The 288,358-nt window shown below is 37.1% G+C and overlaps 7 protein-coding genes, 2 long non-coding RNA genes and 1 pseudogene across 13 annotated transcripts; 6 read left to right on the top strand and 4 right to left on the bottom strand.

The window, feature by feature from the left end:
• Positions 1–15,103: 15,103 nt before the first annotated feature.
• Positions 15,104–17,790, bottom strand: LOC127787816 (polygalacturonase-like). Its single transcript, XM_052315836.1, has 9 exons — positions 17,500–17,790; positions 17,241–17,369; positions 16,998–17,165; positions 16,851–16,871; positions 16,533–16,740; positions 16,345–16,426; positions 16,142–16,250; positions 15,920–16,036; positions 15,104–15,785 (listed from the first exon to the last, which is right to left on the bottom strand). The coding sequence occupies exons 1-9, from the start codon at positions 17,731–17,733 to the stop codon at positions 15,561–15,563; spliced, it is 1,293 nt and encodes a 430-aa protein (XP_052171796.1). The 5' UTR covers positions 17,734–17,790; the 3' UTR covers positions 15,104–15,560.
• A 45,834-nt stretch (positions 17,791–63,624) lies between these two features.
• LOC127787814 (polygalacturonase-like) lies at positions 63,625–66,082 on the bottom strand. Its single transcript, XM_052315833.1, has 9 exons — positions 65,789–66,082; positions 65,535–65,663; positions 65,271–65,438; positions 65,127–65,147; positions 64,809–65,016; positions 64,623–64,704; positions 64,418–64,526; positions 64,191–64,307; positions 63,625–64,057 (listed from the first exon to the last, which is right to left on the bottom strand). Exons 1-9 carry the CDS (start codon positions 66,020–66,022, stop codon positions 63,833–63,835), a joined length of 1,293 nt encoding a protein of 430 aa, XP_052171793.1. The 5' UTR covers positions 66,023–66,082; the 3' UTR covers positions 63,625–63,832.
• Positions 66,083–85,315: 19,233 nt separating this feature from the next.
• On the top strand, positions 85,316–88,314 carry LOC127789044 (polygalacturonase-like). Of its 2 annotated transcripts, XM_052317796.1 has the most exons (10): positions 85,316–85,344; positions 85,440–85,626; positions 86,259–86,387; positions 86,538–86,705; positions 86,833–86,853; positions 86,961–87,168; positions 87,267–87,348; positions 87,445–87,553; positions 87,654–87,770; positions 87,896–88,314. In XM_052317796.1, exons 2-10 carry the CDS (start codon positions 85,495–85,497, stop codon positions 88,115–88,117), a joined length of 1,188 nt encoding a protein of 395 aa, XP_052173756.1. In that variant the 5' UTR covers positions 85,316–85,344; positions 85,440–85,494; the 3' UTR covers positions 88,118–88,314. The 2 variants fall into 2 exon arrangements, with proteins under 2 accessions (XP_052173756.1, XP_052173755.1); XM_052317795.1 differs by having other exon boundaries at positions 85,323–85,626.
• Positions 88,315–112,016: 23,702 nt separating this feature from the next.
• Positions 112,017–115,292, bottom strand: LOC127788516 (40S ribosomal protein S2-4). The gene is made up of 2 exons (XM_052316893.1): positions 114,574–115,292; positions 112,017–112,358 (listed from the first exon to the last, which is right to left on the bottom strand). The coding sequence occupies exons 1-2, from the start codon at positions 115,219–115,221 to the stop codon at positions 112,191–112,193; spliced, it is 816 nt and encodes a 271-aa protein (XP_052172853.1). The 5' UTR covers positions 115,222–115,292; the 3' UTR covers positions 112,017–112,190.
• Positions 115,293–119,460: 4,168 nt separating this feature from the next.
• Positions 119,461–120,494, top strand: LOC127788517 (uncharacterized). Its single transcript, XM_052316894.1, has one exon. The coding sequence runs from the start codon at positions 119,958–119,960 to the stop codon at positions 120,297–120,299; it is 342 nt and encodes a 113-aa protein (XP_052172854.1). The 5' UTR covers positions 119,461–119,957; the 3' UTR covers positions 120,300–120,494.
• A 1,244-nt stretch (positions 120,495–121,738) lies between these two features.
• LOC127788518 (uncharacterized) lies at positions 121,739–126,466 on the bottom strand. Its single transcript, XR_008020412.1, has 4 exons — positions 126,147–126,466; positions 125,971–126,025; positions 124,003–124,050; positions 121,739–122,084 (listed from the first exon to the last, which is right to left on the bottom strand). It is a non-coding gene; the product is annotated as an uncharacterized LOC127788518 (long non-coding RNA).
• Positions 126,467–127,225: 759 nt separating this feature from the next.
• LOC127787913 (uncharacterized) lies at positions 127,226–136,933 on the top strand. 2 transcript variants are annotated; one of them, XR_008020282.1, is made up of 4 exons: positions 127,226–127,408; positions 135,621–135,720; positions 135,795–136,457; positions 136,658–136,933. It is a non-coding gene; the product is annotated as an uncharacterized LOC127787913 (long non-coding RNA). The 2 variants fall into 2 exon arrangements; XR_008020283.1 differs by having other exon boundaries at positions 136,748–136,931.
• Positions 136,934–166,724: 29,791 nt separating this feature from the next.
• LOC127788505 (insulin-degrading enzyme-like 1, peroxisomal) lies at positions 166,725–264,687 on the top strand. Of its 2 annotated transcripts, XR_008020410.1 has the most exons (27): positions 166,725–166,942; positions 167,034–167,109; positions 167,205–167,272; positions 178,858–178,949; positions 179,045–179,118; positions 179,210–179,253; positions 181,616–181,667; positions 202,567–202,689; positions 202,778–202,890; positions 204,384–204,546; positions 233,531–233,623; positions 234,318–234,403; positions 235,398–235,484; positions 237,470–237,573; positions 240,157–240,259; positions 240,382–240,477; positions 240,550–240,739; positions 240,884–240,945; positions 241,826–241,930; positions 242,387–242,588; positions 242,676–242,884; positions 247,104–247,228; positions 247,313–247,364; positions 247,432–247,518; positions 255,098–255,220; positions 255,565–255,966; positions 264,585–264,687. XR_008020410.1 is itself a non-coding variant. In XM_052316863.1 (26 exons), the coding sequence occupies exons 1-26, from the start codon at positions 166,817–166,819 to the stop codon at positions 255,814–255,816; spliced, it is 2,907 nt and encodes a 968-aa protein (XP_052172823.1). In that variant the 5' UTR covers positions 166,725–166,816; the 3' UTR covers positions 255,817–256,222. The 2 variants fall into 2 exon arrangements, 1 of the variants encoding a protein (XP_052172823.1); XM_052316863.1 differs by lacking the exon at positions 264,585–264,687 and having other exon boundaries at positions 255,565–256,222.
• On the top strand, positions 188,268–190,804 carry LOC127788507 (uncharacterized). Of its 2 annotated transcripts, XM_052316866.1 has the most exons (3): positions 188,274–188,862; positions 188,977–189,780; positions 189,865–190,804. In XM_052316866.1, the coding sequence occupies exons 1-3, from the start codon at positions 188,442–188,444 to the stop codon at positions 189,870–189,872; spliced, it is 1,233 nt and encodes a 410-aa protein (XP_052172826.1). In that variant the 5' UTR covers positions 188,274–188,441; the 3' UTR covers positions 189,873–190,804. The 2 variants fall into 2 exon arrangements, with proteins under 2 accessions (XP_052172825.1, XP_052172826.1); XM_052316865.1 differs by having other exon boundaries at positions 188,268–188,862; positions 188,977–190,804.
• Positions 262,580–283,179, top strand: LOC127788506 (insulin-degrading enzyme-like 1, peroxisomal; annotated as a pseudogene).
• Positions 283,180–288,358: the final 5,179 nt, after the last annotated feature.

Below are 288,358 nucleotides of genomic sequence, written 5' to 3'. Positions count from 1 at the left end.
CTAACTATGGGGTCTTCGAATAGGTATGGAAAATTGAGCTTCATGTCTTCTTCTCGTTCCCAAGTTATCTCTTCGCTCACTAGGTTTCTCCACAAAACTTGCACTAGGGGAATTGACTTATTCCTTAGAACTTGATCCCTATGATCTAGAATGCTGACTGATTTCTCCACGTACGAGAGATTTTCTTGAATCTCAATTGCTTCAGCTGGCATTACTTGAGAGGGATCTGGCTCATGCTTACGAAGTTGCGATACATGAAACACGTCGTGGAGGTTTGACAGAGCCAAGGGTAGAGCGAGTCGATAAGCGATTGGTCCAATTCTTTCCACTATATCGTATGGTCCTATATACTGGGGGCTTAACTTACCCTTTTTCTTGTTGCTTCTAGTCACCATTCTTAGTGGAGATATCTTCAGGTATACTTTGTCGCCTACTTGGAACTCCAATTTCCTTCTCCTTGTATCTGCGTAGGATTTTTGGCGATTCTGAGCTTCCTTAATTCTTTTTTGAATGATTCTTATCTTTTCTATCGTTTTCTGAACTATCTCGGGTCCCAAAATTTGACGTTCACCTACCTCAGTCCAGCATATCGGGGATCTACATTTTCGTCCGTAAAGGGCTTCATAGGGAGCCATTCTAATGCTACTGTGGTAGCTGTTATTGTAAGCGAATTCCACTAATGGTAAATGCTCTTCCCAGCTACCAGGAAAATCAATCGCACAAGCTCGCAGCATAACTTCTAGGGTTTGAATGGTCCTTTCTGATTGACCATCTGTCTGGGGATGATAGGTTGTACTTAGTCTAAGCTGAGTACCTAAATTCTCTTGCAGACTTCCCCAAAATCTAGAAGTGAATCTCGAGTCGCGATCTGACACAATGCTTATAGGTACTCCATGTAACCTGACAATCTCGTTTATATACTGTTGAGCTAATTTGCTGATTGGTTGGCTTACTTTCATGGCCAAGAAATGAGCAGACTTAGATAGTCTGTCAACTATCACCCAGATAGCATCATTTCCCTTAGGACTTTTTGGCAACCCAGTCACGAAATCCATCGTAATGTGTTCCCATTTCCACTCCGAAATTTCTAACGGTTGCAAACTTCCACCCGGCTTCTGATGCTCGATCTTGATTCTCTGACACGTGTCGCATTGACTTACATATCTTGCCACGCTTTTCTTCATTCCTGGCCACCAATATACTGCCTTTAAGTCTTGGTACATCTTGGTGGCGCCGGGGTGTATCGAATATCTAGATCGGTGAGCTCCTCCCAAAATTGCTTGCCTTAACTCCCCCACATGAGGTGCATATATTCTACCTTGAAAACGAAGGATGTTTTCTCTTACTTCAAATTCTGGTTTCTTTGCTCGCCCATGTTTGTCCACCCACATCTTTATTCGAGAGTCTTCCGAGTAGGCTTGTCGTATCTGGTCCATTAATTCTGGTTGCAGCGTGAGACTAGCCGTGTAGGCTGAGTTTCCTCGGGAAACTACTCCTACCGTCATCAAGCTGAAAGCTTCAATTAGCTTCCATTCTGCCATCATCATTTCGGCTACACAAGCGGTTTCTTTCCTACTTAGAGCATCTGCCACAACGTTAGCTTTACCGGGATGGTATTGAATAGTACAGTCGTAATCTTTCAACAACTCCATCCATCTCCGTTGCCGCATGTTTAATTCTTTTTGTGAGAAGACGTATTGTAGGCTCTTGTGATCGGTAAAAATCTTGAACTTCTCACCATACAAATAATGTCTCCAAATTTTTAACACAAATACTACTGCTGTCAATTCTAAATCATGAGTTGGGTAGTTTCTTTCATGGTTCTTTAGCTGTCGAGATTCGTAGGCAATGACTCTGCCATGCTGCATTAGCACACACCCCAACCCATTTCTTGAGGCATCAGTATATACCATAAAACCTCCTGATCCGTTTGGCATAGCCAGTACTGGAGCAGTTGTCAGCTTAGCCTTAAGTTTCTGAAAACTTTCTTTGCATCGTTCATTCCAGTCAAACTTTACCCCCTTCTGAGTTAACTTGGTGAGGGGTGACGCATTTTTGAAAACCCTTCCACGAATTTTCTATAGTACCCTACCAGTCCTAGAAAACTTTTAACCTCAGTAACTGACTGGGGTTGCTTCCAATTTGTCACAGCTACTATCTTGGCCGGGTCAACTAATATTCCCTCGGCCAATATAACATGCCCCAAAAATGCCACCTTGTACAACCAAAATTCGCATTTCAAAAATTTGGCATACAACTTATGTTCCTGCAATGTTTGTAAGACCACTCTTAAGTACATCTCGTGCTCTTCCTCTGAGGGAGAGTATATCAGTATGTCATCTATAAACACGATCACAAACTTATCCAAGAATGGCCTGAAGACTCGATTCATAGTATCCATAAAAGCTGCTGGGGCGTTGGTAAGTCCAAATGGCATTACTAGAAATTCGTAGTGCCCGTATCAGGAACAAAAAGCTGTCTTGGGTACATCTTCTGACTTGATCCTCAGTTGGTAGTACCCTGATCTCAAATCGATTTTTGAAAAAACTTTTGCCCCTTGTAACTAGTCAAACAACTCCTCGATTCTAGGGAGTGGATACTTATTTTTAACCGTTATCTTGTTTAACTGTCGATAGTCGATACACATTCTCAGGCTCCCATCATTTTTCTTAATAAAGAGTATTGGTGCTCCCCATGGCGACATACTTGGCCTTATGAATCCTTTGTCCAGCAACTCTTGTAATTGGGTCTTTAGTTCCCTTAACTCTACAGGGGCCAATTTATACGGGGGTATCGAAACCGATCCTACCCCTGGCACAATTTCTATTGAAAACTCGATCTCTCGCTTAGGTGGCAATCCAGGCAATTCATTAGGAAACACATCCCTGAACTCTCTGACGATTCGTACCTCCTCGATCTTTAACGGTTCCGTGCCTTTTTCTTGGATACAAGACAAGTATCCTCGTGCTCCTTGTCGTAATAATTTCTCAGCCTTTAGAGCCGAGATCCACTTCCGATCACTTGCTCTTTTCTGCCCTTGAAACTTGACGTTCAAGTCTCCGCTCCTGAGACAGACTGTTTTAGCTTTACAGTCCAATGTCGCATTGTACTTGGTTAGGAAGTCCATTCCTAAGATCACGTTAAAATCTTGAAATTCCAGAAGGATTAAATCCACCAGGCATGGTTGTTAAACTCTCGATTTTACGGGTACAATTTTACGATTTTTTGTATCAAAAACCCTTACGATTTTACGATTTTGAAGTTGAATCGCACTCGACTTTACGATTTTACATATCGAAGACCCTCTTACGATTTTACGATTTTAACAACCTTGCCACCAGGAACTCAACCTCTCCTATCTGAATCTTTCTTCTTTTGTATCCTAATGAAGTTCTAGAGACTTCCCCATTGGGGTTGGGACAATCATGTGACAATTCAAGTTTTCTGGTTTGTCTCCTAATACTTTAGCAAATGCATGCAAAATGAATGAGTGACTTGCACCTGAATCTATTAATGCATGCATGGGATTACCAGATAATAGCATGGTACCTTCAATTACGGCTGGGTCTTCTGCCATATCTTGTCGTGTCAGATGAAACACCCTTCCCTGCTGAACTCTAGCATTTTCGGTCGTCCCTTGAGGTTGGCTTGCCAGTCGCGGCTTGGGACAGTCCTTTGCAAAATCACCGGTCTGCTAGCAGTTGTAACAAGTGATTCCCTTCTTTGGGCAATTCTGATTGAGGTGCCCCATTTCTCCACAGTTGTAACAACCCTTCGTTCCAAACCGGCATAGCCTTCCAGGGTGTTGTTTCTGGCATTTAGTGCACGGAATGCCAGGCTTGAATTTTGGCTTCTGAAGTTCCAGCTTCTTACTCACTTTATGACTGCTTCCTTGCCGACTTTCCTCTTGAATAGCTTCGATTCAGCTTAGGTTGGCCTCAGTGGTAAAAGCTTGCAGCACCACTTTCTGAATAGGACTGAGTATTTATATTACTCAATGCCCTCTGAAGTTTCAGATTCAGCCCCCCCAAAAACTTTTGAGCCTTGATCCTTTCGTCTCCTTCATAAATAGGCATATACTGGATCAAGCGGCTAAAAGCATCTTCATACTGTGCGACAGTCATGTCTCCGGTCTGTTTTAACTCCATGAATTCTCTTTCCTTTTTCATCCTCAAATTCAGGAGAAAGTACTTCTCATTAAAGAGCTCCTTAAATCGCTCCCAAGTGATGTAGGGTGCCCTGGCCCGAGGAGTCATTGCCCTCTTGACTCCCTTCCACCACCTATCCGCTTCATCTTACAGCATGAAGGTGGCACAATTGACCTTCTCTTCTTCTCTGCAGTGCAGGTGGTCTAGTAGCTTCTCTGTCTGCTCAATCCAAAATTCCCCTTTGCTGGGGTCCGCACCAAGTTTCCCTTGAAAAATGGGAGGGTTCTGCCGATGATAAAGATCGAGCATGCTGACCGTATGGTTGTCTCGAGAGTGAGTTTCTTGCATGAATCCCACCACACTTCCCAAAATTCGCTCCATCTGATCCAGCCGACTACTCCCGACCTCCTGGCTGGAGTTGCCTTCCAGATGTTCACTTGTGTTTCCTTGTTGGTTGGGCGTCCTAGGTCCCACCGCTAATCTCCTTTGTGTATTCACCATCTGAAAGAAAGTAACATTCTGGATTAGATGACGGGGTTCTGCCATTTGATAAAGTAGGTTCTTCATTAATTCTATAGACATTACACATTCGATTGCAAAACGTCATAGATACTACATAAGCCACATAGATCTTTAGACACTATACAAGTCACGTAGATAGTTAGGATATTTCTTGTTAACTCTACTTCGGTCCCGATGACCTCCATATCCAAACATTCTTCTCATCTTCAGATTCGTATGGTGGTGCCTCGGGATCGTCCACCACTTCCTCAGTCTCTTCCTCATCCTCTGAGTCCATGTCCTCGAACTCGAGAAGGTCATCCTCAGCCCAAAATATGGGTATGTTGTCTTCTTCATCTTCTGCTTCAATTGGATCTGCCATCACTTTTCCTGGTTCGATTGGGTTCTCCACATCTTCTTCCTCCTCATTTTCTTCGAGCGAGTCTTTCATCTCTTCGTCAGGCTCATCTGCTAGCACCGGCTCGTACAGCTCCACCAGTAGCTCCTGAATCCGTGCACATTAATAGTGACGAAAATCAGGGAACTGCTCGCCATGTCAAACCCAATCTGCAAAATCCTGTAAGTCGCCCTCTAAAACGCCGACCATCATGTCGATCTGAAGTTGAACCAGGTCGGGCCAAAATCGATAACTTGGTGGTACATCATCAAGGATTTCTTCCATCTAAACTAAGTGCCCCATGATACCCTCGTTCGGTAGCGAGACTCGATTTTCCAGACGATGTGCCCAATGGTCGACTAAGATTTGCTTTGAAAAATTTCCAGCCATCCTGTCACCATAATTCCTGTTAGTACCCCTAACTATCCTCATATTGGTACTAAGTTTTCCTTCCTAGGTATTCTACTTGGTTTAGGCTCTGATACCAACTGTAACAGCCCGCCTTCTCGGGTGTGTTATGCCTTAGGAAATTTGGTCTATATTTTTTTTTTTATTTACTTATCCCAAGATTCCCTAAGACCATTTCTAGTGCTAGATGAGATATCTATACTAGAAAATAATTACAAAGCGGAAGCTGAATCGAACCTGCTCATGGCAACACACATAATAATAACTGGACATGGCGTTTATTACAAGTTAATACATAAGCGTCTGATGATAAATACAATGTACATAATTATGAAACTATCCACATTACAATATATCATGGTACATATACTCGAATCTCGATGTCTCATGCCCCTACTCATCACCAATCTCGGAATCATCTCTGCAAGTCCCGACTGGAACGTTGAATGTTCCAGGGGCGAACCCATGTTAGATGATGAACCATCTAAGTAAGGGGACCAAATGCAATGTCATGAGTGTATGCAATGTCTTTCATCGTAGGTGTCAACTGCACCCTTCATGCTGCCTATCATTTTAGCGGCCATCTCTTTCGAAGCCGGGGTGTATGGGTGCACCCTTGATAAGGCAGCGGTGCCAGTTCGTACTCCCTACGGCCTCATATGCGTGTGATCAACAGTATCAATGTGTATCTATGCATTTCATGATCATGTCATTGATGTAGTCTACGTGTTGATTTCACATCATAGCATGCTAATATGATAAAAGCATTTTCAAAATTAACATTTATAATTGTACTAAGTTCAAGCGGTATACTTACAGTTACGTCGCCTTGAAAGACGTGTCAGCCTCGAAATTCGTGTCGAGCGGCTACTTCTTGCCCTCAAAGACTCCTAGACATCAAACTTATTTTTAGAATATCAATTTACTATTTTTCATAATTTTCATAATTTCTCTTTAATTCTAAATCTTATTTCTTCAAGATTTGCATAAAATTATCTAGCATTTCAAAAAATATAATTTATCTTTACTAATTTTCCTTATAAAATATTTCCATCATTCTGGAATTTTCATGGAATTTTTCAACTTAAATTCCTATTTTTTCTTTATTTCCTAATGGCTAAATATATAATTATCACATAATAATCATCTAATCTTTTATTTTATTCAATTTCTCTTCACTAATATTTCTTAAATAATACTTCTAATATCCTGAAATTTTCTTGGAATTTCTTTTGGAATTAAAATCTCAATTTTCTTTTTTTCCATAATGGAAAATCTACTTAAATAATTAATAAATCTAGCATTTTCCAAAAAATTTCTTCACCAATAAATCATAAACAACATTTCAGATTTAATAAAAAAAATTTAAAATTTTATTTCTTTTATTTACATTTTTCTTTTTATTTCTTTTCTTTTCTATTTTTTTTTTCTTATTTTCTGACGGGCGCGTGGGCTGCATGCGCTTTCTTCCTACTCGCGGGCGCGTGCAGCCATCCGCTCGTGCTGGTTCGTCTTCTCCGGCGGCCTTCTCGCTGCCGGCGACACTGCCTGAGCCCGAAGCTTCAAACGAAGCTTCTTCTCCCCCCATATCCGACCCTCTGATTCCAAAAATAGCCTTAAAAACTGGAAAAAAGCATTAAAAATACCTTAAATCGTCGATTGAAGGCGCGGCTCAGGCGAGTTGCGATTTTTCGACGAAGCTTCGATTCTCCCTCCTTGCTGCTCCGTTGGCCACCAAAGTTTTCAGAAACGATGCCCAAGACTCAAGGATCAAAACCCCGCTCTCAAATCTCTCAAACTCTCTCCCAATCGACCGATCTAAGCCTCGCAATTTTCGGATGAATGGGCTTGTGCGAACTTGGCTATTTATAGCCCAATTTCGACGTGCCTTGCCTCACCATCGTCGGCCACGCGTCCTAGAGGCCATTCCGGGGGTCACTTCGGCATTAAACCCCCCCTTGCCCTGAATGCCGCTTGCAAGCGCGGCCATACTCTGGCCGCGCACTGCTTCTGCAAAATCCAGATTTTTTTTATATATATACCATATATACACACGACATACATACATATATACTTATATTTACATACTTATATATAATTTTTGTCATTATATTAATCTTAAATCATATTGACATATTTACACATACTTATATAATAAGCACACTTTAATAACTTAATTGCATATAATAAGCACAAACATATCATTTTAAGCTAATTAAATATATCATATAAGCATCATCTAAATAAAAGCATAGTATTAATTTTATTCGTAATAACTTAGGATATTACACCACATATTGATGCCGACCCCGGACTTGCAGTCCTGCCTTCACCTTCTGACGTCGCCTCCTAGATTGGCAAATACTTTGAAACGGTGGTTAGTCAAAAGAAGACTTACTATTTGATGATGCACTAAGTTTGATTATTGATATATATTTAAGAGAAGGAAACGTATTAGATGGTGATAAACTTCGGATGAAAACTATTGAGCTTGATACATTATAAAAGAAATTGATAAGATTGTCTAGAACTGAAAAGCCATTTTAATACCTAAGTCAAGCGTGGAGTAATAGAGATGAAGCAAGAAAGATTGGGATTGCGATGGAGAAAATGCTTATTTTGGAAGAGAGATCTTCCTCTACCTATTTATAATAATTTAATAGCAAAATGATATACTTGCGAGGATATTACAATTTTTATGAAACCCATGAACTTCCCAAAAGGTACTAATCTAATTTTTTTTCTTCAAAAATACCAAGTTTCTTTATTAATGTATTAAAATTTAAAATTTTCAAAAAAAAAAAATCTATCATTTGCATTTGAAAATTTAAACAATCATCAACTTGCAAGATCGTACGTGAAATTTAGTGACGGTGTTATATTTTAGTCATGAATCTTAAACAAATATCAGGTTTGGTGTACTAAATTTGTTTTATTTTCTCAAAATATGTGATCTAGAGTAGAATAAGAATAATTTATCATTACCCCGAGACACATCAGCAATTAAGATCCATTAAAAAAAATAACACTAAATTAGCAAGCAATAGCTCTTCAAATTGAGTTTTAATTAATATGATTTTTTTTTTTAACTTGAACATGCATAGTATTTGCCAAACCGTCTAGTACTCATTGAGAGAATGTCATATTTAAAAAAAAAAAAAATTAGGCATTTCACTTATTTTTGCTTTTCATAAAACTAATTAATTATTAAATAGTTAATTATTTTATTTTAACAAACACTATTTTTATGAAAAACATACCTCTCATTAACGGTGATATTGCAACCATCAAGCTCCTACTTGTTCATCCCATCAATGCCATCCCTCCTCAATTATTTGTTATTGAAGGTCATTATAATTCAAACCATCTCGATCTACTGGTATCACAATCATCAATGATTTTAGATTTGATGACTTCACCGAATTGAGAAAAGGCCATCTCCAAGACATCATAGTTAGTGAACCAAAGTGAGCCCTCTAACAAAGCACAAGCACTCGACCTCTACTACCATTATCCACATAGATAGAAACCAGTAGAAGAGAACTCTAATTTATTATGATATCTAATAAATAATTGACAAGGATATTTTTGAAACAAAAATTTAAAAGAGGGCATTTTGTGAAGTTCAAGGCTTTAGTAGAGGACAATGGGTTTTTCCTTAAATTCTTTAAACAATTCGAAATTAGTTTTACTTTATCAAAATAATACCATTTTTAGAAAAGGAAAGACAAAAAAAAAAAAAAGAAAAAAGAACTAGCAAATATCATAGATTAATTAGTCGAAGATAGACAATGCGTTTATTTCCTGAGTCATTAATTTAGTTGACCAAATATTATAGATTAGTCTATTGAAGTTAGACAACATACTTTTCAAACTCTTGAAATTTCAATATAGTTGATTGTATAGAATATTTGGTTGCTCAAAGTCTTCTAGTATACTTTAAAGCACACTTTTAAAACTAGTTTGGTAGACCAAAGCTCAAGAATTTTTTTATCAAAGTCTTCTAGAGCTGAACTCATAGAGATCACTGCAGTCAACCAAAGCTTGACTTTAATCGACCAAAACCATCCCTCTCGTCGACTGTTTTTTATTAAAGGTCATGAATCTGTCGATCTTGTGGTCATTATTGATCTTCTATTCGATGACTTCATTGACTGAGAAAAGGCCCTCTCTAGGGCATGATCATCGATGGCCCAAGCGATCTCTCCAATAAATTAATTAACAACTAGTACTACACATCTACCATAATTGCTATAGAAATTGAGGATGTTGTGGCAAGCATTTAGGTTGCATGGGTGTATAATTGCATAACTTACACAATGATGATTTACTATTTATTGGTTCCTTCCTCTTTCCCTCTCTCTAAAACCAAATGGGAAAAAGGAAAAGGATGTGTTTAATTGTTTAGTATTAGCAGTATCTCTTTGAATCCGAAACTTTCTTGCTGGTTGTGTTTGCAAGACAATGGTGTAAACTAAGGAAACAATTCAAAGTGGTTACCCCATTTTGAGATGTAAAATTAGCTAATGGGTTGTCCTTTCAATTCCTACCAAGAGGTGGTGTTTCTCTCCATGGATAATTTGATGGTTTGTAGACTTATAGTTTTTTTTTTTGCCATCATCATATTCATTTGTTTTCCTTTTTGATTGGATTGTTGTTATTTTGGTTTTGTTAATTTACTTAGAGAGGTGTTATTTTGTTTTTCATCCTACAACTGGTTATTGGTAGCCTATGTTTCGTTGTTGTCATAGTCTTTGTTTGCAGAGTAATTGCTAGAGATGTCGTGGTGGCCGTTTCCCAACAATTTTGTCTATTACCCATAAACAATACTATCTTTTTCAGCATTAGGGTTAAGCATTCGCCTTATCCTTCTATTACAATACTATCTTAATTTTTTCAAGATCCCCATTGTTGGTGGTTCTCTAGTTAATATTTAACAATTTTTATTCATAAAAGAATAACATTAGTTTAAAATTGAAATAAAATTAAAGTTAAAATGTTGCTATTAAAACATTAATTAAAATTTAAAGTAAAATTGAAAAACAATAAAATTCGAGTTTCTTTTAACAATTTACCTTTTGATTTTTATACCTTTTTGTTCTCTCCCTATCCTTTTCGCCACTAGCAACTTTAATTATTAATGGAATTGTCACAATCTTTTTGAGAGGTCGCATAGTGAGGGAGAGGGGAAGGAAAATAAAAATGAATTCTTTTAATTATTCCTTTCTCTCAAAAGTACTTAATATTTTTAAAAATAAAAATCAACTATTGTAGCGGCTCTCTCTCGGATCATCCTGCTAGCATAGGAAATCCGAAAGGAGGTCGTTATAAAATGGATACAAGAATAATAAACTCAAAATAAACACCAATTTTTTTTTTTTTTTTACTTGCTTACTGATCATCAGGAGCCAAAATAAAACATCTCTACATTTGCTCACTATTAATAGAAGCTCAAATTTAATATTACACACCTTTTACACTATCATCTTGGGCTTACCGCCCATATATTTTTCAAATAAAATGGCACTAAGGTTCTAACAACACATTGAACCCTCTATTTCCTGCCCTCAACATTACACCCATAGATCTTGAGGCTGGGACATCCCTGTACACAACTAAACCCGGGCTCTAGCCTCATTGGACTCGCCCTCAGCAATAACTTATCCCTTACCTGGAATGACAAGAATAAGCAAGGTGAGTCACAAGGCTCAGCAAGTATATATATATTACAATAGTAAGGACAATAGAGTCAAGGCATGGATAAACCAAAATGGAATAGACCCGACTTCCCAAGTACGAGTAACATTTCCCATTAGATCCTATTATTATTATCATTCTCATGTCATCGTCATTATGCATTTCATGCATCATTTCATTTCTCAATCATCATGATCATTTCCATGCCATTGGCATTATGCAATTCATGCATCATTTCATTCTCAATCATTGTGATCATTTCCATGCCATTGGCGTTATGCAATTCAGGCATCATTTCATTTCTCAATTATTATGATCATTTCCATGCCCTTGGCGTTATGCAATTCATGTATCATTTCATTTCTCATGAATATATATAATTTTTCATGCAGCATATCAGCCCTCAAGGCCTTTCATTCACATGCATGCATACATATATATAGAAAAATCATTTAGCCATTCATTTGGCTTGAGCATCGCCTACCAGGTCTATGGCCACCTTTCCTACGTCAGACGCTCTTTAGGATATCATTTTCTCACCCGCGGTACATAGCCGTCGCGCAAAATAATAAGGGCGCAAATAATAATATCATGCAATGCTCATGTAGGTTTCAAGTAAACATATCAAACATGCTACATTATTAGCAATGTTCTCCTCATAATCATCATGCGCACTTAGACATTTCAAGATTATATCCTCACATGAGCCAATGATATTTTCATCACATGATTTCGCATCATTCATTGAGATTCATTTCCATACCATAAATGATAGTACCATGCAATGCTCATGAAGGTTTTCAAGTAAACATATCGACATACTTCATTATTAGAAATGTTCTCATCATGATCATCATGCACATTTAGACATTTCAAGATTTTATCCTCACATGAGCTAATGGTATTTTCACCACGCGATTTAGCATTATTCATTGGGAATCATTTCATACTATTTCTCAAGGTTAAATAATTTAATTACATGAATTCACCATTTAAAAACTCATGATCTTCATCTTTAATTCCCACCATTAATTAACTTCCCTATTTTTGGAACACTTACATATCCACGAGATAATTTTTGAACCCAACTAAGACATCACAAGAGTTTTAGAGAAGAATTACAAGCATTAGAAAAGAATCGGACCAAAAAGAAAGAATCATTGCATTCTGTTGGTTGACCAAATAAAAGAGTTAGCCAACCGACTGAGGACTTAGTCAACCGATGAAGAAGACTTAGTCGACTAAATAGGGACTTGGTCGATCGAGTAAAAACACTTGGTCGACTAACAGAAGCTTAAATTATCACTTGGTCGACTGACTAAAATATTTGGTCGACCGACTGAAATACTTGGTCGACTAACAGAGGCTTATTTTATCACTTGGTCGACCGACTGAAATCACTTAATCGACTAACAGCACACTTGGTCAACCGACTAAAACACTTGGTCGATCGACTAAAATACTTGGTCGACTAACAGAAGCTTAAATTATTACTTGGTCGATCGACTAAAACACTTGGTCGACCAACTGAAGAACAAAACACATACTTGGTCGACCGATAGAAATACTTGGTCGACTAACAGAGGCCTGAAACTTAAAAATAACAACGACAACTCACAAAACTCAACATCCCAAGCAAGATACACCAAACCTTGCTTCTCTAACATTCCTAATCAATTAAGTGTCATTCCTTTAAGAATTTAGGGTGAACTTGACCCTAACGAAAACTCTCAAGAAGACCTATCAATGATAAAACACAAGAGTTAAAGAAATGAGAAAATAATCCACCAATCAATATAACTCATGATTTGATCTTCTAATAAAATAGAAGATTCAAAGACAAGGGAACCAAGAACGAAACCAACTTGACTCAAGAGAAAAAGAACCAAAGTTTGCATTATCAAGGAGAATTAACGTGAACTTGTAATATAAAAGAAATAGAGTAGAAACTTGCATAACCAAAAAGAAATGCAAGAAGAACTTGCCTTTGATGAAGAAAAACCCAATTAAAAAGAATGCACCCAGCTGCAACTTCACTTCAAGCTTCATGGACATCAAATGGAGAAGAAGAAGAAGGAGAAGAAGAAGACTGATCGGAAGAAGGGGAATGGAAAGAGAAAAAGAAACAAAGAAAATAAAGGAGCATGGGGGAGGGATGGCCGCCCATCAGTTTTCTAACCACTTCCCTTGGCCAAATTACCCTTTTGCCCATCTCTTTTACACACACAATTCAAAATATCAAATGCCCTTTTTTGGAATTTCTCATTTTTCTTATTTCTTTCTCATTTTCTTTATTCAACCTCATTATGAAATTCTCTAATTGCCCTCACCTTTTTCAATAAAATAAGGACCATTTGGTCACTTTGTATTTTACAACTCTTTTCTTCTTTTCTTTTAATCCACAAAATACAAATATATATAATTTTATTTATTAAATTCCATCTCTCATATTTTACACATGGGCCTAAGCCCAATTCAAAAATCCACTCATACACTCACATGGGCCCAAGCCCAACTCATTGGCTCAATTAATTATAATGGCCCATTTCCATTAGCCCACCAAAAGGGCCTCAACATAACATTAAGCCCAATAGGCTTCACAACCATACAACACTTGCAATATACAAAAATCTCCCCTTAGGCTCAACCCAAGCTCCCAAAGCCCAATCCATTAATTTAATACATCATTTATTTATATAAATTTTACCACATAAAGATATGCACATATATATAAATATATATATAATGCCCATGCCCACTTTACTAATTGCCCAATTCATTTTAGGCCCATGGGATTTCTCTAAACCTATCACATTCATAGACCTTAAACAATTGGCCCAAATGGGCAACCCAATTCATGAATTTAAATATATAAATTTTGACACATAAAAATATTTCCCAACATTCAATTTAATAGAGCAAATCTCCAAGTTTTCACAATTAAAATATTAATAAACTTTTAGACCCACTAACGGGTCGTTACAACTATTAAACACCATTCTTTTGCTTTTGTTTTAAAATAATGAAAACTAAAATAAAAAATTGAAAACCAAAAAGTTTGTGTTTGCCTAATTGTTTCTAAATTAAAACATTGTTTGATTGGGTTTTTCTATACCGCATTCGTTTTAGTTTTCTCCATTTTATGATTTGTTTTTCTTCAATAAATTTTTAAAATTAGAATTTTTGCAAGTAATTGCAAGTATTGAGTAAAAACTAAAATACATGCAAAATATAATCGTGTTATATGATCTTAAAAGAATCTAACATTGTACGAAAAAAATTAACACAAATAAATTTATTAAATGTTATTTTTTGTTTTTTGTGTTATTAAATTTTTAAAAATGACAAGCAAAATTTAAACAATGAATTTAGTTTTTATTTTTTCAAATGGAAAAAAAATTTGACCACAAATTTGAAACATTAAATTAAAATGAATACATAAAAACTTATAACAAAATCAAACACAATTTTTTTTTTTTCTTTTTGTAAAAGATAATTCATTGAACAGAATCCCAAAGAGTCATCATCTTTAGTTACTTGACCCTAGATACTAGTGGCTACTGGTGGGAGCATGGGAGAGGAGATTGCCAATAAGCTAGGTATGGTGGTTGGGAAAGGGGAAAACGGGGGGTTCCTTAGAGTTAGCATTTCACAAGTAGCCTAGCTAAGGATCAAGCAGGCTATAAATTAGAGGATTCAACAAAAGCAAGAAATTGCAATTACAACAGACAGACACTATGGTACATGCTAAAATAATATGCTCAGCTTACGTTCTAACTAGAAGCTTAATTGATGGAGATCAACTATTGAACAATATACACAGCTTCACTTGTTAAAATTTTGTTATTAAATGATCGATGTAGGGGTCATCTAATTAAATGATATGATTAAATGACCATACCCAAATATTCTAGCATAAATAATTAATACATCAATGCACAAAGTAAACCAGTATTGTTAATCTAGTGCTACAGCTCAAGGAAATGCCCTAGCAGTACATCGGGTTTGTTTCAGTTTACTGATACATGAAACCATTGCCACAACGACTTGGTCATGGAAAATCCTAAGCCAAAGCCCACTATTGCTTCAGGGAACTAAACCATGGGTTTGGTGGTTACGTTCGATCGATTGATTTTCTGCAGTTTCCTCGCTTAGCCCTAATATAATGTATATTTAAACTGCAGAGAAAATCCCATATAACTTCTAACAGAAATAAGGGGATCCTTCAATACATAAAACAATGCCGTTTATACATCAATGTTTATTAAATGTAATGAATCAAAATCAACCTTTATTTTGATAACTATACCCCAACTTATAGACACTATGGTGCATGCCCAAATAATAAAAAATTCCGATTTCTCCTCCAATCCCTAGTGAATTTCATAGTATCTGTAGTTTTCTCTCGTTCAAGGACAATGGGGCGCAACAGCTTCTGTCTCACTGAGTTTGACATTGTTGCATGAAGCCTTGGAGGCAGCAGCAGCAGCACCTTCTCTTTTAATGTTTACATTCTGCAACACAATCCCTTCACATGGGAAGTCCATGCTGCAGCTGAAGTTTATGGCGACATCGGAGGCACTTGTTCCTTGGATATTTTGGTAGAGCACGTCTTTAACTTGAACAGCAGAGCCCTGCTCAGATAATACAGAATTTTGTTAGAAAAAAAAAAAAAAGAAATAGATGTTAAGAGTTAACTAAGAAAGTTGGTTATTTCTTTTATGTATATAACTAGGAGATTCTTAGGATGAAATTATATATATAGTACCTTCTCTTTACATGGTTTATCTTGGTCACAATAACTTTGGTCTATGATGATAGGATTGTCCACATTATTCATCTGCACATTAAGAAATTTGATGTTGCTGGCGCTTCCTGATCCACCCTGCATATATATATATATATATCCATTCATTAAGGATTATTTTTTTATTCTAAATATAAATTCTAAAAACGTGCTCACTTAATTAGAGAATCCGTCTGAATATACCTGCCATGTCTTGATCCTAAGTCCATTTTGTGTTCCATACAGCTTAGCCCCATTCACCAAAACATCCGAAACAAAAGCCTTGGAATTCCCAGAACCCAAGCTTCCAATGCTGAATTTCATAACAGCCAAATTAAGCAATATGAAATCAAGATAAAATATAACCAATTGTGTGGAGAGAAAAAAGAACAAGAGATGGAGGAGACCTGATGCCATGGCCTGGTCCGCAGGTTATGTCCGTGGCTTTCACCTTCTGAGACCCACTTACAATTGAAATGCAGTCATCACCTTCAGCATATTAATTACGCATGGTGATGCAGTATCAGTATGCGTTTATAGTTAACATCTCGTGCTCTTTTTAATGTCAAATATCAAAAATTGTTTTGACGGGTACCTGTCCCTATAACACAACTCGAAATCTGGATGTTTTGAGTGTCCGTAATGTGGATTCCATCGGTATTGGGGCTCGTCTGCGGTGAAGTCACGGTGAGGCTTGATGCTTGAACATTTGTGGATTTCTCGAAAGACAGGTGAATTTGTTGCGCCTGTTGGATCTTCAAATTCTTCACAATAATATTCTTGCAATTGTAGAAGGTTAATGCCTGCCATCACAAACATATATACAGAAGATGATATCCCATTATTTTATGAATTCCGAATATAGTACCAGTGGCAGTGCTTTGAATATATACGGGGTGAAGACATAACATACCGTTGGCGCATCCTTGCAGGGCTGCAGATCAATCCAAGGGAAAGAAGTAGTTAATTATGGACTCAGTATTAAGGTGATTGATATGAGAAAATATATATAACATTAAGATGGGAGAAGAGAAGCGTTGGATGATAATTAATGGCTTACAAGGGCCTTATTGATCTTGCAGGAATTCTCCCACCACGTGTTCCCGTTGCCATCGATGGTTCCACCCCCTTGAACCTGTAAATTCTGCACGCTGTCAAATAAAAGCCAGTGTGTCGCATCTTCCTTGTAGTCGGCTCGATTGGCAGATGCTTCAATGGTTCCATAGATCTGTTATATCCATAGAAAATAAATGTCATTTAATTTGTTCGTCTTCTCAGTATGCAATCAAACTCTCTGAATTACCTGCAAAGTTAGAACAGCTTTACATGGGCCGGCGAATCTGATTGGCTTGACGAGGTACTTCTTTTTGGGTACCAACAGAGTAGCGGCTGCAGATGATGAACAAGCAGCCTGCCATGCTTTCTTAAATGCCTGAAGAAATAATTAATATTGCACAGAAAGCAAACCATCAATCCTAAACGTTTCAAAGCAGGAAACTAAGTTATTGTTGTTTCAAAGAAATTGTTAATGCATGGCTCTGCCAAACTGTATGGGTACGTACCTGGGTGTCATCGCTTCCATCACCTTTTGCTCCGAAATCATCAACACTAACTGTCTTGACCGAAGCTAAAAGCCTGCGAATTTTATTCTGAAAGTAAGCTTCTGATGACGCAGATGCTTGAAGATGATGGTTCTGAGATGGGTACTCGGGCGAAGTGCTGTAGCAAGAGAGGAAAGAAAGAAAGATAACAAGGAGACATGCAAAGATGTATCTCTGCGGCGCCATTGCAAACATGACTCTTCAAATAATTTGCTAGGAAGGGGCCGGGGGAATCTGCGAGTAGAAGATATATAAAATATTGCTGCAATATGTGATGCAACATTCTGAAGATAGCATTGGCCTATTTATAGAGGATGGTTTGAGAGTCTAAGTACTGTTCTACCTGTTAGCCCTGACGAGGTATGGACAAAGGAGAGATTTAGACGAAATTACCTCTATGGGCAGTTGACTTTTGTTTGCTGCCCTCATGCTTATATATATACATGTAATATATATGTACTATATTGTCAGAATATATTCACATTGAACTGAGGAAAACGAGAGCTGCCTATTAGAGAAGAATCAAAGTTTGATCTCATGAATTAACACGTGCCGCAAAGAACATGTTTCAACGGGCGAGTTAGGAAGCTTTCCAGTTGTGTAATTAGGCGAATAGACTGTATGGTAGCATGGGGGGCTGGAATAGTAAAAAATATGTATTTTGTGTTCAAGTTGATGATATTGTTCAATTCATCTTGATCAGAGATGTCAACCTGCTGCTTTGTTCCAGGCATGGGCAGCGTAGAGCTCATCCTATCTGGAAAGAAAAGGGTACGTACCCTATCTTCCAGCATTCCTTGTAGGGAAGTTGAACTTTTTTGTCAAATATCTATATATTTTCATCCTTGTTTATATTTCATTTAATTTGACGAATTGAGATGTGACCCAATTAGTTGATGGAACTATAGATGTGTAGATTCTAATCCACTTCTACATATGATTTCTCTCATCTCATGACACTTGTCACTGTGGGATGCCATATGTGGCGCGGCTGCCTACCTCCCATCATGATCATGCATGCCGCCATCTCAAAGACCCTCCATACTACCTATCATCTAATTTTATGTTCAGGTTCAACCCTTTTGGAGACTTTTAGGTATTTAATGTTTTCGGTATTTTGGAAATGTGATATATATAAGTTGAAGCGTACAATACAGTGATTCAAAAACAAGAGAATAAATGCAGCCTGCAACCTTTTGTTACCCTATAAAGTTCTTTCTCTTTGGGTTATGTACTGAATTCAAAGTCTTTAAGGCTAGATATATTATATTATAATTTTCAGATAATATATGTGTTATGTTACAGTGTTATGGAGCTAGCAGTTGACAAGGGAACATATAATCTTAGTTATTACTAGTCATATATGTGTTTGCACAGTAGTTATGCGTTAGCCATCTAGCGAACACGAGAAAGTTTCAGCCTTTAAAGTACAGTTAAAAGCGTGGAAAGAATTGATCCATTGATCAAAAAGTATATATCTTGACAGAATGTTCATAATTTGGTGGGTTTGCTATTTTCTTTTCGCATCATGATTGAGGCAGTTGTGGTTTTGTTTCCTTTTCTAATGTGCTTTTGTTTCCTCATGTTTTTTGCGGGGTCTGGCCGGATGGTCTTCTGTAAACATTTGTGTGCTTTTTTCTTCTTAATACATTTTTCATTTACAGAAAAAAAAACAAATTCAGTAAAATACCCTTTTATATATATTTAGATACATAATATAAAGTTAAGTAAATGGATTGGCAAATACTGTGAAAGGGTGGTTGCAGTAAAAAGAAGTTACTATTAGATGATGCACTAAGTTTGATTGCTGATATATTTAAGAGAACGAAACATATTAGATGGCAAGAAACTTTGGATGAAAACTATTGAGCTTAGCACGTTATAGAAGAAATTGATGAGATTGTCTGGAACTAGTCCAGAAAGCCATTTCAATACTTAAGTAAGACGCGGAGTAATAGAAATGAAGCAAGGAAGATTGAGATTGTGATGGAAGAAATGCTTATTTTGGAAGAGAGATTTTCCTCTATTTATAATAATTTAAATAACAAAATGATATACTTGTACGGATATTGAAATCTTTATGAAACCCATGAACTTCCCAAAATGCACTAATCTAATTTTTTAATTTCAAAAATACCAAGTTTTTTTTATTAAGGTATTATATGTTAGTTCCAAATGATGGAAAATATATCCTAAGAGGGGGGAATTGGGATTAGGATAAATTTTTTGATAATTTAAAGATCTATTGTTTGCAGAATATTATGTTTCGAAATCTACTATATATGTTTTAAAACCTTACTCTCTGGTTTGCTTATTTCGAAATTTTTAGCTTTTAAAAAAGGATTCTTTTGAAAGATTTAAACAAAAAGAATATGCAAGTAAAATAGTAAAGCAAGTGCACACGAGATTTATAGTGGTTCGGCACCCCGCCTAATCCACTACCTTCAAGCTTACCCACTTGAAGAATTTTCAAACACAATCACTTTCACTAATGATCAACCACAACAAGGGTTTTACCATGGTTTACCCTAAAATATTGTACATAATGAGTTTTTATGACTCAACTTAAACCTTACACCACAATAAGTTTTAAGGCTAAACTCAAATCTTACAACCAATAACAAGATAAATAAAACTTATCTTTTACAACCCAACAGATTTAATGTAATAGAATGTCTTACCAAATAGTTGTACAAATTTCTTAGTTTGAAGTGAGGAGAGCTAGAAGGATGAGACTTCGAATTTCAGCTTGCTTCTCCTTTTCACACCATAATGCACATCAAGGATTGTATGTATGGATCTTCTTTGAAAGCTTGTCAAAAAGATTTCGTTCACAAGTGCTTGAGTATGTATCTTCTGTCTCTTGTATGTGTGTTTTCGTGTATGTGCTTGTAAGTCCTTGTCCTTGTCTTCAAAGAATTGCTATATATATTAAGAGATAGGGATTTGGCTAATTATAACCGTTAGAGACAATACATTAAAATAGGTTTCGAAACACACCTTATTGATTTTGAAACAACACACTTTTACACTAAGGTTTCGAAACATAAATCACATGTTTCGAAACGTCCAGTCTTTATAGTTGGTTATGCACTTAGAGACAAAATGAGTAGCAAACAATGTTTTATGCTTACTTATGATTTTGTTTTGTTCTCCACTTACAAAATTTGAAATTGAAATTATGGAGATAAAATAAAAATTAAGTTTCTTGAAAAAAATTTGAATATAAAGAGAATGAAAAGCAAAAGCATCTCGAGTTTTTTAATATTTTGCTAACAAAGTCAGATGTTTCAAAACATGCTATGAAAGTTTCGAAACATACTTCAAAAAACTTATTTCAAAACATATGGAAATCAGATTTTAAATGCTCTGCTGACAGAATTGTCAGAAGTTTCGAAACATATCATATAGGTTTCGAAACATATGCTTAAATCTCAAATAGGTTTCAAAATATAGCATGCAGACTTATCAAACATAGAAACATTTTCAAAAAGTATTTCGAAACAAGTATAGAAACATGGCAGAATGATGTTTTGAAAATAGAGACTAAGTTTCAAAACATGAGACATGAACTTTGAATTTTTCAAACATTTGAACATTCATGACAAATACTATTAATGCATGTTTCGAAATATGAAAAGTTTATTTCAAAATATGAGATTCACATAAAAGATTTTTCATTCTAAGATAGGTTTTTCATTAAACACATTTTCTCATATATAAAAAAATATGATACAACATTATAAAATTTAAAAAAAGATTAAAAAAATCTATCATTTGCATTTGAAAATTTAAACAATCATCAACTTGCAAATTCGTAAGTGAAAGTTAGTGGAGGTGTTATATTTTTGTCGTGGATCTTAAACAAACATCAAGTTTGGTGTACTAAATTTGTTTTTTTTTCTCAAAATATGTGATCTAGAGTAGAATAATAATAATTTATCATTACCCCAAGACACATCACCAATTAAAATCCATTTAAAAAAATAATACTAAATTAGCAAGTAATAGCTCTTCAAATTGAGTTTTAATATGAAATTTTCTCTTTCTTTCTTTTTTTACTTGAATGTGCATAGTATTTGACAAACCCCCTAGTACTCATTGAGAGGATGTCATATTTAAAAAAAAAAAAAAAAAAATTAGGCGTTTCACTTATTTTTGCTTTTTATAAAAACTAATTAATTATTAAATAGTTAATTATTTTATTTTAACAAACACTATTTTTGTGAAAAAATACCTCTCATTAACAATGATATTGCAACCATCAAGCTCCTACTTGTTCATCCCATCAATGGCATCCCTCCTCAATTATTTGTTATTGAAGGTTATTAATCCAAACCATCTCGATTGATTAGTCTCACAACCATTGATGATCTTCGATTTGATGACTTCATCAAATTGAGCGAAGGTCATCTCAAGGCATGATAGTTAGTGAACCAAGTGAGCCCTCTAATAAAGCACATGCACTCGACTAAGGCTGGCAATAAGCTGAGCTAGGCCTAGCTTGAACTCAATTGATTGATTTTAGCTTGGCTCATAGCTCAGCTCGAGCTCGATATGAGCTAATTTTTTTAGCTCAAGGTCAACTCGATGATGACTACGAACTGGATCGGCTCAACTCGAAACTTAACTTAATCAATACAAAATTATAAGTACAAAATAAAAGTAACTCAATCAATTCATAGAGTTGGAAAGTCCTGAGCACTATGGATCAAGACTTCATGAAATTTACAATTTATAATCAATTTAGCAGTTATCTAACATCATGAAATTCCTAGACATCAAAATATGCTATCATTTACAACTTCATTAATCCAGTAAATTATAATAGCTTGAATAAAAAAGACAAAATAGTTTAATACATTCAAAAATGTTCCAAAATTTTCAACTCTTTATCCACCTTCTATGTTGCCATTTAACCTAGCTATAAATAATATAGACATCATAATTATTTCAAGTCATAACATAAACAGTAGAAAAATATTTTAGTTTTTTTTTTTTTTATACTTAGTGTTGAGAGAGTATATCTGCCATTGCTGCCAGCTTATAAGAAAATTTAGATTGGTAATACAATCTCTTTTGGATTTTGATCCACCTAAAAGCATTGAAACATATTATGTTAAAATTAGATAAATTCTTTCATAAACCCCAAATATATTTAGAAGCATCAAAGAACTAAAATACCTTAGGTTTGTTCCTAATACCATGTAGAATCTGAAGCCAATATCCTCCACAAATTAAGGCTTCAACTGTACGTATCTGGATTCAAAGAAGCCCGAAATGAATCAATAGTTCTTCGACCTGCACTAAAGGTGGATTCTGAAGTTACTGTTGATATTGGAATAGTAAGAACATCTGCAACCATTCTAGATAACACTCGAAATTTTGAACTATTCACCTTCCACCAATCTAAAGCACAGAAGGTAATATGTAAACTATTGTTTGGAATGTATACGGGCCCATCTAAATAAACTTTCACTTCAGATTTTATAAAAGGAACTGCTGTTGTTTGTTTTACAAAATCCATCAATAATGACCACCCTATAGAGCTTGAAGATAGAGGTCATAGTACTATGACTCTCATTAATATTTGTAGATTGTTCTCTTTCTGCATCCTCACTTAAAAAAGTAGCATATTTTGCATACATATCATTAAGGGCTTTTTGTACTTTTTTATGTTTTCTTTAGTTTCATCTTTTGGATAGATCATTGGGAAGCACATTCTAACACCCATCATCTTGCACCTAGGGTCCACAATATTAGCAAGTGCCATAACCATGTTGCACTCACTCCAATATTTGTCAAATTTAGCTTTCATTGTCCAAGCCATGTCTTGCATGAAAAGAAAATTATCCTTAATTGTTTTGTCTAGGACATATGCTTAATCCTAAATACCTCTGTAAGGTATAGATTGGCAGTTGGATATTCACTTCCCAAAATAACATGTGTGGCCACATTAAACACTTCTAGCAACATAGTAACTTTCTCAACCTTTTCCCATTCATATGGCTCTGGAAGCCACCTGTAAGTAGGGCAGTCAAGAATTAATTTCCTCCCACCAAGCTATAAATTTTGAGTAATTTCAACAAACATGCGCAATCTTGCCTCAAATTGGTTGATGAACTTTACACTTTCACGCACATTTTCAATAATGCCTTTAATCCTCCCAAGTCCATCTTGAACCAACAAGTTCAAGATGTGTGCACAGCAACGCACATGAAACAAATTTCCACCATAAACTAACTTCCTATACCGAGATATCATATCCTTTAAAGCCCTCAAACATGAATCATTATAGGAAGCATTGTCAACTAACACAGTAAAGATCTTGCCTTCGATTCCTCACTCCTTAAGGCATTTAAAAATAGTATTAGCAATATCAATGCCACGCCGAGGTGGAGGAACATGCACAAAGCTAAGGATACGTTTCTGCAAGAGCCATTCTGTATCAATATAATGATCTGTAAGCATCATATATTCAATTTCCTAATTTTGAGATTTCCAAAGATATGTGGTCAAGCTAATTTTACTCACAACCCTTAATGTTGATTTCAACTTCTTTTTCTCAGCATCATATATATAGCAACACAATCATTTTTTAAGGTTTTTCAGTTGATCTTCTCATATGAGGGATTGTTGCATCTCATCATAAATAGAAAACCCTTCTCCTCCACAACACTAAAGGCATGTTCATGCATCATAACCAAATGTGTTGTTGCCTCCCGTTGTCTTGCATGGTCATATTTGGCCCCAGGATTCACTAAAATTGGTCCAGCAACTTGTGAACTAACTTTAGTGTTTGTTGGTGGAAAGTTTAAAGCTTTTTGCTTTTCTCTCATTATCTTTCTGTAGCCTGGACATTGGGTCTTCAAATGCCGACTCAACTAGCTAGTTGATTTACTACTAGTAATTGAATAATTCCTTTACAATGGATGCATTGATTTTTTTGAATACCATCTTTCAATGTCACCTCCTTAAAATGTTCCCAGACCCAAGATCTTTTTCACTTGTTGCTCGGAATGATAGCCTCATCTTCCTCATTACCATTTTCTTAACTATCATTTTCTACAGCATTGTCAATCCCTTCTACATCACCTCCAATATCCTTAATATAATTTTTTTGCTTCAAATTAGTAACCTCAATTCTATCTTGACCATCTAATTCTTCATCTAAACAAGGTAGTGGTGATAGTTGTAGGGACACAATTGGTGTTGCACTAAAAAAAAAAAAAATGGATTCAAATATTAAATATTATAAAAAAAAAACTCCACCAAATAAAAACAAGATTAGTTCACAATTCAGATTATCACTTAAAAAAAAGTAACATGTATAGAATATACAATAAAATGCATATGTCAAGAAAACTAGAGAGATAGGAAGGTATCAAAAAATGTGATGCAAATAAATCTACAAGCGACTAATATATAACATATTCTGCAATTGTATTATGTATACTTGAAAAAAAGTGCAACATACAAATGCATAACAGCAAAAGTATAACAAATTATGCACAGAAAACAAACTCAGAAAATAGACCCAAAAAGAAGGATAGCAACATAGAAAACAAACCCAGTTGTAGGAATTGGATGTCGCATGCTAGCCGATTGTCAGACAAGTCATTGGTCGTCTCGTCGAAAGCTGGAGGAGAAGAAGAAAAAGATTGCTGCTGCTGAAGAAGGGCTCGTCGGAAGTTGGTGGAGAAGAAAAAAAAATGAGCTAGAACTTGGAAGAAGAAGAAGATAATGCAAAGAAGAAGGCGTGCTTGAGAAGAATTGAAGAAACACTAAGAGCCCCCCCCCCCCCCCCAACCCCTTGGAGATAGAGCTTGCCTGTCAAACCCACCAAGTCACCTTCCTACAAATCAATCAATTGGCTTTTTGGAGTTTCCCCTCCCTCCAAATCTAACATGTATTGATATATATATATATATATATTTAAATAATATATGTGATATATATATAATGTATATGTATTTATTTATATTTAAATAATATATTTATAAAATTATTAAGTATATATTTATATTATTGAGTATTAAGTAATAAATAATTTTTTATTTAATAAATTTATAAAATTAATATATATAAGTATATCGAGTTGATGGTAACTCAAGCTCTGCTCATTTACTAAATGAGCCAAATATTTGAGTTCAAACTTGGCTCATTTGTATAACGAGTTAGCTGATTAAGCCAATTATCCAGTCGAGTCTTAAGCCAGTTCACGAGTAGCTCGACTTATTGCCAACCCTACACTCGATCTCCACAACTATTATCCACACGTATAGAAACTGGTAGAAGAGAGCTTTAATTTATTATGATATCTAATAAATAATTGACAAGAATATTTTTGAAATAAAAATTTAAAAGAGGGAATTTTGTGAAGTTCGGGGCTTTAGTAGAGGACAATGGGTTTTTGCTTAAATTCTATAAACAATTTAGAATTAATTTTACTTTATCAAAATAACATCATTTTTAGAAAAGAAAAGACAAAAAAAAGAACTAGCAAATATCATAGATTAGTCGAAAATAGACAACGTGTTTTATTTTCTAACTCAATGGTTTAATCGACCAAATATCATAGATTATTCAATTGAAGTTAGACAACATACTTTTCAAAGTCTTGAAATTTCAGTATAGTTGACTGTATGGAATATGTGGTTGACTAAAGTCTTTTAGTATACTTCAAAGCACATTTTCAGAACAAGTTTGGTAGACCCAAACTCAATAATTTTTTATCAATGTCTTCTAGAACTGAACTCATAGAGGTTAATGTGGTCAACCAAAGCTTGACTTTAATCGACCAAAACCATCCCTCTCATCCAATGCTTGTTATTAAAGATCATGAATCCAAACCATCTCAATCTTTCGATCTTATGGTCATTAGTGATCTTTGATTCAATGACTTCATTGATTGAGAAAAGGCCCTGTCTAGGGCATGAACATCAATGGCCCAAGCGATCTCTCCAACAAATTAAGCACTAGTACTACTCCTCTACCATAATTGCTATAGAAATTGAGGATGCTGTGGCAAGCATTTAGGTTGCTTGGGTGTATAATCCCACGGCTTACACAATGAAGATTTATTATTCATTGGTTCCTTCCTCTTTTCCTCTATCTAAGACCAAATGGGAAAAAGGAAAAATATATGTTTAATTGGTTAGCATTAGGATTATCTTATTGAATCCAAAACTTTCTTGTTGGTTGTGTTCGTAGGAAAATGCTATAGACTGAGGGGGCATTTGTTAAAATGAGTAAGATAAGAGACATTAAGATAAACTTGGAATGCATTCCGGATCAAGATATGAAATTATTAAGATAAGACTGAAAAGCATTCCAAGATTTTTATCAGAGTGTTTGTTAAATTTTTTGGAATCCATTGATAATTGTATTTTATCTTTTTATGTGTTTGTTAATGCATATGATAACACTACAAAAAAATTGATTTTTAGCGGCGATTTTTTTGCGGCAATTTCTAAAACCGTCGCAAAAAATGAAATTTTGCGATGGTTTACAAACTGCCGCAAAATACTATTTTAGCGGCAGTTTTTTTAACATTTTTGGGCGGTTTTGAAAAACCGTCGCAAAATTCATTAAAACATTCAATTTTGCAGCGATTTTCAAAAAATCGTCGCTAAATTTAGAAAATAATTAAATAATTAAAAAATTAAATTAAATTTAGCAGCGGTTTCTGAGAAACCGCCGCTAAATTAAAAATAATTAAATAATTTAAAATTAAAATTAAATTAACATTTATGGCGGTTTTCAAAATCGTCGCAGAATCGCCGTTAAATTAAAAAATAATTAAATAATTTAAAATTAAAATTAAATTAATATTTGTGATGATTTTTAAAAACTGTCGCAAAATTCATTAAAAAATTTAATTTAGTGAATTAAAAATAGCCGCTAAATTCAAAAATAATTAAATAGTTTATAATTAAAATTAAATTAATATTTGCGGCGATTTTTCAAAATCGTCGCAAAATTCATTATAAATTTAATTTAGCGACGGTTTTTGAAAAACCGCCGCTAAATTAAAAAATAATTAAATAATTTAAAATTAAAATTAAATTGAATTAAATTAACAAAAAGAAATATAAAATCTTAAAAGAAATTTAAAATTTAATTTAAATTAATTACAAAATCTTTATATATATAAAAGTATGATAGTTTTGAAAAAAGAAATTTCCCTCCAAAGGTTGCATTAATGATTTGCAATTAATACTTATTGTATTAATAATTTATATTTTGTAATTTGCATTAATAATTTAAAATTTTCAATTGCTTTGGAATAATAAGTAGTAATAAAATTTTCCCTCAAAACTTGCATTAATGATTTGCATTTAATACCTTATTGTATTAATAATTTATATTTTATAATTTACATCTTTATATATATAAAAGTAGGATAGTCTTGAAAAAAAAAATTTTCCCCCAAAACTTGCATTAATGATTTACAATTAATACTGATTGCATTAATAATTTGTATTTTGTAATTTACATTAATAATTTAAAATTTTCAATTGTTTTGAAATAAAATTTTCTCCCAAATTAATGATTTGCATTTAGTACTTATTGCATTAATAATTTACATTTTGTAATTTGCATCTTTATATATATATAAAATTAGGATAATCTTCAAAAAAGAAATTTCCCTCCAAAACTTGCATTAATGATTTACAATTAATACTGATTGCATTAATAATTTTCATTTTGTAATTTGCATTAATAATTTAAAATTTTCAATTGCTTTAAAATAATAAGTAGTAATAAAATTTTCCCCCAAATTAATTATTTGCATTTAGTACTTATTGCATTAATAATTTACATTTTGTAATTTACATCTTTATATATATAAAAGCAGGATAGTCTTCAAAAATACAATTTCCCTCCAAAACTTAAATTAATGATTTACAATTAATACTTATTACATTAATAATTTGCATTTTGTAATTTGCATTAATAATTTAAAATTTTCAATTGCTTTGAAACAATAAGTGGTAATAAAATTTTCTCCCGAAACTTGCATTAATGATTTGCATTTAGTATTCATTGTATTAATACTTTACATTTTAGAATTTGCATCTTTATATATATAAAAGTAAGATAGTATTGAAAAAAGAAATTTCCCTCCAAAACTTGCATTAATGATTTACAATTAATATTGATTGCATTAATAATTTGTATTTTGTAATTTGCATTAATAATTTAAATCTTTCAATTGCTTTGAAATAATAAGTGGTAATAAAATTTTTCCCCAAAACTTGCATTAATGATTTGCGTTTAATACTTAATGCATTAATAATTTAAATTTTGTAATTTGCATTAATAATTTAAATCTTTCAATTGTTTTGACATAATATGTACTAATTATTGTAAAATTAATAATAAATTTTAAATATACGAGTTTTTCAATGCTAATTGTTTTGTATTAAATTTGCATGAGTTTTATGAGAAATATTAATAGACAACTTAAACTATTAATTAAGTCATAGAAAATTATTTATTTATTTAAAATATTATTTTTATATCTTTATTCTATGTATATTTATATAATATTAAAATATGATAGTCAAATAAAGTATTTTGCTAAGTGTCAATCAATGATGAATTTTTTTCCTCAAAAATTTGCATTAAATCAAAGGTAGTGATTAATTAATTATTAATTACTTTAATAATTATATTTTAGTCTTGAAAATGTGATGTCTTAACAAATTCATAAAAAATTATTTAAGGTTGTCAAATACTAGGGTTTTTCAATGCTAATTAATATTTAAGGTATCACATTTTTAAGACTATGGAAGAAATCAAAATTCATTTTTTTAAAATTTTTTTATTATTGAAAAAACTTATTCTTACTCATATTTAAGAGTTTTAATTTATATTTATAATTATAATATAATAAATAAAAAAATAATAAACGTCTTTAAGTTGAAATATTATAGATTTTATAATATTTATTTATAAATAAATATAATATAATAAAAAAATTATAAGTATATTGAATTAAAAGTGTTCTCCATTAGCATATTGAATAGTGAATAATTAAGTAAACTTAAATTTTTTCAACATGTTTAAAGATTAAAAAAATTATAATTATCAATTTTGTTAAAATTATTTAAAATACTAAATTTATTTTTTTATTTTTAAATTAAACTCTCTCATATATCACATGGGTTCACCACTAGTTAACTAAAAATTTAATTTAAGAAAATAAAAATAAAAATAAATTTAACAAAATTTTAATAATTTTATCAAGATAAGAGTTTTTTTACCAAAATATCCATATTATTAAATTTATGATTAAAATACTATTTTATTATTAATATGAATTGTCAAAAAAATAAAATTAAAAATAATATTTTATTTTCTAAATTCATGTTCAAAAATAAATTTAAAAGGAGTTGAAAAGTAGAAATAATTATTATTAGAATTACAATAATTACACCTAGATAATTAAAAATGGTCAAAACATATTTTCATAATAGATAATAAAATATAAAATTAAATAAAATAATTTAAAAATTGGTGAAATAAAATATATAGAGAGAGAGAGAGAGAAAATTAAATTTTAAAAATCAATGAAATGAATAATGTCATTTAAATTTTAAAAATTGTCAAAACATATAACAATTTAAAAATGTATTAAATAATATTAATTATAAGACTTAAATAAATAAGTTTTTTTAATAAATTTAAATCTTTAAAATGCATTAAATGGCATTAACTATCCTACAAAGAGCATATAAATAATTGATTCTTATCTTGAAATAGTCAAATAAATTTATGCGAGAGAGAGGTCGGATAAATTTATCTCGAAAGAGGGAAATAAAAGGTCACGTGAAGCTTTTTCGGAAATGGTCTGATAAATTTAACAAACATGTTAGAAAGACTAAACTTCCATAATGCTTCCCATATCTGACATTTTTTCTCTCTTATCTTGATTAACAAACACCCCCGAGGAAACAATTCAAAGCAATTAATCCATTTTGAGATGTAAAATTAACTACCAAGAGGTGGTGTTTCTCTCCATGGATAATTTGATAGTTTGTAGGCTAGAAGTTTTTTTCTTTCTTTTTTTTTTTTTTTTTACCTGGCCATCATCATATTCATCTGTTTTCCCTTTTGATTGGACTGTTATTATTTTCATTTTGTTAATTTATTTAATGAGGGGTTATTTTGTTTTTCATCCAACTATTGGTTGTCGGTGGCCTATGTGTTTGGTTGTTATAATCTTTGTTTGCGGAGTAATTGCCCGAGATGTTTTGGTGGTACTTTCTCAATAATTTTGTCTGTTGTCGATAAACAATATTATATTTTTCACTATTAGGGTTAAGCACCTTGTCCTTCTATTATAATATTATCTTAATTTTTCCAAGATCCCTATTGTTTGTGGTTCTTTAGTTAATATTTAACGATTTTTATTCACAAAAGAGTAATATTAGTTTAAAATTGAAATAAAATTAAAGTTAAATGTTGCTATTAAAACATTGATTAAAATCTAATCTAAAATTGAAAAACAATAAAATTCAAGTTTCCGTTAACAATTTACCTTTTGATTTTTATACCTTTTGTTCTCTCCCTACCCTTTTTGCCACTAGCTAAGTTAATTGTTAATGGAATTGTCACAATCTTCATGAGAGGTCAGATACTTATGCATGCTACCCTCAACCACATGGCGGATAGTGAGAGAAAGGGGAAGGAAAATAAAAATGAATTCTTTTTATTCTTTTCTCTCTAAAGTTCTTAATATTTTTAAAAATAAAAATAAAATATTAAACACCATTTTTTTGCTTTTGTTTTCTTTTCTTTTCTTAAGTAAGAAGATTTGTATAGGTAGAGAAAACGTCTATACAAAACCCAAACCAGCAGCGCATACCTCAGTGTACACTAACACATAAAATAAGATAAGAAAGAACACTCAAGATTCACACACAAATGGGATCAAAAACCATAGCATAAGCAAATGAGCAACACAAAAGAAATACTAGGAAATAGCCTAGATATCAGCACGTCCTCAGAGTAATGAAGCTCTGCGAGAACCAAGATTATGTAGCGAACATGAAAGCAGCTGTAGACAAGGCCACCCAACTAAAAATGTGTATAAAGTGACAAACTAGGACCAGGTGGATGAGCCAGCATTAGTCACCAAAGTTCGTTAGTGTACAGCCATCCCCAGGACGCATACTGGGACAAACACTAGGGGCCTCAACTGTCAATTTGAGTCTCACTCAGGAGAAACCCTTTTACTATGGAGACGCACAAGGGCTTTGCCCATTCCAAGTAATTACTAAGTAGGTTGACATATAACACAACAAGAAAAATGGGTTTTAACGACAGGAAAATCAATCATTAAAAGTTGATTTCCCATCGTTAAAACATTTTAACGACGAGAATTTTTATGTCGTCGCCCGTCATTATTGCCTCTACGGCTAAAAGCATTTAACGGCGGGAATGATAAACTCATCGTTAATTGTATTAGCGACCGTATGATTCATGTCGTTAAAAATAATTATCAGTGACCGAATTATAACCTGTTACGGGTATTTCTCACACTACTTCTTATGGGCTGGGCTTGACCCAATAGGCCGGTCCAATCGCCTAAAGCCTAGTAGGCTCCAAGCTGAGTTCATCGAAGCAAGCTCACACATCATTGGAGCTCGAGCTCAGATCTCGGGACCAAGCGGGCTTTAAACAAGCGAGCTCCCAGCGATACTTCAAGCGAACTCCCAACGATACTTCAAGCGAGCTCCCAGCGACGTTTCCAACTCGCTGGCTCGCTGGCCTAACTGATCAGCTAGAGTAACAAGAAGGTCACAAAGTAACCAGTGAACAATTGTGGGATAGGGATTATTCTAGTTGAGCGGCCCAGGCCCAACCTGACCCACCACTACAAAAAATCTTGCGTTCTTAAAGATCCGTCGCTAAATAGTTTAGCGATGGATTTAGCGACGGGTCAATTTCTGTCGCTAAACTTGGCGTCGCTAAAATTTAGCAACGGAATCAACGACAAGTTTGGTTTTTGTCGCTGAATTAAGCCCTGGACGCAAAATGGCCAGCCCCTGCACGCGCCCCAACTCTCTCTTCTGCTCACCACGTGGTCGCACTAGTATTATTTCCCAGCAATAATCCTTCAGCTGCCTGCCCCTTGAATCGATACCCCCAACCACTTGGGAGAAAGTCTTGCGCGTGAACCAATCCACCTAGAAGACTCATTGATTATTAATTTGCATAAAATATATTTATTGTATTTCTTCCAAACTTTTCAATATCACATTTACATTCCAAAATTTTCTAAACTTATTTAATTAATATTAATTTTATTTCATTACTAATTCAAACAAAAATTTATAAATTATTATGTTACCAGCGAAAAATTTTGTTCTTATTTTGAAATTAATTGGAATTTTTATAAATTTTACATTTAACTATGAAAACTATGTGGGGAAGCTCATAGTTTAAAATTTTTTAAACTAATTAATTAAATTAATTAAAAAATAAATTATTTGAATTCAATTAAATTAAATGAGTTAATTGATAAATTTAAAATAAAAAGAAGAGATAAATTAAAAAGATGGGTCTCCACTAAAGGACAACATATTATTCAATTACGTACTTTTATATATATTTTTTTGTAAAGTCACTTAAATTTTTTATTATTTAATTACACTTCTTTATTTGGAGTTTTAAGTTAATTTAATTTATATATCTTTAATTTTTAATCAATTTAACCCAATATTTACTTTGATATAATCAAAGATAAATTTAATAAAAAAATTAAAGATAAATACAATTTCATAGATGTAATCAAAATAATAAAAAAAATTAAGTTATCATAAAAACCATAAAGTATATTTGATTAAATTGAGTCAAAAATATAAATTTAGTTGCTAAAATGTGAAATTAAAGTATGAATTTCACATTAAATGTAAATTATGGATATTTTTAATTTAAATATAAATTAAGCTAAAATTTTAAGTTTAAATTTTTTTTTCTTTTAGCTGCTAAAATTTTAAATTTTAAATTTATTTTTTTCTTTTTTAGCGACGGGTATGCCTGTCGCTAAAATTTAAATTTTAATTTTAATTCTTTTTTCTTCTTGGCGACGGGTTCGTCCCATCACTAAAAATTAAAATTAAAATTTTATTTGTTTTTTTTAGCGACGGGTCTTCTCGTCGCAAAAATTTGAATTTAAAATTATTTTTTTTTTAGCGACGGGTCTACCCATGGCTAAAATTTTAAATTTTAATTTTAAGTTTTTTTTCTTTTTAGCGAATGGTTCGTCCCGTCGCTAAAATTTAAAATTAAAATTTAATTTATTTTTTTTAGCGAAAGGTCTACCCGTCCCTAAAATTTGAATTTAAATTTTTTTTTTTTTTTAGCGACAGGTCTACCCGTGGCTAAAATTTTAAATTTTAATTTTAATTTTTTTTTCTTTTTAGCGACGGGTTCGTCCCGTCGCTAAAATTTAAAATTAAAATTAAAATTAAATTTTAATTTTTTTTTTTTAAACTGCTCACCCACACCTGAAAGAAAACCATTGCCAAACAACCTTAAGTATGCATTCCTAGGTGAAAGAGAATCTTTGCCGGTGATGATCTCATCAAGTCTGAATCCTCAACAGGAGGAACAATTGCTGAATCTGTTAAAGGTACACAAGAAAGTTCTAGGTTGGACTATAGAAAACCTGCATGGCATTAGTCCCTTAATTTGTACCCACAGAATTTTCTTGGAAGAAGATGCAAAGCCGGTGAGACACATGCAGAGAAGGTTAAACCCAAACGTGAAGGAAGTGGTTAGGGGAGAAATGTTGAAGCTCTTAGATGCTGGCATCATCTACCCTATATCTAATTCCAAATGGGTTAGCCCAACTCAAGTCGTACCTAAGAAGTCAGGAGTCACTGTGATAGAAAACGAGAACAATGAGCTCATTCCTACACGTATCCAGACTGGATGGCGGATGTGCATAGATTATAGGAAGCTCAACTCTGTGACTAGGAATGATCATTTTCTGCTCCCATTTTTGGATCAGGTGTTAGAGAGAATAGCGGGACATGTCTTCTACTGTTTCTTAGATGGGTATTCTGGGTACAATCAGATTGAAATTGTAACGCCCTGTTTTCTGGGCACGTTATAAACTTGGGAAAATTTCGGGACAAAAATTTTTTTTTCTTTCAAACTAATGCTAAACCGCATCATCCTCGAATCCGTCCCAGAATTCCCATTTATCTCGAAAGATAATCACTATACACATCAAATGCGGAAGCAAAGATCGAAACCTGATACCTTAACATTGATCATAAATCAATTGTTACATCTTCATTAACCATAAGGATATACATCAACATTCCTCAAAACATTCAGAATTCAAAGTAGCAGAACTTAAATACATGAGCTACATAACATACATTTCACTCTTCATGCACTCAGCTAAGTGCCATTTCATACCTCATTTATCCTTGTATCTGCTACCATCTCCACCTGAAACATTTGAATATTTCAGGGGTAAAACCCAAGTTAGATGATGAATCATCTAAGTAAGGGTACATAATGTTATGTCATGTGTGTATGCAATGTCTTACCTCATAGGTGTCAACTGCACCCCTCATGCTACCTACCATTTTAGTGGCCCCCTCTATCAAAGCCGAGGTGTATGGGTGCACCCTTGGTAAAGTAGCGATGCCAGTTTGTACTCCCTACGGCCTCAAATGCGAGTGATCAATGATATCAACGTGTATTTATGCATTTCATAGTCATGTCATGTATGCAGCCTAAGTGATGGATACATATCAGGGCATGTCAATATGATGAAAACATTTTCGAGAAACATAAACTACTTACAAACCAAGCATTTTCCATAAAACTAACTTTAATTAGAAAATACCACTTACCTTCTTAAGCTTATCGGGCTACCTCGAAATCCGTGCCTTAGCTCGATTTGCGTGCCAACCTCAAAATTTGCACGACTCTCTTCAACTTCAGGCTCAAAGTATCCTAATCACTATAATTATTTAAATAAACATTAAAACCTATTTTTCTATAATTTCTGGCATTTTCTTTAATTTTCTCTCTATTTCTTCCTATTTTTTCTCAATAAATCCAAATTACATATTTCTAAAATATTTCCTCAAATATTTCACTACGAGAATTCATAAAATAATATTCTGGAATTTCTGAAATTTTCTAAGAAATTTTACTTACCTTGACTTAGCATCTCTGACTTCCTCGGTATGCGTGCCCTATCCTTGAAACGCGTGCTTGGGCCGTTTTTCTCTCCAAAATTTTCAGGATATTATCGAAATATAATTTTCTATTTTTTAGAATTTTTCTAGAATTTTTTTCCATCATTTTCCCCTTTTTTTTCTTTTTCTTTTTCTTTCTTTTCTCTTTTTCTTTCTCTTCTTCCTCCCTTCTCCTTCTTCTTCCCTCGCACACCTGCAACTCCTCTGCCTCATCTCCTTCTTCTCTTTTCTTCTTTTCCTTTTTCTTTTCTTTCTTCTTTCTTTTCTTTCTTCTTTCTCTTCTTCTTTCTCTTCTTCTTCTTCTTCTTCTTCTTCTTCTTCTTCTTCTTCTTCTTCTTCTTCTTCTTCTTCTTCCCCACCATCTTCTTCCCCTGCTCTTTCTTTTAGCGGCCGAACCAGCACCGCCCTCGGCCGCCGCTACTGCCAACGCCTCCATGCGCTTCTGCCACCGGCCACCTCAGCCTCCTAGACCGCCCCACCAGCTCGCCCACCGCCCTGCTTCGCTTGGCCGCTGCGAGCCGCCATCGCGACAGCCTCCTCACCCAACTGCTGCAAGCTCGCGGCCATGGCTGCCGCCGCGAGCTTGCAGCCACTCTGGCCGCTTTCGGCCTTGCCAGCTAGTCTCGTCCGCACCACTTGCCTCGCCTTCCGTCGCAGCTGCTTGCTGCGTGTCGGCCATGGTTGCCGAACAGCAGCTTTGCTGCTGCTGCCATGGCCGATTTCAGCCCTCCCTCTCACACACACTCTCTCTCTCCCTTGCTTTGATGCTTCTCAATGGCCAAACTCCCTGCCTATTTATAGGCAACGTCCACCCTCAACTCCTCTGGCCACTTCTCTTAGCATGAAAATCACGCCGTTTGCAGAAGATTTGCAGAGGCATGGCCATAAAGATTTTGCAAGCTGGCCATCACGCACATCATTTAATATGAAAATCTCCACAAATCCTGCTGCGATATCCTTAAATCCCGCTGCCACAATCTCCCAATTTTCAGCCAAAAATCTCGGCCATTCACGCTCATATGCACGTGCATATATATATATATATATAACTATTTATTACACTTTAAATTAAGATAAATTATATATTAAACCCCAATTTTATCATAATATCACTTAGGTAATTTTCTTATTGCAACCATACCCTCAAACACTGATTAAACTTGCATTTTAATACCGAAAATCCATAATTAATAACTTAAATTTTACTCGATATAGATTATTTTTGCCCCAATAACCTTACTGGGCTGCCGATTCATCCCAAAACCACTGAAGGGTTGTTCGTTACGTAAAATCGAATCCCCCCTAGGGTTCCGTTAATTTTTCAGGAGTCTCCTACAACGATTCGATTTTTCAGCCTAAATGCCAGCTGTATTTTAGCTGTACCGAAAACTATTCCTGATTCAATTTCTTTCGATACCATAAATCCTATCTCGATACGCTCGTCGAGTCCATATAATTTTCCTTAGATAATTTCTCTCTGAGGCATTCCTTGCAGTCGATTCGGTATTAATAACTACTATCAAACCAATTTTTCGATATCCTAAACCCATCGAAATTACGTGGCAGCTCACACGAACATGGGGTATTACAGAAATTGCCTTAGAGGATCAGGAGAAAACCACATTCACATGTTTATTCGGGACATTTGCTTACAGACGAATGTCATTTGGTCTATACAATGCCCCTGCAACCTTTCAAAGATATATGATGAGTATTTTCAATGAATTGGTTGAGAATGTGGTAGAAGTCTTTATGGATGACTTCTCAGTGTATGGAGACAGTTTTGAGAGTTGCCTAGAAAATTTGAAAAAAAATCTAGTCCGGTGTAAAGAAACGAATTTAGTGTTAAATTGGGAGAAATGTCATTTCATGGTTACTCGATGAAGTGTCTTGGGACATATTGTTTCTTCCAGGGGTATTGAGGTTGATTAGTCCAAGGTTGAGTCAATTCAAAAATTACCCGCCCCAAGGAATGTGAGAGAGGTTAGGTCTTTTCTTGATCATGCTGGTTTTTATAGGCGATTTATAGCTTTATTCAGTGCCATAGCCAGACCTTTATGCCGCCTCTTAGCTTTTAACATACCTTTTGAGTGAAACGGTGAGTGTGAAGTTGCTTTTGAGAAGTTGAAGAAATCACTTGTTTCTGCACCTATCATTCATTCCCCTGATTGGTCCCTCCCGTTTGAACTTATGTGCGATGCTAGTGATTATGCGGTAGGAGCTGTGTTAGGGCAAAGGAATGATAAGAAACCTCATGTGATATACTATGCTATCAAAACTCTTAGTTGTTTCCTTATAATTCTCTCTTTGAGAATTGCTTTTGTTCTCTTTCATTTTCTTTATTGTTTTCTCTTGTGATCTTACTTCATTTCTTTATTCTTTTAAATTCTTATGTCATTTATTGTTAGTTTATTATTCACCGCCTAAATGGCCGGTTAATTTATGCCTTTAAATTTCTATAATTTTAATTCTTGTCATTTAATTGTTCATCGCCTAAATGGCCGGTTAGTTTCTACTATTTTAATTCCTGTCATTTAAATTCTGTTATTTAAATTATGTCATTTAAATTCCTATCAATTAATTTTCAAATAGAGATAAGTGGCTAAATTTAATCTTGGGTTAAGGCAAGGACAGTGTCCAACGCCAATGATTCCCAAAGAAAGTTGCGCTTTAAATGAGTAACATTAATTTAAACTTCAATATGAGTGTGTTTTGATTATTGAGAAATCACTAGGTTTGGATTGAAGCGTAAGCCTAACTTAGAGCTTTCATGTCACGCATAAAAGTTACTAGAACTGGAAACGCTATCATACCCAAACCCGGATAATTAATTTAATTATTTTGTGTATTAATTGTAATTAAATTTATGGTAGTTGCTTAAATTAGAATCCCGCATATCATGTATAGGGATTGTTTAAACTAGAACTATCATTATCTCTAATTGCATTTAATAACAAACCCTCATATCTGAAATTAAATTAATGTTGCTAATCTTTTATGCTAAAATTTGGGAATCAACGGGTTAGCGCTGAAATTGTCTTAACTCAAGTACTATCTAATTTCATATTTTCACGTTCAGTATTTATTTCAACTTCTGCCTTACTTTATTTTCTAGTATTTGTTATCTAAAAAACCATAAAAAAATCTTGTTATCAATCCATCTAAATACGTGTACGTGTGTGTGACATTCTTTTTCTTTTGCCATAAATAAATCTCTCAGTAGACGACCTGGATTCATCCAGAAAGTATAAATTTAAAATTGGACTACAACTGCACTCGTACACTGACGAGTATAAACCACTCGCCTAAATAAAGAAAAAAATATAAAATTTTTATTGTGTTTTGTTTTGTGTTTTAATTGCAGGGTAAGAGTGCAGCCACCTGCCAACTTGTCGATACTCTGCATCTTTTTACTATCTTACTTACTTGAGCTTCCACTACAAGAAAACAACTATTTAGAGATGATTTTTTTTACATGAATTTTTCCGTCTCAGATTAGAGACAGATTTGAGACGGATTTTTTAGAGACGGATTTAGAGATAGAAAAAAATTCGTCTCTAATTCGGGACGGATTCAAGGACGGGAAAAACTCTATCTCTAATTTGAGACGAATTTTTTTCGTCTCAAGGATTTAGAGAAGGATTTTCCCTTTAAAATTATAAATATATAAATTAATATATTTCATGTGCTTAAAATATAAAATAAAGTATATATATATATATGTAAACTAAATGTATAAAAATTTATTAATTATAATATATATTAAATATATAATAAATAATTATTTATAATATTTTTTAAATGTATACAAAATGAAAAAAAAATGGAGTTGAGAGAGAGAAAAGGGCACTTTCCTATTTTACATACGGAGTAATTAGTACATGAATTATATTTTATTTAATGTGAAAAAATATACTAAAATTTTGATTAAATTATACTAAAATTATATTTTATTTTATCTAACATAATCATAATGTACATTTTTCTATATAATATATAATAATTTCTATATATATATATATAGTATATATCAAACATGACTTTGATTAATAATATATTTAGTATTATCTTTGTGAAATATTAATTCATTCAATAGTATAACTAATATACTATTCGGTACTTAATTAATTTATCTACATTGTGTTTGATTAATCAATAAATATATGAATTAACTTAAATTTGAAGTTTAAAAATATAATATAAATTTATTTTAATATAAATGAGTTAAAAATATTTTTTGAAATTGAATAAAAATATAAATCAAATTATATATTAAAGTTAATATTTCATCGTCTTATAAAGTGATACATATATGATCCTGGTATAACACATTAATTAATCATAAGAGTCATATATAAATAATATAAAAATGTATAGATAATATAAAAATAGTAAATTTAAAATTAAATATATATATATATATAAATGTTAACTTAATTCAATACATTTTTTAAATTGAAATATATATTAAATGTATAATAATTTACTATTGGTACTGTACTCATTGTTTTCTTTTATGTTACAATTTTGATTATTTCAATTATAATTACAATTCATTTAATAATCTTATGAGCCGATGAAATAAAAAAACTATATGAGCATAAAAGAGATAATTATTTTTTTTCTGTATAATAGAATTATAATTAATTATTCGTTGGATTTATTTGGATTATAACATAAATATGTTTTTTCTTTCCTCTGAGTTAGCACATAGAATAGAAACATCGAAAGTTTCATACTTATTAGATTAAGTGTTTGGTGACCTTCTAGGTTACCCGAAAGTCATTAAATATCTCATCCCTTGTAATCTCAGAGCGATTGGGCTAGCCTATTAACATTAAAAATATAACACTTTAATTAATCATAAGAGTCATATATAAATAATATAAAAATGTATAGATAATATAAAAAATAGTAAATTTAAAATTAAATATATATATATATATATAAATGTTAACTTAATTCAATACATTTTTTAAATTGAAATATATATTAAATGTATAATAATTTACTATTGGTACTATACTCATTGTTTTCTTTTATGTTACAATTTTGATTATTTCAATTATAATTACAATTCATTTAATAATCTTATGAGTCGATGAAATAAAAAAACTATATGAGCATAAAAGAGATAATTATTTTTTTTCTGTATAATAGAATTATAATTAATTATTCGTTGGATTTATTTGGATTATAACATAAATATGTTTTTTCTTTCCTCTGAGTTAGCACATAGAATAGAAACATCGAAAGTTTCATACTTATTAGATTAAGTGTCTGGTGACCTTCTAGGTTACCCAAAAGTCATTAAATATCTCATCCCTTGTAATCTCAGAGCGATTGGGCTAGCCTATTAACATTAAAAATATAACACTTTAATTAATCATAAGAGTTGTATGTAAATAATATAAAATGTAAAGATAATACAGAAAAATGTTAATATAAAATTATATAAAATTAAATATATATAAATAAAAATTAATTCTAAAAAATATTTTAAATTAAAATATATATTAAATATATAATAATTTACTATTGGTATTATACTCATTGTTTCTATTTTTAAACTATATAAATATACTTTGAGTTTTGTGATAACATTTTGAATTTAGATTAACAATATATATATCAAACATAACATAAATACACTTTAAAATTACTTTTAACTTAAATTAATAATTTGTATATTTTAGTAGTTAAAATTTAAAATTAAAAATCTACATTTATATTTTTAAACATAACATAAATATACTTTTTTCTTTTCCTTAATTTGTGCGTCAAACTCTTCATTTTTTTTTGTTGATCATCGCTTCACCTCTTTGTAAAACAGTCACATACATTTTTAAATAAATATTATTTTGAACCAATAATTTAAATTATTTTACTATCATAAATTATAATGTAAATTATTTAATATTTGTAATAATTTAAATTATTTGATCAGTTTCCATAATCATAAATTATTTTATTTTTATCATAATCATAATTATTAATATTATTTTCATATATTATTTTGTTTTTATTTAACAACTTTATATTTTAACCAACAAAATAATAAAAAAACAAAAATGAAAGCGGGATATGCCCCGACTCTTTCCCTTGCAAATCCCCAACCCTCCTTTATCCCTCTCTCTTTCTCCTCCCCCTCTCTCGTCTTTCTCTCTCTCTGCTTGTCATCGATGCAGCCACCATCCGTCGCCAATGCCTCCATCTCTCTCTCTCTCTCTCCCCTCTTTCTGTCTCTCATTCTCACCACGGTCGTTCTGTCCTCCATCGCTCAGTGAGTGACCGCCCCTCTCGCTCTCGCCATCAGTCTCTCACTCTCGCCATCTGTCCAATCCTCCATCTCGCTATAGATTTGCCCATCGAGAGCGTGTCATCGATCTTGCTCTCTTGGTGGCCGTCGTTGGGCCTCTTCGGTGAGGTGCCCCTGTCACTCTCGCTCTCGTCGTCGGTGGGTATATATCTCCGGTGAGGCTGCTTTTTTGTTTTGATTTGTTGATTTTTGTTGGGATTGACTCTAGTTTGCTGCAAAATGGGCTAATATTGACTGGTCGTGTGTAATTTTTTGGTTTTTGCCTCTATTATTTTACACTAGCTGGTGACTTTAGTCGTAACCATTTTTGTAACGCTCCGCTTTCCCGGGCGCGTTATAATTGGGACAATTCTGGGATAAATTTTTATTTTATTTTTTTTTTCAAACACTAAATCTAAACCACATCATTTCTCGGTCCCAGAATTCCCATTCATTAATCTCGAAAGAGAATCACTATACACATCAAATGCGGAAGCAAAGATCGAAACCTGATATCTTAACATTAATCATAAATAAATTCTTACATTTTCAACATTCCTCAAAACGTTCAAAATCTAAGGTAGTAGAACTTAAATACAGGGACTACGTTACATACATTTCATTTCTCATGCACTCTGTTAAGTGCCATTTCATGCCTCATTTATCCTCGTATCTGCTACAATCTCCACCTGGAACGTTTGAATATTCCAGAGGCAAAACTCAAGTTAGATGATGAATCATCTAAGTAAGGGTACAGAAAACATATTTCGTGTATGAATGCAATGTCTTTCATCGTAAGTGTCAACTGCACCCCTCATGCTACCTACCATTTTTGCGGCCCCCTCTTTCGAAGCCGAGGTGTATGGGTGCACCCTTGGTAAAGTAGCGGTGCCAGTTCGTACTCCCTACGGCCTCAAATGCGAGTGATCAATGATATCAACGTGTATTTATGCATTTCATAGTCATGTCATGTATGCAGCCTAAGTGATTGATACATATCAGGGCATGTCAATATGATGAAAACATTTTCGAGAAACATAAACTACTTACAAACCAAGCATTTTCCATAAAACTAACTTTAATTAGAAAATACCACTTACCTTCTCAAGCTTATCGGGCTACCTCGAAATTTGTGCCTTAGCTCGATTTGCGTGCCAACCTCAAAATTTGTACGAGTTTCTTCAACTTCATCCTCAAAGTATCATAATCACCATAATTATTTAAATAAATATTAAAACCTATTTTTCCATAATTTCTGGCATTTTCTATAATTTTCTCTTTATTTGTTCCTATTTTTCCTCAATAATTCCAAATTAAATATTTCTAAAAATATTTTCTCAAATATTTCACTACTACAATTCATAAAATAATATTTTGAAATTTTTGAAATTTTCTAGAGAATTTTACTCACCTTGACTTAGCATCTCTGACTTCCTCGGTATGCGTGCCATATTCCCGAAACGTGTGCTCAGGCTGTTTTTCATGCCAAACTCTCCGGGATATTACCGAAACATAATTTCCTATTTTTTCGTGATTTTTCAAGATTTTTCCCAATTTTTCCTTTTTTTTTTTCTTTTCTTTCTTTTCTTTTTCTTTTCTTTTTTCTTTTTTCTTCTTCTCCTTCTCTCTTTCTTCCTCCCTCTTTTGCTTCTTTTTTCTTCTGCCATGGACGTGCACGGACAGCTCCGCCGTCCCTCCTTCCCACCCCCGCAGGCCACCGTGATCGCCGTTGACGGCCTCCCCGGCCACTGCCGCACCCACCGCCCCGCTGCTGGCAGCCGCACACGACCGCTGTTGGCCGCACTCGCTCCGCTCGGCTGCCTCTGAGCCGTTGTTGGCTACTTCCAACGCCACTGGTCACTTCCCGTCCCGTCGCCGCACCAACCTCTTCATCGCGTTGCTACTCCGACGGCTCCTCTGTTCTTCTCGGTGCTTCCATGGCTGCGGCCATGACTGCTCCAGCACCTTACATGGCCGAATTCGGCGCCCCCTCCCCCCCTCTCTCCATCTCGCATTGCCCTCGACCCTCACTTCCTTTCTATCTCTCTCTCAATCCCAAGATCCCGCACCGCCTCTCCTTCTCATCTCCCCTTCCTTTTATAGCCAATTTCCCTGCCTTTCGCCCATCTCACTTTGCGTGAGAAACCTTCCAAAACTTGCGGGGCATGGCTACAATCTTGCAGGGTAAGCTTTGGGTGGCAGAGGCGTGGTTGATCTGGAGTTTGCAGGGCATGGGAGAAAGTTACAAAGGCATGGAGGAGATTTGCAGATTTTTTTTTACAGAGGCGCCTACGCACATACATATTAATATATAATTATATATTATACTAATTTATTACACATTTAATGCATTCAAATCTTTTCTCTTGCAGGATTATTCCTCAAATTTAGCTTCCAATCTTGGCCATCAAAATCTCACTGAGGCTACCATTCACGCGCACACAGCCACACCCACATATATATATATACTATATATATTATATATTACATTTAATATATATAAAAATTATGTATTAACCCCAAATAATTCTCTAATTATAATAATATCCTCAAACACTAAATTAATTGACATTACGATACCAAAAACAAAATTAATAACTTTAAAGTTACTTGATAATGCCGATTTCACCCCAGTGTCCTCACCGGACTATTGTTTCATCCCGAAACCACTTAAGGGTTGATTCTTACGCAAAACCGGAGCCCCCTAGGGTTCCGTTGATTTTTGATTTTTTGGGAGTCTCCTATGACGATTCGATTTTGCAGCCAAAATAACAGCTGTATTTTAGCTGTACCGAAAACTGTTCTCGATCCGATTTCTTTTGATACCATAAATCCTATTTCGGAACGTATATCGAGACCATATCATTTTTCTTAGACAATTTCACTCTGAGGCATTCCCTGCAGTTGATTCGGTACCTGAAATTGCTATAAAATCTATTTTTCGATATTCTAAACTCATCGAAATTACGTGTCAACCTTATCTACACATGGGGTATTACAATTTTCAATATAGAAACAAGAATATAAAGTGGCTCTTAGGAAGTATCGTAAAGCTTTGCGCTACCTGGATGTATGTTGGGAGAAGGATGAAATAGATCAAGGTGAGCCATTTAGTTTGCCCATTATTTCTCTGTTTGATTGTAGTAACTAGGAATGGCACTTATCAAAAAACCATAAAAGTAACTAGAAATGGTAATGTTATCATGTGGCTGAGATTATCTTTGTTTTGTACAGAGAAAAGCTCATGCTTGAGGAAGACAAAGTCTCAGATTTTTACAAATAGCTCTGTAAGTATTTGATTTTCTTTTTCTAGTTGATGAAACTACTAATTTTTTTATCAAAATTTTCACTATGAGTTTAGTCATAGCTCTATAAGTATTTGACTTGCTTATTTGCAAAATAATATTGTAATAGTAGATTGGTAACATTCAATTTTGCATATTGTATTTCTGCAATATATTAAGTTGGTTTTCCTCAGTTTATTTATTCTGTACTACATGTATATATTTATCTGGTATTACCTTTTTCTTCCTACTTGTAGTTATAATAAGACTTCAGGGAGTGGGATCAATAATGCCTACAAGACCTTCTATTGAAGCTAGCCCATAATTTTACGACACTGATTTCCAAACCTTTTACAGATTATTCCATTTCTAAATAAGATAGACTATGTTTATATTTAGTTTGTGACTGCACTCTCACCCTGCAATTAAAACACAATAAAAACAAATCATAATAAAACTTTTATATTTTTTTTATTTTAGTGAGAGGTTTATACTCGCCAGTGTACGAGTCCAGTTGTAGTCCAAATTTAAATTTATATTTTCTGGATGAATCCAGGTCGTCCACTGAGAGATTTATTTATGGCAAAAGAAAAAGAATGTCACACACACGCACACGCATTTGGACAAATTGGCAACAAGGTTTTTTTATGAGTTTTTTTAGACAACAGATACTAGAAAATAAAGTAAGGCAGAAATTGAAATAAACATTAAACGTAAAAATATGAATTTGGATAGTGCTTGAGTTAAGACAATTTCAGTACCAACCCGTTGATTCCCAAATTTTAACATAAAAAATTAGCAACATTAATTTAATTTCAGATATGAGGGTTTGTTATTAAATGCAATTAGAGATGATGATAGTTCTAGGTTAAGCAATCCCCATACATGATATGCGGGATTCTAATTTAAGCAACTACCATAAATCCAATTACAATTAATATACAAAACAACTAAATTAATCATCCGGGTTTGGGTATGATAGCGTTTTCAGTTCTAGTAACTCTCATACATGGCATGAAAGCTCTAAGTTAGGCTTACGCTCCAATCCAAACCTAGTGATTTTTTAATAATTAATACACACTCATACTGAAATTTAAATTAATGTTACTTATTTAAAGCGCAGCTTTCTTTGGGAATCATTGGCATTGGACACTGTCCTTGCCTTAACCCAAGATTAGATTTAACTACTCATTTTTATTTGAAAGTTAATTGACAGAAATTTAAATGACGTAATTTAAATAACAGAATTTAAATGACAAGAAATTTAAAGGTATAAACTAACCGGCCATTTAGGCGGTGAATAATTAAATAACAAGAATTAAAATTGCAGAAATTTAAAGGCATAAACTAACCGTCCATTTAGGCGGTGAATAATTAAATGACAAGAATTAAAATTGCAGAAATGTAAAGGCACAAATTAACCGGCCATTTAGGCGGTGAATAATAAAGTAATAATAAATGACATAAGAATTTAAAAGAAGAAAGAAAAAAAATAAGATTATAAGAGAAAGTACTAAAGAAAATGAGAAAGAACAAGAACAATTCTCAAAGAGAGAATTATAAGGAAACAACTAAACTTTTATTCAAGAATAATAATCACACTTACAAATGCAATCAAGTGAGCTATTTATAGGCCACAAGATGCAATACAAACCACACAATTTCAATTATTCAATTAGACATAATTATATCTAATGGGCACTCACACACTTAAAGTTAAATGGATTTTAGCTATAATACACACCTAATATTAAATGGATTTTAGCTAAAATACATACCTAATAAAGCACTCATAAAGTTAAATGGATTTTAGCTATAACATTCACCTAATAGTTAAATGGATTTTAGCTAAAAAACACACCTAATAAAGCTCTCACATAAAAAATAAAAATAGATTTCTATAAATTGGTTTTTAATCTTCATTAGGATTAAAAATAATCCTTGGGCCTTCTCAAAATAATATTTTCCATGGGTTGTTCAAATTGGGCCTTAATTCTTCATGGGCTTGAATTCTTCATGGACTTGATTTCTTCATGGATTTGAATTCTTCATGGACTTTAAGTCTTCATGGGCTTGAATTCTTCATGCCTAAAAAAAATAATAATAATAATTTAATGTTATTAATAAATTATATATTATATATATGTATTACACATGGCACATATATATATTAGATTATATTATATATATATATTACATGCATGCATATAATGATGTATATGTATTATATATAATTTTATATATTATTATTATTATTATTAAATTTTACTTTAAAATTTCATTTCATTCATTTTTCAATTTAAACTTGCATATAACCATAAAATATATATTAATATCTAATTTAAACCATTTTTAAGATCAAAAGAAGGGTATAATTATAACAAAAATTTTACAAAATTAACCACTAATCATACCCCCCAACTTAAACATTGCTAGTCCCTTAGCAATCAGATTATACACATGCCAAGCTTTAATAACTGTATGAATGTAAAAATTTCAAATTCGAAACCGAAATGCATAAAATTGAATAAATAATTTAGCATTCTAAATCAGATTTTTGGTTAAAGGTCATATAATCTCAGGAATGGAAATTAGGATAACCAACACACAGACTTACTCCCTCGAAGTTTTGACTTCAAATCTTACTATGGATTTTCTCTCCAATAAAAAGGATTCCTCAGGTGTACACACAAGGGGGTGCACCGTTATAAGAGTAAATGCAGAACAAGTTCAAAACTCGGTGCCATCCCAAATACAAGGAACGTATTTTCATGAAAGAACAGGGAAATTGACATAGCTTCATGATTGGAATAATGCTCTAGACGAGTAACTTCTGAATTTAAACATGATTCCCTACTCCAAACTCGAATTCTGAGATCACATGATTTATAACATCAACAGGGACCAGACTGGTTGTAATGGGGCTATAAGGTTAATACGGGTTGTCAAAGAAAATGTAGAGTGTGCAAAGGGTGTGTCGGGATTTTTTTTTTTTTTTTTTTTTTAGCATTTATTTTGAAACAGTTATGCTGAATAGCTAAGAGAATTTGCCTTTTTTTTTTTTTTTTTCTTTTTCTTCTTTTTTTTCTCTTTTTTTTTCTTTTTCTCTTTAAATATGAAAATAGAAAGACAGATTAATTCCCAAAATCACACCAGGTTGGATAAAATTCATATGGTTATGGGTTAACCGAGAGTAACGAAAGAAATTGTACTACAAATGGCTCAAATGGGATAGCAAGGGAGGTTAATTTAAAGAAAGAAAAAGGTTTAATAGGCTCAAACTGAAAGAAATTGATCCCCCTATCATGGTTCTCAGTCATCTAAGTCAAAGTTTGAAACCAGTCAAATTCATCCGCTATCATACTAGACATTCAAAGCGAATTAATATTTTGAAGCCATTGAAAAGATAAGATAAACAAGAGAGCATATTTAGAGTAAGTGTTATTTCACTCAGAATTAATGGTTATTAGGCTCAAACACTTACTTGGGTAATAGTCTCCACTTCTGTTGAGGGATCATACAATGTACTAATCAGCTAATTACTGTTACCTTTGACTTTATGACCGATAACCAATTTTTAAATTTTGAATCCCCGATGAATGCAAATTACTTATTCTAATGCATATACGTTTTCAAATAAGAAATCAATACATCCATGTTTCGTATTGCAAACTTAACCAGCTATCAGTGCATAACCTCAAAACTTTAGGAATAGCATTATTTAAAACACATTTTTTTTTTAATAAGAGCAGATAAAGATAATCAATTCACACAAGACAACAAACTAGCAATAGCAAACTCACAGTTAAATATGAACCAAATAATTCATGAATAGACCTTACACCCCCCAACTTGAATTGCAGTAATAAATCAGGGTTGTTAGGAATACCTGTAACTTCACAAGTCCATAGATTTGCTGTGAACTGCTAAAACTTAAACAACAAATGAGCACACCATATATATATATATATATTTATATTTTCACACCAAAATAAAAATTTCATGCAAGTCATAAGATAAGCAAAATGCGTCTCAAGAGTACAAAAATTACTCCTTACTCAGCCACCTTATCATAGACTTTGCTAACAACATTCCACAGTTTTGTTTTTTTGTTTTTTTTTTTTTTTGTTTTTTTTTTAAAGAACACAACCAAGAAAAATCCTGCAAGGTGTACAATAACTAGATGCGTCTCAAGAGTACAAAAAGTACTCCTTACTCAGCCATCTTAATAAAGAGCATTTCTCACAGTGATAAATCTAAATTAATCGGACCCCTTTGGCGCTTGTTACTAATTGCCTTAGACCAGTCTATCCGAGGCTCATGAGGATCGTACTGTGGAACATAAGCATGTAATTTCTCTAGCAGCTTATCAATGGTGGATGCAGAAATGAGAATCTTTCTTGCTGAACGAGAAATGAACTGTTGGTCCACAGCCTGATCAAGAAAAGAGAGTAACCCATCGAAAAAATGGTTAACATTTAAAAGTCCAATGGGTTTGGTATGGAGATTACTCTTGGCCCAGGAGATTATACAAAAGATTTCTTCAAGTGTTCCAAAACCTCCTGGTAAAGCAATGAAGGCATCTGACTGATAAATCTTACAAGCCATGCGCTCAGACATAGAAGTCGTTTCTATAAGTTGACCGCGTGTAATCCCGGAAATATGTGGTTCAGCTAAAGGGATTGGCATTACACCTACCACAGATGAATTTCCAAAATGTACAGCTTGTGAAACATAACCATTCAATCCACGACTCCCCCCCCCCATATACCAAATTAATTTTTTTCTCTCCTAATTTTTTACCAAGTTCGCTCGCTGCAAGTGCGTAACAAATATCGCTCCCAAGTTGAGAGCCACAAAGTACACATATGGTATTGATTCGACGAACTAACTGGCCTTCCATGTTTGTTCCTTTTGTATGTCCTGAAAAGAAGTTTGGCTATCAAAAGTAGCTATACAACAATTCAACAAGAAATAAATACAAACAAAAATCATGCGTATGTATAAGTAGTTGTGATTGTGGCTCACATCTTCCTCTGGTTTTACGTCCAGAAACGGCTTAAACACTTTCTATGAAGCGGGGATAAGCTTCCCATCCAATTTTCTTATAGATTGGCAAACAGGGTCGTTTTTAGTCAGATTCCCAAGACTATAGCGTTGGTGGTCACTTCTGAACTGGGTCCATAAAGCAAGAAGTTCTCTTTGCACTATTCCACATGGATGCGTCTCAAGAGTCAATCGGATATCATCCAGAGACTCCTTACTCAGTCCATCCTTTATGAAACTAATTTTATCTTCTCGATTTATGGACGTAAACCCCACAGATTTGCATCGTGTGTTACAAGTCCATCGAGCACATTTGTAACAACCATTCACTCTTTTCGCTCTTCTTTTCTTCGCAAAACTACTCTTCCCTAAGCCTGGAAAATGCTTAAAACTAGGTGAAGTTTCACCAGCTAATCGAACTTTTGCTTCGATCAGCCAACGAATATCTTCAGGGATGTTATTAAGCATCAACAACCTAAGTCTTTCACACCTAGCAACATAAATTTTTTTCAAATCATTCTGCGGGAGAGATGGATAGTACTTGTGAATTTTTGAGAGATAAAGATCCATTTTTTTTATTTTTTAAAAAAAATTATACTAAGAAGAAAGTAAAGAACTATAAACTTTACAAAAGGGATGAGAGTACCTGATCGGAGAATAACACAAAGGAGAGAAGATTGAGCTCAAGAGGGGTGACTTGCCTCATACAGATATGGAGTCTCTTATAGAGCAATGGGCATCACTATTCTACACTCGACTCGAGGCATGCCATAATTGCACCGTCAGACTTGACGTCGTTTAGCGTCTTATTTTTCAACATTTGGCAGTGTGCCTTTTTTTTTTTTCAACGCTCGGCGCCTCTGTTTTCAACATTTGGCAGTGTGCCTTCTTTCTTTATAGGGCAGTGTGATTGCACTGCCCAAGAAAAGATGGCTACCACCAGCGTCAATTCTGTCTCTCTCAATTCAATTTTTTTTTTTTAATTAATTTTGTTTTAATTTTTGTTTTTTTTATTTTTTTTTAGGTAAAATTTTGTAGACACCTTACCCCCTAACTTAAATTGCGTATTGTCCTCAATTGGCAATAAAAGGATAGAAGATAGGCATACCTGGCGGTCTTCAATACATAAACTCGTATGGAGAAATTTTATTTAGACTGCACATAGAGAAACACTAGTTAAGTAATGCAGAAAAGGAACAACTTATATGTATATATAAAATTATTTTATTATATTTTTATTTATTTTTTTTTAGATTTTTTTTTTCTTTTCTTCCAATTAAGGATCAAATGAGTGATTGCCCACCTAATCGTATAATATCTCCCATTCACTACACCACTTTTAAAGTTATTTTCAAAATTATATAAATTGATTTTTCTCATGAATGCACATATATATTTTGAAAATATATCGTCCGGAGGTGTTGGTTTTATTATATCCGCGTATGGCACATTAATTTGCACAAACATCTCACACGTGTTTGGTTTAATTTGATCCTCAATAATATCGACTAACCTAAAAGATAGAAATTGAGGGGTAAATGTGGATAAACTTATTATTTTTTCACATTTTGGCTCTCGAATTTTATCCTCTTCTTCCTCCCAAGTTTCTTCTTTTCTTACATCATTTTGGTCTCTTTTTTTTTTCAAGGCTTCATTGACATCTACCTCACTGTGATCAACCACTCTCTCTTCTTGCACCAAAGGGTGTACTGTCCTAGGGGCATCAAGTTTCTCAATTATTTCTCCATTCCTTAAGACAGACACTCCTATGTCCTGCTCCTGACTTTCACTTTTGATGATGGGTTTTATTAATGGGATTTGGAGTGAGTTGGGATGGACAGGCTCTGACATGCTCAAAGTCTGTGTTAGCTGTGTCAATTGGTTCCTAATGTCCTCTGTAACTCTAATGGTATGTTCTTGACATTTGGACATTTGTGTAAAAATTTCCATTTGGCCTTGCATAAATAGATTGAAGGTATCTTCTAATGAACTCCCATGAGGGGGTTGATATGCATCGAATGTAGACCCTTCATTCGTTTGAAATGATTGAGGCTGGGAAAGGAAGTGCTCATGTGGTTGGGCTACAAAATCATTTTCCCATGAGAAATTTGGATGAAAGTGTGAATTAAGGTGATATGCATCAAAGTCCGAATGGTAGTTTTCCTCATGGTTCTGGTAATACATTCTCTCATAGTTGTGTGTGTGTGTGTAATTGGATTGACCATACAATATCTCCTTAAAAGCAGGTATTATAGGGCAGTCATCCGTTAAATGAGCTGAAGTCTCACACAAAGCACACCAAACCTCAATTTCATGGTAAGTAGGTAACAAATGGGTAGTGTCTGGTTGCAAATCAAAAGTGGTTTGCCTAAGAGGGTATAGATAATCCTTAAGAGGTCTAGACAAATCAGATTCAAAATGATAATTTTCATCATGATAAGTATCTTGTGCAGACAGATTGTAGTAATTTTGAGACATGAGTGTAAAGTTGACAATCCAATTGAAGGTAAAGACTCAAAATGATATGAAAATACTGTTTCAAAATTCTACCTGATCTCAGTCTCATATACAATGCACAAACAAAAATAAAGTAAAAGAGAAATAGAGTTACCGATTTTATCAAGAGATGCTTATTCTTTTATTTTATTTTTATTTTTTTTTCTTTTTGTTTTTGCCTTAATCTCCCCGGCAACGGCGCCAAAATTTGACTGCACTCTCACCCTGCAATTAAAACACAATAAAAACAAATCATAATAAAACTTTTATATTTTTTTTATTTTAGTGAGAGGTTTATACTCGCCAGTGTACGAGTCCAGTTGTAGTCCAAATTTAAATTTATATTTTCTGGATGAATCCAGGTCGTCCACTGAGAGATTTATTTATGGCAAAAGAAAAAGAATGTCACACACACGCACATGCATTTGGACAAATTGGCAACAAGGTTTTTTTATGAGTTTTTTTAGACAACAGATACTAGAAAATAAAGTAAGGCAGAAATTGAAATAAACATTAAACGTAAAAATATGAATTTGGATAGTGCTTGAGTTAAGACAATTTCAGTACCAACCCGTTGATTCCCAAATTTTAACATAAAAAATTAGCAACATTAATTTAATTTCAGATATGAGGGTTTGTTATTAAATGCAATTAGAGATGATGATAGTTCTAGGTTAAGCAATCCCCATACATGATATGCGGGATTCTAATTTAAGCAACTACCATAAATCCAATTACAATTAATATACAAAACAACTAAATTAATCATCCGGGTTTGGGTATGATAGCGTTTTCAGTTCTAGTAACTCTCATACATGGCATGAAAGCTCTAAGTTAGGCTTACGCTCCAATCCAAACCTAGTGATTTTTTAATAATTAATACACACTCATACTGAAATTTAAATTAATGTTACTTATTTAAAGCGCAGCTTTCTTTGGGAATCATTGGCATTGGACACTGTCCTTGCCTTAACCCAAGATTAGATTTAACTACTCATTTTTATTTGAAAGTTAATTGACAGAAATTTAAATGACGTAATTTAAATAACAGAATTTAAATGACAAGAAATTTAAAGGTATAAACTAACCGGCCATTTAGGCGGTGAATAATTAAATAACAAGAATTAAAATTGCAGAAATTTAAAGGCATAAACTAACCGTCCATTTAGGCGGTGAATAATTAAATGACAAGAATTAAAATTGCAGAAATGTAAAGGCACAAATTAACCGGCCATTTAGGCGGTGAATAATAAAGTAATAATAAATGACATAAGAATTTAAAAGAAGAAAGAAAAAAAATAAGATTATAAGAGAAAGTACTAAAGAAAATGAGAAAGAACAAGAACAATTCTCAAAGAGAGAATTATAAGGAAACAACTAAACTTTTATTCAAGAATAATAATCACACTTACAAATGCAATCAAGTGAGCTATTTATAGGCCACAAGATGCAATACAAACCACACAATTTCAATTATTCAATTAGACATAATTATATCTAATGGGCACTCACACACTTAAAGTTAAATGGATTTTAGCTATAATACACACCTAATATTAAATGGATTTTAGCTAAAATACATACCTAATAAAGCACTCATAAAGTTAAATGGATTTTAGCTATAACATTCACCTAATAGTTAAATGGATTTTAGCTAAAAAACACACCTAATAAAGCTCTCACATAAAAAATAAAAATAGATTTCTATAAATTGGTTTTTAATCTTCATTAGGATTAAAAATAATCCTTGGGCCTTCTCAAAATAATATTTTCCATGGGTTGTTCAAATTGGGCCTTAATTCTTCATGGGCTTGAATTCTTCATGGACTTGATTTCTTCATGGATTTGAATTCTTCATGGACTTTAATTCTTCATGGGCTTGAATTCTTCATGCCTAAAAAAAATAATAATAATAATTTAATGTTATTAATAAATTATATATTATATATATGTATTACACATGGCACATATATATATTAGATTATATTATATATATATATATTACATGCATGCATATAATGATGTATATGTATTATATATAATTTTATATATTATTATTATTATTATTAAATTTTACTTTAAAATTTCATTTCATTCATTTTTCAATTTAAACTTGCATATAACCATAAAATATATATTAATATCTAATTTAAACCATTTTTAAGATCAAAAGAAGGGTATAATTATAACAAAAATTTTACAAAATTAACCACTAATCAGTTTGTGTGAAACAAATTGTAATATTTGTCAATTGAACCTATGAAGTGCAAGTATTTTTCATTTTTTTCACCTGATAAGTAAGTGCATGGATCCTGTTCTTTTGAATGTATGTTCTCTAGGAATCAGGTTATACGCTTTATTTGTTTTGCTTTTATATTGCTAGTGTTTTGGGCACTTTGGATCTAACTCCAATGCCGCTTCAACTTGGGGTGAAAAATTCAGACCTATCACTATTTAGGTTCTTCAATTTAAGGGACTGAAGCTTTGCATACAGAAATATTACTTTGTTCATGTAGAGGTATATTTGAATTTGATGACATCATATCCGTCAACTAATATTCAAATGGTGGATGTTTAAAATTTTCTATGTACTCACTTTCTTCTATATCAGAAAATATGAAATTGCATGACTAATGATTTTCTAGTTTTTTTTTTTCGCATTTTGGGGCTAGGGCATTTCTTCCTTAGTTGTTCTGCATGTTGATCCTTATTTCTTGTCCTTCTGAGTTCTATCTAATAGGGTGCAACAATTGATTTCTATTTACATAACTTGTACATGAAGCATCATGATTGCTATCTTCAATGTGATTGAAGATTTATGAATATGAAAAGCCTTGTAGAAGTGTCTGTTTCATTTTGGTGCCCTCAAATTTAAAAGTAAGGTTGGTTAGTTTACTTTCAACTAGCATCATGATTGTTATCTTGCGTACAATTACCTCAAGGGAGCTACATGCACTGGTGCTGGAAATATTTATTTTCACTAGTATATTATCTGATTAGTTGTGTTTTTTAGTTCTTTCAATCGTGCTACCCAATTTTGTGTAATTGTTTGAAAATGACTTTCATTTGGGAAGCAAGGTGAATTTATTCTTCTGAAATAATTGTTCTATTGTTAGGAAATCTATCCTCTAACTGAGCAGAGTTTAACAAGACACTTATGCGAGTATACATTAGTTGTGTATTATTATATCTTATTATGCTTTAATAGCCTTATTGATAATACAAATTATTGCATGTATCCATGATGATTGCAGACTAACTTTCAGACACAACAACATGATGCATCATCACAAGTATCGGTAGTTGGCGCATCGAAAGGTAGTGATGCTGGTCACTCTCGTAGCCAGCTATTGATAAGACATCATTATGGTTGGAGTTTGCAGGCGTGAAGAAAAAGGGTCGATTGGATGGGGTAAGAAGAACATGTCATCCCTGGTTCTTACCATGTACTATCACCGTCGCCCCTGCCGTCAATCTCTTTGGCAAACCAAATTCAAGAATCTGTTAGGATAGCTATAGAACACATTCACCGACACTTGTTAGCCTTAGGTAGATTGTAGGACAATTCTTCAGTATCGCCACCCTCAAATCCTTCGGATCATTAGGATCTGTGTGGATTTATTGTAATGTAATGAATTTATTCTTATTATTTATGAACGATGTGTATTAATATATTATATTGGTTTATTATAATGTAATGAATTTATATTTATGTATGATTTTTAGTTTGTATATTGTGTTTATTAGGTTTAATTTTAAAATTTTTAAATAATATAAATTTTATTTTTAAAATTAAATTTAAATTAGAGATGGATTTTGAGATAGAAAAATCCGTCTCAAATTCGAGAATGATTTTGAGACAAAAAAATTTGTCTCTAATTTAAGACAGAAACATCCGTCTCTAATTTGAGACGAAAAAATCTGTCCCAAAATCCCTCTTAGATTTGAGACGGAAAAATCTATCTCTAATTGAGACGGAAAAAATCTGTCTCAAATCCGACTCAAAATCCATCTCAAATTTTGCGGGGGCAATTTTCCGATGGACCAAAATCCATCTCAAACTCAAAATTCGTCTCAAATTGACTATTTTCTTGTACTGTTCGGAGTGTTTGCATGGGCCAACCAGCCGGGGAAGCGCAACCTAAATCATACCACTTTCTTTTCTCCCTTTCGGGTTTATTGCATTAGTATGGGTCAACGAATCACAGTCAACCAATTCCAAACGTCGACATAACCCAATAACGATAATATTTCTCATCGTTAATAGTGTGAATAATTAACAACCGTATGATTTCTGTCGTTAAAAATAATTATTAGCGACCGAATTATAATTCAATAATGATAATATTTTTCATCGTTAATAATGTGAATAATTAACGACCGTATAATTCCTGTCGTTAAAAATAATTATTAGCGACTAAATTATAACCCAATAACGACAATATTTCTCGTTGTTAATAGTGAATAATTAATGATTGTATGATTCCTGTCGTTAAAAATAATTTTTTAACTACCAAAACACAAAATAATAACAACAGTGTTTCCTATCGTTAATAGTGTGAATAATTAGCGATTGTATAATTCTTGTCGTTAAAAAATATTATTTAGATACCAAAATATAATCAATAACAACAATATTTCTCGTTGTTAACAGTGTAAAAACGACGATTAATCATCAATGACGACGACATCCTGTTTTGATGTAAACCACCAAACGTATATATCATTATCCATATCAAATTGGAATAAAAATCATAAAATTAAATCTGTCATTCAACTAACTTCAAAATAATATGTGTTCAACAAAAATAAAAAGCATTATTATCCATTAACATTTATACACTAAAAGTAGTATCTATATAAGTGTTAATTTCCAACAAACTACACCAAAAAAGATGTTCAACTAAAAGCAACACTTTTACAACTGTATATACTATACAAAAATGTACACCAAAACACTATAGTCAAAGAATTGATTCAAATTATAGTCATGGAATTGTTCATGTAGTCCGAGACAGAAGTTGCTTACTTTAGAGTTATGTTGTCTCATTGACCTATAGAAAAAAATAAAACATAAAATTAGAGTCAAATATGTATTCATGTTTTCTTTATAAAAGATTAGAAATAAAATTAACAAAGCACAAAATGTCTCCATCACAAGCTACATAACATACAACCACTACAATACACTAAACACAACAAAATTTGACAAATACACTCTATAACCCAATAACAAAATTTGACAAACACAAATCATACTCCTCATTATATGCATAAGGGTGTGATTACACAAATCAAGCTTGAGTAATTAGAATGGGCTTAAACTTTGAGAATATCAAGTTTTAAAATTCTACCTCTTTTGGGAGAATGGAACTTGTAAACATACATATACATCTCTACTATCATAATCCAATGTACCAAAACTGTATCACATTATAAATTTTTCAAGAATTGGTCCACAATAAATACCATTGCATAATTAACAGAAAATAAACTATCCTAATTAACATATGTACTTATTGGGTCCACAAGAAACTATAGCTAATATTAATATTCACCAAATTGGATCCAAAAAAAGGCCATGAAGTTGGATGTAATAAAGAAATATATATTACTTGAGTAGGTTGAGATGTAGAAGGCTGATCTTTAACTCCTAGATTGCATGAATTTCTTAAATGCAAAATACATATACACACAGAATATATATACACGCAAACTACATATACACACACAGAATATATATATATATATACATATACCTTATTTGAGGCGACAAAAGTGGAGGCAGATCTGAGCGGGGGACACAGAGGCGAAGCCAGATCGAGTTGGAGGCGGCGACAACCAAAGGTGTAGGCAACGAATGGGTCGACGGCGGGAGTACTTCACAGAGAGAGAGTTAGGGTTAGATTTAGGGATTTGCCGGTTTGGGGAAGAAGAAGGGGAGAGGGAGAGAGAGATACAGCGAGAGTAGTTCCCGCCCACGTTACATATGTTTTTTTTTAAATATTTATTTGTTAAATAAAAATAAAATAATTTATATAAATAATATTATTAATTATTTAATTGATAAAAATGAAATAATTTATGATTATGATAACTAATAAAATAATAAATTAAAATATGGTAATAAAATAATTTAAATTATTGCATCAAATTAATATTTATTTAAAAATATAATTATATTATAAATCTAATAATTAAAATAAATTAATTAGTTGTATATATTGTATTATTATAATAATTATAATAAATTAATTAGTTTGATAAATTAATTATTATAAGTAGTACTTAAATTTTAATAATTTTTTTTATTATTCCTAAAAATTTTAGTCAATAACGACGAAAAAATGGTTTATTAACAATGACTTATTTAGCATGTCGTTAAAATTTATCTTATAACGACATGATTTATATTTAGTCGTTAATAATACTATATTAACTACCAAAATTAATCCCGTCGTTAGATTTTGGTCGTTAATAACTCTTTTTTTTTTAGTGATACCGTTTGACTAAAGAGAAGCATATGAGGTCTACTCGCTCCAAGTTACTAAGTAGGCGACAAACCTAAGAAAGTGAGATCAAGTGACAGCAAAGCCACTCTACATAACATCATGTACAAAGTTAGAGCTAGGATCCAAAGAGAGTGTCAGCTTTTGTCACAGAGTTTTGCACATCTATGATACTCACTAACACAATTGCATAGATCCAACACCGTTAATTCATAACCAGCTCTAGGAACCATCTATACCGTTTAACTATGGAGACGCATAAGGGGTCTTCCCACTCCAAGTTACTAAGCAAAATGGCTTACCTAGGCCAAGATGTTTGGTTAGCTGGAAGCCACCAGAAATGCAATAATGCACGACTCTAAAGCGAATGGGGAAAGGGGATGGTGATCAACCGTGCCCACATGGCACATTGTACCTGATGGGCGAGTTGATCAGCATTTCGCTCAATTCCTCGCCAGCATCAGTTATTGCATTCACACCACAAGAAGTAAACCATCACCTGCAAAACGAAGCAGTTAGAAACATGCCACAAGCTCTTACTTACCGAGCTGTCACCCAAAAAACTCCTATCTCCCACCGTCGCCAAGGCTATCCAAATTTCTTTGAACGCCGAAAGATGGATAACACATTCTTAGAATAGGAACACTCAAAATACAGATGGTTGTGCCGCTCAAAAATTGCCCTGCAAAGAAAGCATCTATTGGAAAAAAGTAAAAACAGGTTAACACAATCAATAGTATATAATCGCTCTCTAACTACTAACCATAAAATAAAATTAAAAAAAAAAAATGAGCAAGAACCCTATTCCCAAACCAAACAACTCGATGCCATGGAACCGGATCCCGTTGCTCCAACAAACCCTGTAAGACAACCTAATTGAGAAGGCACCATCTGAAGCTGGAGTCCAACTCAGCACATCATGACTCCCAATCCTAGGGGGACTCAGCATTCAGAGCTGGATAAGCTCCAGAGAATGAGAGACCTAGATCGACAGTCAAGCCCACCTATCATCAATAATGATGTCGGAAACAAGAGTTGTAATCGAGATACCCAATCGTCGAGGGAGCTGATGAATTGATAGGAAAACACAACTACCGCCCCCTACCCTCCAACCAAACCTATCTTTGACCACATGACGAATTGATAAAAGCTTCTCTAGTACCAGTGACAAGAACATGGCAGTGGAAGAATCCAAATAGAAAACTTTTGCTTTTGTTTTCAAAATAGTGAAAACTAAAATAGAAAATTGAAAATAGAAAAGTTTGTGTTCTCCTAATTTAATTGTTTCTAATTTAAAAAATTGTTCGATTGGGTTTTTCCATATCGTATGCATTTTAGTTTCCTTCATTTTTATGACTTGTTTTTCTTCAATAAATTTTTAAAATTAGAATTTTTGCATGTAGTTGCAAATATTGAGTAAAAACTAATATACATGCAAAATATAATTGTGTTTTATGATATTAAAAGAATCTAACAATCGAAAAAAAATTAACACAAATAAATTTTATCAATTTTTGTTTTCTGTTTTTTTGTATTATTAATTTTTTGAAAATGACAACAAAATTTAAACAATAAATTTAGTTTTTATTTTTTCAACCGAAAAAAAAAAATTGATCACAAATTTGAAACACTAAATTAAAATGAATACACAAAAACTGATAACAAAATCAAACACAAGTAAGAAAGAATTTGTTGAACAAAAGCCCAATGCGTCACCCTTTTAGTTAGGGTATATCACGAACATTATAAAAAAAATTGAATAAAAAATGAAACAATAATGTTTGAAAAAAAATTGAATAACAAATGAAACAATAATGTTTGAATTGTCACTCCAGATGAGACACCTCACAAATCTTGGGTACTTGACCCTAGATATAAGTGGCTACTAGAGGGGAGCCAAGACCTGCTGTCCTATTTTACTGTCCATTTTTCTTGTCCAGCCAATGAGAAATAGCCACATCACCCATTTTTAAATAATAATTTTTATAAAAAATTATAAAATCAAACAAAAAAATTATAAATCAAATATGTGTTGATTATATATATGTTATTATTTGATTTTATAATTTTTTTGTTTGATTTTATAACTTTTTTATAAAAATTATTATTTAAAAATGGGTGATGTGGATACTTCTCATTGATTGGACGGAAAGGAGACAGCAAAATAGGATAGCAGATCTTGGCTCACTAGAGGGAGTATGGGAGAGGAGATAGCCAATAAGCTAGGTATGGTGGTTGGGAAAGGGGAAACGGGGGGTTCCTTGGAGTTAGCATTTCACAAGTAGAGGATTCAACAAAAGCAAGAAATAGCAATTACAACCAGGGCCAGCCCCGAGATTATAGGGGCCCTAAGCTAAATTTTTTATGGGGCCCTCTATGACTATATTTAAAAATAAAATTAATATAAATAAAATATTATTATATAAAATTCACAATATTTCACTTTAAATTTACTTTTTTAGTAGTTTTAGATGAAAAATCAATAATTAAACAATTATAATTAATTTGTTCCAGCATATGTTTTTCAATAGACATAATCGTCAATCTATTAGTGTAGATTCACTAATAAGAGAGATATCACAAATATTGAAATATAAACATAAAATTAATTGGTAATTTCAGGACTAATAAAAAAATTAAAAGACATAACTGATAAATCATACAACGGGATGATGAGGACGAAAATGGAATCACTAAAGAGAATGCATAATTATGAAATCAATTGAATTGAGGATCTACACCTGTGCAAATTGATGGTAGATGCAGTGATAATGGATGGATAAAAAATTGAGAAGGAGTGGAACTTAGGAAGACGATGGAGTCGCGACCACTGTCAAATACATGGAAATAGTTGTGATACAATCATATAAAGGAGAGATTGAGATTAATTAAAAATGCATGAAATAGTTGCAAGGGGATGGGCGCTACTACCAGACGCATAGGAATGGAATTAATTATTAATAAAGGAATATGAGAAATTGAAATTAATTAAAAATTATATTGATACTCATGGGATTAATTATTGATAAAAGAAATGTGAGAGATTGAGATTAATTAAAAATTTACAATGGTTTAAAATAGGCATGGGCCCTAAGGTCTTTTTTATTTTTAAATTTATTATTTTTAATTAATTTTATTTTGTTAATTAATTTAAAATCTAAAAATTAAAATAGGCATGAGCCCCTGATGGCTGAAAGTGGGCATGGGCCCTAGGCTGCTGCCTAGGCAGCCTATGCCCAGGGCTGGCCCTGATTACAACAAACAGACACTATGGTACATGCCAAAATAATATACTCAGCTTACGTTCTAACTAGAAGCTTGATGGAGATCAACAATTGAATAATATACACAGCTTCATTTGTTAAAATTTTGGTAAAATTTTATTAAATGACACCCTATGCAGGTGTCATCTAATTAAATGATATGATATTCTAGCGTAAGTAATTAATTAATGTGGATGAGATGACTTTAGTATTTTATGAAAGGGGTGATTTTGGTAATTTTAGAAACTAATTTTAATGCAATCGAGTTGAGGATTCAAAGTCACTAGCTTTGCTAGTAAGGTCTGTGCTTTTTTGGACAAATTTTTTTGTTTAGGTCTTGAAATTAGTTTTTTTGTTATTTTAAAAAATAATTGATTTGGAAATAACTTTCATTAGAGAGTGAATTTTAATATACTGTTTTGGGAAATTTTTTTTATTTTCATCTAATTTTGATCATGTAAAGAAAACTCAATCTTTCCTTTTTTAGTAAGATTCAGGTCTAGGGTTTTGGGGTATTTTTTAATTTCCAAATCGTATTGTGAGTTGTAGCATATAAATACTTTGTTTATAAGATGTTTTTAGCAGTTAATTTTAGAATTCCAATAAAATTTTTATTGAAATTTTTCCCATAATTTCCTTCACTTTTGTTTCAGTTATGTCTTTTTTAGCAGTACATCGATTTTGTTTCAGTTTACTGATACATGAAACCATTGGCAAATCGACTTGGTCTTGGAAAATCCTAAGCCAAAACCCACTATTGCTTGAGGGAACTAAACCATGGGTTTGGCGCTTACGTTCGGTCGATTGATTTTCTGTAGTTTCCTTGCTTAGCCCTAATATAATCTATATTTAAACTGCAGAGAAAATTCGATATAACTTCTACCAGAAATAAGGGGATCCTTCAATACATATAACAATGCCGTTTATTCATTGTACGAAAAAGAAATGAAATTATATTTATACATCAATGTTTATTGAATGTAATGAATCAAAATCAACCTTTATTTTGATAACTACGTACATAAGATAAGAGATTATTTAAGTAACATACACCCCAACTTATAGACACTATATATGGTGCATGCCAAAATAATAAAAAAAAATATGATTTCTACTCCAATCCCTAGTGAATTTCATAGCATCTGTAGCTTTCTCTTGTTCAAGGACAATGGGGCGCAACAGCTCCTGTTTCACTGAGTTTGACATTGTTGCATGAAGCCTTGGCAGCAGCAGCAGCAGCACCTTCTCTTTTAATGTTTACACTCTGCAACACAATCCCTTCACATGGGAAGTCCTTGCTGCAGCTGAAGTTTATGGCGACATCGGAGGCACTTGTTCCTTGAATGTTTTGGTAGAGCACATCTTTAACTTGAACAGCTGAGCCCTGCTCAGATAATACAGAATTTTGTTAGAAAAAAAAAGAAAGATATCAATGTTAAAAGTTAACTAAAAAAGTTGGTTATTTCTTTTGCGTATATAATAAGGAGATTCTTAGGATGAAATTATATATATAGTACCTGCCCTTTACATGGTTTATCTTGGTCACAATAACTTTGGTCTATGATAATAGGATTGTCCACATTATTCATCTGCACATTAAGAAATTTGATGTTGCTGACGCTTCCTGATCCACCCTGCATGTACATATATATATATATATATATATCCATTAAGGATTATTTTTATTCCAAATATAGATTCTGAAAACGTGCCCACTTAAATCAGAAAATCCATCTGTATATACCTGCCACGTCTTGATCCTAACTCCATTTTGTGTTCCATATAGCTTAGCTCCATTCACCAAAACATCCGAAACAAAAGCCTTGGAATCCCCAGAACCCAAGCTTCCAATGCTGAATTTCATAACAGCCAAATTAAGCAATATGAAATGAAGAGAAAATATAACCAATTGTGTGGAGAGAAAAAAGAACAAGAGATGGAGGTGAGACCTGATGCCATGGCCTGGTCCGCAGGTTATGTCCGTGGCTTTCACCTTCTGAGACCCACTTACAATTGAAATGCAGTCATCACCTTCAGCATATTAATTACATGGTGATTCAGTATCAGTATGCGTTTATAGTTAACATCTCGTGCTCTTTTCAATGTCAAATATCAAAAATTGTTTTGACGGGTACCTGTCCCTATAACACAACTCGAAATCTGGATGTTTTGAGTGTCCGTAACGTGGATTCCATCGGTATTGGGGCTCGTCTGCGGTGAAGTCACGGTGAGGCTTGATGCTTGAACATTTGTGGATTTCTCAAAAGACAGGTGAATTTGTTGCGCGTGTTGGATCTTCAAATTCTTCACAATAATATTCTTGCAATTGTAGAAGGTTAATGCCTGCCATCACAAACATATATACAGAAGATGATATCCCATTATTTTATGAATTCCGAATATAGTTCCAGTGGCAGTGTTTTGAATATATACGGGGTGAAGAGATAACATACCGTTGGCGCATCCTTGCAGGGCTGCAGATCAATCGAAGGGAAAGAAGTAGTTAATTGACTCAGTATTAAGGTGATTGATATGAGAACATATATAGTAAATTAAGATGGGAGAAGAGAAGCTTTGGATGATAATTAATGGCTTACAAGGGCCTTATTGATCTTGCAGGAATTCTCCCACCACGTGTTCCCGTTGCCGTCGATGGTTCCACCCCCTTGAACCTGTAAATTCTGCACGCTGTCAAATAAAAGCCAGTGTGTCCCATCTTCCTTGTAGTCGGCTCGATTAGCAGATGCTTCAATGGTTCCATAGATCTGTTATATCCATAGAAAATAAATGTCATTTAATTTGTTCGTCTTCTCAATATGCAATCAAACTTTCTGGAATCTGATTCAAAACTTAATTATTACCTGCACAGTTAGAACAGCTTTACATGGGCCGGCGAATCTGATTGGCTTGACGAGGTACTTCTTTTTGGGTACCAACAGAGTAGCGGCTGCAGATGATGAACAAACAGCCTGCCATGCGTTCTTAAATGCCTGAAGAATTAATTGATATTGCACAAAAAGCAAATCATCAATCCTAAGCGTTCAAAGTAGGAAACTAATTGCTGTTTCAAAGAAATTTTTAATGCATGTTTCTGCCAAAATGTATGGGTACGTACCTGGGTGTCATCGCTTCCATCACCTTTAGCTCCGAAATCATCAACACTAACTGTCTTAACCGAAGCTAAAAGCCTGCGAATTTTATTCTGAAAGTAAGCTTCTGATGACGCAGATGCTTGAAGATGATGGTTCTGAGCTGGGTCCTCGGGAGAAGTGCTGTAGCAAGAGAGGAAAGAAAGAAAGATAACAAGGAGACTTGCAAAGATGTATCTCTGCGGCGCCATTGCATACATCTCTTCAAATAATTAATTTGCTAGAAAAGGGGGGAATCCGTGAGTAGAAGATATATAAAATATTGCTGCAATGTGTGATACAACACTCTGAAGATGGCAATGCCTATTTATAGACGGATGGTTTGAGAGCCTGAATACTGTTCTACATGTTAGCCCTGACGAGGTATGGACAAAGGAGAGATTTAGACGAAATTACCTCTATGGGCAGTTGATGACTTTTGTTTGCTGCCCTCATGCATATAGATACATGTAATATGTGCTATATTGTCCCAATATATTCACATTGAACTGAAGAAAACGAGAACTACCTAATAGAGAAGAGTCAAAGTTTGAGCTCATGCATTAACACGTGCCGCAAAGAACAGGTTTCAATGGGCTAGTTAGGAAGCTTTCCAGTTGTGTAATTAGGCGAATAGACAGTATGGGAGCATTGTGGGCTGGGAATAGTAAAAAATCAACTTTGTGTTTAAGTTGATGATGTTCAATTCATCTTGATCAGAAATGTCAACCTGCTGGTTTGTTCCAGGCATGGGCATCATAGTTATATTAATGAACCTGTGCTTGAGGTACATTATCCACTTTTCCATGAAATTGAAAAGAGCTCACCCTATCTGGAAAGAAAAGGGTACCCTATCATTCCTTGTAAGGAAACTTTTTGTCAAATATATATGTACATATTTTCATCCTAGTTTATATTTCATTTAATTTCACGAATGTTGAGATGTGACCCAAATTGATGGAACTATAGATGTGTAGGTTCTCATCCACTTCCACATATATACGATTAATTTCTCTCATCTCCTGACACTTGTCCCTCTGAAATGCCATAGATGGCGCGGCTGCCTACCTCACATCATGATCATGCATGCGCCGCCATCCAAAAGACCCTCCATACTATCAATCATCTAATTTTATGTTCAAGTTCAACCCTTTTGGAGCCTTTTAGGTATTTAATGCTATCGGTATTTTGGAAATGTGATATATATAAGTTGAATAGTACAATACACTGGTTCAAAAACAAGAGAATAAATACAGCCGGCACCCTTTTGTTACTGTAAAGTTCTTTCTCTTTGGGTTATGCACTGAATTCAAAGTCTTTAAGGCTAGATACATTATATTATATTTTTTAGATAATATATATGTGTTATGTTACAGTGTTATGGAGCTTCCAGTTGACAAGGGAACATGTAAACTTAGTTATCACTAGTCATATATATATAAGTTTGCACAGTTGCTATGCGCTAGCCATTCAGCCAAGGAGAGAAAGTTTCAGCCTTCAAAATACAGTTAAAAGCGTGGAAAGAATTGATCCATTGAATCAAAAAGCATCATGACAGAATGTTCATAATTTGGTGGGTTTGAACTTCTCATTTTAATTGAGAGCCGAAGCCGCCCGATTGCCTTTAATGGAGTCCTAAATAAGGATGACAATTCGTGTTCGCAGGTCGTAATCGTGTCATGTCGTGTCGAGACATACGTATAACACGTGTCAGGGTAACCCGAACACGACCCGTTTAATAATCGTGTCAAATTTCTTAAACCCAAACACGACACATTTATTAAACGTGTCGTGTCGTGTCGTGTCACCTGTTAACCTGTTTAACCCGTTTAATTTAAATGGGTCGTGTTGTGTTACTTGTTAAACGTATTATTTAGTTTTAAAAGTGTTATTTCGTGTATAATCGTGTTAACGTGTTCAGATCAACCCACTAACCCTTTTAATTAAATGTGTCGTTTCATATATAATCGTGTTAATGTGTTCGGGTCAACCCGTTAACACATTTAATTAAACGTGTCATTTCGTGTCTAAACGGGTTACACGAAAGTAATCGTGTCATAAACGGGTTGACCCGTTTATGACGCGAACCCAATTAACCCTAACCCTCACCCGCTTAACTCTGTGTCGTGTCGTGTCGTGTCGTGTAATCGGGTCGTGTCCAAAATTGCCAACTCTAATCCTAAACCATATTCAGCCGTAAAATACCCTTAGAGGATATGAAAAGAATGTTTTTTAACCTCAACGGGACACAATCACCGACATTTTGACGATGACAAAATCGATTTCTAAAAAAGATACTGAATTCCAAACCTAAACACTTTTTTTAATTTTTATCCAAAATCTCTTATGGCCTTTTGAAAAATTCAAACAACCCAAGTTCAGAGTTCCCTTCATTTTGATCCTTTTGAGATGTTTCTTAAACAAACCTTGCATCATTTGAATAAACTCACGAAGTTTGTTCAACCAAAGATATAGTCTGGTTGACTAAAGATGTTCAATACTTGTTTTTCGAAGAACGAAATAAGTTTGGTCGTCCACAATAACAATTTGGGCTATTTGCATGAAAAAATCAAATATTTGTACGTTTTTACAATTTTATTCAAACATTTCAATTTTAGCAATATATAGACGCTTGATTTGGTTGATTAATTGTAATTTTAGTCACAACCCGAATCCAATTCGAGAGTCGTGTGTGCCGGATAATGTGGCACACCACTTGGTATTTTAAAACATTTAAATGGGTCCCACATTGACACACGTAAAAAAAATTAAAAAAAATGTTAAATGTATATATATACACACACATAGAAGAAGTAGGAGAGGACCAGGAAGATGTAGGCGAAGGACGAGCACGACGATGGCGACGGTTGATTTGGAAGCTAGAGACGGCGATCGATTTGGGCTTCCCTTTGCTCATGGCGACAACAATCGATCTGGAAACTGGACCGACAACTGATCTCAACTTCTTCCTGCTCATGGCCACTTCACTAAAAGTAACTGACGGCCATCTGCTCTTATCTGATGATGACGTCCTTTATCGGCTGTCTCACCCTCACCATCAGTCACTTAAGCAGGCCCTATCGATGTCAATGATCGGCCATCAAACTTTCAAATTCTAGATCGGCCTCCATCGCCGCCTCCAATTTCTAGATCGATCGTTGCCTCCAGCCCAACATCGTCGTCTTCCCCCTTCGTCATTGTCATACATAACACATATATATGTTATTTTTTTTTTCATGTGGGGCCCACTCAAAATATTTTAAAATATTAGGTGGCGTGCCACGTCAGCAGGCGCACATGCCTCTCGAATAGGATTCGAGTCATGGCTAGCTAAAATTGCAACCAATCAACAAAATCGAACATTTATATTGTCAAAACGTGTGGATAAAATTGAAAAAACACAAAAATGTTTGATTTTTTTATGCTTTAGCCCTAAAAATTTTAGTCAACGAAGGAATCACATATTAGAAATATAGTCTTTTAATCTTGTTCTAGTTAACCAAAGTTATAGAGATGATCAATCGAAGATAGGCAATGTGTTTTATATTTCTTGAGTCATTAGTTTAGTCGACCAAATATATATCATAGATGAGTTGACCAAAATTAGATAATATATTTTTGGAAATCTTGAAATTCTAGTATAGTTGACTGAATATAATGTATGGTAGACCAAAGTTTTTTTAGTATACTTCAAACCAAACTTTTAGGACAAGTTTGGTAGGCGCTCAAGATTGGTTGATTGAAGTCATCTAGAATTGAATCCATAGAGATTAGTTCAGTCGACCAAATTAAGCTTGACTATAGTTGACCAAAAACTATTAAACCTCAAATTTATCTTCCGAAGTATGTGTTACCAACTACGTTTCATATTCACAATATTCACGTCTTTCATTATTCATTCTTCATTCTTCACATACTTGAATCATTTCTCTTAATAAGCTTGTGTTTGGTCGATCAAAGTCTTCAGTTAATCAAAGCTTAACTTTAATTAACCAAAACCATTCCTCATTGACTACTTGCTATTGAAGTTCATGAATCCAAATCATCTCAATCTGTGAATCTCGCAGCTATTAGTGATCTTTGATTCGATGACTTCATTGACTAAGAAAATACCCTCTCTAAGCCTTGATCATTGGTGGCCCAAGCCATCCCGCCAACAAATTATGCACGATTACTAGTAAACCTCAGCCAATAAGTTTTTACACAAAAAAGAAAACCTAAAATTCACAGATAAGGGAATGGAAGGACACTTCAAAGCCAATAATCCGTCCCACCGGGTATGAGAAAATGCATAAAAACTATATGACGCTGCATGCGAATGGCTGGCATTCATTCAATGGTTCAACTCTTTCTCCTCGTTTGTTCATATTATGATCAGTACTTAAGGCTTCATGTTCCCCAGTCAATTGTTAGCCCCATAACAGTATAGTACTGTTAAAGACTTTGACCTCATGAATGCATAATCCACATAATAGTGGATGCAATGGCCATAATACATCATCGTTCTTTTGTTTTTTCTATTTGTTAAACGTCGATATAAATGTTTTCTTAAATAGAAACAAATTCTCTAAAAAACAACTCAAAAGATAACACCTTATTGTGTTAACGTAAATAATTGAGAAAATCATTTGATAATATTAGGTGAAGTATCGTGTCAACACGATATTATTATTTAATAAAACATTTCTTGTGAATGTAATCTTAAATATAATATTTTTGTGAAATAAATTTTAAAAACGTGACAGTTGCTAGTTTGACAGTTATAAAAGGTTTTGTATGCCATTGATTGTGTCCTGAATTGACAAGTGTGAGCTTACCAAATTAATCATCCATACATTGATTGTGAGAGATGGGAGATCGTATGGGGCAGGGGATAAGTACCAAATTAACAATGCTTAGTTTCCATCACTTTCGGTCACATCTCAGCATTCTTCTGATTTTAATTTCTTCAGGTAAACAATTATTGGCCAAAAATAGAACAAAAAAAGGCTTAAAAAACAATTAAAGATGAACATATATATGTATGCATTGTACTTGGAACCATGAGCAAGCTTTTATTTATTTCCTTTTCTTATTAAAGGGAATAATAAGAAATTAATTTATCGTGTTTAATTAATGCAATACAAATAAATATATTTCGAAACACTATTTTCTCTACCTCATTTATGTTTGAAAATTAAAGAAACCCTCACAAAAATAATATAGATGATCGACTTTATCTGATCTAATTTTCTTTTTATATTTTACCCAAATCTTGTGATGATCTTTTTCTAATTTTCTTTTTATATTTTACCCATATCTTGTGATGATCTTTTTTCTAGACTCAATGTGTCCGCTCTTTATAACTTCATATACGTAATGATTTGTTTAACAAAAAAGATAAAATAAAATAAATTTTTAATTCTAAAAATACAATCGTCACGTTATTCCAGTGGTATTTTGTAAAAGGAAAATGCAATATAAAAAATATAGTACTAATTTTCCTTCCTTACAAGGAATGATAAATAAATTAATTAAAAAGATGGATCAAACACAAAGGACAAGTCCAAGGGGATTAGCTCTGTACAATGGTTGCTTGAAAAAGTGAAAAATGTACCTCAAGCTCAAGTTCATTGATTATATTATTATAAGTGTGTGTGTATGCTGCCCATGCCTGGAACAAATCAGCAGCAGGATGCCTTTAACTTGAACATCAACAAATTAAATCCAGCCCCCCCATGCTCCCATACAGTAGTTAATTACGTACCTAATTACAACTGGGAAAGCTTCCTAACTCTATCGCCCGTTGAACTGCAGCTGTGTTGGAAGATAACCCCCTTCCACCTTCTAAATCAACCACGGTGTGTTTGTGTGTGGTGTGAGAGATCAAACGAGGAAGAACAAGAAATTGTATTTCTTCTGATTTTTCATGTTTTAGGTAGGATTTGATCTGTTACCCGTATTAAGTAATAATTATGTTATTTGACATTGATGTGACACTATCACATCAAGACAACAGCAAAAGAGGTGTCGCGTCGGACCCAATTACCCCCCTCCCCTTTTACCTACTCTCTTATTGTCTTGACTTGACAGTGTCATATTAGTATCGGGTAATAATTATACTGTTTAACGCATAAAACAGTTAAAATCCGTAACTATTTATAAGCTCATATTGCAACAAATAATACAAAAAGGCAAATGTTTTTATTAATTTTTGCTATTTATTTTCCTATTTATTCTTCTATCTCTTCAATTCTCCCACGTGCAAATTTAACATTTAACATTCTCCCCCCTTAAACTAACACATTTCACATTTCTCTTGGTCTTGTAGACCCACTTAACATCTTTCTCTCTGTGTCCTTCAGGTACTGTAGCAAGCTCCCACATATTTCTATGGATAGCATGTATCTCTTCTTTCACGGCTTTCCTCCATTTTTGTTTTTGGTAAGTCTCCTCAAACGTCAATGAATCAAAACCTGTACCCAAACAGAACATTGTGTGCTCATCGTCCGACCCAATCCTCTGAATAATGTTGTAGATATCTTGAATTCTCTTTGTCTTCCTTGGGCTTGGACTGCTCGATTCACTGATTTCCTGGACTTGGGCTGGCTCTCCATCTTCAGTAGGCTTATTTTCTTCCTCATCTATAATAACTTGCTTTTTCTTTCCATCATTCCAGTCCCATATTTGCTTCTCATCGAACTAGACCATACAACCTTTTTTGTAGAGGGGTTGTAGAGCTTGTAACCACTTACATTTGTTTCATAGCCCAAGAATATGCACTTTTGACTCTTTATCTTCCAGCTTTGACCTCTTTTCTTCAGGTGTTTTAGCATATGCAATGCTGCCAAATACCTTAAGATGATCAACTTTGGGTTTCTTCAGACTCCAAGCTTTCTTCGATATGACATTTCCAAGTCTCTTGGTGGGAAATCGATTCGGCAAGTATACCGCACACGTAGCTACATCACCCCAAAACTCATTTAATTAAGGCTCTCTTCTTTTACAGTGTGCACCTGACCATGTTGATAATGGTTCTGTTCTTTCATTCTGATATGCCATTTTGTTGAAGCGTATAAGGCATAGTGAGTTGATGGACTATGCATTTTTCCTTACAAAAAAAGTCAAACTCACGAGAAGTGTATTCTTCACCGTTGTCTATCCTCAAGCATTTTAGATAACATCTACTTTGCTTTTCAGCCAAGTTCTTGAATTCCTTGAATTTGGCAAACACCTCATTCTTTTCCATCAAAGAATAGCTCCAAGTCTTACAACTAAAATTATCAATAAATTAAGGTTAACATATACCTATTTCGACCAATAGTACATAGTAGGAGTGATGGGCCTACAAATGTCTAAATGTACCAGCTCCAAGCAGTAGGAAGTCCTCCATGAATTTCAACTCTTGAATGGCTTTCTTTGCCTGTTTGCCCATAATGCAAACTTCACAGGTTTTCTTAGGGTTACAGATTTTATTAGGGTGACCAACCCTAAGAAAACCATGCGCCATATTTTTCTCATTTAAAATTTGCAAGGCTTCAAAATTTAAATGTTCGTACCTCTTATGCCATAATGCAACCTCATCTTCCATGACAATCTTTAGGCATCTAGACTGACTTACATTTAAATGGAGTGGGAACATATGATTTCTAGCCATTTTAACTGTCGCAACCAATACATCGTTCTTATATCGCAGGGAAAGCGTAGTCCCTTTCATCTGAATGTCATAGCCTTTCTCCAACAATTGTCCCACGCTCAAAACATTGTTCTTCATATCAGGTATATAATAAACATCAACAATAGAACCTTGATCACTATTCTTTAACTAAAACATGATTTTTCCTTGGGAAATTTACAAAAATAGGACTGCCGGCAAAGAACTTTGTAAAAATAGGACTCTTAAATTTTTTTTTGCAAAACTAGGACTTTTGAGAGTTAAATGGACTAAAATGCCCCCGATTTAAATTAGCCTACGATCCATTCGTCTTCTTCCTCTCGCACGCACATCGTCAATCGCCCGCCAACCAGAACATCTCTCTCGCTCGTCATCTTCGTCATCTCTCTCGCTCGTCCTCTGTTCTAAGCATCTAGGGTTGCTGCTTCTTCGTCGGTCTTCGCCTTCAAAGCCATTGCAGGTAATTTCAGAGTGTTTTACTCTCTTCGATGCGATTTTTTTAATGACTACATAATGGGTATGCAAATGAATCTTGCTCTGGTTCTGCATTCTAAAGCTCGATTGAATGAAGGCTATGCATTTCACTATAGGCTCAAACCAGAAACATACCCAAAAATGTTTTATATCCGTTCAACTTATATATCAGTACCCAAAATTGTTTTATGTACCGACATCATATATCGGTATAATTGTATTGGTTTTAATTTAATGTAAACCGATACATAGTAACCGATATACTTCCTATATCGGTATAATTGTATCGATTTTAATTTAATGTAAACCAATACATAGTAATCCTATACAGTGAAGCACGGAAACAGCTCAGAGATGTCGTTTTGGTATTTCCGAACCGTTTCCTGTTTCAAAAACGGAAAAAACAGCCCGAAACATTTTTCGAGCCGTTTGTGTAATTTTTGCAAAATTTTGGGCTATTTCATAATTTAAAATACTTGACCAGAAACACGTTTCCAGCCGGAAACGCGTTTCCAGCAAGTGCTGCCAGCTTGAATCCCTTCAAAATTTTAGACCTCCTTTCTTTTTCCTCTTTTCTTCTTCTTCTTCTTCTTCTTCTTCTTCTTCTTCTTCTTCTTCTTCATCCCTTCTTTTTCTTTTTCTTCTTCCAGTGCGGCGGCTTCTTCTTCTTCTTTTTCTTCTTCCAGTGTGGCTTCTTCTTCTTCTTCGTTTTCTTCTTCCAGTGCGGCTTCTTCTTCTTCTTCGTTTTCTTCTTCCAGTGCGGCTGTTCTTCTCAGTGATTGCCGTCTACTTCCAGTGCATCGATCATCCTTGCCACCATCTACTTCCAATGCATCGATCGCCCTCGCTGCTCCGTTGTCTGCTTCCATTGCTTTGATCGCCATCGCCGCCAGTCCTTCAATCGCCCTCATCGCTAGTCGTTCCTTCTCTTCCCTCTCGTTGCCAATGTCAATTCCCTTTTGTAAGCCCCAATTTCTCTCTATCTATATATATATATATACACACACATATATATATATTTCTTGCTCTTTATGCAAAATTTTGAGCAGGTACAATCTGGACCTTTTATCCCAAATTGTAAGTTACAATAAGTCGATCTGGGCATCTCATCCATTGGCAATTTTGAGTTTTTTATATTCCAATTAGCTATAAGTTGTTATTGTAATACCCGAGAACGTTGGGTTATTTGATAAATAGTATTTTATTAGAAAAATCAAATTTTGAGTAAAATAGGTATCAGAATAGCCTGAGAAATTGACCGAATCGACTGTCGGGAGTACCCTGGAGCCGAGATGCCTAAAAAAAATAATATGACAGTGTCGAGTAATTTGAGATATGATTTATGGCATCGAAATAATTTGGGTCGGTAATAGTTTTCGATACAGCTAAATCACGGCTGCGATGTAGGCTGAAATACCGAATAATAGCAGGGGGCTTCCGAAAAGTCAACGGAACGCTGATGAGGGTCATATTTGATATATAGAGCAACCCTTCAGTGGTTTTTGAAAGAATCAAAACGATTAAAGGCCAAAACAAAAATTCGGGCCAAAGTGTAATTTCTTAAAGTTTACCGAATCGGCCGGAGGGAGGTCGAAACGGCAATTTTTCGGAATTATCAAAAGAGGAAGTGAGAGTTTTGGAACTTGAGGGTCCTAGTGGAAATCTCAGAAAGTTCAGGGGCTTGTTAGAAAAGAGCAAAATGCAATAAATCAAAGTTGGAGGGCAAAAGCGGAATTTCTGAAAATTGGAAGAAGCCATGGCCGACCAGCATGTTGCCGGCCATCGATAGGCGTTTCCGACCAAAGGCATCTCAAGGGAATGGTCGAGGGAGCTCAAGGACCGAAGCTGGGTCGTCGACGAGCATCGAAGCGACTGGATTTTCGAAAAATCCGACCGAGTCTTGGTCGGTTTGTCGCGACCTGTAATCGGCCTTTCGAGGCCATTTGTCAACGGATTTTAGTCGCCCATGGGATGGGCTGGAAGCCTGAGGTGTAACACCCCGTTCTCCAAGAGGGCATTACATAACGTAAGATTCCGATGATATATTATTTTTCCAACTAAACAACAGAAACTCAACATAAACCGTTCCCCGAAGATCCCATTACACATTCTCAGTATATCAACTATGAACCATCAATAAACTAAGACAGGTTCACCAACACAAATGCGGAAGCTAGATCGAACCTTAACAGGTCATAACCGAAATCACTTTATTTATAATATAAAGTTGCACCAACGTTTACATGACATTCTCAAAATATACAACATAACTGAAAGGACATAATGTAAACTATCAGTTAGTCGCCATCACTCCTTGGCAATTCCCTTTCCTTTCGCACCGCTGCCTTCACCTAGAACGTTTGAATATTCCAGGGACATGGTCCAAATTAGATGCTGAATCATCTAAGTGAGAGTTCAAAATCACATTTTTCATGAATGAATGCAAGACATGAAATAAACCAATACACCCGGTAAGCCCTAGCCCAAGAGAATCCCCAGCGCTTAACCCTACCACGGTAAAAGAGCAATCTTTCTAAAAGCTATGCCACCATACTGACTCGACGACACGACGCGATTCTAGCTTAAATGGGGCTGCCAACTCATCTCACCAGAATACGTTTCCACCTTAAGCATCCAGGAACCACCATACAATCTCAACTCCAAAATTTCACATGGACCACCTAGTCATCCTAGTGCAACTTCCCTGGCCAAACGGCCTGGCACGAAAATCAAGGCGGCTATCCTGACATGCTCACCAGCATCAGATACCCTTATTATTCCGTTACGCCCTTGGAGAATTACGGCTACACTATCCAGACAACATCCTAGGCTGACATCCCATATGAACAACACAGTATGGACCACCTAGTCATCCTAATGCAACTTCCTTGGTCAAACAACTCGGCACGGAAACCAAGACGACTATCCTGACATGCACACCAGCATCAGATACCCCTATTATTCCGTCACGCCCTTGGAGAATTATGGCTACACTATCCAAACAACATCTTAGGCTGACATTCCACACGTACACATAAAACGCAAGACAATGCCACATTTCACAATTCAATGCATCATATAAGTAACATTTATAAAATGCAATGCATAAGTTCAAAACATTTAGTGACGAACCTCCCTCATAAAAACCAACCATCACCGGTTACCATTTCAATGTACAAAACCATTTTGCATGAAACCACACACATGTTCAGATAGAACAAGCACAATAAATCAAGTTTGGGGGGACGAACACTCACCTTGAACGAAACTCAAAACACCTCGAATCTTGTGCCCAACCTCGACTTTTGTGTAACTCCTCAAGTATTTTGATCAAACTACCTTCTTGCACGCCCTTACGTGCTGCCCAAGTGCTTTGCGCGTGTGATGATTCGCATATGCTTAAAAAACCCTCTATCCACTAAACCCAAAGCTCTCTTATCTGGCACGAACTTCTCACAATTTTGAATGAGAAAGCTTTGGTTATGAACCCCTATTTATAGGTTTTGGAAACTTAGTCACCAAGAAACATATATTCTACAATCATTTCAAATCTTCCAAAATCTTTTACAATCATTCCAAATCTTCTAAAGATCTTCTGCAATCATTGTAAATCTTCCAAGATATTATATAATTATTACCAAATCTTTTAAGATATTCTACAATCATTATCAAATCTTCCAAGATATTATATAATCATTACCAAATCTTTTAAGATATTCTGCAATCATTCTAAATCTTCCAAAATATTATATAATCATTGTTATCCGAATCAAATCTTATCCAAATCAATTCATATCCAATCAAATCATATCCAAATCTTATCTTATCCAATCAAATCTTATCAAATCTTGTCTAAATCTTATCCTTAAAGTCATCATGAGCCTTCATCTTATCTTTAACGTCATCATAAGCCTTCATCCTTATCTCTAAAGTCATTTATGGGGATTTTCTTGAATCTCCCAAATGCCCATAATAAAAAGGTTTCAATAATTACACTTTGGCCCAAACTTTTGGATAATTGCACTTAGACCCTTTTCAACATGGTCCCTGGATTAATTTTTAATTACATTTTAGTCCTTGAAAAATGGACTAATTACGCTAATACCCCTAATTTTTAAGTAAATTACACTTTTACCCGAACCTCAAAAATTATGATTTTACCCCTGGCTCAGAAATTAAACTTTTATTTCCAAACATCTACAATCCCTTAAAACATCCTATTTTCTCAAGTATTTGAATTTAAAAATCTCAAGTATTACATCCCTTACGATCATTTGGTTTTCTCAACCTGATAGATAGCTGTACCAAAAATTGTTTCCGATCCCATTTCTTTCATCACCAAAAATCATAACTCAAATCACTCATCAATACTATACCATTTTCCTTGGCTATCTAGGATCCGGGGTACTCCCTTCGTCTAATTCGGCAATTACTTAACTAAATTCTCAAACTAATTTTCAGTTATTTGAACTTGCTTGACACTTTGCAACATGGGGTATTACATTAGGTGTTGGGTCGAGCACCCATGGTCGTTTGGAGGTTCGATTTGCGCCTATAAATAGAGAAATGCTGGCCGAGGGTTTTGAGATATTTGAGCTTCAAATCGAGGCTTCAAACGAATGAATTGGAGGTTAAAATCATAAGGCTTTTGAAGCCCATAACGTGAGGAAGTTTTATGGAGAGTTTAAGGTATTTTCGTGCTCGTTAGAGGGGTAATCGAGCTTGGCCGGAGATGGGAGGCGGTGATTAAGGCCGAGATTTTGTCCGACCGGTTGGACCCCTTCCGGGCATCCTTTCAAGCCATTCTTGGTGGCATACTGATCGACTAAAAGAGGAGAGCACGATGACATCGGAGTTCGGAATCTCCGGTGTACCAAAGCTTGAGAAGAAGGCCGGAGCGTGAAGCCACTCGCGGCTTTCACGTGCAGGTGCGTGGACCATCTTCTTTCGGCGCGTGAGGGTGCGTCCCTGCATGGAAAATCGTAAGAAAAATTCCTAAATTCCTAGAATTTTGTGATCTTGAAGTGTGTGCAATTAGTTTTGAAGTTGGAGTTTCTGTTGTCTCGGTTTTAACACCCAACAACCTCGTTTTGCGTGAGAGCGCACCATCCGGGTAAGTCCAGTATTTTTATCTTGATGTTCATAGCTTATTATGATTTGTTGTGAAGAAATATTGGAGAAAATAGGTTGATAGCTATTTATTTGGATTTTTAGAGGTAAAAATAAGAGAAAATGGAGAAAATAAGGAAATTATGAGATAAATCAGATTTATGATATTTAAATGTTAATTAGGGTGCCTTGAGGATTAAAGTAATGTGATTTGTGCAAATTTTGAGGTTGGCACGAAAAACGAGGTTGGGCACGCAAATCGAGGTACTGTGCGCTTTTCAAGGTATCTTGATATTTCGTTAAAGATGAGTGTTCTATCTGGAAACTTGGTTTTAAGTTGTGAGTTTTCCTACTTGCATAAAACTTGGTTTTGACTTGTGAGCAGTTCTAACCCCAAAAATTCATTTGTTCCTATTATTCTCCTCTTATAAACTTGATTTGATCCATGCAAATGTTTTGCTGCATGTGAATGATTTTACCTGTGATGGTTGTTTTCATACGGGTTTGTCCTGAAATGGTTTATGCATGTGCGTTGAATTTTGTGGTAAAATTATGTACATGATATGTTGTTTCATATGATCATTGGCGTGTTTTTGGGTTGGGACGTCAACTTATGAAGTGGCACTTGAAGTGGTAGCACTAGGAAAACGTGCCAAGGGAAAATATCCACTTGTGACGGGGGCTGAGAGTGGATACCACCCTTGCGAGTCGACAAGTGGCGGGGCTGCGAGTGTACACCACCTCGGACCGGCAAAAGGGGGCTACGAGTGTACACCACCTCGGACCGGCAAAAGGGGGCTGCGAGTGGACACCACCCCAGATGCCTTGCGAGGTAGTATTGTTTCCAAGGTGGACGTGGATAGTGTTGACCATCATTTGGCCAGGATTAAGGTTGACGTGTGCTCCGTAAGCTTCTGAGTGGGAACGTAATGATGACGGGGTGGTTCCCAGGTTCATGCATTGACGTTGCTCTCTCTTAAGCTAGGACTGTGTTTTGCCAATGTGTCAATATGGTTGTGTTGCCTTTAAAGAGATTGCATTTTCCCCGGTTAGGGTTAAGTGCTGTGTGGGATTCTCTTGGGGCGAGTTTTGTCATGATATTATGTTGTTTCATATCTTGCATACATTCATGAAAATATTTTGAACTCTCACTTAAATGATTCATCATCTTATGTTGGACTTTTGTCTCTAGAATATTCTAACGTTCCAGGTGGTAGCAGTTGTTCTAAAGGGAAAAGAATTGCCGATGAGTGACGGTAACTTGTAGGTGGATCGTAGTATATGTTTCGGATTATATGTATTTCCTTTTGATGATGCCATGTTAGACGATGATACAGTTTTGATGTTATGAATAAAATGGTTTCGGTTATGTATCACATCAGGTTTCGATCTAGCTTCCGCACTTGTTTATGATGATATTACCTGTCTTAGCTTGATGTCTTTAAGTTTGATATGCTGAGAAGGTAATCGGAATTATCGGGAAAAATTACGGATTTAAGTGTTATGTAATGGATGTGCATGTCTAGGAAAGTTCTGGCTAAGGAAAGACTTGGTACTTAAGTGTGTCCTTTTGTGACCCACCTTTCTTACCTGAGAACTTACCTGGTGTACTATTCACGTACAGACGCTGTGTTTGTGAAAAAAAATATATCCCCGAAATTCGTGATGGTTTATTCCGCATATATTGACGCCCCTCGGTCGGAGCGGGGTGTTATAGTTATAGAATGTCAAAATTATTAATAAATTATCAAAAATTAAATAACAATTAATTAATGTTCAGTGAAGGACGTCACGAAAAAGTTTAAACCTGGTTTGCAATTTTTTTTTATTTAAGTCTTTTAACTTTAAATGTCTATTACTAATAATGTTTAAATAACTTTTATTTATTGAGTTGATCTTTTACAAAAGAAATTGTGACATTGTTGATAGTTGTTTGAATGTATTGTAGATTTTTTGTTTATGTTTATTTGAAATTTAAATACATTATGAAACTTATGTGTATTGTTTATGTTTGAATATTTTTTTATTTTTTTATATTAAAAATTATATTTACAAAAGAATCCCTCTATTTTTTAAATTTATAGTTTACCCCGCATTTCCGTTTCCTACCATTTTAGAAAAATGGCGTTTCCATGTTTCCGTTTCCTATTGAAAACGTCTCCCGTTTCCGTTTCCGTGTAACTTAGATCATATATCGGTATAACTGTATTGGTTTTAATTTAATATAAACTGATATCAGATGTAATTTTACTTAAACCGATATATAATAACCGACATATCCTTGCGCGACCAATATTATGAACCCGATATAACCTTATATAACCGATGATAACTTTTTTTACTTACATCCAACCGATGATTTTTTATGAACCTCGCTCTGGTCTCCAACCTGATATATTATGAACCCGATATGATTTTTTATAACCTTATATTATGATTTTTTATAACCTTATATAGCCTTTATAATTATGTTGGATATATATTATAACGAATGATATATCGGTTACTATGTATCCGTTTAAATCCGATACAAGGAACCGATATTATGTTGGATATATATTATGTATTGGGAAGTATGCAACAGACATCATTATTCATATCTGTTGAGTATCTAGAATGCATTTAATTCCAGTCGCCAACGTGTCCTACCGATGCAGACATTGGGAAGTGAACCATTTTAATATTAAATTCACTTAAATATTTCAATATCAGTTGGTAATTGATATTCGTTGCCGACATCGCTCGACATTGTCATATCGGTTGACCGATATCGGCGAACTACATCAATTTTTACCGATAGATCGTAAACCGATAAATTATAAAGGCTATATAAGGTTATAAAAAATCATAATATAAGGTTATAAAAAATCATATCGGGTTCATAATATATCGGGTTGGAGAACCAGAGCGAGGTTCATAAAAAATCATCGGTTGGATGTAAGTAAAAAAAGTTATCATCGGTTATATAAGGTTATATCGGGTTCATAATATCGGTCGCGCAAGGATATGTCGGTTATTATATATCGGTTTAAGTAAAATTACATCCGATATCGGTTTACATTAAATTAAAACCGATACAGTTATACCGATATAAGAAGTATATTAGTTACTATGTATCGGTTTACATTAAATTAAAACCGATACAGTTATACCGATATAGGATTACTATATATTGGTTTACATTAAATTAAAACCGATACAGTTATACCGATATAGGAAGTATATCGATTACTATGTATCAGTTTACATTAAATTAAAATCGATACAATTATACCGATATATGATGTCAGTACATAAAACAATTTTGGGTACCGATATATAAGCCGAACGGATATAAAATATTTTTGGGTATGCTTCTGGTTTGAACCTATAGTGAAATGCATAGCCTTCATTCAATCGAGCTTTAGAATGCAGAACCAGAGTGATGTTTATTTGCATACCCATTACGTAGTCATTAAAAAAATCACATCGAAAAGGGTAAAACACTCTGAAATTACCTGCAATGACTTTAAAGGCGAAGACCAACGAAGAAGCAGCAACCCTAGATGCTTAGAATAGAGGACGAGCGAGAGAGATGTTCTGGTCGGCGAGCGATTGGGGATATGCGTGCGAGAGGAAGAAGACGAAGGGATCGTAGGCTAATTTAAATCGGAGGCATTTTAGTCCATTCAACTCTCAAAAGTCTTAGTTTTGCAAAAAAAAATTAAGAGTCATATTTTTGCAAAGTTCTTTGTCGACAGTCTTATTTTTGCAAATTTCCCTTTTTTCCTTTCCCCTTAACTAGCTTTTGCGACAAGTCTCCAAAGGTGACCATACCATTGAAGCCCTCGTCAAGCTTCGTAAAGAACTATCTTCGTCCACACATAGTTGGACGCTCTTGTGTCCAAATACCAGATACTTGAACTATCAGTGTCTGAACCCCTCGAGGTAGCACAAGTGGTCCTTTGCACGAGATTCAAGTGTTGAATATGTCAAGGTTACGTGTTCGAATCCTAGACAGTGTGGCTATATATGTATCAACTGTTGCTAATCGATTGAGAGGCCAAGGCACGAGTTTTGACTTGGCCTAGCTTGTTTGCTTGTGTGGGTCTAGTCCATGGTTTATAGGGATAAGGTGACGGTCCTCGCAAAAGGCATTATTTATTGGAGCTTCCTTGATTTTCATGTTATAAAAAAAGCTATCACTATCTGAATCACCGTAAACCCAATAATAGGGCAACATTTTCATTTGTTTCTTCATTATCAACATAATTTACTTCCTGTTCTTTTTCTTTGACATAACACTTGAATGCATAGTGGCCAAATCTGTTGCAATTATAACATTGAATTTCAGATTTATCATACCTCCATTGTGGTTGGCGTTCACAACCTCTTCCTTGACCACGACCACGACCACCTTGATTTGATGAACTTTCTCCTTCACCATAATTGTCATGTTCTTTATATTGAAACCTACCACCTCTTCCTCGTCGGCCAACTCTTCTTCCTGGATCACTTCCTCGTCTTGACTCATCTTTCCTTTCTTGGACTGTCAGCTTTGTTTGCAAAACTTGTTCAAGGTGCTTCTCCTTGTCCTTAAGCCTTTCCTCATAGGCCTGAAGTGACCCCATGGGTTGCTCTACTGTCATCATTCCAAATCTTTTGACTCTTCAATTGCAATCAACACAAGGTTATACTTTGAGTCCAACGATCTCAGAATTTTCTCCATGACCTGAACATCGGTGATATCTTCTCAATTGATGAACAATTTCGATTACTCATGAAAAATAATCGTACATTGATTCTGGGCTTCCTTGGCGCAAAGTTTCAAAATTGAGATCTTAAAATTTGAAAGAGAATTTTATTTACCTTATCAACTCCACTGAATGTGTTTGAAGCAAATGCCATGCTTCTTTTGATGTTTCTGCTGAGGCAACTATCTTTTTTTTTTTTTTTAGAAGCTTTGAGTTCCATCTTTTTTTGCTTATGACCAACCTATTTTACTTTGTTATAATTATGACCCAGAATTTAAATTTATCTGTGATTGGAATTCTTATTTTGACTTTATTAAAATTTTAAATTTAATTGTGATTAGAATGTTGTTAAATTCGATTTTGAGTGTGATTTATTTCATATGAAAAAATATCCTCTTGAATCGTCTTTTGATCAAAATATAATTTTTTATATATATTTATATATGATTTTATGTCTATAAGTAGGTGTCTAATATCTTAAAATTAGTGCAATTATATCATTATTATTATACCAATTTTATCACAGTAATATTATGTTCTTTCTATCCGTAATTTTTCTCAATTTGAGTTTTTCATCTAAAATTTTATATTCATTTATGCAATTAATGATTTAATTATGAGTAATTTTCTATCTAAATTCATATCATGTGTCATCATCGATTGGCTCAATATAGCCATTTTGAACAATTTCCCACGCATCTTATGAACCCAAGAGTGCCCTCATTTGTATGCCCCAAATATCATAATTTTGCTTGAAATGAACTTGTGGCCATTTTATATAAAATGACACTCTTACTTTTCCGTATCAATCACGCGTCAAAGAGCTGCACGCCTGCCTTCTTCTATTTCCTTCTTAATTTCTGCTTCTTCACGTGGGCCCTCCCACTTTTGACCTTTTCCTACTTTCTTCTTTAATTATCTTTTTATCCAATGCCCACTGCGCACTGTGCACAGCCTCCTTCTGGGCTCTGCGAGTTTTCTGGGCTCGACGATCTTCTTGTGTCTTTGACAGCAACTGGGCTCTGATACCACAATGCTGGAAGATACCCCCTTCCCATTTTCTAAATCAATCACGGCCTTGTGTGAGAGATCAAATGAAGAAGAACAAAGAACTTGTATTTCTTCTGATTTTTCATGTTTAGGTAGATAACTACTTATAGGCTCAGATTGCAACGGCTCATACAAAAAGTCAAATGTCCTTACTAATTTTTGCTACTTATTCTTCAATTTCTTAACTCTTCAGCTTCAGTTTCTTCTGTCTCTTGAATTCTCCCCACATGCAAGTTTAACATTTAACAAGGTGTTCATCTTCATCATCAACTCAAACTTCGATTATATATTCACTCTAATGGGTAATTTTTGTTTTCTTGAGTTCAATGTGAATATATATGGGCACAACAATATAACAAACGTAATTAATTTCGTCTAAATCTTTCCTTTGTCCATACGTCATTGTCACATGTATTGTATATAGCATCTACAGATGAATCCCTCCTCTATAAATAGGCAATTCCCATCTTCAAGGGTTTTCTATCACAGATTGCACCAACTGAACCCTTTTTCTAGAAAATAAGTACAACTCTATATGTATACAATGGCACCACAAAGATGCATATTCTTGCCATATCTCCTCCTCATCTCTCTTTCTTTCTTTCTCCCATGCTACAGCACTACTTCTCCTGGGGAATCTGAGTCCTATGTTCGACCTGGTTATGATTCGCGTATGATCAACGATGAAGCGTACATTCACAACTCTATCAACAGGAGAACTCGATTTGGCAGGCTTTTAGCTTCGGTTAAGACAGTTAGTGTTAATGATTTCGGAGCTAAAGGTGATGGAAGCGATGACACCCAGGTACGTACCCATACAGTTTGGCAGAGCTAGCAATGCATTAACAATTTCTTTGAAACAGCAATAACTTAGTGATGTGGAAGAGATGCTTTAACATTTTCTTAACATTTTATGACAAATGCGATTTGGGCACTTTTAAAGGTTAATTTTAAGAAAATCAGGCAAATTCCTTCGTTTAAGCCTCGGAATTAGCAATTTTTCTACTTTTGGAAATAATTGATTCCCTAATAACTTTCATTAGGGAGTGAATTTTTATATGCCGTTTTAAGTGATTTTCCTTATTTTTTGCTAATTTTTAATTTTGTAATAAAATCTCAATCTTGCTTTGTTTGGTAAGATTCGAGATTTAGGATTTTGAATATTTTTCAAATTATAGCCTATAAATTCTTTGTTATATGAGGTTTTGGATCAATTGATTGATTTTGAATAAAATTTCTGTTGAGATTTTTCCTTAATTCTCTTCAATTTATTCGGTATTCTTTAAGAATCAACGAGTTATTGGTTGAATCCTATAATCCGGAATTCGTGAGCGAATCAACGAATTATTAAAAGGTTTCGCTACGTCACTTAGTTTCCTACTTTGAACGTTTAGGATTGATTATATACTTTTTGTGCAATATCAATTAATTCTTCAGGCATTTAAGAACGCATGGCAGGCTGCTTGTTCATCATCTGCAGCCGCTACTCTGTTGGTACCCAAAAAGAAGTACCTCGTCAAGCCAATCAGATTCGCCGGCCCATGTAAAGCTGCTCTTACTGTGCAGGTAATTAAGTTTTTAATCAGATTCGGAGAGTTTGAACGAGTTTTTTTACATTTCAAGTGTAGACAAGAGAGTTTGATTGCAGATTGAGAAGACAAACAAATTAAATGACATTTATTTTCTATGTATATAACAGTTCTATGGATATAACAGATCTATGGAACCATTGAAGCATCTGCTAATCGAGCCTACTACAAGGAAGATGGGAGACACTGGCTTCTGTTTGATAGCGTTCAGAATTTACAGGTTAAAGGAGGTGGAACCATCGATGGCAACGGGAACACGTGGTGGGAGAATTCCTGCAAGATCAATAAGGCCCTTGTAAGCCATTAATTATCATCAAATGCTTCTCTTCACCCACCTTAATTTTATATATATGTTCTCATATCAATCACCTTAATTAATACTGAGTCCATTAACTACTTCTTTCCCTTCGATTGATCTGCAGCCCTGCAAGTATGCGCCAACGGTATGTTATCTCTTCACCCCGTATATATTCAAAGCACTGCCACTGGTACTATATTCGGAATTGATAAAATAATGGGATACATCTTCTGTATATGTTTGTGGTGGCAGGCATTAACCTTCTACCGTTGCAAGAATATTATTGTGAAGAATTTGAAGATCCAACACGCGCAACAAATTCACCTGTCTTTTGAGAAATCCACAAATGTTCAAGCATCAAGACTCACTGTGACTTCACCGCAGACGAGCCCCAATACCGATGGAATCCACGTTACGGACACTCAAAACATCCAGATTTCGAGTTGTGTTATAGGGACAGGTACCCGTCAAAACAATTTTTGATATTTGACATTAAAACGAGCACGAGATGTTAACTATAAACGCATACTGAATCACCCTGTAATTAATATGCTGAAGGTGATGACTGCATTTCAATTGTAAGTGGGTCTCAGAAGGTGAAAGCCACGGGCATAACCTGTGGACCAGGCCACGGCATCAGGTCTCACCTCCATCTCTTGTTCTTTTTTCTCTCCACACAATTGGTGATATTTTATCTTGATTTCATATTGCTTAATTTGGCTGTCATGAAATTCAGCATTGGAAGCTTGGGTTCTGGGAATTCCAAGGCTTTTGTTTCAGATGTTTTGGTGAATGGAGCTAAGCTGTATGGAACACAAAATGGACTTAGGATCAAGACGTGGCAGGTATATACAGACAGATTCTCTAACTAGGTGGGCATGTTTTTTGAATCTATATTTAGAATAAAAATTAATCCTTAATGAATGGATATATATACACATGCAGGGTGGATCAGGAAGTGTCAGCAACATCAAATTTCTTAATGTGCAGATGAATAATGTGGATAATCCTATCATCATAGACCAAAGTTATTGTGACCAAGATAAACCATGTAAAGAGAAGGTACTATATATATAATTCCATCTTAAGAATCTCCTCGTTATATACGCAAAAGAAACAACCTTCTTAGTTAACTCTTAAAAGTTAACATCGATTTTTTTTAACAAAATTCTGTATTGTCTGAACAGGGCTCATCTGTTCAAGTTAAAGACGTGATCTACCAAAACATCCAAGGAACAAGTGCCTCCGATGTCGCCATAAACTTCAGCTGCAGCAAGGAGTTCCCATGTGAAGGGATTGTGTTGCAGAATGTAAACCTTAAAAGAGGTGCTGTTGCTGCTGCTGCAAAGGCTTCATGCAGCAATGTCAAACTCAGTGAAACAGGAGTTGTTGCGCCCCATTGTCCTTGAACCAGAGAAAACTACAGATACTATGAAATTCACCAGGGATTGGAGGAGAAGCTAGGTTTTTGTACGTAATTGCTCAGAATAGTGTCTATTCATGTCATTCAAATAAAAACTCCCCCATGTATGTACCAAAAATAGAAGGCTGGTTATGATTCATTGCATTCAATAAACACTGATGCATAAGTATCATTTCATTTATCAATAAAATATTGCTTATGGTTTTGAAAAATAATTATTATTGTAATTATAGCACATCAAATTATATGCCATGTAACCTAATTATGGTAATCGCTTTTCACACTTCTTATCTTTAATGTCACATATTATAAGTGTATATATATATATATATTAAATTATATATGTGCATTAATTAATAGACAAAAGTCACCAATTAACAGCCCAATTAATCAAGTAGGTGTTTTCGTCTGAACCTCTCCGGTGTCCATAAAACTCATCAGGACTACTCATGCAGAATAGGACAAAAACCAAAATATGTACCCCCCCACCCCCTCTCTTCTTCTATAAATAGGCCACAGAGACATCTTCATACACAGCATCAGTTGCTCATCTCCATAGCTACATATATATTTCATAATCCTTCTCTTCTTCTAGAAAAACAGATCCCTTTTCCCCTTTTTCTAGCAAAGCAAATTAAGATACAGTTAATATTATGGCATCACCAAGGCACACTCTTCCTTTTGTACTTGCTATTTCCTTCCTTTCTTTCTTTCATCTCATGCTATGCCACTATTCCTGAGGGCCCAAAAACCCATCATCTTCAAGAATCTGCTTATGATCCAGTCTATAGGCCTTCAGGGTCAGTTAAAACAGTTAACGTTGATGATTTTGGGGGTAAAGATGGAAGCGATGACGCTAAGGTATATATTTACTTGATTTGACAGTGCCATTATCAATGCCTTTAGATCTTTAGATATTTGTCCTTTCTTTGTACATAAAATTACAGAAAATGTTCTAAGAAATATGAGAAGATTTGAATCCACGACCCCATCTTTACCGTGAGAGGGGGATCGCTACCTGAAACACCCTTGGAGGTTGGAAAAGAGGCTTTATGACCACTTATTTATCCCCTAGGATGGTATCTCAACTCAAGTCATATAAGATGAAAGAACATCTCTTAGATAAGTGAACCAGGGTGGCTCAAGGCATAGGTATTAAAAAAATGAGACTTCTTATTCTTTGAAACTCTATTTTATGATGGTTTTTTTGTTTGAATTTTATTTTATTATTCTATTTAGACGATAAAACTCCCTAAGTTCAGGAATAATTTTTCAATATCAAACAATAAACAGTATTCTAAAATATGACATGATCTCTAATATTGATGATTTGGATTTATTTTCAGAATTAAAAATTTTAAAAAAAATTATAACTATGAAAATAAAAACACCATTTGCGATGTAAAATTTTATAAAAATAGGTAATTTTTTTTCTAAATGCTTGAATAATTTATAGAATACTATTAATCATTTGTGCATCTATAAATTTAGCAGAAAGAAGTTTTTTAAAATTAAAATTAATAAAATCTTATTTACATTCAATTATGTCAAAAGATTAAATAATTTGACTATATTATCAATTGAAAAATATTTATTTTCTAAACTTAAATATAAAATCTTAATTTCAATTTTGAATCTAAGAAAATAAAGAAAAAATAAATTTTTAATATTTATTTATATTCTTTTTTTATAACTCAGGTATCTGAGCTTCGTCCGCTTAGTCTTGGAGGAAATCGGCCTTCCCTCTAGTTCAGTCTCTAAGTAAATCGAATATTATTGCAAGCTTATATACTCTCAAACGGATACACAATCATTTCTCACCAAATAAAATATTTTTATCTTCATAAAAATTGATGTCCTGTTATTTTTTAAAAAAAATAAAAATTTTATCAATTGAGCCATGAGCGAAGGCATTTATTTATATTCTAAAATGGGCTCTAAGTGAAGGAGTGAACCACAAGATCCAAACACCAACTTGAGGTGCGAACCAACTTGACGTGTGTAAGAAAAGCGGGACCCATAAGACTAACACATCTAAGCCAATTATTATTGATACAATACAAAGGGAGAGAAGAGACTACTCATCTATCTATAATGTGAGAGAGATCCCTCAATTACTCATTTCCCAATTAACAATTGCCTAGATATGACAGTTTTTGAAAATACACTTAAACTAGAAGATTTATTTTGGTGGGTTTTTTTTATTTCAATGACTAGGCATTTCAGAGGGCATGGCAGGTGGCAGCTTCTTCATCATCCACACATCTTGTTCTCTTGGTACCCAAAAAGAAGCACCCTGTCAAGCCCATCAGATTCTCAGCCCCATGCAAGGCTGATCTTAGGCTGGCTCTAATGGTAAGCTATTCTGCTCGTTAAGCCAAATAATAGAGAGTTCAACATAGATTTCTTCTTTTCGACGATGCTGTTTGCTATCGTCGATTTCTCTCGTCAAAAATTTGATAAAACTGAAAACCCTTATCACATGTGGTGATCAAAATCGTTGGAGCTACCCTCGACATCTCTCCCCCGACAACGACCATCAAATTTGAAAACAATGACGACCAACAGAGAATAGATGTGATTTGCGACTTGTAGAAATAACGAAAAAAACGAAATCAACCTTAAAGATGAGACATGATTTGTTACAAAGCAGCGGCGACTAAAGAGAAGAAAAGTTGCAAACAAGGTTTGATTTTGGGTAGAAGGAGCAAATGGAGCAAAACGAGTAGGGGTTTGTGATTTTGGGTTGGTGATTTTTCTCTAAATTTTTTATTTATTTTGTGTATTGGATGAGTAATATTATATATTTAGTTATTAATTTATGTATTTAATTATTGATTTTTTATATATATGTAAGAATTATATGTAAGATAAAATAAATAGAATTAAAATTTATGAATAAATAAATGAAATAAATAATGAAATAGAGAAAATAATATGAAATGTAGTTGGATCAACTATAATTTTCAAGATAAAATAAAAAAAGAGAGTGAATTATTTATAATATCGTAGGGAGCAAAATAAGGAGTTGCGTTGGAGTCAACCTTAGAGTACCCAAATAAAGAGTAGTGTGATTGGAGTAAATATAGTTTTCGAGATAAAAAGAAAACAAGAAGTATTATAAGAAGCATGGTTAAATACAAGTGGCTCCTGCGTCGCAGTGATTTTCAACTGCAGCAAGAGCTTCCCATGTCAAGGGATTGTGTTGCAAGGAGTAAACATTAAAGGAGAAGGAGGTGAATCTGCAAAATTGTTTACTCATTAAAGCAGAAGGAGGTGAATCTGCAAAATTGTTTAGCTTCTCCTCTGAGTGTTTTCACTTGTAAAACTCTTTATTTTTTAATGGGGTGTTTGTTAAAATGAGCGAGGTAAGAGCTATTAAAATAAATTTGGAATGTATTCTGGATTAAGATATGAAATGATTAAGATAAGGCTGGAAAGCATTCCAAAATTTCTATAAGAGTTTTTGTTAAATTTTTTGAAATTCATTGATAATTGTATTTTTTCTTTTTATATGTTTGTTAATACATATGATAAGTACTAAGATAAGAGTTTTTTTACCAAAATATCTATATTATTAAATTTATGATTAAAATACTATTTTATGATTAATATGAATTGTCAAAAAAATAAAATTAAAAATTAAAAATAATATTTTATTTTCTAAATTCATGTTTAAAAATAAATTTAAAAGGAGTTGAAAAGTAGAAATAATTATTATTAGAATTACAAATTGGTGAAATGATAATAAAAGATAAAATTAAATAAAATAATTTAAAAATTGGTAAAATGAATAATATTAGTTAATAAAATATAGAGAGAGAGTTAGAGAAATTTAAATTTTAAAAATTAATGAAATGAATAATGTCATTTGAATTTTAAAAATTGTCAAAACATATAACAATTTAAAAATATATTAAATAATATTAATTATAAGACTTAAATAAATAAGTTTTTTTAATAAATTTAAATCTTTAAAATACATTAAATGGCATTAACTATCCTACAAGGGACATATAAGTAATTGTGTTTTATCTTGAAAAAGCCAGATAAATTTATCTTAAAAGGGGAGATAAGAGATCGCTTGAGGTTTTTTCAAAAATTGTCAAATAAATTTAATAAACACGTTGAAAAGACCAAACATCCGGAATGCTTTCCATATCTGACATTTTCTCCCTCTTATCTTGATTAACAAACACCCCGTAAGGGGGCGTTTGTTAAAATGAGCAAGATAAGAGGTGTTAAGATAAGCTTGGAATGCATTCTGGATCAAGATATGGAATGATCAAGATAAGGGTGGAAAGCATTCCAAGATTTCTATCAGAGTGTTTGTTAAATTTTTTGAAATCCATTGATAATTATATTTTTTCTTTTTATGTGTTTGTTAATGCATATGATAAGTACTAAGATAAGAGTTTTTTTATCAAAATATCTCTATTATTAAATTTATGATTAAAATATTATTTTATGATTAATATGAATTGTCAAAAAATTAAAAATTAAAAATATTATTTTATTTTCTAAATTAATGTTCAAAAATAAATTTAAAAGAAGTTGAAAAGTAAAAATAATTATTATTAGAATTACAATAATTTCACCTAGATAATTAAAAATGGCCAAAACATATTTTCCTAATAGATAATAAAATATAAAATTAAATAAAATAATTTAAAAATTGGTGAAATGAATTATATTAGTTAATAAAATATATATATATAAAGAGAGAGAAATTTAAATTTTAAAAATCAATAAAATGAATAATGTCATTTAAATTTTAAAAATTGTTAAAATATATAACAATTTAAAAATATATTAAATAATATTAATTATAAGACTTAAATAAATAAGTTTTTGTCGACGTTCGGAATTGGTCGACGATGATTCGTTTGCCTGCACTGGTGTGGTGAATTCGAGAGGGAAATAAAGAGGTATCTAGTCCGATTTTCTAAGTCGCCGGCCCGTCCCTACAAGGTGCTCCAAAGCCCAAGTCAGTGAGCGAACAAGCAAATATATCGGGTGTTCGTAAGTTGGCAGAAAATAATACATACCCTGGCCCTAAAAAGGGCCGGTCGATATATATATATGAGAAGAAGCCCTCTTGCATGCGCTGTACGTATGCAGGTGATGAGATAGAATAGCCGGCGGGGACGTCCCCGCCACAGCAAACTGTCGACGAGACCTTCATTAATGTGGATGGGATTCACCATTAATGAGGATGGAATCTGAGGTGAACGCCTGGAAACCCAGGCGCAGCTGTAATGATGTTGTTGTGAAAAGGCCAAGATGGGACTGGCATGAGCTGGCCAAATAAGCCGAGAAAGTGGCCCGAACAATCCAACTAGGGTAGCCTCTGGCCTAATGATATACCATAGCTTACACATTTTCTATTACGTGAGCTGATCGACTGAGCCAACGGATCACAAGGATTGCTGGGAGCTCGCTCGAAACGCAGCTAGGAGCTCGCCCAAATACGTTGATAAGTTAGAGGCATTACCGGGAGCTTGCTTGGTCCTACTGTATGAGCTTGGGCTCCAGCAACGTGTGAGTTCGCTTTGATGGGCTTAGCTCAAGATGGGCTTAGCTCGAGATCTGCTGGATCTCAAGCGGTTGGGCTGGCCCACCAGATTAAGTCCAGCCCACATAGAGTAGAGCGAAAAATACCCGTAACATTAAGCCCCCCAGCTCGTAGTGCGATCTTCGGGCTGAGAGTTGACATGTACCGGCTACTCCAGCTATGAATAAGTCTTTTTAGCTTCCCGCCCAATCGTTTCATATCACGTTATTTTATGCAGCACGTTTTGTCTGCGGTGCATTAAATGCGCACATTTCCCGCAACCGCTCAATCATCATGTCCGTAGGCCCCACACTTTTGCGCACTGCCATTGGATCTAGGGAAGCTCGTCTGTCTCTTCATCCAACGGTGGAGTGTCTTAAACTATAAAAGAGGAGAGGGGTTCTTGCATTTCTCCCTCTTTACCGCAATATTTCAAAAATTTCCCTTGCTCCTACAGCCTCCTCCCTCTCGATTCCATTGCCGTCAACCCCGGAGTTTCTTGGCCCCCGTTTCTCAACTAATTTTCTTCTTCGGCTTTTGCAGCTACCAATTCGAGAACTGTAAGTTCCTTACGTTTCTTTAATATATTTTGTCTCTGTTCTCATTCTTTCCATTGATTCTGCCTCCATGCCCCGCCACTCGGCGATGGCAGTGCGGCTCATAGGAATAGACTTTGCCTATCTCAGAATGTTTAATAAACTTAGGAACCTCAGCCCCATTTTTCTTTCGAGTCATACCCTGTTGCGAAACGCGCGACCTGATAGGTAGAAGGTGTCTCTAGGAGCTTTGGTTCGACGTTCTGATTCTTTTCCTCTTCTTTTTCTCCTTTCTTGTTTTAGATGTCTACATCAGGTCAAAAGCATCGCGACCACAGGGTAGAGGACTATAACACCCGAGAAATTATAAATGACACAAGGGTAATTTATCTTGAGGATAAAAATGGAATTTAAGGATAAATGAAGGGAGTAACGATAATTTATTACCGTATCAATGACCAAATCGACTGCCGGGAGTGCCCTGGAGCCGAGATGCCAAAGAAAAATGATGTGGCATTAACGAGCACCCCGAGATAGGATTTATAGTGCCAAAAGAAATTGGATCGGGAACAATTTTTGGTACAGCAAAAATGCAGCTGCCAATTAGGCTGTAATACCAAATTGTTATAGACGACTTCCCGGAAGTCAACGGAAGCTTGAGGGGGCTTCAGTTTTTCATAAGGAACAACCCTTTAGTGGTTTCAAGAAAAACGAAAAGATTTAGGGCCAAAACGAAGATTCAGACCTAAGTGCAGTTTTTCAAAATTGCTAGAGGGAGGCCGAAACGATATTTTTTCGGAATCCTCAGGGGTCAAATTGATGTTTTAGGACTTGAAGGTCTTGAAAGCAATTATCAAAAGTTCAGGGGTTAGGTGGAAATGGGCCAAAATAGGATAGCACAAACTTTAAGGGGCTAAAGTGCAAAAATGAGAAAAAGCTAGCATGGGCAAATCTGATCGGTCGGCCATGGCCAATTTTGGCCACGGGGTTGCACGAGCCTTGGTCGGGGGAGCATCTTTTGTAAAGAGCTTGCCCGAGAAAAGCCATCGTGGTGGCCGAATTTTGAAGAAAAAATGGCCGAAAGTTGGCCGATTCTTCGTGCGCCTGCAAATCCATTTTGTGGTCGACTAAAGCTCAATCAAGGTCGATCCAGGGGAGGTCGAGCCTCCTAAGGTGATGGTTAAGGCAGCCAAGGGCATTTGAGGTTCGGATTTATCTATAAATAGGAGCTCAAATGGCCGAGAATTTTCAGAAATTAAAGCTTCAAATCGGCCACCTTATTGAACGAATTAGCATTCCAAAATAAGGGGCTTTTGAAGCCCATGAGGTTTATATGGATTCTGGAGAGTTTGATGCATTTTGGTCGAGGTTTGAAGGGGTTTTGGGCTTCGCCGGAGTTTGGAGGCGCAACCGATCCGAGACTTCAAACGCCCGATGGGACATCTTCCGGTGGTTCTTTCAAGCCTCAAGAGGGTCCATTGGGATCGACTAGATGAAGGCTACAAGGTGCCATCGAGAACCAGCATCGCCAGCATGGCCGGCACCGGAGAAGACGACCGGCGCGTGGGCCACACGCGCTGGTCAACACGCGCAGCCCACGCGCCAGCGCGTGAGGGCGCGTGCGAGCCTAGAAAAATGTGCAAAAATTCCCTGAAATTCTAGAAAAAAAATTTACGGAGATCCATGCAAAAAGTTTTGAGGTTAGGATTCCCGATGTCTCGATTTCCGCACCAAAGAGCATCATTTTGCGTGAAAACGCAACATCCGGATAAGTTCAGTATTTTTCCTTGGAAGTTCATAGCATATTATGAATTGTTGTGAAATTAGATTTGAGAAAATAGTCCCGAGATATTTATTGGAATTTTTGGAGAGGAAAAATGAAAGAAAATGAAGGAAAAATGAAATAAATGAAATATTGAGGATATTTAGTGATTAAATATTATTTTATGATTGAGGTGATCGAGATGATGTGATTAGTGCAACTTTTAAGAGTTGGCACAAAAATCGAGGTGGGACACGCATATCGAGGTGATGCACCATTTTCGAGAAAATGTAAGTTTATCTCAAAAAGTGAGTAATTTTATCCTAAACATGGTTTGTGAGTTATCCTACCCTATATGATATTCATGAGATGATTGTTTATATGCATGTTATTTATGAGTGCAATATTAATTTTGTCATATTGCATGGAAAGTCATGACAATTGTATAGCATGATATTATTGTCACTTTGATATTTGTGCATGGGAATGGGACGTCACCCGCAGAGTGTAGCCGTAATTCTCCAAAGGTGTTGAGGGAATAACGTTAGGCTTATCCTACAGAAATTCGGGATTTACCTAGGATTCATAGCCGGGCTTGCGGGCCAGGGAAGTTACAATAAGGGCAAATGTTGTTCATGTTATTGCATTATGCATTCGTATATATATTTTGGACCCTCACTAGAAGTTTCATCTTCTAATGGGTTATGCCCCTGGAACATTCCACGTTCCAGTTTTAGACTTGCAGTTAGGGCAAGGAGCAGGTTGAGATATGACGGCACATGATGGCGTAGTCGATGGATTCATCGAGTTGACTCGGATATATTTTAGCTTATGCTTTATTGATGTTTAGCCTTGTTAGAATATTATGGAATCTCCATGTATTTATGTATTTCAATATTGAGGATATGATATTAATTATGGTACGAATTCTTATATTATAAATAAAGTGATTTGATTATGTACCATATCAGGTTTCGATTATCGGTTCCGCATTTTTAATGATTTGCTGGCGATTTTATTTGGGATTCGGTACTTAAGGTTAAGTTATGTACCGAGAAAGAACGAAAAAAATAATTTATGTATAATTTGGGCCCAGCATAGTGACACGCTCGGTAAGAGAAAAGCGGGGTGTTATAAGGACAATGACACCTCTAGCTCTTCGAAGCAAAGAGGAGCGATGCTGCCGCGAACTGCTCAAGACGTGGCTTCATCTCATTCAGAGGTCGCTGAAAGAGTTCTTCAGCGTACCACCCCTGTACTAACCCAGCGATCTGCCGAGGAGCGTGCAGCTCGCGAAATCTTCAGGCGGTATCCCTCGAGGCTGACAATCGGCGAACTAATGTCACATGCTACCACATACCGCCTTCCCTATGGAACTCGTCTGATGGTACCTTCTCCTGGTGACCACGCAGCTTTTCCTCCCATGGGATTTATTGCCATTAGCCCCTAACACTTAGCATTCAGTTTCAGGTGTCCACTACAGCCCTACCTCATAGATATTCTAAACAACCTTAAACTCGCTCCTTTCCAACTGACTCCTAACTCATACGCCCAAATGACCTCCCTCACCCTTCTTTTCAAAAAGAGCAAACTTTCTCTTCCAACCCCTAGAGTACTGAGGTACCTTTACTCTTTCAAAGGTACCAAGGACGGGTTGTACTATATGGCAACTCGCTCCTCGGATTGCAAGAGAGTCTTGCCTCAAGGGAGGGCCAAAGGCAGGTCCAATGTTGGAGACTACAAGTCCCAATGGTTCTACCTTTCCTGTTCCTCTCTTAAAGACCTTAACAACTTCAGTTTCGTTCTTGTGCCGATTAAGTAGTTTTTTTTTTTTTGCACTTGTAACATCAATTCAGTTGTTCTTATTTTTGATTCACGGGTGTCTTTCTGATTTTACAAACGTCACTGGGGGGCAGCCTGAACTAACCATCTTTGAGGTGCAAGATCTTCAAGCGGCTTTGGAAGTAAAAACCGACGAAGACGACTGCAAGTTCTGCGAGTCTTTGCTTTGCGACTATAAGCTCGCCCCTCCCTTTGGTATCAAGGAAATCAGGAAAGGCGACATCAGAATATGTGGCCAAAGGGAAATAAGGTTAGTCTTCGACGAAGTTGATTTTAACGGGAGCCTGGTCAGGGAGGGCGGAGCTCGTGGTGAAGTTACTGTTGCGGCTTTACCGACACTGTCAGAGGCGATGAGGCTCCAGCTCGAACAACTTGGTTCTTCCGCAATCTCTAGTGTCCCTAAGGCCGTTCGCGCATCATCTTCCCCTACAAAAGCTCAAGGGGCTGGAGCTTGTACTAAAGTAGCCGGCTCGAGACGCGACCCCATCAGTCTTCCTAGTGTTGACCTCGTACCAGCGGTCGAGGCTTCCTCAAGGCTAGTTCCACAGACACTTCCTCGCAGCCCGGGTAGCCAAAACTGCCGTGAGTCACGGGAAATTCGTGGTTCGCGAGGAGACTTCTAGAAGTAAGATGAAGACCCCTCCGACCTCACAACCCGCTCAGTAGGCCCAGGCTTATAAGAGGAAGAAAACAAGCATCTCTGCAAGGCCGAGCGCATCTGACGTCATGGCTGGTGGGACATACTTCGCCCCCTTCCTTGATAGTTTGAACCGGGTCCTTGGTAATCATGCCAAGAATCTAGACAAAAGGGAAATGTCAGGTGAGGCGCTTGACGATTATGTCGCTCGCCACGGGCTTTTGGTAAGGTTCTTTTTCCCTCTCTTGTGCTTCTCTATTTCATCTTTTTCAAGTGCGCTGACCTCTCAAATTTTGTAGGCTTCCTTGGGCGTCTTTAAGAAAAAATAAGAAAGAGCTCGCGCCACGAAAGAAAGGAAGAGGCTCGAGGCTGCCGCCTAGGTGCTAAAGAAGGATAAGAAGAAATTGGAGGAAAGCCTGGCCTTTGTGACCGGTAAGTCTAGAAAATACCGAAACCAAGTCGAAGGCTTGGAAGACTAAGAGTAAGGGAGGCCGAGCGAGCCAAGAAGGAGGCTGAAGACGAGCTATATCGTTAGAAACAGGTGGTCGACTTGGCCTGTTCCCAAGCCACGAAGCTAAACAAGGCTGAAGCAAACTTGGCTGCGATGCAAGGCAAATTGGAACGGGCTCAGCGAGAGGTTGAGCAGCTGAAAGTGGACGTCGAGGTCCGGGTCACGAGGGAGCGTGAGGAGGTCGAATCTGATGTATGCAGTGCATTCCTTTTTACTTTGTGGAAAGCGCATCCAGATCTCGACTTCTCGTTCTTCGGTGAGGAAGCGGTAGAGGCGGTGAAGAAATATGCCACTAACGCTGCGAGCTCAAGAGTCGATGCCCCCGCATCTGAACCCGACCAGGCCGTGGTCTATCTTTCTGCTGAGGATGCCACCAACCCTGCTTCCCAAGGCGCGGCAGGTCCAAGCCCAAATTCTCTAGGCCATTAGACTATTTTATTTTTCTTTCTTTATTCTTGTACTTGAATTTTGGGAGCAATACATTTCTGTTATTCAATCGAATTTTGTTGCTTTGCCATTTGCCGTAAGCTGAAAGCAGAACATAGAGATTATGTGTGAGCTTAAATTCAGTTATCTGAATAACATTAACTCAAATCTCGAGGCTAAACATCTTTGGATAATATGTTAAATAAGCTTCCACCAGTTTGAGCCGTATGTCCAGTAGGTCATGATCAGGAAATCAAATCAAAGCTTAACATATGGTAGCTCGGTGATCTTAACTTAATTAACTTTTTTCGCCGTCAATTTATACACCCAGGTAGGTCATAATTTGCCCCCAGCTAACGTACCATGACTTTTGAGGGTTTTGGCGAAGTCAAGATAAACACTCAGGCGGGTCACAGTTCATGAGTTTTGTCAAGATAAGAGAGCCCCAGCTGGTGAACCATGACTCAAAAGTTTTAAGAGTGGTGACTCATTTTAGCGCCAAACCATGACACTGCAATCAAGATGAATGGGCTTCATGTAACGCCACATTTTCCCAGAACGCGCATTACCTCGAGATCTCGGGATTTTTTTTTTTTTTCAATATCATACACACAATATAAGTCTCTTGATATACATACCCTCATCATACTCGTTTCCCGACAATCCCAGCTATACCTTCTCAGCATTTAAAAAATAATAGACTAAGACAGGTATTATCAATCATATCAGCGGAAGCAAGATCGAAATCTCGATAATATATAACCGACAAATTTCTTTTACAATTAAATAACCAAATCGATATTTCACATGAAAATATCAAAATATTACATAGCCTCTAAACATCGTAATCATAGACAAAAACCTATGAAATCTAAACATGGCAGCTACATCTCGACGACATTCTTCCCCTTGACGCCACTGCTTTCACCTAGAATGTTTGTATATTCCAGGGACAAAGTCCAAATTAGATACTGAATCATTTAAGTGAGAGTTCAAAAACATTTTCATGAATATATGCAAAATCATATATAAAATCGACAAATTCTGACATGCACCAGTCTAAGAGAATCCCACGAAGTGCTTAGCCCTAACCAGGGAAAGTGCAATCTCTCTAAAGGTGACACGACCACATCGACCCATTGGCAACACAATCCTGCTTAAGAGGGACAATCTCGACATATAAACCCGGGAATCACCCCATTGTCATTGTTAGGTATTACGCTCCTACTCAAAAGCATTCCAAACCCAACGCAACCCTAGCCCCAAGAGTATCACATCAGCACTATCCTCGGAATCAACGACACCTCGGTATTAATGCTATTGCTCAAAGGAACCTGGGGTGGTGTCCACTCTCAGCCCCGCCACTTGAGCCAACAACCAGGGTGGTGTCCACTCTCAGCCCCTCCACTTGAATACCGTAGGGTGAAGTCCGTCTCAGCCCCGTCCCAAGTGGGTCACCTAGCATTAATCCTTGGTACGCATCCCAAGTGCTGTCACTCAGGGCTACGTCACAGGTTAACAACCCACGTCCCTCATGGACAACACACAACATGCCAATGCCAAAAATCATAACATGCATAACTTAAAATCAACATTTCGATGTATGCAATTTACCGTACAAAATTCAATGCATGTGTAAATAACCATTTGGACAAGCCATCACAATAAACCAAGCCATAGGGATGAACATTCACAGTATACCATTCTCATGCTACTATAAGTCTTTTCGGGTAGAACCACTCACCTCGACGTATTGGATCGCCTCGATCCTCGTGCACAACCTCGCTTTGCGTGCCAAAATACAAGTACTCGAACTTACAGTCAATCTCGAACCATAACACTTCCTAAACACCATAATTAATTAAGGAAGCATTAAAATCCGTTTTCCTCAATTTTTCCATAATTTCCTCTATTTTCTCCCATTTTTCACCTCGATAATTCCAAATTAATTATTTACTCAACTATTTTTCCAAATATTTCAATACCATAATTCCTAAAATAATTAAATAAAATTTCTTGAAGTTGAATTACCAAAAAGCCCCTCGTCACACGCCTTCACGCACTTGGCGTGTGGGTGCAAGCAAATGTTGGCGCGTGCAGCTCACGCGCCACCGTCTTCAACCTCGAGCCAGTCACCGGCGGTTGCTCCGATGACCCCAAAACCGGTACCCCCTGAAAACCCATGAAGAATCGATCTCAACCCCACCACTTTTAGGCCGAAAGGCCACCGGAAGTCGAGTTGCAGGTCACGGTAGGCGGACCGCCTCGACTTTCCGGCCACCCTCGAAACGCCTTCAAATCACCTCCAAAACTCACGAAACTTACCAGAATTGCTCCTCTTGCCTCAAGGATCAAAAGCCCCTTATTGGTTTCCCTCAATTCGCACTCAAAATCGAGCAATTTGATGCTCCAAATTCGGCCAAAAACCCTTGGTATTTATAAGCTAAATCCGACCCCCACGTGGCCAATTTCTGGCCAAATCTCCTCCTACACGCCACCAGGACCGTCCTTGGCCATGCCCTGATGAGATTTTCTACCCAAATCTCCAGATTTTCAAGCCAAAATCTCGGCCAGATCTGCCATGCACGTGAAGCTTTTCCGAAAATTGCAGTTTGGCCCTCTTGAAATTTTCTTTTGCATTTTGGCCCTTATCCTCAAGCCCCTGATCTTTCTAGCACCATCACTAAGACCCTCAAGATTAGTACTTCTCATTTCTCCCTTGAAACTTCTAAAAAATTACCGTTTTGACCTCCCTCGGGCAATTTTAAAAAATTACACTTAGGCCTGATTGATCGTTTTGACCTCAAATCCACTCGATTCAACCTGAAATCACTTGAGGGTTGTTCTATACCTCAAATATTAGTCCTAGACACACTTTGTTAATTTTTTGGACATCGTCTATAACAATTCGATATTACGACCTAATTGGCAGCTGAATTTTTGCTGTACCGAAAACTGTTCCCGATCAAATTTCCTTCATCTCCAAAAATCATAATTTACTTTACTCGATGATACTATACCGTTTTCCTTGCCTATCTAGGGTCTGGGGTACTCCCTCTGACTAATTCAATCGTCCAAAACTGCGTTAGTATACCCTATCGTCTCATTTTTCTGCAAATTCCATTTATGCCCTTCATTAAATACCGTTTATAACCTCAAACCATTCCTGGGTATTACACTTCATTTTGCCAACCACGACCTAGGGCAGAGACTAAGATGAATGCTTAGATAAGCCGCAAACCATGACATGTTAGCCAAGTTGAATGGACCCCAACTCGCAAACCATAGTCTTCTAACCCCCCCCCTAATTATTTTCTGACTCGTATTCTTAACAACCAAAGTGTGGGTGTAAAAAGATTTATCAGAGATGAAAGATATATTAATATGGTTCAAACAGAATTTTGCTGCTCGATTCAATAAAGCAAATATCAACAAAGTTGAGACGTCAATTGATAATTGAAAATGTGAGAAATGGGAAAAAATGTTTGCTTATCGAAAATACGATCTCAGGTGCTTCGCGTTCCAAGCTCGCGGGAGAGCTGCTCCATCCATGTCGGCCAAGTGGTATATTCCGTTGTCGAGGTTTTCCTTCACAGTATAGGGGCCTTCTCAGCTCGGGCCCAATGTCCTTTCGCTGCTTTTACGAGCTCCGGGGAAGACAAGGCACAGCACGAGGTCGTCGACATTGTAGCATTGGACTCGAACCTTCCGATTATAGTATCTTGCCACGCGTTGTTAGTAAGCTGCCACTCTCAAGCGAGTTGTCTCCCTTGTTTCCTCAAGCAGATCGAGACTCGAGGCCAATAGTCGGTCATTATTCTCTGGGTCAAAAGTAGCTCTTCGTTGGCTTGTTATTTCATTTTTTGCCGGGATCATTGCCTCAAATCCATATACCATAGAAAATGGGGTTTCTCCCGTGGTTGTGCGAGCTATAGTTCGGTAGGCCTAGAGCACGGTTTGTAGTTCATCCACCCAGGCTCCCTTTCTAGATTTCAACCTGGTCTTTAATATTTGCTTCATTATCTTGTTTATGGCTTCAGCTTAACCGTTGGCTTGTGGGTGGACCATGGCTGTGAAGCTTTTCCTGATCCCTAGTGAATCGCAAAATTGTACGAATTGCTCGCTGGTAAACTAGGTCCCGTTGTCGGTGACTATTTGTTGAGGGACACCGAACCTGCAGATAATGTTGTTCCATACAAAATTTTCTACCTTTGCGGTAGATATATGTGCGAGCTCCTTTGCCTCTGCCCACTTGGTGAAGTAATCTACGGTCACGATAGCATGCTTACACCCGTCGCGAGCTGCTGGAAGTGACCCGATCAGGTCGATGCCCCATATGGCGAAAGGCCAAGGGCTACTCATTTGTTGAAGATAGGCGAGGGGGAGCTTGTGGCATCTTCGCAAACCTTTGGCATGCGTCGCACTTCCTCACTAGGTCTGTAGCGTCTCGCTTCATGGTAAGCTAATAAAAACCATGGCGAAATACCTTCTGAGCTAAGGATACTCCCCCAGCATGATTGCCGCAGTGGCCGGCATGGATTTCAGTGAGAACCACTCGGCAATCAGGCTCGTTGATGCATCTAAGTAATAGGACTGAGAACCCTCGCTTATATAGCACATCATCACAAATACAAGATCTGGCCACCTAGGCTAGAGTACGCCGTGCCTCCAGCTTGTCGCTTGGTAATTGCCCTCCTTGCAAATAGTCAACAATCGGCTTCATCCATGAATCTGGCCTTAGCTCAATTGTCAACGTCTTAGTTTTTTTCTCCGTGCTCGGTGTTGTTAGGAACTCTATGGGATGGCCCCCAATAAGTCTACTTCTCCAATTGACGCCAAACGAGTTAAGGCATCGACGTGAGAGTTCTGGCTCCGCGGAACTTGAGTTACTTCACACTTCTCAAAGAAGTGGAACAACTCCCGAACTCTCTGGAGCTAATCTTTGGGCCCTTTGCCTGATACTCCCCTTAAACTTGACAGACCACGAGCTGGGAGTTGCTAAAAAATTTTAATCGCTTTGCCTTGACTTCCTTTGCCAAGCGGAGACCAGCTAGTAGTGCTTCGTATTCAGCTTCATTGTTGGTTGCTCTAAACCCGAATCTCAGTGCATAGGGGATCATATGTCCTTCCAGGCTTATTAGGAGTACGCCAGCTCCGGACCCATGCTCGCTGCAAGAGCCATCAACGAATAACTCCCAAATTGGAGAGATTGAGGGGGCTGGCTCTTTCACTGATCCTGTGAATTCTGCAACGAAGTCTGCCAGTACTTGACCCTTTATGGCCATCCTTGGCTTGTACTCTATGTTGAATTGGGCAAGCTTAATAGCCCACTTGAGTAGGCGGCCGGATGAGTCGGGCTTCTGTAAGATCTGCTTCAGTGGATGTTTGGTCAGCACGACAATCTGATGAGCTTAGAAATAGGGGCGTAGCTTTCGGGATGCAATCATCAGGGAAAAAGCGACTTTCTCCATGGGGGAGTACCTTGTTTCGGCATCGAGTAGTCTGTGGCTTACGTAATATACTAGGTATTGAACCCAGTCTTCTTCTCTCACCAGTGCGACGCTAACTGCGTATTCAGACACCCTCAAGTAGACAATCAATTCCTCCCTTTCCTTTGGCTTTGACATGAGAAGAGCCCGCCCCATAAATGCTTGGATTTTCTAGGGGTTGGCCTCGATCCCCCTTTCGTTTACCATGAACCCCAAAAACTTTCTAGAAGCCACGCAGGATGAGCATTTGAGTGGATTTAGCTTCATCTGGTACTTTCTCAGAACCCGGAATGCTTCCCCTAGGTCGCTGACATGGTTAGCGACCTGTCTAGACTTCACCAACATGTTATCAACATATACCACCATGATTTTTTCGATCAGATCTCCAAACATATGTTGACTAACTGTTGGTACGCCACTCCTGCATTCCTTAGTCCGAAGAGCATTACCTTGTAGCAATATAATCCCCGATCCGTCATAAATGAGGTATGTTCTTCCTTGTTGGGGTTCATAGGAATCTGATTGTACCCCAACTAAGCGTCCATGAAGCTCAGAAGCTAGTGGTCAGTCATTGCATCTACGAGTTGGTCAATTCTCGACAGAGGAAAACTGTCTTTTGGGCAAGCTTTGTTTAGGTCCGTAAAGTCGATGCAAGTCTTCCACTTCCCATTCTTCTTCTTCACCAAGACTGGGTTCGCCACCCAGGTCGAGTAATGGGTCTCCCTGATAAATCCGCTGGCCAAGAGCTTATCTACTTCCTCTTTCAGAGCCGCGTACCGCTCAGCCATCATTAGCCTCCTCTTCTAACAAATCGGCTTATAGTTGGGATTGACATTGAGCCAATGCTGCATTATCCTTAGGTCTATTCCCACCATATCTTCGTGGTTCCATGCAAACACATCCAGATTTGTTTTAAGAAATTCAATCAATTGAGATTTTACCTCGAGGGAGAGACATTTGCCCATCTGGAGGCGCCTTTCAACATCGTGGCTACTGACTACAACATCTTCTAGTTCGTCCGCCAGACTGGTGGCTTGGTCGTAGTCCACGTCGCGTGAGTCCAGGTCGTGGCTGACTCCCCGGCTATTAGTGACTCGGGCCTCCTCTCCAAAAACCATATTCACCTTTTTTCCTTTGAGCCCTATTTTTAATGCTTTCTCATAACAGCGTCTTGTCGAATATTGCTCACCCTTCACACAACCAATCTCTTTTGGGGTCGAAAATTTGATGGCCAAGGCCTTGGTTGAGACAACTAGGTCCAGGTTGTTCATGGCAGATCTCCCCATGACGACGTTGTAAGCGGAAGGACCATCGATGATAAGGAAGTCCGCCATTGCTGTGGCCTGGAGGTTTGATTCTCCAACCGTTAACGGGAGCCTTATACGTCCTTTCGGGATTACTGTGTCGCCAGTGAACCCATATAGCGGCTCTAGAGAGGCTATCAGCTGGTCTGGCCTTAGTATCATCTGGTCAAAACACCCCATGTACATGACGTTCACCGAGCTGCCCGTGTCCACCATGATTCTTCGCACCTCCATATTGCCAATCCAAGCTCGGATCACAAGGGCATCGTTGTGCGGCCAGTGCACGTCTCTGAAATCATTCTTGGTGAAAGAGATGTCATTTGAAGCCATTTTGGCTTTCTTAGAAGGTCCTTCTTAGCTGTCATCCCCGACGAGCAGAAAGTGGATGGCTTCCCGAACATACCGCTCGTGCGATCTGTTGGAAGTCCCTGCAATACGAGGCCCTCCATGAATAGTAAAGATGGTTCTCACCGTGGGTGGTTGGTCCGGCTCAAGAGCTCGATGAGGACTTGGTTGGGCAGGCTGTTTGGACTATTGATCTCTTGGGCGCACCACATAATCACGCAGGCGACCTCTCCTGATCAATTCTTCAATTGCGTCTTCTAACGCCCAACACTCAGAGGTGGTGTGCCCTACCTCATTGTGAAAGGCACAGAATTTACTCTTGCTTCTGAATTTGGCAGGAGTCTTTAGGGGGTTAAGCCTTCCGAACTCTTCCTTGTTGCGCTCCGTGGTGAAGATCATGTCCTAAGAGTCAGATAAGACACTATAACTTTCATACCGACCTTGGCGTGCTAGTCGTTCAACTCCCTGCCCATATCTCACCTTTTTGGCAGTCTAGTTGTTGGGGCTTCATCCTCGACTTTCCTTGCGAAAGTCTTCGTCACCTCTCTTCTTACTTTGGCCAGTATGTTCCTTCTTTTAATCGCTCGGTTTTCTTAGGCCGAAAACTTCCTCCCATCGGACCTACTTTGCAGCTCGCTCATAAAACTCACCGAGATCTCTTAATGGGGATTTGTAAATGCTTTCGTAAAGCTTCCCATCCTTCCGAAGCCCGGCGGAGATCGCGGTTAGGATACTTTCGTCGAAATGGCTCTCGACATTATTCACTTCAAGCCTAAACCTTTCTATATAATCTTTCAAAGATTCGCCAGACCATTGGAATACTGTAACGAGATGGCATGTTGGGGCGAGCTACGTTCGAAGCAATCTATACTGGTCTATAAATTTCTTCTGTCATTCCTCCCAACTGCAAATACTGCGGGGGTGGAGCCTTCTTAGCCACGCTCGAGGTATGTCTCCTAGGGTCGTAGGGAAAGCTCGGCATTTGGCTAATGAATTGAAAGTTTGTAGGTCCATCTGGACATTGAAAGCATCCAGGTGGTCGTAAGGGTCGTTGTCTTCATTGTACTGAGGGATGCTAGGGACCTTAAATCTGCGGAGAAGGGGCTCCAACTCGATTTCCCTGAAAAATGGGGTCCTTTCTTCGTGGCTTTCCCTCCAGTCGTGCGCCCTATGTCTATCCTTCAGCTGCTGGATTCTCAGCAATAATTCCCCTACTATAGGGTCCTAGTTCGCCGATCGCCAGGTGGGGAGTTGTTTTTCCCGTGCGATGCCTTGCTCTGAGTGGTAGCGGTCCTGCAGGAGAGGTCACCCCTTATTCTCACTATCAGGGGAGTAGCGGTGAGCGACGTGACTACAGTTGATCTTAACCGAGGAACACCCTCGTTGCGGATTCTCAAGTTGGCGACTTCCTCTATGAATGCCCTCATATCGATTTATACAAGGACTCGCATCGGCCCTTCGCTTGACGCGGTACACCCCCGGCTCTTCATCATGGCGCTATTGTCCTTCCGTCCTCCGAGAGTACAGGTTGGAGGAGCGGACCGATCCAGCTCGCCGCGTATCTCTTTCGACTCCTCTTTCCTCTAGAAGGGGCCCTTCGCCTGGAGGTTGAGAAGCCCCCGCTTACGCCTGCGCTGTCTGTGCTTGAGTTTGTGTTAATGCCTTAACTGCGTTAGCAAGCTGCATGACAGTGTTCTCCAATGTTTCTTGACGTTGTTGCCAGGTCTGGGTCACTTTCGCGTCAGGGCATTGTTGTTAAAATCCCGATTTTACGAGTACGATTTTACAATTTTACGATTTGAAGACCTCTAAACGATTCAAATCCCATGTAAAATCCAATTTGGAATAAAATCCTATAAAATCTCGATTTTACATATACGATTTTACAATTTTACGCTTCAGAGATCCCCAAATGATTTTACGATTCAAAGATCTTCATTGATTTAAGTTGCAATTTAGAGGATGTTTTCCAACGTCTCAATGTCACATAGCATCTAATATTGGAACTTATGCAATGAATTGTTATATTTTGCCTCTAAATTGAAACTTGATTTACATTGATTGTATAAGTTCCAATGTCACATAGCATTTAACATTAATTGCATAAGTTCCAATTTACTTGATTTAAATTATAATTTTTACTTGATTTAACATTGATTGCATAAGTAAATCAAGACAAACAAGTAATTAATTAATGGACCACCAAACCCCAAATCAGGATTTTACTTGATTTAATCAATGTTAAATTAAGAAAAAAATGCAACATAAATCTAATGGAAGACGTTGAAAGAATCCTCTAAAGAATTTTAAGTTATATTTTACCTCTAAATTACCTATATTTTGCCTCTAAATTGCCTATACCAACCTGCTAGTTTTTGAACTATATTTTGGAAGTATCATATTTTGAACTATAATAAGGAATAATCAGGTTATTAAAAGATATTAACTTATTTTCTGTAAAATTATGTTATTATAAACATATATTTACAAAAATTGAAGGGTATTTTTAATTATCTCTAAAATTTTACGATTTTACGATTCGATTTTACGATCCGATTTTATGGACACTTTTTCGATCCCACTTAAAATCTCGATTTTAACAACCTTGCGTCAGGGGTAGGGGCCACGGGCGGATAGGAACACCACGTAGGGACTCCAGGGATAGATCCGACCGGATGAGGCATGGAAGTGAACGCCACAACTCCCCCAGCTTGTGGAATTTTCGGTAGGCGGTTAGCATGGTTCATAGGTCGGTTGGTCATTACTTCGGAACCTCTTGTATTTCTTGTCTTCGGCATTGGTGTTGACCAAAATGACCCCTTCCTCTAACGCCAAAATGTCAACGTTTGGAATTGGTCGACGATGATTCTTTGGCCCGCACTGGTGTAGTGAATCCAAGAGAGAAATAAGGAGGTATCTAGTCCGATTTTCTAAGCCTCCGACCCGTCCCTGCAAGGTACTCCGAAGCCCAAGTCAGTGAGTGAGCAAGCAAATATATCAGGTATTCGTAAGTTGGCAAAAAAGAATACATACCCTGGCCCTAAAAAGGGCTGGTCGATATATATATGAGAAGAAGCCCTCCTGCATGCGACGTGCGTATGCAGGTGATGGGATAGAATAGCCAGCGGGGACGTCCCTACCACAGCAAAGTGTCGACGAGACCTTCATTAATGTGGATGGATTCACCATTAATAAGGATGGAATCTGAGGTGAACGCCCGAAAACCCAGGCGCGACTATAATGATGTTGTTGCGAAAAGGCCAGGATAGGACTGGCATGGGTCGGCCAAATGGGTCGAGAAAGTGGGCCCAAACAATCCAACTGGGGCGGCCTCTGGCCTAATGATATACCGTAGCTTACACCATTTTTGTTACGCGAGCTAATCGACTGAGCCAACAGACCACAAGGATCACTGGAAGCTCGCTCAAAACGCAGCTGGGAGCTCGCCCGAATACATTGATAAGTTAGAGGCATTATCGGGAGCTCGCTTGGTCCTACTGTATGAGCCTGGGCTCCAGCAACGTGTGAGCTCGCTTTGATGGGCTTAGCTCGAGGTCTCCTGGATCTCAAGCGGTTGGGCCGGCCCACCGGATTAAGTCTAGCCCACATAGAGTGGAGTGAAAAATATTCGTAACAGTTTTTTTAATAAATTTAAATCTTAAAATGCATTAAATGGCATTAACTATCCTACAAGGCGCATATAAGTAATTAAGTCTTGTCTTGAAAGAGCCAGATAAATTTATCCGATGAGGGAGATTGGATAAATTTATCTTGAAATGGAGAGATAAGAGGTCACGTGAGGTTTTTTCAAAAATTATCAGATAAATTTAACAAACACATTGAAAAGACCAAACATCTAGAATATTTCTCATATCTGACATTTTCCCTATCTTATCTTGATTAACAAACTCCCCATAATCAAGATATGGGATAAAAAAAGCCAAGATATGGGATGCATTCCAGACTTCTATTATTTTCAACATGTTTGTTAAGCTTATCTAAAAAATTTTAGAAAAATCATTAATGACCTCTTATCTTGATCTTTCAATATATGCTTATCTCTCTCCTAATCAAGATAAGCATATCTTGGTCTTTATAGATAAGAAAAGAAAGACATTTGTGTCATCTAATGCATTTTAAAAAATTTAACAAACAGTTTGATAAAAATCTTGGAAAGATTTCCAACCTTATCTTAATCATTCCATATCTTGATTCAGAATGCATTCCAACCTTATCTTGATGCCTCTTATCTTGCTCATTTTAACAAACGTCCCCTAAATTGAAATATTAGGTGCTTGAGCCACAAAAACACACATTGTAAAAGTTCTAGTTGCATCCTAGTAAAAATTATGTACAAATTATAGCTTAACCTTCTCAAAGATATCTATAGTAAGATGTTGAAAATTCTTTACCAAAAGGTAAGATAATGGAGTAAACAATTAGGACCAAACTAATATAAATTGTTATGTGTTGCATTTTTACTTCATTTACTTTAAAATAATTTTTTTAAATTTAGGTGAGATGTATTCACCCCCTTCTCCCTTTTAAGCTAATTATCTTTCAGATTACTTTGTTGTCAAAGTCATACCCAATCAATAATTTCTTGGTTAGTATTGGAGAGTCTCTTTGATATTTAAGTTCCAAAAGGTACTTTTATAAAGTAATATTGGCGATTATTAGAGAGAGGACGACCAAGTCTAGTGTACCTTTGTACATCTGGTGCCGTTATATGACAAGATGTTTTGTTGCTCCCAGAGGAGGAAGCTTTGCCTTTTTAGGCCAAAGATGGTTGAGATTTTTGTCTCCAAATGTTTGTACCGTCTTACAATTGGGACTTAATGCCCTTCTAGCCTGACCTGATTGATAGGCATACTAATCTAAAAGAATTTAAATGCTTATGCTACCAAATTTATATTTTTGTTATCATTATTTTTATACACCCACATAAATTTTTTTTATTTCAATTACTTCTTTAAATTTTATTTTTAAATTATTTTAATTGTTATATTTTAATTTTTTTATATAATCTAAATTTTTTGTTATTTCAATTATCTAAATTAATATTTTTAAATTAAATTAACCCTTATATTTTTATATATATAAAAAATAGCAAAATACACTACATTCTATTGATGTTAAAATATAAAAATTAAATTTAATCAAAAATATAAATTAAAAAGTATAATTAAAATAATAAAAAAAATTAAATTATCTTTAAAAAAATAAAATAAAAAAATTATCTCAAAAATATAAATTCTAAACTTTAATTAAAACAACAACAACAAAATTTAAGACAAAAATATAAGTTCGGCCAATTCTCTGTCCCTTAATTTCAAGGTAAATGCCAGGTTTCTATATATTTCAAACCAACCAACATTTTCTTTTCTCATTCAAGATCCAAAGTATCTGCATCATCATCATTATTATCATCATTATACTAAACTCTCGCAACATCCATACCACTAGTAAAGATCATGCATAAGCAAAAATGACACCCACTTAATTCGACATTTGAATGAAGTAACTCAGCAACAAATCCGAAACAAAAACAAAAAGTTTTAACTTCCCTCACAAAAGAGAGGGATAACATTTCAACCAATAATATATAAGGTCTAAAGAAAAATTCACATGGAAACCCTAAACCATACCCTCATCAAGCTTCGACGACCCTTTCTCCCACATCCTCCACGTAGGTGATCTTAGTGGTTGGCTTTGCCAACAGATCTGTGTATTCTTGGTATGGGGATCGTGAGAAGCGAGTCTCCGTCCAGAAGTCCGGGGTCAGGAAGCCATATGTCTTCAACAGACAATCAAAAGTCGCCTGCAAAACAACAGCAATTACATTCTACACCCCCACATAAATTTTTGCCTACACAGAACAGCATTTGCTACTCAATAATTTCAAGCTTCAATCTTAAATTTTCATTTCATCAAATGGCATCTGCGTACATTCAGATCCAAATAAGGGGAGCAACTACAAATTCATCTGACAAACATGAGACATTCAAATTACTATAATTGTCATTAAAAAAAAAAAGGAAAGCAAAATCTAAATGAATAAGCACAAATTGAGTTCACTATCTATAGAACTATATTCCAACTTCATGCTGAAATATCTAGCTTGTATCATATCATCCTTTAGCTCTAAAATTTGATAAACTCCATAACATTCACTGCTAAGGAGCATTCAGAAAGTTTGGTCACCCAGCAAGTGTAACAATTGACACATTAATGTGAAACTCTTGCATTAAAAAGAATGAGCTAATCAACCAGATATTCAGGAAACACTGAAAGCTCAATTAAAAAGCTTATGGAGAAGAAATAAGGACATACCATACCATATTGAACCTTCCATAGCACAACAAAAATAGAACACTTGTTGAAATATTAAAGATGAAAATTGCTTCAGAGAAAATTACAAGTAGGAGCATTCCAGCAAGTCAGGTATCAGCCAGTAGCAAAACTTCTAAATATCAACAAAAGTGACCACCGCAGAGAAAATAAAGTCCATGCAATAAATAGTTTACATCTACATTATCACTGAACAACTTCAAACAAAGTTTACATTTGAAGACTTCCAATGAACAACAATGTTTCCAGACTGCATTAATTACAATTAATGCAATTTCCACCACAGTAAAAAGTAAATTCAAATCAAATTATACTTGTAAAACTACTTAATTTAGATTAGAAAACTCTTCCTAAATACCCTTAAAAACATGAAAGTCAATCACTAACAGGTTAACCAACTCATGGACACAAAACCATACTTCACACAAAATGACCAAATACATCAAACCTCAATTAAAATGTCACAAAACTATATGAACATGGAAGCAATGCAAATTATCACATCTCAGCAAGGCCTTCTTTGAAAAAATTACCAAGTAAAATCAAGAATCAAGTTTGTTGAGAACATCAAAATAAAATTCCCAGAATACCCCAAAACTGGGAAAAAAATACATATAGGGCAAACCATAAAAAAGGAACACCACCATAGTGAACAACATGGGGATTTCCACAGGAACCAGCAAACACAAACAAATCCAGACCCTACACAATGGATATTTTCAAATTTTAAGCCTATTTTTAAAGAAAAATTGCAAACTAAAACCCAACTAATTTTTTCCCAAAATGAAACTCTCGCTGTTAAATGAAAGCTCCATTAAACACAACAGAAAAATATAATGAAACGGAAATACCTGCGAAAAAGAAACCATATTTTCATGATTTTTTGACAAACAAAAACCATGAATGCAGTTTCTACATTTTGGCAGGAAATAATGTTCTATCATTTCTGCCAAAAAGCAGAAACCTAAATGGTGATCTTTTTCATTGGGCCCAACCAAAGGCAAAGACTGCAAATGTGGTGTTTACCTTTGGGAAAAAACCACAAATGTGGTTACTTATTTGGCCAAAACGTAGAAACCGTATTAATGGTTTTGTTTGGCCAAAAATCATGAATAACAGTTTCTGTTTGTGGGCAGAGACCGCAAAAAAAGAACAGTTAATGCAGTTTCTACAAAAAAAAAACATGAAAATGTGGCCGAAAACCACATTTGTGGTCTCTGCCCAACATGAAAAAAATGTTTTGCCTGCTTCTTTTTTTTTCTTTAGAGTTTTATCTTAGGAGTTAGGAATAAGTTATGTTAAGAGTTTTAATTTGTAATTTTTTTTGTAAATGAGCTTAAATTTTGAACACACTCTGCAACATGTCCCCAAAGGATCTAAATGTAAAACATTTGCTAATGACATCCAATACAACAACTTGAATCTGCAAAACAAAGTATGTCAAATCATGATTACTCACGCAAACCTGTCAAACAAAGGATGGCACTCAGGCACAATTACTTGGGAAAACACAGCTCTTTTAACACAAACTTCTAGCAGAAAATATTTCCATTCCTCTAGTACAGTACATCAACTATATACTAACATAAAATTTTCATAATAACATACAAAATAAGCAAATAGATATATGCATGTGTATAAGAGTTCAACAGTCAGACAAAAACAGTGCATGCTATAGATCAAACCTTGACAAAATTGCCGAGGGTTTTGGTCGATCCGCGAGAGGAAGTGAACACATCATCAATCCCAGCGAACTGCAGCACCTTCTTCGGCACCCTCGCCGCCACGATACCGGCGCCACGGGGAGCCGGAACCATCCTCACCGTGACGGATCCACACTTCCCGGTGACTTTACACGGCACGGTATGGGGCTTCCCAATCTTGTTCCCCCAGTACCCTCTCCTCACCGGAATCACCGAAAGCTTCGCCAGAATAATCGCGCCGCGAATAGCCGTCGCGACCTCCTTGCTGCACTTGACGCCCAGGCCGACGTGGCCGTTTCCGTCGCCGACGACGACGAAGGCCTTAAACCTGGTTCTTTGCCCGGCCCGCGTCTGCTTTTGCACCGGCGTGATCTTCATGACCTCGTCCTTCAACGAAGGGCCAACCAACGTATCCACAATCTGGTGCTCTTTGATTGGGAGAGAGTGGAGGTAGATTTGCTCGAGGCTTCGGATCTTGCCGTCCTTGACGAGGCGGCCGAGTTTGGTTACCGGAACCCATTTCTCCTCCTCGTCGCGTCGGGGGCCCCGGCGGCGGCCTCGGCCCCGGTCACCGCCTCTGCCGCCGAAGCCTCGCCTGAAACCACCGCGCTCTCCTCCTCTCTCGGCCATGGTTAGTTGCTGCTAGGGTTTGAAGACGATAAGGATTGAGAGATTCAGAGCGAACTAAACACAACGAGGCAGAGGCGAAGATTCATGTTATATATAGGTGGAGAATTAGGGTTTTTGAGTGAGTTAAGGGAGTGTTTGGCTTGGGAGTGGGAAGAGATTAAATTCCAAGGCTTTGTTTCCTCCTAAAATGCTATTTAATTTTGATATTTAAAAAGAGATTATTTATTGATATATTGTAAATTTTAGTCGATAAAAATAAAAATTCTAAAGCTTTGTTTTGGTATGATTTACGGTTGATTTTGGAGTAAATTCTTTATAATTTTAATCACTCACTTTAATGAATATCTCATCTAAAATTACAAATAAAGTGAACTATTCATGAAAAATTAAGTACTCAACTTGGCAAAAGTTCATTCAAATTTATTTGTTAAAGTAAATAAAAAAAGACTGAGTTTAACTTTAAATCTCGATTTACAAACGAGCCGAACATATTTAATTAGAAACTCTAATAAATTCGTAAACATACTGAATTAAAAGTTCATGAATAAGATCGTTTTAAATAAATTAATATATTTATAATTTTATAAATATATTATCTAATATAAAGTTATCAAATTTTAAATTATTATTATAATAATATAATTAAATTAAATATTTAAAATTATTATATATATTAATTTAATTATTTTTAACATAATATAATATATGAATATATAAGAAAATAAAAAAATAAATTAAATTTAAACAAAATAGCATAATCTGACAAATCCAAATCTGAGCTCGAATTTAAAAATTAGCCCATGAACTGAACTTGAACTCAACGAAAATCAATTCAATTTAATTCAATTATAACTCTAATCTCATATTTACACTCAATTTTAAGATCCCTACTCGATCAAGTCTAACTAGTATAGAACACCCACTTTAGAGGTATATATAATTGTTTTTTTTTCTCAATTCCATCTATGATATATATATATATATATATACACGTTTATATTTATGGATACTCATCCTGTGGGCCGAGTCATTTGGGCCCCCATATTGACAAGCAAGATGCCCAACTAAATTAACGGTAGCAATAAGCCTTTGGGCTTGCTAGGGCTAAGGGAACATGGGGAAAAACCTCTTCAATTGAATAGAAAAAATAAAAAATAAGGGTAAGTAATTGGTAGGAATTACTTAACGAATCAAAATTACAATTTCCTACTTTAAGCATTCACCCACTAAGACCATGGATTCAAAAGAAAAAATATATTGAACCCAAATCTCCAAATACGGTAATAAATAATTTCAAGACCATAAATTTTGAAATTATTTATTATTTCAAGATCTAATCTTAAGCCCATAATTGACCTGCTTATTATATTCAAAGGATTACAAGTCTTTGCCACACTAATTATATAATCTACCTATATAAAGGCGTAGCATCCACGAGTTCGAGTAATTGACATAAGTATTGAAGGATTTAATGAGAGATCAAACCCTAATCTCCTTTCTTGTAAGAAGAATCAGTTCAAGATAACTTAGAGGTTGACAATTACTTAAACAGCCTCGAAATCGCAAATAATCCAAAAAGAGCATGACCATATTATAGATCAAGTGATATCAATCTTAAAAAACTCTTATCATGCTAATTCAATATTATTGTGATTTTATTTTATATTTTATTTTTTATATATATAAGCACACATATTCCAACCCAATATTATCTTTTGAAAATAGTGTTGTGTGACTTCTATTTAATATCATTAATTAGGCACTAAAGCTGGAGTTTGCTACCTTTGGTTACCCACCCCAAAATAGCATTGTTTGTAGCATGCAACGCTTAATGTGCTTGACTATGAAATGTGGGAGATTTAATGGGTTTTTAAATTTATTTAGGTGATTGTATTTTGTTAGTTAAATTTAATATTTAATATTTGATATTTAACATTTAATTTAAGTGCTAATTACGAAAATAATTTCATCCATTTTTGTGAATTCACAATTTTATCCAATTCTTTTAAATTTGGCAATTAGATCCAAATTGGTTTTCAATTAATTGTAATTTTATCCAACATATAAAATTAACTTAGAAAGAGCATGTTCGTGTTTACTTGACATATTAATGTCATATAATTATAATATTTATAGAACTCATATATACACATAAGAAAAAAAAAATGTAACCTATAAAAAGTAAATAAATTATATACAAGAAGTTATATATATATATTTTTATTTATGTATATATATATATATGAGTTTTACTAATATTATTATTACATGACACATATCATGTTAAGTCAGTAGGAATACATTTCTTCTAAATTTATCGATAAAAAGTATAGTTAATTGAGATAATTTGAATACATTTATAGGAGTTTGGAAACTCAGCTTTTGTATTTGAACCCAACAACGTGCATTGATACTCAACGCAATTGCTAATTGTCCTAAAATATTCGTGTATTAATATATTATATATTTATATTAGTATGACATAAAATACAATACATTAATGTGTGATTATTGCTAAAAATGTCCCAACTAAATGTCTAAATAACATTTCCAATCTTGATTAGCATATAAAAAAATTGTTGGGATCTAGTAAATTGAGTTCACCGTTTATAAATTCAGCAAAGTGATGGTCACGTGCCATATTTCAATTAATTTAATAAATATTAAATATTATATATTATTAAAACCCAATTAAAATTTATTAAATCTTAACTGGGTTTGAAAATCCAAACTCAATTACCAATAATGATTTGTGACTTTACATCATATTAAAAAAAAAAAAAAAAGTAGCCCTATTGATCTTATGCTTGCAAGAGCCTTAATGGTTATTTGAGTGTCTTGCAAATGGAACATTTGCAACACCAAAGCTATGGAGGGCAGATGCACCAGCACAAGCTCAAGTCATACTCCCACGAGCACAAAAGGCCAAGTAATTGATCTAGACTTATAAGCCATCCCAAAACACCGAAAGGAACAACAAAGAAAACCAAACTAACAAAATTCAAATTGTTAAATTCAGGATCAAGTGTTTATTATTGTGTCAAAAATTATAGTTGTTAATAGAAACGTAACTTTATTTCTTTATATCTTGACAGCACAAAACTTCCATGACAACCCCCAAAAGAATTCTGAACTCCAGGATCCCAACAACCCCCCCCCCCCAAAAAAAAAAAAAGAATTAGTCTATGACAACTTGAACTTACAATCTCGCTCTAATATCAGTTGAACACAAGATCAAGCACTTATCATTATGTTAAAAAACTATACCTATTAGCAAAGGCGCAACTTTATTTTCTTAAACCTTAGCAGCGTAGAACCTCTACAATGAGTCCCTAAAAGAATTATGAGTTCCAAGGATCCAACACAAACGATCTAAGGCTTATGAGAGAGGAACCCCTTGTCGGTGTCTCCTTCCTCAATGCCATCAAAGCGCCGACCATCACAAAAGAGTAAGGGCGCGTGCACATACATAAAAGACTAAGAAGGTCTCAAAAATTAACCATCTATGTTCTCGAATTTGAAGAAGATGAAACCAAAGTCCTAAGAAGGCTTAATCAACCTTAAGCCCTTAGAAGCTCTTCCCAGGATCCCGTGGCCACTGCATATCATGGAAGCACCCTCATCAAAGTATAAAATGATGCCTTATGTCCTCCTACTTGTATTGCACTCATGGTATGTGGGCAGTAGGGTAAGCCAAATGGAGAATCCACTGGTCAATCGACTCATTCAAATGTTTTACCTTCCACTCACAACTTATATTACATGTAGACAAAATAGCCAACTGGCTTCAAGCACAGACAGATACCCAATGTTCTCACATCTCCCCAGAAGTGACAACCCTGCTAAAATCAGTTTCTATTTACAACTTAAATCCTTAACTTTTTAGAGTACCCAGAAGAAAATAAAAAGAGTTCAAAAGGGTTCTTGGCTAGCTGTGTGACATGGTGAAGATTGAGGAACACATATGCATGTGATTGGTATCACCTGAGGACAGATTGGGAAGGGAGATTAAGAGATTTTTAATTGGGTGTCACAGTGAGAATCAAAAACTCACCACTGCTACCTGACACTGTAGCAGCACCTTTCCCACTATAGTCCAAGAAATTATGAGGGCTTCAAGGACTTTTGTGGCCCTAAAACTATATTCTGAACCTGAAAAGATGACACCAAATTGAATAGAAAATCCAAAGTAGATGAAAAGAGAAAGGGGAGAAATTATCACACAAAGAAGATCCAATGTCAAAAGTAACAGACAGTGTCCCCTACACTGGAATCCCATCATTCTTCACCACCTTTGAGCACCCCCCCCCCCCCCCTCCCCCTCTCTCTCTCTCTTAATTTCTTTACTCTATTCACCATTTTGGTGGTTCCAATCTCCTCTGGGAAACCCTTCCTGTGATCTCATTCTACACCTCTTTCATCATCTCTTTAGCTCTCATACTTCTTCTCAGCTTCATTTTTATCTTCTTTTTGCTAAAAAACTCACTCCTTCCTTCTCATAGTCCAGTTTTCTCTCATCCTCTTACCATCTTTCTTCCATACACTTCCTATTTTCTAGTCACAATCTCTCTCTCTGTGTAAGATTTGTCGATTCGAAAAGAGTAACTGAGGTTCATAAGATTTGAACTCGAAATCTTGATTTTACGACCTTTGTCTCCAACTGTTAGTTGCCTGTGTCCGGTGACTAACTAATTTATACATATAATATAGGCTTTGTGGTAAGTGTGTTCTGGGTGATGCTCATGTTGACGAGGAAGCTGGTGGGGAAGTTGGAGAAGCAGCTGCCGCCGCTAGTGGAGGCGCCGCCAGCCGTGGCGGTGGTGAAGGAGCCAAGCCACTCAACCCACACATCAATAGAGACGCTGGTGGTGGTGCTAGCAGTGATCACAATAGCTGCTGTCATTGCGGGGATCGTTGCTCGGCTGTGCGGCGGGCGACATTTCGGGGGCAGCGGAGAGCATGACATTGAAGGATGGGTGGAAAGGAAGTGCAGGAGCTGCATTGACGGCGGAGTCCCAGCGCCGCCGTCGCCACCGGAGGTACCGAAGCCGGCCGCGGCTGAAGAAGCCAAGAAGTGATTGGGGGTATAGCCGTATAGGTGAAGATAAGTAGCTTCAATTAACTTTTGAGTTCAGAGCTTAAAGCTTATAGTATTGATAGGAGTGTATGACTCTGTACGGTGTCGCATACTCTACACATTAAAAGCGTATGTAATTTTATATGAAAACATTTATTTCCCAAAACCCTAAAATATTGATTTCCCTTTGCTTTTTTTTTTTTTGGCTATAAATGTCAATGCTAATAATTTTAAATTATTTAATAAATTACTAAAATTATTTAAATATTAAAATAAAATAAGGCCTAACACAATTTTTTAATTGATTTATATATGTATTTACATACAGTTTGTAAAATTTAATTAATTATCTAAACACTAATCTAATAAAAAAAAATTATATTTTTAACTTATTCATATATGTAAATAATTATGTCACTAACTTTGTTCATATATGCCCGTTGGGTAGGGTATACCAAAGGGTTGGAACAAACACTTGAAATTTAAAAGAACATTGCCATGCCATTTGTCTTTTGACCAAAAGTTCACTTGCCTACCTTTGATTTTTAAAAGGCATTAGACTAGGTTGCCTAGTTTTATATATGATTCAAAAATTTACACATATAATATATGACTAAATTCATTTTTTTTTTTATTAAACTTATCACTCCTTAAACTTTAAATTTATCTTATTAAATACTTAATCTTTATAATTTACATATATTAACTACCTAATATAGTTTAAATAATACATGAATTACACGTGAAATGAGTTAAAAAAAAATAAGAAAAGAAAGAATGGAAAAAGAAGTAAAGCTGATCAAACCAATCCAATGATCCTTCCTTCCTTCTGCCTTCCTCTTCGCTTTCAACCATCATCTTTGCTCCCGTTTCCTGCATGCCGTCAACTCAAACGGAAAAACTAAGTCTCCCATCAGCTCTCACTATCTCAACCAATTCCCACCCTTCCTTTTGTTCCAATTGACAATTGATCCACCCTTCTTCATCCTTTTTGCTCCAACTAACGAGTCACGACCAACCCACCATTCCCCTTCCTCTTTACTCCCACTAGTGACACACAACTAATCCACCATTCCCCATATTTCTTGTTCTGACCGACGACTCATAGTCTATATATGTATGTATGTATATATATATGTATATATATACAAGTGCATACATGTACATTCATGTCAATCTATGTAAATATATATTTCAATTTTTTCGATTAGATATTCAATTATTATTCACGTATAACACGTCTATAAGTGTTGATTAAATAATTAAGTAATTAATATATATATATTATAAATTATAAATATTAAATAGATTAGATTTAAAGTTCAAGAGGATGATAAGCTTTTCATATAAAATTCAAGAAAAAAAATATAAATTTGACCTATAATATATTGATAACATTGTTTTACATTATATGTATTTATAATATTAAAATTATTAACATTTAAAAAAATATTAAATATGAATTACCAAGTTGCAAGTGATCACATTGTGACACAAATACAAGAAGTATCCATCCATCCAACTTACCCTAAAATTCAATAATCTACTATGACTTAGTTTTATGACGTCGAAGGAGACTCGTATTTATACGCAGCTGATTTAATTAGTTTAGCCCATACCGACTACTATATTTACTGCAACAGAGATGTAATACAAACTGTACAATTGGTTAAATGACAATAAATAAGGAGGCTAAACAAAGAAACTAATCAAAAACCTGGACCAGAATCTAACGAGGCTTGGAGAATATATATATGGCCTACTTCAGTTCAGCAGCTTTGAAGATCTGCAGGAAAATCAAAGACAACTGTTAAGTGTGGAACAGAGATGGAAATTTATCTCATAAAATCAAGTAGCAGAGCAAATTCAGCACATTCAGGAGCAGGAATGCCGCCTCAGGAATGAGCTAAGAGAGCTTCACCAGAGGATGGAAGTGTTTTTGAAGCAAAAAAAAAAAAAATCAAAAAATCTAGAGTTCAATGGCTCCTCGAGGGTGATCAACATACAAAACTTTTCCACACCTCAACTATATCGAGAAGACGAAGGAGTTTCGTTAGCATCAAATCTGGAAGTGGTGAAGTGGTTGAGAAAAAGAGTCTAATTGGTGATCAGTTTACATGATACTTCTCCAATCTTTTTAAGTCCTCCCAATGCAGATAAGGAAGATAGAGCTAACCTGAGCAAAAATCCCTCAATTGGATGAAGTCTCCAATGCCCTAGCAGGGATGCCTTGGATTTTCGAAATCCCAATGGGATATTAATAGTTCACCAAGATTTGCTAGATATGGTTCAAAACCTTTTCAGATCTGGAATTCTATTGAAACATATATAGGAATCACACCTGTCATTGCTTTGATCCCTAAATCTCATAATGCCAATCAGTCTTTTTAATGTGGTCTATAATATTATCTCTAAGATTCTAGCCAATAGAATGAAGCCTCCTCTCCTTGAGGAGAGTCCATTTCTCCCCTTCAGACTGCCTTTGCTCAGGGAAGATCTCTATTCATGATAATAACAAGTCACCAAACACATAAAATCATGAAGGAAAAGGGGAGGGGTCCCTAATGATCAAGGGAAAGAGATGAGCATCATGAAGAGGAAATATTGCAGAGATCATCAGTTTTTGGAGGCAAAAATCAGATCTGCTAATTCTCCTGCGGATCACCATCCTTACAGGCCAAGGGGTTCTCAGGGAAGGAATATGCAAAATTCTTGGCAATGGTAATTCTATAAATAGAAGGTGCACCCATGGGTTCCTTTAATGACTAGTTTCAATCCCGAACCAAAGACCCCTGATGTATGCCCCGCAGTAATGGTTCAGGATCTAATTGACTGGGAGCTTTATAAAAGGAAAGTGGAGGTGCTGCTAAAGGCTCTGTTTGCTCCCCCATTAGTGTAGTGTATTCTCCAATCCCTGTTCCATTCTAACGAAGAGAAGATTCTTGATGTTGGATTGACAAAAATAGCTCTTCATCTCTACCAAGTCAGCCTATCATATTTATTATTTACAACCACGATCAGAACTCCAGACCAAAGGTTCTAGTAGCAGTGTGGAAGAGATTGTGGCAGTTGAAGCTCCATAGCAGGCCAAACTGCTCCTTTGGAGGACTGCAGTGGGAGCTCTGCCAACAAGTGAGGAGATTGCAAAAAGAATTTCAAATGAGGAGGGGGGATGTGGGCTCTGTGATGGTGGAAAGGATTCAACAATCCATCTTTTTACTCAATGCCACCTAGCTCAAGTTGCTTGATTCAACTTTTGGGGAATCCACTTGGACAGATGGTTGTTCGATGATATGCAAGGTTGGTTCTCCATTCTCAACCACTGCAAGCTGGCTTCCATTGCAATGATACTAGAACAAAGATTATGAGATTTATAGCTGTGTCTAATGGATAAATTTTGGATGACCAGAGTCTAATTCATTAGCAAATAATTATTATGGGGTTCATTAGCCACCAAGACTAGATACCTAATATGTGGTTCAGTAGCAAATAATGGCTACAAATTTAGCAATAGCAAATATTCTATGCAATGTTCAAAAAGTTAACCTTGATGCAGATAACCTTGAAATCAACGCAGAAAAAGGAACCATTCTGTAACAAAACATTGATTAACATCACTCAAATCTTTCTTTTCTAGGATAAATATAACCTTGATTTTTTATCATTATTCTCATCTATGCAAAAATGAAGAGAACTTCACTGACCATAAGGAAAAATCATATGAATGTCCACACATCCTTTGTACGCATTTCCTGCAAAATAGTTATCCTAATCATCCTCAACACTCCATTAGGTAGCTTAGGCAGTCTGAGACACAAGAAGGTAGAACAAATAAAAAACTAATCCTGTAAATCCGAGACAGTGTTATTCAAATCTATAGTACTTCTCTAATACATGCAAGAGCCATCCAAATAATATAAAGAAAATTAGCGTGTCCATAAAGTTTTTTTTAGCATGTCCATAAAGAAAAATCACTTTTATACATTCTAGTTACTTACATTATCATAGTAAAAACAACCAACAGAACTCAGAAACCCATAAACTAAAGGGAAAAAACACAGGCATAGTGTTGGCCAAACCATGACTCAGTTTCACTAATTAACTACCAATGCTGACATTTATCCCCTTCTTTTGTGTACATACTTCAGAAAGAAAATACTAAGGATTGATCAATATTGTAACAAATTGAGTCCATAACCAGTCCAATAAATGTAGGAGCAGTATGAGGTGCCTAGAAAATGTACACATCAATACTGCTTTGGATGAATAGTTTTTACTCCATATTGTGGGTCATTTTGTAATAATATCTCCTGTACGACCAATTTGTCATTATTTCTTATACACTACATAAAAACCCACAGTTTTAAAGATCTCGCTGCAGATAAAACAACAAAAAGATGTTCAAAACAAATATAGCCATCTATTCTTAGTCGTGTAGTCATAAGAACATCAATAACAGATATAACAACACCACCAACCCTTAATACCACTAAATGGGGTTGGTAACATGCACTCTAGCTCGTCAATCAAGGTCAAGAATAGAAGAAACAAGGAGTAATTGAAAAGGAAATGAATTATAAAAAACATTATTTTTATAAATTGTTATGAGATAATTATTCTTATTGTGTCATTGTAGGAAGAAATCCAACTCAGTTACTCTTAATCCAGAGTATGAATATTTATGTTGGAAAAACGTTTTTCCTGGCAAAACCTTTGAAAAAAACTATGTAACATCATTTTATAGTATGAATGGCCAATGTTTGAACTGGAATTGGCAAAAACTGAGCAGCAGATTTAAAATCTCACCAGGCATCCAGGTTTTCTCTTGAGCCAAAAGCATCGATGATGTAGATTCAAGTATGAAGAATATTCTGGCTTGAAAGAAGCAGCATTTTCATGTTATGGTTCCCAAAAATCTGCCTTCATAGTTTCTAACATTTAATTACTGATTCCTGCTTTTAGGTTATTTTAACATCTTTTGAACATTAGTAATTACCAACCATATATTTATATAATATTACTGTTAACATTATTATTTATATATATAAAATTTTAACCAGCATCCAACCAGTGAACCACTATTCAACTAGAACCAATACCCCAACCAGTTCAATAATCAGACAGGTTTTAAATTTTAATAGCAATGCCTGAAAATTTTATTCATGTGCCAAAACCAAGAAATACATATAGCAAGTTATTTTTCATTTTCTTTTTGTTTTTGTCTAGTGATGGTTCAAGGACAACAGGGGGACTAGGCAACAGGGAGCAAGCTGTCGCCTATACCCATGAACACACCCCAACCCTTTTGATAGCACATCTTACCAAAAAAATACAAAGATCTCACCAAGTAAGAGAATCCTAGGCAATATCCTGCACTATTTACCTTTCTGATTATTGCATAGATGCCATCAAATCAAATCCAATCTATGCTAATTAGATGATCAATTATAGCCCAAATCCACAAAGATCATATATTATCAGATGAGAGATGACATGTATTTAATGCAGGATCCTTTGATGATATTAAGCACTGAAATCAACCCAATAAACAAATTCAGGTTATAACAGAGTACAAACGCAAGAAATGAATGGGTATATACAAAATACGATCCCACCACCATCTAAATATCTACAATAAAGGCAGTTACGAAGTAAAGAGGACACGAACACACCTATCTAAAGCCCTAGACCACATCCCGTCTGCTTTCAGAAAAAGATGCAAGAATTCTGCAAGTAAAGCACAGAGTCAGATGCTACTGATCAACGTAAATTTGCCAAAATCGAACGAATCAAAGTGAAACCATAGCAAATATACACAAACAGAAAACTAGGGTTAGGGAAACAAAACCCTAAGCCGATTTAGGGCTTCTTGAAACAATCGCAGATCGAATCGCCGACCGGTATCATTTCCACGCGACCGAGGGAGAATCACAACCCTGACAAATGGAAATTGCACCGTGCCCTCCCCGTTCGAACAGACATGGAAATTTCAGCAAAATTCAGACAAGAAAGAAGGACGGATTGAAGAAAATATATATATATAGATATATATATGTATAGTTTTGGGTTTTCTCTTTGTGAATCATCACAAGCATCGAAAATATCTTCCGCCTGTGATTGTCTGGGTCTGCTCTTCGGGCTGAGAAGAAGCTCTCGGACCATTTGTCAGGACTGTAATTCTCCTTCGAACGAGCGAAAACAATATCAGTTGACAACACGAGTTCACCCGTTATAAGATCAATGTCACAAAAATACAATTATATAAGTGCAATAAATTTATTATTTTAAATTTTTAACCTTCTATAATAAGTACTCTCACTCCAATCATATCTTATTATATTATATTATATATATATATAAACTACTATATTTTTTCTACCATAGTAATAATTCATGTTACAAATGGGGCCATTAACCTAGTATTCTTACTTTTATACTTTTACGTTTTTAACGTGATTATTTAAATTTTTTATTAATTTAATTTATAAATTTTAATTATTTTTATTAATAATTTAATTTTTTTATTATTTTAATTATATTTTTGTATTTATATTTTTAATTCTTTTAACTCTTATATTTTAACCTATAAAAAATAATAAATAAAATAAATATAATTAAAATAATAAAAAAATTATTTTTTTATAAAAAAGTTTAAAATATAAAATTTAAATGATTCAAAAATATAAATATAAAAATATAATTAAAATTATAAAAAAATTAAATAAAAATACAAAAAATAAAAATATTAATTTGGCCCATTAAAATTGAAAAAATGAAAAAATTATTTGAAGACTAAGTTTGATATTTGTTGTAATATTAAATAATAATATTATATTTTATATTTTATATCAGTGTAAATATAAAAATATTAATATAAAGTATTAATATTATATTTTAGAAAAATAGATATTTTTAGAAAGTTCTCATTCAAACCCTCGCCTGACAGCGCGCAGGAATCGGTCCTCTCTCCCTCTCTCGTCGACTCGCTCTCCTTCTGCTGCTTCTGTGTCTCGTTGAAGCCCCAGAATTGCGGGACGAACCAGAAAAGCAGCTGCTGTAACTCTCGATTGCGACGGAGGAGATCCCCGGAAGACCTCTTCGGAATAGCAGGTACCCCCTCTAATGTTTGATTTTTGATTCCGCAGTGTTTCTTTCCAGATCTGGTCTAGGTTTTCCGATTTACTTTCATTTTCCGGTTCTTTCTTTCGGGGGGTTAGGAAAGAGTACCAAATGAGAGAGCCCAATCGGATGGAGAATGGAGAAAGTAGATCAGTAGGCCAATGCCATTATCGGATTCATTTTTTTCCTCCTTTCCTTGGGTATTCGTCAACTGGGTTGGATAACATTCTTCTTTGCGGAATCAGACTGTACCAAGGTTTTAGGGTTTTACCTTCGTCTTGTACCTTTCGATTTGGGATCTACTATTTTGAACGCTAACCTGGAACGTGAATGTTAATTGGGGAATACGGTTATCATTTTGTTGTTTTTTTAAACATTTCTTGGATATCTCGACTGGTTTGTATCAAATCATGATTCATGTTGCTCAAAGACTGGATTATAACTGAAAAAGAAAACACATAACTGAAGATGAGTCTCGTGGCCAAATGAAATTACTGATATACAAGTTGATTGATTGTGTTAAGACACTTCATGGTCCTAAGGCATCTGAATAAGGCATCTGAAATATAATTTAAGTATTGATTCCAAGAACAACTCAATTGCACAATCAATGGTGGAATGTGGATGAGTGTCCTTCGGGCAGTGAGTCTATTTTTTCTAATTATTTCTCATGTTGTAGGTCATAACAGTAGCTCATCTTCAATAATGAGGTTGTTGGGTGAAAATTCTAGGTACAACCGTACAAGCATAAAGAAATAGTACATAGGTTAGGTTGGTAGGTATATGCTAGGGACTTAGCTTGCTTTGATCTTCTTAGCTTGCTGCCAAGCCCTGAACGCTCTAGGGAAGAATGTTTATGGATTTGGCTCATAAATGCTCCACCAATTTCTTTCTTACTCTCTCAGGATTTCTTAATTTCTTTCTTACCCTCTCAGGCTCTTCTTCACTTTCCCATTCAAACCCTAAAACTGACTTCCATGGTTACGTAAAATTCAAATTTCTAATCTAGCCTTGATTGAGATCAGTGTGCATATGAACAAACAAGATAATAGTGTTAGAGAAACAAGATCTCAAGTGCGAAAATGAGGAGTTTTAGCCATTGCGTGAAAGATGTTCGGTTGAAATGCTGTGTATAAGTGAATGAAAGGTTGAAGAGGATACATGTACAAACTGAGAGTACTTCTTGTGAATGTTAGATTTTATAATGGATTCTTAAATCAGCTACAATTACATTTTTTTATATAATTATGTATACATACATAGAAATCAAGTCACTGTTCAACTATTTTTATATAATTTGTGTATATGTAAATTTTATGAAAAGATTTTTAAATGTAGGATAATGTTAGATTATATAATGTATTTTTTATTTTTCATTTTAAATAATAAATTTAATTGTTATATATTTATTTACTTAACAAAATTACATTCCCGTTTTGCCTCAGTCCAACTCCAACCATTATCTCTTAACCCTCTCTCCATCCATTCCAATTTGATATCCTATTCCAGTTTTCAAAACATTGCCTAAAAGTGAAGTTTTATTGGATAATTGTAATGCCACTTTTATTGTGTGGCTAGAATGTTGGTAAGTTAAGTAATAATGTTGATAAGGAAACCAATAGACACTCCTATGAGGTAATTGGATGAAATGATGAAAAATTGTAGCAAAAGAGGGATAAGAGGAATTAGCAAAAAAAAAAAAAAAAAAGATAAGAAGACAAAAGAAAACTTAGTAGGAAACCATTGAATTAGACATAAGATAAAATGGCCTTAAAAATGGGTATGGCCATGGATAATGATGCATGGATGTCTCGGACTCATGGAGACAACCCCACTAGTGGGATTAAGGCTTGTGATTGTGGTTGTTGTATTCTGAGAAAATGCAACTTTTGAGTCTCTTTATGGATGTTGAGTTAGTATTTGGTTTAGGGTTGGATGAAGGTTATGTGATATTAGATGGAATAGGTCTGCAGGTTCAGGTTGACAAGTACAAGTACATAGAATAATGATTAATTGGTGTTACATTGTTAATGGAAGCCTGTGACACTTTCTCTTACTGCTGTCTCAAAAAGTTGTTGGAAAACATGAGGGTTGCATCTGTTATCTATATGACATGTATAATGTACGCTTTGCTTATATATAATATATATACATTAATATACTCTTTTTTATTTTGACCATAACAGTTTGGCATAAATTATTTCTTGAAAGAAGGGAAATGCTGAATAAGTTGTTGACAGATTTTTTGCGATTTCTAGTAATATGCAGAGTGCTGCAACTGCAACAGGTTGAGAATTTGGGGAACATTGAATCAGTGGTCTGGAATCATTACAGTTCCCACTTTCCTTTGCATCAATACACTTTTGGTTAAATTTAGCCTGCTATTTGTCGTAGTGATGGGCAAGTAGTTAAGATTTCTAGTCACCTTCTTTTGTTTGAGTTTTGGTCTTCATGTCACTGGACCAGGGATACTTTCCCAAGTATGCAACACTAGGACACCTGATTGACAATCACATTGTTGATTGTCTGCAATTAGGTTCTGGGCCCACCAATTTATACACCAATATCACTCACATTATCGTTGCTGGAATTGAGCTTTCCTTTATGTTTTCGCTTGGGGATGTCCAATCTGTATGGTTTATTCAGATAGCTTTATTGTCACAAGCACCTTGGATGACAGTGTGTAGGCAACTTGAAAAAACACTCTATTCATAAAAGTAAACTCTTTTACACTTGTAACAGCCAACTAAAATTTCCCTTTTTTTCCCCTTAATTAGGTATTTGTGATCCTTCTCGTTAATTTTTCACAAGGCAGGAATATATAGTTTTTTTTAGGAACTATTTTACAATCCTAATGAAGTATTGCTTCCTTACACTGGTGTAGCAGATGTATTAAGAGTCCTAAGGAACATGGATGTGATATGCATAAACACACAATGCAGTGCACAGGCCTTGGTACCGTGATTCATATAGAAGTTAGGACACAACATGCCTAAGAGACATATGTATATGTACATATTTATATGTGAAAATATTAATTATTCTACAGTTTTTTACATTACAAAATTTTCTTTAGAAAGCTCTATCTAGAAATAAGTTGAAAGTTTTACACAGTTTTTGACGTTAGAAATCTAGAAGAGGTTTGACATTAAGATGGTTTGAATATGGGAGAAGAAGGCCGATAAAAACACCAATGAGATGAGTGGAAAATTTGGAGGGAATTTGTAGCAAAAGAGGGAGAGGAAGACCAAGTAAAACTTGGTGGGAGGCCCTTAGACATGATATGGGATATTATGACCTTACAAAAGATACAATCTTGGATAGAGATGGTTTGAAGTCTAGAGTTTGTATTCGATTCCACATAGTGGGATTAAGGTTGTGATTGTTTTTGTAAATGTGTATATACAAATATGCATTGTGTACTAATTTACAAGTTTTTGAAACTTTTCATGTAGGTCTAATTTATTAAGCAGTTAAAGTGTGTAATTCTCTGTCACAACCCAAGAGTTAATTAGAATGGCTATGCTATATTTCTTTTACTTTAATTGTTGCACCTATATTCCAGCTATCAATTCTGTTAGAATTAGAAAGGCCACATGTGAGGCCTTAGGAAAATGACAAAATAGTTTGTTGTAACTGCTTGAGGGGGGGGGGGGAATGATTTGTTGCATCCACACCCACACCAAGCAGCACCTATATGTATTCATCCCATTCCATGGGAGAAGGCATGCAAAAATTGAATACAACATTATCCTATTCTCACTCTCTCGTCTCACTCAATTCTCTTCTCCCTCTGTTCATTCTATTCTTCCCTAATCTTCTTCTAATCTCTCCCTCATTCTTTCAAATTCCTCCTTAATTTCCTTTTGTCCTTAGCTGTAGCTGAATCGGATTCTTTCGATTCCCAAACTGATCCTAGGTTAAGCCCTAGGATCATGAAAAATTGGTATCAAAGCCACCGTTCCTCGGCGGTTCTCTCTATTAAGTAATTCCAGCGAATACAAGGACTCCAACGAGTTTCCTTGGTTACGGTGTGATAGGCGAGTGCAAGCATCCGAAAGGAATCGAGACCGATTCAAGAAATCAGATGAATTCCAACCAGTGGTCGGTGATTAGGTGGGAACTCCACTGGTAATATTGAAGTCACTTTGATCATGAGTTGATAGCAAGAAGGAAGGCGTGATCGAAGCAAAGCCTCGAGTGATTTTCGGCGAGCCAGATTAGCATTGATCAAACGAGGAGATCATTTCAGTCATTCCAATCCGACTTGCCCGTACACTGAAGCAAAGCTAGCCGAATTCAGCTTCCTGTGAGTCCGACGGAGGAGTGGCTCTCGGCGAGCCAGATTAGCATTGATCAAACGAGGAGATCATTTCAGTCATTCCAATCCGATTTGTCCGTACGCTGAAGCAAAGCTAGCCGAATTCAGCTTCCCGTGAGTTCGACGAAGGAGTGGCTCTCGGCTTGAAAATTTCCGAAAGTGTGTTCGAGTCTTGAAGATGAAGCTAACCATTGACGCTTGGCCACGAATTTCAGTGAGTCTTGCTCGAAGTGAAAGGGAACGCAACTTCAATGGATTTGGAAGCTAAGTTGTAAGCTACTGCAACCATCGAATTCTCAATTCCCCAAAATTTCGTTAGTTGCATCACACTCGCTCAAGGAATGCGAGCAGCCCAGATGATTCCATAGGCGATTCCTAGAGATCTGGCGCAATTCCAATATTCTGGTGCATTTGACATTCGAGAAAGAGAAACAACCATGAGATTTTCAATTGAATCTCGGAATCAATTATGATGACTCTCTGTTGGATCAATCAAGCAAAGATTCAAGGTGATTTCTGAGAATTCAAAGAACTCGTTGGTAGCCGCGACGGACACCAATCCACGGTAGGTGTCGACGCTGATCGCGATGCAGTGGGTTGCACTCTGGAGTGTCTCGATATAGTGGGTGTTGCGATTTGGACTCTGGAGTGGGTGTAATGATTGAACTAGCAGTGAATTTTGATGATTTTGGAATTAGAAACGATTGCAAATTGTGCTAGGAGCCCTGGACGGTGATTGGGCAATAGCTATTCTTTGGTTGCGATTTTGATTTGAGTTGAAGGTAGGGAAATTAGTTTCCATAGTTAAGGTCCAGGTTGAGAAGGCTTGAAGGCGACTTGGCCTTACTGGTCCGATAGTGTTCCAATGAATTGATTGAGCAGCAAATTCTAGAGTCAAGTGAGTCAATGGAACTGGAAGTTCCAACAACTACTCACTGATCACTTTCCTAAGGTTACGGAGATTGAGTTTGGGCTAAAAGCTCAGGTCGAACGTGGAAGGAAAAGCAGATTCGAGCCCAGCCGATTCTAGTTGTTGAAGTTTGCCTAGAGTTTTGATGCGGTAGAAGATCAGTAATGTTGAAGTCTATCGACTAGAAGTTTTAGATCAATTAGGGCTTTTTAAATATAAGTGTAATTACTTTGTAATTTTGAGGGCCTAATTGTAATTTCCCATAGTAGTTAGTTATCTTGGGAATCTCGCCATTTTCTATTTATAGGAGGGCGAGGTAGGCAGTCGGTTTACTGATAGGAGAGAGCTTCTGTTTTGTCTATATTCGAGTGAGGAGTTCCGTTCTTGAGAAAGAGAGAGGCAGTTTAGTCTTGTTCATTTCTTGGGAGAATGTGTGCTTGTACTCGGGAAGATAGATGAGTGTTTAGAAGCTTGGTGTACTGATCTTTGTCATCCTAATAAAGGCTGTTTGAGTGGGTGTTGATTGCTGGATGTAGGTTTGCCTAAAGGCATTCCGAACCAGGGTATATCTTGTCTCTTCTGGTTTTTGTTTTTATCTTTTCTAATTCTGTTTCATTGCTGGTTTGTGTGGTTTTCTATTTTCTGCGAGTTTCATTGAAATCGCAAAGGGAGTTCTCTTTGGTTGGCTTCGGTTTATCAGTTCTAAATATCAACACTAGTGGTGAAGTCGACAGTCAGTGTTCGAATTTCTACAGGCGTAATAGGAGGTGATTCCAATCGAATTTTAGGCTGCTAGTAAGGTAAACAAAGGGTAATTTCGACTTTGAATTCTGGTTAACTTTGTTTGAATGGGAGAGGCATAGAAGAGCAATATGTATATAGCTCCTTGATCTCCAAAGTATGTTGATTGTGAAAAATCAACTAAGGGAAGCAGGGCACACCTGAAACAAAAGGGGTCTCAATTGTAGCCAAATGATGCTACATTTTCAGTGGTTAATTTTCAAGCAAGAGAGCAGCCTCAATTGCAGCGGACTAGTGCTGCATTTTTAGTGGGGTATCCTACTCGTGAAGCTAGGGGCGGCAGTACATATTCATTTTCAGTTGGAATGGAAGCCAAAGAAGGCTGCATTTTCAGTTGACCAGAAGCATCAAACATGGGGAAAGGATTTTGAGAAGGAGATCAGCCACGGGGACAAGGAAAAAAGAAGTGGGATTGATGAAGAGTGCGAGGAATTTGGCCGTATGTTCCGCGAGAAGCTGCAGGAGTTTGCGATGATACTAATCAAGAAGTATCATTATAACTTCCCCGCTGAATACTTCGATGATTATTGCGAGAGTTTTAACAAAGACGAATTCCTTAAAATAGAGTCGCTGAAGGAGATATTGAGGAGGCGGGAAGCAGATTCATTGCTCACCTCCAATGTTGAGCAGAAGAAGTATACTTGTTTAGGCGAAATTGACAAGGAACATGCCAACTCATTACCCTTGTTGGCTAGTGCATGGGCTAAAGGATATCTTACTACCAACATAAAAGGCTCTAGCACCGAACAATATGATGGTGTTGCTGCCATTTCAAAAAGGGCAAGCCAAATTGCAGGTGTGAACCCATTGCCAGTATCGGGGGTAACAGAGATAACTAAAGCAGGGATTTCGGGAGAGTGGAACACAAAAGCTGAAAAGAGAGATGCTGATTTCTCTTTCAGTCAAGGGAAATCCTTTACGAGTTATAACCTTGCAAGTAGTTCTCTCCATCAGCAACAGAATCAAAGTGGTGAGGAATTTTGGAAACCGGTTGTAGATGGCAAAAAGATAAGGGAGATAGCTGAAGAAGTTATAGGTTTTGCCGAAGGGAACAAAATTTCCGCTGATGTATTGGTTCCTCCTCTAGTGGGAAAATTCGAATGCTGGTCTATTGCATTGACTGATGAACAGATGGTTGAAGACGATGTGGCAACAAGTCAAGATGCTGTTACGGTTGAGAGAAAAGAAAAAAGGAAAAAGCCTAGAAGGATAAAGAAGGAAAGAAGCATTAAACTGGTAGAGAAAGCTAGAATTGGATGAATAAGAACGACTCAACGTAATAAGTTTCTTGGGGACAAGAAACCTTTCAAGAAGAGGGAATTGTCACGACCCAAGGGTTAATTATAATGCCTATGCTGTATTTTTTTTACTTTAATTGTTGCACCTATATTCCAGCTATCAATTTTGTTAGAATTAGAAAGGCCACATGTGAGGTTTTAGGAAAATGACAAAATAGTTTGTTGTAACTGCTGGAGAGGGGGGAATGATCTGCTGCATCCACACCCACACCAAGCAGCACCTATATGTATTCATCCCATTCCATGGGAGAAGGCATGCAAAAAGTGAATACAACATTATCCTATTCTCACTCTCTCGTCTCACTCAATTCTCTTCTCCCTCTATTCATTCTATCCTTCCCTAATCTTCTTCTAATCTCTCCCTCATTCTTTCAGATTCCTCCTTAATTTCCTTTTGTTCTTGGCCGTAGCTGAATCGGATTCTTCCGATTCCCAAACTGATCCTAGGTTAAGCCCTAGGATCATGGCATTCTCACTATCAAACTGAGTGTTTTCAAACTAAGAACTCTGTCTATGAAAAAATTAAAAAATAATAGTATACATTGGATGATTGTCTGTCATCTGATAGGTACTTGAAAGTATCTATGAAGTGTCAGCATCTTACATGACATGGAACTTCAAGTTTGCTTCTTGGTTGAAAATATTTTATCCCTAAAACTTACTATAATAGAAGCTTGAACACAACCAGAGCAAAAGACCTGTTGTTTGACTTTTTGGACTTCTTTTAGTTGATCCATATGAAATAGTCATACCTTTGCCCATGCCCTCTGCCATACCTGGGAAGTTACCGTCGTGCCTGCATGCTTGTGTGTGTGTCTCTCTCTCTTTGTCTGTGTTTTATTTGACATTTTGGTATTCTCTTGGCTATTGCAGGCTAAAATGGCAACCAAGTACATTATACCTTCTATTTTTGGATCATTTGCAGTTGCATATGTATGTGACCATTTGATTGCTGACAAGAAGATATTTGGAGGTAAGACTGGTTATTCTTATTCTTCTTTTCCTCGCATACTTACAGGTGTTAACATTAAATTGGGTCTCGATCAGGGACCACACCTTCAACCGTTTCAGGCAGGGAATGGCAGGAAGAAACAGACAAAAAGTTCCAAGCATGGCCTCGAACTGCAGGTCCTCCAGTGGTCATGAACCCCATCAGTCGTCAGAATTTCATTGTTAAATCCCATGCTGATTCTTGAAGCTCCATGCCTTCATTTTTCCTCCGGTTGCTTGAGATCTTCATATTCATTGGGCAAAACATCCCAAACAATTTACAATTGAATTATAGTGGCTTTTGAATTTGGACAGCAATTGCTTTTATGCTGCCAACTTGAAAAATAAATTGGTGACATTGTTATGTTCCTTTTGTTTTATTCTCAATTTTGGTCTTGAATTGAATGGAAAGAAACTTTGAATCATAATTCTTTCGTACAAATCAATTTTTCATTAATGCTTGCTCTAAAAACTTGAGTTGGCAGTGGCATTTTTTTTAGAGTTCGGTTCATGCCATGGCACAAAATACACCCTCTCCGTTGTGTGGCTGAGGGGGCCTTAGCAACAAATATTCAACTCTATTTGGCTGCCTTTGATAATTCATCTATTGATTGTCATCCAGTTTTCCGGCAAAGTTTGGATGTAGCATGGGATATGTTCAAAACATGTTGATGCAACCCATGAGAATGCAAATGTCACATTTAGACCAATATCCTCCAGGTTGGTACCCAAATCTTCAGTTTCTCCTTTGTAGGCAGATAAGCACTTAATGGCACAGATGATTAGGCGATTTCAGGGTAAGTGTAGGAATAGTTGCATCGGATTGCCTTAATAGGAAAAATGTGCACAGGATGCTTTCAAAGTTGTACCATATTATTATCTACTGATATTTGGTCCCTTTTTTTTCCATATCCTGGCAGGAAATAGAGATCCTTAGTTTCACAGCTGCATTGCTTTTTGCCCCATTCCATGTAGAAGTTATACTCAACAATTCAAAATGGTGTTTGCAGGATATGCAAAGGTCAATGGATGATTTTGGTTCAAGCTCTTTCTGTAATGTGGCTAACTTTTAAGAGGATATTGTTGGTTTATTTTTGCCATTTAAGATTACTGTGATTGTGATTTATCTTTTTTTAAATAGACCCTTTCATGTGTTTTAATCTAAATAATGAAGGCCAAACCTATAATGTGACCGTGTATTTTTATATTTTTTTTGCATATTAACTCAAATTTTTTATTATTTTAATTTCGTCTTTGAATTATATATTTTTTAATTAATTATATATTTCATTATAATTAAATTAAAACGTAGAATATATGTTGAAATATTCAAATTATTCTTTTATTGTTGACCACCTTCCACCAGATGATGGAGAAAAAAATGAATTAGGGCGTAGGAAGTTTGTAGGGGTGAGGGAGTGGTGGATATTAGGATGTAAGAAGTTGTCGTTAAATGCTGTGCGGCGGATATATTAGCGGCGATTTTCAAAAGCGTCGCTAAATTACTTTGTGGCAGCTAAAAATCGTCGCTAAAAATCAATTTTTTTGTAATGAATACTTACTTAGGATGACACCATAATAAACTGACTGCACTACATACAACCTTGTCCAATGAGGATGCATAGTTGACAAAGGAATTGGCCGTCCTTGTATTATGAATTTTGCAATTTCATGTGTACAAGGTAAATGATATGTTCTTCTGATCACACTTCCACATGAAACTTTATCTATCTCAATTTTATGAGCTAGTTGCGATTGCATTAGCACCATATTCAATTCACTTCTCGATATATGTTGCACCAACATTAAGTTTTTTTCAAACAACCAATGCACAAAGTAAACCATATGTTATTCTGATCACACTTCCACATGAAACTTTATTTATTTCAATTTTATGAGTCAGTTGCGATTGCATTAGGACCATATTCAATTCACTTATCAATATATGTTGCACCAACGTTAAGTTTTTTTCAAACGACCCCTTAATTTTTATATGTTGCAATTCAATAAGACTGTTGATAATTATCCATGATAACTCTAAGTCACATTGAGAAGATCCTAGATGTCTCTTCAACTTTGCATGTACACTCTCAGTCATGTTCGTAGTAACGTTGTCAAAATGCATTATTCTATTTGTCTATGCTGTAATCAATTTTTTCTTATAATCATTTAACCATGTCTTTCTCACATAATTAAGTGCATCATCATATGCATAGTACTCAAGTGTCAACTCATATAGACGACGTTTATACTCATCCTCAGTCGACGCAAAAACAACGAGGTTCCAACTTAACATAAATTTCTCCCATGTCTCCTTTCTATCAAATAACTTCTTATATTTGGCGAACACATTTTTTAATATATGCCACCTACACAATAAGGTGCTCGTGGTTGGAAACACTTTCTGTATTGCATTCATCAATCACAATTCTCTGGCGCAATTACTCCTGGAAACATATTAGGAGTCATTAAACTCTTTAATTTCTCCATTGTCCATGTGTAGTTATCCTCATATTCATGATCCATAAATGCGAAAGCAATAGAAAAAGTTAGCTCAATTAACGTCAGACCAACGATCTCTAATAGTGGATTCTTATATTTATTAGTTTTGTATATACAATCCATTATTAACACATGGAGAAATATTTTAAATAACTCCATAACCATCGGATAAGCCCAAAATAAGTCTGTGTTACAATCTGATAATATATAACTTCTATGTCACTCTACATAATTACAATATTTCAATTTTTCATTAACTGTTGTATTTGTGATCGACCACCTATATCCATGACTTTATATCTTTGCCGTACATTATATATAGTTTTGATGGTACTTATATTTTTTTTATTTTCTGCCCCAAAGGTTATCAAAATATTTTTAAGTTTCAGAAGATTGTTAGGCATTATTATCATAATTTTTTTCTCTTTCTCGACAAGTCGACCAGCATATAAATGACCCTTAAATTGAGCTATTGATAAATGATCGTACAATCCACGTATAACCTTCAACATCTAGTGTTCATTTGAAAATTGAACACCAAATAACTCAAATGGACAACCACAATTTTTAGAACCTGTCGTCCTATGTTTTGTTTCTCCTATTGTCTCATCTCCTTTTTTTGATGATTTATAGTTTCCACTCCATTCACAAGCAAAACGAACTCTAGCTAGGTTTTTTCATATACCCCTAGATTCAGAACCCTTTATAACAATTACTATTCTATTTTCTTTTCTAACTGTCTTAACCCATTCAATAAGTGCTTCCTTATTACTGAAAATCTCATTGCTAACAAAAGTTTGACTAGCATCAAATGACACAACATTCTCATTCTCTAAATTTTGATGATCAAATCCCTATTATCAAAATAGAAATAAGATATATAAATTAAAAATAACAAGATATAAATAAAACATAAATAAAATATATAAATTAAAAATAACAAGATATAAATATACAGAATGAAAAATATAAATTTAAAAACAATGTGGGACAGAATGGAATCACGGGTTGGGAACCCTCAAGTTAGGGGGAACCCTCGGGTGAACCCTAACCCGATGGTTCATCCAATCAAGGAACCCGAATGTTCCGATCGACCCGACCCAACCCTCACAATCGGGGAACTCTCAGGTTCTTCGATTGCAAGTGGTTGGGGTTGGGTTCCCTTACTCAAATCCACTGTGTAATCTGCTCCGACGAGTCTGATCGTTCTGATTCTCAGCATTTTCTAGCGAAGTAGTTAATGAGAATCCAAAATTACAAATAAAATGACTTACCAGAACATCGACGTGTTGTTGTTGCCATTTATTGTCGTCCACGAGCTGCTGCTCATTGTCATCTTCTCCATAATACTTTTCTTATCTGATCAATTTTTAGATATAATCATCTATTGTATATAGAAAAAAGTAGAAGAACAAGAATGAAAACTAATAGAAACATAAGATAATGGCTGTACGTAATCAGAAAAGTTTGCAAAAATTCGATATGAGTGATCGGAGATTGGGCTGTGAAGAGTACATAAGAAGAAAAAGTTGTTAGGTAAGGGTAATAAAGATTTTTTAATAGAAGATAGTTGAAAAATATTAATGTGGGCTGTGAAGAGTAATTTGGTGAGCTGCCGAATACAGATAGTTGGTCCATTTTTTTTCCATATCCTGGCAGGAAATATAGATCCTTAGTTTCATAGCTGCATTGCTTTTTGCCCCATTCTATGTAGAAGTTATACTCTCCAGTTCAAAATGGTGTTTGCAGGATATGCAAAGTCAATGAATGATTTTGGTTTAAGCTCTTTTTGTAATGTGGCTAACTTTTAAGAGGATATTTTTTGGTTTATTTTTGCCATTTAAGATTACTGTGATTTATCTTTTTTTAAATAGACCATTTCATGTGCTTTAATCTAAATAATAATAAGGGTCAAACCTATAATGTGACCATGTATTTTGATTTTTTTTTCAATGTTAAACTTAAATTTTTTGTTATTTCAATTTCATCTTTGAATCATATTTTTTAGTTAATTATATATTTCATCATAATTAAATTAAAACCTACAATACACGTTAAAATATTCAAATTATTCTTTTATTGTCGACCACACATTTTCAATAAATTCTGATTGTGACCATCTTCTCCACTATAACTTTTTCTTTTAGTGGTTGGGGACCAAATGATGGAGAAAAAAATGAATTAAGACGTAGGAAGCTTACAAGGGTGAGGGATTGGTGGATATTAAGAATAATGCCTAGTGTCATGACGAATGACAATCATAAGTCATGACACTAGGTGGCAGCACACCATTGGTGAGACACAACATACCCAATGGTGTGCTGTCACATAGGTATCATGATTGATGACTATCATCAATCATGACGCTTAACATTACTCGAATATAGGGAATATCGGGGGATATGAATGAGAGAGATAGAGAGGGGTAATTAATAATTTAATATCTATGTGGGACCCAAAAGTCTTTAAAAGCTATTGTTAATATTATCTGGTTATGGAAGAAAGCAATGAGCTTAGTACCATTCCAATGGGCAGCTCTATGAGGTGGAAGAACACCAAGGAAAACAACAATTTCCATGGATTGCTAGTATTTAAATGAATTATTAAATTTTAATTTTTATTATAATTCAGTCATTTTTAAAGATATTTTATCAATTTTTACTGAAGAAAACTAACATTATATCTATTAACATAAACTTTAAATTTATTTGATTATGAAAGTTTTTATTAATTTTAATTTTAAATGATTTTTAATTTTTATTAATATATTTATTGGATTAATTTTAATTATATAATTTAACCAAAAATTATAATTATAATTAAAATTTAATAAATATAATGATAAACAATAATCCCAATAAACATGTCCATTTGGGGGACAGTGGACACCCTAAAACCCAAACCCGCATTGTAACACTATAATGTACTTTATTATTTCAAATAAAGTATATTTTTTACATTTTATTTTTGACTATAACATACTTTTATTAGTTAATGATAAATGTTTTGTGTTTTATAACATTTCCTCAACTAATAAAAATGTGTTGTAGCTGTAAACAATGTCTAATAAATATATGTTGTCAAAAAATAAAATATATTTATTATACTTTAAACATTCTCCAACAGTGGTCAGCATTACTCTTTAAATTTTTACGAGAAACAACATTAGTGATGGTGAAGAATGTACGAGAAGAAGAGTAGCAAACATAAAATATTTAAAAAGTTGTAATTAACATGGACCATGTTATTGATACATTAAAAGGTTACATTTTAGACTATATAATACATGTAAGATGATAAAAATACCCCTTATATCTCACTGCTTTAGGTAAGAGATAGTTTAATCATGCGCTTTATCACCTCATGTTTCCTCATCATTTTAGATGAAGGATATTTTTATCATTTTAAATGCATTATATAACCCAAAAAGTACCAATAGTATTTTCTTATTAACATTCCTTTAAAATGTTTAAATTTAAATATACGTAATAAATACATGTTATATAAACAATATTCCAATCTCTCTTGATTTTCTATACTATATAATATAATACCCTCTCTTATTAAGTAATAATTATTACTTTTGGACTATCAACGCCCAATCTCGGCTCTCTCCTTAGGCCCAATCTTGACCTAATCTGGTCTTTCTTCTAGATCCAGTCTTGGTCCAGCGCCAACTTGCCACAGCATCATTGCAATCTCACTGGGTATCTGCGCGACATCCCCAAATCTTGTCCTCATTAATGACAGATCACATCCACATTAATGAGAGTCATGTCGCCATTATGCTGCCACCTGGGAACCTCCACCGACGCCGGATAGCCAGTCACATCACCTGCAAACGCACGACTCATGCGTGCAGGAAGACATCTCCTTCTTCTATATCAACCAGCTCTCTTTAGAGTCAATGTATGTTTTGATCTCTAATCCACCGATACACTATCTCTCTTTACTCACTCGACCGTCGAAGTGCTTGCAGGTGTCAGCCGCCCCCCGGACGAACCCATCGCCAGAGCCCACGCCCCGCCTCTGATCATTCTCATTTGATCAGGAAGGAACATTTGGCGCCCACCGTGGGGCTCGATAAAACTTACTTACCCCATAAGCTCACAGAAAACCTTTCAAACCAATCTCTCTGCTGCTACGCTATGGCACGAGTTGGAAACACCTATACCCAAAGGTCAAGTGACGACCACCGCCGCCTAAATACCTGCACCATTTCTTGCATCGACTCACCCCCAGCCAGTCGAATAACTAGGGTTGTTGACACCATTACTGGAGGTTTTACCAATGGAATGCCAAGCTCGACATAAGGTCAATACCCTCATGCGGTCATGGTAATAGATGACACTAAGGAGAAACCAAGAAGAATGGCCTGGCACCCTGCAATATGCTTCACGGATAAAGATCTTGAAAGAGTAGATCCGCACTCCGACGATCCCATGGTAATTTCGATTGTCGTCGCGGATTTTTTGATAAAGAAGGTTTTGGTGGACCAGGGCAGCTTAGCCGACCTGTTATACTTATCTACCCTAAGGAGAATGGGCATTTCCGAGCGAAAGTTGGGACTCTTTAATGAAAGCTTGATTGGCTTCTCAGGAGAATAGGTAGGTGTCGAGGGTTACATAAACCTGCCTACCTCATTCGGGACTGCTCTGCTGGTCAAAGTCATCACAATCCGATACCTGGTGGTGGATTGTCGGGCGTCGTACAATGAGCTCCTAGGCCGACCATCTCTCAACACTTTGGGCGCAGTAGTGTCCACCTCCCACCTGTCAATGAAGTTCCCAGTATCTAACACCGAGGTCGGGGTGATCCCCTCTAACCAAAAGGAAGGTCGTGTTACCACGACAACCTCGAAACCCAGGGTCCCAAGCCTGGTGAGGACGGGAAGAAAGTTAACGCCTCCGGTAGCAGCCAAGGCAGACGTCGGTAGCCAGGACTCGCAGCACCATGTGTATATGGTCAAGCTAGACCTGCAAATCGAGTTTTCGGATCGATGACCCCAACCTATAGAGGAGCTCCACCCTGTGAGCCTGGGTCCTCGCCCGGAACAAATCGTCTGTATAAGCTTCACGTTATCAAACGAGTTGAAGGATAAGCTCATTAGCTTACTCCGAAAGAACGCCAATCTCCTTACTTGGACCCCCGTTAACATGCCCGGGATAGATCCACTTGTCATCTGCCACAAGCTGGCACTAGATCTAGAGGCTAGACCGGTTGCCCAGAGGAAAAGAAAACTAAGAGAAGAGAGAAAGCGCGCAGCCTCCGAGGAGACAACCAAACTCCTAAAGGCCGGATTCATCAGAGAGGTCCCATACACAACATGACTCGCCAATGTGGTCATGGTGAAAAAGTCCTTAGAAAAGTGGAGAATGTGTGTCGACTTCACCGATTTGAATAAAGCGTGCCTAAAGGATTCATACTCGCTGCCTAACATCGACTGCCTTATAGGTGCGGCCTCCGGATATAGGTACTTAAGTTTCATGGACGCCTATTTTGGTTACAATCAAATCTGAATGCACCCCGAAGACGAGGAAAAAACAACGTTCATCACGGATAATGCTAACTTTTGTTATTAGGTCATGCCATTTGGGCTAAAAAATGCAGGCACAACATACCAGCGACTGATGAATAAAGTATTTGCCAAGCAGATTGGCCGGAATATCAAAGTCTATGTAGATGACATGGTAGCTAAGACTTCAGAAGAACATGACCACTGCTCGGACCTAATCGAAATCTTCACACAACTTCAGCAGCACAACATGAGGCTTAACCCTGACAAACGTGCCTTCGGGGTGCAAGCCGATAAGTTTCTAGGATTCATGCTAACCAGCCGAGGAATTGAATCCAACCCAGACAAATGCGAAGCCATCCTTGCGATGCGTAGTCCTGCCAGCTTGAAAGAGGTTTAGCAACTAACAGGCTAAATAACAGCTTTGTCCCGCTTCCTTCTGAAGTCGGCCGATTGAGAAAACCCCTTCTTCCAATGCCTAAAAAAGTCAACCGAGTTCCAGTGGACAGAAGAATGCAAAACCGCTTTTCAGGAACGGAAAGCCTTCCCAGCAGTCCCCTCATCTTTTCAAGACCAGAGCCCGGAAAGGAACTCTCACTCTACCTCTCTGTCACCGCTAGCGCTCTCAGTGCGGTATTAATCAAGGAGGAAGACAAAACACAGCGGCTAGCATATTTCATCAGCAAAACTTTTCAAGGAGTCGAACTACAATACCAAAAGATCAAAAAGCTAGCACTAGCACTGGTGACGGTAGCCCGAAAGCTCAAACCGTACTTTCAAATCCATTAGATCACAGATCAAACTAATCAATTGATCTGGAAAATACTCTAGAAGCCAGAGCTTTTGGGAAGAATGATCGCATGGTCAGATGAACTTTTCGAATTCGGCATACAGTACCAGCCACGAAAGCACATCAAATCCCAAGTACTCTCTGATTTCTGTGTCAAACTCTCCCCTTCCGGGTAAAACCCGAAAGCTAACCCCTGGATATTGTTCGTCGATGAAGCCTCTTACATAAAAGGAAGTAGGGCTGGGGTTATCCTAGAAGGACCGAATAGTCTGATTCTCGAACAATCACTCCGCTTTAACTTCAAGGCAACCAACAACTAAGTAGAATATGAGCCCTCATAGTCGGTTTAATCCTAGCAAAAGAAGTTGGAGCATCCCAGTTAATCGCTAAGAGCGACTCTCAATTGGTAGCTAACCAGGTCAAGGGGGAATTCCAGATAAAAAGAGCCACAGCTTGGTCGGTACCTCCACAAGGTTAGAACCCTGGCAGAATCTTTCGACTATTTCAAAATTGAATATATCCCTAGGGAACAAAACACACGAGCAAATCTACTCTCAAAGTTTACCAGCACCAAAAGACCAAGAAACAACCAGTTAGTCATACAGAATGCCCTGGATTTACCCACCGTCGACCTTCCCGACATACAAATGATAAAAGTAGCGCCCGAATTTTGGGGAGCCCCTATCATCTAATTCTTGCGGCACGGGACGCTCCCCGCAGATGTTGAAGAAGCCAAGAGGCTCAAAAGAACAGCTTATTTTCACCTTACTTGAGAACCAGCTATACCGAATGGGTTACTCCCTATCATTTCTCACATGCGTCAATCTCAACCAATCCACTGGCATCATGACTGAGATACATGAAGGAGTATGTGGAGGCCACCTCGGCGGACGATCCCTAGCAGCAAAAATACTGAGAGTCGGATATTATTGGCCAACAATACGGAACGACTGCCTAGCCTATGTAAAATGTTGTGACAAGTGTCAAAAGTTTGCAAACATGCATCATTCCTCCCCGGAAGAGCTCCACAACCTCGATAACCCTTAGCCGTTTTACAAATGGGGGATAGACATCCTTGGACCCTTTCCAACAACAGTAGGACAACTTAAATTTATGGTAGTGGCAATCGACTACTTCAAAAAATGGATCGAGGCCGAGCCCCTGGCCACAATCACCGTCGAAAAGATCCGTAGGTTCATCTAGAAGAATATCGTTTGTCTATATGATCTCCCAGGTGTGCTAAGTTCGGACAACGACACTCAATTCACCAACGGCAGACTCCAAGACTTCTGTTAAGAACTCGGTATCCGCTAGGTCTTCACCTCAGTCGAGCACCCTCAGACCAATGGCCAGGCTGAGGCCGCCAACAAGGTCATACTAGCAGGACTAAAGAAACGACTCGACGATGTGAAAGGAGCCTACCTAAACAAGCTCCCCATAGTCTTGTGGTCATACCACATTACTGCTCAAACCTCGACCAAGGAAACTCCTTTTCAACTTACTTACGGGTCAGAAGCTATGATCCCTGTCGAGATTGAGGAACTCAGCTCTAGGTTACAGTACTTCCAGGAGGACACCAACAATGAAGAACGACAAGCCGACCTCGACCTCATTCAGGAAATTCGAGACCAGGCTCAAATTCGTGAACAGGCTGCCAAACAAAAAGCAGCTCTATAATACAACAAAGGAGTTTGGCCTAGACGATTTCAAGAGGGAGACTTAATTTTAAGGAAGATTGAAGGCCCAAGAAAATAACCCTCACAAGGAAAACTTGGTGCCAACTGAGAGGGCCCTTACTGAGTCATTAATAACTCAGCGTAGGGGCTTACCACTTGGCCAAGCTCTCAGGAATGCCCATGACCAGGTCATCGAACGCAGCCAGCCTGCGAAAATATTACAGCTGAACGGTTATCTTCTTGTAAATCCTTTAAAAATATATACTCATTTATCACCTATCAAAACCCTCATATGGGCCCAGACCCAAAGTTTTTTTTCTTATTGTAGACCTCGAGTTACCTCGGTCTACTGCCTTTGGCCTTGAGTTACCTCAGCCTATTTACAACAAAACTTTATATCAAACAAGTCTTGGCAGACCTCAAGTTACCTCAGTCTGCTACCTTTGGCCTTGAGTTATCTCGACCTATCTACAATAAAGCTTTGTATCAAACAAGCCCTAGCGGACCTCGAGTTTCCTTGGTTTGCTGCCTTTGGCCTCGAATTATCTTAGCCTATCTACAACAAAGTTTTGTATCAAACAAGCCCCGACGGACCTCGAGTTACCTCAGTCTGCTACTTTTGGCCTCGAGAAATCTCGACCTATCTACAGCAAAACTTTGTATCAAACAAGCCCCGGAAGATCTCGAGTTACCTCGGTCTGCTGCCTTTGGCCTCAAGCAACCTCGGCCTATCTACAACAAACCTTTGAAATCAAACAAGCTCCGGTGAACCTCTTGTTACCTCGATCTGTTGTCTTTGGGCTCGAGTAACCTTGACCTATCTACAACAAAGTTTTGTATCAAACAAGCCAAAGCCCCTTAGTGAATCCCGAAACTCCCAGTCTATTTTGCAAAGTATAACATCTCGCATCGAGCGATAGGAAAAACTGGAACAACTTACCTTGATGAGCCTACGCGAAATTCCTAAGGATTTACCCATCATTGAGCTTCCCCAACTCAATCACGCTTAATGCAAGAGTTCATTGCCTACATTCAATCCAAAAGGTATCCAGCTGGTATTATTTCCTTCATTACTTATCCTCGATATATATTACCTTTCTCTAGACTCTTGGAGTATTACATTCCCCCCTTGAGCACATGACGTCCTTGTCATGTGACCTTACAATTGGATCCAAATCTTTGCCCCTTATGGGTCTTCCATCCTAGAAGTCTGCTAAAAGTTGCTCATTGTACAGGCCCTCGAGTCCCGACGCCACTCCCCACCCTCATGGGACCGTCTTTCTCCAAGGGTCGGCTCTGATACCACCTATGATGCCCTGCTCCCAATTATGGGTGCCACTCATGAACAATCATCCGAAACTGTTCACATGCCCGGCCATTTGTGAAGGACGAAACCTAGTTCCCACCTAGGGCGTTTCGTGTCGAAACATAGTCCACCCTTCAAAAATGGCCGAGCATGTGAGCAGTTTCGGATAATTGTTCACGAGTGACACCCGTAACTGGGAGCGGGGCATCACACAAAGTCATCTTGCTGCTTTCCTCTTTGCAAAATGAAGCTTATCCGAGAAAAAGAAAATCGGATGCGTCGTTGTCCCCGCTAAAGCCCATCACGAAATAGGAGGACACGGCAATTCTAAAAACGTTCGATACTCCCAGCGATTAAGCAACCAAACGTTGCAGCAAACAAAGCGAAGGGAAAGTACAAGGTACCCACATTCGGGAAAACTTTCATTTCATTACTCCATTTCATTACAAAGTATGTCCACAATATAAAACTCTTATTACGCTTTTGACGATCCACTTATAACAAAAATACAACCGAACCAGTTCAAAATTCTATCCTAACCAAGCTTTAGCACAATAAGACCAACCCAGCTAACCAAGCTTTAGCACAACAAGACCAACGCAGCTAACCAAGCTTCGACACAACAGGGTCGACTTTATTGTTAAATACCATCCTGCATAGAGGCCTTAGCAGCTTCCCAACGAGGATCACCAGAAAATTGACGACAACATCATGGTTGACCCTGACCAGACATCGATTGGAGCCCTTCCTTGCTCGCCACATCTTAGTGATGCGAATCCACGCAAGCGGAGGCATGCGTGAGGACCTTAAAGTGAGGTCCAATAAATGCGACAACACCAACATGGCGATCACAAGCCCAGAGAGCCTAAAATTCTAGGGACGGCAAGAAATCAGAAGTAGCGAGGGCGAACTCCTCAAGGCTAAGGAATAAGTCCACCCTCGTACCGCGACCACCACGAGCTACAGACCCATATACCACGAACACCCCTAGCCACAAGTCACAACTAACCTCAGCCATTGACTCATCACCTGAGTCGACCACGTCATCGCCGAAAATAATACTGTACGCCAACGGAGTCTTAACTCGATTTGACATCACCAGCCATCCGACCTCAAGATATCTAACTAAAAGAATGATGCAAAGCATTGAGTAGAGGACACACATAAGGCAAAGGGAGTGACCCCCATTTTTATAGGCATCACAAGGAATACCGAGCGTCATCCACCCCACCTAGGATAACGCTGCTTATTAATGCCCTGCATTCACTGGCAAGTAAACTGCCATCAAATAGAGCCACGAGCCCAAGCAGTTAATACTCCACCCTAAGAAACCGGCGCACCTCCTGGGGAAACGCCCCCGGAAAGCAACGTGTTCTACATCGCCATGCGATTATTTCGCCTTTTCAGGCCACACGCCCCTACCCCATGTTGTACACGTTCTCACAGTACAACGCCTACGCCACCACAATCTGGGCATCCCGGCACCGATCCGCTTCGACGCCCCGATCCCGGACATATAACGACAATAAGAAAAAGCTAGACGAAAGAGGCAAAAGGCAAGTCGAGCCATATGCAGAAACATCTCTTTTATTCAGATAACGCTAGGGCTACGACGTCAACCAATCCCATACTGAAAAAATTAAAGGAAATAAGACCCGTCCTGAGGACCATTGGCAGGTTAATCCGGCCGAGGTAAATCGGAAGCCCCGCTCTACTGCTCGATATCTCCCTTTACCCGTTCAGCCTCAATCGCCTCCTGAGTCCCCTCCAAAGCTTCATCTCTAGTGACTGGATCCGACGAGCCCAGATCCACAAGTTGGCCACCCACTACCTCTTTAGAGGGGTCACACTTAGTAAAATTTACCCTCGGGTAGAGTAGTAAGGCTTGCGCCAACGCCGCGTCAAAGTCACCTAGATACTATAGAAAAGCCTTCATCCTTGCACAAGCCGCCAAGCGAGCAACCTCTTGGCGGGAAGCATCTAACTCCGCCTCCAACTCCTTAATCCGCTCGTCCAGCTCAACCAACCCCTGCCGAACATCCTCTCTCTGACTGAACACTCCCAAATCTCCAAACGACACCCTCCTCACCTCCTCATCGACTAGAATAGCCCGCTCATAAAGGATGTCAACACCCGCCTTGGCTTTAACCTTTCTTATTTTTTACTCCAAAAATAAAGGTAAGTGGCACTGGCAGTGCGTAGTTGCAACATCTCCACCCATCGATACAACCCATTTTCCCCAAGGGAAACGAGCCCTTTCTAATCAGCCTCCATGAGGAGATGGTCCTGAACAAATCTTCCCGGTCGAAAGGCACGGCTCCAGAGACTCCGAGGATCCTGTTTGGCATCATCGCAACCCCACAAGCTTGGTTGCGGAGCATGCCCCAATAGGGGAGGCACTGACTTGCTATCCGCCATATTTGAGCCTGGCGAAATTGCAGCCTCAATTAATGGATTTGAACTCGAGTGGCCCACAACATCGATAGTCGGCCTCGGACCCGAAGAGTCGAGCACCTCAGCAGCTTGATCTGTTGCGTTAGGAGCTTGACTGGAGGACCCTAGTTCGGTAGCAACCCAACGTCTCTTCAACTGGAGGGGCACCTCCTTGACCTCCGGTGGGGAAGGAGTTGCAGCAGCAACTGTGGCAATCGTTCAAGCACGAACGGGGCTTCTCAATTTCGCAGCAGTGATGAGCACTCCGGACGATATCTCGACGCCTTTTTCCATCGTGCGTCTTTCCACTTCTTATGTTGTTAAACCCGACGCTTTTTCCCCTGAAACATAAGGTCCCGATAATAGCTGCCATTGAGACAAAGCCAAACCCAAACGTGCAGTGACAACAAACCCATATACTCAACCAAGGCTTGAGGGTCCTTTCCCAGTTCCACGAGTTTTGCAGAGTCCAATTGAGGGGAAAGCATGAAGGCGTCTGCCAAAGCTTGTCCTTCGAGTCAAGACTCCCATACTCCACCTCTAAAAGGGGATTCGGTTCCAATTGCTAGAATAGTGGGTATTTCTCCTTGCTTTCCTCGTCCAGGAAAAAACTGAGCCCTTCCTCGCTCGAGCCCACCTTGAAGAAACCATCCTTGAAATGCTTAAATGATGTGGTAAAGTTCTTCAGCGCCAACTTCCCCGTATGGCTAGTCAGAGAAATCCAGCCACCTCGATAAGTCACTTTCTAGTTATAGCAGCGGAAGAAGATCGCCTTTTTATGTGTGCGACCAAGGAACTCGGCCAGTACCTCAAAGCCGCGGATGAGGCCCCAACTGTTCGAATGCAGTTGCGTCGGGGCGACGTTCATGGCCTCCAATACTAAACTCTGGAACTCCGTTAGAGGAAGCCGCAATTGCAGCCTCGTGAACAGCACCTCGTACATACACAGAAACCCAGACTTCGAGGCTGAATGATAGATGCGTTCATCCCAGCCACAGGGAAGGCAGACGAACTTCTTTCCCCTTCCTCTGTTCTTCTTCCCTCCCTCTCCACTCCATGATTAGTGGTTAATTTTATAAAAATTTTGTTATAATTATACCCTTCTTTTGATCTTAAAAATAGTTTAAATTAGATATTAATATATATTTTATGGTTATATGCAAGTTTAAATTGAAAAATGAATGAAATGAAATTTTAAAGTAAAATTTAATAATAATAATAATAATATATAAAATTATATATAATACATATACATCATTATGTGCATGCATGTAATATATATATAATATAATATAATATATATATATATGTGCCATGTCTAATACATATATATAATATATAATTTATTAATAATATTAAATTATTTTTATTTTTTTTAGGCATGAAGAATTAAAGCCCATGAAGACTTAAAGTCCATGAAGAATTCAAGTCCATGAAGAAATCAAACCCATGGAGAAATCAAGCCCATGAAGAATTCAAGTCCATGAAGAAATCAAGCACATGAAAAATTAAAGTCCATGAAGAATTTAAGCCCATGAAGAATTAAGGCCCAATTTGAGCAACCCATGGAAGATATTATTTGGAGAAGGCCCAAGGATTATTTTTAATCCTAATGAAGATTAAAAATCAATTTATAGAAATCTATTTTTATTTTTTATGTGAGAGCTTTATTAGGTGTGTTTTTTAGCTAAAATCCACTTAACTATTAGGTGGATATTATAGCTAAAATCCATTTAACTTTATGAATGCTTTATTAGGTATGTATTTTAGCTAAAATCCATTTAATATTAGGTGTGTATTATAGCTAAAATCCATTTAACTTTAAGTGTGTGAGTGCCCATTAGATATAATTATGTCTAATTGAATAATTGAAATTGTGTGGTTTGTATTGCATCTTGTGGCCTATAAATAGCTCACTTGATTGCATTTGTAAGTGTGATTATTATTCTTGAATCAAAGTTTAGTTATTTCCTTAGAATTCTCTCTTTGAGAATTGCTTTTGTTCTCTCTCATTTTCTTTAGTATTTTCTCTTGTGATCTTACTTTCTTCCTTTCTTCTTTTAAATTCTTATGTCATTTATTATTACTTTATTATTCACCGCCTAAATGGACGGTTAGTTTATGCCTTTAAATTCTTGTCATTTAATTGTTCACCGCCTAAATGGACGGTTAGTTTATGCCTTTAAATTCTTGCAATTTTAATTCTTGTATTTTAATTATCTACCGCCTAAATGGCCGGTTAGTTTCTTCTATTTTAATTCCTGTCATTTAAATTCTGTTATTTAAATTATGTCATTTAAATTGTTGTCAATTAATTTAATAGAGATGAGTAGCTAAATCTAATCTTGGGTTAAGGCAAGGACAGTGTCTAACGCCAATGATTCCCAAAGAAAGCTACGCTTTAAATAAGTAACATTGGTTTAAACTTCAATATGAGTTTGTTTTGATTATTGAAAAATCACTAGGTTTGGATTGGAGCGTAAGCCTAACTTAGAGCTTTCATGTCACGCATGAGAGTTACTAGAACTGGAAACGCTATCATACCCAAACCCGGATGATTAATTTAGTTGTTTTGTGTATTAATTGTAATTGAATTTATGGTAGTTTCTTAAATTAGAATCCCGCATATCATGTATGGGGATTGCTTAAACTAGAGCTATCATTATCTTTAATTGCATTTAATAACAAATCCTCATATCTGAAATTAAATTAATGTTGCTAATCTTTTATGCTAATATTTGGGAATCAACGGGTTGGCACTGAAATTGTCTTAACTCAAGTACTTTCCAATTTCATATTCTCACGTTTAGTATTTATTTCAACTTCTGTCTTGCTTTATTTTCTAGTATTTGTTATCTAAAAAAATCATAAAAAATCATGTTATCAATCCATCTAAATGCGTGTGCGTGTGTGTGACATTCTTTTTTTTCTTTTGCCATAAATAAATCTCTCAGTGGACGACCTGGACTTATCCAGAAAGTATAAATTTAAATTTGAACTACAACTGCACTCGTACACTGACGAGTATAAACCTCTCGCCTAAATAAATAAATAAAATATAAAATTTTTATTGTGTTTTGTTTTGTGTTTTAATTGCAGGGTGAGAGTGCAGTCACTCCAAGAGGTGACCTTCCTTCTTATCGCAGCCAAAGACGAATCCGTAGAGAACTTTGACGGGATTCGAGCAACCTTCTCAAGTACCTAGTCGAACGGGCGAGCGGAGATTGAAGTAGAGATAGCCATCCACGAAGTTGACTAACTGGCTAGGCAGAGCAATCGAACGTCGGAACAAAAATCCCAAAACAGAGAACGGGTTCGTGAACAAAAGCAAGGGTCGTACACGCACGGGCAACACATACAAATAGTCCTCATAGGAGGCACCGAACAGGAGACCAACGGCCAACAAAAACCCACCACGTGCCCCGCAATGAGCATCTTGACAAAGCTACCCCACCTAGGATGGCGGACCCTTTCGTGTCTTCTAACGGCGCCTTACACTCTTGAGTGGGCAACTCGATTCTCGAAGCCCATGGGCCCCGCACAATCAAACAAGGCCGTCAAAAATTGAAGGCCCAAAGTTCGGGCGCCAAACCCCTTGAGGGAATGGTAGCCCGACCCCATCCCACGAACCAAAACCACGGTCACAATAGGCTAACAAGGACATCAAAGTGGCAAGGACTGGGCAAGGCACACTCGAACCATTACATGCATCATAGGAAGTCAAAAGGTTGATCGGGCACTCTTGGATTTAGGAGCTAGTGTCAATTTGTTGCCATACAGTGTGTATCAACAGTTGAGATTAGGTGAGCTTAAACCCACTAGAGTGACCCTTCAGCTGGCTGATCGATCAGTCAAAGTTCCACGAGGAATTGTGGAGGATGTTCTGGTACAAATCGATAAGTTCTACTTTATAGTAGACTTCATCGTTTTGGACACCCAGCCACATCAGGGGCCTCAACCTCCTGTGCCAGTCATCTTAGGTCGACCATTCCTTGCCACATCAAATGCCATCATCAACTGTAGGAATGGTGTGTTAAAGCTATCTTTTGGGAACATGACTGTAGAAATGAATATCTTCAGGGTAGCCAAACATCAGGACACTGAGAGTGAAGTGGAGGAGGTAGACTTGATCCAAACACTGACCAATGACTGTTTTGAAGAGTTCATGAGAAGACCCAAAGAAGGAAATCAAGATCTTGAAGAAATAAAAGAAGTGGAAGTCATAAGCAAAGAAAGTGAGAAGCCTACATGGATGCCTGGTTTAGAGCCATTAAGGAACTTAGACAGTAAGCTCATGGCTCCTGATAGCCATCAGTCCACGCCTGAGAGAAAGCCATTGCCCAGTGATTTGAAATATGTCTTTCTAGGAGAAGGGGAAGCATTCCCAGTGGTGATCTCTTCAAGTTTGACACCTCAGCAAGAGCAACAACTGATAAAAGTTCTAAAAGCACACAGGAAGTCATTAGGATGGACCATTTCAGATTTGCAAGGTATTAGCCCTTTGATCTGTACTCATAAGATATTCTTGGAAGAAGGAGCAAAACCAGTTAGGCAAATGCAAAGGAGATTAAATCCCAACATGAAAGAAGTTGTCAGAAAAGAAGTGCTTAAGCTATTGGATGCTGAAATAATTTACCCAATCTCTGATTCTAAGTGGGTAAGTCCAACACAGGTAGTACCCAAAAAGTCTGGAGTCACTGTTGTAAAAAATGAGAACAATGAACTGATTCCCACGCGCATCCAGACAGGATGGCGTATGTGCATTGATTATAGAAAGCTCAATTCTGTGACAAGGAAAGATCATTTTCCTTTGCCTTTCTTGGATCAAGTTCTGGAGAGAATAGCAGGCCAAGCCTACTATTGTTTCTTAGATGGCTACTCAGGGTACAATCAGATAGAAATTGCACTAGAAGATCAAGAGAAGACAACTTTCACATGTCCATTTGGGACATTTGCATACAGGCGCATGCCATTTGGGTTATGCAATGCTCCAGCCACCTTTCAAAGGTGTATGATGAGCATTTTCAGTGAAATGGTTGAGCAGATTGTTGAAGTATTTATGGATGACTTTTCTGTTTATGGAAGTAACTTTGAGGCCTGTTTGGAGAATCTGAAAAAGGTTTTAGCAAGATGTGAGGAAACAAATCTGATACTCAATTGGGAAAAATGTCACTTCATGGTGAAACAGGGCATAGTCTTGGGGCACATCGTTTCATCTAGGGGGATGGAGGTAGACAGGTCAAAAATTGAAACAATTCAAAAACTCCCCATCCCTAGGAATGTGAAAGACATCAGAAGTTTTTTGGGACATGCAGGGTTTTATAGGAGATTCATTGCTTCCTTTAGCACCATAACAAGACTCTTGTGCCATTTGTTGTCTCAAGATGTTCCGTTTGAATGGAGTCCTGCCTGTCAAAATGCTTTTGATAAATTGAAAGATGCACTCATTTCAGCACCTATCATTCAGTCCCCTGATTGGTCCCTCCCGTTTGAACTTATGTGCGATGCTAGTGATTATGCGGTAGGAGCTGTGTTAGGGCAGATGAAGGATAAGAAACCTCATGTGATATATTATGCTAGCAAAACTCTTAATGAGGCACAAAAGAATTACACCACTACAGAGAAAGAGTTACTAGCAGTTGTATTTGCCCTGGACAAGTTTCGATCTTACCTCGTAGGGTCACTAGTGATCATTTTTACTGATCACGCTGCTCTGAAGTATTTGTTCACAAAGCAAGATGCAAAACCCCGTCTGCTCCGATGGATCTTACTCCTGCAAGAGTTCAACATTGAAATCAGAGACAAGAAGGGAGTAGAAAATGTGGTGGCTGACCATTTGTCAAGGATTCCAAGTCAAGATCTCACACAATTTGATGAACCAATTCATGACAATTTCCCTGATGAGCAACTGTTTAAAGTGAATGTTATTCGTGCATCATCTGTTGTCCCTTGGTATGCCGACATTGCGAACTACCTTGCAACTGGTCTGATCCCAGACCATTGGAGTAAGCAAGATAGGCATAAATTCTTCAGAAAAGTCAGAACCTTCTTTTGGGATGAGCCCTACCTCTTCAAGTATTGTCCTGACCAAATCATCCGTAGATGCATACCCGATCATGAGAAACAAAGTGTTATCAATTTCAGTCATACTCTTGCATGTGGAGGCCATTTTTCTGTCAAGAAAACAGTTGCAAAAATTTTTCAGAGTGGATTTTATTGGCCGACACTGTTCAAGGATGTGTACAAGTTCTGTTCAAATTGTGATCGATGTCAAAGGTTAGGAAGTCTGTCAAGGAGAAACATGATGCCATTACATCCGATCCAAGTGTTAGAAGTTTTTGACTGTTGGGGTATGGATTTTATGGGCCCATTTGTCAATTCATTTGGTCATGAATACATCTTACTTGCTGTTGACTATGTGTCCAAATGGGTAGAAGCAATCCCGGCCAGAACAAATGACCATAGGACTGTCGTGAAATTTTTGAAAGAAAATATATTCAGTCGATTTGGGATGCCACGAGCAATCATCAGTGATGGGGGTTCCCATTTTTGTAATAAAGTTGTGGCAGGATTAATGAAGAAATATGGTGTACTGCATAAGGTTGCAACACCATACCATCCCCAAACCAATGGTCAAGCCGAGCTAGCCAATAGGGAGATTAAGCGCATATTGGAAAAGACTGTTGCTGCTAATCGTAAGGATTGGTCCTTAAGACTAGTAGACGCTCTTTGGGCATACAGAACAGCTTACAAAACAATTTTGGGAATGTCTCCCTATAGGCTAGTATACGGTAAATCTTGTCATCTGCCGGTGGAAATTGAGCATAAAGCATATTGGGCAATTCATAAGATCAACAAGAGTCTAACTGAAGCAGGCTTATCAAGGAAGCTCCAATTGAATGAACTTGAGGAAATTCGGAATGAAGCATTTGAAAATGCACGATTGGCCAAGGTTCGCATGAAAGAGTTACATGATCGGCACATCATTCGAAAAAGCTTTCAGGTAGGGCAACGGGTACTCTTGTATGATTCTCGATTGCATCTATTCCCAGGAAAATTGAAGTCTCGATGGGTCGGCCCCTTTGTAATCAAGTCCATCTCAGGATATGGGGCATTTGAGATAGAAAATCCGGAGTCATGACAGCTTCTAACAGTCAATGGTCATAGGTTGAAACCATACCAGGGTAGTGTTGAGGAGAATGAAAGAGTTGTGGATTTAGATGATCCATCATCATCTGATGAGTAGGGAAAGTTTCCTATCGTCTGGGAATCTGACGTTAAAAGACCACCTTTCCATTTAGGTTAAATGGATGTTTATAGATCTGAAAAAAAAAATAATAATAATAAAATTAAATAAAAAAAAGAAAAAAATAAAATAAAATAATAAAGAATTATATATATAAGTTGTTCATTTTCTGCATTACTTAATTAACTTTGATTCAAATAGTGTTTCTCTGTGTGCAGTCTAAATAAAATTTTTTTTGCATACGAGTTCATGCATTGAAGACCACCAGGTATGCCTATCTTCTATCCTTTTATTGTCGATTGAGGACAATGCGCAATTTAAGTTGGGGGGTAAGGTGCACTTGATTTTATTGGTGTTTGAAACTGATCTATTGTGCAAATAATTTTGTTAGACTCGATAATATTGTCTTGTGTGGTATGTATGATTTTATTGGGCCCCTAAAACAAAACATTTATTAAAAAAAAAAAATCAAAAAAAAAATAATAATAATAAGAATAAGAATAAAAAAATTAAAAAAAATAATAAAATAATAATAAAAAAAAAAATTGAATTGAGAGAGACAGAATTGACGCTGGTGGTAGCTATCTTTTCTTGGGCAGTGCAATCACACTGCCCTATAAAGGATAAGGCACACTGCCAAATGTTGAAAAATGAGGCACCAAGCGTTGAAAAAGAGACGCCAAGCATAACCCTGTAATTATGGCATGCATCGAGCCGAGTGTAAAATAGTGATGGTCATTGCTCTATAAGAGACTCCATATCTGTATAAGGCAAGCCACCATTCTTGAGCTCAGTCTTCTCTCTTTTGTGTTATTCTCCGATCAGGTACTCTCATCCCTTTTGTAAAGTTTATAGTTCTTTACTTTTTTTTCTTAGTATAGTTAAAAAAAAAAAAAAAATAGATCTTTATCTCTCAAAAATTCACAAGTACTATCCATCTCTCCCGCAGAATGATTTGAAAAAAATTTAAAAAAATTTATGTTGCTAGGTGTGAAAGACTTAGGTTGTTGATGCTTAATAACATCCCTGAAGATATTCGTTGGCTGATCGAAGCAAAAGTTCGATTAGCTGGTGAAACTTCACCTAGTTTTAAGCATTTTCCAGGCTTAGGGAAGAGTAGTTTTGCGAAGAAAAGAAGAGCGAAAAGAGTGAATGGTTGTTACAAATGTGCTCGATGGACCTGTAACACACGATGCAAATCTGTGGGGTTTACGTCCATAAATCGAGAAGATAAAATTAGTTTCATAAAGGATGGACTGAGTAAGGAGTCTCTGGATGATATCCGATTGACTCTTGAGACGCATCCGTGTGGAATAGTGCAAAGAGAACTTCTTGCTTTATGGACCCAGTTCAGAAGTGACCACCAACGCTATAGTCTTGGGAATCTGACTAAAAACGACCCTGTTTGCCAATCTATAAGAAAATTGGATGGGAAGCTTATCCCCACTTCATAGAAAGTGTTTAAGCCGTTTCTGGACGTAAAACCAGAGGAAGATGTGAGCCACAATCACAACTACTTATATATACGCAAGATTTTTGTTTGTATTTATTTCTTGTTGAATTGTTGTATAGCTACTTTTGATCTCCAAACTTCTTTTCAGGACATACAAAAGAAACAAACATGGAAGGGCAGTTCGTTCGTCAAATTAAAACCATATGTGTACTTTGTGGCTCTCAACTTGGGAGTGATATTTGTTACGCACTTGCAGCGAACGAACTTGGTAAAAAATTAGGAGAGAAAAAAATTAATTTGGTATATGGAGGGGGAAGTCGTGGATTGAATGGTTATGTTTCACAAGCTGTACATCTTGGAAATTCATCTGTGGTAGGTATAATGCCAATCCCTTTAGCTGAACCACATATTTCCGGGATTACACGCGGTCAACTTATAGAAACGACTTCTATGTCTGGGCAACAAAAGTCTTTTATCCTTGCCTCTCAATTCATCCAAAATAGCCCTTGATTTGAAGCTTTATTTCTTGTAAAATTCAGCCATCTTTGAGCTCTATTTATAGGCGATTTCGAAGCTTCAAATGGCCTTGGATGCCTTGCCCATTGCCTTAGGAGTCTTCACCGCCCCTAGATCGATCTAAAAGCACTGATATTCACCTGCAAAAGCAAGTTGCAGGTCTCCCATTTTCGGCCAGCTTTCTTGGCCGATTTTCTCAAAATTTCGACTACTCTGATGGCCGTTGTCGGCTCATCATCATCCCTTGGCCCTCCCTGGCCATTGCCCATGCCATCCCAAAAGCTTTCGGTGCCCCTCGTGGGCTGGTCGGTTTCCCATTGTTGCAAATTTTGAGTTTTTTTGCATTTTAGCCCCTCAACTTTTGGCCTTTACCTTTTTTACCCTTTTTACTTAGCCCCTGAACTTTCCAATATTGCATTTGAGACCCTCAAGTTCAAATATTTCAATTTCCCTTTTGCAACTTTTTGAAAAAATGACATTTTAACCCCCTTGGGCAACTTCAAAAAATTACACTTAGGCTTGTTTCCTTGTTTTGACCTTAACCCTAATCGTTTCTTTCTGAAACTACTGAAAGGTTGTTCTATATGAAAAACTAAAGCCCCATCAAACTTCCATTGACTTCCCGGAAGTCTCCTTTAGAGATTGTTTTTGCAGTCTAAATGACATTTTCGCTGTACCGAAAATTGTACCCGGTTTGATTTCTGTTGGTCTTAAAAATCCTATCTCGATATGCTCGTTAAAGGTGTTCCTTTTTCTTTAGACATTGAAGCTTCGGGTTTTCGCTTCGACTGATTTGATAAATTTTTAGGCTTTTCAGATACCATTTTTCTCCGAATTTCCATTTTTTCTCAAAATAATAACCCAAAGTTCCTGGTATTACACTAGGCAACGGTCACCTCGGCCCTCGCTTTCTCCCCCATCACGATCATCTCAGATTTGGCTAACGCCACCTTCTCCTCCCGCTTCTTCAACTCCGCCTTGGCAGCATCCAATTGAAATTAAAAAATGCCGACTGCGTAACCGGCTTCATCAACCTGCTCATTCGCCTCGATGGTAGCTGCCTCCATGGCCTTCTTAACCTCCCCACTTATCGACTCCCGAGCCCAGCGCAATTTCTCTTCGTGGTCCGTCTTCATCTCGGAGAAACGAGTTGTCACACCCACCTCGAGCAAGCAACAGTCCACGACGAGTTGCAGCACCTGGTGCTCGATCTGGTGAAACGCGGCAGACGACCCAGCACTTGGTAGCCTTCTCCGATTCGATGATGGGTTGAGATAGGCGTCAATGAAGAGGTCATTTCGAAACTCAGGATCCTGAAACGAGTCCAAGCCGCCACTCTCAACAAGATTTGAACCACCGGGTGATTGAGCCTTCTCATTAGGACCATTCTGACGCTTTCTATGCCGAGCTCCTCAGAAATCGTAAGCTCCCCAAGGCCTATACCTAGAGTTGTGGTCTCAGCAACCATAACGACAGGTTGCACGGAGGGAGCGGCAAGTGCCGGCGCAATAAAAGCCTTCCCAGCTGCCTTCTTTATCGAAATAGAACTTGATGAAGCCCTACTTCCTATTTTGCGAAGCGTATCCATCTCTTCCCTAATGTCTTTCTTACCATATGTGGAGGCCATTTACCCTACAAAATACACAAGCGCAAGTAGCAATCAAATAAGTTGTTGCTTATAATATTCGCCAAAACCTCTGCGACTGTCTCCTTCTTCCTGTTATTGAGAAAGCGAGGAAACCCTGGCCCAAAGGGGATCCTTATAAAGATCGCTGAAGAACACCTATGACACATCCCCCGGATCTACCATCACCAAACCGCCACTTGTCACGCATCCAAAGGGTTGCCAGTTACCATCCAGATGGCACCCTCATCCTCTAGGAAAAGCAACTTCAAATCCCAAAGCCTCGCGCGCCACGGGTCGACGCGTAGAGGACATTGTCGTGCTTTCTCATCTCGGGTCGATCTTGAAGTGACTCTAGAGTCACCACCCCAACAAACATAAAAACGGCTCAACCGACTGCCTCGGTCCCACCTAATCCAACTCTCCAAAACTGCCACACACAGTAAAAATTGCTCGGGCTTCCCTCTTCTAGCTCAAACGTTCATTACTCGAGCCTCTAACCTGAGGGGTTGTGGACCGTCCAGGCTTAATCTCGGCCCAATCTGGTCTTCCTTCTGGATCCAACCTTGGCCCAATGCCAAACCTGCCACAACATCATTGCAATCCTACTAGGTATCAGTGTGGCATCCCTTGTAATGCCCCGCTTTTTCGGGCGCGTCGTAAATTGGGACAATTCTGAGATAATAATTTTTTTTCTTTCAAAGTAATACTAAACCACAATTTTCCTATACATGCACTTCCACTACACAACACTTAAATCCAATAACCTCTAAGCCTTCAACTGACAATCCCCAAATCTCCTAAATAGGGATTTCGTTTTATGAACCATTACTCTCTTTCCCCTAAACTATTAATTGGTTCTATCAATATCGGATTCTCTTAAGTCTCCAAATTGTTGTTCCCTAATCTCCAAATATGGTTTAACTCAGCTATCAACTACATCAGAGTCACTTAAGGCTTCCAATAAACTTAAGCTCTGATACCAACTGTAATGCCCCACTTTTTCGGGCGCGTCATAAATTGGGACAATTCTAGGATAATAATTTTTTTTTTCTTTCAAACTAATGCTAAACCACATCATTCCTCGTAACCGTCCCGGAATTCCCAATCATTTTTCTCGAAAGAAAATCATTATACACATCAAATGCAGAAGCAATGATCGAACCTGATATCTTAACATTAATCGAAATTTAGTTCTCACATCATCGTTCCTCAACGTAACTTAATACAAAACATAGGTTCTCAACTAATATTAACCCTAAATAAGAATATACATCATCACTCCTCAAAACGTTCAGAATTCAAGGTAGCAGAACTTAAATACATGAGCTATATTACATACATTTCTTTCATTATTCAATTCATCATACACGTTGCTAAGTGCCATTTCATGCCTCATTCATTCTTGTATCTGCTACAATCTCCATCTGGAATGTTTGAATATTCTAAGGGCAAAGCTCAAGTTAGATGATGAATCATATAAGTAAGGGCACAAAATATTTTTTCATTCATATATGCAATGTCTTACTTTATCGTAGGGGTTAACTACGCCTTTCCTGCTACTCCCATTTTTACGGCCATTTCTTTCGAAGCTGAGGTGTATGGGGACACCCTTGGTAAAGTAGCGGCGCGAGTTTGTACTCCCAACGGACATCATGCATGTGATCAATGATATATCAACATGTACATATGCATTTCATAGTCATGTTATGTATGTAGTCTACATGATGGATATATATCAGAACATGTCAATATGATGAAAACATTCATGAGGATCGGGTTTTTAAACATAAATCACTTACAAACCAAGCATTTTCCATAAAACAAAGTCCAGTTGGGAAGTACCACTTACTTTTTCAAGCTTATCGAGCTATCTCGATATTCGTGCCTTGTCTCGAAATACTTGCATATCCTCGATTTATGTGCCAACCTCAAGATTTGCATAAGTCACTTCAACTTTAAGCTTCAATGCATTCTAATCACCATATTTATTTAAATAAATATTAAAACCTATTTTTTCATAATTTCTTACATTTTTTTTACTTTTCTCTCGATTTCTACCTATTTTTCCTCAATAAATCCAAACTAAAGATTTCTCAAATATTTCACTATGAAAATTCATAAAATAATATTATTGAATTTTTTAAATTTCTTAAGAAATTTTACTTACCTTAACTTAGCCTCTCAGGCTTCATCGGCATGCGTGTCATAATCTCGAAACGCGTGCCCGAACTATTTTCTTGAAAAAAATCTCTGAAATATTACTAAATCTCCAAATCCTATTTTTTTGGGATTTTTCTAGCATTTTCCTCTATTTTTTTCATTTTCTTTATATTTTTTTTCTTTTCTTCTTTCTTTTTTATTTTTTCTCCTTCTTCTCTTTCTCCTTCTTCTTCTTCCTCCCGCCTGCGTGCTGCCTACAACTCCTTTTTTTCTTCTTCTTCTTCTTCTTTCTTTCTTTTTCCTCATCCTTCTCTTCTCTTCTTCTTCCTTCTTCACTCGCGAACTGCCTGCAACAACCCACCGCCATGCCCAGCAGCAGTATGCTGCCACTACTGCCCATCGTGGCCTCATTGGTCGCCGCTCGCACCTTCACCGACCTCCATCGCGACCGCTGCCGGCCGCGCCTGCTTGCTGCTTGTTGCGCGTCGGCCATAGCCACGCATAGCAGCTTGCAAACGCCTGCCATGGCTGTGCCGGTCACCTCTGTTGCAGCTGCTCAGATACGGCTTTCCTCATGACTGCTCCAGCTCCCCTTTAGCCCAAGTTGCCATGGCTAACTATGGCCCAAGCTCTCATGAGCTCTCTTACTTCCCCTCTCTCTCGATCTCCCTTGCTGCTTCTTAATCGGCCAAGCTTCCTGCCTATTTATAGGCAACCTCGACCATCCCAACTGCGTTGGCCATCCCTCGACCCATCCCTCATTGCGTGAAGATCACTTAACTTGCAGATTGAAATTGTAGGGCATGGGATGTGCAGGGTATAACCATACACGGATACGCACATACATATAGAAAATTATTCATTTAAACCCCAATTTTCATCTCTATTACACTTGGGCAAATTCTTTATCGCAAGTATGCCCTTAAACATCAAATTAATTTGCATCTCAATATCTAAAACGCAAAATTAATAACTCAAGATTATTCGATAATGATGATTTTGCCCCAGTGTCCTCGCCGGGGTATCATTTTATCTCAAAACTACTGTAGGGTTGATCCTTACGCAAAACCAAAGCCCCCCCTAGGGTTCTGTTGATTTTTTAGGAGTCCCCTATGATAATTCGATTTTGAAGCCTAAATAACAACTGTATTTTAGTTTTACCGAAAACTGTTATCGATCCGATTTCTTTCGATACCATAAATCCTATCTCGAAATGCTCGTCGAGACCATTTCATTTTCCTTAGACAATTTCACTCCAAGGCATTCCCTGCAGCTGATTCGGTACTTATAACTACTATCAAGCCAATTTTTTAGTATTCTAAACTTCTTTAAATTATGTGGCAACCTTATGCCAAAACGAGATCTTACATCCCCAGATCTTATTCTCAGTAATGGCGGATCCCATCCATATTAATGAGGGTCCCGTTGCCACCATGCTGCTACTTGGGAACCTCCATTAACGTCGGATAACCAATCACATCACCTGCAAACGCACGACTCATGTGTGCATGTGGATATCTCATCCTTCTATATCAATCAGGTCTCTTCAGACTCAAGGTATGTTCTGATCTCTGACCTACTGATATATTGCATCTCTTTACTCTCTTACTCACTCGACCGTCGGAGTACTTGCAGGTGCCAGCCGCCCCTCAGATGGACCCATCATTGGAGCCCACGCCTTGCCTCCGATCGTCTTCCTTTGGTTAGGAAGGAACAATTTTAATTATAATTTGCACAATATTTTTTTATAAGTATCTCTATTCTAATTATACAAAAGAGAGAAAAAAAAAAAAAAAAGACACTTATTGTACGAGTACAAAACCAATTATTAATGATAAGTTTATTTATTTGAAAAAAAAAAATTTCAACTTACAAGAATTCATTGAAAACGCCATTATAGTTTGGGGGCGATGGAATTTCAATAAAACTTTGTTATCATAAAGTTAATTGATCGAGAAAAAGAAATAATATTTTTTTAATTGATAAGGTTTTATTGAAAATTTTGTTGATCACAAAATTGTCATATAAAGAGAAAAACTCGAGTCAGTCTCTAAGTGATAAGAAGAAAGAAATAAATGACAAGATGTCCAAAAAGAGAGATGAGAGGAGATAAATAAAAAAAGAAGTATAAAAAAATAAATTATTTAAATATTAAATACACATTATATAAAAAATACTAAATTGCACTAGGAACCCCCTCCCCCTATAACCCTAAACCCCTTCTTAATAACTATTATTTTAATTTTAATTTACATAATACTTTTTTTTTATAAATATCTCCATTCTAATTATACAAAAGAAAAAAAAAGACAATTATTGTCCGAGTACAACAGAACCAATAACTAATGATGAGTTTTTTTTTTACAACTTACGAGAATTCATTAAAAACCCCATTAGGGTGTGTTTGATTAGAAAAATATGGAAAAGAAAAATATTTTTCAATTCCATGAAAAACAATTATCATATCCCCTAGTTGCAAATTTTTATGGAAAATGGATCAAAACATACATCAATGTGTTGTACCATTAAATTTTTTCATGAAAAATGTTAATCAATCAAACATGCAAGTATGAAAAATTTTCTATTGATGTGACATTTTTCATGAAAAACAATTCCAATCAAACACGATTCAATGAAACTTTGTTATCATGAAGTCAATTGATTGAGAAATATTTTTTTTTAATTGATAAGGTTTTATTGAAAATTCTGTCAATCACAAAATTATCATACAAAGAGAAAAATCTCAGGAGTCGCTATCTAGGTGTTAGAAGGAGAAAATAAATAAATGATAAAATGTTCAAAAAGAGAAACAAGAGGAGAGAAATAAAAAGAGATGCGTAAAAAAACAAATTATTTAAATATTAAATACACATTATATAAAAAAATACTAAATTGCACTAGCACCCATCCCCCCCAATTTTTTCCACCAATCTCACTTGATTTTCTATATTATATAACACTAAACCCTCTTATTAAATAATAATTATTACTTTAATTCTAATTTGCACAATGCCTTTTTATAAATATCTCAATTTTAATTATATAAAAGAAAAAAAAGTAATTATTATATGAGTACGAAATCAATTATTGACGATGAATTTATTTTTTTTGAAGAAAGAAAGTTTTTTTATAACTTACGAGAATTTATTAAAAACCCTATTATAGTTTATGAGAAGTGACTTCACTGAAACTTTGTTATTATGAAGTCAATTAATCGAGAAAGACATTTTTTTTAATTGATAAGGTTTAATTGAAAATTTTGTCGATCACAAAATTATGAAAAAAAACTTGAGAGTTGTAAGTGTTAGAAAGAGGAAAGCAAGAAATGACAAGATGTCGAAAAAGAGAAATGGGAGGAGATAAATATAAAGAGATAGGTAAAAAAAAATGAATTATTTAAATATAAAACTAAATAGAAACATTCATGTCTTTTTTAAAAAAATCAATTAAATTTAAACAAAATCTAGGTAATGATAAGTAGAGCTTAATGAGCATATTTAATGCTGAGTCATGCTACATGTACATCATTTTTGTACATCTTGGGCTACACAAGGGGTATTATGACCAAAATATCTTGCGCCTCTCCATGCGCCTCACGCGCCTCTATGCGCCTCAGAAGAATATTTTTGTCATTAATACACATTTATGTAGTTTAAGGTGTACACAAAGGTGTACCAATAGCATTTTTCTTTAATGCTCTATTAGGACACTATCAATTATGCTTAATCTTAAGTTGTCAGCGTTGGTTCACCAAAGCAGCCCGTCTTAAAGAGTCTTCCCTCGATACACGTAGATGCGTAGCTCCGAATCGGAATTGGAAGAGGGAAGAAGAAGAAGAAGAAGAAGAAGAAGAAGATGGCGTTCGGGAAGGACGAGGTTGTGGAGATCGTCAAGCCCCGCAACGACAAGCGGGATTACCGTAGGGTCGTCCTCCAGAACGCGCTCGAAGTCCTCCTCGTCCGCGATCCCGAAACCGAAAAGGTTTTTCAATCGCTGCAACTCTGAAATTCTAGGGATTTCCTTGCTTTGATTGACGATATTAGGGTTCGAATTTGTGTTTTCTGTTGTTCAGTGTGCCGCTTCCATGAATGTTGGTGTTGGTTCTTTCAGCGATCCTGACGGTCTCGAAGGCCTCGCTCATTTTCTAGGTGAAATGAATCAGTTTGTTTTGCTTGCCCTCTGCTTTTATTGTTCTCCTGTTGAGGTTGAATGTTGGTTGCTATGTGGACTTTCTTGATTTCAGAGCATATGCTGTTCTATGCAAGTGAGAAATATCCTTTGGAGGACAGTTACTCCAAGTATATTACCGAGGTACTGTACTTCTTACACGCGCATGTCTATTCTTTTTGCTTAATTTTGGATTTCCTTGAGGTGATGCTAACCATATTATGTTGGTAAGCCGTTTACGGAACCTTTCTGGTTATTGAATTGTATGCCTGAAAATAGTCAGATAATTCAGTATTAACCTGCAACTCTTTCCGGAAATGATGCTTTGTAGCAGGGGCGGAGTGTGGCAAACATTGTCGCCGGCCTAAAAAAGTTAATATATAAATATAATTACATGCATTCATATATATTACCATATAGGCTCAATCAAAATATAATGCTTAAAAATAAAAAAATATATGTACCTCTTTATTTTTACAAAACTATTACACTTATTTTGTTTCTTAGTATAAGATATTGGGGGGGGGGGGGGGTCAACTCAACTTTACAAAAACTTAAATAAATTTTAAATGTCACAAGAAAAACCATACTGTATATGAAATTATCTTGAAAGGTACATGAAAAAATCTTGAAAAGTATAGCGGTAAATCAAAGACTTGAAAGTTAGGGGGGGGTGTCATGATCCACGTAGTAAGAGGGGGTGATATAGTAATTAAATGTAATAGGAAGGGAGGAATGGCAAGTTAGTAGAATATGCTATAAGGGGGGGGGGGGGGTACAAAGTTTGTTACTGCTTTGGGCAGGTTGTACATTCTCCTGCTGTAATCGGTTACCGCACATGGGGAAGAGAATCCAACTATATATACAGCTAATTCCTTCCACTGACGAATATGCAAATTATTCTAACAAATTCTAAACATTCTCTCTCTCTCTCCCTAATTTCTCTTTCTATCCTTCCTCCTTTCTCCTTCGAACAGCTTGCTGGTTGAAGGAATTACAGGTTAGTTCATTGGGAGCTGACATTTTGATATCAGAGCAACGTCTTGGGAAACGCTTGGAGCTGTGGGGTAACCTCGCAATGGCGGATGGAACGAGGATGAAACAAATGGAGAATCAGCTACAACAAGTTGTGACGTCCATGGCTGAAATGTAGACCGGAATGGGTACTCTTGAATCCTTAGTAGGAGTGGGGGTGGATAATCGAATTACCCAAGCAATGGAAAGACGACGAGAAGAAAACTGGGAGTAGAGTGCTCTGTTGAGGGGGCAATTGATGGAACAGATGCAACAATTCGTAAGGATGTTCGCATCTCAGCAACCAGTGAGGCTCTCAACGGAGTTTCCTCCCAGGGATAGAACAAAACCGATCCTTCCTGGGGTAGGGATGGAGCCTCCGCATGCTGGAACATCGGAATTTGAATTAGAACCGGAGATGATGGAGGAAAGCACGATGGAGAGGAGACCCGGAGCTCAAGCTCATTGGAATCAGCCAAACTTCCCTGTGCCTAAATTGGACATTCCACTATTTGATGGAGAGAACCCGAGATGGTGAATAAGGAGGTGTGAAAGAATGTTCATGCTATACCAAGTTCAAGAACAACAGAAGGTTGTCCTGGCATCTGCTTACCTGAATGAGGCTGGGGATGCCTGGTTCCAAGGATGGCTTGCGACCAAAGAGGGGAGCCCATGGAATGTATTCGCAAGAGACCTTTATACGAGGTTTGGAGACAAGAGTTTGAGGGACGTGATCGAGGAATTTAATAAGCTCAAGCAAGAAGGAACGGTGCAGGCCTATCAGCTCAAATTTGAGGAGTTGAGGTCCTTGATGGTGATGCAGCAACCCCACTTGTTGGAAGAATACTTTGTGTCGAGTTTTATCAGTGGTTTAGGAGATGAGGTGAGACTAATGGTTAAAATGATGCAACCAGGGACAGTGGAACAAGCTGCTGACAGTGCAAGATTGTAAGAAATGATGATTGAGGCGCTGATGAAGAAACAAAGGAGCCAAGTTAAGGGGGTAATCACTGGTGGATGGCAGGCGGTAAACAGAGCCACTGAAAGGGATACGGGGCAAGGGGGCAAGGGAGTATTGGCCTTGCCTCTGACCGTTACCAACCTTGCTAATGGGGGAAGATTGATGGAGCAAAGGCATCAGGCGGGTCTCTGTTATAAGTGTGGAGATAAATATTTCTTTGGGCATAAGTGCAAGAGGCAGCTGTTGATATTAGAAGCAGAAGAGAATGAAGGGGAAGAGGCAGAGGTAACCCCAGAAGTTGATGAAGAAGATAAATGGGAGATTTCTCTACATGCCTGTAATATCCCGAGAGCCCAGAGAAGTTAGTATATATCGAGGATAGTGTAAGAAAGGAAACAACACTAGCTGGATACCTTTTGGGCTGAATGTAGGCAGAGAACTCCCAAGTTAAGTGTGCTTGACCTGGGGAAATCCAAGGATGGGTGACCCCCCTAGGAAGTTCGCGTAGGCCCATCAGGGTAAGTTGTTCCAGTCCTTTTTATCGCTCGATACGGGATGTTACAACGCCCTTAAAGGATCAGCCAACAACAAGATAATTAAGGTGGAGGGAAGAGCCCACAATGTTCCGATGATGGTACTTATAGATAGTGGGAGTACCCACAGCTTCTTGGATGAAGCCATGGCTCGGAAGTTAGAGTGTGAGATCTCCAACTCACACCCTCTATCAGTAACAATAGCGAATGGTAATAAGGTTTTGAGTCAGTCCTCTTGTGTGGGGTTTTGTTGGGAAATGAACGGTGAAGAATTTGTGGTTGATTTGAGGCTACTCATGCTGGGGGGTTGTGATGTGGTGCTTGGGGTAGATTGGATGAAGGGGGTCAGCCCTATCAGTTTCGATTTCAACAAAATGGAGGTAACTTTTGAGACGGATGGGAAGAAAAAGACCCTAACAGTCAATCAGGAGTCGGGAGTGTGTAAAATGATCTCAGGAAAGAGGTTACAAAGGATGTTTAAGAGCAAACTCTCCCAGGTGGCCTAGCTCTTCTCCATACATGCCCTGGAATTCACCCAAGAGCAATGGGAGCAGGAGGGGGAGTTAGCAGTGACTGTGAACAGTAGCTCACATGAACCCTAGAAGGTATAAGAAATCAACTCTCTTAACATGCTTTTAATTAAATTTAGGGACCTTTTTTCCGAGCCATCTGCCTTGTCACCCAAAAGATCACTTGATCACATCATTAACCTAAAACCCAATGCCGAGCCTGTTAACCTAAAGTCCTACCGATACCCACCTAGACAGAAGACTGAAATCGAAAAGCTCATTAAGGATATGTTACAAAAATCCATCATACAACCCAGCCATAGCCCATTTGCATCTCTCGTGTTACTTGTCAAAAAGAAAGATGGTTCATGGCGGTTTTGTGTTGATTACCGTCAACTCAATGCCATGACCATCAAGGACAAGTTTCCTATACCTGTTGTGGAGGATTTACTTGATGAATTAAAAAATGCTTTTGTTTTCACCAAACTCAACTTAAGATCCGGTTATCATCAAATTAGGATGAGGCCGGAAGACATTCCCAAAACAACTTTCAAAACCCACCAAGAGCATTATGAATTCATAGTAATGCCCTTTGGCCTCACCAATGCTGCAGCAACTTTCCAAGCATTGATGAACCAGATTTTTGAACCTTATTTGCACAAAGTTATATTGGTTTTCTTTGATGACATTTTGATCTACAACCCCACCTTTGCCCAGCACTTAACCCACTTGAAAACTACTCTTGAGGTCCTTAGATTCAATAAATTGTATGTCAAGGAGTTGAAATGTGCCTTTGCACAAAGGCAGGTGGAATATCTAGGGCACATTTTATCAAAAACAGGGGTGAGCACTGACTCTAGCAAGGTGGCAGCAATGATTGCTTGGCCTAGACCTCATAATGTCAAGGGACTGAGGGGATTTTTGGGTTTAACCGGCTACTATCGCTAGTTTGTAAAAGATTACAGGGTCATCAGCTGACCCCTCACCAACCTCTTGAAGAAGGACGGATTTTAGTGGGACTCCAAGGCGGAAGAAGCTTTCAGTGAGCTTAAACAAGCCATGAGTAAGGTACCAACCTTAGGCCTACCAGATTTCAGCAAGCGTTTTGTTTTGGAAACAGGTGTGCTAAGGGTATTGGGGTAGTGTTGGTTCAGGAAGGGAGACCGATAGTGTTCCTAAGCCAAGCGCTATCACCTAGACATCTTGGGCTAAGTATCTATGAGAAGGAGCTGTTCACAGTATTAATGGTAGTGGAGAAATGGCGTCATTATCTGGAAGGAGGAAGATTTGTGATTAAAACAGACCATGAGAGTTTGAAATTTTTGCTATAGCAGAAGCTACACACTCAGCTGCAAAGGAAGGGGATGACAAAGCTAATGGGATTGGATTATGTAATCCAATATAGGAAAGGAAAAGAAAACCTAGCAGTAGATGCGCTGTTTAGGTGTTTTGAGGAAGGAAGTTTGGCTGCAATCAGCACCATCGTTCCTGGTTGGTGCTAAGAGGTAGTTGACAGTTACAAAGCAACTGGAAGGACCAAGGAACTTCTTCAGTAGCTGGTGGTAAACCCATCATCAAGACCAGGTTACACTCAGAGCAATGGCTTAATCTGGTATCAAGGAAAACTGGTGATAGGAGAGGATGAGGAGCTGAGGAGGAAAATAATAGAAGCATTGCATGCTTCCCCTATAGGGGGACATTCGGGTATTGAAACACCTATCACAAGGTCAAACAATTATTCCAATGGCCAGGAATGAAAAGGTATGCCAAGGATTTTGTATTAAGCTGTGATACTTGCAGGAGATGCAAGGTCGAGAATGTAGCTAAGCCAGGGCTACTACAGCCACTAAATATACCCGGGGGACCATGGGAGAGTATCTCAATGGACTTCATTGAGGGACTTCCCAAATCGGAGGGAAAGGATTGCATCATGGTGATCGTAGACAGATTCACCAAGTATGGCCACTTCATCGGATTAGTTCACCCTTGCACTGCTCAGGAAGTAGCATAGGTGTTCTTGGATTAGGTAATTAAGCTACACGGCGCACCTAAGGACATAGTATCTGATTGTGACAAGATTTTTACTAGTTTGCTGTGGAAGGAGCTGATGGGACTGTTGGGTGTTAAGCTTCACATGTCGACTGCTTACCACCCTGAATCGGATGGCCAAACTGAAAGGGTGAATCAGTGTTTGGAGATGTATCTAAGATGTTCTTGCTTCCTACAGCCAAGAACCTGGCACAAGTGGCTTCCTATGGCCCAATGGTAGTACAACTCTAACCACCACAACTCCATAAATAGGTCTCCTTTCGAGGCACTCTATGGCTATAAGCCGCCACTTCTGCCATCCCTAGGAGACTCCTCTACAGTAGTAGCTTTGGATGTTTATCTCCAGCAATGGCAGCAAGCTTTATAGGTGCTCAAAAAGGAATTAGCTAATTCTCAGAATCGAATGAAGCAATTTGCAGATAGGAGGAGTAAAAGAGAATTTTAGGTTGGTGAATCTGTATATCTGAAGCTTAAGTCGGGTCACCTAAGGGCTTTACTACAAAACCCCAGTTCCAAGTTGAACCCAAGATTCTATGGCCCATTTCCTATCATTGCAAAGGTGGGAAATGTAGCATACCAGCTGCAACTACCAGAAGGCTCCAACATCCACCCAATATTCCATGTGGCACTCCTAAAAAAATCACTGGGGACACAACCAACGAGTCCTACCCTACCTTGTCTCCCAAGTGCCAATGATAGTACTAAGGAACCTATAGCTGTGCTGGATAGGAGGGTGATTTACAGGCGCGAGGCTCCTATCCCTCAAGTTCTCATCAAGTGGTCTCATCTCCACTCGGATAACAACACATGGGAATACCTTTCGGACATGCTTTGCCAATTCCCGAGAGTAGCTAGCCTCCTCCACATTTCTTGAGGACAAGAAAATTTTGTAGGGAGGGGTAATTGTCACGATCCACGTAGCAAGAGGGGGTGATATAGTAATTAAATGTAATAGGAAGGGAGGAATAGCAAGTTAGTAGAATATACTATAAGGGGGGGGTGGGGGGGGGTTACAAAGTTTGTTGCTGCTTTGGCCAGGTTGTACATTCCCTTGCTGTAAGGGGTTATCTCACATGGGGAAGAGAATCCAGCTATATATACAGGGAAGAGAATCCAGCTATATATACAGCTGATGCCTTCCACTGACGGATATGCAAATTATTCTAACAAATTCTAAACATTCTCTCTCTCCTTCTTTGTTTCTCTCCCTCCCTAATTTCTCTTTCTATCCTTCCTCCTTTGAACAGCTTGCTGGTCGAAGGAATTACAGGTTAGTTCCTTGGGAGCTGACAGAAGAGGGGGGGGGGGGGGGGGGAGGGATAAATTAAATAAACTGAAAGTTAGGGTGGCGGCCATGCCCTCCCACCCCACCCTACCCCAATGAGACCCCACCTCTGCTTTGCAAGTATGATGGTAACCCAAGATAAACATATATGGGATCTGTTTTCAGTTTTCATGTTAATCCAACGAAATAAAATGTGTAAATTTGGCTATGAATTAAAAAGATAGAACTTGGATGGAGGGTATAATTAGTGAGGAAAATAGTTTGAGCAGGGCTTCTCATCTTAGGAGATCAAGTGATATATGTAAGAATAACAAAGTATGCTTATTTGGAGGACTTTCTGGAGGAAAGGTATTAAATCTTTTTTGATGTACAGAGAATGATGGATTGCCCCTCCCTCCCCCACCAATTTGAGCCATCAAATTCAAAAAATTAATGGGAAGACACACGCATGATGAACAGTGAAAGGAAATTGACAGCAGGACCTGAGAAGAAACAAGCAGCAGATAAATCATCTTGAATGCCTCAATAGTGGTCAGCATGACTTTTGTGGATGAAACCCAACAATCTTAAGAACAAAAAGAATTAAGCAGTAGGTTGTAGTTTTATGTTTGTATATTTGTTAAGGGTTCAATGCAAATGGTAAGGTGCTAATGTCACCTGGATGTGAGGGTTAAGACATGGGGGATGGCTGGATCTTCAATAAATCTGGGGAAGAGGGAGGAGGAGAAGAAGAAGAAGAAAAGCAAATTAAGTAACATGCTAAGTGGGAACCTTTTAGTTGCAACCTTGAAGGAATTCTAACTTCTAAAGCAATTGGACAAAAATACAACAACAACAACATATCCAGCCTTTATCCCACTATGTGGGGTTGACTACATGAATTTTAGATTTTCATGTATTTCTGTCTTTTGTCATATCTTCATTTAGGCTCATACACTTCATATCAAACTTTAATGTCTCTCCCAAAGTCTTATTGGGTTTGCCTCTACCTCTTTTTTTGACTAATTTTTCCATTTCACCAACTCTCCTTATAAGAGTGTCTCTTGGTCTTTTTCTCACATGACCAAATCATCTTAGTCTAGTCTCTCTCATTTTCTCCTCGATTAGCACTACTCCTACCTTATTACGAATAAGCTCATTTCTAATTTTATCTTTTCTTGTATGATCGCACATCCATCTTAGCATCCTCATCTTTGCTACGCTCGTCTTTTGCTCATGTTGGTATTTGACTGGCCAACATTCCGAGCCATACAACAAAACTGGCCTTATAGCTGTCCTAAAGAATTTTCCTTTCAGTTTTAATGTGATTTTAGCATCACATAACACCCCTGATGCATTTCTCTATTTTAGCCGACCTGTCTTAATTCTATGCGTGACATCCTCGTGAATTTTCCTTTCAATTGGACAAAAATAATGGGCAAAAAATGGAGCAAATAGAGATCTAAAAAGAAATAACCAGAGCTTAAAGAATGAGTAAATTAGTACTGGAAGATGGACATGAAACATAGAACAGGGTTGTAACTGGCAATGGATTTCTTTTAGTTGGATTTATAGGTTGAGAAACCAATATGAGTTTACCCATTGATGACAAACTGAAAATGTGTGTCAAGTTGAAGAGTCTCTTATAAATTTTGGTATGATCCTTTGTATTATTCTTTTATATTTGTTGTTAAAAAATAATCAAAACCAGTCATCCCATCAGAAGTTTCATACAGGCAGTTGTTGAGGCACAAGATCCTCTTTTTTTTCTTTTCATTTTTGATATATTATTGAATGATTGAATTGTAACCAAATGTTGGATAGTAAAACATCAGCATGTGCAAAACTGAACATAATGGAGATGGGGATGTTATGGTGGATGTGCGATGTCATCACCCTGTACCGTTGTGACATATGTGAATGGGCTAAGGCCTGAGATGACATTTGATAATTGTAGATGACTAATGGAAGGATCCTAGAGTAGTTAAGAGGAATTTAAGAAACTTGTATGCAATTTGGGCAAAGTGGCTATGTGTTGGGGAATTATACAATTAGGATGAGATGTATATGATGTCATTCTCCTCTAACATGGTGGATTTAATGATTGATATTGAAATATGCTGAATTCTCGAAAGCTTGCTTGGAAATTTATTGAATCCGAGTAGAGGTATCTGTATAAGTACAAAATATCTATTATATCTCATAGAAAATAGGAATAAATTCAAATTTAGATATCAGTAACTAATATTCAAATGCTGGAATTAATCTTCTGATTTAAAGCTAAATCTTTCCCTTGAATTTTGGAGTTTTATCTTATCTTTCAGGCTTCCTTATCTTTTAAACTTTTAAGTCTTATCTTATCCAATCACCTTATCCTTCTATCTTTAAACTTGAACACCAATCTCGTCGTCCAACACTCCTTCTCAAGCTGGAGAATATATACTTGTTATTCCCAGCTTGCCAATTAGAGATTCAAAACCTGGTCTTGCAATGGCTTTTGTAAACACATCAGCCACTTGACTTGTTGTAGGAATATAAGATATTGTAGTCTTTGAGAATGTGCAACATTCTGTCAAACCCTTAAGGGTTCTATCCTTGTTTTGCCTTTGTTATTGTGCTCCTAGTTTTGCTGTTGTTTATGGTTAATTTATTTTTGCTTGTATTTTGTTTACCAACTTCTTGGGGATGCTTTTGGCTTTTATTTTTATATATAAAAAAATAAGAATGTAAAAGGCCAAGTTGGGGCTGGGCGAGAAAGAAATTAGTGTTGGAGGAAGAAGAGTAAGAACTTTTAATCGAGTGGCTAATGCTGTCATTCGTGGTAAAGAAGTAATCTTTGTCCCCCAATTTTCAGGTGATGTATGTAAATAAGAAAAAAAAAAAAAAAAAGAACAAGAGAAAATTTAGAAGAAACGACTGAATACACAAACTCTTAATTAGGATCTCAAATGATACAACTTGACTAGTTGAATTTATATACTAAAAAAATCATTAACAAACTAACTGTTATTGACAGCTGATGTTAAAGAACTGAGCAGACAACTGCTGTTTGTTCAAACAGAATCAAAACTAACTAGCTGCACAAGCAACTGAGAATAAAACTGCCTAGTGCTTACTACTAATAGCAAACTACATCATCTTCTCTTCTGTCCTCCTCCTCTTATACATACCCAGGAAGAAGTAGGCCTATCCTTAACCAAGTGTAAGAGAGATTAGTCATCTCTACTTGTGATTCTTTTCACACACAAGGCACGCAAATTGGATCTCTCAGAAGTGAGAGCTCCTATGAAGAAAAAGAAAGAAACTGTCATGCACCTAGGGTTGACCTAGGGTTTTGATAGGAAATGAGAAGAATTCGAAGGAGAATTAGAACAGAGAGGGGGAAACAGACAAATGAGGGAGGATTCAGACAGAAGAAAGATAGGGAGAGAATAAAAGGGAATTGGGAGAGAGATTAGAGAAGTTGAGAGAGAAACAAAATTCAATCATCATTCATCTATGTTATTCTCTAATTGATCTAACCTATTTATAGGCTATTCTATCCTTTCAGTTACAATACAACTGAAAGGTACAACTGCTACAACAGCAATATACAACCAAAAGAGAAATACATTTAATATATAATTACTATTATATCCTTGGGGATCCTTGGAGTCGTGACAGAAACTAAAAGAAGAGAACTGAAACTGAAATTTGCTGAAATGATTATTGACATTAGAAATAGAAGATCAATTGAGTATTTATAGAAAGTAAACTTAACTGATTCTGTTAGAGATACAACTAACTTTGACAGCTGTACAAAGACAAGTGGACAAGTCCTAACTAACAAACTTAACTAAACTATAACTACACTTAACAGAACTGCAGCTAATATTCCTTTGTACAGGAGGGATAGAACTGCTTCTCTCAACACTTTTTTTTTTTTTTTGGGGGGGGGGGGGGGGGGGGGGTTGTGGGGGATGTAAAAAGAACCTATTTGTTGTGAGCTGCGGATTTATGTGGACGTTGGGCCTGTTTCTTGCAAATGATTTAGGGAGCCATTAAAAGGTAACTGATAAAATTTGTGCTATCATGAGTATCACATTTGTAAAAAGTGCCTTTGTAAGAATAATTTTAATTGATCTGAAAATAATTTTATTTTCAACTTTTGTTTTTCCTTCACAGTAGAAATTTCTAGTTTCTGTTTTTCCACAGTGGAAAATAATATCTGCTTGTCCACACTTTTATTTACTTAAAAGCACTTTGTTGCCAACCCAAAACACAACTGGACATGCCATTAAACTCCAGAAAAAAACTTTGGCCTACCAAACACTAAAACTCTTCTGTTCCCAATTCAAAATTAATTTTAATGTAATAAGAAGAAAACCAACTTCCTTTTGGGTTTAGGATTTAGCATGATAGAAACCACATTACTTGGGCCTATGCTTTTCTACATGTTGGGATTTGGCTAGGTATGCTTTTGAGAACAATACTGACTTGGAATTTGTACAAAGTTTTAAGGACCATTGCAATATTTTGGCACAAAAATATTAGAAGAATGAACCTTTATGTTGCGAGGATTCACTCTAATGTAATTTGAGTTTTGAGAAGTATATTGGCAATGGGATATATTTGCCATATATTGACAAGAGAAAGCACTTTTTGAATGTCTTGGGCTTGTACATGCACCATGTCCTCTTAAGTGCCATGCTTGGCGACTTTGAATCTCCACAATCTCTCATTCTAGGACTGAGCCCTTAATATATGACTCTAGGTGTCAACTTATTGAGGTGCTGTCCAGATTTTCACTCTCTCCTTTTAGGGATCAAGACTTGATTAAGGTAGCATGTGTACCCCTTCCAAGGTGCATTATCACAAAGATGTCAATAGATCCTTCCTGGAACTGTTAGGGTAACTCCCAGTTTGAGTGTTCCAAATTTCTTATTTAGTCTAAGGACATGCTCGTTCTTGGCTTGGAGGATGAAATCATTCTTTAAGTGATCTGCTTGCTATGAAATACCCTTGCCTTAAGATTTTGTTTTGCTTTGTTTTTATTTTTTTTTATTTTTAGGAGAATGCTTGTGCACTACTCAACTTAGGGAACTTTCTGTTCAAGTGCCACACTTGCTTTTGCACTGTGTCATGTGTAGTGTTGCACCCTCTTAAGAGTAGGATCACCTGTGAACCCCGGGCCTTAGCCTTGAGGAGACATTAGCATAACCAGGACTTATTCATCGAAATAAATGGTCAGCATTTTTTTTTTTGCTAACCAAATAAATGCTCAGCATTTCAAATATACAAACGTAGCCCCAGCTGTGGTTTTCAAGAAAAGAAAAATACTATGAATTGACCTATGATGTTGTAATAGTAGATCCCTATATCTAGTGTCTGCGCTAACACTTTCGTCGTGACCTAAGCAGCATGGAGGTAGCACAAATGCTTTTACATCTTCTGAGCAGACCAACTATTATTTTGATGTTAATGCTGACTGTTTTGAGGAGGCTTTGGACAGGTAGGTTCTGTTTTCTTTTCCTTATATGTTAATATTCTGTTCTATGTTGTCAAAAAGTTTTTGTCCTAGATGTTATCATGTTGTTTGCTCTTCAGGTTTGCACAGTTCTTTGTTAAGCCATTGATGTCTCCTGATGCTACCACTAGGGAAATAAAAGCTGTTGATTCTGGTTAGGTTTCCTTTTCATGCTTGATTATGTCCTTTTTTGTGTAAATCTGGAATTGTAGTTGGTTACCACTACTTTTTTCTCTCATATGCAGAGAACCAAAAGAATTTACTGTCAGATGCTTGGAGAATGAATCAGGTGTGAATTACTTCTCCACTTCTGCCCACGATACCCTTCTTAGGCCTTCCAGTCAGTTGATGGAATTTGGTTTATAAGCAGCTGATGGAACTGGTCCTATAAGTCATTTGGCTTTCTCACCTTTTTATTTATTGATTTCTTTTTGGTTATTGTTATGAAAAGACTTCAGACTTCAAGTGATTGGGTGCATGTCCAGTCTGTATTTAGAATATTTCTCTATCTGCATCTTTTGTCTCATACATATATAAATATCTGATTTTCTCTATTACCATCTCATCTCCTCACACATTTAATTGTCAAAGCACAATTTTAAGATGTAGATCCAAAAGAATGAAAACCTCTTGGGCAGGCATTTTTGAAGTGGACTGTGACACTTAGCAGAGATCTTGTTTGCAGATAGTGGAGTGGATAAAAAAGACCCATTTTTCTGAGTAGTTGGAAAAAGGCTTTGATTAACCAAAAAGAAAGGAAAAAAGGCTTCTAAGTTTTGAACAGATTCTGATATTGTCATGTCATGCTATTTAATTTTTTTCGTGGGATGGGAGGGAAACATGCCAAAAGTCCTGTTTGTCTTTTCAATTTTCTAAAATGAATGTTAGAATTATTTTGTGATGTTTGTATCCTTGAAACCAAGGTTGTTAAAATCGAGATTTTAAGTGGGACCAAAGGAGGGTTTATAAAATCGAATCGTAAAATTGGATCATAAAATCGTAAGATTTTAGAGACAATTAAAAATACCCTTTAATCTATGTAAATATAAGTTTATAATGACATAATTTTATAAAAAATGAATTAATATTGTTCAATAACATGATTATTTCAATCTTATTCCTTGTTATGAATGAAATACATGTTACCTATTTGAAAATAACTTCATTTACCAATCTCAAAAATACTAAATAATATGAAATTTCTATATATTAAGTCCATTGATCATCATTCATCCATCCATAATGAAAATTTTGAATATTAGTTCATATAATGTAAATTCTCATAAGTCATATGAGTCATAACCTAATATAATAAAACACACATTGGTAAACTTCTACATTACAAGCAATAATTATAATAAAAGCTCCAACAAACATTCAATTCTTTAAGAAAACCAACAATAATTCACTTTCAAATAAAGGAAACTAACAATAATCAAATTAAGGCAAATGAAGAAGAAATAGATGAAGCTGTGGCAGGCAGGAATCACTGAATCAGACCAACAAATTGCAAAAGGAGAAACAAATAAAGAAATTGCAAAAGAAGAAACAGACGAAACTATTTACCCCTTTAAGCTAAATTGACGGCGACATTGAGCAATTGAAGCTATGAATCTATCCGTGTTGCATGGAAACGGCAACACTGAGCAGGCGAGCACATAAACGTCAATTCGTGTTTGTGAATTGATGGCGGCTCAGTTGGTAATTTGTGTTTGTGAATCGATAGCAGCACCGAGAAATCAAAGTTGTGAATCGATAGTGACATTGAGCACCGAGCAACCATGCGACAAGGGGGAACGATGGAAGGTTGTGACGAAGGTGTTTGAGAAAGATAAGAGTTCCTAGAGACAGAGGGCACCCCTCGAATCAAAATTAATATTATGCTTTCCGTCTATAAGACTTAATTTTTTCCGTCTCTAACCTTTTTGTGCATGAAAACTAAAATTGGTAAAATTGTCGTTCAACTTGGGATTTTACCAATTTTATCAAATTGAATCGGGATTCACTTTGATTCTACTACAATTTAGATTTTATATGGGCGTTGAGTCGTTTAGAAGTTCTGGACGTGTAAAATCATAAAATCGTATGAGTTGAATCAGGATTTTCACAACCAGGCTTGAAATTGCCTAGTCTAATGGATTGGGTGTTAGTTTTTTACTTTTACTAGTCTTTTGGCAAAATTTTGGACGAGTTGTACGAACCAGTCCAACAGTTCATGGTTGGTTTGCCATTAGTCTTTAACAAGTTAGTTGGTTTCTCCTTGAGTTACCTTTCTACATGTTTAGTTAAGAAAGTAATGGGGAAGTAATGCTATATTGAGCTTCTACAATGTTTTTAAGCCATTGTTGATGTCTCTCTTTCATAGTTTTATAAGTCTCTTCTTTTTTGAGCTGTTGTTTTTATTTTTGCCTGTGGAGTTTTAGAAGTCACTTGCGTATAGAAGACTACCTGAAATAGTTTGCCTTTCCATGTGAGGTATTATTGCTTTAAGTACAAGCATACTGATTTACATTGTTGAAGAATTATTGCTACATTATAATTGCCTATGTTGTTCTAGTTAATGCGTGTCCCACTAAATAGTAAGTGTAGCTTTGCTTTTCTATGGAGGAATAACTCTACCTGCATTTTATGCTTTAAATTAATTTGTGCAGCTTCACAGACATTTCAGTTCTGAGAAACATCCTTATCACAAATTCAGTACAGGTTGGTGTTTCCAAATTATTTACTTTGTTAGTCATCATTAATCCATGCAGCTGAACATCTTTTGTTCATGAATGCTATTTGGCTTGGTTTTTAGTCATAACTTGTAAATTATGTCTCTTGTTTGTGATAGTGAAGAAGTTTGGACTGTAAAACTCCTTGATCTATTATTTGGATTGGACACATATATATATATATATATTACAACAAATGGTAATTGCCCCTATGGAGATAGTTAAACACAAAAAAACTGCCTAACTTAAGAAAATAAATAATTGTATAATGAATCAATTAAACTGTCCCTATTATTTTGCATAACTGTCTAACTGTTCCTATATTTCTACACATGGTTTTCTACATGCCCCCTCGAGTTGGGCTGTAAATATGAAGTAAGCCCGGCTTGGATCTTTGCATCTTCAAACTAAGTCTCCGGTAAGTAGTCTATGATAGGTCCTTGGTCCGTAGGAAATCCACCTTTAATTTTTCTTTTTATGAAATGCCTATCTATTTAGATCACTTTGAACATGTTGAGTTGGTACCAATATCTAGTTAGGCGACTAAAATATTGGGTGACTGAGAGATCTACTTGACAACACATTTGCTGTGTTTTTAGGGTCGAAATACGTCTCTTTTGCGGTATCCCAGATTTCTTGTACCATCTTGTGGACGATGAGATTTTCTCAGAGTTCTTTACTCATGGAATTGACAAGCCATGACTTTATCATATTATGTTAAGCCATAACATTATCATATTATGTTCTGCCTTCCATGTCTTGTACTTTGAATCTGTTGAATTTGGTTTAGGGGTTTCACCATTAAGATAGTCATCTTTTCCTATACTACTTATGTACATCATAACTGAATGTCCATTAGGACTAGGAATAGCAAGAACTTGAGAGGAGGAAGTAGAGACTGTTGTGGTGAAGGATGCCATTGGAACGATGGAGGAATTTTCTAATCAGAAATGCGCTGATACCACGAAGAAGTTTGAACTGTAAAACTCCTTGATCTATTATTCGAATTGAACACACACACACACATATATATATGTATATATTACAAATGGTAACTGCTCCTATGGAGACAGTTAAACACAAAAAAAATTGCTTAACTTAAGAAATAAAATAATTATATAATGAATCAATTAAACTGTCTTTATTATTTTGCCTAACTGCTTAATTGTTCCTATATTTCTGCACATGGTCGACGTGATAGTCAACTATAGGAAATTGTCTTTATTATTAACATAATATTATGTTAATATTATAGTATCAACTACAATCTATAGTCGATGTGATAGTCAACTATAGGAAAGACGAATGAAAGTAGGCTAACAATCTAGGAAAGCAACGGATTTTGAGGGCTTAAATGAAAGGAAAATGAAGCACTTTTTGGATATGTTATGCGTAGAGAAAAAGAATAATGATCTTTCTTACTACATTCCAATGTACACGGTTGTGATCCTCTTATAGAGGAAAGAGGAGAGACAAAATAAAACCTTACCATCTACAAGAACTACCATATATGAGAGAGAGACATATTTACACTGTTAAGTAAGTTTCCTAAGTTACACTTCGGAAAGATAATGTAGCATCCTTGATTGAGATGGTGAACCTGCATTACCATGCACACACGCAATCATGACGCACAACACTCCCCCTCAAGTTGGGGAATGAATGTTAATCATTCCCAGCTTGCCTACTAGAACCTCAAACCGTGTGATGGGTAACCCTTTGGTATGAATATCTGCCACTTGATGGTTGGAGGGCATATAGGAATATGGAGAAGACTGGAACCCAACTTTTTCTTAAGGAAATTGGCGGTCAATTTCAATATGTTTTATCCTGTCATGCTGAACAGGATTGTGGGCAATACTAATAGCTGATTAATTATCACACAAAAGCTTAATAGGTCTTTGTACCAGGACTTTCAAATCCTCTAGGAGAATCTGTAACCACAACAGCTCACACACATCGAGGGCCATGGCCTTGAATTCAACCTTAACACTTGATCTGGCCACAACTCCTTGCTTCTTGCTTCTCCAAGACACCAAATTGCCCCCTAAGAATACACAATGGATCTCGTCTCCTAGAGACCCTCCATGGTCAGGATCTGTGTATCCTTGGATCTTTAAATCAGCTCCTAGAGCAAATAAAATCCCATTGCTCTGTGTAGCTTTAAGGTAGTTCAAAATTCTCCTCACGGCATGCATGTGTTCCTCGGTGGGACTATGCATAAACTGACTCACTAGGTTGATAACAAAGGTTATGTCAGGCCTAGTGTGAGAGACATAAATCAATCTACCCACTAAGCGTTGAAACCCCCCTTTATCCACAGCATCTCCATTAGGCTTCTCTTGGAATTTGGTGTTACGGTCCACCGATATACTTGCTCCTTTGCCTCCTAGCATACCTATTTCAACAATCAGGTTAAGACCATACTTCCGCCCGAATAGGAAAATCCTGGCGTTGGAGTAGGCTACTTCAATGCCTAAGAAATATTTCAGCACCCTAAGGTCCTTAATCTCAAATTCCTTGGTTAAATTCTACTTTAGAAGTTCTTGTTCAATTGAATCATTGCCAGTTACCACAATATCATCAATATAAACAAGTAATGCTGTTACAGTCATAGCCTTAGAGAACCGGCCAAACCAGGCTCGTGGGGACTGCTTGAGCCTATATAGAGCCTTTTTAAGTCTGCATACTTATCTTGCCCCTTCATGTTGAAATCCAGGTGGCACCTCCATGAAGACCTCTTTTTCCAAATTCCCATGTAGGAAAGTATTTTTAACATCAAGTTGCTGTAGCTTCCACCCATAAGTGGCTGATAAGGCTATAAGTACTCGGGTTATAGTCATCTTGGCCATTGGGACAAAGGTTTCAAGGTAGTCTATGCCATAAGATTGAGTATAGCCCTTGGCAACAAGACATGCTTTATACCTTTCTAGGGTGCCATTAGCCTTGTACTTTAAATTGAAGATCCATCTGTAGCCCATTGGTTTAACCCCTTTTGGTTTAGACACTAATTTCCAAGTCTAATTTTTGTTGAGGGCCCTCATCTCTTCTAACATAGCCTCCTTCCATTTTGGATCCTTAAGAGCCTCCTCCATTGATTTGGGAATAACAATAGCATCCAATGAGGTTAGGAAGCTTTTGTGGCTTTGGGAAAGGCAATGGTAGGATAGATAATTGGATAATGGGTGTTTAGTACAAGTTCCCACCCCTTTTCAGATAGCAATGGGCAAGTCTAGATCAACAGGTTCAGGGTGAGAGATAGTTGGGCTAGAACCTTTGGGTGAACCTCCATAAGGTGCTACTTCCACACCTGAATCAGGACCTGATGGTGGTGTAGACTATGGACCATCAATAGGCTATCTTCTCTTGTAGACATAAGAAGAGCCCTTGTATCTAATAGAAGATGGAAGCTGTTCTTGTTCTTTGCAAGGGGAATTTTGATGCATTGGAGACGTATGCTGAGGGGAAGTAGGAAGATTGGGATTAGGTGGGAGATTAAGTTGACTGGGACTTAATGCTGTTGATTCTAGGATAGGGAAGAGATGCTCAAGGTCTGGATCAACAGTCTTGATAGACTCCCCCTGAGGTCTGGCTTGGGAAAGGACCAAAAAATGATTAGGACTCAACAAAGGTAACATCTTTGGAAACATAGAACTTGCGTGAGGTAGGGTTGTAGCATTTATAGCCCTTTTGAGTAGGAGAATACCCAAGGAAGACACATCTATGAGCCCTAGGATCAAATTTGTCCCGATTGATTTTAGGGATGTGAACAAAACATACACACTCAAACACTCTAAGAGGTAGGTGTTCAATCGTCGGTGATCTGGCAATGGTCAATTCAGAGCTCCTTTCGAATTGGCAATGAATGCCGAAAATTCTAGAGAATTTCCCGGGAAATGAGGGCGAACAGATTGATAAAGAAGAGATAGATCAAAAAGACGAGAGAGAGAGAGAGAGAGAACAAAGATTTTGGAGGGAAATTTAGAAAATTTGTATTCAACTTCTGGATACCTCTCCATGTGGGGTGGGTTGCAATTTATACCCATTCCCCGCATACATATGAATGGTCCTACCAATGGCCAATTACAAACAACCTAACTACATTATGTTATTCCTCTCTACTACTCTTCCACTTGAACCATTACAGTTTACATAAGTACCCTCCTAGTACGTAACAATACCCCCCCCCCCCCCCCCCCCTCTTTGAGGCATTTCTTGTCCTCAAGAAATGGTCAGTAAACTGGCTGCTAGCGGGAATTGGTTGAGCAAATCCGGAAGGTACTCCCATGTGCTATCATCCCCATGTTGGTTGGACTATCTCACCAACACTTGCACGAGGGGTGCCCCTTGGTGGTAGATCACCCGCCTATCTAATATAGCAGCTGGTTCTGGGGTTCCATTGGTCTCTAGCTCTTCCAAAGGTAGTTAGGGACTCACCCGTTGTTCTCTTATTGCTTTCTTCAATAAGGACACATGGAAGACCAGGTGTATTTGCGTTTCCCCTGGTAGTTGTAGTTTATAGGTTACCTTGCCAATCTTGGCTAAAATTGGAAAGAGACTGAAATACCTCTATCTTAGCTTGGAGATGGGGCCTATAGTTAGGGACTTTAGGTGAGGCCCCTTCACCTTCAAGTACACTTCCTCCCCTACCTCATATTCTCTCTTACTTCTTCCCTTGTCTGCTAATTGCTTCATATGGTTTTGGGTCGTAGCCAGGTCCTTCGTAAGTTGCTGTAGGACTTGCTGTTGCTGTTGTAGGTGCTCGTCCACTGTTGCTACGCTTGTGGTCTCGGGAGGGCTGGTAACAGGGGTGGTTTGTAGCCAAAGAGAGCCTTGAAAGGGGACCTCCGAATGGCACTGTGGTGAGTGGAGTTATACCACCATTGTGCTACTGAGAGCTATTTGTGCCAGCTTCTTGGGTTCTCAAAACACAAACAATGAAGGTAGGTCTCCAAGCATTGGTTAACCCTTTCCATATGCACATCTGTTTGAGGATGATAGGCAGTGGAGAGGTTCAACTTGGACCCTAGAGATTTCCATAAGGTTTGGCACATGAGGTTGGTGAATATTTTGACCTTGTTAGATACAATCATTTTAGGGACTCCGTGCATCTTAACCACCTGATCTAGCAGAATTCGGCCATTTCCTGGGCAGTATATGGGTGAGTGGGGCTTAAGAAGTGGCCAAACTTCATGAATCGGTCTACCACGACAAGGATGTAGTCATTCCCTTCAGACTTCGGCAAACCCTCTATAAAATCCATCGACAAACTCTCCCATGTCTAGCTTTGGATAGGGAGTGGTTGCAATCATAGTTATCAAAGGCGCGCCTAGGCGCGAGGCGCCTTAAGGCGCCAGTTTGGCGCCTCGCCTTGGCCAAGGCGAGGCGGTTTTGGCGAGGCCCTCGCCTTGCGCGCCTAGGCGCTGGGGCGTGAGGCGCGCCTAAGCGTGCCTCATGAAACTGAGGTTTTCTACTTAAATCTTGCAGCCCAATCGTGCTTGCCTCTCCTCCCGACTGCATCCAGCCGCGCTTGCCTCTCCTCTTCAGCTCGCTGCTCGCTCCTCACTCCTCTCGACTATAGCATCTACCGTGCTTGCCTCTCCTCCCAACTCGCTGCTCACTGGCCCTCCCTGCTCGCTCGCCCTCGCCCGATCTTCCATTCTTCCTCTTCCTCTCTAGCCCTAGCCGCGCGGCCGCGCCTGCCTCCTCTCTTCCTCTTCTCTCCAGCTCGCCCTCGCCCGATCTTCTTCTTCCTCTCCTCTCCAGCTGCGACCCCCTCCTCTCTTTCTCTCCAGCCCCAGCCCGATCCTCCTCTTCCTCTCTGCCGCGCCTGCCTCCTCTCTTCCTCTCCTCTCCAGCTCGCTGCTTGCTCGATCTTCCTCTCCAGTCTCCAGCCGCGCCCTTTCTTCTATTCTCCTCTGCTGAGTCTGCCCACGCCACGGTCTTCTCCTCTCTTCCTCGCCTCTTCTCATCTGCTCTTGAGCTCTTCAAGTTGAAGCTGCTAAGGGCCTAAAGCTGCCGCCGCCGCTGCCCACATCTTCTCCTATATTCATAATTTCATATTGTAAGTTCTTTAGTTGTATTTTATTTGTTTATTTCTTGCATTTTTGCTTAATTTATTTTGCTGGCAGCTGGTTGCTGAAATTTGCTTTTAAGTCTTTATAATTTATTTCTATAATTAGGAGAATTTTGATGAAATTGGAACTATGTTGCAACAGCCCAATAAATGTCGTCAACCACTTCCAAAACGGACCCGGCATGGAATTATTTTGAAGCTAATCCTAATGATAGAAATACCACCACATGTAAATTTTGTCGTAAAGTAACAAAAGGTGGTATATTTCGGGCGAAACAACATCTTGTGGGCGGTTTTAGGAATACTAAAGCTTGTCCAAAATGTCCTCCATCAGTAAAAGAAGAGATTGGAGAGTACATGCAAAAGAAGAAAAATAACAGGGATGAGCGAAATATAGCATCGTTAGATGATGATATTCAATTTGGTGAAGGGTATGATGATGATGATGATGAGCCGCTGCCTCAAAGTAGAAAAAGACCCAATGTATCTATCGGAAGTGGAAGCGGTACTGGTAGTATTGGTAGTGTTAAAGGGCCAACACAAAAAGGTCCACTTGATGTTTTTCTTAAAGACCCAGAAGTTAATGTGTTGAAAAGTAAGGGCAAAGGAAAGCAAACAAGGTTGGGTGAGCATGATTTTGCAAAAAAAGAGTTAAGAGCTTGAGTTTGTAGAAGCTTTGCACGATGGATGTATGATGCAGGCATTCCATTCAATGCAGTGACATATGACAGTTTTAAAGTATTTATAGAAGCAGTTGGTCAGTATGGTCCGGGTGTGAAGCCGCCTAGTTACCATGAAGTCAGGGTTCCCCTTCTCAAACAAGAGGTGGAAGCCACTCGTGAAATGATGAAAGATCATGAAGAGGCGTGGGCCAAATATGGATGTTCCATTTTGTCAGATGGCTGGAAAGACAAGAGGGAAAGGACATTGATTAACTTTTTAGTCAATTCTCCTAAAGGAAGTATGTTCTTGGAGTCTGTTGATGGTTCTAGCTATTCAAAGACTGGGGAAAAGATGTTTCAATTATTAAGTAAATGTGTGGAAAAGATTGGAGTAAGAAATGTGGTGCAAGTGGTCACCGATAGTGCTTCAAACAATGTTTTAGCAGGTATGAAATTCATTTTTGTAATTTGTATTATGTTTATAAATAGAACAATTTGAATATTCATTAGATATTTATTATTTACTAATATCTTGTTAATTTCACTCTAAATAATAACAGGAAGATTTTTGGAGGCAAAATATCCTACGTTGTTTTGGACACCATGTGCAGCGCACTGTTTGGATTTAATGTTGGAAGATATTTTCAAGTTACCTAATATGAAGAAGACATTTGAGAGAGCTGTTATGGTGAATAGCTATATCTATACTCGTTCGGGTCTAGTAAACATGCTTAGAAGGTTTACTGACAAGAAAGAGTTGTTGAGGCCTGCAAAAACACGGTTTGCAACTGCCTTTATCACTTTGGGCAGGATGCATAGTCTGAAAAGCAACCTTAGATGGATGTTTACCTCCGAGGAGTGGATGACAAGCAAGTGGGTAAAAGAAGCGGGGGCTAAAAAGGTTGTAGAAGTGATTTTGATGCCTTCATTTTGGAACAATGTTGTATTTGCTTTAAAGGTGGCTGGTCCATTGGTGCGTGTATTGTGCTTAGTGGATGGTGAGAAGAAGCCTGCTATGGGATACATATATGAGGCCATGGATAGGGCCAAAGAAGCGATTGCTAACTCTTTTAATGGGGATGAAAAGAAGTATGCACCCATTTTTCAGATTATTGATAATCGATGGGATGTTCAGCTTCATCGCCCCTTGCACGCAGCTGGTTGGTACTTGAACCCAGAATATTTCTACAAGGCTGAACGTATAGATCCAGAGATCATGACTGGTTTATATGAATGCATTAGAAAGTTAAATCCAGATATAAAGGTTCAAGACCAAATTGATGCTGAGCTTTCGATGTATAACAATGCAGATGGGTTCTTTGGAAACTATATGGCTATTAGAAAGAGAGCTGAGAAATCACCAGGTACACATATATATATATATTACATTATATATATAATCATTCTAGATAATAGATAATAACTAACCCATGAATTTTATTGGACAGCTGAATAGTGGGCTTCATATGGAATGTCAACACCCACGTTGCAAAAATTTGCAATTAAAATTCTTAGCTTGACTTGTAGTTCATCTGGGTGTGAACGTAATTGGAGTGTGTTTGAAAATGTAAGTGCATTGTACATATACACTTACAATTTTTATTAGTAGTTGGTTTGTTTCATGTAACTTATTCTTAGTATGTTTTTGCATAAATTGTTGCAGCTTCATACTAAACGGAGAAACAGGCTTGATCAACTTCGTTTAAATGACTTGGTGTTTCTGAAATACAATAGAGCATTGAGGCGTCGATATCAAATGCGTGATACCATTGACCCTATCATATTGACCGACATTGATGAAAGCAATGAATGGTTGACTGGAAAACTTGATGAGGAGAATGATAAAGATGATGAAACTGTTTTTCCAGATGACATTGGGTATGGGTTGACATGGAGTAATGTTGCTGCGGCTACAGGAGTTGGAGAGCCTAGTTATCAATTTAGAACTAAACAAACTCGATCACAATTGGGATCAACTTCGGTTTCGACTTCAAAGCGGCGAGTAACTCAAGAGATTGAAGAGGAGGAAAGTGAGGCAGGGACCGAAGATGATGAAGACTTGGAAGAGGGAGAAGAATTGAGAGATGAAGAAGAAGATGAAGGGGTGATTGAAGGGGATGATGAAGATATTGACCTTGATGTTGATGATCTCCTTGATGATGATTGATTAAAAATTTTTTTTATATTGATTGTGGACTTGTAGTGTTTATGTGTTTGTTTAGAACTTTGCATTATAATTGGTACTTGGTAAAGTTTAAGACTTTAAGTTTGAACTTTGATGATGTTTCTAGTTTAGAATTTGCATGATGAATGAATTAACTTTGATGTTGTTAGTTTATAGAATTTGAAGATAATGAATCATGAATGATATGAATGTGTTATTATTGATAATTTGATAGTTGTTTATGATTTTACAAGATTTTGAGTTTTTTTCCTAAAAGGTGCGCCTCGCTGCGCCTTGCGCCTTTCAGAACTATGGTTGCAATAGCCCCTTGGGTAGGCTACAGTCTCGTGTTTGCACCTTTTGCACACCTCACAAGCCAACACATACTGCATCACTTCCTCCTTGAGCTTTGGCCAATAAACAATTGTTTTACTTTATTATACGTATTTTGCACGCCTAAATGTCCCCCCATAGGAGACTCATGCAGAGCCTAAAGTATTTTCTTTTTCAATTCTCCATTGCCCCTATCACGAGTTTGCCCTTACACCTGATCAATCCATTTTCATAGGTGTACCCTTGTTTGCTTCCTAGTTCTATAATCAATTGCTCCAAGAGGCTTTTTACCTGTTCATCCCTTTCATAACTCCTTATTATCTCCTGGCACCAATTAGGTATTGCAACTGTAATAGAGGCTACCATCTCTTCCTCCATACATCTAGATAGGGCTTCCACTACAACAATCTTCGTACCCTTTTTGTACTGAATGACATAGTCCAAGCCCATAAACTTGGTTATCCCCTTCTTCTGCAAATGGGCAAGAATTTTAGGCTCTCGTGGTCGGTTTTTATGATGAATCTTCTTCCCTCCAAGTAATGCCGCCACTTATCTACTACAAATATCACTGCCAGCAACTATTTTTCATAGATACTGAGTCCTTCATGCCTTGGAGCCAAGGCCTAGCTTATGAAGGCAAGGGGTCTTCTCTCCCTATGCCCACCCCACTCGCATTTGTGTCAACTACAAAAGTCTTGTCAAAATCTGGTAAGCCTAGCACAAGGTCTTCACTCATTGTTTTCTTCAACAACTCAAAAGCATCCTCTGCCTCTGGATCCTATGCAAAACTATCCTTTTTCAGCAATTAAGTCAATGGTTTGCTGATTGTCCCATATCCCCTCACAAATCTTCTGTAGTAGCTCGTCAGCCCTAGGAATCCCCTCAAGGCCTTAAGGGATGTAAGCCTTGGCCAGTTGATCATGGTTGCCACCTTGTTAGGGTCGGTGCTCACTCCCTGTCCAGATATAATATACCCAAATATTCCACCTGATTATGTGCAAAGGCACATTTTGACCTCTTAATATACAAATTTTTTTTTTGTAAATAATTAAATAGTTAAATTTTTAATTTTTGTAGTTAACAAAGAATGTAACATATTGAGTTTTAGAATCTCGAATGTAGTCCTTAGGTGCTTTAAATGAAGGTTAAAGGTGGGACTATACGCCAAAATATCATCAAAGAATACAAGTATGAAGTCTCGAAGGTGGGGTTCAAAAATCTGGTTCATAAGGGATTGGAAGGTGGTTGGGGCGTTTGTTAGGCCAAAAGGCATTACAAGAAATTTGTAGTGGCCATGGTGGGTACGGAAAGCAGTCTTAGGTATATCAAGGGAGTTCTGTTACGACCTTAGGGTTTGGCTAGGGATTAGAAAGTAAATTGGTAAGAATTGGAGGAAGGAAGAGAAGAAAGGGAGGGAAAGAATTAAGAGAGGGAAATGGAATTCAATTGTTATTCAAATCATGCCTTTCTCTAACTATGCCAACCTTTTTATAGGCTTACAATTGAAGGAAATAATAGAAAATACAACCAACTAATTACTTTAACAGCCTTGCTAACTGTTTATACAAGAGTTAGTTATTCCCACCTAACCTCTAAACTTCTACAATTAGCTCTACAACTTATACACCATGGATTTCCCCCCCAATTACAATCATATCCTCAAGGTCATGACAATCCCCACCCTTTCTAACAATTCTTGTCCCCAAGAATTGACAGCTCTTGACTTGTTCTTCATCCAATACCGGCCTTAACAATTTGATTTATTCTTCTCCTTTTTTTCCTAGCACTCCTCCTACTCCTGAGCTTTGTCCCGTCTTCCCTTACATTCTGCTACTTTTGTTTTTCCTACACAAATGGAGTGTAGACTCCAAGAATCAACATATCAAGGCTCCCTTCTCCAATGTCAAATCTCCCGAACCAGATGGCAACAACCTCTTCTTCCACAATATCAAAACTCCTAAGCCATATGGAAGCACCCTTCCCAAACCAAATGGTAACACCCTTCTCTTCCTTCACCTTCCAAATCTTGTCTAGACCAAGTAACATGGCAGCAATACTGTCATAGTATCAAAATTATGCCTGATATCAAAATTATTCATAACAGCAGGGGAATTTTCTTCGGCTAGAGTTACCTTAACCCGTGACCCCTCCGTCTTTTCCAAAACTAAAGGCAAGGAAGCCAGTCTCTTAGAATCTGCTTCCTCATAACCATTCTTGCCTTCAGCCTTCAGTTTTTGCCTTTGGTCTAAGTCTTCATCGATTGCATGTTTCCCTTCAACAACTTCAGTATCAGCTTCCTTAGAACCGTTGTTATTTAGTTCCAGTCCGGATTGTTCCGTTAAAGCTCCTTTAGCTATATATGGTTCTTTACAAACTTGCGAGCTGCTCTTACGATAATTTTCCAGTGGCAGTCCATGCTTTCTAGAAATGGCTTTTAATGCCAATTCTTGTAGCTTCGCTTTTTTCGCCGCTTGTTCCATTGTAGTAGGGCAAAACATTTTCACACTGAGCCTTAACGCATCGTCAAGACCATTAATGAATCTTGATACAAAGTAATGTTCTGACAAGGTTAGATGAAAGCTCCACATCAACGCCCCTAATTCTTCAAACCTCTTTTGATATTCAGTCATGGATCCTTCCTGCTTAAGCTTGTTGAATTCCTCAATCACATCAATCATGTTCTTCTCCCCAAATTGCTCACACAAATCTTTAGCAAAGTCAGTCCACCCGACCTCCCCTTCCCTTGTTGCAGCACATAGTCCATCAACCATCTCCTCCATTCAATTCCTTGAAAATTCACTGCTGTAACAATCTCTTGCTCAGCTTTTAAGGATCTCTTCAGAAATTTATTCCGATACTAAAATTCAGCAACCCAAGCCAATGTAATTGCTGCTTCCAATTCAGTAACCTTAATCCGCTTTATACATTGCCCTTAGCAGTAGTCTAGATCTGAATCATCTTTTTAGCTATTGCTAAATGGCCTCCAAATCAATTTCCAAAATCTAATCGAGTTTGTTTGGCCTTCAAGTTAGCCTACTATCAGCTTCCAACTCACCCTAAACCACCGCCTTAGTTACGATGGAGTAGCTAAGGACTGTCGCCTTCCAAATTTCAGCTTCTTAAGAGTTTGATTGGCTCTCGTTGCAACTTTTTGTGAATCGCTGACTCTCTCACTTTCCCAAGTCATCGAAATTCCGTCCAAAATCACCTCATAGTAGTCACCTAGGAGAATCACCCTGATCCAGCTGCTCGGAATTCCCTTATGGACCGTTTTCGACCGCGCCTTCCTTCACAGCTCGGTCACATGCAATGACCAAGATCCAATTGCTTTGTAACAACAACCGAAGTCACACGCAGCGGCCACACATTTCTTCTCGCCTTAACCTTACTTTAGCAATCGAGGATCGAATTTGGGTGGCCTTCAAGTTCGCTTACTCACAGCTTCCAACTTCACCAAAATTTCCGTCACTAGAACCTCACGAAGCAGCCTCGATCAGCCCTATCCTGATTCGCTTAACTCACAAGCAGCAACTGAGATTTGAATTTTCGCTCTCGACTACGCTTGCCTTCTCCACCCAATCATCGTCCAATGTCTTTGGAATCCTCAGAATTTGCTGCTCCTTGAATCGCCTGACTAAATTACTGTCGGAATTGGCCTTCCCATTCCACTAAATCTGCTTCGCCTTCCACCTTGAGCAGGACTTACCGAAATTCGCGGCCGGACGTCCTCCTCTTGCTTCGCATTCCTAGATCGATCGATAGTTGCTTGCTCACTTGGTTACAATTGACCCTTGGTTCCTTCGGAATCTGATCGGAAATGTTGACCGATCTGATCCGTTGAAGCTCCTTGAGAGTTCGACTGTATTGCTGGAAATTCACGGCTAAGGATTGATCGGCCTTCTTCGCCTTCAGTTCTGAGCCAACACTCACCTCCTTGTGCGTCGGAATCAAATTTCAAGATTCAACCGAAAGTCAGAATTGCCTAGCCAAGTCGGTTTCAAATCCCAAACTAGAATTACAACCAATAGTTGATCGGAATTCACCAGCGGATCTCGGTTTCGATCAATCCTTGTTTCCTTCCTACTTAGATCTGAAATGCGGACAAAATCATTGCTCGAACTCGCTTGAACTACCGGTTTTCGTAATCGCCTCTACCTCGTCTTCGCGTTTAGATTGATTGAAATCACAACCGAGGAACGACAACTCTGATACCAAATGTTACGATCTTAGGGTTTGGCTAGGGATTAGGAAGTAAATTGGTAAGAATTAGAGGAAGGAAGAGCAGAAAGGGGGGGAAAGAGAGAACAAAACAGAAAGAATTGTGGGAGAAGAGAGATAATTGAGGGAAAGCTAGGAGAATTGAGAGAGGGAAATGGAATTCAATTGTTATTCAAATCATGCCTTTCTCTAACTATGCCAGCCTCTTTATAGGCTTACAATTGAAGGAAATAACAAAAAATACAACCAACTAACTACTCTAACAGCCTTGCTAACTGTTTATACAAGAGTTAGTTATTCTCGCCTAACCTCTAAACTTCTACACCATGGATTCCCCCCCCCCCCCCAATTACAATCATATCCTCAAAGTCATGACAAGTTCATCCAGATTAGATGGTAATCGGATCTTAGGTCAAGCTTAGTGAAGATGGTGGCATGGCTCAATTCATCTAATAAATCCTCAGTAAGGGGAATTGGAAATTTTTCTTTGATGGTAACTTCATTCAATTGGTGGTCGTCAATGCAAAACCGCCATGTACCATCATTTTTCTTTATTAGCATCACAAGGAAGCAAAGGGGTTGTGGCTAGGTCTGATGAGAGATTTTTGGAGCATTTCTTTAATCGGATCTTAGGTTAGTGTTGGGTTTGAGGTGGATTGTGTGGTCAATAGGTCAGGTTGGGGGCAGGGCTACAGTTTCTACAAATGGATTTTCAAACTCAATATGGAGCATATTAAGGAGGTCAGTTTGATGTACCTCTAGGTTAGCTTGTGGAAGTGTGCTAACTGTCAACATGAATTCTCCTTTTGCCTCCAACTCCTCATCCCCTCTTCCACAACCTAGATTGAAAATAATTGGGCCACCTGGTTCAACTTCTCTCTAAGCATCTTCTGCAGCCTTCTCCCCATTATCATCTTACAAGTCCCCCATTCCTTGCTGTCACGGCACACCCGTTATTGCAATTACTCCTAGCCCCGATTGAATTAGGAGTGTGTTTCAACCAACACAAAATAAAACAGAGCGAGGGAGGGAGAGAACAAAAGTGAAGAATGAGCGAGAAGAAGAGAGATTGGAGCAATGGAGGAGAATCAATTCGGATTGTTATCATTCGATACCTCTTTCTCTAACAACCTGGAAATATATAACACTTGGTGTGAGGGGACTACTACAGCAAATCCCTCCTCCATGCGGTTATAACCGCTTCTTTGTCCTATTCTAATTCCCCTCCACATGGGAATCTTCCAGCTAATGTCACTAGGGAAATAACAGCACGAAAATAACAAAATTACAGTGAAATGGGAATGACAATAGTAAGCAAAAAAAAACCAAGATTGTAACTATAAGATGTATCAGTCCTAGGTCCCCTTTCATGACACTTGCTTCCTGTTAAGGTCATCGGCTTACCCTCCTCAAACTTGATCTCCATCTTGTTAAAATCAAAGCAAATTAGATTGACTTGCTTCATCCAGTCCACGCCTAACACCACGTCACAACCTCCCAATTTTAGAAGTCTCAAATCAGCTTCAAACCCTTCTCCCTGCATTTCCCAGTAAAACCCAACACATGCTTATTTGCTTATGACCTTGTTGCCATTCGCTATAGTCACTGACAGTGACTGCGTTGTAATGAGGGGACATTTCAATCTTCGGGCTGTTCCTTCATCCAAAAAGCTATGGGTGCTCCCACTGTCAGTGAGGATCATTAGCTTACTATCATCCACATTTCCTTCCACCTTGATGATCTTGCTGTTAGTCAAACCCTTCAGGGCATGCAAGGAGATTTCTCCCTTGCCCTCTTCCTCTTCTCTTTGTGGGAGGGGTGGTTTCTCTTTTTCCTCTACCAACTCCTCTTCTTCTCCTTCCAGTAGTAGGAGCTGCTTCCAACACTGGTGACCAGGAAAGTACTTTTCTCGAAGCAGAGATTGGCTTGCCTCCTCTGCTTTATGGTCTTTCCATATTGGGTAGCCCGGGGCCAGCAACGCTAAATTCTTCATCCCTGGTGGCCCCCTGCCCAACTCCTTACCATAATTCCTTCCCGGTGGTAGGCTCCCCTGTGCAACCCGCTTAGCCACGATCCTCTATTTCTTCATCAGTGCCTCCATCATTTGCTCGTGGAGCCTAGCGCTATCAGCGACATGTTTTAGGGTCCTAGGTCGAAGTGCCTTCACCATTGGCCTCAGCTCCTCGTTTAAGCCACTTAGGAAGCTTGAAACGAAGTAGGCCTTCGTTAAGTACGGGTTGTGATTGAGCATTAAGGCCTTAAGCTCCTCAAACCCCAATTGGCAGTCCATCACCGAACCTACCTGCTTGAGTTTATTGAACTCCTCTACCACATCAGATAGGCCTCGATCCCTAAACCTCTTGCACAACTCCTTTGCAAATTCCTCCCACCTGCACTCTCCTTTGACTTTGGGCCACCCTTGGTACCAAGTGTCACCGGTGTTATTAAGGTACGTGGCCGCCACCGTCACCTTTTGCCTCTCGACCACTCCATACCATTCAAATGCTTGTTTGCACTTCCTAATCCACCAGCGAGAGTTGAGGCCATCGAATAACGGTATTTCCAACCGTGGCATGGGTATACCTTGTTGGTGCTGCCTAGCTTGGGCCTCTGGTTCCTGTCTCCACCCCAATTCAGCACTTTCTTCATCGCCTTCAAAGGTTCGTAGTGGCCTCTGATTCATCCCTTGTTCTTGTGTCATCGGATCCATCTGTCCTTGTCTCGGTAGGATGGGATCCGTCCTCTCCCTTGGAGAAAAGTCAGGCGAGAGGTGCATCTGATTTTGCCTCGCAAACATCACTATGAATGTCTGCATTTGCTCCCGCATTTGGTTTGCCAAATCCTCGTGGATCTGTGTGACCACTGCCTCTAACTTCCGATCAACTGCCAAAATGGCCTCATGATTCCGATCGGATCCCAATTCCAGTTGATCCACTCTATTATGGAGATTGCTCACCATGGATCCAAATTGCTGCACTTGAGTCTCCACACTTTTCATTCTCGTTCTCTTAGCCATTGTTGCTTACTTCTAACCTCTGTGGCCCAAGAAATGCTCTGATACCAAAATTGTCAGATCCTCATGGATCTGGCAATGGTTAATTCGGAGCTCCTTCCGAATTGGCAATGAATGTTGGGAATTCTAGAGAATTTCTCGTGAAATGAGGGCGAACAGATTGATAGAGAAGAGAGAGATCAGAAAGACGAGAGAGAGAGAGAGAACAAAGAGTTTGGAGGGAAATTTAGAAAATGTGTATTCAACTTCTAGATACTTCTCCATGTGGGGTGGGTTGCAATTTATACCCATTCCCCGTGTACATATGAATGTTCCCTCCAATTGTCAATTACAAACAACCTAACTACATTATGTTATTCCTCTCTACTACTCTTCCACTTGCACCATTATAGTTTACATAAGTACCCTCCTAGTACGTAACGGTAGGGGAGAATGTAAAGTGAGTGAGATCAGGGAAAAAAGATGCTAAACGTGGGAAAGGACTTCGATTGTTAAGAACCGCAGATGAAACCCTATTAATCACATAAGTAGTTGTTAACACAGCTTCTCCCCAAAAATGTTTTGGGACATGGTAATGATGAAGGAGAGTGCGGGTCACATTAAGAAGATATCTTATTTTCCTTTTAGCTATTCCATTCTGTTGTGGAATAACTATGCAAGAAGATTTATGGACAATGCCCTCTTGTTCGAAGAATTGATGCAAGTGATTATTGAGGTAATCTCTTGCATTATCAGTTCTAAATTTTTGGATAGGAGTACCAAACTGAGTGGAGATCATTTTGCAGAAATAAGGTAAAATAGACCCAATGGTAGCCTTATTTTTAGAAGAAAAACCCAACACATTCATGTACAATCATCAATAAAGAATATGAACCTATTTGCCCCAGAACAGTTTGGTATTTTGGATGGCCCCAAACATTAGAATGGATTAGAGTGAATGGCTTGGTAGATAGTTTATTACTAATTAGATAAGATACTCGATGGTGCTTAGCCATTATACACACACCACATTGAAAGCTAGTAGGATCTGGAGTGTTAAACAAAGTGGGAAACATTCTTTTCAACAGAATAAAAGGGGGTTGACCTAATCTAAACTGATGAAGCCAAATGATAGAGGGATCTGAAGTAGATTGGGAGGAACATGCCATCCTCAACTGTCTCCTTTTAGGGCAAACACTCTTCCCGTCCAAGGCGTATAGCCTATTGTGCTCCTCAGCCACACTAATCATCCTCCTCGTGTCCATGGCTTGAAATTTACATGTGTGGAGAAAAAAATAGCATAGCAATTTAAGTCTTTAGTTAGTTGATGAATGGAAATCAGATTGGTAGTCAAATTAGGAACATGTAGTACTTGGTTAATGGACAGTTGAGTGCTAAGATGGACTTTGCCCTTTCTTATAATAGGAATAGAGATTCCATTTGCAATAGTGATCTGTTTGGTGGTTTCAAGAGGTTCATAAGTCTCAAAAACATGGAGGTTAGGGGTTATATGATCAGTGGCTCTCGAATCAAGGATCCACATGTTATTCATATCAGTTTGAGGCTGAAAAAGAACCATAGTTTAGGCATTTACCTTGCTGCACAAGAGAGCAAGATGCCCCATCTTGGAATGTACATAGGAAAGCCTTCAGCTTATTAAGCTCCTCCGAATTCAACTAAGTGAGATTAGTCTCAATTGACTCTCCCTTATCAGTTCCTTCCTCTTGTTCCTTGCTTGAGAGATAGCTTTGGTGTTTTATGTTCTTGAAGCCACCAATCTTATTCAATACTGCTTCTTTCCCATGTAATTTGAAACATGTCTCCTTGGTGTGCCATGGTTTCTTGCAATAGGTACACCACTGCCCTTCATGGCTTGAAATCTTGCTTTGTACTGCTGGCTTCCCAAATTTAACTCCTCCTCCTCCTTTGTTGCTAGTCATCAGGGCCGAACCTTCAGGGTTATGCTCGTTGAGCATGGCACCTTTTCAGTTTTCCTCACTCCTAACAATAGTGAACACTACATTTAAAGTAGGAAGTTTGTCCCTACCAAGAACCTAAATTCTTACTTGATCAAATTTAGAATTTAAGCCTGTCAGAAACTCTACAATTCGATCTCTCTCAAAAATTTGATTGAGGGTGGCAGCATCCTCACTGCACACCATCTTTATGGCTTGGTAATGGTCAAGCTCCAACCACAACCCCTTCATCCTATTGTAGTACCCTATAACCTTTAACTGACCTTGCTTAGTAGTGTTGATTTTAGTTTTGACCTCAAAAATCACAGATGCATCCTAGACCTTGGAGTATGTTTGTTGCATTGTCTCCCATAACTCCTTTGCTATGTTCAAGAACATGAAGTTCTTACTGACCTCCGGTTGCATTGCACTCTACAGCCAAGATATGATGAGGGAATCCTCCACAACCTAGGTTGTGAAGGCATGATATGAGTCCTTCGGAGAAGGTCCTGTTAGATGACTGACTTTCCCCCGACCTTTGAGGAAGGTTTTGATGAGCTGTGCCCATTGCAGATAATTCCTACCGTCGAGGCGGTAGGACTGATGCACACTGGGTAAATCTCTTGTTCCAGTAGGGTGATCAACCAGAGTAGATTCTCTAGTTGTCATGGTTGGAGCAGCTTTTGAGGATTCTGACATGTCGTTTGAATGAGGGGGGAAGCAATGAAGGCTTTCGCGAATACAGAGGGAAAACAATGCAATGAAGGCACTCGTTAGGGTTGGATCAGGCCAAAATCAAGGGCTCTAATACCATGTAGAGAAAAAAGAGTAATGATCTTTCTTACTGCATTCCAATGTACACGGTTGTGATCCTTTTATAGAGGTAATGAGAGATATAAAATAGAAACTATAAACTATACAAACTTACCATCTACAAGAACTACCATATATGAGAGAGATACATATTACGCTATTAAGTAAGGCAACTTCTTAATCTAGAGTAGGAAAGATAATTCAGCATCACTGCAGCATCCATGATTGATATGGTGAACCCGCATTACCATGCTCACACGCAATCATGATGCACAACATTATGTGTTTTATTACTTAAAATTATTGCTGCTTTTGTTATCTGGATCTTACATATTTCTCCACGTTGATCTTTTCTGGGCCCTTCAGTCAACCCAATCAGTTGACTTTGCCAATGTCAGTTGAGCTAACTTAGTCACAGCTGATATTGTTCATTACCGTAGTTGGATGGTTGACATCTTAAGCTCTTTGTTTCATATAGTTGACCTTAAACCATTTTTGAAACAATAATATTTCACTTAAACACATTCTTCTTCCCCAATTTACAAATAATCAAGCATTTCATCAGAAAATTATTGTGCCTTAACTAAGCCATAAATCACAGGTCTAGAAATCCAATCACTCATAAACGACTCACGGTTCAGGCTAGTAAACCACCAACCTTGAAATATACGAGAATTAGCCCCATAAACCAACATATATCTGGCTCAATTACCGGATATACTTCTCTGAGTTTTGCAAAATATTTTCATTTCATAGATGCCATAGTTTAAATTAAGAAACCTTGTAGCATTAACATGGAAAATTAGCTTAGAATGGAAACATGACAAGACCTGAAGTTTTTGCAGAACCTGTTGTACTAATATGATACGTGTAGGTCTCAAAACATGTTTTAACCATGCTCTGATTTCTTACTCAATTTGTGAATTTTTTTAAGGCAACAAACTAAAAAAGGCATATTTACTGCTTTAATCCTCTTGTTATGAAAATAAGGAAACACAAGTATAGCTAAACTATGATGAACCTCCCAACCAGATATCACAGTTCTTTTGGAGAGGCAAGCAATGAAAAATTTCTGACACCCTTAGATGCTTCTATAATCTGAATTTAACTAATATGATGACACTTCATTATAAAGTTTGTTGTTTATTGTGATGTACAACCAAAGACGAAATGTAGTTGGTCATCTTCTCTTAAATTGTCTGCCCCTCTCATTTTACCTTAAAAATCCCATCCTTCATCAGTTTCTCGTGGGGTGCTAGGCTAAAAACAGGCAAACTGGGCCCTTCTCCATGTGACCACTGAAATGAGATCTTATTATATCTTTGTTTCCCAGAGCTGTAAGTATATCTATCTTTCAAGTGCATAGTGAGGCACAAATGGATCTTTGGCCTACTCAGTGATGATTATAAAGTAGTGTGCTCACAATTATAAGGGCTTGGGCTCAATTTACTCTCCTGATATGATGTCCTAACCATTATTTACACATGTGCATACGAATATAGATACACATAGCACCTTTGTTTCTGATCACCAATGACTAATGAGCCAAAGCTATCATGTAGACGTATATAAATCTTGTTATTAATCACATATATATATATATCTCCTAGTTGACTTTGTTAAAGTGCCGTGGTTCAGAATATTGGTAATTTCTGTTAGTGTTTTGAACCCACAGGGAACTGGGAGACTTTGGAGGTTAAGCCTAAAGCAAGAGGAATTGATACCAGGAATGAGCTTCTCAAATTCTATGGCGAGAATTACTCAGCTAACCTCATGCATTTGGTTGTATATGGAAAAGGTGAGCCAATAAAAATAGCCAATATCCATTAATAGTGTGTTTTCTTTGTATTACAAGTACCATAATTTTTTCACGTCTATTTATTCAGATAGCCTCGATAAAATTCAAAGCTTGGTGGAGAGCAAGTTTCAGCAGATCAGAAATATAGATCGAAATTATCCACATTTTCCTGGTCATCCTTGCACACCAGAACATCTTCAGGTACCATTTTTCTATGGAATACTCTTCTCTCAAGGCCATGATTATTATAGGTGAGGTAAAGTTTTATCCATTATTTTTAAGAAGGCTGAATCAAGATATTGTAGATAATAAAGAAATTTTAAAGAATTATTTATTAAATGTTTTAATGTGAAAAAATGTAATTAGTTTGTTGCATTGTTTTCTTAGTTAATGCTGACCAATCCAAGTTATGCAAGATATGATGAAGATAGTTTGAACATACGAGAAGAGGACAAATTGATCCTCTTGTGAGGAGAGTGGATGTATGGAAGAAGTTTTGTAGCAAAAGAAGTAGAGCATAAAAAAAGTTTGGTGGAGAGCCCTTAGAGATGAAGTGAGATATAATAGCTTTATAGAATATGTGGCCATGGATAGAAATGATGAGAGAGCTAGAATCCATGTAAGTGATCCTACCTAGTGGAACTAAGGCTTGTGATTATTGGTTGCCCTTGATGCTATTCTCATTATGGATAACCTGAGGAAGTGAGTAGTGCATCATCTTATTCTGCATTGTTTGGTGGTTTGTGAGCTGTGGAGTCTTGTTTATGCAATCTCTGGTATTCAGTGGGTTATGTTGATCTCTGCTGAGGATTTTTTGAGAGCCTGGGGTTTGAACTATCTGTTTGACAGACAGTGTACATTTTCTTCCCCTTTTTTTGTGTTTTTTTGGTGTATATGGCAAGAGAACTTAAGAGCTCCTGGGGTATGTATATATATATATATATTATTTTGGTTGAAGGGATTTACTCTATCTTCCCTTCTTCTTGTGGATTAAAGTGGAGACCCTTTTTGTCTATTCTTTGTTGCCCACTTCGTTGAGGACCTTCTTGTTCCTTGTTTGGATGTTGTGAGCCTCTGATTCCCAATTGTTCCTTTTGTACAGGGTTTTCCCTTCTCGGTTCTTTTTGGTTTATGTACTATCTTTCTTATCCAAAAAAAGATAAATAAAAATAATAAATAAATAAATCATAAAGTAAAAGGCATTTGGTTTGCAATAAGCTAATGATAATGAGTATCTGTTACTGCTGTGATACATGTGCAGTTTAGTTTGCTGGTGAAACTTGAAAGCATCTTCTATATGCTTGAAATCTGAATGGAATTATTGGTTGGATTAAGTAGGCTGCATAACAAATAGACAGTACTATATTTGTTAACAAACAGGGAAAAGAAGAAAGTTATTATATTGGTCTGTTTATGGATCCATTTTTAAGTTCAAGCAATGTCCTATGAGAATAATGGGGGAGGAGCCTGGATTACTTGTATTATGTTTTGGCATTTTCCTTTAGTGTCAGCTTCAGCAAGGCTCAGGCATAAGCCTCAAAAGCTTTTTTATTAAAACCATGTTTGATGAAAATTTTACAGATGTTAAAATTCGAGGACTATCTTTTTGTGAAAATAATATCAGCAAAACAGTTCTCCCTCAAAATTGTATAAGATGATCATTTTATTGTCCATGTGTCTGGCATTTGTTGTAGGTTCTTGTCAAAGCTGTCCCAATTAAACAAGGTCACAAGTTGATGATCATATGGCCAATAACTCCAGGCATTCGTTATCAGAAGGAAGGGCCCAGCAGGTATCTTAGCCACTTGATTGGCCATGAAGGAGAAGGCTCTGTGTTCTACGTTTTGAAAACTTTGGGTGGGTTGAACATCCTTTATAATTTCTCCAGTACAAAAATACTACGATCCACCTCTAAGGGGGGAGGTGCAGGTTTGGATTGAGATTAGAATTTGAGAAGAAATGAATGGCCAAGCTGCAATCATTTTTCTTGATGGTTATTTCACATTTTGTTTGAAATTTTTGACGCTGTTTGTGTGTGTGTTTTGATAACCAAGACATGCATTCTATCTAAATTAAAAGTACGCTTAACTGTTGGTGTTTGCTTGAGATACTGCACAAAGCTAATAGTGCTACTAATTGATTTTTCCCAATATTAAGATGTTTGTATTCCTCTCACTTTGTTTACTTCTAAATGCCACTCTATTACCAAGTTTCTCTGAGTCAGCCAGACCGTGCATGTTATGTTTGTGCATGTTTTGTTGATTGCTCCACACTATTTTCTTTTTGAGTAATATTGTGTGGATAGGGGGCTCTCAAGGCATATCATATCCTTAGCCAAAAAAAAAAAAAGGTGTATCATAGGATTCTGGGGCAAAATGAATGCATGTGGATCTAGAACATTGAGATTAATGTCTTTCCTGGTTAACATTCATGTACTTCTGAAATCAGCAATTTTTTTTCCTCCTTTGTGGTTGATAATTTAAATAAGTTTAAAGAGAATCCACATCCTTCCTCAGATCCAATGTGTTGATCACTTACGTTGTGGCTTCTAATTACTCCGTAGTTCTGGTAATAATATTCACACTTTCTTCACAATATTTTTGTTCAGAGGTCCCTTTTAACACCCATGCTAATTTATTATTTGTTTCATATTTTCTTTGAACATCTTGATAGAGCTTATTAGCCAAACCCACATAATGGGATAAGGGCTTGGTATGTTGTTTTATCTTGATAGAGTTTGTCTGTGAGCATGTGTATATATTCTTGTGTGTATGTTTCGGTAAATAGGGGCAGGCATCCGCTATTCAAATGGGAAGCACAGCTAACTGTTGGTGTTTGGTTAAGATACTGCAAATGGTAATAGTGCAATTAATTGACGTTTCCCAATGTGAGGTGTTTGTCTTTTTTGAAAGGAATTTTAGAAGATATTTAATTGGAAGATTTTCTCTGGCTCTTCTAAATGCCACTCTATAAACTTGTTTCTATGAGCAGGCTACTTGTTTTGTTTGCATATTTGTTGATTATGCCACTGTTTTTCTTATGATTAGTATTTGTATATAGATAGCAGACTTTCATGGAGTATCATGTGGATCTGGAACAATGATGTTAATGTAGTTCCTGACTCAATGCAAGAACAATCTCTTCAAACACAACCCCATTGAGATACTGTATACTTTTAAAGTCAAAATTGCTCTTCTTCTTTATTATCTTTGTGGTTGATCACCTACATTTGTTTGTAGAGAATCCAACCTGTCCTAACATGTGGAAAATATGCAATTGAATGGTTCATATTTGAAGTCCATTCTTTTTGCTAGTACTACCTGATTTATGTTTTATTTTTCCTGTTGAGTTATATGGTTATAGTCTAGGGTTAATCCTATGTTGAGTTATTGTATTGTATATATATATAGGTGTATATTCTATGAATTTAATTAAGTGGAATATACATATTAAAAGCTAGGTTTTCTTCCTAAGTTTGACATGGTATCAGAGACAAAATACAAACCCTAGCAGCCACCATACAAACCTTTGCCGCTGATGTCGCCCACATCACCGACGACCACTGTCGGTCGCGTTGCCACCAACCGTCGCAGCCTGTCGTGCCATCGTCGTCGCCGCCCATTGCATTTCTGCCGCGCGCGCTACTGGTTAGCAGCGGGTCTTCACCGTCCGGCCACCGATCACGCACACCACCACCATCGTTGCGTTCGCCGGCCTTCGATCTATTGACTCTCGGAGGATCGTCGCCGTTGTCGCCACCGCCACGCGTCGCTTCTCTCGCACTGTTCATGGAGACGTTTTTTGCTTCGATCTCCCTCACCAGTGCTTCGATCGCAATGCCGTCTTCACCATTGGATTCGCCTCCTTCAGTCCATCCCAGCCCTGGTGGTTTTGTCGCCATTCGCCGCTGCCGGTCACCGGCATCCGCCATTTGCCGTCGCTTCAGCGCGCCTGTTCTCTGTGCTGGATCATCCAGCCTTTATTTTTTGGCTTATTTCACCCTTGTGTTTCAGATTTGTTGATCTTGTAGGGCTCCTTTTTATCCAACATGGTTGGTACGAGTAAATCTGGCTCATTATTTGGTATTTTGTCTCCTTCTCCAGCCATTGCTACTGAGAAGTTGATGGGCAGTTCCAATTATATCTCTTGGTCCAAGGTGGTTGAACTATGGTGTATGGGTCAAGGTTTATAAGATCATCTAACTACTAAGGCCGAGAATGTGACCACAAATAAATTTGAGTGGTAGAGAGAGCTGATGCTCTGTTGTGCAGTCTCCTGTGGCAGTCAATTGATCCCCCTCTTCATCCAATTTATACTAATTATACCACGTGCTGTGAATTGTGGGCTCAGGCCAAGGCGTTATACACTAATGACATTCAATGCCTATATTCAGTGGTGTCTAATCTGCTCAGTTTACGACAACAGGGTTTGACTCTTCCTGATTTTCTTAGTCGAATGGCCTTTATTAAAGCTGAATTTAACTCCTTGTTATCTGCTGGTAAGATTGCTGTAGAGGATTGATGTGGTCACCAATCAAGACCTAGCCCAAAGCCAACCTGATCACGCTGGAAAAATATTTTATTACTTCTTAAGTTTTAGAATTCTACTTGATTTAGGATTCAATTTCATATTTCTACTTGATTTAGGATTCTACTTCATGTTGGATTAGGATTTTATTTTTATTAGAATTTTAGTTGGATTTTGTTTACAAATATTAGATGGATTTGGATTAGCCAAATACTATAAATATGCCTAGGATCTAGAGTTTGTAATCAAGTTTTTCTCAAACAAATTTCAGCAACCTATTTGGTTTTTCTTAGCAAAACAGTCTTATTTTTGCGTCTTCTTAAAAGCTAAGTTTCGGCCATTGAAGTTTGTTCTTTCAAGGGTTTATTTTGGTGTGTTTTTTTCACACGCGCTACACGCTGTGTCAGGTGGTATTAGAGTGGTTAATCAACAAATCAAATGACCAATCTTGAAGGTAACGGTAGCAACCAGCCTCGTGACGGTGATCAGGGGTTGTCCGCAGTTTGGAAAGCAATCGAAGAACAGCGGGAAGGAACTCGTACTATCCAGTAGCGATTGGAGCAACTTAGCAACCAATTGGGCACAAAGTGGAGGGGCGAAATTTTCTTACCATTACACATAAACACACTGAGTTTGTGAGGAACTGTAAGGATACTTGAGAGGTTCGCTTATTGGTTATCAAGGGAGAGAGTGTGAGTGAGGCACTGAAGGTGAATCAAATTCCAATGGAGGTGCAGGGATTGTTTGAGGAATTTCATGATGTGGTTCCTGAGGAATTGCCTAATGAGCTACCTTTTATGAGAGATATTCAACACCACATTGACTTGGTTCTTGGTGCTAGTTTGCCTAACCTACCACACTACAGGATGAGTCTTAGGGAGAATGAGATTTTGCATGAGCAGGTAGAGGAATTGTCGAGAAAATGGCACATTTAGACTAGCATGAGTCCATGTGCAGTGTCAACATTATTGACACCAAAGAAAGATGGGAGTTGGAGGATGTGTGTTGACAGTAGAGCCATCAACAAAATTACTATTAGGTACAAATTTCCAATTCCTAGGCTTGACGACATGCTTGATCAACTTGATGGGGCTGTGATTTTTACCAAAATTGATCTTAGAAGTGGTTATCATCAAATCAGAATTCGCCCTCGAGATGAGTGGAAGACAACTTTCAAGACGAGAGATGGGTTGTTTGAGTGGTTAGTCATGCCTTTTGGACTAACCAATGCACCAAGCACTTTCATGAGACTAATGAATCAAGTATTACGCCATTTCATTGGTAAATTCGTTGTGGTGTATTTTGATGATATTTTGATATACAGTAAGTCTATTAATGAGCATGAGGGACATATTCGGGATGTGTTGAGTGTGTTGAGGGAAAACAAACTTTATGCTAATTTGAAGAAGTGTACTTTTATGAGTGAGAGGTTGTTGTTCTTGGGCTTTGTTATAAGAAAATAGGGCATAAAGGTAGATGAGGAAAAAGTGCGAGCTATTAGAGAGTGACCAACCCCTAAAAATGTTAGTGATGTGCGAAGTTTCCATGGGTTAACAACTTTCTATAGGCGGTTTATCAAACACTTTAGTAGTATTGTGGCTCCAATTACTGAGTGTTTAAAGAAAGGAAAGTTCCATTAGGGTGAAGAACAAGAGCTAAGTTTCGCCTTGATAAAAGAGAAATTATGTACCACTCCTGTCTTAGCTTTGCCAAGATTTGACAAATTGTTTGAGGTTGAGTGTGATGCAAGTGGAGTGGGTATAGGTGCTGTGTTGTCCCAAGAGAAGAGGCCAATTGCTTTTTTCAGTGAAAAGTTGTGTGAAGCCAGAAGAAAGTGATCTACTTATGATAAGGAGTTTTATGCATTGGTGAAGGCTCTTAAGACATGGGAACATTACTTGATTGCCAAAGAATTTGTTCTTTACACGGATCACCAAGCTCTTAAGTACTTGAGTAGCCAAAGGCAATTGAGGAGTGATATGCATGCTAGATGGTTTGCTTTTATCGATAAATTTCCATATAAAATTGTGCATAAGTCGGGACAACATAATCGAGTGGCGGACGCTTTGAGTAGGCGTGTGGATTTGATCAAGACCCTTAGTGTTGAGATTGTTGGGTTTGAGTGCTTGAAAGAATTATGTGCGACAGATGAGGATTTCAAACATGTGTGGGAACAGAGGATGTCTTAGCAACTGTCAGGAGATTTCTATGTGCATGATGGGTTTCTCATGAAGGGAAATCAGTTGTGCATCCCTTACACATCCCTTCGTGAAAAAATTATTCAGGATTTGCACGGTGGTGGCTTAGCATGGCATCTTGGCAGAGACAAGACTATTGAAGCTGTTATGAGAAGGTATTATTGGCCAAGAGCAAGGAGAGATATTTCTATTGTTGTGGCGAGGTGTTATATATGTCAAACAGCTAAAAGGCACTCTTCTAACGCAGGTCTCTACATGCCATTGCCTGTTCCCAATGCTATTTGGGAAGATTTGTCTATGGACTTCGTGTTGGATCTACCGCGAACCCAATGAGGTATGGATTCTGTTTTTGTAGTGGTTGACAGGTTTTCCAAGATGGCGCACTTTCTTCCATGCAAGAAGACGACAGATGCAGTAGCTACAGCCAAACTGTTTTTCAAGGAGATTGTCAGACTACATGGAGTCCCTAAAACTATTATTTCGGATCGTGATACAAGATTTTTGAGTCACTTCTGGATTACCTTGTGGAGAATGTTCGATTCATCTTTGAATTTTAGCAGCACAGCACATCCCCAGACTGATGGACAGATAGAGGTGGTGAATCGTACCTTAGGAAATTTAATTCGCAGTATTTACAAAGACAAGCCAAGACAATGGGACCTAGTCATAGCTCAAGTAGAATTTGCATATAACAACGCCGTGCATAACTCAACAGGAAGATCACCATTCTCTATCATATATATGAAAGTTCCTAATCATGCATTGGATTTGATAAAATTGCCAAAGGTACCAGGTTTCAGTGTTGCAGCTAGTGACTTAGCCGAGCACGTTCAAGCAGTTCAGGAAGATGTTAAGCAAAAATTGCACGAGGTGAATAAGAAGTACAAGGCAGCAACAGACAAGCATAGGAAACACAAGGTATTTGCGGTTGGAGATGAAGTCATGATATTCTTGAAGAAGGAACGGATTCCAGCAGGATAGCAGAACAAGCTCAAGCCAAAGAAACGTTGAGTTGTCATACCCAGATCATAATTCGAGGACGAATTCTTCTCAAGTGGAGGTGAATGATGTGGTCGCCAATCAAGACTCGGCTCAAAGCCAACCCGATCACTCCGGAACAATATTTTAATACTTCTTAAGTTTTAGAATTCTACTTGATTTAGGATTCAATTTCATGTTTCTACTTGATTTAGGATTCTACTTCATGCTGGATTAGGATTTTATTTTTATTAGGATTTTAGTTGGATTTTGTTTACAAATATTAGATGGATTTGGATTAGCCAAATACTATAAATATGCCTAGAATCTAGAGTTTGTAATCAAGTTTTTCTCAATCAAATTTTAGCAACCTATTTGGATTTTTTTAGCAAAACAGTCTTGTTTTTGTGTCTTCTTGAAAGCTAAGTTTCGGCCATTGAAGTTTGTTCTTTCAAGGGTTTATTTTGGTGTGTTTTTTTCACACACGCGCTACACGCTGCGTGAAGGATCTAGCTCAGCGGGATAAGTTCTTCATGGTGTGTACTCTTGATGCCATTGGTCCTGAGCTTGCTCTTGTTCATGATCAGATTCTTGCTAGTCCTACTGTACCTACTATGGATGAAGTGTATTATCGTCTTCTTCGAGTTTCATCTATTCCTATAGTGCCTCCCTCTTCTGTAGGTGATCATTTAGTCATGGCTTCACAAGTTCAGAGTAGTGGCGAACATGGAGGAGATCGTGGTAATCAGGGCAAACGCCCCAAGTGTAACTACTATCACAAGTGGGGGCATACTAAGGAACAGTGTTATAAGTTACATGGCCGCCCTCCTCGTGTTAATGTCGCTTATGCTGATGGTTCTCGATCTGAGTCATTTGATGGTCATCCACTGTAATTTGTCCTTCTCACTGGGGTTGACTATGATGAGTATCTCAAGTATAAGACGTCCCTGCAAACCTCATCCACAGTTGCTTATGTTGTCCACACTAGTGATTCCACTGCCTGTCCTGCTCAGTCATCCTCTTTGGGACCATGGGTCCTAGACTCAGGTGCTTCTAACCATATCTCTGGTAATCCATATTTGTTCTCTCATTTTACTAATTCTATTTCTTTACCTTCTGTAACATTATCCAATGGGTCCAAAGCGATTGCTAAAGCTATTGGCACTGCCAAACCCTTACCTTCTTTGCCTTTAGATTCTGTCATTTATCTTCCTCATTGTCCCTTTAATCTTGTCTCTGTTAGTAAACTTACGCGTGCCTTAAATTATTCTATCACCTTTAATGATCATTCTGTTACTATCCAGGATCGCAGTACAGGACAGATGATTGGCGTCGGATGTGAGTCGCAGGTCTCTATCATCTCAACCTTCCTGCATCGCTTGTTGCTTGCTCGGTGACTGAGTCTCCTGCTCTTCTTCACAATCATTTGAGACATCCTAGTTTGGCTAAGTTTCAGAAGATGGTCCCCAATTTATCTAGTTTGTCGTCTTTTCATTGTGAGTCTTGTCAACTTGGAAAACAGTCTCGCACTTCTTTTCCAAAGCGTGTTAATAATCGGGCTATGTCCCCGTTTGTTTTAGTTCATTCCAATGTCTGGGGTCCTAGTCGTGTCGTGTTTGTTTTGGGTTTTCAATATTTTGTAACGTTTATCGACGATTATTCTCGTTGCACATGGTTATATTTAATGAAAAATTGTTCTGAATTATTCTCAATTTTTGAATCCTTTTGTGTTGAAATCAAAACGCAATTTCATACCTTGGTCCAAGTATTGCGTTGTGACAATGCCCCTGAGTATTTTTCTCTTCCCTTTACTACCTTTATGTCTTCTCAAGGGATCTTGCATCAGTCGTCTTGTGCATATACACCATAGCAGAATGGGGTTGCTGAGCGTAAAAACAGACATTTGATTGAAACTGCTCGCACTCTTCTTCTACATCATCATGTCCCTTTTCGCTTTTGGGCTGAAGCTGTCCTTGTTGCTTGCTATCTCATTAACAGGATGCCCTCTTCAATTCTTCAGCACCAGATTCCTCGCTCTCTCTTGTTTCCTGATCAACCATTATATATTCTTCCTCCCCGTGTCTGTGGTTGCACCTACTTTGTCCATGACCTGTCTCCCAGTCAAGATAAATTGTCCGCTCAGTCCATCAAGTGCATTTTTCTTGGTTACTCTCGCCTTCAGAAGGGTTATCGGTGTTATTCTCCTGACACCCGCCGTTATTTTCTTTTGGCAGATGTTACCTTTTTTGAGTCGTCTCCTTTCTACTCTTCGCCTCTTTCCGAGTGTCATCCCATTTCTGAGACCATCCCTCTTCTTGCTCCTATTCTCCGTGATCCTTCTTCTACCCCATTGCAGGTTTATCATCGGTGTCATCAGCCTCGGTCTCCTCCCGGTGGAGATGTTGTTCCTACACCTTCTCCCGTATCTCCTAGTACTTCAGCGACTCTTGCTGCCTCACATCTTGCTCTAGTCTCTCCACTTGCCACGGTCCTGGCTTCTGAGGATCTGCTTCCTATTGACCTTCGGAAAGGTACCCGTTCTTCTCGTGATCCTCACCCCATTTATAATTTTCTTAGCTATCACCGTCTCTCGTCTCCTTTTTGTGCTTTTGTGTCTTCTTTATCCTCTGTTTCAGTACCTAAGACTATTAGTGAGACACTTTCTGATCCGGGGTGGCGACAAGCAATGGTGGATGAGATGACTGATTTGCATTCCAATGGTACTTGGGATTTGGTTCCTTTACCCCCAGAGAAATTTCTTGTCGGCTGTCGGTGGATCTATACTGTCAAGGTAGGTCTTGATGGCAGGTTGATCGTCTTAAAGCCCATTTGGTTGCCAAAGGGTATACTCAGGTTTATGGCCTTGACTATGGTGACACTTTTTCCCCTATTGTTAAGATGTCCTCTCTGTGTTTGTTTCTCTCTATAGCAGCCATGTGCCACTGGCCGTTGTATCAACTGGACATTAAGAATGCATTCTTACACGGTGAGCTTCAGGAGGAGATTTATATGGAGCAACCTCCTGGGTTTATTGCTCAGGGGGAGTTTGGGTAGGTTTGTAAACTCCGTCCCTCACTATATGGGTTGAAGCAGTCTCCTCGAGCTTGGTTTGGTCGTTTCAGTGCTGTTATTCAAGACTTTGGTATGACTTGTAGTGAGTCTGATCATTCAGTTTTTTATAAACACACATCACAAGGGAGGTGTATAGACTTGATTGTCTATGTGGATAATATTGTTATCACAGGTGATGATCAGGATTGTATTATTCAGTTGAAGAAACATCTTTTCTATCATTTTCAGACTAAGGACTTGGGGTTATTTAAATACTTTATTGGCATAAAAGTTGCTCAGTCCAGTTCTGGTATTGTTATCTCTCAACGAAAGTATGTGTTAGACATTCTGGAAGAAATTGGGATGCTTGATTGTAAATCTATAGATTCTCCTATGGACCCTAATGTAAAGCTCTTACCAGGACAGGGGGAGCCTCTTGCTGATCCTGGAAGATACCGCAGGCTAGTCGGAAAACTTAATTATCTCACTATCACTTGCCCAGATATTTATTTCTCAGTCAGTTTTTACAGTCTCCTTGTGATAGCCATTGGGATGCGGTAGTCCGGATTCTCAGGTATATTAAGGGAGCTCTAGGTAGAGAACTATTGTATGAGAACAAAGGTCATACTCAAGTAGTCGGATATTCTGATGTTGATTGGGCAGGTTCTCCTTTTGATAGACGGTCTACGTCAGGATATTGTGTTCTGGTTGGAGGAAACCTAGTATCTTGGAAAAGTAAGAAGTAGGAGGTTGTTGCTAGGTCAAGTACAGAAGCAGAACATCGTGCTATGGCCTTGGCAACGTGTGAATTTATCTGGTTGAAACAATTGATTCGGGAGCTTAAGTTTGGGGAGATATCACAGATGAAATTAATTTGCAACAATCAAGTTGCGTTACATATTGCTTCCAATCTAGTCTTTCATAAGAGAACTAAACATATCGAGATAGATTGTCACTTCATCCAAGAGAAGATTTTATCTGGCTGTATTATCACAGATTTTGTCAATTCCAATGATCAGTTAGCAGATGTCTTCACTAAGTCTCTCAGGGGTCCTCAAATTGAGTATATTTGTAACAAGTTTGGTGCATATGATATATATGCTCTAGTTTGAGAGAGAGTGTTGAGTTATATGGTTATAGTCTAGGATTAATCCTATATTAGAGCCCATGGCCCATTGTTTTTGTATATATATATAGGTGTATATTCTATGAATTTAATTAAGTGGAATACACATATTAAAAGCTAGGTTTTCTTCCTAAGTTTGACACTTCTTATTTAGCCCATGCTCAAGTGAATTCTTTCAGCTAGTAGTACTTGGGTTATGTCTTATTCTTACTATGCTGCCCATGCCAAAGGGTGAAATTTCTCTGCTAGTAGTACCTGAGGTATTCTTACTATTAATCCATCCCAAAGAGTTGATGGTCTTGTTGATATCTTTGGTCCAAGCTAGACATTACAGAACTGGTATGTTTGAAACAAGAGTTTCACAGTTGGAATAGCAAGAAACGCAAGAGATGAAAATACCTCGAGAGATTTTATTCAAAACAGAATGAATAATACAAATCTGATATCAAATTGATCCTTATATACAACAAATTAATGAAGCGCTGCCTAACCGCCTAACTAACCATTACAACAAATATAACAAACAATCAGCTGTAACTAAGAGTACAAAATACAGCCTACTATCGACAGCTTATATCCTTTACATTTCTCCTCAAATCAAGCTCCGTAAATGATGATAAGATAGATTTTCCAGAACTGTTAGGCAATAGACTTTTTGTTATAGCAGTAGAAGGATCAGTATTGACATTAGGCATAGGTGATCTCTTGAGACCCAGCTTGGCACATAAAAACACAAACCTGTCCCTGGATAAGTCTTTTGTAAAAATATCAGCCACTTGATGCAGTGTAGGGACATATTGAATATCAACATCTCTATTTTCAACCTTTTCTCTCACAAAATGCACATCAATCTCAATGTGCTTTGTTCTAGAATGAAACACAGGGTTCTCAGCCATACTTTTGGCTGCTAAATTGTCACACCAAAAAGCTGGAGTTTTGAGTGCAAGAATAGCCTAACTCGGATAACAGTGACTTCAACCACAAAATCTCAATTACACCTTGGGCAACTGCCCTATACTCAGCTTCACCCACTGATCTTGCAGCTACTGATTGTTTTCTAGAACCCCAAATAATCAAATTGCAGCCAAAGAATACACATAGTCCACTGGTTGATTTTCTAGTCACTTTACACCCTGCATGATCAACATTAGTGTGTATAGTTAAAGACATATCCATAGGAGATGGAGCAAACACAAGACCAAGATTAACAGTTCCTTTAAGATACCGCAACAACCTTTTGCAGGCTAGCCAGTGTTGCTGCCTAGGAGAAGAGAGAAACTGACTTAACTTGTTGACTATAAAGGCTATATCAGGTCGGGTGTAGGTTAGGTATTGAAGTGAACCAACAATAGTTCTGTAAAATGATGGATCTGGAAACACCTCACCCTCATCAATCAAAGATATACCCGAAGTCATAGGTGTGCTACATGGTTTACAGTCTTGCATTGAAGCCTTTTTCAATAAATCCAAGGTGTATTTAGACTGTGTAAGATATATACCAGTGGAATTTCGGTATGCTTCAAAACTTAGGAAATAATTAACCGAACCTAGGGTTTTGAGAGCAAAATGAGTATCCAGATCATGTATACACCCTTGTAAAGCCAAAGAGTCTGAATCAGTTATAAGAATATCATCCTCATACACCAAGACAAATAGCACATACTTAGAGTTTCTCTTTATGAAAAGTGAAGCATCAGAAACTGCCCTCTTGAAACCCCAATTTTATAAAGCTGATTTCAATTTTGTGTACCAAGCTCTAGGAGCCTATTTAAGGCCATAAAGAGACTTTTTTAATCTACAAACATGTGTGGGAAAATCTGAATCAACAAATCCTTCCAGCTGTTTCATAAAAACTACTTCATTAAGATCACCATTTAAAAAAGCATTATTTACATCAACTTGTTGAATGCCCCAACCAAAGGAGACAGCTAAGGAGAACAAAATCCTGATAGTAGGAGCCTTTATAACAGGACTAAAAGTATTAGCAAAGTCAATTCCAGGGTTTTGAAGAAAACCCTTTGCTACTAGCCTAGCCTTGTGCTTAAGAATGGAGCCATCAGGATTATATTTAACTCGAAAAACCCACTTGCTGTCAATCAAGTTCATATCAGTTGAAAAGGGAACCAACTCCCATGTTTTATTTCTTTGGAGTGTTGTATACTCATCATTCATAGCATCAACCCATTTAGAGTCTAAGAAAGCCTCTTGAACCGAATTAGGTTCAACAGAACTTACTAAAGCATGAGGTGAAGAAACAACTAGATGTTTAGATTTAGACCTTGTAATCATAGGATGAATTGAAGAGGCAGGAACAGTTTTTGAAGTAGATGATCGTGGCAAAGAATGCAACTGATTTGTACAGTTAGGTGCTGAACAATCTATAGTTATATTTTGAGAAGACTCAACAGGTAAGGAATCATTAGGAGTTGGAACACAAGACTGTGATTCTTGAGAGTTGGAAGAACAGCTAGGAAAGGACTGAATAGAATGAAGTACAAAAGTAGATTGACCAGATGAACTTAATCTGAGGGGAGTAAGGAGATGAATTAGGAAACAATTTAGAAAAGGGAAATTCATCAGCATTGAACTGAACATATCTAGACACATATACTCTTCTTGAAGGATGCAAGCACCGATATCCAGCTTGAACATAGCTATACCCGAGAAACACACATTTAGTAGAATGAAATTGAAATTTATGCTTGTTATAGGTTCGAAGAAAAGGAAAACAAACACATCCAAATGGTTGCAATTGCATGTAATTAGGCTGTTTATTAAGGAGAATCTCAAATGGAGATTTAAACTGAAGAGTTGATGTAGGTAACAGATTTATGGTATAGACAACAATTTTAAAAGCTTCTATCCAAAACTTTAAGGGCATATGAGTATGGGCTAACAAGGTAAGACCCATTTCAGCAATGTGTCTGTGTTTTCTTTCTACTGCACCATTCTGTTGATGTGTATGAGGACAAGTGAATCGAGGTTGAATACCACAAGAGGTAAGATAGGGTATAAAAGCCTTAAATTCACCACCATTATCAGTTTGAAGGGCTTGTAGTTTGGATTGGTATTTCAATTCAGCAAACATATGAAAGGTTTTGAAAACAGCTAAGGCATCAGACTTTTGTTTTAACGGATAGAACCATGCATATCTAGTGCAAGCATCAACAAATACTATATAATACTTAAACCCCTCAGTAGACAAAACTGGAGCAGGACCCCACAAGTCTAAATAGACTAACTCTAAGGGAGTCCTTGCAGTAATTTGACAATTTGCAAAAGGAAGTTGATGCATTTTAACTATTTTACAAGAATCACAAAAGGAGAGATTCAAATTTGAACAAGGGACATCAATTTTATTCAATATCAACTGAAGAATACGAGATGAGGGATGTCCTAACTTGGCACGCCAATTTTAGGAACATTCGAAGATACATGAAAAGAAGACAAACTGGACAAAGAGGACAAATTTTGTCCTTTACATTTATTTGAAGAAACAACATGTGCAGAATTAACACTAGAGGTTGGTGTCCTTGACTCAACAGCGAAAACAACTTTAGCACCAGCATGATCAAATGTTGGGGTAAGCTGATAAAGACCATCTTTAAGTATCCCTTAAAGTAGCACTTGTCTGGATCCCTTGTCCTTACGAAAACAAGAATCAGAGTGAAATTCAGCAATTAAATTGTGATCTTTAGTAAGCTGAGAGACACTAATGAGATTCTTTTTCATGTGTTTGAACATGAAGAACATTGGACAAAGAAATGAAAGACTTAGGAGTAGTTTGTGTATACAATGGACTAAGACCAATGTTAGAAATAGAAAGTTTCTTACCATTGCCAACTGCAACCTTGTCACTTCCACTGTAAGGAGAGTGGAGAGAAAGATTGCTAAGATTCGAGGTAATGTGATTTGTGGCTTCAGAGTCTACAATCCAAGGAGGATCACTGTGATAAGATGATGTAGAAGAAAATTGAGAGGTTTCTTGGAGACTGAGGCAAATAGCCATAATAAGTTCTTGGATCAGACCCTATCTCAGTTAAGTAGGCTTCATTAGAACCTATGGGATGAGCTACAAATGACTAGGAACCAGACTGTGGCACACCACTTCCTCTACCAAATTGTGAACCACCAAAATTTTGAGGAGAAAAATTTCTTTGAAAATTCCGATCAAATCTATGATAGCACCGGTTTGCAAAATGACCAGGCTTCCCACATAATTGGCAGTAAAACCTTATGCTTGAAAATCTGCCACGTCCTCGTCCTCCTCTAGAATTACATCTTCTAAAGGAACCTCCTCTACTCACTCCACTTTCATTTTTAGACCACTGAGAGGCTAGATTCACATTTATAGAATCAAAACCAGAAACAGAAGAATTAGACACATCCTTAGCAGCAAGCCTTTGTTCATGCATCAATAACAAGTATTGAACCTTTTCTAAATTGATTTCATCCATTTGATATGTAACAATATTCACAATTGTCTCATAATCACTGTCCAATCCATGTAATATAGCCATTAGTAACTCTTTGTCGTTTAAAGGTTCTCTGATCGCAGCTAAGGCATGTCCTATAGTTTTGATTTTCAGCATGTAATCATTTATAGACAAATCATTCTTCCTTATAGATCTAAGCTGTTGTTTCAATTGGAAGGATTTGGCTATAGTTTGTTGTGAATAAAGATTTTCAAGAACACTCCAAACTTCAGCAGATGTTTCACAATGAATAACTTGTGTCAAAACTTCTTTATCGATAGTAGAAAACAACCAGCCTAAAAGTAATTGATCTGACCTTATCCTATTTAGATATTCAGGATTTACATCCTGAGCCTCACGATCAGAAGTTTCTGAATCATGGATGTACTTCAACGGAGCTGGAGACTTGTTGATGTATGGCAACAAGTCAAACACTCTGATCGTAGCCAATATCTGAGCTTTCCAGAATCGAGTTTGATAGGAACATAGTTAAACGATTTCGCTACTGTTGTAAAGTCAGATTGAGATGCCGACGATAACACATCGAGGAGTTAGGTATCGATGTGGAGGACAGACTGAAATCACGATTTGAAGCCATTGACATTAGTTGCTTGGCTCTGATACCATGAAACAAGAGTTTCACAATTGGAATAGCAAGAAACGCAAGAGATGAAAAATACCTCGAGAGATTTTATTCAAAACAGAATGAATAATACAAATTTGATATCAAACTGATCCTTATATACAACAAATTAATGAAGCGCTACCTAAGCACCTAACTAACCATTACAACAAATATAACAAACAATCAACTGTAATTAAGAGTACAAAATACAGCCTACTACCGACAGTTTATATCCTTTACAATGTTGACAAATTTTTTTGATGGCCCATGGAGGATAAATTTAGTGCATCTAGGTATTGCTTTTTGGCAGTGGTGGAGGATCACAGTCAGGACTGTGGATAAATCAGTCTATTAAAATTATGAAGGTTCCTTGATTCTCCTCTGATTTTTAGAAGCATGCTTATTCTTGAGGACCTATGTGTCTGTTACTTGTTGAGCCAACTTTAAGCTTAATATTCATCATAATGTTTAATCCTTTTTGTCCCTTTTGTTACTCAGTTGCTGATAGGAACATTATATTTATGAGGTGCCCGCATTAAGAAAATTTCTTGAAATCATTTAAATGAGGATGAGGATGAGGATTTTTTTATAGGATAGGCTTGTGCTTGGGCAGTATTCCTCCATCATAAAAATCTCCTTGGGGCCTCTGACAAAGAAGGAAAGAGCAAATGCGATCCTAATGATGTCGAACTACTCTTTAATTGTTTGAATAGAAAAGGATGTGCCAATTCTCAAAAACAAGAACCGTTTGTAGACAGGGAATGATATGCTTTCTTTTCTATGGTAGTTCTTATTTTGAATTGGTTTTGAATATCAACAGTAGGAGTCATGGCTCGTGGATTATACTGGGAGGTTGGAGGTAGGTTGTAAAATTTGGGATGTCATCTAAAATTGTCTCGTGTGTTTGGTTTAATTTGGTGGTGATATGAGTAATAGAGCCAAGTAAAGGCCATGTCTGGTGGATTTGATAGAAAACATCAAGGATATGATTTTTATGGCATATGATTGTACATGTGTGTCACAACCCCAAGGATCCCTGAGGCTATAATTGCCATTATAATAGTAGCTACCTTACATGCATGTTAGATTTTGGATTTGACAGAGAGGTTCTTCTGTAATTGAGCAAGAATTGAGAATAGGCAGGAAGAGAGAATTCGAGAAAGAGAGGGAAAGAAGATATGAAAAAGAAAGAGAGATTGAGTTTGAGAGAATCAGAGAGAAAGGAATTGTGGAATAATCCTCACATGTCTCCCATCCTCATGCTAGCTTCTTATTTATAGGAGAATTACATCTCTAGAGACTTCTCCTAACTCTCTTGGTCGTTAGGCCCTAATGGCCATGTGCGCTTGGAGTACTAATAGCCTTAGTATTTCTACTAATTACAATTGGGTCATGCCACTAATTACAATCATGCCCCGGCTATGACAACTCCCCTCCTCTTGAAATATTTATTGTCCCCAAGAAATCAAAGAAGTTTGGACACCTTGGGGTATTGCTGGAGCAAATCCGATAAGTACTCCCAAGTAGTATTATCGGGGTGTAAGTGTGACCATTGCACTAGTACTTGGGTGATGGGCATGGACTCCTTGTAGATCACTCGTCTGTCTAGCACAGCTTGGGGCTCCACCTCTACCACTTGATCGTTCCCCATTTCTAGTATCTCCCTGCTAGTTGCCTCAGATGGCCCCATTGCCTTCTTTAGGAGTGACACATGAAACATTAGATGCAGCCCTACCCCTTTAGGAAGCTATAGTTGGTAGGCTACTGGGCCTACCTTAGCAAGGACCCAAAAGGGCCCATATTACTTTGGGTTGATCTTGGATGTTGGTCCTTTACAAAAGAGGTGTTGTTGGAACCTCTTAACTTTCAGGTAGACATCCTTTCCCATTTCAAATGTTCTGTCAAAGCGATGTCTGTTAGCCATTTGTTTCATTCTTTGTTGTGCCATTGCAAGCTCCCTCTTAATAACTTGCAGAGCCTCCTACCTGGCCTATAAATATTTGTAATACCCGAGAATTTTTAAAGGACTCAAGAGTAATTTATCCGGGGGCAAAAATGAAATTATTAGAAGTGTTGGGGTTTAAGTATAATTTCTTGGAGTTATAAACAATTGAATCGATTGAAGGGAATGCCCCGGAACATAAGTATCTTTGGAAGAAAAAGTATGTTGTGAATGAATATAATATCCCATGTTTTGTTTGGTTGCCACGTTGTTTGAATGAGTTTGGGATATCGAAAAATGGCTGTGATAGCAAAATAAGTCATCGAATCAACGACAGGGAATGCCTCAGGACTTAAATGTCTAAAAGAAAGGGTATGAAGTCATCAAGTATATCAAAACATGATTTATGACATTGAAAGAAGTCAAAATAGAGACAGTTCTCGGTACAGTTTCGATTCAACCTAAATTACCGAATTGTCATAGAAAACCTTTGGGAAATCAACAGAAACCTGAGGGGGCTCTGGTTTTTCGTAAGAAACAATCCTGAGGTGGTTTCGGGACGAAACAATAGCCTGGTGAGGACGTTGGGGCGAAATCGTCCTGATCAAGTAATCTTGGGTTATTAATTTTGTATTTTCGGTATTGAAATACAAGTTAAATTGATGTTTAAGGGTATAACGACATTAAGGGAATTACCCAAGTGAAATTAAGATAAAAATTAGGGGGTTAATGTATAATTTCTTTATATTAATAGTGTAATATATAGATATACATACATATATATATGCATATGGGCGTATGTGCTGTGGCAGCTTCCAAGAAGCTTCATGGTTGAAATTTCTTGGAGTGGTGGCCAAGTTTGGATGCAAGAGTGGTGTCCAAGGGAGTTTAAGTCGGTGGAGAGCCTATAAATAGGGAGCAAATTATGAGCAAATAGCAGGAATGGAAAATGGAAGAAGAAGGAATCATGGTAGCACCGTGAAGGCAAAGGCAGTGAGCAGGGGCGGCTATGGAAGCAAGCAATCAACCAGGTGATCAAGGGGGAGCTGGGAATCAAAGCTTGTGGCCGGAGGTAGCCGCAAGAGGGGCCGAGATGGTGACTGAAGTTGTTCGCAACAGGCGAACAACATCCATGGCCGCAAGCCGCGGCTATGGCAGCACGCATGGAAGGTGGGCAGCAAGCAGGGTGGTTGGCAACGGGCCGTGGTGAAGGCCCAGCAAACCGGTGGTGGTTCGGCAAGGCCACGACGGCCGGCAAAGGGCCGAGTGGAGGGCCAAGCAGCGCTGACTGCGAGGTGCGCGTAGGTCGGGCGCTGGAAGGAAGAAGGAGCAGGGGAGAAGAAGAAGAAAGAAAAGAAAAGGAAAAGGAAAAAGAAATGAGGAAAAATAAGGAAAAATAGGGAAAAGCTTCTTGAAAATTCCAAAAAATTCTGAGAATTAATTTGAGACTAGAGGAGCATACGAAAGTTAGGAAATTATTCAGATGCGCATTTTGAGGCTTAGCATGCATTATGAGGCGCAAATCGACTTTTTGAATCAGGTGAGTGATTCGATTCTAGTTTTACCCATTGTCTTGAAAATGGTTCGGTGTGTGTAATGGGTTCAGGTGAGCAGTTCTACCCTCCCGAGCTTAGGTTGCATGTGTTTGAACCAGGTCCGGCGAGCGGTTATACCCTCCAGAATTTGGGTTATATCGTCTAGGCGTTTTACTTTTACACTTGTGGCATCGTATGCATATTGAACATGTGGTATATTGCATCAACTGTTTTTACTTGTAAAAGAGTCTGTGCATGGTGTGTGATTTTTCATATCATCGAGCTATTGATTTTCGTGTTGTGGTTATGTCCGTGGGGGACGGGATGGGGTCTTCTTGAGAATGGGGCAAGGTTAATCTTGGTGATCAAGTGATACGGTAGGGCATTCGAGGATTAAGTATGTCGTGGCAAGATCAACCCCAAAGGTGTGTGGAATTGATTTTCCACGGGAGGTTGAGTATGTTAGGGAGATTTCTCAAGTTAGACGTGTTGCTTGTCGTCGTTGTCTGTATATGCTATGCTTGTATGTCTTTCATGCATTCAGTAAACTGTATCATGCCATCACTTAGATGTTTTATCATCTAATATGGGTTATGCCCCTGGAACATTCAACGTTCCAGTTAGGGACTGCTGTGAGGGCGAGGACGAGGACGTGGCCAGTTGAGGGCCAATGATGTTTGGTATGATAGCCGTTGTATCATTTTGAGACATTAGTATTTGTTATGATATATGTATGAACGGATGTATGATGATATTGTTATAATTTGGTAGCTTTGTACTACATATTTTGTTGTGGGAGTACTATGTAAGAACCTCGTGGTAGGCCACGATATTTTGATGTTAATGTATCCGCTGCGTTATTCTATGACTTGTTTAATTTAAGATTATTGATCTTATTAGTTAAATGGGCAAGACTAGGGTTTTCAAGATCTTATCTGCATGTGAAGATTGTTCTTGATGCACCGCGCGTGATGAACTTGAAAAAAAAAAAAAGATTCCCGAGAATTCCCTTATAGTGACATGCCTGGCAAGGCGGGGTGTTACAATATTGATCAACTGATGTTTAAGTTGGAGTATAGTGCATCATGATCGAAATTATAGGGGGGTACCCAAACAAAGCTTTAAAGGGGGTTCTCTTATGAGCTGTGTGAAAGTTGGTGTTATACCACCATTGGGCCAATGCCATCCACCTACTCCAACTCCTAGGTTTAGTGAAGCTTAGGCACCTTAGATATGTCTCTAGGCACTGATTTACACGCTCAGTTTGTCCATCGGTCTCCGAGTGATAGGCTAATGACAACTACAACTTGTTTCCTAATCCTTGGAATAGTGCTTTCCAGAATTGGCTTGTTAATACCTCGTCTCTATTAGAAAATGCTGCCCTTGGTAGGCCACGTATTTTGAACACCGAGTCCATCAATTTCCCATCCACCTCTATAACCGTGAAGGGATGTACCAAGGTAAGGAAGTGGTTGAATTTTGTTATCCAGTCTACTACCACTAAGATAGTGTCAAACCCCTTTGATTTGGGCATACTGTAATACTCGGGAATAATTTGAGGATAAAAATGATAATTTGATAAGGGGCATAAATGGAATTTTGAAAAAAATAAGACTATAGGGTACACTAACACAGCTTTGGATGACCGAATTAGTCAGAAGGAGTACCCCGGACCCTAGATAGCCAAGGAAAATAGTATAGTATCGACGAGTGATTTAAATTATGATTTTTAGTGATAAAAGAAATGAGATTGGAAACAGTTTTCGGTACAGCAAAAATACAGATGCCAATTAGGTCGTATTACCGAATTGTTATAGACGATGTCCGAAAAATCAACGGAGTGTGTCTAGGACTAATATTTAATGTATAGAACAACCCTTAAATGGTTTTAGGTTGAATCGAGTGGATTTGAGGTCAAAACGATCAATCGAGCCTAAGTGCAATTTTCTGAATTTGCCCGAGGGAGGTCAAAACAGTAATTTTTCGGAAGTTTCAAGGGAGAAATGAGAAGTACCAATCTTGAGGGTTTTAGTGATGGTGCTAGAAAAATTAGGGGCTTGAGGATAAGGGCCAAAATGCAAAAGAAAGTTTCTAAGGGGCTAAAGTGCAATTTTCGAAAATCTGCTCAAAAATGGCAGATCTGGCCGCGATTTGTGGCCGAAAAATCCGAGGATTTGCCGCTGTTCTTCGATAGGGCATGGCCAAGGTCGCATAGGGGCGAAGCAATGGCCTTTGATTGGTCGGAAAAGTGGACAAATTTTGCTATAAATAGTCGAGTTTTGGTAAGGGTTTGCATCAAAAATTTTACTTCGGATTTCTCACTTTTGGGAGCGAATTAGAGGTCGGGGATAAGGGGCTTTTGTTCCCCAGGTTGCGAGGAGCAATTCTGGGAATTTTGAGGGTTTTTGTAGTATAGAGGGTGTTTTCGCATATATATATATTCGGCCGCCTATATATATATATATACATATTGCGGGAATGGTTAAATCGGGTTGTAGAATGATCGATCGAATGATCTAATAAGGGGCTTTTGGTCGCAAGGTTATGGGTAACTAATCTGAAAAGTTTCGTGTCAATCGGAGTTCGAATCGAAGGTCAATTTGACTCGACGGAAAAGGCAAAACTTCGCTGGAGCCGGATTGTAAATCGTCAAATCGGGCTATTTCCGGTGAATTTTTCGGCCATGTGAGGGTTTCATTGTGATCAACTTGAGGAGGGTTTCAAGGTGGTGTCGTCAGATCAGCCATCGGAGTAGATCGCCCTTCGCCGTCGCCTAAGAAGATGACCGGAGGTATTTTTTTTGTATTTTTTAAAATGCTGAAAATATAGAAAATTCGAGAAAAAATAGAATTAAAGGAAATAAAATTTTGGAAAAATATCCAGAAATTCAAGGAAAATGAATAGTTTATTTTGATGAATTTTTATCCTGGAAATTTCTTGAGGAGATAATTATTTTGGATTTTTAAAGGGAAAGGTAAATGGAAAATAAATATGAGGGATTTTTATAAAATTCTAAGAAAATTCCAGAAGGATAAGTAATTTATTTTATGATTTTTGGTGATTTTTCTTGAAGTAGATTCGAAGGAAATCAATGAGAAATAAATTTTCTCAAGAAAAAGTAATTATGGAAATTTGAGAAAATAGGAGAAAAATCTGGAAAATTTCCAAAAAAATTCCATAGGCTTATAAATATTGTTTTATGAATTTTTGTGGAGAAAAATTTAGAAAAAATGCTTGAAGAGGTATTTACTTGAAATTATCGAGACCAAAATAGGAAGAAATTAGAGAAAAATAATGAGAAAATTGGGAAAATAGATATTGATTTCCCTTTGAATGCATATGATGTCTAGGGTACCGTTGAGGCTCGAATTTGAACTATAGAGCGCCTGGCACGAGAATTGAGGTCGATCCGGCACGCATTTCGAGGAATCTTGAATTTAGCCCAAGGTGAGTGGTTCTACCCGAAAAGACTTATAGTAGCATGTGAATGGTTTACTGTGAGTGTTCATCCCTATGGCTTGGTTTATTGTGATGGTCTGTCCAAACGGTTATTTACACATGCATTGAATTTTGTACGATTGCATACATCGAATTGTTGATTTTAAGTTATGCATGTTATGATTTTTTGGCATTGCCATGCTGTGTTGTCCATGTGAGACGTGGGTTGTTAACCTGTAACGTAGCTCTCGAGTGTTAGCACTCGAAATACGTGCCAAGGGTTAATGCTATGTGACCCACTTGGGACAGAGCTGAGACGGACTTCACCCTATGGTACTCAAGTGGCGGGCCTGAGAGTGGACACCACCCCAGGTTCCTTTGAGCAATAGCATTAAGGCCGAGGTGTCGTGGATTTCGGGGATAGTACTGATGTGACACTCTTGGGGCTAGGGTTGTGTTGGGTTTTGGAATGCTTTTGAGTAGGAGCGTAAAGCCTAACAATGACAATGGGGTGATTCCCGGGTTCATATGTCGAGGTTGTCCCTCTTAAGCAGGATTGGTTTGCCAATAGGTCGGTGTGGTCGTGTCGCCTTTAGAGAGATTGCATTTTCTCCAGTTAAGGCTAAGTGCTATGTGGGATTCTCTTGGGCTGGGGCATGTTGGGATTTATCGGTTTTATACATGGTTTTGCATATCTGCATGAAAATGTTTTTGAACTCTCACTTAGATGATTCAACATCTAACTTGGACTCTGTCCCTAGAATATTTAAACGTTCCAGGTGAAAGTAGTGGCGCCAAGGGAAAGAATGTCATCGAGATGTAGCTGTTATGTTTAGTTTTCGTAGGTTTTTGTCTATGTTTACGATGTTCAGAGGTTGTGTAATATTTTGATATTTTCATGTGAAACATCGAATTGGTTATTGTAAAAGGAATTGTCGGTTATATATCATTGAGGTTTCAATCTTGCTTCCGCTGATGTGATTGATAATACCAGTCTTAGTTTATTAATTTTTAATTTTGATATGCCAAGAAGGTACAATCGGGATTGTCGGGAAATGATTATGATGAAGGTATGTGTATCAAGAGACTTATTTTGTGTGTTTGATGTTAAAAAAAAATATATATTCTCGAAATCTCGAGGTAATGCTCGTTCTGGGAAAACGGGGTGTTACACATACCCTCCACAAAGTCCATGGAGATTTGTTCCCAAGCTTGGGATGGTATCTCCAATGGTTGTAGGAGACCCGGATAGGGCATCTGCTCATATTTACACTGTTGGTAGATGGTGCACTAGAGAACGTACTTTGTCATGTCCCTTTTTAACCCTGAGCAATAGAAAACTTGCCTTACCCTCTAGGTGGCATTTAGCCCCAAATGGTCTCCTATAGGGGAATCATGCAGAGATTGGAGGATCCTCTGTCTGAGCTGCCCATCCTCCCCAATAACTACCCTGCCATGGTACCTTGGTAGACCCCCCTTGAAAGTATAGCTAGATTCCTCTTGGGAATGTACTACTAGCCTAGTCAGTATCTCTTTGATCCATAGGGTCTGCTCATAATTGCTGGTGATGCCTTGTACCCAATTTGGGACCAAAGCTGATATGGCATGGCAAGTGGCTGTGTGCTCCCTTCTTGATAACGCATTCGTCACTAGATTCTCCTTTCCCTTTCTGTATTGGATACAAAAGTCAAACCCCATCAATTTGGTGATTCCCTTCATTTGCAACTGATTATGGATCCTCTGTTGAGAAAGGAATTGTAGACTTTCATGGTCTATTCTGATGATGAATCTCCTTCCTTCTAGGTAATGCCTCCATTTCTCTATAGCCATTAGAACCGCAAGCAACTCTTTATTATATATACTTAGTTCGACATGCCTTAGGGCTAATGCCCGACTTAAATAAGCCATCAGTCTCCCCTCTTGAATTAGGACAACCCCTATGCTTGTGTCGCATGCATCTGTTTCCAAGATGATCTCCTTAGAAAAATTAGATAAGGCCAGTATTGGGGCTTGAGTCATGGCATCCTTCAGTGTGCCAAAAGCCTTCTCTACCTCAGGTCCCCACTGAAAGTTGTTCTTCTTTTGCAAGTTGGTGAGGGGCTTACTCATCACCCCATAATCCCTGATGAACCTTCTATAATAGCCCGTAAGGCCTAAGATGCCCCTCAACTCTTTACAAGACTTAGCTCTAGGCCAATTCTTCATAGTTGCAATCTTCTGGGGATCCATGCTTACCCCATGGCCGAATATGATATGACCCAAGTACTCCACTCTAGATTTTGCGAAGGTACACTTGTACCTTTTCACATAGAGTTGATGGTCTTTGAGGATTTGAAAGGCCTTTCTAAGGTGGGTCAAGTGCTGGTCTAGGTTAGGGCTATAAATTAGAATATCATCGAAGAATACCAACACGAATTTTTGAGGTAGGGGGCAAAAATATGGTTCATCAAAGTTTGGAAAGTAACAGGTGCGTTAATGAGTCCAAAGGGCATTACCAATAACTCATAGTGTCCTTGGTGTGTTTGGAAGGCAGTTTTTGGGCAGTCTTTGGGGTTCATCTTGATTGATGATACCCAGAAGTAAGGTCTAACTTGGAGAAGATTGGGGCTCCAGTGAGTTCATCTAGCAAGTCCTCAATGATGGGTATTGGAAACTTATTTTTGATGGTTAGGGAATTCAACTTTCTATAATCTACACAGAACCTCCACGTCTCATCTTTCTTTTTAACTAGGAGGATCAATAAAGAAAATGGGCTTTGGCTTGGTTGGATTAGGGACTTGGCTAACATGTCCTCGATCAATTTCTTGATTTCGGCCTTTTAGACATGAGAATATCAATAGGCTTTGTGGTTGATGGGTTCATTGTTTGGTTTAAGATGGATGGAGTGATCAAGGAATCGATGTGGGGGAAGTGTTGAAGGTGTGGCAAATAAATCCTCAAATTCCATTAATAATGTGTGAATTGGTCCATATGAGTACTTGAGTGGTTGTTAGTGTTAAGGCCTTGGCCTTATTCTGCCCTCCACTCCTCTGCCTGTCTGCAGCATAGTCCTTCCCTTGATCCAACTTCATCTCCTAGGCATATAGGGAATGTAACTGCCCTATTGATGTGCCCCCCCTGCTCCAAGAGTCTCTACAATTGCTTTCTTGATACAGCCTTGCATTCCCCTGTTTCTTGGCACCCCACTAGAGTTACCTTTTGGCCCTCCCTATCAAGAGTGACTTCTAAGGTGTTAAAGTCAAATACTAGGGGGCTTACAGTCCACATCCAATTGACCCCCAACACAATGTGACATCCCCCCCAACCTTAGGATCCTCAAATCAGCAGAGAATTCATGTCCGTTCATCATCCACTTGAACCCAACACACTTGAATTGGCTCATCATCCGATTCCCATTAGTTATCAAGACCGACGGTGGGGGTGTCTTCTGCAAGTTGCATTGAAGGGCAGTGGTTGTTTCCTTATCAAGCAAACTATGAGTGATGCCACTATCAATGGACACCACCAATTTTCTCTTCCCCACTACCCCATTCGCCTTAAGTACCTTGCGGGAGGCCTGGCCTTGCAAGGCATACACTAAGATATCTCCCCCTTCTTTGCCCTCAATTGGTTTCCCTTGTTCTTCCTCATCCTCTGCTTCCCCTTCTTCTTCTCCTTGGGCTTCCATTGTCAACAACAACCTCTTGCATTGATGTCTTTGCCCAACTATTCTCCACATCGGAAGCAAAGCCCCAGTTGTCTCTTCTGGTCTATGGTCAAGGATTTGGCCAAGGGTGGGGTTGGTTGGTGTCGCACCATCACTCCACCCCTCTGCCAAGGTTGGTTACCACCCTTGCTGGTCCCCCCATAGGAACCTTCTTCTCTAATCCCCTTAGGAGATAGCATGTGCCTTTTTACAAAGGCATCCAAAGCCTTCTCATGAAGGTGTGCCTGCTTCGCCGCTTGTCCCACTGAAGTAGGGTATAACATCTTCATAGTGGGGCGGATCTGCTCATCGAACCCACTGATGAAGCTCAATACAAAATAGGCCTCATCCAATGAGGGGTGTGAGAGGGATAACAAGGATCTAAGCTCTTCGAACCTTACCTAATACTCCTCCACTGTTCCCTTCTGTTTCAACTTATTGAACTCCTCAATGACGTCTGTCCTCGTCTTCTCACCAAACTTGTTGTAGAGTCCATTAACGAACTCTGGCCAACTCCACTCCGCCCTTCTTCAGCTCTAATTTTGGAACCAAGCGTTTGCAACATCATCCAAGCGTGAAAGGCTTACTGAAGTCTGGTAGCCCTAGGATTGACACTTCAATCATAGCTTGCTTGAGCTTGCAAAAGGCCTTCTCTGCCTTAGAGTCCCAATTGAATCCATCCTTCTTCAATAATTCTGTTAGGGGTCAGCTTATTACTCCATAATCTTTAACAAACCAACAATAGTAATCGATTAATCCCAAGAAACCCCTAAGGCCCTTAAACTCAATTAAAAGCATGTTAAGTGAGTCAATTTCATGTACCTTCCACTAGTCTTGTGAGTGGCTACTCACAATCACTGCCAATTCCTTGTCTTGCTCTAGATTTTCCCTTACTGGCTCCATGGCATGAATGGAGAATAGCTGTGCCACTAGGGAGAACTTGCTCTTGAACATCTTGATTCATGGCTACTTGTTAAGGTCCTTCTTCTTTCATCTTTCTCAAAAGTCACCTCCATCTTATTGAAATCGAAGCTAATAGGGCTCACCCCCTTCATCCAGTTCGCCCCAAGTTCCACATCACAACCCCCCAACTTCAGTAACCTCAAGTTAGCCACAAAATCTTCTCCATTCATCTCCCAACATAGCCCTATGCAAGCTGACTGACTTAGGAACTTACTACCATTTGCTACTGTCACTGAAAAAGGGTGAGACCTGGTGACCTCACACCCTAGCTTCCTTGCCATGGCTTCATCCAAGAAGTTATGGGTACTCCCATTGTCATTGAGTACCATTAAGGGGCAATTATGTGCTTTTCCTTCTACCTTAATGATCTTGTTGTTGGCCAACCCTTTTAGTGCTCTTCCTTCTCCTTCAGCCTTCGAGGGTTCTCCTCCTTCCTCTTCTTCATCTTCTTCCCCTTCCAACAATAGTAGTTGTCGCTTGCACCTATGTCCCGAGAAGTACTTATCTCCACACCTATAACATACCTAGCCTGACTCCTCTATTCTATCAACTTCCCTCATGTTGTGGGAACATGGGCTGCAGGTGGTAATGCCAGGACACCCTTGTTACTGTGCCCCATATCCTTTCCCAATACTCTATTCCCCACCTGCCAAATGCTTGAGCTCACTCCTTTCATTTGAACCTCCTGCTTTTTCATCAAGGCCTCTATGGTTAGCTCTTGTAACCGAGCACTTTTGACCACTTGTTTGACTGTTCGAGGCTTCATCATTTTCACCATTGGACTAATAAAACTTGATACAAAATAACCTTCCGTTAAATGGGGATTGCGCACCATCATCAATAACCTTAGCTCTTCAAACTTGAGTTGGTAGGTCTACACTGTCTCTTCTCGTTTGAGTTTGTTAAACTCTTCAATCACGTCCATCATACTCCTATCTCCAAATCTTTCACATAGATCATCTGCGAATACACTCCAGGGACTATCTTCCTTCACCTTGATCCACCCTTGAAACCAAGCACCTCCTAGGTAAGCAAAAGCTAGAGTAATCCTCTATTGTTTAGGCACTTGGTATAGGGTGAACATTCTTTCACAACGTTTCACCCACCATCTAGGATTCTTCCATCAAAGAGTGGGATCTCTAGTTGTGGTGCAGGAAAACTCTATTGATTTCAATTTGCCTGAGTTCCTGGTCTCCTTTCTAATGTATTGTCCCCCACAATCTCCGACTCTTATTCAAACTCCGATGACCCTACCAATCGATGTTCCATTCCCACTCCACGAACGATTGGCTCCAACCTCTCCCTAGGAGAAAATTCAGGTAAAAGTCTTACCAGCTGTTGAGCTGAAAACATCCTCATGAACTGATGCATCTACTCCATCATTTGATCCTGCATTTGTTCCTGTAATAGAGTGCCCTGTTCTCGGCTCTCCTCTCGCCACCTTTCCATCGGTCTGTTAATCTGGGTCTCTACCCTTGTTTCGACAGAGGATTCCAAAGTCCCTAATTGCATTTGCATATCAACCATCGTTTTCGTGACTTGCTGCAGCTGGGACTCCATTTGTTTCATCCTTGTTCCATCGGCCATGGCGATGAATTTCAAGGATCTGGACGTCACTCAAGAGCGCTGCTCTGATACCAAATTGTCAGCTCCTGGAGGATCTGACTGAAATTCTTGATCAATAGAAGGATCGAGAGAGAAATGGGAGAAACCAGAGTGGTTTAGGGAGAGAAGAAGATAGAAAAGAGAGAGGGAGAGAGAAAGAAAGAGAGAGAGAAATCAGAAATTCCAGAGAATATTCATTCATAATGGTGAGGAGTGATCAGCTCATATATATAGCTGATCCTAATCTCCCCCATGTGCGGGTAACCACTTACATTTGCTGGGAATGTACAAGCTGCCAAATGCAGCAACAAACTAAGTACAACCCCCCTCCTGCATACTTTCTAATATGCTACTTTCTTCCTCTAGTATATTCTAATTACAGTAATTTCCCCCTATCTCGCTGGTACATGGCATTAAGTTCATTTGGTCTGCAAGTATAAATTTGGAAATCTCTAAGCATTATCATTTTCTGGTAACATTGGTTGGAACAATGGTTTAGTTAGTGAACTTTGTTGATTTTATAGAGTATTGTAGTTGAGGAATGTGTAATTATGGCTCTTAGGAGTTGCCCTTTTCATGTGTATGTATATATATATATATATCATCATCTTGCTTTTGATGTTAAACTCTAGTTCTGGTCATCTTTTGTCAAGACAAGTCTGTTAGAGTTGTTACTCTTTTTGAATTTTGCAGGTTGGGCTACTAGTTTATCAGCTGGTGAATCAGATTGGACCCTTGAATTCTCTTTCTTCAAAGTATTTATTGATCTCACTGAAGCTGGTCATGGTTAGTGTTTTACTCGCCCCCACCCCAACCCCTCGCCCCTTCCTGCTGTTTAATAAATACAGATGGAAAGCTTAAAGTTCTATCATTTGTTTATTTCTGTTTTTTTACATAGATTGACATGGATGTAAAGCTTAAATTTCATCTTTTACTTTTTTCTTTTTGATAGAGTGGCAGAGATTTATTTATAAGAAGAAAAGCTACAAGAAAACATAAAAAACAGATCCCCAAAACAGTTCATCCACCCCAAAAGATTGAAAAAATACAATCATACCAGATGAGTGCTTGGGGAATGAACAGAAGAAGAAAAATGAATAATCTAACTGAATGTATGGGAACCCGTCAACACCACTGCTTTAGAGGGCTGAAGAAAAGAACAACTGCAAGCCAGCATAAGGAAAAGATAAATCCCTTAATCCATTCCACCAGCCTCATGATTGCCAGGTGGAAAAAATCCAAACCAGAATTATCAGCTCCTTCAAATACGACATGATTTCTTTCTAACCAAATTGTCCATAGGCCACTATAAAAGTTCACAAACCATAACTTTTTTTGAGATTTGTCCACAGAAAACAGAGGCCACTTTTCAAATACATCCAATAACCAGAAATTTCATCTTTTACTTCTGTGGAAGTCAATATATAATTTCTCGTCTGAGTGATTCTGTGCGTGATATGGGTTTACTCAACTGTGACAGAGCATGTTGAAGATATTGTGGGGCTGCTGTTCAAATATATTCAACTCTTGCAACAGTCTGGTCCTTGCAAATGGATATTTGATGAGGTATATGGCACCAGCCTTTAATAAAATTTTGATTCTCAGATGTTGGAAATTGCATTCTTGTCCACTTGATGGATCTTGCTGATGCATGCTATCCTTTCAATTGGCTATACGAGTCAAGTATTGAACTGTCATTGAATTTTGTTGCTCTGGTCATGAAAGAAGGAATATACATGTATATGGTTTTCTTAAATGATAATAACACCTGTATTCCATTTGCATAAACAATTGAGGAGATGTTGGGTTTTTTTTTACGTTCCTATTAAATAGAATACATGATGGTTAAAAGAAAGTGTGTGGTTCATTTTGCTGACCAACATGATACTAAATGTGTAAATTGTGGGGTTATATCCATTTATGTTTATAAATGGGTGGATGCTCCTTTAACAGGCTTATTCTGGGAAAAGGTATACTGAATGGTATTTCAATTCATCTCCAAGCTTCTTCATTTTTCTTTTTCATAAAAAGGAGTTCACCAGTTCAGTGTAATGTCCTTGGAGTTGAGGACAAAAATTGTGCCAGGTTTTCTTTCTTTTGGTTTAGGTCTCTGTCTGGAGCCTGATTACCCTTGGATATCTAACCATTAGAGATTTGCACAAAGTTCATCTTTGCAACTTCTGAAACCATTCTGAGAGTTTGTGTGGGGCAAGTGCTGTTGCCATTGGACTGCCACTGGTCTATGTCACTGTATTCTGTTTTCACAGATATCATGCTATGATGTCAGTATCAAGTTGAGTCCTTCCAGTCAATATCCTTGTGGCATAAACAGTTCTATTAGAATATGAATAATGCCTAAGTTGCAGAAAAATCAATAAAATCAAGGTGTTAATTGAGCTTCTTCCTCACTGAAGCATGTTTACTGAATATTTTATGGTTCAATGAGGTGATCTGAAAGCATCCAGCAGTATAGTTTCTTTTGCTATTGCCTTGACCTATATCCATTTTTTTAAATTCTTAATTCTCATCTCTCTGATTCTAAGATTAATTTTTAATGAAGCTTTCAGCTGTTTGTGAGACAGTCTTCCATTACCAGGACAAAATTCACCCTATTGATTACGTGGTTAATGTTGCATCAAATATGCAGGTAATTTAAGTTCTCATTTCTACTTTTTCTGCTGAGAGTTGCTTCACCTAAGCTTATCCATGTATTTGCAATACCTTTTTTGTTCCCATGAGTGGAACACCAAGTGTCGGAACAATAAATCCTATATGTAACAACCTGTACCCTCGCCAAGTCTATGAAACATGGTGATTAGTGGAAACGGGTTAAAGTGACATTTTAATGATTTCACGTGGCTAATGCAGGGGGTCATGGAGTAACTAATAGGAACTTAAGAAGCTTAATGTACAATTAGGCAAAGTGGGCTATGTGTTGGGGAATTATAAATATTCATCTGATTTCCTTTGTAGAGTATTATGGGTCTTGTTGAATCTTTCATTTTGTGGTGATAAATAGTATAATGGCAAGAAGTGGAATGAGGTAAACATGATGTGGGCTCCACAAAGTGAGAGGGGTTGATCAGAGATACATTGAGATATATCATGCACAGAAGGAAATGATTCTTCAAGCCAAGATTCCCCAATCACTTACTTCTTTGTTGCTCTTTGGATTCTGACATCTGAAGTGATGAAGTGTTATGATGGAACTTTTGTACTGATGAATGGCCTTGCTTGAGTTGGTTACAACGTCATGTTTGAATGATAATTCCATTGCGCTTCACGTGGCACATTTGGCGAGAGAGGAATGAAAGACCTATCGAGAGTCTCTTAAAGGAACCATTTCATTTCATTTCCTTATTTTTATTTTATTTAATTTATTTACTTTTTTCTGTAGATGTGGATTCCTTTGTCAAGATAGTTTTTGGTAAATTTTTGTAGATGATCTTTCCTAGTATGAATATGTACAGGTCTTGTTTTTGTACAACATTTGCAGCCAAAAGGCGGTTCTCCTAGTTTATATATATTTTTACTCCCCCCACCCCTCCCAAATTCCAACCAAAACAATCCCAAAAAGTAGGGTGTACTATAAAAGTTAAGTTTACCTTGTTTTTATAATATAGTTAAAGTTTCACCTTTTCTTTTTTCAGATTTTGTTAAGCGATGGGTCCTCATAACTGATAAAGGTGTTCCCAAGTGCATATAAAGTATCTGGCAGTATGAAAAACAAGAAGGGAAAAAAAAAAAATAAGGGGCTGTGTTTGGATTAGCATCTAATACTTATAGAAGTGTTGGATGAATGATAATTGCCAGCACAACACAATCTCTTCTTGAAAGTGTTTGGCTTCTAGATAAAAACATACATATGTTGACTATTTAGAACCTAGTGATGATTCTTTTCTTTTTTTTTTGATAAAATAAAGAATCATGGTCTATATCTATCACTTTCTCTTCTTTTAGACCTTTCCCTTTCAAGAACTTTAAAGCTGGCATTTCAATTTGTTTATGAACAAAGGTACCTGAAATAGATATTAAGAATATTGCACTCACTCTTCCTTTCCAAGGTGTAGCATGTGAAAAATGAACCTGTAACTATATTTCACGTTGTACAATGAGGGCCTGTTGGTAATGTGAAAAAGGAGAAACTTTTAATGTTATGTACAATATAAATCTGCACATTTATCTGCTTTCATGTTATGTGCTGCCTTTTCTTTTAAAATTTTTTTTAGTGTGTCATGGTGTTGTATGGGTGCTTAGTTTTTAAGCAAGAAACTCAGCCTCAATGGCTGAAGCAGTGAGGCCAATCCAGTGTAGTCAATGCATTCTTATGGTCTTGTCTTTTAGTTTAACCTTATTTGCTTCAAATTTCCATGGTGTTCCCAACTGAATTATACCCTAAATAAATTTATAGATTGACAACTTGAATATCTTTTCTTATTTTGCGTTTGTTTTTCAGTTTCCTGCCCTTTTTTAGCCTTTCTATTTATCTCTTTCTTTCTTTCTCTTCTCTTTTTAATTTCTGGGAGAGGCTTTTAACATAAAAATTCAACAAGAAACTTAGGTGAATTTGTATTTTCCCTTCAACAACCAATTGATTTGCTCAGACCTGTGTTCATGTCTAATTATTTTCAGTTGTATCCTCCTAAAAATTGGCTGGTGGGCTCATCCTTGCCCTCTGAATTCAGCCCAAGCATTATTCAGTCTGTATTCAATGAGTTGACCCCTATCAACGTCAGGTGAGTTCATTGCTGCTGGGTGTACTTCAATGTTTTAACTTATTTTATTTGATCAATGTGACAGACACATGTACCTTACTTCAATTTGTTCTCTACACAACATGGCTTTATTTTTTATGATGCAAAATTCTCTTCATTTACTTCAGGTTTGGCCGTTCAGAGTAAATTGGCTAACAAAGTCCTCTGACTTGGTTCATAGTTCTTTCTTTTTATATTTTATAGAAACTTAATGGGACTCATTCTCAGGATTTTTTATTAGGGAATGCATCCTAAGCTACAGTGATTAGGATGGATTCAGACTGGTTTATTTAGTGTTCAATATCACCCTGCAAATGTTGGTCTATGAATTGCTATGGCCAGATGAACTCAGAGCTTGGGAACTCTCATTGACATAATCAGTTATTTATACACATTAGAAAAATCTCATGGTAATCACAATTACATAACGGGACAAAGGCTTAATCACATTCACAGTAATCACTTTATCACGGTGATCAGTCTGTCAACACTCCCCCTTAATATGAGTTTATATGTCTTTCTTGCATAGCTTTTCCAGAACTGTGTATAAATTACTTGGCACAGCCTTGGCTAGGGCATCTGCATGTAGTGTGATGAATAATACCATGCATATGAAAGTGGGTATGAAGAACACCAGATAAACATTCCCCTCCATTATCAAAACAAACGATTTCTATAGATCCAGCTATTGGTCTTTCCCTCTCTTAGTTTCTTCTTGTCTTCCCCTTGTCCACTCTGTTTTCTCTTCATCTTCCTTTTGCTGGTGCCATGCTAGAAATCTGGCCACAAGTGAGGGGGCACGTTGATAATTTAAGCAACAATATAAAAGATAAAATTATCAATCTAGACAGCTTAAGCTTTTAGATAAGTTGGCAGTCAATAATTTAATAGAGTTATAGATTAATCAACCGTCTCAGAAAATACAACTGTTCTTAACTCATCTAATTCACTCTTATATGATTTTCCCTCTCTTTCTGAACTCAACACAAATGCTTTTGTGACTGTTGGTCTCAATTGATTCCTAAATAGCCCTTTAAATAAAATCATATGATGCTATCAACATATTAGCTCTATTAAATAATTTAATAGAGTTTTAGATTAATCAACTGTCTCAGAAAATACAACTATTCTTGACTTACGGCACTCACTTTTATATGATTTTCCCTCTCTTTTTGAACTCAACACAATTGCTTTTGTGACTGTTGGTCTTCACTTACAGAAAAATAGCCATTTAAATAAAATTGTATAATGATATCAGCATATTAACTCTGTTGGTCTTCACTTACTGCAAAATAGCCATTTAAATAAAATTGTATAATGATATCAATCTTAGCTCTGGTCCTTTTACAGAGGAAGAATGTCTTTTCTGTCATTAAACCTGGAAGGCATTGATTGTAATCTTGAAATTGTGTGTCTTATCCTTATTATTTTTTTCAATATAACTTTAATTTCTTTCTCATTATACACACCTATTCACAGAAGCTCACAACAGATAAAGAAGCCCATATTTAGTTATCCATAAGTTCTGGGACTCTTCTAATCCCATTCCAAGTTCAAGTCTATTACCATCTCCATTTCTAAAATCTTTAGATTCAAAGTCCCCAGTTATATATTTGAATAGAAATTTGGGGTGCAAATGGCAAAATGTTAGGTTTACTACTGGGAATTTGCTTCCTGACCCCATGCGACCAGGGCAGAACCCTCTCTGGATCCAACACCTTGGCTTTGTATTTCCCCCATAGCTCCTTGCCCTATCCCTGCCCCAATAATGATGACAAATCAAACTTCACAGAATCAGGGATGGTAGACAACAGAGAGATAATGAAAGGGAAAATGTGCTTTGATTGATGAACAATATGAACAAATATGGCCCAAGAGACATAACCCTCATCATATATCTCAGTTATGCCATCAGTATCTTGATCTTTTTTACTGCCCTCTCTTCCTCCTTATGTACATATTGATGATACATTTATATCTATCTAGTAATTGAGTTAGGAGTAATCAACCTATCTACCACCAGGAGTAGTGCATTTTCATTCTTCCTCCTCCATGCCCTTAACAAATCTGTGTAAACAGTGTTTTTTTGGGGGGGGCGAGGGGGGGGGGGGTGATATTTTTCTTTTGTTGTTTTTGTTATTCTTATTATTTTGGGGGGGATTGGGAGAGGGATACCTGAGAAAGCCATGAGGGAGCTCTAGAATTCAAAGAGAAGGATTGTTATTTTAGGGATTCTGGACCTGAGGTACCTTATTTTGTTCCCTTTGTAGTGAGTGTATTGGAAAAGTAATAAATTAAAACTAATTAAGTTTATGGTTGGTTATCCATTTTCCGACCTGGCCCTTTTTTGGTCTTCATTTTTGTACCCGTTCCTACCTTCAATAAGGTCTTCCTAAACCCGTCCCATTAGGCTTGGGTTGGGAACTGTTTATTTAGATTGAATTGCAATTTCTAGTTTGGATGACATTTCCATTCTTCTATTGCCCTTTGGAAATGTTTGCAATCACAATAACTTGTTTATCTCTTAGACATTCTCATAATCACGACAGCCTCTTTATTCAACAGAATTTTTTGGGAGTCTACAGCATTTAAAGGACATACTGACAAGATTGAGCCATGGTATGGAACTGCATACTCTGTTGAGAAAATTGCTGGTTCCATGATTCAGGTTTGTTGTTGGATACAAGTTGGATAGAGTGCCAGTGAGTTTTCTGTGGGGCTTTGTCCTAGAACTAGATGAATTTTGAATAAATATTAATGATTGTGTAAAATATCTGCATTCTTTTACAGCAATGGATGGAATCAGCACCTGGTGAACATCTACATCTTCCTGCTCCGAATGTGTTCATTCCTACTGATTTATCTCTTAAGAATTTCCCAGAGAAGGTATGATTTGTGTTATTCATAATTGGCAATTGAATCCTTAAATTTTGAATTTTTTTTTTATCTTTTTGACAGGCTAAGCTTCCACTTTTGTTAAGGAAATCACCCTATTCAAGATTGTGGTACAAGCCTGATACTATGTTTTCTACTCCAAAGGCATATGTTAAGATAGATTTTAACTGTCCCTATGTTGGCAACTCACCTGAAGCAGAAGTTCTTACTGACATTTTTACACGTCTATTGATGGATTACTTGAATGAATATGGTGAGTAACCTAATTGCAATGAGTGAAATGTTAAGATATAGGGCCTCTTTTGGCTCTTATGTACTTATCAGGATTTCTCTCCTTTTATAAAAATCATATAATCGGCTAAATAAAGGAAAATTGTTTTTATTTTGTTCCTTTCAGCTTATTATGCTCAGGTTGCTGGTCTTTATTATTCCATAAACCTTGTGGACAATGGTTTTCAGGTAACTCTTTTCTTTCTTAATATTATTTGAGAATTCTTTTGCTGGTATGCTACATTTATCTACATATATGTTTCCTTTTCGGTAGCTGAGTCACATCTATAAATTGATTTTTCTTTCCTGCATAACCTTTTTCCTCCTAAGGCGGCCTTTCTTCACTTTCTCCCTTGTTTTCTCTTTATATAGTTCTCTTTTAGCACTCTCACTTTTAGTCTATTTTCCTTTTCTTCCATTCAAGCATGTGATAGATTTTTGCACCAGCATGTACTGGATTTTCTAACCTTGGGCATGTGCCAAGTATGGGTTTACAAGTTAGCTTTCCTGCCCAGTATTTGTCAAGTGTAGCCTAAGCACTTGTGCCAAGTGTAAATTTTTAACATGAAAATTGTGGCAATAGGTGCCACTATTGCTGCCCCCTTCTTGGCACCTCATGCTTGTGTGGCAAGGAGATAATTTTCCTTTTAACAGCCACCAAATTGAAGATTAGTCAAATTAATAAAGATTGGTTTTTAGAAATGCTACAGTTTTCTGCATATGTAACCTAGTCCCCCCTTTAACTTGGATGGTTGCACAAGAGATTTCGATTCTGCATTTAAGTAACAGAATAAATGGTTTGTCAATTTGTCCCTGTAAATGCTCTATAAGGCCATCTCAAGGGGAATGTGATACAATTGGTTTCTTCTCGATTGCTCAAGTGAAATTTCAGAATACTTCATCCTTCTAAACTTGCAAGTTAATATAAACTTCTACTAAGCAAGCCCTCAATAGAGTTATTTGGCAATGAATTGTTTAAGTATCAGATATATTAGCAAAATCATATCTGAACAAAAAGAATATTGATTATTTCCAATCTGTACTTGTAATTTTTTACCTTTCTTGTTAGGTTACTGTGGTTGGTTATAATCACAAATTAAGGATCCTACTGGAAACAGTGATTGAGAAGATTTCAAAATTTGAAGTAAAGCCTGAAAGGTTTGCTGTCATTAAGGTAAGGATTTGTTGGCCTGGCCCTGCAACTGATTACAGCTAAAATCAATTTCTTCAAATTTGTCTCTATGTGTCATTAACTTTTAATTGAAACGTCAAAGTCAACTGCAGTTACATGCCATTTGTTTCCATAAGTCATTCTTTACAAATAAATTTTTATGCCAAAACAAACATAGCTTTAATTGGGTTTTTTTGTTTGGGAGAGGGGGGGGCTGAAAAATCTTCAAAGTTAATTGGATAACATAAAACTTGGACATTGATGTTGAGCAAATCCAGGTGGTTGGATTCAGTAATATCTTAATCCTTCACTGGTATTTGCTATTTTTCTTGTAAATTTACAATTACGAAACTCCTTCATCATTTTTAGGTGAGGAGCTGGTAGTTGATGCATATTTCAATCCTTATCTTTTAATAGTTTATATTTATTTTATTATCTTTTTGGGTCCCTATCTTGTAGGAGTTGGTGACAAAGGATTATCAAAATTTCAAGTTCCAACAACCATATCAGCAGGCTATGTACTATTGTTCATTGATTCTAGAGGATCAAGCATGGCCTTGGAATGATGGACTTGAAGTTCTTCCTCATCTTCAAGCTGATACTCTTTCTAAATTTGCTCCTTTGATGCTCTCAAGGGCCTTCTTAGAGTGCTATGTTGCAGGTTCTATATTTATTGGAATATAGTCTATGCCAAGGTCTTTGGCATCCTTGTTTCTGATGAATTACTTTTGCACTACTACTCCTCCAGGAAACATTGAACCAAATGAAGCAGAGTCAATGATCGAGTATGTTGAAGATGTTTTCTTTAGGGGTCCTGAGACTATATCCCTAGCTCTATTCCCTTCTCAGCATTTGACAAATAGAGTTGTAAAGCTTGAAAGGGGCATGAGTTACTTCTATCCTGCAGAAGGCCTAAATCCAAGTGATGAAAATTCTGCCCTTGTCCATTATATTCAGGTAAATATTCTCTAAACTGGGGAAAGGTAAAATCATTATCAGTTTTATTGTTAGTTATCTAGTCAGTGAGTGCATGTGCTTGCGTGTGTGCAAGCACCCATTTGTCACCTAAAAAGCTATATCTTTCACTCATTGTGCACTATAATCCATTTCCACTCATACTGGGCTGATTAAACTCATGTTTTATCAACTGCAGAGAATACACTATACAGAGCAGATTTTACTAGCATCCATAAGAATAGAATAAATCCAAAATTATGACTTTGTAATTGCCACCTGTTACATTCCATGACCTTCATATTCCTTCCTTGTGCCATGGCTTATCCTCGTCTTAGTTCTTAGTGTGACTGAACTTCTAGAGATCTTTCTAGCTTTATTACCTAACCTAGTTTCTCAAGTCAAATCTTTTTTCCCTGCTGGCCATGTCAATTGCTATAACAAGGTAGCACAGAAGCTCTAGACAGAATTCTTATGCAGAATGACCAAGGACACAAGACAGAGACATTATAAGACACAGGCATGACTACATTGAATGAACAAAATGTACAGAACATTGGCAATGCTACTTTTACCACTATATGTCTATTATATAGTAAAAAATGTTACTTACATAATAAATACTACCATTCTTGAAATACTAGTCTCCATGAATACACATCAAGTTACCACCGCCTTCTTTGCATTGCAATATGTTTATTTTTATTCTACTTTTCTGGTATCATTCCTTTAGAATTTTATAACAGGGACTGGTAGGTCACATGCATAAGCACCCTGGACGTTGCTTGTACTTGGAGGTTCCACATAAGTTTCTTTTGCAGTGTGTTTGGAAGTCTAATCAAAATGTTGTTGGTCGCTCAAGAGGGGGGGGTGAATTGAGAGATTAAAAAATTAACTATTTTAAAAATGAAAATCCTTGTTAGATGATTTTATGAAAACTAATTTTGTATAAATATGTATAGGTGAAATTGTTTGATGTGTTTGATATGCAAGCCACAAGATATATTGCTACAATAAAATAAATAGCAATGGACAACACACAATATATAGTGGTTCGGTGTATTCCAAACACCTAATCCACTCTCCCAAGACCTAACCACTCTTGGGGTTCCACTAAATCCAACACCAAGGTTTTCCCTTAGCTCACCTTGGAAACTATTACACACCTAGATTTAACCGGTTTTAGGCAACCAAAATAGTTCACAACAATAGCTTAAATGAATACAAAGATTTGTCCACTCTTGGACACAAGTGAAACAATTAACATACACAAATGTACAAGGTAATGGTAGAAATTATTGCATTAACCTCAATTGATGGAGATATGTGGATTTGGCTTGTGTAGCTCTTCTCTACTTTGCTTTGAGGCTCTTGGATGAATGGACAATGAAGCTTGGGAGCCTTGGATTTGCTTGGAAGTATGTTGAGAGAGCTTGAGAGCTTGAGTGAGCTTACAGATATTCAGAAATGCAAAATCTTCTCACAATTTCGAGCCACAAATATATATAGTTGCTGCTGGACGATCTGCGTAACGCACAAATTTTTTACCGTTGGAATCAGAAAGTTGACTTTCATTTGAATGAGAGTCGACTTCCAATACTGAAAGTCGACTTCTTCAAGCAAGAGTCGACTTCTCAAAAAACAGCTTTCGGTTGGGTTGACTCTGCATAAATGGCTCTCGACTGGGTCAACTAAGGCTATACAAAAGTTGACTTTTGGCAAACCAGGAGTTGACTTTTCAAATCAGAAGTCGACTTCTTGGTCCAGTTATTGAAAAAACAATTTATATTTATCTGTAAAATGGTTTCAATGGAAAATAACAATTTTTATTATACATATACTTTAAAAAATATTTTATAAATTAATCAGAAATAATTAGGGTCTACAATTTGTATATTATCAAAAGATATCCTAATTTTTGGAAATCATCAAAAATTAAATTAGGGATTAAATAAAGCAAGCTGGCTCAACAAATGCAGGATTATGAAACCCCATTTTCAAAATGAAATTTGTCCTAGAAGTATCATAGGTGTTTCTAGGAGCGCCTAAAAATATCGATCTTCATTATTTGTCTGACATTGATGTGGCTCATCCTTAAAAGATTTCTGTAGTTCGTAGGTAAACTCCTTGCATCACCACTATAGCTCTCTTTTACTTCTCTGAATTTACGTTGCTTCCTGTTCTGATGGGGTCATAAATTATTCCATTTGAAGGCAATTAGTTAAAATTTTTCTTCCAAAGTCCTGTTCAAGAAATTCACTTGGCACCTTGTGTATCAACTGGATAGCTTGTCAGCTAGTATCTTTCCATGAAATACCTTGCCTGCTTACTGCGAATTGGCTGCTGGCTGATCATGTGCGAGGGAACCCATGAAACTGGATTATTTCAAAGAGGAGCTGCACATGACCAATGATAGACATTGTGTTGTGCTGCAGTGGACGTACACCATAAGAACAGTGGAAGTAGTGTAACTTGCTTTACTATGATTACTTTTCAACCTCAATTTTTATTGCACAATAGCAGCACTGTGAAAACTAAATAAACTTTTGTAGTTGGATTATTTTGCCATGTATTCCACATCTCGAAGCATCAGTAGAATTTCCAGTGGCTTTTAGTTAAATTAGGTAAGAATGGTAAGTTTTGTATCATTGACGTGCACTAGCTATTTAGCCATTACCTGTCTTGTGAGATTGTAGTCTTGCGTTGCAAAATTCTTGGTTCACTATATCATTGAACAGTTTGGCAATTTGTTTCAGAGACCCGATCACAAATACCTGCACGTTGGGGTTGGGGAAAATGGTCATTCAGCAATAAAGGCATTACTGAATATGACACTTGTTAAATATAGAAACACCACCAAACCTTAAATTAAAATAGCTGGAGTTTGCTGATCGTTTCTATTGATGACTATGTCCTTTCTAAGGCCATCATACCTCATGTCAAGCCTAAGAGTTTTTCACCCACATAAAATCATCTTTAATTCTATCTTTTCTTGCATGGCTGCTCATCTATTGTAACGCCCTCAACTTAGTTATGCTAGTATTTTGCTCGCATTAATGATTAATGACCTAACATTCCGTGCCATATGAAAGAGCTGATTGTGAAATCACTTGATAAAAATTTTTCTTTTCTTTTTAAATGGATTTTACAATTACATAAAATGCTAAATGCTAGAAGAACTTCCCCACTGTAACTATCTTGCCTTTAACTTGTAAGTGGCATCTTTAATAATCTTCTCATTTTTTGAACAATTAATCTGAGGTATCTGAACCCTTTCTTTTTTTTCAGAATAACTTGATCTCCAAGTCGTAAAGATCATCCACGCTTCTATTTTCACTGAACTTATATTCCATATGTTTGGTTTTCAACCTACTCAATCTGAAAGGATTCTAAAGTACCCCTCCATAACTTGAGCTTAACATTCACCCTTTTTGTTATCTCATCCACTAAGATATGTTATTTGCAAATAACATACACCAAGACACTTCTTTGATGTGCTCAGTGAGTTCATTTGGTAAGGCTTCCAATGCTTGATGTTATCCAATTGTAATGTTTAGTCTTAGTATTTTATTCACAAGTCCCAACATGCATTTCTACTCTGTGATACTGAGAAGAAAAAGAAGATTATGAAGCCAGGTCCTCGTTCAGTCAGTGATTGACAACAATAACAGCCACGGGGGAAAAAAAAAAATTGAGCATAGTATCAAGCTAGGTCCTTGCTCAGTAACAACAACCACAGAAAATTTTGAACATATTATCAAGCTAGGTTTTTGTTGTCAGTTATACTATGAAAGCTGATTTCAACGGTGTAAATACTGGATAGAGTGTATTAAGTTGTATGGATCCATTGTTTAAGATCTGAATCATTAACCTAAACCCCATAGAAATATTGGTTTGAGGATAAGGGGATGTGGATGTCAGGCCCAGGTACCGGAAGCACTTATACCTCTCTGGCCAGCCAGACTTCCCTGTTAAACAAGACAATAAATCCCAATTAAGCTCTGCCAAAAATGTTGTTACCACTTCCTGCTCAATGATAATATACAACTGGCGTGCCTTTGGCATGCAAAAGGTGTGTTGCCAGTGCCTTAAGGGGGCCAATGGTGCTACTGTCTTCATTCTGCTCTGATCATCTTTCAGTGCCTTTTTTTCTGTTGTGCTAGCTTCCTTTTAGAAATGCCCTTTTCAAGTTCTGCTGCAGTGAACTTTCTAAAAAATGTAGGTTCATCGAGATGATTTCATGCTGAATGTGAAACTTCAGCTTTTTGCATTGATTGCAAAGCAACCAGCCTTCCACCAGCTTAGATCAGTTGAGCAACTTGGGTACATTACTGTGCTCATGAGGAGGTACATTAACATTTTTTATGCCTTAAAATATAATAAAATTAAATTTGCTATGCTTGTTTTAAGGTTTAAAGTACTTTTATCTAGGAATGATAATGGTATCCGTGGAGTGCAGTTTATCATTCAATCATCTATTAAGGTATGTAGAGCTAATCTACTCCATGCATTACTTAATCGCCTTGATTACTAATGGTTGAGTTGGGCAGGATCCTAGAAATGTCGATTTAAGAGTTGAAGCATTCCTCAAGATGTTTGAAAGTACACTTTATGGGATGTCTGCTGATGAATTCAAGGTGAGATTAAGAATGCTAATCTTCTTACTTTGGCCTGGTTTATAATTATGGGCAGTATGACCTGAATGAAGTCTGTTTTTGCAATTTAATAATGCAATTGCTTCCTTCATGCAACCAGAAGTTTTACCTTGGCATTAAACTTGGTTACTTTATTTGTGCTTGCACCAGGGGTGGGTGGGATGAGATGAATCCTAAGAACATTTCAAATACATCTAAAGTATTTATCAAGCTTTTCTACTTTTAAGATCTCACAGGATTTCTAGTACTGTAATTATGACCTTAAAGTATTATTCCATAATTCATGCATGAGTTCTTGTTATCTATGATTTTTCTCATGGTCATTGTGCATGTAATGTGCATATTCACATACATACATATATTGCATATAGGCATGTTTATTATGTGCTGGAGCCAAAGACTGATACCTTTTTCAGTGAATATTATCCAACTTGAAGAATTCAAAGGAGTAGTAGTAATTAGGATTAAATTGGGAAAATTCTAATCAAATTACTGATGTTTACATACAACAACATTTCAAGCCTTTATCCCACGATGTAAAATTGGCTACATGAGTTCTAGATTTCCATTTATTTCATTATTGACCTTTATTTGTTGCTTCAAATTGAAAATGGCTTTTAATTTTTTTCAATAGCCACATTTAAGTTTGTTATTTGTTTCAATTGTAGATAGCTATCACATCCCATCCCATTAAACCATCAAATGGTAACACAGAAACCACATCATCCAATTAGATGACTTGAAAAATACTGGAATTTAATAAATATAAAAGCATTATATAAAAGTTTCCATATAACAAAATTTTGACGAAGAAAACTTTGTACAAGCAAACTTGTTTATAATAACTTTGTGTAAAATAAGTTCTGTAGGAGTAAAACTTTGTCAAAGCAAAGTTTTTATGAGCAAAACTTTGAGAAAGCCAGTATTATTCAAGAAAAAATTTTTACTCACTGTATAAAAATGATCATTATGCAAAAAAAATTTATATAAGCAACCTTTGAGAAACTATATACAAAATTTATTTAGCTTTGTCATAGTTTTCTTACATAAAATTTTCTGTATATAAACTTGAATGCATCTGTAAGTTTGTATATATTATCATTTAATGCTATAAGTGAGCAGAATGGTTTGGCTATCTATAATCAATAATAAAGTTTGATGTGGCTATGAAAAAATAATTGAAATTAGTTGTTTCTTATTCTTGAAGGGGCGTGGGTTCGGTCCCTGCCAGTCCTATTAACTCTAGTAAATTTTGGGGTCTTCTCCCTTTCTTTGGCAGCTATTGGCGCATGACCTTTGAGAACTGTTGGCTAACTAGGGTCAAGTAAGCCTCCATATTCAATTACCTAATCAAGACCTTATCATTCTTAGAAACCTCTATCCGGAGACACCAAATTGATAATCCAAATCAAAGCAACTTCAACTGACATGCCCTTCATCAACTTCAACCACTTTCCAGTCAAAACCCTCAACAGGCCTCCTTCTATCATTCAGTTTCTCCAAAACCCACTCCAGACTCACCTATGGGAGAGGAATGTTGTGGAAGATGATGGAAGGGAAATGAGAATGGCCCCTTAAGAAGACCAACTCTCAACACCTTAAACAGGAGAATCTTCCAAGCCTGAGATTGTCACCTACATGACCAAGCCAAACTCCAAAATTGCAGAAAATCTAGCACTAAAGCTAGCATCATGTGATATACACCAATAAAGATAGTAATAATGGCTTTAAATGCTACATACTTTTTAGTAGCAAATGATCCACCAACTTCGGATCTTTTTCACAAAGAAAGCATTGGTTAGTTGCCCTCCTGACTGTAGGAAGAGCTTTATTCTCCACATGAACTTCCAAATGGACAAGGACAGAGGCCAAACTCATCTATCCTTCTCAAAGGCTCAAAAAAACAAAAGAAAATTGTACAATATGTTGTTGGAGGAAGCTAAGGAGTCCAAACAGAAAAGATAAATCTTAAAGTTATCCGAATTATTGTTGGTTTAGATTTGTAAAATAGATAACAAAGGGTTGTATTTTACTCCTATAAAATAGGAGAATTGTTAGGAGAAAAATCATTAGTTTTTGTAGCAGATTTTTTAGGAGAAGTTTTAGGATTTTTGTGTATATATATTTTCCAGATCAATGAAATCAGTGAGTAGTGTTTTCCCTAATTCTTCTACCTGTTTCTTCATGGTATCAAAGCTCAGTTCTTGTGGCACTCGGTAGCTAGAGTTCTATATCAGAAAGGACTCTTAGGCCCACACAATGGCTAAGATTCCAACAAGCAGCGAGACCTCAACCACCAATCTTCTTCCGATGAAGAACAATCAGGTTCCAATTACTCCTCTTGATAGTCATTCACTTCAGATTACTCTACACAAGCTGAATGGAACCAACTTTCGAGAGTGGTCCCATTCAGCTATGTTGGTAGTTCGAGGGAAAGGTAAGCAGGCTATCTAACTAGAGATATTGCAAAACCGAGCAACAAGTCAGCAACTTATGGAGCATGGGAAGCTGAGAATGCTATGGTTGTGGCTTGGCTAGTAAACTCTATGGAACCCAAGATTGGAAGAACCTATTTATTCTAAGAACAACTAGTGAGATTTGGAAGGCTTTCAAGGAGATTTACTTAGATCTTGAATACACAGCCCGAAGTTTTCAAGCCCAGTCTATCTTCCGCACTACAGAGCAAGGTAATAACTTTGTTATTGAGTATTATAACACCTTGACTGAATTAAGGCAGGAGATGGATCTGTTCTATGAGATTGAGTGTGGTGCTTAGCGGATGGAAGAAAGTATGACAAGATGGTGGAGAAAGAAAGAGTTTTTGACTTCTTACATGCACTAAACTCGGATTTATATGAATTAAGAGGCAGATTACTTCGAACTAAGCCCTTTCCAGCTCTGAAAGAAGTATTTGCTGAAGTAAGAAGAGAAGAAAGTAGGAAGAAAGTGATGCTCCCTACCTCCTCTAATCATTCAAACAACGAGGTATCCTCTCAAAATTCTGCCCTAAATATATCTCGAGGAAAACTTCCAATCACAACTAAAGGGGAGGTGCAAAAAGACAAATAGTGGTGTGACCACTGTAATAAACCCTATCATACTAGAGACACCTACTGGACGATACATGGTAAGCCAGCCAATTGGAAACCAAGAAATCAGCAAAAAGGAGGTTAGTCCACATACTTGGTAGAAGCTGAAAAGTGAAGTTCAACTACGGTTTCTCTTACAACAGATCAACTAGAGGCTCTACAACAGCTACTAAGCCAAACTAAAGTGCATAAGGCGGCTAAAAGTGCAGACAACAATCCAATGGTTTCATTGGCAAAACAAGGTAATATAAGTCACTCCCTATTTTCTCAAAGGTTTCCTATAGATTTTTGGATCATAGACACTAGAGCATCAGACCACATGACAAGTTCTCTCCAAATTTTATCTAATTATGAACCTTGTAAGCAAGGCATTGCTATGTTTATGGCTAATGGCACAACCTCCCTAGCCCAAGGGTGAGGAATAGCTTACATAGCAAGCTTAACTCTAAACTCAGTACTTTATGTACCAAACTTGAGATGCAACTTGTTATCAGTAAGCAAAATATCTAAAGAAAGGAATTGCTTAGTAACATTTTTCCACTCTCATTGTATGACATATCCTCGAGGAGGATGATTGGCAAAGTTGAGGAAAATGGTGGACTTTATCAAATTTCCAGAGTGGAGCATCCTACAAAATTTAGGTTTTTTGTTCAATCCTCTTCAGCTAGTGTTTCGGAATCTGAACTAGTGTTATGGCATCAAAGATTAGGACATCCTAGCTTAGAATATCTGAAAATTTTGTATCCTTCTCTTCCTGGCAATAAAATTCAGAATTTCTATTGTGAACATTGTATCCTTGCAAAGCAAACCAAGAGTTTTCATCCTAATCATATCTATAAACCTTCAAAACCATTTCATTTGGTTCATAGCGACATTTGGGGACCAGTTAGGACTCCCAACCTAACACACACTAGATGGTTCATCACATTTATTGATGACCACACAATAGTATGTTGGGTGTTCCTAATGAAAGATAAATCTGAAACCTATCTTATTTTCAAAAGGTTTCATCAAATGGTTAAAAATGTTTTCCAATCACCTATTCATATACTAAGATCTGATAATGGTTGAGAGTATTTCTCCAATGAATTCAATCAATACTTAAACGAGCATGGTATTGTTCACCAAAGCTCATGTTCTTACAATTCCCAACAAAATGGAATAGCTAAAAGAAAGAACTAGCATCTCCTTGAGACAGCAAAAGCCTTGATGTTTGCTAAATCAATTCCAAATATCTATTGGGGAGAAGCTGTCCTTCCAACAACATATCTCATCAATAGACTTCCTTCAAAAACCCTAGGGTTTAAAACCCTGTTAAAGGTGTTCCTTGAATCTTTTCCCAACCATACTAGGGTCTTGAATTCTCTTTCCCCTAAGGTCTTTGGATGTACTATTTTTGTACACAAAACCAACTCATTCGATCTAAATTTGACCCTAAAGCACTCAAGTGCATATTTGTTTATTACTCCCCTACTCAGCAAGGATGTAATGTTATGACCTCACTAATCGAAAGTAATGTTATGACCCCACTAATCGAAAATTCATTATCTCTTGTGATGTTTCATTTATCGAGTATCACTCTTTTTTTTTGAAACACCCCTCTGCAAGAAAGTACCTCCAAAACAGATGATGTTTGGGGTACAATCACTCCTATACTTGATCATTCTACTCCTATTTTTCCCTTTGATTCGTTACCCACCCTTATTCTCAATCCTGAAAATTCTCAGATCAGACCTAAATTCAGTTCAAATTCCATTCCTCCAGTCCTAAACCAACAAGGGGGAGAGAAAGAGAACACCAAAATTCAAGAAGATGTTCAGGTATAAAATAAACTACCTCTAATGGTTTATTCAAGAAGACCCTGTAATCCTCAGCCAACCAAATCATCCAATCCAGAGATAAGTCTAGAAAATGTGACTGCAAGAGATACTAAGGTACAAAACAGATTTGAAGATGATCTAGGTATTCCAATTGCTCTACGAAAAGAGATAAGATCTTGTATTAAGCATCCTCTCTCAAATTGTCTTGGATACTCAAGATTATCTCCGCAATATAAGATCATTCACTATCAGTCTTGATAGTGTGAATATTCCAAGAGATATATATCAGGCATTACAAGATGAAAGATGGAAAGCAACAGTCCTGGAAGAGATGAAAGCGTTGCAAAAGAATGATACATGGGAAGTCATGGAGTTACCAGAGGGAAAGAAAGCAGTAGGCAGCAAGTGGGTGTTCACTATAAAGTACAAATCTGATGGAGGAATTGACAAGCACAAGGCAAGACTTGTAGCCCAAGGATTCACTCAAACTCAAGGTTTGGACTACAAAGAAACATTTGCTCCAGTGGCCAAACTAAATTCAATTCGGGTTTTATTATTATTGGTAGTGAACCTAGATTGGAGATTACATCAATAGGATGTAAAAAATGTTTTCTTGAATGGAGAGCTGGAAGAGGAAATCTATATGAAAATACCTCCAGGTATTGAGGATGATGACACAAGAGGAAAGGCATGCAAGCTAAAGAAATCACTATATGGTCTTAAACAATCTCTTATAGCTTGGTTTAAGAGGTTTAGTGACACCTTACACAAGTTTGGATACAAGCAAGGGCAGGCTAATCATACTCTATTTACCAAGATCGAAAAGGTTGAAAGAACAATTCTGATAATGTATGTGGATGATATCATCACAGGAGACAACAACCAAAAGATTGAGAAATTAAAGCATCAACTGAAACAAGCATTTGAGGTAAAAGAGTTGGGGGAATTAAGATACTTCCTTGGATTGGAAGTGGCCAAAAGCAAGGAGGGAATATTTATATCACAAAGGAAATATACCCTAGATTTGTTAAGGGAAACAGGCAAACTAGGGTGTAAACCAGCAAGTACTCCCCTAGAGCTCAATTGGAAGAATAAAGACGAGAAAGAAGAATATTAGGTTGACAAAGGAAAATTTCGGCGCTTGGTAGGGAAGTTTATATATTTATCTCACACAACGCCGAATATTACCTATGTTGTGAGCATCATCAGTCAATTCATGCATCTCCCAACTAAAAGACATCTTGAAGCAACTTACCATATCATCAGGTATCTCAAAGGAACACCTGGAAAAGGGTTGTTATTCAAGAAAAGTGATGATAGAGGGATTATTGGCTATGCAGATTCAAATTGGGCTGGTTCCATTGAAGATAGTAGATCCACATCAAGGTACTGTACCAAGCTTTGGGGAAACTTAGTCACTTGGAGGAGCAAGAAACAAGAAATTTTTGCTCATAGCAGTGTAAAAGCAGAGTATCGAGCCATTGCTCGAGCGATTTGTGAGATATTGTGGATAGAAAGACTGATGAAGGATCTTTTTATGCCTCTATCATCCCCTAAAGTACTCTATAGTGATAGCAAATCAGCTATCAGCATTGTAAACAACCCATTGCAACACGAACGGATAAAGCATGTCAGAATCGACAGGCATTTCGTCAAGCAAGAGATGGAAGAAGGAGACATAAGACTCACTTAAGTCCCTACAGAAGATCAAGAAGCATATATCCTAACTAAAGCCATGCAAAAACAAGGTTTTGAAGCTCTTAGAGGCAAGTTGGGAATGATTGACATCTATTCCTCAACTTGAGGGAGAGTGTTGGAGGAAGCTAAGGAGTCTCAGTTAGCAGTCTCGTGTAGATAAGGAATCCAAACAGAAAAGATAAATCTTAAAGTTATCCTAATTATTGTTGGATTAGATCTGTAAAATAGATAACAAAGGGCTGTATTCTACTCCTATAAAATAGGAGAATTTGTTAGGAGAAAAATCAGTAGTTTTTGTAGGAATTTTTAGGAGAAGTTTTGGAATTTTTGTGTATATATATTTTCCAGATCAGTGAAATCAGTGAGTAGTGTTTTCCCTAATTCTTCTACCTAGTTTCTTCATATGTCAAGAAAAGTTGTGAAGGATTCCAAAGCCTATGCCAGGAAAGATGGGGCCAGACTGGGAATAAAAGCACTAAATGACTGGAGTATAAACCCAGAAATTTACATAGGCACTTGCATCATTTCTGTCTACAATGTTCCGTTTCTTGATTTTCCTCCTCTCAAATCATACTTACTGAACAATTTTCCTTTTTTTTTTTTTTTTTTTTTTTTTGGGGGGGGGGGGGGGGGGGGGGGGGGTCCATTGTATCAATCACATTATTTGATCTGCGTGTAATGGCACTTGACAAGTCTATTGCTGTTGTACCATGCCATTGTCCCAAAATTGGTGTATGTATTGAATACTTAAGATGATCTTTAACTAAGCCAGTTGTAGCCCTACCGTTATAGAAAGCTTGGCAAATAGTTTTAGCCATGAATCATTGATATGCATGCTATGTTGACTATTATTACTCTTGCGGACCTTTTTTGGTGAAACATCAGAATTGTTATTTGCCTCACCAATCTCTTGATTTGAAAGGCCCCTAACAGACTTCCGAACTGGCCATACAGAACAATGTTAATGCATTGATTGATATGAAGCTTGAGAAGCACAAGAATTTGAGGGAAGAATCTGCATTTTTTTGGCGAGAAATTTCTGATGGGACCCTAAAATTTGATCGGAAAGAATGTGAGGTATGATGATCTATTTTGTCTGTGTGAATTTGTTATTATCCCTTGACATGATTAAAGTTTAGAATGTTATCCATCCATGTTCCCATTCTAAACATTGAATTCCAATTGGAGTTGGTGTATCCAAATATCGTGGCAGTGTTATATAGGAAAAGGTAAAATTAATCCACCTCAAGCTCTACTGAAGATAAACTTCTCACTTACATCGGCAGGTGCATAAACTACCATTATTGGTACTTACTAGTGGCAATGAAACTGGACATTTGATTGGACAGATATCTTTGCATTAAACATCCTATAACTTGCAATTGTAACATTGTTTATGTTAACAATTGGGAATGAAACAGGTTGCAGCACTAAAGCAGTTGACTCAAAAGGAATTGATAGATTTCTTCGACGAGTACTTAAAAGTGGGCACCCCTCGAAAGAAAACCTTGAGTGTGCAAGTTTATGGGAGCCTACATTCTTCCGAGTACAAAACTGACCAAAACAAACCAGCCGAACCCAACCTTGTTCGAATAGATGATATTTTCAGTTTCCGGAGGTCAAGGCCCCTCTATGGTTCATTTAAGGCAGGCTCTGCTCAAATGAAATTGTGAGAGTTGAGGCATCATTTAGGAGATGTTGCTGCTGAAGAGAGTAGTGCAGATGGAGTAATCAATCTTGACATGGTGTGATGATTGAAAGTTCCATTCATGGTTTAGGAATTCAGAAGTGAAAGCCAGCAAGCAGCCCCTGTTGCTGTCAAGGTGAGTTTATTGATGTTCCTCTCAGCTGGTAAATAAAGAAATGCATCTTTGTTATAATTTTCTTCATGCTATGAACTTGTTACTTGTGTCTCTCGGTCCTTCTACCAGCTCCTGCTGGATTTATAAGGGTGTTATTGCAGTTTATTCAGATTTGTAAGATAAATAAATCATCCTTTCTTTTTCTTTGTTTTTTTGTTGGGATTGGCATAAAGAATTTTTCAATGCTAAATGTCTCAGAATGTGGTATGAGTGTCCACTTAGTCTCAATGGAAGGTGTGTAAATGCATTGGGCATTTAAGCAAATTCAGCATATACAATCACCCAATGTTAAAATGTAATTAATTACAATATGCAAGGCTTGTTTTTGAGGAAAAATTCAAGCCTCTCCCTTACATATTTGGGGAGTTGATTGTGATTAAAATTTTAGTTCATGAACAATAATTACAGGTTTTAATCTCAAAAGTTTTCTTACTTTTGATTGTAGAAGTAAAATTAAAAACACAAGCTAGTGATAAATTTTATCATTTGTCAATTACCTCAGAAAAGTCTTTTTTTTCTTGTTTCTTTAATCATCAACAGCATCCTTCAGATATTGGGTCTTTGGGTCCTCTTTAGCAATATGTTTCGAGGTTATGCTTTTCTGTCCATTTCTAAATTCAACAATATTATATAGCATTTTATACTCCTAACAACAATTTGCTAGTTATATTTTATAGGCATACCAACTAACCTTATTTCATTTTTAAATTTGGCTTATCTTATAAAAAAAAAAGACTACCCTGACAACATTCAAAATTTTTGGGAGGTTTGTTTAAATTATACTAACTATTTTGTATTTTTAAAAATGATACATTTCTCTTGTTTACCTATAGCGATGGAGTTTGATCAATTTGCCTTTGTTTTTAATTCTCTCTCTCTCTCTCTCTCTCTGCTCTAATTTGTTTCTCTCTTCTCCCCCTCACAATGATGTATGACAACAATGACCACTACTGTTAGTGTGCTTTTATGGTAGCCTTTTTCTTCTCACGTCGACGACGGTCTAGTGGTCATCTTTGGCCTAAACTCATCAAAGGCAAACATCACAAACAAGAGATTTGGATTCAATTCGAGTTTGTGATAATGAGTTTTCGTTCTCTTTTTATATATTCTTCTATTCTCTACTTCACTTAGGGTTTATTTAAGAAAAACTTGGAAAATAGGTTCAATCTTGATTAAACATATTTAATTTGAGAAAAATAAAGGATCAGGATTTGAGAGATAGATATACAAGGAAAGAAATAAGAGATCATCAATAACGACGATTGATAGGAGACTTGCTAATAAGGTTGACTTTACAACAATGATAGATTTGAAACTAACGAATCATGATGCTTAAATAAGTTTGGTTCCTTACAAACTCAAACTTAATTTAATTTTCTTTTAACCAAAAAAAATATATATATTATCATGTATGGTAATTGTTTAAAATAATACTAATAACTTTTTTTTCGTAACACAAAGAACATCGTTAAGGCTTCATCTTACTAAATGAGTACATGAGTTATAATTTATGAATTGTTTATATCTATTATATTTTTTATAAGATCATTATATCTTATATTATATTTAAAGAGTTACTTACTAGTTTTTTTTTAATTTTCTTATATTTCCTTATTTCCTTTGTTATAAATGTATTTTATCTATCAAAGCATGAATATTATAATAATCTCATTTTTAACTCTCTCTTTTTTTTTTTATCTTTTTGTACAATTCTATATCTATTGTAATATCCTCTTTTCAATTACATTCATATTTTACATATTTTAATAGTTAATCATCATGATTAATATTTTGTGCCATGCAATAAAATTAATAATAATTTAATAAAACATTTTGTATAGTTTTGAAGGGATTTTTTAACCATATAATAAGTGAGAGATCCTTATCTTCTTTGACCATCTTTGATTAGTAGAATCATTAATAATCACTTATATTGACCATCTTTGATTAGTAAAATTATTAATAATCACTTATATGATATGTCTTTCAAATGATTTGCTTTTAATTCTTATTATAACATCACTCACAATTCTACTTTATTAAACTTACATACCATACAATTGGTTTTTGACAAACTCCACTTCAAAACTTTTATATTGACAAGTGTTCTATGTTCCTCCAAAACTTGAGTTTAATAATCACACTTCTCTCTGTCTTCACAATATCATGTGACACTTGCAAATAATAGACACTAAGGCTCTTCCTCTCCCAATTATATTTAGAAAGTCTTAGTGTATTTTTTCACAAGTTTTGACACGTGTTTCTAGTTTATATTACACCTCTCTAATAATTTAGATATATACAAGGTATACTTCAAATTTATTCTTTTCTAAATCTCTCGGCAAGACTTTATTAAAAGACAATGATAGGTTTTCTTCAAGTCCATAAACTTCCAATGTGAATCCATAGGCACAAAACCAAACTAATTTTGTTTTCTTGGACAAATATGGTTATAGATCTTGTAGTTCTTTTATCTCATTTGGAATTATCAAGGTGCGCTTATCTAATATTAACTTCGACAAACACTCATTCTATCTCTACTTGGTCACTCCCATATTTACCAACACTTATTATATTTGTTTTTTATGCATTTTTTATGTAGAGGTGGTTTCAAAGAAATATATTGTAATATGCCAAAATTTTATAAAGGGCTCAAGATTAATTTTAACGTAGACCATAGGTGAAATTATCAAAAGATTAAGTACTTAAGTATAATTTCTTACAGTTATAAATGTCGAATCGATTGTGAAGAATACCCCAGAGTGTAATTGTCTAAGAAAATAGATATGGTCTCGACGAGCATCCCGAGATAAGATTTATGGTATTAAAAGAAAAACAGAATTGAGACGGATTTCGATAATGCTAAAATACAGTTTCGATTTAGGTTGAAAAATCGAATTATTGTGGGAGACTCTTGAGAGGTCAATGGAACCCTAAGGGGGTTCCAGTTTTTCATAAAAATCAACCCTGAAGTGGTTTTGGGTCGAAACAAGGGTTCGATGAGAGCGCAGGGATGAAATCGTCCTTATCAAATAAGCCATGAGTTATTAATTTTAGATTTTCCGTATCGTAATATAAATTAATTGATATTTAAGGGTGCAATTGTAATTAGAGAATTGCACAAGTAAAAAAGAGACAAAATTAGGATTTAAATATGTAATTTTTCTATTATTACGAGTAATATATATAGTGATATATACATATTTATAGCTATGCATGCGTGATGGCTAGAGTGGCAAACAATCGATGATAAATATGCACGCGTGATGGGGGCAAACTTTGCCACAATTGAGGGCATTGGGATGAGAAAATTTGCAGAGTGATTTGAGGAGGAAAATCAAGAGCAATTATCGGAGAGATAAGATTGGTGTATATATATATATGTGTGTGTGTGTGTGTGTGTGTGTGTGCATGTGTGTGTGGATGGGGGCTCTTAACAATGGCCACTTTCTCTGTGAAATTAGAGAAGAGAGAATGCGAGAGAGAGAGCTTGGATTGAGCCTGTCGAGGCATCTCGAGGGAGAGAAAGAGAGAAATAGAGGTGGGTCACAGCCATGGCAGCAATTAGTAGCACCGCGACGAGCAAGGAGCTAACGAAGGCGCTGCAGCGACGGTAGCTCACAAGATACCGGAATACGCGCAGGAGGCTGGGGTTGATGGCAGTAGTTGATGGCGGCTTTGAGCTTTGGCCGAAGTCGACCATGGCAGTGCAAGCAGCAAGCTCAAGCGTTGCAGGCAGCCATGGCCGACACAAAGCAAGCACAAGTGGAGGCCGGTGCGACTGCTAGCTAGGCCGAAAGTAGCACCGAAGGCGCGAACAGCAGCGGTTGGTAGTTGTGGCAGCGATGGTAGCCACGGAGGCCGAGCAGAGCAGCCAGCAAGCGGGGTGGCGCGCATGGTGGAGGCAGTGCAGATCGATGGTGGAACGGCCACTGGTGCAGGGTATGCGTAGGAGCAAATGAGTGGGAGAAAGAAAAAGAAGAAGAAGAAGAAGAAGAAGAAGAAGAAAAAAAAAAATAAAAAAGAAGGAAAAAAATAGAAGAAAATGAAAAAAAAATGTGAGAAAATTCTAGAAAAATAGGAAATGGAAATTTATTAATATTTCGGAGATTTTGAATAGCAAAATTGTTCGACACACATTTCGAGATCGGGCATAAAAATCGAGACAGTGCATGAAAATTGTGGTGGTGCACGAGAATCAAGGGATGCATGAAAATCGAGGTAGTGTGCGAGAATCAAGGATTTGCACTCGTTTCGAGGTTAGGGCACGCATATCGAGGAAGCCTGGTAGATTAAGTCAATGTGAATAAAATTTTCTAAAAAATTTTAGAAAATCAGGAATGTTATTTTATAAATTGTTATAGAGAAATATTTAGTTTGAATTTATTGAGGAAAATAGGAGGAAATAAAGGAAATTATAAAAAAATTAGGAAAAATAGAATATTGACATTTTTGAATAAATACGATGGTTAGGGTATGTTGAGGTTCCGAATTAAGTTCATTAGAAGCTTGGCATGCGAATCAAGATATTATGATATACGTTCGAGGTAAATGGTTCGACCCAAAAAACCTGATTTTATGTAAATGATTTTATCATGTTGTCATGTCTTGATGTGAACATATCATGTAGCTTGCATTTACATGTATTGATAATGAAATATGCATATAAGCACGAAGAGATTCACGGTCATACGTTGCATGAGTTTGGGATTAAGGATTAGAGTCGTTGCTTTGCCAAGTGTGCACCATACACCTCGGTCTAGCAGGGGGACTATAAAAATTGTGGGTAACAGTAAAGTACAGTTGACCCAAACATAAGAGTAATGATGTTATGTGCATTGCATTCATATATGTGCATTAAATGTTTTATTTCCTTATTTAGATTATTCATTATCTAACTTGGGTTTTGCCCTTGAAATATTCAAACGTTCTAGATGGAAATTGTAGCAGAAACGATGATGAATGAGGCATAAAATAACACTTAACAAAATGCATGATGAATTAAATGTATGTTATGTAACCTATATATTTAAGTTCTGTTACTTCGAATTCTAAACGTTTTGATGAATGATGATGTATAACCTTATTTATGGTTAATGAGGATATAAGAATTAATTTATGATTAATATTAAGATGTTATGTTCGATTCTACCTTCCGTATTTGAGGTTTATGATGATTATCTTTCAAGATATATGTATGAAATTTTTGGGATGGATATGAGGAATGATATGGTTTAGCAATAGTTTTTAAGAAAAAAAAAATTATTATCCCAGAATTGTTCTAAGTTATAATACACCCGAGAAAATGAGGTGTTACATATATGAGTCGATTGGACCAAGAGAAATTTAATCAAACTTAGTTTGTGTATCCTAATGGACCATAATTTTCAATCTAAGAGGAGTTATTAGTGCTATAAGGCACCATTGAAAAGCTTATTTAGAGCTCAACAATGTGCCTAAATTGTCAAACCATTTAGGGTCCTTTTAGGTCTCAAACTTCATCAAAATCATTAATTATAGGCCCTTTTTTTGTCCATTTTTATGTTATTTTTTCTTTGGTATTTATTTTTTATTTTACCATTTTTCCCTTGCTATGGTTTCTAGGTTTTATTGAAAAACCTCTTAGGCCTTTAGCTGTAGGGGTTCACCCTTAATCAAGTTTAAGAAATTTTTGTTCTCACAAATTTTGTGATTCCGATATGTTTTCTTTGAGTTTAGTTGAGAAACTAAATTTTGTTTGTCATTCCCCTTCTATGATAGCCTTCTATGCATTCTCATTGGGAGGTGGTTTGTTGTTTTCATAATCAAATAATACACAACAAAATATGAAATTGACCTCCAATTATAGTTGTTTAAAAGGACACATCTAAAAGTTTCCGACCACTTAGAAGTTTTCTATCTCTTTTCAAAGCCGTCTTCTAGTTTTTACTTTATGAAATTTCAAAAAATCTCAAACCTAATAGAGTCATAGGTATATATAATAGGCCAGAGTAAGAATCTATTATACTCCATAACTATTATAGATCAATTATTACTTTTGTTAATAATTAAAGCACAAATAATAATCTAATTTATGACTTGAAATTTTCGAAAATAGATAATGAGATTGACCCATTAGATTCCTCTAAAGTAGTTTGTATCATATGATCGAGTCCCTTCTAGTTGCAATCTAATAATCTTCATTTATAGAGGTCTTTGGTGTCAACATGATCCATAAAAAAATTATTTTATCTAAATATATTCAAAATGCGACGCTAATGAACTTTTTCCTTGATAGTTGTATATTTCTTTTAATGTTAATAAGCTTGTACATTTGTATATTTATATTTTTTTTAGTAGTTGCTTAGATCTTTTACTGCGATATTTAGTTAGGGCTCGAGTGATAACCTGATTTAAAATTGTAAACATTTTTTTTTGTTATTTTTTATGAAATTCATACTTGAAAAAAAAAAATTATAACATAGAGATACCTAAAATGTATCCTCTCCACTATTTCAAAGATTGAACACGAAGTTAATTTAAAAAAAAAAAATGGCAAAGCCTCTAATCTAAGAACAAATTGAAATCAAGGGCAGGCACTTTCCGGGAAAATTGGCAAAGAATCAATAAAATATTTTGTTTGTTCCTAATTCTATACATGCGTGTTGAGTGAGATTCATGGCACAGAGTAAACATTCAAGTCCGTAGGATCAAAGAGCACAGCAGCCATGGCAGCAAAGCTGGCCATCTGGATCCCATCTTGAATCCAGCCTCCTTGGCCGCCGCCGCCGCCGCCGTGTGGGTGGTGACCGGAGTTGGACGGCGGAGGGTGGTAATACACCCGAGCAGTCTGAGGGCAGTGAGATTGAAACCTTGCTGCAATTCTCACCCCTGCGTCCAAAATCTCCAAGTACTTCGCCATGGATGAACTCCAAAACTTGCAGAGGCAAGAGATCGTGAAAATGATGAATTAATTACCAGATGGGATTGGGTCTCTGGGAAAGAGGGATTGGGTCTCTTGGGCTCCTCTCTCCCTCTCTCTCTCTCTCTCTCTCTCTCTCTCTCTTTATACACACACACATATACATATATATATACCCATTTGGGTTGTCCTTAACCTTAATTTCCTCTGTGTTTCTTCTTGATTTCTTCTAGGTTTTGACTTGTTCCCCAGCTGCTTCCTCGTACCTTTGTAACTCTCTCTCTTCCGTCCTTTGACTGAGCCAGTCAAGTCAACATTTGTTGGTGAGAGATTGATTAAAAATGGCTTCTGGAGATGCACCAGCAGTGAGGCAGCAACCACTCCTTGAACCCTATCTTATTAAATTAAAAACTTCTTTCACCTTTTAATATTGTTCTTCAACGTTTTTACCGTGGCAATAATACTTACTATTTTATTATTATATATATTATTATTTTTAATATTTAAATAATTTTATTAATTCGAAATGCAAATGGGACAAGTTATATCAAATGATATATGGTTAAATGGCATCTTAATTATAAAAAAAAAATTGACTCTTTTTTATTAAGATTTATAATTATTGTTATATAAATATAAAGTGCGCAAGATAATCTATCTTGAGTTTCTAGTCTCCTAAAGGTCTACAAAATTTTTGGAAGGTAGAATTATTATTGGAAGACAGCAATAAGGCTAGAAGACAAGTCGTCCACGTCGAGGTAGGGTCATGGTGCACAATGTAGCCCCTCCAGGAGTCCTATCCACGCAACGTAAAAATGAGATCTGCGAGGAGAGTAGCCTATTAGTCGTTTTTTGAAAATTCACTCCGAATGTGTATAAACTATTACTGCATCTAGATTTACTCAGAAGACAAACCAAGAGGAAATACCGCTCTCCCCAGAATTATTCGAATAAACCTCGGACACCTGAGTCATAAAAAAAAAAAAAAACTGTTAGTCTCCACAAAAGAGTGTAGAAAAATAAAAAAAACTGTTGATCTTTTTTACTGCCCTCTCTTGCTCCTTATGTACATAATGATGATACATTTATATCTATCTAGTAATTGAGTTAGGAGTAATCAACCTATCTACCACCAGGAGTAGTGCATTTTCATTCTTCCTCCTCCATGCCCTTAACAAATCTGTGTAAACAGTGTTTTTTTTTGGGAGGGGGGGGGGGGGTGATATTTTTCTTTTGTTCTTTTTATTATTCTTATTATTTTGGGGGGGATTGGGAGAGGGATACCTGAGAAAGCCATGAGGGAGCTCTAGAATTCAAAGAGAAGGATTGTTATTTTAGGGATTCTGGACCTGAGGTACTACCTTATTTTGTTCCCTTTGTAGTGAGTGTATTGGAAAAGTAATAAATTAAAACTAATTAAGTTTATGGTTTGGTTATCCATTTTCCGACCTGGCCCTTTTTTGGTCTTCATTTTTGTACCCGTTCCTACCTTCAATAAGGTCTTCCTAAACCCGTCCCATTAGGCTTGGGTTGGGAACTGTTTATTTAGATTGAATTGCAATTTCTAGTTTGGATGACATTTCCATTCTTCTATTGCCCTTTGGAAATGTTTGCAATCACAATAACTTGTTTATCTCTTAGACATTCTCATAATCACGACAGCCTCTTTATTCAACAGAATTTTTTGGGAGTCTACAGCATTTAAAGGACATACTGACAAGATTGAGCCATGGTATGGAACTGCATACTCTGTTGAGAAAATTGCTGGTTCCATGATTCAGGTTTGTTGTTGGATACAAGTTGGATAGAGAGCCAGTGAGTTTTCTGTGGGGCTTTGTCCTAGAACTAGATGAATTTTGAATAAATATTAATGATTGTGTAAAATATCTGTATTCTTTTACAGCAATGGATGGAATCAGCACCTGGTGAACATCTACATCTTCCTGCTCCGAATGTGTTCATTCCTACTGATTTATCTCTTAAGAATTTCCCAGAGAAGGTATGATTTGTGTTATTCATAATTGGCAATTGAATCCTTAAATTTTGAATTTTTTTTTTATCTTTTTGACAGGCTAAGCTTCCACTTTTGTTAAGGAAATCACCCTATTCAAGATTGTGGTACAAGCCTGATACTATGTTTTCTACTCCAAAGGCATATGTTAAGATAGATTTTAACTGTCCCTATGTTGGCAACTCACCTGAAGCAGAAGTTCTTACTGACATTTTTACACGTCTATTGATGGATTACTTGAATGAATATGGTGAGTAACCTAATTGCAATGAGTGAAATGTTAAGATATAGGGCCTCTTTTGGCTCTTATGTACTTATCAGGATTTCTCTCCTTTTATAAAAATCATATAATCGGCTAAATAAAGGAAAATTGTTTTTATTTTGTTCCTTTCAGCTTATTATGCTCAGGTTGCTGGTCTTTATTATTCCATAAACCTTTTGGACAATGGTTTTCAGGTAATTCTTTTCTTTCTTAATATTATTTGAGAATTCTTTTGCTGGTATGCTACATTTATCTACATATATGTTTCCTTTTCAGTAGCTGAGTCACATCTATAAATTGATTTTTCTTTCCTGCATAACCTTTTTCCTCCTAAGGCAGCCTTTCTTCACTTTCTCCCTTGTTTTCTCTTTATATAGTTCTCTTTTAGCACTCTCACTTTTAGTCTATTTTCCTTTTCTTCCATTCAAGCATGTGATAGATTTTTGCACCAGCATGTACTGGATTTTCTAACCTTGGGCATGTGCCAAGTATGGGTTTACAAGTTAGCTTTCCTGCCCAGTATTTGTCAAGTGTAGCCTAAGCACTTGTGCCAAGTGTAAATTTTTAACATGAAAATTGTGGCAATAGGTGCCACTATTGCTGCCCCCTTCTTGGCACCTCATGCTTGTGTGGCAAGGAGATAATTTTCCTTTTAACAGCCACCAAATTGAAGATTAGTCAAATTAATAAAGATTGGTTTTTAGAAATGCTACAGTTTTCTGCATATGTAACCTAGTTCCCCCTTTAGCTTGGATGGTTGCACAAGAGATTTCGATTCTGCATATTAAGTAACAGAATAAATGGTTTGTCAATTTGTCCCTGTAAATGCTCTATAAGGCCATCTCAAGGGGAATGTGATACAATTGGTTTCTTCTCGATTGCTCAAGTGAAATTTCAGAATACTACATCCTTCTAAACTTGCAAGTTAATATAAGCTTCTACTAAGCAAGCCCTCAATAGAGTTATTTGGCAATGAATTGTTTAAGTATCAGATATATTAGCAAAATCATATCTGAACAAAAAGAATATTGATTATTTCCCGTCTGTACTTGTAATTTTTTACCTTTCTTGTTAGGTTACTGTGGTTGGTTATAATCACAAATTAAGGATCCTACTGGAAACAGTGATTGAGAAGATTTCAAAATTTGAAGTAAAGCCTGAAAGGTTTGCTGTCATTAAGGTAAGGATTTGTTGGCCTGGCCCTGCAACTGATTACAGCTAAAATCAATTTCTTCAAATTTGTCTCTATGTGTCATTAACTTTTAATTGAAACGTCAAAATCAACTGCAGTTACATGCCATTTGTTTCCATAAGTCATTCTTTACAAATAAATTTTTATGCCAAAACAAACATAGCTTTAATTTGGTTTTTTTGTTTGGGAGGGGGGGGGGTGGCTGAAAAATCTTCAAAGTTAATTGGATAACATAAAACTTGGACATTGATGTTGAGCAAATCCAGGTGGTTGGATTCAGTAATATCTTAATCCTTCGCTGGTATTTGCTATTTTTCTTGTAAATTTACAATTACGAAACTCCTCCATCATTTTTAGGTGAGGAGCTGGTAGTTGATGCATATTTCAATCCTTATCTTTTAATAGTTTATATTTATTTTATTATCTTTTTGGGTCCCTATCTTGTAGGAGTTGGTGACAAAGGATTATCAAAATTTCAAGTTCCAACAACCATATCAGCAGGCTATGTACTATTGTTCATTGATTCTAGAGGATCAAGCATGGCCTTGGAATGATGGACTTGAAGTTCTTCCTCATCTTCAAGCTGATACTCTTTCTAAATTTGCTCCTTTGATGCTCTCAAGGGCCTTCTTAGAGTGCTATGTTGCAGGTTCTATATTTATTGGAATATAGTCTATGCCAAGGTCTTTGGCATCCTTGTTTCTGATGAATTACTTTTGCACTACTACTCCTCCAGGAAACATTGAACCAAATGAAGCAGAATCAATGATCGAGTATGTTGAAGATGTTTTCTTTAGGGGTCCTCAGCCTATATCCCTAGCTCTATTCCCTTCTCAGCATTTGACAAATAGAGTTGTAAAGCTTGAAAGGGGCATGAGTTACTTCTATCCTGCAGAAGGCCTAAATCCAAGTGATGAAAATTCTGCCCTTGTCCATTATATTCAGGTAAATATTCTCTAAACTGGGGAAAGGTAAAATCATTATCAGTTTTATTGTTAGTTATCTAGTCAGTGAGTGCATGTGCTTGCGTGTGTGCAAGCACCCATTTGTCACCTAAAAAGCTATATTTTTCACTCATTGTGCACTATAATCCATTTCCACTCATACTGGGCTGATTAAACTCATGTTTTATCAACTACAGAGAATACACTATACAGAGAAGATTTTACTAGCATCCATAAGAATGGAATAAATCCAAAATTATGACTTTGTAATTGCCACCTGTTACATTCCATGACCTTCATATTCCTTCCTTGTGCCATAGCTTATCCTCGTCTTAGTTCTTAGTGTGACTGAACTTCTAGAGATCTTTCTAGCTTTATTACCTAACCTAGTTTCTCAAGTCAAATCTTTTTTCCCTGCTGGCCATGCCAATTGCTATAACAAGGTAGCACAGAAGCTCTAGAGAGAATTCTTATGCAGAATGACCAAGGACACAAGACAGAGACATTATAAGACACAGGCATGACTACATTGAATGAACAAAATGTACAGAACATTGGCAATGCTACTTTTACCACTATATGTCTATTATATAGTAAAAAATGTTACTTACATAATAAATACTACCATTCTTGAAATACTAGTCTCCATGAATACACATCAAGTTACCACCGCCTTCTTTGCATTGCAATATGTTTATTTTTATTCTACTTTTCTGGTATCGTTCCTTTAGAATTTTATAACAGGGACTGGTAGGTCACATGCATAAGCACCCTGGACATTGCTTGTACTTGGAGGTTCCACATAAGTTTCTTTTGCAGTGTGTTTGGAAGTCTAATCAAAATGTTGTTGGTCGCTTAGGTATGGTTGCTCAGGAGGGGGGAGGGGGGGGGGGGTGAATTGAGAGATTAAAAAATCAACTATTTTAAGAATGAAAATCCTTGTTAGATGATTTTATGAAAACTAATTTTGTATAAATATGTATAGGTGAAATTGTTTGATGTGTTTGATATGCAAGCCACAAGATATATTGCTACAATAAAATAAATAGCAATGGGGGGGGGGGGGGGGGGGGGTGAATTGAGAGATTAAAAAATCAACTATTTTAAGAATGAAAATCCTTGTTAGATGATTTTATGAAAACTAATTTTGTATAAATATGTATAGGTGAAATTGTTTGATGTGTTTGATATGCAAGCCACAAGATATATTGCTACAATAAAATAAATAGCAATGGACAACACACAATATATAGTGGTTCGGTGTATTCCAAACACCTAATCCACTCTCCCAAGACTTAACCACTCTTGGGGTTCCACTAAATCCAACACCAAGGTTTTCCCTTAGCTCACCTTGGAAACTATTACACACCTAGATTTAACCGGTTTTAGGCGACCAAAATAGTTCACAACAATAGCTTAAATGAATACAAAGATTTGTCCACTCTTGGACACAAGTGAAACAATTAACATACACAAATGTACAAGGTAATGGTAGAAATTATTGCATTAACCTCAATTGATGGAGATATGTGGATTTGGCTTGTGTAGCTCTTCTCCACTTTGCTTTGAGGCTCTTTGATGAATGGACAATGAAGCTTGGGAGCCTTGGATTTGCTTGGAAGTATGTTGAGAGAGCTTGAGAGCTTGAGTGAGCTTACAGATATTCAGAAATGCAAACTCTTCTCACAATATCGAGCCCCAAATATATATAGTTGCTGCTGGACGATCTGCGTAATGGACAAATTTTTTACCGTTGGAATCGGAAAGTCGACTTTCATTTGAATGAGAGTCGACTTCCAATACTGAAAGTCGACTTCTTCAAGCAAGAGTCGATTTCTCAAAAGACAGCTTTCGGTTGGGTTGACTCTGCATAAATGGCTCTTGGCTGTGTCGACTAAGGCTATACAAAAGTGGACTTTTGGCAAACCAAGAGTTGACTTTCCAAATCAGAAGTTGACTTCTTGGTCTAGTTATTGAAAAAATATTTTATATTTATCTGTAAAATAGTTTCAATGGAAAATAACAATTTTTATTATACATATACTTTAAAAAATATTTTATAAATTAATCAGAAATAATTAGGGTCTAAAATTTGTATATTATCAAAAGATATCCTAATTTTTGGAAATCATCAAAAATTAAATTAGGGATTAAATAAAGCAAGCTGGCTCAACAAATGCAGGATTATGAAACCCCATTTTCAAAATGAAATTTGTCCTAGAAGTACCATAGGTGTTTCTAGGAGCGCCTAAAAATATCGATCTTCATTATTTGTCTAACATTGATGTGGCTCATCCTTAAAATATTTCTGTAGTTCGTAGGTAAACTCCTTGCATCACCACTATAGCTCTCTTTTACTTCTCTGAATTTACGTTGCTTCCTGTTCTGATGGGGTCATAAATTATTCCATTTGAAGGCAATTAGTTAAAATTTTTCTTCCAAAGTCCTGTTCAAGAAATTCACTTGGCACCTTGTGTATCAACTGGATAGCTTGTCAGCTAGTATCTTTCCATGAAATACCTTGCCTGCTTACTGCGAATTGGCTGCTGGCTGATCATGTGCGAGGGAACCCATGAAACTGGATTATTTTAAAGAGGAGCTGCACATGACCAATGATAGACATTGTGTTGTGCTGCAGTGGACGTACACCATAAGAACAGTGGAAGTAGTGTAACTTGCTTTACTATGATTACTTTTCAACCTCAATTTTTATTGTACAATAGCAGCACTGTGAAAACTAAATAAACTTTTGTAGTTGGATTATTTTGCCATGAATTCCACATCTCAAAGCATCAGTAGAATTTCCAGTGGCTTTTAGTTAAATTAGGTAAGAATGGTAAGTTTTGTATCATTGATGTGCACTAGCTATTTTGCCATTACCTGTCTTGCGAGATTCTAGTCTTGCATTGCAAAATTCTTGGTTCACTATATGGAACAGTTTGGCAATTTGTTTCAGAGACCTGATCACAAATAGCTGCACGTTGGGGTTGGGGAAAATGGTCATTCAGCAATAAAGGCATAACTGAATATGACACTTGTTAATTAGAGAAACACCACCAAGCCTTAAATTAAATAGCTGGGGTTGGCTAATACAGATTCTAGTTTGCTGATCATTTCTGTTGATGACTATGTCCTTTGTAAGGCCATTATACCTCATGTCAAGCCTAAGAGTTTTTCACCCCCATAAAATCATCTTTAATTCTATCTTTTCTTGCATGGCTGCTTATCTATTGTGACACCCTCAACTTAGTTGTGCTAGTATTTTGCACGCATTAATGATTAAGGACCTAATGTTCCATGCCATATGAAAGAGCTTGTTCTGAAATCACTTGATAAAAATTTTTCTTTTCATTTTAAATGGATTTTACAATTACATAAAATGCTAGAAGAACTTCCCCACTTTAACTATCTTACCTATAACTTGTAAGTGGCATCTTTAATAATCTTCTCATTTTTTGAACAATCAATCTGAGGTATCTGAACCCGTTTTTTTTTTTTTTTTCCAGAATAACTCAATCTTCAAGTCTTAAAGATCATCCACACTTCTATTTTCACTAAACTTATATTCCACATGTTTGGTTTTCAACCTACTCAATCTGAAAGGATTCTAAAGTACCCCTCTATAACTTGAGCTTATTAACATTCACCTTTTTTGTTATCTCATCCACTAAGATATGTTATTCGCAAATAACATACACCGAGACACTTCTTTGATGTGCTCAGTGAGTTCATTTGGTAAGGCTTCCAATGCTTGATGTTATCCAATTGTAATTTTTAGTCTTAGTATTTTATTCACAAGTCCCAACATGCATTTCTACTCTGTTATACTGAGAAGAAAAAGAAGATTATGAAGCTAGGTCCTCGTTCAGTCAGTGATTGACAACAATAACAGCCACCAGGGAAAAAAAAAAAATTGAACATAGTATCAATCTAGGTCCTTGCTCAGTAACAACCACAGAAAATTTGAACAAATTTTCAAGCTAGGTCTTTGTTGTGTCAGTTATACTATGAAAGCTGATTTGAAATGTGTAAATACTGGATAGTGTATTAAGTTGTATGGATCCATTGTTTAAGATCTGAATCATTAACCTAAACCCCATAGAAATATTGGTTTGAAGATGTGGATGTCAGACCCAGGTACCGGAAACACTGATACCTCTCTGGCCAGCCCGACTTCCCTGTTAAACAAGACAATAAATCCATTTAAGCTCTGCCAAAAATGTTGTTACCACTTCCTGCTCAATGATAATATACAACTGGCGTGCCTTGGCATGCAAAAGGTGTGTTGCCAGTGCCTTCAGGGGGCCAATGGTGCTACTGTCTTCATTCTGCTCTGATCATCTTTCTGTGCCTTTTTTTCTGTTGTGCTAGCTTCCTTTTAGAAATGCCCTTTTCAAGTTCTGCTGCAGTGAACTTTCTAAAAAATGTAGGTTCATCAAGATGATTTCATGCTGAATGTGAAACTTCAGCTTTTTGCAATGATTGCGAAGCAACCAGCCTTCCACCAGCTTAGATCAGTTGAGCAACTTGGGTACATTACTGTGCTCGTGCAGAGGTACATTAACATTTTTTATGCCTTGAAATATAATAAAATTAAATTTGTTATGCTTGTTTTAAGGTTTAAAGTACTTTTATCTAGGAATGATAATGGTATCCGTGGAGTGCGGTTTATCATTCAATCATCTATTAAGGTATGTAGAGCTAATCTACTCCATGCATTACTTAATCACCTTGATTACTAATGGTTGAGTTGGGCAGGATCCTAGAAATATCGATTTAAGAGTTGAAGCATTCCTCAAGATGTTTGAAAGTACACTTTATGGGATGTCTGCTGATGAATTCAAGGTGAGATTAAGAATGCTAATCTTCTTACTTTGGCCTGGTTTATCATTATTGGCAGTATGACCTGAATGAAGTGTGTTTTTGCAATTTAATAATGCAATTGCTTCCTTCACGCAACCAGAAGTTTTACCTCGGCATTAAACTTGGTTTCTTTATTTGTGCTTGCACCAGGGGTGGGTGGGATGAGATGAATCCTAAGAACATTTCAAATATTGTATCAAAAAGATTTGAGGAAAACATCTAAAGTATTTATCAAGCTTTTCTACTTTTAAGATCTCACAGGATTTCTAGTACTGTAATTATGAACTTAAAGTATTATTCCATAATTCATGCATGAGTTCTTGTTATCTATGATTTTGTCATTGTGCATGACATGTGCATATTCACATACATACATATATTGCATATAGGCATGTTTATTATGTGCTGGAGCCAAAGACTTTGATACCTTTTTCAGTGAATATTATCCAACTTGAAGAATTCAAAGGAGTAGTAATTAGGATTAGATTGGGAAAATAATCAAATTACGGATGTTTACATACACAATATTTCAAGCCTTTATCCCACGATGTAAGTCGGCTACATGAGTTCTACATTTTCATTTATTTCATTATTGACCTTTATTTGTTGCTTCAAATTGAAAATGGCTTTTAATTTTTTTCAATAGCCACATTTAAATTTGTTATTTGTTTCAATTGTAGATAGCTATCACATCCCCATGCATCCCATTAAACCATCAAATGGTAACATAGAAACCACATCATCCAGTTAGATGACATGAAAAATACTGGAATTTAATAAATATAAAAACTTTCATATAAAAGCATTATATAAAAGTTGCCATATAACAAAATTTTGAGTACAAGCAAACTTGTTTATAATAACTTTGTGTAAAATAAGTTCTGTAGGAGCAAAACTTTGTCAAAGCAAATTTTATATGAGCAAAACTTTGAGAAAGCCAGTATTATTCAAGAAAAAAATTTTACTCACACTGTATAAAAATTATCATTAGGCAAAAAAGTTTATATAAGCAACCTTTGAGAAACTATATACAAAATTTATTTAGCTTTGTCAAAGTTTTCTTATGTAAAATTTTCTGTATAGAAATTTGAATGCATCTGTAAGTTTGTATATATTATCATTTAATGGTATAAGTGAACATAATGGTTTGGCTATCTATAATTAATAATAAAGTTTGATGTGGCCATGAAAAAATAATTGAAATTAGTTGTTTCTTATTCTTGAAGGGGCGGGGGTTCTGGTACCTGCCAGTCCTATTAACAACTCTAGTAAATTTTTGGGTCTTCTCCCTTTCTTTGGCGGCTATTGGTGCATGACCTTTGAGAACTGTTGGCTAACTAGGGTCAAGTAAGCCTCCCTATTCAATTACCTAATCAAGACCTTCTCATTCTTAGGAACCTCTATCCAGAGACACCAAATTGATAATCCAAATCAAAGCAACTTCAACTGACATGCCCTTCATCAACTTCAACCACTTTCCAGTCAAAACCCTCAACAAGCCTCCTCCTATCATTTAGTTTCTCCAAAACCCACTCCAGACTCACCTATGGGAGAGGAATGTTGTGGAAGATGATGGAAGGGAAATGAGAATGGCCCCTTAAGAAGACCGACTCTCAACACCTTAAACAGGAGAGTCTTCCCAGCCTGAGATTGTCACCTACATGAGCAAGCCAAACTCCAAAACTACAGAAAATCTAGCACTAAAGCTAGCATCATGTGATATACAGCAAGAAAGATAGTAATAATGGCTTTAAATGCTACGTACTTTTTAGTACCAAATGATCCACCAACTCCAGATCTTTTTTACAAAGAAAGCATTGGTTAGTTGCCCTCCTGACAGTAGGAAGAGCTTTATTCTCCACACAAACTTCCAAATGGACTGTTGGAGAGAGTCCAAACTCATCTATCCTTCTCAAAGGTTCAACGAAAAAAGAAAATTGTACAATATGTTGTTGGAGGAAGCTAAGGAGTCTCGGTTAGCAGTCTCATGCAGATAAGGAGTCCAAACATAAAAGATAAATCTTAAAATTATCCTAATTATTGTTGGATTAGATCTGTAAAATAGATAACAAACGGTTGTGCTCTACTCCTATAAAATAGGAGAATTGTTAGGAGGAAAATCAGGAGTTTTTGTAGCAGATTTTTTAGGAGAATTTTTAGGATTTTTGTGTATATATATTTTCCAGATCAATGAAATCAGTGAGTAGTGTTTTCCCTAATTCTTCTACCTAGTTTCTTCATATGTCAAGAAAAGTTGTGAAGGATTCCAAAGCCTATGCCAGGAAAGATGGGGCCAGCCTGGGAATAAAAGCACTAAATGACTGGAGTATAAACCCAGAAATTTACGTAGGCACTTGCATCATTTCTGTCTACAATGTTCCATTTCTTGATTTTCCTCCCCTTCTCAAATCATACTTACTGAACAATTTTCCTTTTTTGTGTGTGTTTGTGTTGGGGGGGGGGGGGGGGGGGGTGTCCATTGTATCAATCACATTACTTGATCTGCGTGTAATGGCACTTGACAAGTCTATTGCTGTTGTACCATGCCATTGTCCCAAAATTGGTGTATGCATTGAATACTTAAGATGATCTTTAACTGAGCCAGTTGTAGCCCTACCGTTATAGAAAGCTTGGCAAATAGTTTTAGCTATGAATCATTGATATGCATGCTATGTTGACTATTATTATTCTGTGGACGTTTTTGGTGAAACATCAGAATTGTTATTTACCTCACCAATCTCTTGATTTGAAAAGGCCTCTAACAGACTTCTGAACTGGCCATACAGAACAATGTTAATGCATTGATTGATATGAAGCTTGAGAAGCACAAGAATTTGAGGGAAGAATCTGCATTTTATTGGCGAGAAATTTCTGACGGGACCCTAAAATTTGATCGGAAAGAATGTGAGGTATGATGATCTATTTTGTCTGTTTGAATTTGTTATTGTTGAAAACTAGGACAAGCAATAAGAATATGGCTTGGATTGCGAAAACTCGGAAGGAACTCCACTTCTGTCACAATCTCTTGAATACTCCATAAGGAGTTTAAATAGACTAGAGTTCCTACAATTTAGGAAATTTAAAATACAAACAAACTTATTTAAAATACAAATACAACAACATATCTAAGATATAACAAATCTCCTAAATTTTAGAGATAGATAAGATCCTATCTCTTCCTAGATTTTAGAGAGGTTGGAGCTACTTTATCTTAATCATAATTTGAGACGTTATCGATATTATCTTGATCATCATATTTCAACACTCCCCCTCAAGCTGGGGAATAGATATCTATCATTCCAAGCTTGCATATTAGATCTTCAAATGTCTTGGCTGCCAAGCCTTTTGTGAATACATCAGCTACCTGTTCCTCAGATGACACATGAGGGATATGGATTAGTCCTACATCCAACTTTTCTTTGATAAAGTGTCAATCTATCTCAATATGTTTTGTCCTGTCATGTTGAACAAGATTGTGTGCAATATTTATAGCAGATTTGTTATCACAAGATAACCCAATTGTTCCCTTAGCTTTTATCTTCAAGTCGTCTAGGATAATCTTGAGTCATAACAACTCACATATTCTGAGAGCCATAGCCCTAAACTTTGATTCTGCACTTGATCTGGCCACGATACTATGTTTCTTACTCCTCCAAGACACTAGATTCCCACCTAGGAATACACAATATCCTGTAGTTGATCTTCTATTAGTGATAGATCTTGCATAGTCTGCATCAGTAAAGCCTTTAACATCAATTTCCCTTCCTCTTCTAAACAATAGACCTCTACCTGGATTAGTCTTGAGATAGCCAAGTATCCTCCTTACAGCTTGCATGTGCTCCTCAGTTGGGTTATGCATGAATTGACTCACAAGACTGACAACAAAGGTAATAGCAGATCTAGTATGAGAGAGATATATTAACTGGCTCACTAACATTTGATATCTACCTTTGTGAATTGGTTGACTATCAAGATTCTGCCATAATTTTCCATTAGGTTCCACTGGGACACTAGAACCCTTGCCTCCAGTGAGGCCCTGTTTCAGCAAGTAGATCCAAAATATATTTACGTTGAGATAGGAAGATACCATCCTTAGAGTAGGCCACTTCAATGCCCAAGAAATATTTGAGGATACCAAGATCTTTGATTTCAAATTCTTGGGCCAAATTCCTTTTTAGCAGTATTTGTTCCTCATCATCATCTCCTATCACAATTATGTCATCCACATATACTAGCAAGGCTGTAATTTTTCCTTCCCTTGAGTGTTTTATGAAGAGTGTATGATCACCCTAGCTTTGACTGTATCCCATAGTCTTCATGGCTTTAGAAAACCTTCCAAACCAGGCCCTTGGGGACTGTTTGAGCCCATAGAGAGCTTTCTTGAGCCTGCATACTTTTCCCTTTTCTTCTTCTTGAAATCCCGAAGGCAACTCCATGTACACTTCCTCTTTTAAGTCTCCATGAAGAAAGGCATTCTTCACATCAAATTATTGCAATGTCCATCCAAAACATACTGCCAAAGAAATCAAAATTCTCACTGTTGCCATCTTAGCTACTGGAGCAAATGTTTCAAAATAGTCTATGCCATAGGATTGAGTGTATCCTTTGGCTACTAACCTGGCCTTGTACCTGTCCAATGTTCCATCAGCCTTGTATTTTACATTAAAAACCCATTTGCAGCCTACTAGAAAAACCCCTCTTGGTTGTGACACAATTTCCCAAGTCTGATTTTTATTTAAGGCTCTCATCTCTTCTATCATAGCTTGCTTTCAATTCCGATCTCTTAGGGCCTCTTCTACTGAGTTAGGAATGACAATTGAATCCAAAGATGCTAGAAACCCTTTGTGTTTTTGAGACAACCGGTGGTAGGACAAGAAATTAGTTAGGGGATGCTGGGTACAGCTTCAAACACCCTTCCTAATAGCAATAGGAAGATCTAAATCATCATAGCTTGGGTTTGAAAGATTAGAACAGTCTGGAATAGGAAGCTGGGATTCATTTTCTGGGATAAAAGATTGTATAAATTCCTTACCTTGACTAGGATCAGATGATGGTACTTGCTATGGATCCAGAATAGGCTGTCGTCTTCTGAAAACATAGGGAGATCCCTTAAAACGACCTAGACGCTGTTGGAGCTGCTGGCTGGATTTTAGATTATGAGTCTCAGGAACAATTTGAGGTGGGGAGGACAAGGAGAGGACTGAGAGGAAGGAAGATGCTGAGATTGAGGGATGTCAAGTAGTTGAAAAATATCCCCAACCACTACCTGGTCACCATCCAAGTGCTCCCCTTGGTGACCAGTCTATCGAGAAGAGAAAAAGGGTTGGGATTCAACAAATGTAACATCCTTGGAGATATAAAATTTCTTTGTCGTTGGATGATAACATTTATATCCCTTTTGGGTAGGGGAATAGCCTAGGAAAACACACTTTAGGGCCCTAGGATTAAGTTTGTCTCTGTTTTTCTTGGGAATATGGACAAAAGAGACACACCCAAAGACCTGTAATGGAAGAGAAGAATGCAGATTTAGATATGGGTAATGAGTAGATAGAAGCTGAAATGGTGTTTGATGGTTTAGGATTTTTGAGAGTACACGGTTTATCAAGAAGGCTGTTGTAAGAGTGGCTTCCCCCTAGAAATTCTTAGGCACATTATGATGATGTAGGAGACTTCGAGCAACATTAAGAAGGTGTCTCATCTTCCGTTCTGCCACTCCATTTTTTTGCGGAGTGTGGACACAAGAAGACTCATGAACTATCCCTTCTTGTTGGAAGAATTGATGCAAATGATTGTTAACATAGTCCTTTGCATTATCAGTTCGAAATTTCTAAATTGAGCACTTGAATTGAGTGGAAATTAGCTTACAAAAATATAGCAAAATGGTGCTAACAACAGCCTTATCTTTTAATAAAAAAACCCAAGTCATCCGAGTACAATCATCAATAAATGAAATAAACCACCGAGCCCCCGAACAATTTGGTATTTTAGAGGGTCCCCAAAGATCGGAATGAACCAAAGAGAAAGGTGTAGATGATCTCTTATTACTAGGGGGATAGGACACTCGGTGATGCTTAGAAACAGCACACACATCACATTGAAATTCACTAAGATCTAGGAACTGAAACAAGGAAGGAAACATTGTTTTTAGAAGAGGAAACGGAGGATGGCCAAGTCTGTAATGTTGTAGCCAAACATGTGCAATATGGTTAGATGTGAACTGAGAGAATCCAGCAGTCTCAAAACTTTGATTTTCAACCGAAGGGTAACCTCCTTTTCTTTCCAGAAAATACAGCCCATGTTGTTCCCTAGCTGCACAAATCATCTTCCCGGTCTTCAGGGCCTGAAATTCACACACATTAGCAAAGAAATTGGCATGGCAGTTTAGATCATTAGTAAGTCTATGGATAGACACAAGATTAGTGGATAAATTTGGCACATGTAGGACCTTTTGAAAGGTAATATTTGGGCTGAGGATGATTGTTCCTTAACCTTTAATGGACACTGAAATTCCATTAGTAATGGTAATCTGTTTAGAGGTTACAATAGGCTCATAAGTGTCAAAAACAAATGGATCGAGGGTCATATGGTCAGTGGCTCCTAAATCTAGGATCCAAATGTCATTCTTATCAGATTTAGAGGCATTAAGAGAGGCTGAATATAAGCAATCACCTTGCTGGGCGAAAACACAGTCTCCATCGTTGATAGTCTTAAGGAAAGCCTTAAGTTTGTTAATCTCCTCACCATCAAGTTGGGCAAGATCAGTACTTGGATTTGATTTTGTCTTACTGGTTGTTTCTCCTTCCTCGTGCTCTTTGGTAGATATGTGAGCTTGTTTTTGTGTTGCCATATTTTTGAAACCTCCCATCTTCTTTAACACAGCCTCCTTGCCATGAAGTTTGAAGCAATGATCTCGAGTATGTCTAGGCTTGTTGCAGAAACTACACCACAGTACCTCACGATTCTTTGCCTCTGTTTTACCCATTCTGAACTGTGTCCCATCCTTACACCACAGTACCTCACGATTCTTTGCCTCTGTTTTACCCATTCTGAACTGTGTCCCAGCCTTTTTTGTTGTAACCATGGCTAATCCTTCTGTTCCACTATCACTCAACATGACTTCCCTTCGGTTTTCTTCACTCCTTACCATAGCAAAGACTTCATTCAGGGATGGAAACTTCTCCCTTCCAAAGATCTAAATCCTTACTTGATCAAACTCAGCATTCAATCCAGCTCGGAATTCCACAATCCTATCTCTTTTAATAATCCAGTTAAGAGTGGCAGCATCATCACTACATATCATCTTGATTTCTTGATATTGATCTAGCTCTAACCAAAGCCCATTCATCTTGTTAAAGTATTCGGTAACAGTTAGAGATGCTTGTCTAGTGCTGTTAATCTTTGTTTTGATATCAAAGATAACCGAAGCATCCTATACCTAGGAATAAGTCTGCCTAATGGTGTCCCAAATAGCCTTGGCCGAATCTAAGAACATATAGTTTTTACTAACCTCAGGTTGCATGACATTCCATAGCTATTACATGATAAGGGAGTCCTCGTTATCCCATGTCGGAAAAGCTAGATCAGTAGACTTTGGTGGTGAAGCAGTGAGTTAGGGAATAAGCCTACATTGTATGTTAGTTAGGAACTATAAGGCAGGAAGTTAGCCATAACCAACTATGGTTATTCTGTTAGAATTGATTGTATAAATACTGCCCATGTAAAGAAGTAGACAGCAATGAAGAAGTAATTCCAGAATTCTCTTACTTTTGTTCTCCCTCTTTCTCTCTCTTTGCTGCTAATTCCCAACCGAGTCAAGCCCAAGCCTCGGGTCCTGACATATTGGTATCAGAGACGGTTGAACCTACTGTGGGTGGGCGGAGGCCTGCGACGGACGAAGGCGGACGGATTGGAAAGAATGGCCGAAGGAACACGGACGCGGCAGATGGAAGCGCGGATGGAGGCGATGGAATTTGAGGTGCACCAGACTCAAGAAGCGATGACGCAGACGCGAGAGGAACTGGTCGCGATGAAGGACGAGATAAAAGGGGATGCGGAAAGAACCCGTGAAGCTTTAGAACAATATGGACAAAGACTGAACAGCGTCTTGGGCATCTTATTGTCCTTGCCGCAATTCCAATTGTCACTAGAATTTCCTCCTAGGGGGAACTCGGAACCCTTACTGTCAACCCAGGATCATGTACCCAATCGACACCAGCTAAGGGCGGAGGAGTCAAGGTCGAATCAAGAAACTTAGGTGCGAAACCCTCTATATAATTCTCATAACCATACCCCTAACCCACAATTAGAAATTCCTATGTTTGAAGGAACTAAGCCGAGGTGGTGGGTGAGGCGTTGTGAGAGATTCTTCCAATTATATAAGGTACCTGAGGAGCAGAAGGTTACGATGGCCGCAGCCTATCTAAACGATACGGCTGACTATTGGTATCAAGGGTGGGCCCAAGATCAAAACCAAGAAAGGAATTGGGGTGTTTTTGCAGAAAAGCTATGTGCAAGATTTGGAGAAAGGAGTATTGGGGATGTAATCGAAGAGTTCAGTAAACTAAAACAAGAAGGGTCAGTGGTGGAATATCAAACAAGGTTTGAGGAATTGAGAGCCACTGTGTGCTTGGCTCAACCTGGTTTAACGGAGCAATATCTAGTCTCGACCTTCATTAGTGGGTTGAGGGATGAGCTTCGGTCAATGGTGAAGATGATGATGCCAGCGACTGTAAGTCAAGTGGCAGAAAAAGTGAGGCTCCAAGAGTTGACATTGGAAGCAATTTTCAAGAAACACAGGGTTCCACTGAGAGTAGGATTGGGAAATGGCCAATCGAGTGGGGGTAATTTCAAGACTATGACCCCACTAGTGACTCAAGGAACACCTAAAGGGGCCTACAACCCTCAAGGGCCCAAGAATACGATTATGGAACAGAGGCGACATCTAGGGCTTTGCTTCAAGTGTGGGGACAAGTATAGCTTTGGACACCAATGCAAGAAACAGATAATGCAAATGGAAGGAGAACAAGAAGAAGAAGAAGCAGTGATAGAGGAAGAAGAAGGGAATCCAGAGGAATTACAAGAGAGAAAGAGGGAGAACAAAAGTGAGAGAATTCTGGAATTACTTCTTCATTGTTGTCTACTTCTTTACATTGGCAGTATTTATACAATCAATTCTAACAGAATAACCATAGTTGGTTATGGCTAACTTCCCGCCTCATAGTTCCTAACTAACATACAATGTAGGCTTATTCCCTAACTGCCCTTAGGGTCGTGACACAGTGTGATGTCTTAGCTTCCCTCGCCCTTTCATGAAAGTTCGAACAAGCTGTCCCCATTGGAGGTAATTTTTACCATCCAATCTGTAGGCTACATGCATTCTAGGCAGTTCTCCACTGCCGGAGCCAGAGAAGGTTCCTTCACTTCCATTTGTACCAGTAATCAGATCCGATTCTGACTCACCAGTAGCTAGGCCAGGATTAATCTCCGAGATCCCTAACATCCTTAATAACGGAGAAACTAAGAGAAGGCAATGAAGGCCTACAGAAGGAAACGAAGAACGAGAGACAAGGGTGCAATGAAGGCACGATCAGGTTCTACAAGTAGAATGAAGGCTCTGATACTATGTTGAAAACTGGAATAAGCAATAAGAATATGGCTTGGATTGGGAAAACTCGGAAGGAACTCCACTTCCGTCACAATCTCTTGAATACTCCATAAGGATTTTAAATAGACTAGAGTTCCTACAATCTAGGAAATTTAAAATACAAACAAACCTATTTAAAATACAAATACAACAACATATCTAAGATATAACAAATCTCCTAAATTTTAGAGAGAGATAAGATCCTATCTCTTCCTAGATTTTAGAGAGGTTGGAGCTGCTTTATCTTAATCATAATTTGAGACATTATCGATATTATCTTGATCACCATATTTCAACAGTTATTATCCCTTGACATGATTAAAGTTTAGAATGTTATCCATCCATGTTCCCATTCTAAACATTGAATTCCAATTGGAGTTGGTGTATCCAAATATCGTGGCAGTGTCATATAAGAAAAGGTAAAATTAATCCACCCCAAGCTCTACTGAAGATAAACTTCTCACTTACATTGGCAGGTGCATAAGCTACCATTATTGGTACTTACTAGTGGCAATGAAACTGGTCATTTGATTCAGAAGGATTGGACAGATATCTTTGCATTAAACATCCTATAAGTTGCAATTGCAACATTGTTTATGCTAACAATTGGGAATGAAACAGGTTACAGCACTAAAGCAGTTGACTCAAAAGGAATTGATAGATTTCTTCAACGAGTACATAAAACTGGGCACCCCTCGAACAGACCTTGAGTGTGCAAGTTTATGGGAGCCTACATTCTTCCGAGTACAAAACTGACCAAAACAAACCGGCCGAACCCAACCTTGTTCGAATAGATGATATTTTCAGTTTCCGGAGGTCAAGGCCCCTCTATGGTTCATTTAAGGCAGGCTCTGCTCAAATGAAATTATGAGAGTTGAAGCATCATTTGGGAGATGTTGTTGCTGAAGAGAGTAGTGCAGATGGAGTAATCAATCTTGACATGGTGTGATGATTGAAAGTTCCATTCATGGTTTAGGAATTCAGAAGTGAAAGCCAGCAAGCAGCCCCTGTTGCTGTCAAGGTGAGTTTATTGATGTTCCTCTCAGCTGGTAAATAAAGAAATGCATCCTCCTTATAATTTTCTTCATGCTATGAACTCTTATCAGCTCCCGCTGGATTTATAAGGGTGTTATTGCAGTTTATTCAGATTTGTAAGATAAATAAATCATCTTTTCTTTTTCTTTGTTTTTTTTGTTGGGATTGGCATAAAGAATTTTTCAATGCTAAATGTCTCAGAATGTGGTATGAGTGTCCACTTAGTCTCAATGGAAGATGTGTAAATGCATTGGGAATTGAAGCAAATTCAGCATATACAATCACCTAGTGTTAAAATGTAATTAATTACTATATGCAAGGCTTGTTTTGAGGAAAAATTCAAGCCTCTCCCTTACATATTTGGGGAGTTGATTGTGATTAAAATTTTAGTTCATTAAAAATAATTACAGGTTTTAATCTCAAAAGTTAGATTACTTTTGATTGTAGAAGTAAAATTAAAAACACAAGCTAGTGATAAATTTTATCATTTGTCAATTATCTCTTTTTTTTTCTTGCTTCTTTAATCATCAACAGCATCCTTAAGTTATTGGGTCTTTGGGTCCTCTTTAGCAATATGTTTGAGGTTATGCTTTTCTGTCCATTCCTAAATTCAACAATATTATATAGCATTTTATACTCCCAAAACTATTTGCTTGTTATATTTTATAGGCATACCAACTAACCTTATTTCATTTTTAAATTTGGCTTATCTTATAAAAAAAAGACTACCCTGACAACCATTCAAAATTTTTGGGAGGTTTGTTTAAATTATACTGACTATTTTGTATTTTTAAAAATGACACATTTCTCCTGTTAACCTATAGTGGTGCAGTTCGATCAATTTGCCTTTGTTTTTAATTCTGGCTTTCTCTCTCTGCTCTAATTTGTTTCTCTCTTCTCCCCTCACAATAATGTATGACAACAATGACCATATTGCTGGTGTGCTTTTATGGTAGCCTTTTTCTTCTCACGTCGACGACGGTCTAGTGGTGATCTTTGGCCCGAACTCATCAAAGGTAAACATCACAAACAAGAGATTTGGATTCAATTCGAGTTTGTGATAATGAGTTTCCGTTCTCTCTTTATATATTTTTCTATTCTCTCATTCACTTACAGGGTTTATTCAAGAAAAACTTAAAAAATAAGTTCAATCTTGATTAAATATTTTTTATTTGGGAAAAATAGAAGATCAGGATTTGAGAGAGATAGGTATACGAGGAAATGAAGAAAAGATCATCAATAACGACGATTGATAAGAGACTTGCCAACAAGGTTGACTTAACAACAATGATAGGTTTGAAACCAATGAATCACGATGCTTGAATAAGTTTAGGTTCCTTACAAACTCAAACTTAATTTAATCTTCTCTTAATCAAAAAAAAAAAAAAATGTTATCATGTATTTTAGGTAATTATTTAAAATAATACTACTAAGTTTTTCTTCGGTGCACAAAAAACAACATTAAGACTTCATCTCACTAAATGAGTACATGAGTTATAATTTATCAATTGTTTATATCTATTATATTTTTTATAAGATCGTTATATCTTATATTATATTTAAAGAATTACTTACTAGTTTTTTTAATTTTCTTATATTTCCTTTGTTATAAATGTATTTTATTTATCAAAGCATGGTCATTATAATAACCTCATTTTTAACTCTCTTTTTTTATCTTTTTGTACAATTCTATATCTATTGTAATATTCTCTTTTCAATTACATTCATATTATACATATTTTAATAGTTAATCATCATGATTAATATTTTGTGCCGTGCAATAAAATTAATAATCATTTAATAAAATAATTTTTTATAGTTTTGAAGGGATTTTTTAACCATATAATATGTGAGAGACCCTTATTTTCTTTGACCATCTTCGATTAGTAGAATCATTAATAATCACTTATATTGACCATCTTTGATTAGTAAAATCATTAATAATCACTTATATAATACGTCTTTCAAATGATTTACTTTTAAGTCTTATTATAACATCACTCACAATTCTACTTTATTAAACTTATGTACCATACAATTGGTTTTTGACATACTCCACTTCAAAACTTTTATATTGAAAGGTGTTCCATGTTCCTCCAAAACTTGAGTTTAATAATCACACTCTCTATCTCCACAATATCATGTGACATTTGCAAATAATAGACAATAAGGCTCTTCCTCTCCCAGTTATATTTAGAAAGTCTTAGTGTATTTTTCTACAAGCTTTGACACGTGTTTTTAGTTTATGTTACACCTCTCTAATAATTTAGATATATACAAGATATACTTCAAATTTATTCTTTTCTAAACCTCTCCGCAAGACTTTATTAAAAGATAATGATAGGTTTTCTTCAAGTCTATAAACCTCCAATGTGAATCCATAGGCACAAAACCAAACTAGCAAATATGGTTATAGATCTTGTAGATCTTTATCTCATTTGAAATTGTCGAGGTTCGCTTATCTAATATTAACTTCGACAAACACTCATTCTATCATTACCTTGTCGCTCCCACATTTACCAACACTTATGATATTTGTTTTTTATGCATTTTTTATGTAGAGGTGGTTTTAAAGAAATATATTATAATATGTCAAAAAATTTAAAGGGTTCAAGAGTAATTTTAACGTGGACTATAGGTGAAATTATCAAAAGATTAAGGACTTAAGTGAAATTTTTTACAGTTATAAGTGTTGAATAGACTGTAGGGAATATCTCGAAGTGTAATTGTCTCTTAAAACAGATATGGTCTCGATGAGCATCCCGAGATAGAATTTATGGTATTAAAAAAAAATGAAATTAAGACGGATTTCAGTATAGCTAAAATACAATTTCGATTCAGGCTGAAAAATTGAATCATCGTGGGGACTCCCGGGAAGTCAACGGAACCCTAAGAGAGGTTCCAATTTTTCGTAAGAATCAACCCTGAAATGGTTTCGGGTCGAAACAAGAGTTCGATGAGGGCACAGGGATAAAATCATCCTTATCAAGTAAGCCATGAGTCATTAATTTTGGATTTTCGGTATCATAATGTAAATTAATTTGATGTTTAAGGGTGTAATTGCAATTAGAGAATTGCACAGGTGAAATAGAGACAAAATTAGGATTTAAATATGTAATTTTTCTATTATTATGAGTAATATATATATGGTGATATATACATATTTATAGCTAAGGGTGTTCGCGGTGCGGTTTAGCCGGTCTAAATCATTTTCAGCACGCCAAACTGCTAGTACGGTTTTTCAACCAAATCAGACCGGGTCTGATTTGGGTTAGGCCAAACCGCACCAAACCAGACCACATTTGCGGTCTGGTTTGGTGCGATTTATCGCGGTTTGAAATGCTATTTAAAATCACTAAAAAAGATATTTAAAAATGGTAAATAAAGACACAAATATTGGTAAATAAAGACAATTAAATGTAAATAAATAGGAGCAAAAAATAAAGACAAAATAGTGTAAAAAATAAATAAGATGGGCTGCCAATTATTAGATTTTTATAATAATAATTTTTTTATAATTTTTTTTCTTATTTTCTTGGGCGGTTCGGTTTAAAACCGAACCGCAAACTGTCCAAACCGCGCAGTTTGCGGTTTGGACAGAATCCAAACCGTTTTTGACCGCCCAAAAAAAAAACCGATCGGATCGATTTGGTTCGCTTCGGTTTGGCCGGTTTTCGCGGTGCACCGATTTTTTTGAACACCCCTATTTATTGCTATGCACGCGTGATGGCAAGAGTGGCAGACAATCGATGATAAATATGCATGCATGATAGGGGCAAACTTTGCCATAATCGAGGGCATTGGGATGAGGAAATTTGCAAAGTGATTTGAGGAGGAAAATCATGAGCAATTGTTGGAGAGATAAGATTGGTGTGTGTGTGGATGAGGACTCTTAACAGTAGCCACTTTCTTTGTGAAATCAGAGAGGAGAGAATGCGAGAGAGAGAGAGCTTGAACTGAGCCTGTCGAGGCATCGCGATGGAAAGAAAGAGAGGGAGAGGAATAGAGGTGGCTCACGGCCATGGCAGCCATTGGCAGCACCGCGGCAAGCAGGGGGGCCAACGAAGGCTCCATAGCGACGGTAGCTCGCAAGATGCCAGAATACGGGCGGGATGCTAGGGTCGATGATGGCTTTGAGCTTCAGCCAAAAGTGGCCGAAGTCGACCATGGCAGCGCAAGTAACAAGCTCGAGTGTTGCAAACAGCCATGGCCGACACAAAGCAAGCATGAGTGGAGGCCGGTGCGGCTGCTGGCTAAGCCGAAAGTAGCGCCAAAGGCATGAACAGCGGCGATTGATAACTGTGGCAGCGATGGCAGCCACAGAGGTCGAGCAAAGCAGCTAGCAAGCGAGGTGGCGTGTGTGGTGGAGGCAGCGCAAACCGATGGTGGCGCAGCCGTTGGGTGCGGCCGGTGATGGCTGCAGGCAAGCAGCAGTTGCTAGTGGAGCCAGGCAGCGGTGGTCGGCCACTGGTGCAGGGTGCGCGCAGAGCAAAGGCGTGGGAGAAAGAAGAAGAAGAAGAAAAAAAAAAGGGAAAAGAAAAGGAAAAAAATGTGAGAAAATTCTAGAAAAATAGGAAATGGAGATTTATTAATATTTTGGAGATTTTAGAGAGCAAAATTGTTCGGGCACGCATTTCGAGGTAGGGTATGAAAATCGAGGCAGTGCACGAAAATTGAGGTGTTGTGCAAGAATCAAGGATTTGCAAGCATTTTGAGGTCAGGGCACGCATACCAAAAAAGTCTGATGGGCTAAGACCCCGTTTGTTACAGCTTAATTAAAGAAATTACAGCTTCTAGCTTCTTAGATTATAGTTTCTAAAACTTAGAATAAGTTGTGAACCTATTTGTTGCAGCTTCTTAAAAGTTGTAGTTAAGTAGTTGTGGTGTTTGATATCATAAGCTGTAAAATAACTTATTTTTGTATAATTATCCATAATACCCTTAGTAGTTATAGAATGATAATTTAAAAATTAATTAGTGCATATATATAAGTTTCAAGTGTTATAAAAAGATTAATTAGAGTATAGAGAGAGAGGAAGATGGTGAGAGAGAGGAAGAGATCTGAAAATGGAGATGGCGGTGGAGAAAAAAAATCCATGATTGCGTAGATAAGAGAGTAATTCTTTGTTAAAAATAAAGGCAAAATTGTCACAAAAATGTAATTATTTAAGCAAAAGTTGTAAAAGCTGGGGTATCCCAGCTTTGAAAAAGCCAGCTTCTACCCCTTCTAAAAATTAGTAGAAGGTATAAGTTAGAATTCTATAAGTTAAAACAAACACTACATCTCAACTTTTTTGAAGCTAGAAGCTAAAAGTTACAACTTTTAAGCTGCAACAAACAGGCCTTAAGTCAATGTGAGTAAAATTTTAGAAATTCAGAAATGTTATTTTATGAATTGTTATAGAGAAATATTTAATTTGAATTTATTGAGGAAAATAGGTGGAAATAGAGAAAATTATGAGAAAATTAGAAAAAATATAATAGTGGCATTTTTGAATTAAT

This window comes from Diospyros lotus, chromosome 13 (assembly GCF_014633365.1).
Source record: "Diospyros lotus cultivar Yz01 chromosome 13, ASM1463336v1, whole genome shotgun sequence".
Classification (NCBI taxonomy): domain Eukaryota; kingdom Viridiplantae; phylum Streptophyta; class Magnoliopsida; order Ericales; family Ebenaceae; genus Diospyros; species Diospyros lotus.
The sequence above is the reverse complement of the archived record's forward strand: the minus strand, read 5'-3'. Positions and strand labels throughout refer to the sequence as shown.

Bases quoted from the DNA above. Each gene is read 5' to 3' on its own strand.
- LOC127787814 (XM_052315833.1), bottom strand. From the start codon at position 66,022: ATGTATGCAATGGCGCCGCAGAGATACATCTTTGCAAGTCTCCTTGTT. The intron at 64,308-64,417 runs GTATATACAGAT...ATGTACATGCAG, and splicing joins TTAGGATCAAGACGTGGCAG to GGTGGATCAGGAAGCGTCAG. The intron at 64,058-64,190 runs GTACTATATATA...TTATCTGAGCAG, and splicing joins ATAAACCATGTAAAGGGCAG to GGCTCAGCTGTTCAAGTTAA.
- LOC127788517 (XM_052316894.1), top strand. From the start codon at position 119,958: ATGCTCATGTTGACGAGGAAGCTGGTGGGGAAGTTGGAGAAGCAGCTG.
- LOC127789044 (XM_052317795.1), top strand. From the start codon at position 85,357: ATGTATACAATGGCACCACAAAGATGCATATTCTTGCCATATCTCCTC. The intron at 86,706-86,832 runs GTAAGCCATTAA...ATTGATCTGCAG, and splicing joins GCAAGATCAATAAGGCCCTT to CCCTGCAAGTATGCGCCAAC. The intron at 87,771-87,895 runs GTACTATATATA...TTGTCTGAACAG, and splicing joins ATAAACCATGTAAAGAGAAG to GGCTCATCTGTTCAAGTTAA.
- LOC127788505 (XM_052316863.1), top strand. From the start codon at position 166,817: ATGGCGTTCGGGAAGGACGAGGTTGTGGAGATCGTCAAGCCCCGCAAC. The intron at 233,624-234,317 runs GTTAGTGTTTTA...CAACTGTGACAG, and splicing joins TCTCACTGAAGCTGGTCATG to AGCATGTTGAAGATATTGTG. The intron at 242,885-247,103 runs GTAAATATTCTC...TAAAAAATGTAG, and splicing joins CCCTTGTCCATTATATTCAG to GTTCATCGAGATGATTTCAT.
- LOC127788516 (XM_052316893.1), bottom strand. From the start codon at position 115,221: ATGGCCGAGAGAGGAGGAGAGCGCGGTGGTTTCAGGCGAGGCTTCGGC. The intron at 112,359-114,573 runs GTTTGATCTATA...GTTGTTTTGCAG, and splicing joins CCCTCGGCAATTTTGTCAAG to GCGACTTTTGATTGTCTGTT.
- LOC127787816 (XM_052315836.1), bottom strand. From the start codon at position 17,733: ATGTTTGCAATGGCGCCGCAGAGATACATCTTTGCATGTCTCCTTGTT. The intron at 17,370-17,499 runs GTACGTACCCAT...TTATTTCTTCAG, and splicing joins ATGGAAGCGATGACACCCAG to GCATTTAAGAAAGCATGGCA. The intron at 16,251-16,344 runs GTCTCCTCCATC...TATGAAATTCAG, and splicing joins GGACCAGGCCATGGCATCAG to CATTGGAAGCTTGGGTTCTG.
- LOC127788507 (XM_052316865.1), top strand. From the start codon at position 188,442: ATGTATGATGCAGGCATTCCATTCAATGCAGTGACATATGACAGTTTT. The intron at 188,863-188,976 runs GTATGAAATTCA...AAATAATAACAG, and splicing joins TTCAAACAATGTTTTAGCAG to GAAGATTTTTGGAGGCAAAA.